We start from the raw sequence: 238,955 nt of genomic DNA on the forward strand, positions 1-238,955 counted from the left end.
CTGATGTCAGGGTCTTCTGGTGATGAAGGTGCTACCAACTATGTGTGTGTGGACGAAAACCCTGAAGCTGAAATACGTGGTAGTGGAAACGATAAAGACCACGCCATGTGTTTAGTTCAAGTGCAATGCGGGTCCCTGCCTGGTCCGCCATATGTCAATGGCGGACAACTAGCGTGTGTTGTTTGTTCAAAATAAAGAAAATACTCTTTGTCGATGCATTCATCTGTAAAACTTTGTATACATGAGAACCTTTTTCTTTATATCATAATATGTACGGTACTCTTAAAATTAGGGTTTGAAATCCAAACCTACTATTTCCATGGACGTAAATATTCCACGTTATGACGGCAAAGGAATATTGTTCTGTCAATTTGAATGATTACTGGAATCACTTGTCACCACACCAGTCACGTGGTTTCTATATGTCTACTCTTCTCTCAATGGCACGTTTCTCTTATAAACCACGTACTGGAGATATATAATGTAAATAATAATATGTAATGTAAGTTTAAATCAATGTGGCGAGAACGTGTGCTTACTTATTGACATGAGTTATTGTATTGTTTGCTTTTAGTAGATTAAAACGTTTGGTGATTAATACCATTTACCCTGTTACGTTTTCTGTACAAAACAAAAACTATGTACTTCCCTGACTCAAAATCACGTTGAGTTTACATGTATACAAACGGAATTACTTAACGACATACTAATGTTTTCGATTCATTTAAATTTTAAAGAAAGGCAAACGAATAGTCTACCTGTCTTGAGAAAGACAAACTCAGTACATACTATCCATCATTATAGGTAAGCTACTTAACGCTTTTTTCACCAAATGAATAGCATTTAACCGTTTTATATGACAGATAAACCCAGTTGTACCGATTTATATGAATGTTCAGTTTGGAGTTATTATCAAAACTCAAGTTTGGCCTGGTAGTTATATTGCATTAAAATTTGCTTTAAAGGTATATATGCATTATATTAACACTGACCCTTTTCGGAGGGTAGTATTTGTTTTAAGTTGCAAATTGTTTCTAAATTAGACTGATATTGAAGTAGCAGGTAGGTGATTCAAAGTCCATTGTTAATTATGAATACTTGGGCCTTCGTATAGAGTTGATATGCAGAAGAGCAAATTCATAAAGCAATACCATGTTCATTCATTTCTGTTAATGATGACATGATTACTAAAAATGTCATTTAAAAATACTATTTTTCAAGCATATATAGATAGAGCTGGTGCATAAAGGGAGGATTAGCTCAGCTGTTCATGTTGTACCTCTCACTATAGGCGACTAGACCTTTAAATAATCCCCTGGTTGCACAGTATTTTAACAGCTAGGCCTGGTCTTGTACTTATGATGCTACAAGTACCTGGTTTCAAAACCATGTCTTTAAGACAGTTTGCACTGAATGGAAATCACAGTGGGAAATCAGTTGAACAAAATATAGAGATTTCTATCACTTTGGAAGTTTGAACAATTCTCAGACAGAGGGTTTTTTCTCTGGTAATTCAGTTGTCACATGATCTGCATACTCTAAGCTGTTTCATGCTTTTCATGTGATTTGCTTTGAATGAGTTGTGTGATCTCAATGGGACGATGTCTCTTGTGTATATTGCGTCGTTTCCTTGTTTCCCACATCAGTACAATTTACATGCAGGGCATGTAGGATCTTGGTTATTTTAAGCGTGAAAATGTTGTTGTTGTTGTTGTTGTAGGGTTTAACGCCATTTTTCAGCACACGATAGGCTATACATGGCGGCCAGTATTAATGGTGGAGGAAGAACCCGGGAAAACCCCGGAAAGAACCACCCACCCTCGAGAAGCTACTGGCAAGCTTTCTCACATACCCACATTAGCCGAATCCGAGACTAGAACCCACGCAGACAGGTGAGATGGCAGTGATCCGTAACAGAGAGCGCTTTAGACCACTCGGCCACTCGGGGCCCCCGTGAAAACGTAAAATATGCAAACTTTCTACCAATAACTCTTTTGAAACAGAAGTGTGACTATTAGTTCAGGGCTCAAGACAGGGAAGAGGATTCTATTAATCATAACTTTAAATTTTGCCAGATTTCTCTGTACACAAACTTGAACATAGAGGTTTCAAAAGGCATTTACCTAATTATGGTGATAAGCTTGTTATGTCTCTGTAACAGTTTTGGCTTTCCTGAAGCATATAATGAGGTCTGAAAATAAAAATCAGTGGTCTTGTTTGGATAATCTAGAATTTTCAGCGACAAAACATTCATTTCTCACAAGGAAAGTTATGAAATAGATTTCAGTATACGGAATGATATGGATTTAAGAGATCTGGCGCTTAATGGGACAAATATGGTCCAATGAGAAAGTCGCAGTTGAAATTTCCCTGTCATGGGTCGAGAATTACAATTTCAAATAAACAAAAAAAAATTGTTCATGTTGAAAGATCCATTCTCTATCGTCGGTTTTTAGGTTGTTATCTGCTGCATTACACAGCTGTGAATGAAAGTTTTACTGTGTTCATGAGAACTAATGTCTTTGTATCTTGGAATGATATGCAGGTTTTGCAAGTTTCACATACTAATTCCAAACTTAAATTCTGGTGTTTTCATTTCTTCTATTTTATGCTAATAACTTCGGCTTAGTATATTCATCATGTATTTAATATTTTCTTTTCTTGGATCATGATTTGAATTGTACACGTTGAATTGGCATGTACGTACGGAAATTGTATGTAATATGTTTATACTTATACTATGCGTGTTGAATCAGATATGGGGATGGATATTTAACTTGCACGATAAGCATGTCCACTTCAAAATTTAAACTTTCTCTCTTTCTCTCTGTCTTCTGTGTGTGTGTGTGTATATATATATATATATATATATATATATATATATATATATATATATATATATATATATATATATACACACATATATATACCATTCACATGTCGAGAGGTACGATGAATTTGCCCTCAAGAGATCGCTCTGATGAACGAACCGAGTTATTTTTAAATAGTCTTATCGTGGGGATCATTTCCTTCGATGTTGACGAGTGGTAGTATGATTGCATCTCTCCTTGTAGTAATTATGTAGTAATTTTCCTCCTTTTTATTTAAAAAAATGACAGCCAGTGAGTTGCATCACGAAACGCTTAACTATACTCTATAGGAGGACGTACACATGTGACGACAATGTGCTGCTGATGACTTAAATGTACTAGAATACCTATACATAAACTAAGAACATGCACAGCAATATCAATAATTTTTTTTTAAAACGATTGCAATAAAAAGAAACCAAAGGTGGTTATTATGATTATTATTATTATTATTATTTAGTTACCCTGCAAAAATCTGAGGCCAGAGATCTCCCCATTCATGTTTGGTAACATCAGTGTAAGCGTGAGGTAGTGTCGAAAATGTGTTCAAAAACGTGCGTTTTCATCATAAAAATGAAAAATAATATCATGGAAATATACAAGGACATATTTACATAGTATTCTATGTTTTCCTCTGTTACAACATGAAATAGTGTCAAAGTCCATTAGTATTTTAATTTAAATGAACCATACGACTAAGTTGTACTTACTGCCAAAGTTAAAGATATAAGCTTTTTAAGTTCATTTGTGGTAATTTTGAATAGAGTAGAAATGCACACTAATTGACATTTGTATGCTTTTATCTGCAATTCAAACATATAACATCATTCGTATTAATGCAGCAAATATAATTATAAAATATTACCATTTAATTACTGATATAATAAATCTCAGTAGGAAACTAGTTTATTGCCTTTCGAAAAATATTTCAAATATAAATGAAGAAATACTAAAATACGTTTTATTTAAATGTTTTCAGAACAGGTAAATTTGGAAGACAAAATTTGCTTACTTGGAATGACAGAAAAAAAAAACATTCATAGGGCAGCATTCACTTAAGTTGTGGTTTATTCATCGAGTAATTTTTTTCTTGCTGAGAGTGTATAATGTGAATATAATTATAATATGTAAATGTAAGAGTATACTATGTAAATACAAGTATACTATGTAAATACAAGTATACTATGTAAATATAAGAGTATACTATGCAAATATAAGTATACTATATGAATATAAATATACTACGTCAATATAAGTATACTATGTAAATACAAGTATACTATGTAAATACAAGTATACTATGTAAATGTAAGAGTATACTATGCAAATACAAGTATACTATGTAATTATAAGTATACTATGTAAATATAAGAGTATACTATGTGAATATAAATATACTACGTCAATATAAGTATACTATGTAAATGTAAGAGTATACTATGTAAATACAAGTATACTATGTAAATACAAGTATACTATGTAAATATAAGAGTATACTATGTGAACATAAATATACTACGTCAATATAAGTATACTATGTAAATACAAGTATACTATGTAATTATAAGTATACTATGTAAATATAAGAGTATACTATGTGAATATAAATATACTACGTCAATATAAGTATACTATGTAAATACAAGTATACTATGTAATTATAAGAGTATACTATCCAATTATAAGAGTATAATATGCAATTATAAGAGTATACTATGCAATTATAAGACTATACTATGCAATTATAAGAGTATACTACGCAAATATAAGTATACTATGTAAATGTAAGAGTATACTATGCAAATATACGTGTACCATGTAAATATAAAAGTATACTGTATGTAAATATAAGAGTATACGATATTTAAATATAGGTATACTATGTACATATAAGAACAATTGATGGGTAAGATGCGGTTTTCATTCACGAAATTTTCCCGTCACATGTTCCGGAAAATAACAAGAACGACAGCAATCACAACAACAACGATACTACTGCTACTAAAATAAAAAATAAAACAATGGGTTATAATAGTGCCATAGGAATTGTACACCATGCCCCCACCCGGCGGTTTGATAATAGAGGTTTTAGATTTGGATAGTGATATAAGTCACGGCCTTCTATGTACCATGACTTGATTATTACTAATATCATCGTCACACGTGAGCGTATGCACCACAGGATAATACACAAAACTGAAAATGTAGTTGCCAGACAACAACAACAAAAACGGGGAATTATAATGGTTTACTTTGATGATTTTAAAAATCAGCGGATAGCTAGTGAATCACAAGTGTGCTTAAAGTTTACCGGCCATACTCCAACATTTTCCTATTTATATCAGATTTGCATTACATGATTAAAAATAGTTTATGGTGTACATACATAACCAATGCGTTTTGTTTATAACTATAATAATATCACACGTTTGTACAATATAGGTGGCCGGTGACCTTAAAATCAGTAACCGTCAAAACCTTTATTATTATACTACCATGTTTTCAGTCAGGCCTATTTATTGTAGCTATACTGCAAAAATGCTGCAGAAACATTGTTGTTCGCCGCTACACAGTTTGGCAGAATAATATTTTATGCTCGTAGAGAATACATGTTATACTGACAGGATATTTTATGCTAACTGCGATAGAAAATATTTAGTATTAGAGAGTTACCGTAGTTCATATAATTGGCGAAAAAAAAATCACAGATAAATGTGTATGATATTATTAAAGAATTTATGGAGATCTCTGGTCGTGCATTTATTCTGCCAAATGATTGGAGTGTAAGAAACGTTTCAGGTTGCAGAAAAGATTAAATCACTGTCTCGTTTGAATGCATCATCCAGTTTTGCCAAAGAGACTCATAACATGTTCTATGAGTTCTCGAATACAAGCCGGAACATATTGATAAATTAGTCATTATGTGAATTATCTTGGAACTGGAACATGTAAATTATGCCAATAGTTCCAGGATAAAACCGAAAAAAATCATTACTCAATATTGTATAAGATGAAATGGCGCGCTAACATCATGTACAGATTATAAAACGAATGGTGATGATGGCATTGATTGACGTATTAATCGAACATAGCAGTAGTTAAGATCATCAATGGTAAATCAATCAGAGAAGTGGGTTTTGCATTAATATATGGAATTACGAAAAACACTTGTGAATAATTATGAAAAGTGTTAGAAGATGAATTGAATGAGGAATTGACTAAGCGAATGACACATTTTCATGAGTTTTGTTAAAACAGATTTTCGCGCAAAGAAACAGAAATTATGGAGCCAATATACAATAAGTGTAAATCCTTTGATGACATCGGAGTTAACTGTATAAGCAACTAGTATTTACGTGTTGGAATAAGAGTTCTTTATTATAAAAAAAAGAATGAAAAAAAAAAAGAATGATCAGTATGCTGCTGTTTGGCCAAATACTGAATTAAAGAAAACTATATACAAGTTTCAAAATATATTTCACTTGGATCTTTCATCGATGGAGCCTGGCGAAAAAGTTGCCTTAGGCTGTGAATCCCTGTTGAGTAAAAGGAAATTTAATCGAGTTTTCAATTAGAGAATTATTTTTCTTTACTTATATAGAAACATGCCGACCGTAATTCAGCTAAAACCAATTGCGGAATAGCATGGAATCCAAATAACAAGCCGTATGCGCAAAGCCGACGTACTTGCATTATTATTGCCCGTAATTGCACAGTTAGGAAAATATTTTTTCCATATACAGAAAAATCCCAACCGTGCATCAGTTAAAGCAAACTGTGTAACGGCGTGGAATGCGAATACCAAACCGTATGCGAAAAGACGAAATGCTGGAATTATTGGGTTTTCAAAATGAACCACCGCAAATTGCGAATCAGTTTAACACTGATCAGTTACAACCACCTACAAATGCAACAGTGCAACAACTGAAGCAATTTGTAGCTGAGCTTACTATATGAATACCAAGAGGTAGAAGAAAAGCTGACGTACTTGAATTGATAGGCATTATAGTTGACGATGAACAAAACCGTCGCTGGGCTGCACATGTCAATGCTACTGAGGCTGCTGAGTATGTTCGCGAACAAGAACGTCGTCGTCATATCACACGTGCTATTGCTACTAAGGCCGTGAAAAGCGTAGCAATTACTAGCGCCTGAATTTAAGATTCATAATCGGGCTCATAATTTAAAAATCTTCGGCAATTATTCCACAAAAAATGTATGTCATGTAATGACGCTCGACAACTGTTATAAAATATGCATCGTAAAATGATATCGGTATTAAAAGGTTCTGGTTACACCAGAGTTAAAGCGGATATTGTTCTCAATGTGCATTTAACAATGCCACTTAATCGAAAGCCATCAGACAAGGAATTGCGACACCATGGATTCACATCGGTGATCGTACAATCCTAAACCCTAACGTCGCTGAGGCTGTCAATGATGAATCAGCATAGCAAATGAAAAGATTCTTGAGACATTGGGAAAATACACCAGTACAAGATCAGGACTCCTGATATATATTCGCGAGTTGAAGTGCATATTTTCCTATAACAGCTGTTTCGCGGATCGGGTTATATTCCAGTGCCAAAGTGTATTTTAATGAGGTCTGTCTTAAATGTAAAAACTGAAGTTAACAGATGTTTATAAAAGGAAATTTTGTCGGCGTTACATCCCAGCGAGCAATAATAAATATCAACTTAGAACATAACAGGAACACTTCAGTAACTCAGTTTTAATAAAACTGAATTTCCTGTGCAGTTTACTGATATTAGTAAATTTGGAAGAATCAATCCTGACATCGCTGCTAATCTATTTATTTTGGAATAAAGGCCTGCAACCGATTCGATTATCACCATTTACTTGCTGGCGGTTTAATATTGATTGGTTATTATTACAGAATTAGAATCGAGGCGGAATTATGTGTGGATCAAAAATTTAACATCAGTGGTAAACCACCACAGTAAGTACAAGAGCAAATAATTACTATGCAGTGTTGCATGTGTGTAGTTAACATCCAACAAGTACTGACGATTATTTACGGTTTAATTAGTAAAAACGACATTATACGATTATGTTTGAACCTGGTAAAAACATATTAAAATTTACAGCGATGCATCTGTACGAACGTTGAATGTTTTAACGTTAAAGTGAACGACCAGGACCTAACAAATACAACAAATTAAACAAATACAACACAAGCCACTATACAAGTTCTATACGGATTTTGTTAAACTGTTGTAGATGTGGTGGGCAAACTGAGGCATCAATATTATGGTCAAGACTCATTTCAGGTGTGTCTTAAATCGCTTCAGGTTACAGTGACATGGATTCGACAGCATTCATTTTCACTCAACACCATAAGTATGACCAGTGATGATATTAGTGTCATAAAGCCACTCACTGTTGGATATGTGATGGCACTTTTAATGATCAAAGTTCGTGACCGCTGTCACATCATGGTGCATATAGGTGAGTTGCACATAGAGCAGCAGGGAAGTTTAACAGACCTTTGCGTTTCGCCAAAATAATGCTTCCTACGCGAACTTTCTCCGTAGAAGCCTCAGAATTCAAAAATAACGCCTTCCACGGAAGCTAATTTTCATGCATTTCAGACCAAGTGCATTGGTTGGTCGCGCCGGTGTGTTAGTAAATATAGCATCCGAGACAGGAAAAATAAATGAAGGGAATTTTTTTGTTGCAACGCGGGGCTGCTTTGGCCAATTTTACGTCGCATTAAAATAATATACTTGAAAATAATATGAGTCAGAAAACTAACACAGTTGGAGAGCCTCATTCTGCTAGATTAGCGCGAGAGCAATTAGCGGCACTAAAGAAACTTATTCCAGTAAAAAAATTATTCAAGAAAAATGTTCGTGATTACGAAGACGCGAAGTATCATCTTACCGATTTATCGTCGAGATTGTTAAGTCCAGTCACCGAAACAGTTGAGCGAGTCGTATATGGTAAGAAAAAAGATAAGGATATCATGGAAAGTGGAATTTATCCCACGTTGAAAAATATTGAGGAACATACTCGAACAGTGCCAGGTCAGCTTGAACAAATTCACCAAGGACAAATACAAGCACAAACACAAGCACAAGCACAAGCGAGGCGAGAACGAACACAAGAATTAGTACAGCAAGCACGAGAACAAGCACAAAAACAAGAGCAACAAGAACAAGAGCAACAAGCACAAGCACAAGCACAGAAAAAAGAAGAAAAAGAAGAAGAAGAAGAAGGGGAAGAAACGCAGAAAATGTTAAAAGGCTCCTACGAAAATTTAGATAGATATTTTACCCCCGGAACTTGGAATTCGATGACTGCGGTAATAAGGGCAATTAAGGATGTTAAGGAACTTGGAGAATTTGCGGAAGATTCTTACAACAGAAGAGGAACGGAATATTTTTTAACGGACGAAGGATACACAAGATATTCCGCACGAAAAGAGTGGCGCAAGGCAATATATCGAATCAAATATCAATTGCCTCGTGTAAAGAGTGACGATCCGAAATTTATCCAATTTCTAGCACATGCAGATGACAAACAGTATGAATTGGGAAGAAAAGCTCCGGCGACGCTACAACCGCAGAAATTGGAGGAAATACCAAAACAAATAAAATCCGCCGATACATCTCAGGTATTTTCCCCAACATGGAAAAAAACCGATATCTCAGGAGTTTTTCCTCGCACACATTTTGAAGAAAGTGTCGCCGATTATTTTAGCAAAGATGAGGATAAATTAATCAACATTGCCAGATTTGGCTTCAGTGAAAGAGGCAAGTACTTGCGTTCTGGACGTGTTGATAAATTTACTGAAGAAAATTGGATTCCCGCGGTATATTTTGCTTCAAAGAAAAAATCCGTCGATTTTAATGACCCGGGTTACAAAAGTTTTCTGGAAAAAATAAAACAAAAAGAAGAAGAAGAAAAGCCAGAAGAAGAAGAGGAAGATGAAGACATATTAAAATCATGGTACAGTGAACTGCCTCCGGAACAAAAAACAGGAAGCGGATATACCGTTTGTCCTGACAGCGTCGTCAACGATGTATCTCGCCTTGAAATATTAATCGGAGGAAAACGAGCCGGAAATAACTCTCGTGAAATAATCAACGAGGCCTCAGATATTTGTCGGCGATTGTTTCGCGGCGGCGTCATCGATTCCTACATTTACAAGGAGCTCGTTGACGAACTCATCGATTAAAACAACGCAATTGAAATAACATGATTGTTCACAAACATCAGCGCAGACCTAGACAGGTCCGCATAGTTAACTCTCGATTGCCTGTATACAAATATATTCACGGCAATGGACTCGGCGACATCGTTGGAAGCTTTGTCACGCGAGTAGTCCCTAAAATCGGACCCGCAGCTAAGCAAATCGCATCAAAGGCAATAGGAAAGATTGGCGAGACTGTTGTTTCTGGTATTGGTAATTTGGCCACTAAAGGCTTCGATTTTGTCAAAGGTAAAACATCAAATTTAACGCGTAAAAAAAACAGCCCGTCAAATTACCTAGCACCAGCGAAATGCCCCCCGAGGTCAGTAAAGCTATAAACGACGCAGCAAATAAAAAAATAAATGAACTAGCACAGGAAGTTGCTAACACAAATCTAGCACAGGAAGTCGCGAACACAAGCTTCATATCAGGCAGCGGTCTTCGTTTTAGATGAAATTCTTATTAATAAATGTTCGCACAAGTGTCAAACGAAGTGTTCGACATGGACGAGCCTGTAGGTAGAGACACATCCGTGCGTGATTTCCAGTATTTCTCGTACGACGCAGTGACACCAAATGCGATTTCTCGCTTGGAAATTCAAGTTCACGATACAACGAGATATTTTCTTCCATCTGAGGCATATATCGAAGTTGTTGGGGAAATTGTGAAAAACGCTGACGGTGCCGCCTATGCAGCAGACGCTAAAATTGGATTCGTTAACAATGGTATCATGGCTTTATTCAAGAGCGCCACTTACATGATTGATGGAAGAGAAATCGAATCAATCACGGACAACGTTGATTTAGCAACGACGATTATAGGCTTAGCTAGATACTCGGATGATTTTACCAGATCAGCCGGTCCTAGTATGATGTTCGCCAAGGATAATTCTGATCACGCTGAACATATCCATTATGATGTCAGAAAGCCAAAGAAACAAACTAACGCCGCCGAAGACGTAGATACCGAAAGTGTGATGATAAAAGAAAATACCAATTACAACCTCGGATTTGACACGCGAAGACTTATGTTAAAAGGAGATAAACGAAATTTCTCCTGTGCAATTCCGCTATCTCACATTTTTGGATTTTGCAGACATTTCAGGAAAGTTATTTACGGAGCGAAACATACGATCTTATTCGTTCGAGGCGACGAAGGCAATAACAGAGCTATCTGGAGAGGCGCTGGTGTTGCTGATGCCGGTAAGGTGGAACTAACTAAATTTACCTTGTGGATGCCAGCGATAGTCCCATCGATGCTTGAGGAGGAAAAATTATTGTCATTCATGAATCAAAATGGTAAGTCTGTTATGTCCTGGCTAACAACCATGACCGACTCCTTCGACGTTAATATTAACGGAATATTTACCTGGCGAATTGCGTCACAGCAAGGCGTCTCGGCACCTAGACACATCTTTGTTGCTCTTCAAAACGCAAATAGATATGATCAAACTCACAGTCACATGATATTCGATAATTTCGGGGCAACAAACGTATCACTAAGGATAAACGGGCAACAAGAACCATCCGAGGAAATATCGATTGATTTTGCCAACTATTCGACGTCACGCGCGTATCATCGCTTGCTAAGTTTAATGGGTCGTGATCAAAATATCGATACAGGATTGCAAATATCACAGTTGGATTTTAATACTCGCTATCCTATCTATTACTTTTCCCTGGAACATCTCGATTTGGTAAAACAATCCGTCGTTGATATCCATTTCAAAGCCAGAATTAACACAGCCGGAGCAGCAAGGGCAATTGCGGTGATTCTCAGCGATAGGACAATGATCCTGGAAGGCATCAGTGGCAGAATGAGAGTCATCGACGCTCCTGTCGAGAAAATGTAACAAAACCTAGATTTCTAAATTTAGATTAAACGATTATTGATATGCCATACGAACACGTCAGCGTAACTCTGACCCAGGGTCAGATGAAAAAGCTCCAATCAGCGATATCAAAGCGATGCGGTATGAAATTAACCTTGAAAAATGACCAAATTCACGGTGGGCCTAACAAACTATCGCTAACTAGGGGTCAACGTGAACGATTTACCAAAGCAAAATCAGCGAATTCCGGCGTTCATGTGAATCTTAGTATAGGCGCCATCAGAGACATGGTCAAAGTAGGTGGATTTTTCCCTCTACTAGCCGCTATCCCTGGATTACTAGCCTCGCTTGCTCCGTCAATAGCAACCGGTCTAGCATCAGCCGCGGCCGGATTTGCAGGTAAAAATTATTAGAAAAAGTTACAGGAGGACGATACGGTAAAAAAAAGTATCCAAGACGACCCCGCGCGGATCTGGCCTAAGATTGGGACGAACTCCCATATACGGATCCGGCCTAAGATTATCATACCAGCCTCAAATCTAGATTTACTCAGTGAAGCAAAGAAAAAAAAAAATTTTTCAGAGGCGTATTTATGCGAAATCAACTACCAGAAAAACCGAACCCTACCGAGACAGGAATAATAAATCTCGATTCAAATACCGGCCCTGGCACACACTGGGTCGCCTACGCGATTAATCCTCGCGAAGTTGTTTATTTTGACTCGTATGGACTAGCGCCACCGAAAGAATTTATCAGTTACGTTTCAAAGTTAAATATTCCGATTTGGTACTCGACACTCCCGACGCAGACATTAACGGATCCACCGATATGCGGTCCAGAATCAATTAACGTTCTCGATGCGATTTCAAAATCATCCGGTCCGTACCACAAGATCGTATTTAAATACGCCGTAGATAAATATCATGGTTGATATTTATAGTAGATTCATCTACAGGAAGAAGGAGAAAGAAGTGACTGACATTGATACATCAAAATTTGCAACCAAGAGTGATATTAATAATCTTCTATCGCTGTCAGAGATAGATCCTGGCGAAGTTGCTATTTTTCAAAATAGCGAAGGAAGATTACAAACAAGCAACATCAAAATAACTGATATAATCAAGCGAGACGAATATAACGATCGTATCAATCAATTTACTCGCCTGTCAGATTCGGTAACAAAATCTATCGCTGACGTCGCCGATCTTATCGCGAAGTTGCCATCAAAGGCTGATATCACTGACGTGGAAAAAAAGGACAACGAATTATCAGCGATGTTGCTTCTAAAGGTCGATAAAACATTATACGATGATGCTCAAGACAAATTGACAAAAAGACTTAACAGGCTAAATAACGATCTTAAAAAACTCGACGATACCTTAGGTAAACTTAGTAAAAAAGTTGACGAGGATATAAAAAAATCCATCGATACTTCATTCGCCGCAGATAAACTAGTAAAGAAAAAAGTTGATCAAGAATTGCACGATGATCTTAGCGATAAGGTAGAAAAAATCGGCGAGGATGTTACTAAGATTTTTACCGATGTTAACGGAATAAAAACCGTAATGGGTCAGAAAAGCGATAAAACACTATACGACGATCTCAGCGAGAAAACAAACAAAATAAACGAGGATATTGCCAAAATTAACAAGGATATTGACGCGGTACGTGGATTGGCGCGTCAAAAGGTCGATATGTCATTGTACGACGACCTCGACGAGAAAACAAAAAAAAATAAACGAGGATATTGCCCAAATCAACGAGGATATTAACGCGGTACGTGAATTAGCGCATCAAAAAGTCGATAAAACATCACATAACGATCTGAGCGGAAAAACAAAAAAAATAAGCGAGGATATTGACCAAATCAACGAGGATATTAACGCGGTACGTGAATTGGTGCGTCAAAAGGTCGATAAAACATCACACGACGAGAAAACAAAAAAAAATAGTGATGATATTAACGCGGTACGTGAATTGGCGAGTGAAAAAGTCGATAAAACATCACACGACGAGAAAACAAAAAAAATCAGCGATGATATTAACGCGGTACGTGAATTGGCGAGTGAAAAAGTCGATAAAACATCACACGACGATCTTAGTGAAAAATTAGGAAGAACCACTAGGGATGTTACTGGCATTTTCACCGATATTACCGAGATAAAAAACGTGATGGGTCAGAAAAGCGATAAAACATCACACGATGATCTCAGCGAGAAAACAAAAAAAATCAGCGAGGATATTATCAAAATTAACAAGGAAACTTCCGAGATACGTCAAATCGCAAGTGAAAAAGTCGATAAAACATCACACGACCCCTTCGACGAGAAAATAAAAAAAAACAACGAGGATATTGCTAAAACTGACGAGGATATTAACGTAGTACGTGAATTGGCGCGTCAAAAGGTCGATACATCGGTGTACGACGGAGAAATTCGAGATTTTAACGCGAAACTTCTCGACGCATCCACAAAAATTAGCGATATTAACACAAAAATATCACCAGTGAATCTTCCAAAATTAGCGCGTATTTCGATACCAGCGGAGGTAGAAAGAGAAAATATTCCCTGCCATGTACCATTTGTGGTAAAAACATACAAAGGTACATGGACACCCTTAAATTCCGAATTTGTCTTTACCCCGCCGATTATTGGTGTATATCAAATATATTTTCTCTGCGATTTAAAATTCAACATAAAAACTAATATTCGTGAATCCTACGAATTTTATCCCGGAGTTTTAGTTATTTTTCTACGTAAAAAGTCCGAGGAAACATTCATGATAAGATCATCAGAAAGAACCTTCACAAGCTCGATTGAATATTTCGTAATTTTCGAATATTTATCCGGATTAAATCCAATTGGTTAGATAAACTAACTAATAAATGACCGCATCGGACTACCGATACAATCAGGCGCGTTCGTGGCAAGATTCACTAAAAAAACTCCTCGACGAGTATCAGATAAAAATAAAGAAATACCAGCGTAGATTAGTTACCATCGATGTTGCTGTGTACGCGGTAAGTGCAATAGTCGCCGGTGCAGGTATAATCTTATCCGCGGTAACAACAATCGCGCCAATCGTTGCAACGATAATAATATCATCGACAACGACAATCGCTGGTGTTCTTAATATCATCGCAAAAAAAATATCCTCGTGCACAAACGAGAAATTGTCCCTATACAAGAGTAAATTATCCCAGGTCAACGAGGCGTATTCGAAATTATCATCGCTGCTTTCTGAGAGTCTCAACGACGGCGTTATATCCGATATGGAATTTTCTTTGATGGTAAATATTTACTCCGAGATTGAACAAATAAATATAAATAATGTCCGAATTGACTCAAATCGTGACAAACACGACGCAACCGACAACGACGCTAATATCGGTAAGCTCAACCAGTCCAGAATTTAGTATCGATTTTCTAACGCCAATTAGCGTTAAAGAAATTGCGTTAACACAGTTACGTGTCTATAACAGCTGGCCCAATATTAGATCGAAATCGTTCGGTAGATTATTATCAAACAATTCGCTTATTTTTGCCAACAAAAACAAACCCGATGGAACTCCCGATTGGACCTCCGTTAGCATACCAACAGGCAGTTATGAAATTGAGCAAATCGACAAGGAATTTACATATAGGATATCAAATATAACCGGCGATGCTACACCAGGAATAAAAATATTAGCACACGAACCAACGTTGTCGTCGATGATCGAAATAAAATCGCCGTATATGGTCGATATTTATCATTCATCGATTAGGACCGTGCTAGGTTGGCCAGAAATTCCACCTCTTGAAGTATTAACGCCAGAACCAAAAAAATCTGATTTTATCAGCGACAAAAAAGATTATCACGGTACCGATTTAAATTACATTGGCTCATATGAAAACACGGAAAGAAATCTTGATTTTACCACAGGATCTCAATATATGCTGGATTTATTTGAAGATAGTATTAATTTGCTATTTGGTGAAATTATCAACGAATATGAGAAACAAAAAAAATTATTGGAACATTTTTTACAGGAGTGTATATTTAACGTACAAAGCTCATGTAACGAAATTATCATGACCGTAGAAAGAATAAATAAGTTAGCGGCCGATATGGAACTCATTAACAAACTAGCGACAAAAAAATATAGAAAAAAGTGCCATCTTTGGTATTGGTATTATTATTACAACCTTGATGCAAAGGCATAATGTAACCGAGAAAACGCTGCTAAATTATAAATTTCCTGGTTATAAAGTTGATGAAATGAGAAAAACCGTCACCGATACCATCGATAAATTATTTCCAAAATTACACGAAGCGTGGACTAAGAAAGAATTACAATCAGAATCGGTTCTCCAGCACAATAATGATTCAGCCGGGCAGGGACGGCAAATCTCACCGGGTATCGGTAATATAACGGAGGTCATCGCGATTTATCTTCACGCGGATGTTGTTGAAAATAGCTACAACGTTGATTCGTCTGTGTCAAAACAAGCACAACAGGGATTTATCTTGTATTCGTTTTCACCTAGCGCCTCTCCGGGTTTTTTGATAATAAAAGAGCCGGTAAATCCATTTTACCTGCGATGTCACAATCGATTATTGTCGAGGATAAATTTCAAACTGACGGATCAAAATGGACATTTGCTTGATATACGCGGAGAAACGCTGAGTATCAATTTGCTGGTAAGATCGTAATCTTTCCACTAAAGAAAAATGGCCAAAAAAATAAAATAAAACCCAAGTAAATTTTCAAAATTAGTAGATTTTTTTAGTTTTGATGGGGTAAATACCCGTCAAATTGTGCAATTTATATAATTTCGTAAATTTACTGGGGTAAATACCCCTCAAATTGTGCAATTTATATAATTTCGTAAATTTACTGGGGTAAATACCCCTCAAATTGTGCAATTTATATAATTTAGCAAATTTGATGGGGTAAATGGTAGTCAGGAACAAGAAAATTGCACAATTTCAGTAAAAAAAATAAAAAAAAATAATAAAATCAGAAATTTTTGTTTTTTTTGTGGTAAGAATCAAGAATCTTCAGAATCTTCAGAATCTTCGATTCCAATTCTGATTTTGATAATCTTTGAAATCTTCAGAATCTTCGATTCCAATTCTAGAATCAGGAATCTTCGATTCTTTGATTTTGCTTTCATCGACCAGCTTTTTCAGCTGCCTAACGCGCGAACTTGTAATTTTTCTCGACTCATACTCGTCGGACAAACTCGATCTAACTTTTTCTACCAGCGTCGATAATTTAACAAAATTCTCGATTTGATCATCGCTGACTTTCGCAAGTGATTGGTACATCGCAATCTGGATTTTCTTTATAAACTTGTATTCTGACGGTAGCGTGTACCTATATTCGAGTTTCCCCTGAACAATTGTTTCAAATTCGGACCGGATTTTACCTGCGTCCAAATCCAAGGGTAAATTTATGTTTTTTTTCAGATCCTCGATGGCTTCGATGATATTATTTACGTTTTCCTCGTTCATTATATAATTTTTGTAATATTTAATTAATTTTCTTCGGATATTATTGGAATATAATAAAACTCGATCCATTCACCAAATCGATATGAGAATGTTGCGTTGATTATTTTTTCTGTCACATATCGTACCGAGGCCGAATTAATACCGAAGTATCTTGCAGCGGCGTTCATCGATGTGAATACGATTTCTTCATTTGTTTCTCGATTTATCGACTTGACCGCCTTAGCTAGTCGCTGTCCGCGGCCGGTATTGCCGGATATGCAATTTTCACTCGGAGTTACCGCGCGAAGATTAGATATTTTATTGTTAAGTTTATTTCCGTCAATATGATCGATTACCAAATTATTCTTGATGGGTCCGTGAAAACACTCGAACACAAATCTGTGAAGGGTATAATTTGTGTTTCTTCCTTTTTTACCTCCGCTGAAGTTACATATCAAATAACCCGAATTACCAACATTACCAACACGTTTCTTCGTTCTAATATGCCTAACGATACCATCGGACGACGCTTCGTATCCCTCGATCGTAGGATGAGATTTGAACTCGTGTGTCATTATTGTTTCTGGAATTACTGATTTCAGATCCATATATAATATTCTACATGTCTAAATCGTTATTTGCCTTGAATCGATTAATATAATCTTCTTCGCAAGTTATGACCGAGGAAGATTTTTTTTCATAATATCGCCGTAATTCTCGATAATTTTTTCCTCCGCAGGCCAGACACAATCGAGTTTTCCCTCGCGTGCCAACTTGACAAACTAAGCAACGTTGTGGTCCTTTGCTACCACGTCGAATCGCATGTATATGAGCGCCGCAATAATCACCTCTGCAAGATTTGTCACAGAATTTTGTTGAGCCGATTAATATCCATTTGCAATGCATTCTAATTTAAACATATGTCTAAAATATAATCGATGGATGCATTTGATCTTGATGAGGCAGAATATATTATACCTGAAGTTGACCGAGCGAAGAGAGAATTTTTCGACGACGGAGCTGTTCACACTTGGTCGACCTGGAAAACGAACTCTGTTGATGCTACGATGAATCTGGAGCGAGCCAAGAAAATAATCGAGCACATAAAAACCGAGCACAAAGAAGAGCGATTTATCTTTGGAATAAAATTTATCGCACAAATGCCCGATGATACTTGGATTATTCGTGATAAACGAGATCCAGTGCGTGGCGGTAAGAAAAACGTTGTTCTCGATAAAAACTCTAAGCCCGGATTGTTACTTGGAATCGACGGTCCTTATTATGCTAGGGCATATCCATCTAGTGCAGTTGTTTATGGAATTTATCGGCTGAATAATAATCCGGATGTGAAAAATCTACCTGCGATGAAAGAATCACCGATGATAAATTGCGTGGCCGAGCGTGTTATCGAGCACATGAAAAACGCTCGACGTGGATCTGGTCTGACCCAGTTGAGGTTGAATAAAATTAACGCGTGGGCGAAGACCGTCGCTGATGGTGCATCTGTGGACGATGTAGCTGTGTTGAGCAAAAAACTTAAATTTCCTATTACGGTGAAAACGTTATCGGGAGAAATATTATACTCGTCTCCGTATAGATCTCGAGGAGCACCAATCGAGATTGTCGATCACAATTCACATGCGTGGTCGCAATCGGTAATGATATTTCCACGAGATCGTATTGTCAAATTTTATCCTATAGATGCGGAGAATAATAATTCCGATGCCATGTTCAGATTTATCAAAAAATTAAGCGTATCTGATCCAATATCGATATGGTTATTCTCGAGCGATGAAAGATACGATCAATTTATTTTGCCATGCGGTGATATTTACAGGGATGAAATATTACACGAGTCGATGAGAAAACTTGCGGTGAAATATTCGTCGAATCCCGATCAGTTACTAACGAATTGCTTTACAGTTCCGTCTGTTGCTGCTCATGCCGCCAGAGAGAAAAACTCATGGAAGCCTACAAGGAACGAATTCCTCGCTGATATTCAACTTAGCTGTATCGAGTATGGCCATGGCGGATTGTGGAATACCAGGTACGATTTCGAAGATATGATCTCTGTTGACATGAGCGCGTGTTATCCTGGAAGTTTTCTTGGATATGGCGATTGTGCAGATTATTTTGCTAAATTCGGCCATCCTACCAGCGAAATGACAAGAGTAGCGATTAACGGACCGTTACCTAATTTTGTCATGACCGGATTCGCTTATGTAACGTCGTTCGAGTTTGCTAAAAATTTACATAAAATTTGCTACATTTGGTTCGGAAGGCATTTCTCCCAGCACCGTTGGGTTCCTACGGTGTTGTTAAGATATATGCTGGATTCGTCGATGTTAGTATCGTTGACGGTGAGCGAGGCGATTATATCTTACAGAAAACAGACCGATGTGTGGTTACCGACAGATTGTGACAACGCGAAAGATATAGGAAGAAAAATAATTGGCAAATTTACTCAAGGTGGATCTGTTGATCATAAACATCGACACGCTAGGTTGTTTATCAACGACGCCGAGATGGATTTTATAATCGCCGATACGGTATCAAGAGGAATATTTTGCAACAGAGAGAATATTATGATTGATGGAGTAAAGTTAGGTACCGTGATTAGTTACCTTGACGGAGAATCAGCGCAATATACGCATTTACGATCGTCGATGCTCGCTTATGTTAGTATAAATTTGCTGTCGATGATAAATAAATTTTCTGATATCGCGGTAAGAGTCGCAACAGATTCGTTCTATATCGATAAAAAATACCAATGTAGGCTGGAAAATTTAATCACCGACGGTAGCTCATGGGGAACTTGGAGGATAAAAAACGAGGATATCCTTGATTATTGCGAAGACGCCGATGTTGAAGATCGTGATGAATTTCATCAAGGTAAATTTGGAGAATCTTCGGCGGCCGCATCTGCATTTGACCCAATTTCACGCAGTAAATTCGTTTACCTAAATGGGCCTGGTGGTAGCGGTAAAACAACGCGAGCAATAAACTTATTTGCAAATTCTGACATGATTGTGTTGACTCCGACTCACAGATTAGCGCGAGAAATAAAGCAGCGTGGCGTTGGTTCTTGCACGTATCACAGTTATTTCAAGTACAGCGGTGGATCATGGGACTCGGCTCGTATGGGAAACAAATATATCAACAAGATCATTATATTCGATGAAATTTGTACAGTAAATTTAGATATTTTAAAATCGATCTTGATTTGGTTGGAAGGGAAAAATACCGCTGTGATAATGTGCGGCGATCATGGCCAACCTAATCCTATCGATGGCGAATCGCCTCACGAATGGCTCAGAAACTTCGTTGATTATTATGAAGAAATCGACGCTGATTATAGATCTACAGATATTTTGTTGACCGAATTTAAGAAATTAATTCGATTACAGCCGAATAAGATTCAGTGTGACGTCATGAGAAAAATAATCGACGAGACTCCGATGAGCGATTTTCTAAATTTGTGGCGTCCCGATCATCTGATCGTTGCTAGTAGAAAAATTATTCGTGATATTATTCAGGAAATGTTATTCAAACTGCATTGTGAGAAATTTCCAACGTTGCAGGTACCGTTATGCTATAGGCCCGCTAATACTAGGAGACAAAATATTAATATTATTTTGCCATGCGGAAAGGAAAAAAACTTGGTCCTAAATGATATTATCTTTGTTGATATTAATCTCGTTAATGACGCGATAAATGCAGAAAAATCACCGTGGAAACTAGGCTATGCAACAACGATACACTCGTCGCAAGGATTGACCGTAGATGGCCAAGTTTGGATCGTCGATGATAGAATTTCCTGGTCAAATTTGGTATATTTAGCCGTGTCGAGAGTAAGAAAATTATCTCAACTAGGACGAATTCGAGTAAACTACATAAGTGACGCTGGCGGTAGTTGAGTATCTTCGGGTACTATTTGTAATTCTTCCTTGGTAAATCCGCGTTGAGGCGCTAACGAATCTAGGATATAAATAGCTGGTCTTCCTGACGATCTTGTTACGGCGGATATTTTGTGAGTTGTAACGCTCCAGGTTGGGTCGGTTGCTCTTTTTCTGCCTCCTTCTGCCTCGCCTTCTTTATATAAATATCTGACTGTGACGCTACCTAGTACAGGTTGAATTGTGGAATCTCGCTTTAGGGGTATATTCGATTTTGTAATTGCAATTGCGGGTTTCATTGCTATTGTTCGAGTTACTTCGTTATTTAGCGCGTTAATTACATGAGGCAATCTTGATACCCAATCATGAGATCGATTATCTTGAATAAACTCGCGCGCGTACTGATATCCAAATAATCGCTCCGCAAGAGTTTTATTAAATCTTTCGACGATAGCTTGATTACGATGAACACCTACAATACCGCGTCGGATTTTAACATTATTCTTTTTCATCAGTGAAGTAACCGCGCCAAGAAATTCTCGACCCGGATCAGCCTGGAGAAGATCCGGCCATGTTAACGGGGATCGTGAGTAAATTTCGTTAAATGCCTTGGCAATTTCTGTTGCTGTTTTATTCGATAACGGCTCCGCTTCTTTATACCTGCTAGCGATATCAACGATGGTCAGGACATATTTGTATGTGACTCCGTCAACGGTATCGTGAGGAAGAAACATTAGATCCGCCTGATGAACCTCATTAGGGACACTGACAGTGAAACTTGCGTACGGTATTTTTTTAGGCGGAGGAAGATATATTTGCCAGATTGCCTGTTTCGATAACCACGATTCAGCGACGGACTGTTTTACTTTGGCGGCCTTGGCGAGTTTGGCGATCGCTGATTTTCCTCGCCAGAATCCTCGCGGAGAATAATATATTTGCTCCATATTATTTACCAGCACCGAATACTAATTTACCTTTCATCGCGCCTTTTACCACCCATGTTGCTAATTTCTCTTTGAAACTTTTGTCAGGAATTGCGTCTAGTGCATGAATTAGCTTGATATCAGCGAGATGCCTCTGTTGTAAATCTCCACTGCGGTATGCGAGATCGTGGTAGTAACAAGCTCTATCGATTGCGTTTACCGGATCTTCATCTTGTTTTGGTTGGTTATTATCGTCGAGTCTGATATCGAGCCTCGTTCCAGGTCCACAATAATTGTACCCTGGTAGATGCTTCTCTCCGGGATATTTCGCCCAGGGAGTCCCAGGTAGATTTGTTAAGGAGGCGGCAATGTCTCCTCCAGTTCTAGTTTTTTTTTTACAAATCTGAACTTGCGTGTCTTACAAATTTCGCATTCTCCTGCAATTGCGTTCCTGTTATTTCGTGTAACGATTTCGGTTGGATTTATCGTAGCTGTGTGTGTGCGACACTTAACACAATATAGATCCATGTATTCTAGTAACATGAATGTAATTGATTTTTCAGCCACGAAGCGACGCGAGCAAATAAAACATCACGCGGCATTACCGAATTCGATTAGAATGATAATCATCGGTCCATCTGGATCTGGTAAGACACAATTGTTATTGAATTTGATCATGCGATGGCTGAAATGGGACAAATTGTACTTGGTTGCACCATCCGTTGACGATCAACGTTGTTATCAAGTGTTAAAAGAATTTAGCGACAATACCGACGAAGGCACAATCGAATTCATCACAGACATCAATGAAGCTCCATCCGTGGAGAATTTGGACGGTGATATTAATAATCTTGTTGTTTTCGATGACGTTATGCTGGACAAGCAGACCAACCCGGCTAGGATATTCTCGCGTGGCAGACACAAGAACACCGATGTTATTTACGTAACACAGAGATATACGCAAATTCCAAAGGTGATTAGAGATAATTGCAATATTTTATCGGTGTTCAATGGCGTAGACACGCACACGCTGAGAAATATTCATCAGACCTGGTGTAACGGCGACATGGATATAAATAAGTTTAAAAATTTGTTCAGCCGCGCTCAGGCAACGCCGCATGGTTTCATCACGATAAATCTTCATGATCCACGCAGTCGGTATCGAATTGGTCTCGATCAAATTTATTCATGAAAAAGCAGCCCCCAAAGACAACAAAAAAATTAACACAAAAAAAAATTTCCTTCATTTATTTTTCCTGTCTCGGACGCTATATTTACTAACACACCGGCGCGACCACCCTATGCACTCGGTCTGAAATGCATGAAAATTAGCTTCCGTGGAAGGCGTTATTTTTGAATTCTGAGGGTTCTACGGAGAAAGTTCGCGTAGGAAGCTTTATTTTGGCGAAACGCAAAGGTCTGTTAAACTTCCCTGCTGCTCACATAGTGCATCCTATTTGAATTAAATCATGTCAAACAAAAATTCGTGTAGTACTTCATAACTTGCGTGGGTTTGATAGTCACTTAAGAATGAAAGCAATCGCAAGAGTATAAAAGGCACCAATAAGTGTTATTCCAAACAGCATGGAAAAATATTTAACGTTAAAACTCAGACAATTAGAGTTCATCAATTCATTACAGTTTTGGGATTCGTCCATGGGTAATCTTTGCCTCGCTTTCCAAATTTTCAACGGCAGCTTCACTTTTCTACTAACCACAAGAACTGGTGTATATTTTAGATAAAATCCGCTCATAAACCATTTTATATCAATATATTTTACTTTCAATTAATGGACGTTGTCCAGCACCTAAAGCAAATTTTGGCCTTCATACCGCCTTTGATGATCCATCTTGCGAGTTCACATAATTTTGTTAATGCAGCAGGGACATCACCACCGAATATTCCATTTTTTAACCCGGAACTTTCAATTCCACCAATGAGCGTAAATAATTTTGCTCCACACTGAAGACAAGTCCCCTTAATTGCATCTGACAATTTCGTGTTTGAACTCGAGATGGATTTGCAATGCGGGTATTCATCGCGCACATTATGAAGACATGATTGTATTATACAGCAATTGTATTATTCAATGGCATCACGGAATGAAAATTCAACGTGATTGTTTTCTCAACACAAGCAGCACCTAAACCACCCAAGCACAGTTTCGCTCAGACGGAACCAGTTCAATATTTCCAAACACAATTCGCTCATTAATCATTGGTCCTGCTAGATGATCAAAAATTCAAATGTTGTTAAATATGATTTTAAAATGGTTAGCATGGGATCCCCTGCATGTGATTGCACCGTAGGCTAGTGATCAATCATGGTATGATGTTCTCAAAGATTTTCAGAAAGGAAATCGTCCACTATCGATTTCTTTACCGCAGTTGATGAAGCTGCTACCATTGATGATTTGGATTGAAGTAAAAATAATCGTGTCGTGTACTACTATGTGATGCTTGCAAATCAAATCAATCCCGCAAGAATAATTTCACGAGGTCGATACTCACGTGATCTATTTAACTCAACATTACGAGAATATGTAACATGGAATGATATTTCGTGGTACTGACGCGCATGGACTTACAAATATTCATTGGACACATGAATGTCGTGATATGCTTGCACGGATTGCTAAGGACCGTATATATTCCTCACTATTGACTTGACAGATAGAACAAACAAACATATCGTGCGAGTTTTGATAAACCGATTTAACAATCAAACTAGATATATAAATATTTTCACCAAAGACATAGCCCAGAAAAGAAATAGTGGCAAATAAACCCACTGAAACTGTGGAACAAACAAAGTCTCAGAAACCACTGCAGCGATGATGGGAACACAACAGCAACCTGGTTCAGCGCGACATTGTAATTAACACAAATACAGAAACAATTAGGAAAAATGCAAGGTGGTGTTGGAGAAACAATTGTATCACTTCCATAACGTGAACTACCTGAATACTTATCAAAATTGGAAACACGTGTTCAAAGATTTAATGAAGCGGCACGGCAAATGATAGTGAGTCTGCCACTAATGTACTTGACCAATATCAGTTAAAAGAATATATGTTGGAGCATGAAATACAAATGGATATTAAAGGACTGAAGCAATATGAGCGTGTATTACTAATCCTATGTGAACTGAATTTTCGACTATTGTCAAAGTTTATATAATATCAGGTCAAGAAATATTAAACAAAATTGGGGATCATTTAAACGTAAATCCCTAAAAACAGTAACCACTCCGGTGGCCTAGTGGTTAGAGCGTCCGCGTTGGATGCGGGAGGTGTTGGGTTCGATCTCCTGCCAAGTCATACCAAAGACTTAAAAATGGTACTAACAGCTGCCTCGCTAAGCGCTCAGCATTAAGAAGTTAGTATCAGGACTGGTCGGCCTGGTGTCAGGATAATGTGACCGGCGGGACACCATGCTACATGTCTGCGGAATGATGCTCCAGATCTAGACATCCCTTTAAACTGCCACAATGCAGACATCTTAGCGATATGACTGAAATTTTTTTAAAGCTACGTTAAATTCCAAAAACACACACTGCTAAAACAGTTGCGAGGAATCTATGTGGTATCATGGGCCCCACAACAAGATGATGTACCTCCTAAGGAAAAAAAAGAGAAACAATGTTTATGTGCAGCTCCCGCCAGCGTTTATGTATGGCATGATGTTATTCTTTCTGATAAGACTTTGTTGTAAGAGGACGCGGTTGGCTGCATGATGATCCTTTATGAGCCTGTGGAAAATTTATATTACTTTCTCAAATTGAATCTGTAACTTCTTTATGAAATATAGGTCGACTTTGGTGAAAATCAGATGGGAAAAATAAAAATGCAAGTAAATTTCAATAAACAATAAATGTGGAGTCACATTGAAACTTCCATAACAGAATAAACCAGAAAAGTCCCAGTATGGTTAACCCAAACTCAGCTTTAACGGCTTGATACGGCCAAACAAAATACCTCTGTGACATTAATATTAACTGAATCAGAGGTGATGCAAACGCACAAAACCGGTGAAATATTTCCATTTCTTGTAGTGATTCCAGCGTTGTTAGCAGCAATAACTGCAGCGGTTGCAAAAGCGGAGGATTTAGGGACTTCTGGAACTGCACCTAGAATAGCTCTAAAAAATAAATCGGTCGGGGAAAAAGATCTTTGATTACCAGAAACGAGTCGTCGAATACCATCAAGAAGTGACTTTTCATTACCCGGTACAAGCAGAAGGCCACGCGTTCATTAAGCAATCTTGATATACTCGCGATGGCAATGTCAGTCTAGCGTTTCTGAGCTGTTGTTATGCGAAATTGCAAAGCGCACGTGAAACCGGCCTTGGATTTTACAACAGGACCTGAAACTCATTGGGTTGCATACAGGGTCACATCTAATCATGTATTGTATTTTGACTCATATTGACTTGCATCAGCGCTTGAAGTTCTTAATTGTTTAACCAGACGTGGACACAGTCGTCTACCATTATTTCATTCAACTATACCAATGCAAAAACTTGATTGGATAACCCCATATGTGGTCATCTTGCTGTTAAGGCGTTGCGTACACTGGAGCGTTCGCCAACACCGCAAATACTTAATTGGTTTTACGTTAAAGTACTTTTAATATTATATAAATGCCTATTCATATTTACGGACGTTGCTCAGCTAGACTCTCTGCTGATGTGGATCTAAACAGGTTTGCCACCAAAGCGGATTTGACCGAGTTTACCGGTCGTGTTGTTGTTGTTGTCGACACTGGTGAGATTGTCAGTTTTCAAGATCGAACTAGTAAATTACGAACATCAAACATCTACATTCAGTATATTGTTATGTGGTGGTGTTACAAAGAACCTAGTTGAGGTCACTAAAAACGGAGGAATCAGAAACTTTGGAATATCGATTGCTTACATGAAAGAGTTTATTGATAATGCTGATACTTCGACAAAATGTTATGTGGATGAACAAATCGCAGATGTGCCCGAACCACCACGTGTAGTAGTCTCTTTGCACCATAACTAAAACTGCTGACCAATGAATGATAGGAAAAACAAAACTGATAATATAATAACATTTATCGACGAATTATCACTGGTCTACATCCAAAATGCTTCCGAAATAAATTTAGTCATTCTTTACTAATTCTGGGTCACTGAGAACGAAAATGGTGCATAAAATTGTTGATTGGCTCAAGTTTTAAATATATCATACTGGATCAGGATATACGACCATGACTTGGGAATGGCGGAGGATAAGTGAGTTATAAAGGGAAGGGATCTCAATTTAAACCATAAAAGACTAAAATACATCTTTGACTATATGAAAAATCTATGACTGGGTTTGGACAGTCCTTAGTTTTTAGACAAAACAATCAATGATGAAATTTGAAGCTGGTATTTATAGGTTACCGCATTTGTATGGGAAGATATGAACGAGTTTTGGGATGGAATACTGCACGACCTTGGGAGTGAAGTATATCCTTCCGACAAAACGAGTTCATATTTTCCCATACAAATGCAGTAACCTTTTTATTATATGCTCATTTTTTTTAATCCTACCTAAGGTTTAATTATATAAACAAAATACACTACAAGAAACAACGTAAATGAATGAATGCCGTATTCCAAACTAAATACACAAGCGCAGATTTGTCATTACACAATGACATCATTATTAATGCGCACATAACTCCGCCTAGATAAATGTGAACTTAGTCGCGCGCTCGACATAACTTTCGAAAGAAAATGGCGTGTCTAGTTAAAATTGAAATTTGCAGTCATACTGAAATGAATGTGCATTGCAACAACTTTTCCATTTGATCTGGAATGAATATATTTTGGTATTTTGTTTCGATTCGATGAAAAGTTTGTGATTTTGGACTGCATTCATCTGTGCAAATTATACATGAAATACATCGGATTGAATTGGCGCGGGAGAAGCGTGTTTACATCTGCAAATGTATTTCTGTTTCTGTCACTGAATGTTTGAAATCATAATGTGGGAAAAATATGAAGTCTTTCAATTGCAATTATCAAAAAGACGCTATGGAATTTAATGCTTATTTCATTTTGAGTGCAGTAAGGAGGATGCAATTGCACTTATCATCGAAATTACAGCAGAATTTCGAAATGTGTAATCCAGATTGAAAACCTATGACATGTCTCATGTAATTCGGATTTGCAGAATTAAGAAAATACATTTTGAGGAAATTCAGGATGTAAAACTGTAAGCATATTTTATTTTGCCGTTCTTATCACCAGCTAAAGAAGAGAGTATATGACTTGTCACTTGTATGTTATTTGTAAGGACCTTATCTTCCGTCTGTTATATAATGTAGCTGGCCTAAATCCGTAACATTGTATCAACGCGGAATGTGTCAAAACAGCTGGGGTTTTTTGCAGTCCACGAAACATGCTTTAGTTCATTCAGAAACAAATTTAAACAACCACAACGTAAAGAGCCTTTTACGCGAGTGTACATGATTTGTGTACAAATCAAAAGTGCTGGCGTCTGCGTCCATTGTTTGTTTACAATAGAAAGTAGTTCCTTTATGCACGTGAATGCTATATGTGTATTGTTGCGCGAGTTCAGTATCGGGTAATATTGAACATTCTGACAATGTAAAGTTAAAGGGGAAAAAATGAGCATATAATTGTTACCGCACTTGCCTTCTACTCATTGGTGAGAAAATACGAGTCCATGGTTTTGTTCAGTATTGGATTTATTATGCCTTATTGGGTTCATAGGTGGAGATTGAGACATTTCTCTTTTGCTTTGTAACATAAACCCTTATCATATGGGACAAAGGCCAATTTACATCCTTGCAAGCACAAGAAACTCTAATGGACTGACCACTAATATGCTGTTCATACTATGTTGTTTATCCAGACAAGTAGCAAACTAACCAATCAGAAAGTTGTTTACCACTTGTTATACAATAGAACAACCTTGCATGACCAGCAATCAGGGTAGTTACATTGCTCAGTGAACAAAACTCTTAACAGGTAATCCTGGTTCAAGGTTACCTAAATGGCTAAATATGTGTAAACTGAGAACAACACACTAATTGCAACTGATGATAGTATTTCACTCAATAATAAACATTAACTACATAAAATAATAAAATACCTATTTCTGCCTAATTAAAACATGACTATAAAATTATAAAACATATGCTCCTGCTACATAATAATGCGTCATACATGATATGAATTGCATCATGTTATTCCTAGATGTCATGGATGATGCAATCATAACTAAGCTTACATCACTCTGCTGAACAAAGTGCCCTATATCACCTCTAGAAATGATACAGTGTGGTGCACTCTTATTTGTCAGTGTTTGATTTTAGCAAGGGACACATTTCCGTTTAGTCAAAGTGAGCAGAGATGCCTCGTACTTGTGTGAACAATGCAGATAACTTCTGCTATGTTAGTGGTGAAGTGAATTTTGCACCACAATTGCGCAGTATAACCACAATGGTTAAGGAAGCCTATCACCTTTATTTTGGCTGCAAAATTGGAGATCAGGACAAGAGGTGGGCACCCACACATATGCTGCAACACTTGTGCAACAAATCTTCTCCAGTGGTTGAACAGGAAAAGAAATATATGCCTTTTTCAGTGCCAGTGATTTAGAGAGAGCCAACAGATCATATCAGCAATTGTTACTTCTGCATGGTACCTCCAGCTCGGAAAGATGTATCAAAGAATAAAAAGTGGACTGTGCATTATCCAAACATTCCATCAGCTATACGCCCAGTACCCCACGGAGAAGGACTGCAGGTTCTAGATGCACCAGAATCATTCTCACGATAGTCAGACGAGGAAGAGGAAGAGGATGAAACTTCTATTCCTTAGCCATCAATGTCACATGATCCATATTTTCTCCCATCCTCATCTTCTGAACCACACCTCATAACACAAGGTGAACTGAATGACCTTGTCAGGGATTTGGAACTACCCGAGAATAAGGCAGAGCTGTTTGGCTCCAGACTACAGCAGTGGAATCTCCATTGCAAGTGATGTTAGGGTTTCCATATGCAGTGACCGTCAAAAGAATCTTGTCCCATTCTTTTTCATTGAAGGTGATCTTGTAGCCTGCAACAACATCAATGGATTGATGGCAGCCCTCAACATCGTTCATGTTTCAGATGAGTGGAGACTGTTTATTGATTCATCGACGACGAGTCTTAAATCTGTTCTGCTGCAATGTTTTGCCACCACTTCCAGTTGGTCATGCAGTCCATATGAAAGAAACCTATGAAAACGTGAAACAACTTTTGAGGTACATAAACTATGACCAACATCAGTGGCAGCTTTGTTGCGATTTGAAGGTTCTTGCTCTCTTGCTTGGTCTGCAGACTGGATACGCAAATTACTGCTGTTTTCACTGCGAATCGGATAGTCCTGCGAGAGATTAGCACTACATCAAGAGAGATTGGCCACTCTGACAGTCACTGTAGCCTTGGAGGAAGTGTTCAGCATCCACTACTTGTTAAATCAAGGAAGATTTTGTTACCACCCTTGCACATCAAGCTGGGTCTGGTGAAGAGCTTTGTTAAGGCCATGGACAAAACACATGCAGCTTTCAACTACCTCCGTGGAAAATTTTCAAGGGTAAATGAAGCTAAGATAAAGGAAGTTGTCTTTGTAATCCTCAGAGTTATGAACTTCTTCCAGTTAGTGCCAACAAATTTTCTCGGAAACAACAAGGCATACCACTGAAGGGAGTTGGTGGAAAACCTCATCAACGCATACAAAAGCCTTGGTTACTACATGTCACTAGAGATATATTTTTTGTACTCTCATCAAGATGTCTTTCCACCGAACTGCGGAGCTGCGAGCGACGAGCACATCTAGCGATTTCACCAGGATATTGCAACAATGGAGAAACGCGAACAGGGCAAATGGAGCCCATCAATGTTTGCAGACTATTGCTGGACAGTGAAAAGAGATGATCCATTTAATGAATACAAGAGACAAGCCAAGAAGCGCCGAGTAAACACTGAATAAGGACTAAACTATGTACTTATGTATACGTAATAGATTGTTTCCTTTTGTTTCATAATACGTTTTATTTATATAACCCTTTTGCTGTTTTTTAAAGTGTTACATAAACAGGACATGTGTAGTATTATCATATAAAGCAAGCATAAACAAATGAAAAGATCTAGGTTTACAATTTATGATTAAAACTCTGCTATCTACACAATATACATAGATGCAAAATGTAAGAACTTAAATATCTTGGAAACAGTTGCCAATCGGTTATTTTAATTGTCATATTTGAATTCAGCGCATCAAAATCCATTACAAATAGCATATTTTATCTCTGAAGCAGACGACGTCTAAAATATATTGTACACCAGTGTAATTATCTGCGTAAGAGTGGTGTTAACAAACCATCGCATACACTGAAATCTAATCTTGTTGAAAATCGAAGAGAAATTAATAGCTGGAACCACCGTGAAGTACCACAACCAACTCGTTGCCAGCTTGGTATTAAAGTATTAGCACTCGAAAATACCGGATCTATCACTAAATACACCAACAGGTGCAAAAACACTCGGGGATTATTGTACAACGAGGAAATGGGGTTCACCGCTGTATCCACCACAGTTAACTTTTCCAACGAATATATTAAACCAACATGACTCAACGAAAAAGAGAAAGATATCGGTTGCTATTCAGCAAAATATGTACGTGTTCGGGTAACAGTTATTGGGTGAAAACGAGAACGATCGTTCAATACATTAGGCACTGTTACAGCCAGTTTATTTTTACATGACCTTAATGCTAGGTCCCAACATGACTGTTAAAAACTGGAATATTCTTCCGGTAGAGGTTTTTATGATTGTATGACAGTTATGCCAGTAATAAAGGGTAATTGTATAAAGTACGTGTGCTTGTTGCACCTGGACGTGAAGAGTCATGATAGGGTCTGCCACTCCGCGTTGACATTATTACTAGAACAACTACAATAAGCCCTCAGTGTTACCGACACGAAAAAAGAATCGAAGCGGAACAATAATCGCAAAATGAAACCACCAAGAGAACCACGTTCATCATGAAATACAAACGGGTGTGTCTGGTCGTAGATGCTATTTGCGACCTTTCCGAGCCAACAACTGTTAGCCTTAGTGTGTCTGGAATCATGGCAACAACAATGATCAAAGGTGCATCGAAATTATTGGCGGGTGAGGAGTGTTGGTGACATTAGTAATCATCAATGTTAGATGGCCGTGACATATATCGATACCCAAATTCCAAAACCTCTACTACAAACAGCTCTTCCTCCCCAAATCACACCCATTAGTAACTAAGTAGATCGAAAGCAAAATTTAGTGATATGGAAGATGTATAATCCGAGTCAAAAATTTCCATCAAAGTATGTGAAATCTTCCATTTAATGATGAATCGTCTCATTTTCTTGGTTTCTTTCTTTGGAGAAATCACGCCATCCGAATCGGAATCACCAATTTCTCATCTTCGTAGCTCGGCCAAAATGGTGGCTAGCAGGAAAACGGGTAATTTTACGTATTTTTTAAACTGATTTGTCCATTTATCAGACTGATGGTTAAGAATTTGATTGACGTAGAAAGTAATACGTATCACACATTTTAAACTTTTTCTAGAAATGACTTACATAAAAATAATACACTGCCAGTAGACCCCGTCATCGATGGCCGATCACGTGAGATGTATTTTCAGAGACAAAAGCAGCGTCAAAGGTCACCCACCGGGAGTCGGGCCCAGGTAAGTAGAAAAGATAACGGCCAAGTGAGTCATTATCTGCATTATCTTAATTCAGTATCAAAGAACACGAAAATAACTCTAGATGTCATTGTAGTAACAGGGGTTTAAATTAGCTAGCACGATACTTATTTAAATGATAATGTTTTATGTATATCGCGAAAGGGGACGTATTAAAGCGTATCTCCATGTAGTGCATAGCGTATCAGCGTTCTAAAGCGTCGCGGGTCCATTAAATTAAAATGTCCTGGGCAAAGCACTAAAAGACAAAAGTTGGTATGAAAGAAAATGACACAATCAATTTCATTGGCTAATCTTATACAACACATTTCAGTCCCTACTTCTTCAATGCTGCAGAACATACTAAAAACGAACGAAGGAAAATAAAATTTGTTAAAATCAAATTTGCCTAAGTAGAGGGTCACTCGTTGCAAATTGTTGATATAATCAGTCCTCAATGTGCCAGTTTTATATTGCCGGTAACCATAATGACCCTTCTATTTCTATGATTTCTTTTTAGTCAATAATTCTTTTGGGGGTTGAACATACCCCTTGTACAAGATATCGAAGAAGGGTCCATGTCAAAATTTGTTTTCGAGACGATTGTTGGATCCATATTTGGACGTAAAAGGCAATTACACTATGAGCTTTGCTATATCTGCTCTGTAATTAGCCCCTATTTGTTGAAAATGTGACTAAACAATTTCCCTCAACGTTTTCTACTGTTGGATCAGATCTCTGACTAGAACTCTCAAGGAAGAATTCAAATCGAAATTCTCTAAGTAGGGTTTTACATTGTACATATTGGTGCTATAATCAGTCTACAATAGACCTGCTTTATGTAGCTGGTACCTCTAAACACCCACCTATTTCTTTGATTCCGCTCTCCACATTTTGTCAATACTTTTCTGTGGGTCGAACATATCACTGGATATAAAATTTCAACGATGCGTCTATGCCAAACTATTTGAGGAGATGATATGGTCTATATGTGAACGTAATATTTAATCTCCTTCCGGTCATTGTTCTACTCTCTCTAAAATTGTCCCCTATTTTTGTAAACCGCCTCCATCAGTTTTCCTTAACGTTTGCTACTTTGGAACAGATCCCTAACTAGAAACGGCAAAACTGTCAAACACTGGGTTTACATCAAAATACTTTAAGATGGCGTTAATTTTGGAGAAAGTGGTCGTGAAATCGGTATGCTATGTAACTACTTTACATAATCTGTATCAATATAGACCCTCCTATTTCTCTGTTTCGCCTCGAAAATTTTAGGATACGAAATATGAAAAGAAGGATCCGTATCAAAATCAATTTAAGAGGAAATTTTATCCATATATGAACTGAAGAGGCCAGCATCGTGCGGCCTTTGTTATATCCCCATCACATGGGTTCGTTACAAAGAAAATTAGGAGTATCCGTCCTTGATTCAAGGGATGAGGGGTCTAACCTGTAACAATATAACACAAGGGAAGACACGAGTCCGCACCCCTAGGTTGTTTCAACCCTGCTAGTTTATCCTAATTGCGTCTGCTAATTTCCAACTAAAGCCAGTCGTAATCAAGAATAGTTCAATTTTCAAAACAGCTCGACACACTTCGTTCAATTTGTGACATACTGGAGAAAATGCAATAATTGTTCGCCGATTTTGACGTATGGACAAGTACTGTCCCCGGCAGTGCCGTTTGCATTCGGATAGTCTTGAATTTCACCATTGACCGAAAGGTAAGATCCGAAGAACCTCGAGTCTGTAGTTCAGCGCTAAATACAAGCAGACAATAGCAAGGAAATAAATATATATTTTATTGTGCCATCTTCGTAACTAACAACTGCTGTTCGTCCATTTTCTTTGAAGTTAATATACGGACAACAATAAAAACACAAAAATTATAACTGTTTAAGTGATTACAATATGTATTGACTTGTATTTTCAAACAATAAGTATGTTTCAGGAGTTAACAAAGCACTATGCAACAACGTAACCAGCAATCAACACCAAATTTACCAAAATCAATATTTGTTTTTGCCACCAAAATTAAAACGCACCACAATGTACATTAACGATATTTACTGCGGACTCGAGATTGTTGGGATCTTACCTTTTGGTACACGGCTTGGACTCTCCAATAGTTAACATTCCATGCATCTTGATCGTGGTTGAGAACATGTAAAACCATGGAACGAGTCGCTGGTATTTATTGTCTAAGATCAGTTCGAAACGGATTTAAATGTTTCACCAATCCATTGACGTGTTACAAAATTCAGACACAGCGCATGGTCTCTCTTCCAGTCAGATGAGAGCGCTATGTGAGGTCACATGTAGTATATCGGTGAATAGTTTGAGTATGGCTGAAACTAGGAAGACGATACACTGTGGTCCGCCTGCGGTGGAAACGAGGAGTGATAGTATGACGGCTACGAAAGTCACGGTTGTACTTACAGAAGAGAATGATTTTATTTTAGTAGATTTTCTTTCGTCTTCGCAAGAATTTTTACCTGCAGCAGAACCTTCACCGCCTTCTCCCTCGTTACCTTGTGTAGAAGATTTAGACAGAGAGAGAAGGTAGAATTGGAGAAACTTTTACAGCAGTAGAAAGAAACAGAGCAAGCCTTTGTGATTTCGACAAGAGCAAGAAGTGGAAAGAAGAAAACAAGTATAAAAAAGAGACGAGAAAGTGCGAAGGAGCAAGACAGAAGAATGACGATAAAAACCAAATGTTGTGTGCTACAGGACATTTTGACTGAGTTAAGTGACCTGAGACAAATGTATCGAACGTCTTTAATTCCAAGGGAAAGAGACATTCACTGGCCAAACAATACATCCCAGCCCTCAGTACATCTTCGCTGACTACCACTGAGATGCCATCAGCAACGGTGACCACTATCAAAACATCTACAGTAGTAGAAGGAATATGACTTGTTTGTGGTAAGGGCCTGAGACAGCTCAAGCTCATCATGTCCAGTCTACGAGTTTGTAAAGGAACAAACGCCCAACGGTCTTTTGCAGGGCCACCCATATATCTCGAAAAGGGTTACTACTCAAAGACTGACAAATAAAGTAAGACTTAAATAATTTTTCTCATCATATTTGGAAGGTGCGCGTGTGTGAGTGCCTGTGTGTTTAGCCATTGTATAAAATATCAAGACAAAGAGGCACTCATATTTTTTCTTTTGTGTATATTCCCTTTTTTAAATGACAATGAAAGTTTCACAACACATAATTAAAGTTCATTTTCTTTTTTCACTTTCTCTCTCTTATTTTGAATTTCTTCACCGCCAATGGTTCTTCCTCGTCTTCATTTTCTTCTCGTCGTCTGGATTTCTTGCTTTTCTTGAAGGGCATGGGTTCTTCTTCATTTTCTAAGACATCTCATCTTCTTCCTCTCGTTCTTTGATTGGTTCTCTTTTTTCTTAGGGCACTCTGAAGAGCATTAACCTTTCTCCTGACAGTGATATCAGGTATCTCGACTTTTATCTTTCTATTCTCCTGTCTTCCCATTGTTTTGGCCATGTGGGCATTTTGGAGCCCAATGTTCTTTCTCCTAACAGATTTAGCATCTATCTTGACATAAGCGCACCTAAGAATGTGTGAACAAATGTTCTTACAATATAATGCATTAAATAAATAAAACATAAATTTGCTTAACTAAATGTTTGTTTATTTACTTAGAATGATTATTACTCTATACACGGCGGGCGCCCTATACACACTTCCTGTGAAATGTTAACAAACCTGTTATTGACTTATTAAAATATTGAAAAAAAAGGAGAATATTGTGCAAAACTAGCCTGATTTATGTATAAATCATACGTAGAAATGTTAGATGTTAATGTTATGAGCTATTCCTCGCAAGTAATCTTCTAACGGTATTGTTCCATATGTTAGTTGATCCACACAGTTAAATTGTAAAGAAGACCGTACAATTTACTTGTGCATGTTGTCTTCTCAGATAACATTTTTGTATTTTCATCTCAGTTAACCTTTTTTAGTGTCTTCTCAACCTTATCTTTGTATACATGCGCGCTTTTGTCTTACGCGTATTTGTCGGGTTCTTTATCATTGCGCTTATGTCGGCGAGCTTTTGTTACTGCGCCATACTTTCGTATGACGTTCCTCAAAGCTCTGATCAGTAGGGTAAGATGTGTTGGCTCTTTCATCGTAACTGTTGGGGAGTTGATTGAATACTCTGTCTCTAAGACACTAACGCTATATACGGAAGACCGTTGCGTGTAAAACCAACTGAAATGAAATTTTGCAATGAAGATGAAACGGTTTCACGATTTCAGTTAGAAAGGAGAAGAAAGTAAGAAGCAACGATGTGGCATATCGCCTCACACACGAGAGGTAACTTTGCAAGCGATTTTGAAGACGACATGAGTGAGCCTGAATCAATACCATCCACGTCTGCCACAAGACCAAGAGCCTGCCTCCAACGAAAGTCAGTCAGTAGCTCCCAAAAAGCATTAACACATTCAAGAGATGAAAAAACGCACCTCCAGAAAATTTAGAACGGCATACACTTTCACGGTAAAATTTAATGAGTTCCATCTAAAGTGCCACCCCAGATAGTAGAAGGTTTCATCAACGATTTATGAGAGTCCTTGTTTGCGACACAAACAACAATGCCAAGACAAAGAAGACAATCATTTGATACTCATTTGAATCTCTCCATTTATCACGACATTTTGAAGTCACCCTTCTGTAGCACCCCGGCAAAACTAAAACCGTCCAAATTCATTGACGAAATTAAACACGTTCAGCAATCCAACGTTGAGTTTCACATCATCGATAGAAAAGCCATACTTTACATGTCCCATGTTTCCCCTCCAAAAGGTAGAGGACAAAAAAATGTTATTGGTGAACGACATTCTCAACATCAAACGCAGTATCGTTCAAATTAACAACTCCCAAGACCAGATTTGTGTAACCCGAGCCATCGTAGCGGGGCGAACGTATCCCGGCAAGAAAAACACCGCAGAATGGAAAAGTGTCTCAGAGAACATTCGAAATCGGACAGAACCAAACCACAAAAAGAAGCAGGACTTCTGTTACACCAGGCAGACATATAGAAGAGTGAAATTCTCGAAATGCTAAATCTTCAAGACGTCTTGGCTCCACTTTACAAGTTACGAGTGTACTCTCAAGAAGTTCGTGGACCCCTGGTGTTTCTAGGGCCCGATTTCAAAGACGGAAAATACTTTCACGTCTATCATCATGTAGAACATTTCGATACCATTACCAGTATCAAAGTATTCCTCGGATACGCTTATTACTGTGAAAAATATGACCAAGGGTTTAGCGGTTCGGAACAACGCATTCACTGCAGAGAGAAACGCTAGTGCTGTTTAGCGTCTAAACTCTGCATTCCTGAAGAAAAAGAATTAATTTATTGCTCTTCTTGCCAGCGAACTTTTGTCATTCCTGCATGATGCGAACGACAACGCATGACGCAAGGTCAGCAACAAAAAAGTGATTGTCAATTATTGCGATTGTCTATTGTTGTGATTGTGTTCTACCTGTGGACATTTCGTTTGCACTAACAACACCTGAGCACACGTTTGTCAATGGAAAAAACATGGCCGTTTTGTCTCCAAATCGTTGACTTTAGACATGAATGTTAATAGCCAAATATACAGTCCTGAACAGGAAGATGAAAAGAAGAAAACGATGCAAGTGGATTTTGACATTTTTTATTTCGAATGTATTCAAGAGACCGGCATTCACATCCCTAATTTCTGCATGGCTCATCGGGCTTGCGAGAATTGCATGCAAAAACCAATCTTTTTTCATTGTCCCCATTGTAGCAAAGTTCTAGGAGGACGTGAAAATTATTTTGAGGACCCAATAACCTTTCTGATTTTGCCAACTGGATCTTGAACACTATTGACGACACTTGGAGCGAAGGGGACATCAAATGTCACGGAGACTGCCATCGCTATGCCACGGTGATGGCTCACAATTTCTCAGGATACGAGGGATAATTTCTTCTGAAATCCTATTCAGAACAAGGTATCGAATGACCCAAAGTCATCGTGAACGGAACCAAAATCATCCACATGCAAGTGGGACAAGTATAGTTTAAAGATTCAATGAGTTATTTAGCCATGCCTTTGAGTCAATTGCCTAAACCTTTTGGAATGACAGAAACGGTTAAAGGGTCATCTTCGCTAGCCAAGGTTCCGATATGTTATTTCTATCAACACGTTGGCGGATCGAGCAGATATTTTAGTGCTTTGTCCTAGCGACATCTATTGGATTTCATGATATGCCTCCCTTAGTATGTAATGCCAACTAGCCAATAGCGTGTAAAAGAGGTACATTGTTTATCGGCAAATGACTTCAGAAGGATACTTTTTAAGTTTAAGATCGAAAATATGACTACTTGTCAGAGAGAAGCCATTCCAAGCGTATTTGCTTATTTATGAGTCCATTCAAGTTATGTGCTTCCCTTTTCTCGATCATTTAGTAACAGTGATCAAATTTGAACAACTTAATTTTGATTTGATGCGGTGGCTTTCCACCACATCCACTGAAATTCACAGACCCAAATTAAATAAATATCTGCTCGATCCGCGAAGGTGTAGATATGGTTAACATATCCTAACCTTGGCTAGCGAAGATGCAAAAGGACATTTTCCATACCTTGTTCAATACCGAAGCCAATCAACACGTAGTCCTGCCGCATTTTCCTGACGCTGACAATCCAACCCCGACAATATGCGCACCGAACAATGGGAAGCTTTAAATGCTTGGTACAACTCTCACGTTTCTAACGCCTTCGACGTTCAGGAAGAAATGTTAATGTATTGTCGATCCGATATGGAAATCGTACGCCGTTGCTATTAAAAATTTCGACAATTGTTTATGGAGCACAGATGGATCAATCCTTTGAGGGGAGCCTCTACCATCGCCAAAGTGCGTTCCTTAGTGTACCGCAACCAATTCATGCCCCAGAACAAAATGGTCATCGTATGCTCTCAGACTTCATCAGTCGTCTATACTCGACCAAAGCTTTGTGTTGATTACATTTCTTGTGCGTGAAGGAAGACAAATGACTCTAACATATCAGAAACAGAGAGACGAAAAGAAAATTGGAAATCATTCAGTGGGTGGTTAGGACATAGAAAACCCTAAGATCGTCTACGAAGTTCATGGATGATTATTTCACAGATGTCCTATATGTTACCCACAACGACACACCAAAAGTAAATTCTCAAACTTCACCTAGAAAGAATACCAACGATACCCGAAGTTCGAACAACAAGGATACCAAGTGGTATAAATGTATGAGCACAGCTACGATCGACGTTTCAAAACCGATTCCGAGTTTATCCGCATTGCCGAAAGTTACAGAGTGGTGATCGTGGAACCTCTGGATACCAGCTATAGTTTATTTGGACGACGAACGAATGCCACACGCTTGTTGTACCACGTGGATGAATCCCAAAGATAAGAAACAAGATACCTGGACGTGTGTTAGCTGTATCTTTAAGTATGCAACTATTGTCGCTTTCCAACAGGACACCCTCAAATGTTGAAAGATTACATCTACGTGGAACACATTCGAAGGCTTGATCAAATGCAAAGTCTTACCTCTCAACGACTAATAAATCCTGTTTTACCACACTATTGCCATGGAAAGCTGATGTTTCCTTTGTGTCATACCAGTAACGAAGCCTGTCACCAAACTCAACTTTACTACCACATGAGGACGGACGCGCTTTGACAGGGACGTGGGGCAGCCTGGAATTGTTTCGTTCTCTGTATCTAAGATACCGCTTGTTAAAAGTGTAAACTTTGCAAGTTTCTAAACACAGAACTTTACCACAAGGACAACGGCTACCAGAAAGGCATTCTCGTGAGTTACGTCAACGCCTTTTGAAACTCAATCAAGACACCAGCGACTATTCTATCAGACTCTCGAAGACCAAGAAAATTTCAAAGAACAGTAACGTTCCATCGAAGACATCACTTTAGACCATGTAGAAAAGAACTAAGGAAGACAATGCCAAAGTCATGCTGAATTGCTTCTGCGACTTCCTTATCCAAGATGGAGTACTTGGCAGAGTCTCTACCCCTACAATGAACTGGTGGACAACAAAGGAAAACGAATGAACACGTGGACGTCGTTCGCGAAGATTCGATCCTGGTCAATTACGGAGAAGAACCAAGGTTTGAACCTCCCGACGAGTTTGGAAATGTCATCAATGCAGCCTACGTGCCGACGAGTTTGGAAATGTCATCAATGCAGCCTACGTGACCGCCTATGGTCGCTTGAAATTATAAGAAGCCTTAGCCCTTTTGAGCGACCGTATCCTGTACTTTGACAATGACAGTTACATTTACATTCATCACCGTAATAAACCTCACCAGCAATCAAAGAAGAAGGACAAGCACCCCAAAGACAACATTTTGTGTTTTTCTAGTGGCGGTCCCAAAACTACGTTCACCAATAACGAGACCCACACGACAAAATGCATGTCAACAGCAAAGTCAAAGGATTGACTCCGAACTATGGAATGAGTGAAGTGGTAAACTTTGACGTGTACCACCCTACGATCTCATTCATGCTTGTGCAAACGGTAAGGAATATAACCGCAACCTCAGCGACACACACCCGTCAAAGAAGAATATACCTTGCCTGTGGCTTTGCATGGCTACTGTGATCCCAACTGAAAAGTGTACATTTACCCCAGATGCGACGATGGTTACAAGAACAAGCGACGTACATGTTACACAAACCCATCAATGGCAAGCGGATTTAACCAATGTCTCTCATTTGGCCAAGTACAATCGCGTTACAAATATTTGTATCATCGACGTTCTTTTCCAAATTCCAAAACGATCTCCGAGTTAGTGCGAGAGTTAAAACTGGTGTTGAAACAGGCGGTCGTAATCCTTTCCGATGGCAAACAGACAAAGGCACCGAATTTCTAAATAAAGCTTTCCAAAATGAACTGAAGAAAAGAGACATCAATATTTCATTTTTTTACCAGCGAGAATCCCGAAACCAAAGCCAGCTTCGTGGAACGTTTTCAATGCACTTTAAAATATCTTTCGCATCAACATGCTCAAGAACATCGATGTGTTACCGCGTCTGGTCAAAGTTTACAATTAATCATACCACTGGATCATCGGATGCGCCCCCGAAGGAGTCACCCCCGACGACGAAGTGGCCGTGTTTGATTGCTTGTTTCAAACGTCCCACACTGTCTCCAAGAAACGAAGACTGTTAACGACGGGAGATTGGGTTCATATTGGAAAAACCAAACGCACCTTCGACAAGGGTTATTTACCTAATTGAATCATCGTAATGTTTCGTGTCACTGGACGAGTGCGTGGCCCCCATCCTCCCGTCTATAAATTGGAAGATTTGAAAGACGAAGTGTTAGAAGGGACTATTTACTTGCCCGAGTTACAACGAGTGACCAAAAGTGAAGACGACATGTACGACATCGATCGAAGAACCCATAACGTAGGCAAATGCCAAGTCAAAGAAGTGAAATGATGTGATACTACAAGAAAAACCTCCATAGTTCATGGACAATATTGTGTATATTTTCTTGATCAACGCAGTCTTGTATGTCACTTAGAACATTTAATTACTTGTTTGGTGGTGAGTAATCGAGAAACGATGAAAAAATAGAAAGGTTGTTCTGTGATTATTATGGTTATATTTTGTCTTTAGCTCGGAAACGCATACGTGCATCGATGGCAAAATGACCTAGATAAGTGGAAGTCAAGTTTGACCCCATAATTTTGTCAAATTGGTAAATATGTTCCTTTTTAAAATTGTTGACTTGTTGGTTTTGTGTTTAAGATGCTTCTTCTTGTTAATAAGCGTGTTCAAGTTTGAAAACTGGTGTGTGTTTGTTTTTTATTCAAACTGTAAGAATATATGCTCTTTCTATTTCTCTCTATCCTGCTGGGTTATGTTTTTAATCGCGGAAATCGCAGGGATGTTTTCCATCGCATCCGTGCTTTATTCATATAGCTGTGCGCTCGTCTGTCTGGCCACCCATCCTTGACTCGTCAACAAATATAAAGCTTTCCAGGAAGAAGAAAAATGGACGGAAAGATAATGCAGCAGAAAAGGAGAGGGCAAAATGAACAGCAAAAGCAACAGAGACAGGAAGAGGACATTGAATGCAGATTGGACACTGAGGAAGTTCTCTTTCTGTTTCAGCAGAAGCAGACTGCATCCTGTGGTGAAGCCTGCGGTGAGACGAGGAAGAATCGTTAAAAGCAAAACAGCCCTTTTCATGGTTACCCAAATCTCTATTAAAAAGACTCACCAATTTGCCAAACACAATTTTTGTTTTGTGTGTGTGAGTGTGTGTGATTTTTTTTCCACAAAAATGTCATTCTTCTATGTGTGTTTGTATGTAAGCTGTATAGTATTGGGTCAATGAACACTTTCTAGCCTTGCTTGTGTTAGAGTGTGTGTTTTTTGTAAGTTTGGTACATATGTTTTAATTTTGTTTTCTTTTTAGAAACGTATTCCCGTACCAAATGTGATGTTGTATTGAGTATAGTGTGTTTGCTTGCTAAAGAAAATTTAATTTTGTGGGGTAATGCATTTGGTGTGTAAAGATGTTGTCCTTCACGTCCGTGCTTTAGGAATATAAAGTCAATCGGTCCCCATCCTTGACGAGAGAAGAAGAGTAATCCGCCAGAACATGAACAGGATACAGAAGCTTTTGGAGCGTCACGTGCAGCTGGAGAATGCTCGTCGTCTCCTGGACGAACTGGCAATGGAGACAATACAGGAAGAAGCAGATCTAGAGGCCCAACAGAGAAGAACAAGGCGGTACTGTCCCATCTGATGATATGACAGACTTGTGATCTCCAGCCCGTGGCGAGGACACCACAGCGCCAACCGCATACAGAGGACTGGCCTTGGAGGTGTTATTACCAGAGCGGCTACAATCACCATAGCAGTATCTAGAGGCACATCGTCGAGTGCTGAGGGAAATAAGAACCTTCAGAGTCCCTGAAGCGGAGGATTGGGGCTCTGAAGCCACACAACCCTCTGCACCCCCTATCTCTACCAATCCACGTGGTGGAGATAGATGGAGTCGACGGTGTCTGTGTGTGTGGTACTAGGCCTGGGAGGTGCGGGCGTTAACCAGGTGATCATAAGAAAGCAAAAAGCCCTTTTCACAACCAAACATATCTCTAGAATAGATATATTCATCAATTTGCAAAGAAAGTGGCTGTGCTCTTGTATGTCTTTAGCTAATAAGAACACCTCTCCTTATAGAAAAAAAACAACATGTGTGTGGGTGGGTGTTTGTATGTGAGAGGTTAGTGGTGTATCTGTAAGTTTTTACCACCCTTGCTTGTGTGATAGTGTATTCTGTAGATTTATTGTTTGATTGAGTTTGTAGGTGGTATAGTGTGTTTGTGTGTAAACAAAGTTGAGAGAAAGTTTCTTTAAGGTCAACGCCATACCATCTCCTTTGGATGTATTGTATGTAATGTATGTTTTGTGTGAGGGATGCTTGCATTCACGTCCGTGCTTCAGGCATATAAAGGGGAGCAGTAGGATCACCCTCGCTGACTTGTCAAACACTGTTAAAATACCCTCGGTTAATGATTTACAAGAATCTCGGAAATGGATGTTGGATGTTGAGTACCTTCTAGAAAAGATAACGGTCTAGTGTTGTTACCCAGACACCTTAAGCTGTTTCACAAGGCAAGTGACAGCTCTAAAAATGTTCGGGGTCTTGTCAAAGAAGTGATGCAGAAGGAAGAGATAAAAATGAAAGGGTTCTTCGAATTTGGACACTGTAGAGTGGGTAAACTGAAAGATGCAGTGGATTGGATGGCTGTGGTTAGGTATTGTTTTAAGAAAAGATGGAGGCGTGCATATATTGGTGTTACCCACACATAAGTAGTGTGAGAAATGAAACAGCTGCTTTAAACATAGCTGAAAGCCTTCTGAGGAAAGTGATGGAGAAGGAACTGGTGAAGATAAAGGCAACTTGGGCGAAGAAAAAAAAAAAGAAAAGGAAAATAAGAAGAAAAAGGAAGACTTTGACAGACTGAATAACAATTGGGAGAAGGTCCAGGAAAAGTTTTGAGCCATGGACTATCCAGATTAGATGCTTGAGGATGAAGAAATGAAAGTGAATTTTATAGACAAAGTAAAGATTTGGTCGAAAAAGTGGTTATCAGGGAGGAAGTAGAAAGAAGATCCCAACGAACTTTTGGATTGGGGTACTGGTTTAAGAAAGTCTCTACTAATAATAATAACAGATGTGCATGTATATGCCTTTATTCAAACATATATGATTCGTATGTGTTCAAATTTTGTTTAGCCCAAACTGACTCTTCCTCCAGTTTCTGGAAAGGTTGTAACATTCGCTACAATTTTGTGAAACTGTCAAAGATTTAAATATATTCCGACAAGAATACCTGCAAAAGTGTGACCGAGGAAGGTGACTTTGACCTTGAGGCTTGTGGTTAGTGAGCCGTGTGCCAGAAAGTTTCACTTGCGGGTTCGAATCATGCTCCTAACTGGCCGCTTGTAGTGTCCATTGCCATGCACTTTACTGCAATTGCCTTTATCACGAATAACCTCTTACGTGTTGATGTGGCGTCAAAAACCAACAAACCAGCTAATCTTGATGTTATCGCCGTCTTAGTAACGCGAGCCGAACGAACAAAACACCACAAGGTGGTCTTGTTACGAACAGCTCGTGTCAGTGGACGGCCGGGTGTAACTGACGTCATTTTTCCAATCTGGAAATCCCCCTACCCACCATCTTTAAAAAATACAAAACAAAACTAAACCAAAGATATGTTAAGTCAAAGCATAATCCATCCGACGGTAGCATTATCTATTTTTTCAAGTTGTATCAAAATCCATGTTTTAGCAATCGGTCAAAATTCACGTAGTGATTGCCTTTTATGTTGTTTACATGCATAACTGATCAAGATGTTTTACACTTTTCCTTAATTTTCGTTCGTTTGAGAAACAAAATTTAGTAGTCTATATTTTGCGTCACAATTTATACCTCTCTTTCAGCAAGTTAGGAACCCCGAGTGGCCGAGTGGTCTAAAGCGCTCACCGTTACCGATCACTTCCATTTCACCTCTGTCTGCGTTGGTTCAAGTCTCGGGTTCGGCAAATGTGGATATGTGAGAAAGCTTGACAGTAACTTCTCGTGGGTTGGTGGTTCTTTCCGGGATTTTACCTGGTTCTTCCTCCACCGTTAATACTGGCCGCCATGTATAGCCAATCTTGTGCTGAAAAATGGCGTTAAACCCTACAACAACAACAAAAACTCTCAGTAAGTTAATTAAAAGACGGAGAATAACGAGAAATAGTATTTATATTCACCGTTTAAACTTTATTTTCTTCTTTAATTAAACACATTGTACGAATTCGTAAAAATACCCCTTTCTCTCTCTCTCTCTCTCTCTCTCTCTCTCTCTCTCTCTCTCTCTCTTTGCGTAGAAAAAATGTTTCCCATGACACTCAGTTCGTCCAACTGTCAATTCTGACCTCAAAATGAAAGCCTTATTTTATGAGTTGTGCGTCCAAATCACTGTATAGGCCACTTCCGGGTTCAGGTTAGTGAACAGTGGCATAGGTACTTGTCTTTATGAGGTTTATATATCGCTATGTCAAGAATGGCATTCAAAATATGCTTAGTTCGGAGGGGGGCACATTTTCCAATTTATGAACAGATGACAAACGATTTAAAAAAATATCCAATGCATTTAAAATCTCCCAACTGCTTGAGTAATTATGTCCAAAATCTATGCACAAACTTTTCAGTTATTTTAAACCTTTGCCAAATTTAGTAGATTTTGAATAAAACTGTGAAACTAACGAGTCCGAGTTATAATAGAAAATAAAACAGACGGTCTTCTGTATATGTCACAAACAACGACGTTTTGGCCTTTCCTTTTTCTCTATAGTTTCTCGTTCTGTTGCTAATACCGCTCTAGTAACGCGAGCCGAACGAACAAAACATCAAAATTCAAAGCCTTGTCACGCGCAGCTCGGGTCAGTAAGCGGTTTGATACTTTTGACGCCATTTCCTGTTCCTGTTCAGCAAGCCATTTGGCTCTTTGTACGAAACCCTGTCTACCCTTGTTGCCTGAAATAAGCAAAGTTTTCGAGCATAATGTAATGTCTATGATACATGTTCTTTAATTCTGCTTATCTTGCATCATGGCAATGATGACACTTGTATTTGAGCAAATATTTATCTCCCTTAGATCTGTCAATATTTGAAGTGAATACTGGTCATTCATTCATTAACTTTAACTACATACCTAACGTTATGAGCCGTATTTTTAGCAGTTCCACGTCATCTCCATAAGCAAATTAAAACCAAATATAGTTTTCACTAACTCGGTATGTGCTATTTTAAGGTCAATGTAATGGAAAGAGAGGATGCATTTAAAAATCATTCATCTTACAGGTAATCTAAAATAGAATTCGAATTTGAAAATAGAGTAATATGAAATATATGTACAATGTACTTTTTCTAAGAAGAAGGAAATGACTGCACGAGTGAATTTAAACAAGAGGTCATAAACCTTTCTGAATGGTGAATAAAGAGAGGTAACTTGCGCAAAAAGAACAAACATGATAAACTTAAGGAAACATTTGCAGGCATATCTGCGTAAGCTCTTACGCCCAACTGCATGACTGTGCATAGATCTTCATTTGAATAAATAATAGTTACCATAGATACAAAATAAAAACTGAAACAGCGCAATTCAGCAGCAATATAAGAACATGACTTTTACCTTAAATTTGCACAATTATGGGTGTTTGCCATCATTGTTATAAGCGTCTTCTAGAACGAATGGTTGTTCTCAGGAGAAAAACAAAAAACTTCCAATAACAGGGATTACCCATTTCCAATAATAGCAACATTACAAATACGTGATTTTGTAAGTGCAAAAATAGCGTTGATGGTTAGGTGCAGCACTACACTCACGTGTGTCATGACGGGTTAAGTTGCGATGCGTTTGGACGCTGTGACAAGAAAAGTGGATCACTTTCAGTTTATTGTTCGATTGCGTGTTTGACCTTCTATATGATTCAAAGAAAAGGATTCCTTCTTAAGAATCTATCTAAACCAAAGTCGTCAGTGGTGATTTATACCAAATGGCACCTTATTTTAGGTAACAACGCACATTTGGAGCAGCAGCCAAAATACATATTGTTCTTATGCGGTAAAATCTACTTAGTAACACCTGTGTCATAATTCGTCCAAGGCGTTGATTGTGAACTTATCAAGTACTGGAAAATATTGTAAACCACGCCTTCAAATATTCTGGAAAGATTGCAAGAGTATGTCCAAAACAAATTCATTATTTTATTGATTCATTTTACAACCGCCTGGACATAAGAATTTAATTATCAAGTTAACTTTACAGCCAGTCATGGGGTTGCAAACCTACTTATAATCCAACAATTGTACAGTGAAACTGTTCCTTGCGGAGATTTGTTTATCGCACATGAGTCTTAAAGCTCAAGCGGAACATATCAGAAGCTTCTTGGCTTGTGTGTTCTTGTTGCTTATGTTGGTAATATTATTGCTCTAGTCAGCTGAGAATGTATGTTCTTGCTGCTTATGTTGGTAATATTATTGCTCTAGTCAGCTGAGAATGTGTGTTTCTGCTGCTTATGTTGGTAATATTATTGCTCTAGTCCAGTGTTTCTCAAACTTTTTTGTCTTGCGGCGCATCAAAAAGATCTAAAAAAATTTCACGGCACACCTGAAAAGATTTAACAATTTTTGTGGTGAAGAACTTATTTATATTTACAAATATATTTAATTTTAAATTTAATGTGAAGGATGTGCCTGCTTTCGAGAGCGAATCAGGAAAAGCGAGGCTCCAAAGTCGACAAACAAGCACGCATTTCATAATTAGAGCGATCGAGTTCTCCCGAGATCTCGCACAAGTCTCGCGTTACGAAAGGAACCAATGAATGACAGACTGACAGAGATTGCATTTTTATATATGTTACTTTTTTAACTTTTGCGACATTGATTTACCATTTAATTATTCGAAGTGTTCAAGGTTTCAAAACGCTAGCAATTTTAAATATTTTTCAAAACTCCCACTGCACACCTGCAAATCACTCGCGGCACACTAGTGTGCCGCGGCACACAGCTTGAGAATCACTGCTCTAGTCAGCTGAGACTGTGTTTCTTCTGCTTTTGTTGGTAATATTATTGCTCTATTCAGCTGAGAATGTGTGTTTCTGCTGTTTATGTTGGTAATATTATTGCTCTATTCAGCTGAGAATGTGTGTTTCTGCTGTTTATGTTGGTAATATTATTGCTCTAGTCAGCTGAGACTGTGTGTTTCTGCTGCTTATGTTGGTAATATTATTGCTCTATTCAGCTGAGACTGTGTGTTTCTGCTGCTTATGATGGTAATATTATTGCTCTATTCAGCTGAGAATGTGTGTTTCTGCTGCTTATGTTGGTAATATTATTGCTCTATTCAGCTGAGACTGTGTGTTTCTGCTGCTTATGTTGGTAATATTATTGCTCTATTCAGCTGAGAATGTGTGTTTCTGCTGCTTATGTTGGTAATATTATTGCTCTAGTCAGCTGAGAAATGAAGATTCCTTTGTAAGTGTAGTTGCTTTTTGTTCTTTGTTTAAATTTGTTCTATAGTAGTTTAAAATATTTTACAACGGCCAATATGGATTTATCAGAAAAAATAACGAATGAAAAAACGTATACGTGGGTAATGGGTCATTATTAGACCTATTCATTCAACCAGCTTAGTAGTACTAATAATAATGAATATGTGTATAGATTACTGATAATAATTACAACTAATAATAATAATGAATAATGAATACATATAAAAATTACTGCTAATAGTAAAAATGAATACGTGTATATATTACTGATAATAATTATAATAAATACCGGTATATAATACTAATAATAATAATTATAACGAATACCTGTATAGATTACCGCTACTAATTATAATGAATACCTGAATAAATTACTGCTATGAATTAACACCACCAATGTACATCACTAGATTTTAATAGGGACTATGGTAAGACAGGGACACTCATGCGGTTCTGACCTGAATTCACTCAAAGTGAACCATGGCACCATGGAAACTCACTAACACTTCACTCCGTGACGTTTGCTTCTAGTAACTGGCTAATTATTTCGGGGTAAAGAATATTTTCATTGCACCAAGTTCCAATAATCAAACAGGTAATCACACAAATCTAAGAATTCCTTAAAACGGGGAGCTATAACCAAATGCGCATGCTCCAAATTTATTACAGTATGCTTTACATTAGGTCGAATCACTTAATGTATAGCGACATAATTGGTACGAATGACGAGGTTATTATAATTTGTAACAAATTTAAGTAAACGTATTATTATTGTTCTTGTGGTGATCAGTTTCAAAATGTCCCGGTAAAGATTAAAGGAACACGTTGCATTACGTAGATCTAAATGTGACTCCAAATTTACCAATATTTCATAACTCTTGCGTTAAAACTTAAGGCACTGGATTCTTCAGCTTCAAGCGATAATCAAATTTTTATTTAATGATATTGGTTCAACTTGATCATTAACTGGAGTGCATCATCTCTTGCCTGGTGACGAATTTAACCCTTGTATCCATTTCATCTTACGTATGTTTACCATGTTACCCACAATGAATCTGAGTCATTTTTCATTCATTATTTTTATCATAAGCGATATGATCTTGAGTCATTCATCATTATTTGTTAATTTTTGTTATTGTTTTTATTATGGTTTTTATCATGTTACCCAGTTTGATATTTAGTTACCGTCATTATTTATATTTATCATGTTACATAATCTAAATTTGAGACATTTATGTTCAATATGTTTACCCATTTTGCTTATGAGTCAGTTATCATAGGCATGTTATATTTTCCAATCTTATTTTGAGTCAGTTATCCTGAAGTATATTTATCATCTTAGGTACTCTGATTTGGAGTCGTTTAGCAGAAGTATTTTTTATCGTTTTATCCAGTCTGGTTTTGAGTCAGTTATCAAGTTTGCTTGTTAACTTTTGAGTCAGTTATCATGTTTGTTAATCATCTTTTCCAATCTGGTTTTGATAATTATTTATCACTTTATCATGATATCCAATCTGATTTTGAATCAGTAACTTTTCATACCATTTTTAGCCAGACAAATTATGAGTAATTTGTCTTCAGTATATTTATCATATTCCTAATTTGCTTTTAAGTTGGTTATCATAAGCAGGTTCAGCATCTTGTCCAATCAACTTTTGAGTCAGTTATCATAGTACGTGCATTATACTACCCAATTTGCATTTCAGTTAGTTATCATCAATTTGCGTATCATGTCACCCAATTTCCTTTTAAGTCAGTTATCATGAGCATATGTATATCGGTTTACCCAATCTACTTTTGGGTCAGTTATCATAAGTGTGTGTGTGTGTGTGTGTGTGTGTGTGTGTGTGTCTTGCTACCCATTCTACTTTTGAATCACTTGTCCTGTTTTTATCACCATATCCAATTTGCTTTTGAGTCACTTATCGTAAGTATGTGTATCTTGTTACCCATTCTGCTTTTGAGTCAAATTTATCATAAGCATGTGGCATCTTATCCAATCTGCTTTTGAGTCAGTTATCACAAGTATCTGAATCATGTTACTTACCATAAATAGTTTTCATTCAGTTATTTGGCTTAATATTATTGTTGACTCAGTTAATGTAGTTGAATCGCATCGTTGACTCGTGGAGTGTCAAAGCTGTAAAACAACTAATTCTCAAGAGCCTCAAACACACAAATTAAAATATTGAACATATACGTATAAAAAAAAACATGGAGAAAAGAGCAAAAATTCTTAATATTCTTGATATAACAAATTGTCCTTTAAGAAAAGAAAAGAATAATTAAAGAATATGCAAGACCGGCCGATTTCACTAAAAACAAATTTACACTAGACCGACACAATACATGCATAGAGACTTAGAATTTCTTAATGCATCTGAAGCGGACAGAAAGACAAGACATGGCTGTTGCCCGCACATGAACAAAAAAAAATTGTTTATAATATTTCGCTTTGGGAAATAATTATATGTAAGTAGTTGACGAATATACGGTTGTGGCTATAATGATTAGTCAAAGGTGTAAACTTGAGAAAAAAGACATTATTGGTTGCAACCTTAAATAATTTGTGACATTTTTTTCACATACATCCACGGTCGTAGTGTCTTAAATGACTTAATAACGAGTACCATTTGCAATGAATATGATTACATCAGAGGCGTAGCTGGGGGGGTGGGCAGGGGGGTACATATGTCCCCGGGCGCCAAGGTACAGGGGCGCCAAAATGAGGCTTACAACGTTACATTATAATAAGTAAACAAGGGTAATATTCAAAAATGTGATTAAACGGGGAGGGGGCTGGGGCGCCAATTTTATAGTTCGTCCCCGGGCGCAAAATATCATAGCTACGCCTCTGGATTACATTTTACTTCAGGTACAAGCCATTTCGTTGTTTTCTGACGCTGTTGATACTGTGTAATTGACTCGCCCATTGTGACGTTGTTGTTGGTGTGTACTTGACCAACCAGTTATTTTGGTGTTTTCTAACGTTGCTAATACTGTCTAATCGACCTACCAGTTGTTTACTCACGCTGTTGACACTGTATAATAAAATCAACTTCACTGAGTTGTAGTGTATATACATTAAAAAATTAAAGTTTCGAAAAGAACTTTCTTCTTTCATCGAAAGCGTCTTTCCCAGTCAAAAGAGTGTGATTTTTGTTGTCAAATACACTCTCTTTAAAGATGCAACATCAAAATCCATTTCAACTGCATTAGTGTACTGTAAATATTACAGACGAGGTTGTATTCGTCATAAAGAACAATAGATGACAACACACGCGTACTTAATTCGGAATTACTCGACAGTGGTTTCACATATGATGTGGAAAAGGATAAAAGTAAATGTTAATAGATTGTTCCCTGAAAAATTAAGATTTGTTTTAAAAAATTATTTTTAAATCTGATATCATTTTGCTAAGTATGCCAAAATGTACATATACTTACTGTTAGGTACTGTAAACATGTCCTCAACAACTTTAAGAATTGCCTAGTAACTTGAACGCGGGTCAGGACACAGCACATGCCTAAAATGATACAGAATTATCTTAATTCTGGAGAAAAACTCGTTTAACACAGGTAATACCACCTGTAGCAAGAGCTGAGTGTTCACTTCCTATATCTCGTCTATGACACTTGACATCCTCTTGTCTTTCCCTGAGCAATCAATTTTTATTATAGTTTAAAAGCCGGTGTAAAATAAATATCTAAATGTTGATATCATATCACCATTTCTACCAAATATAGGGAATATCTGCAAAATGGCGGGAATAGCCTATCTGTTGCCGGTTACACCTGCAGGGAAGATTAAAATGGCGGCAGGGGGACCTATAGATGCTGATGAGGTGGGAACGGAGGACAATGTGCTCGTGTTGGCAACCGCTCTCGCTGCTGTGTATACACGTGGTCATGCGTGAGAGCGTGTTGGTGTGGGTGAGAGGATCTTAATTAATTTCAGTTTTGAATCTTAGTACAACGAACAATTATTACAAAACAGACAACAATAAAGGGTACCCACTTGAAAAAAGGTCCTATCTTTTATGATACGTTTGGAATATTCGAGGATCTGTAAACAAATGGGAAACGCACTGTTATGGAATGATCTCAACAGAAAGGTGTTGCAGTTTTGAGATACCTTATAATTCTAGTCCAACTTCATACAATGAAGACACTAATCTGCCGTCGCATAATGCGCAGGTGGATTATGGTCTATTTTATTTGTTCTACCAACTATACCTAAAAAAACACTGCATGGACCTATATCTGCCGGCGCACCATGCTACTAATAAGCGAGTATAAAACAGTAAACATAATACAGAGACAATGTACAGAGACACCCTTTTACTAATATATTCCCGAAGAAATTTATCGCATAACATCAGTTATAGGGCCATGTCCTTTTTCAGTGTCGCTAACACTGTACGCGAAGAAATCGTCTGTCTAACCCTTTTGAACACATCGTTAGCTGTTCGTAAAATGAAATGTAAATTCAACCAAATTTAAAGAGGATACTACTTTCACAAATATTCCGAGACAGCTCTATTTACATTTTTGGGCTTACTTTAATATATCTTTTGCAGATGAACAATTCACCCAGATAATATTTTGTAAATATGGCAATCTTCAGTCCCGTTTTCTCTTTCAATTTAGACAGTATTCACTGTTACTTGTGATATATGTAGAGTCGAATTTTTGCTGAAAGGTTAATTTCTCCCATTGATGTCAAAACACCTAAATTATTTAATATAATTAATTTACAATAAACAACACAGTCGTGCTAATTCTCTGAGCAGTTTAGCTTTATTGCTTTTTCAGACAGAATTCGAGTCATTGTTTACGTCATGAAATCATTTGGTTTCTATGAGATTAACAAACTAATATCAAGAAAAGGATGCCATTGCGCAAATAGTTTAGATACAGTCTACGTACAGTTCTATAAAATGTCTTCAATGCATAAATGGCGTCTGAGAATGAAAATGGACCATAAAGTAGTTTCAATATATTATTACTTACATTAAAGTTTGATATTATACAATTATGCAGTCTTTAAGAACTTTATACGATAATTGCAAAACGGGAATAATTCAATATTAGTTGGATGCACCGTTTGGATACTGTCAGACATATATAAAAGATTATAATTCTACTAGTATTTATAAGCTTTATTAATTGATAAAAAAGTTCATAATATTTAATCAATTATACATATTTTAAAGCAAATAAAACTGTATTTCTTTGTATATGTTCAGTTTAAGTAAACGTTTCTCAAATGACCACATCTGTCTATATTGATGATAATAATCGTAGAATTTATCACCAGGGTCATCGTTGATGAAAGTATATTTAAATGAAAATCGAAATGTCATACGTTTCAACATAACTTACATACCTTGGAATACACTTACACACCTTGGAATACAATTACATTTGGTAAAAATACAAATCAATGTTACATTTTATGTTGACAGGGTATGTACACAACCTCATTCCAAATGGTACGGCCTAAATAGTGTTTTTTTGTTGATGGAGTATGTACACAGTCTCGTTCCAAATGGTACGGCCGGAATAGTATTTATGTTGATAGAATATGTACATAACCTCATGCCAAATGGTACGGTCAGAATATTATTTTTGATAAGGATGCAGTTATTTATTGTGCGATGGATAAACAAAAACTTGCAACGTGTGAACAGCTAGTCTGCATGGAAAGGTTTTGTGGTTCATTCTTGTCGCCAGAAAAATGGGTAGGCAAACCATTCTCTAAGAGTAGTTCTGGTAAGTGAAGACGTGTTGCTTCTCTCTCTCTCTCTCTCTCTCTCTCTCTCTCAATCATGTACAAATGACATTTCACCTTTAGACCAACACAAAATTAATCCATTGTTGGGGGTCGGATGTACTATGTAGTTATCTGTTATTATTTTTGAAGAAAAATGTAATATATGATTTGGAAATGATAAGTATTTAAAATTAGCGATTTTGGTTGAATAAAGGTTACTTGTCATCATTCAAATTATATATATATATATATATATATATATATATATATATATATATATATATATATATATGAATCGGATGCTAGATATGTAAATCCCTAATTGGTGCTATCTGTGTTTTGTTGCCGATTTAGCCTATAATGACCACTCTGACAACAGGGAGTCCTACGAACATTATGCGGAGCCTTAGAACACTATCCCTGTTTTCTCTATATCAATCGGTTTACGGAATACATTCGTTGACCATGTCACAAATTTTAAGGACACAGATGGTGCTACACATGTTGATCCGTCAGTCCGTCCGTCCGTACTTTTGTGCGTTTAAGTCAATGTGGTGAGGTAATTGTGGTCCACATTGTTTCATTACTCTAGATATTTAATTTTAACAGAAATTAGAAGTATATTTGATTCCGATCCAGCACTCAAACAACAACCAACATATCCCATCACTGGTAGGCACACCACATTTCATTTTTTGTTACAGCAAATGATCTGATGATTTTACACAGGTGATAATACATACCTACGAGTCGGGCGATAGTTTACATATAAAAAATTGTTGCCATGTGGTCGATGCCCTCCTGATCTTTTATACGTTGAAATCATCCAAATTCAAAATAACTAGAGCGTCTTTCGTTAAAAAATCGAAAAGACTCCGAATTCTTACAAAGGCATAGTCCTAAAAAGAAAAAAGGGGATACAACGTTCATTAAGATTTATTGTGGGCACCATATTAAGAGATTTTTTCACTTTTAAATAAATTGCAGAAAAAATATCCGTGCAACAAAACTATCATTATAAAACGAATTTGCAAACTGATTTAATCGAATAATAATGCAAATACTACGACTACTACTACTAATAATAATAATACAAACTCACCTGTACAGAGAGAATGTGCATGTGGAAAGGTAAGTCCCAAATAACTGCCTGTTGATCACGATAACTGTGCTGATCTTGTCAGCGCGCCCGGTTTTTATCTGTGGGGGAAGTGGGAACCCCACATCTGGCCCTGTCTGAAACACCGGGTGTACAGGGGTCCTGATGGGAGTTTGTTCAGATAAGGGTGCTGATTCTGAGTGACTTAAGTTTTGGCAAGGGGGAAGGAAACCCGTCACCTGTGCGTGAAATTGACGGGTCGTTATCAGAGAGATAGAGAGAGAGAGAGAGAGAGAGAGAGAGAGAGAGAGATCAAAGTAATTTCGTATTCAGCATTCATACTGCCATATAATTCGACCAATTAATACGAGTCATATAAATAAAACATCCCACAAAAGTGTTTATACATATTTTTAATAAACATTGTTGTTGCAATTATCGTAAGTAGTTTTTACATAAATCTTCATTGAACTTTGTGCTAAAATCACAATGTTTCGACCCGCCCTGAATTAAAATATTACTTACAAATGGTTACTTTAACCTTGTAACCAAAGGCAATGAAGTTGCACTAGGATTTGCATTTACACCGTTGTACTTTGGTACACACACACACACACACACACACACTTCACTCATAGCTACACAAAAATGCAAAACGGTGCCGCGGAGACTAACTTTTCTTCTTGTGTGATTGAGATAAAATTCTTTAAATTATTAATGCACAAGTATCGTTTACAATTGTATACCACCGTTGACTGCAGAAAATTAATATGAGATAAAAAGTTAACAGTAAGTAACTAAGCGTTTTGAAAACAATTTCTTTCTGAGACCTTTTCTTTCCAGATGCATGAATCTTTGAATACGGTTATGTTGAAAAATACATTAAACTGGCATGTACACCATTGATACCCAAGTCACGTTTGACAGGCTTGTTGTACATCTTGTAAAGGGAAAGGTGGCCTTGTCCTAAATTTTACACTAAGTCAATTTTCTAACAATAATTTTAAGATTGGGGGAATAAATCACTGACACAGTTGTATATGCTATGTGGGTGATGGGAGGAGGTGGTCATTCTGAATAAGACATTTTGGAATATTCCTAAGTGATTGATATTTTATTCTTCTTCTTGTTTTGCTTGTTTTGTTCTTGCTTTTGTTGTTGTTGTTCTTCTTCTTCTTCTTCTCATTATTATTATTATTATTATAAAATTATTATTATTATTATTATTATTATTATTATTTTTACTGAGGTGGCAATCGTCAATACCACGAACGAATTATTATCAGCATTACAGTCTTTATCACTGAAAATCATTATTTCTTATCGTTGTTAGTGGTTTTGGAGGTCAGCAATGCATGTGAATTACCACATTCGTTAGTCAGAGTACACTACAACGTAAAATTGTCATACAGTATTAGACTGGTCTGTAGGCGTGACTGATTCCTACAGTTACTGACTGTCACTCATAACTTGCTGAGTACTGTACATCCTCGATTATAAGTCGAGTGCAACTGCAAACTGAATAGACCCAGATCTGTTGTCGCATAACGCAGCAGGAGACCTGAGCCTATGTAGTTTGTTAGGAGTAATCAGTAGAAGAACAATATCGTCCCTTATCTGCCTGCACATTATGAGATGGTAGGCCATTGGCTATGTTTTTGCAGTAAGAGCCGGCTTATAAGCGAGTAAATACGGGTCAGCGAATTTCAAAGTTGTCGGTAAATTGACAGTATGCACATATCAGGCGTGTTTCCTAAGATTTTAATCATCGACTGCGATTTTTTTGATCCAATCCAAACAGTACTGCTATACTTTGTACTCGCTTATTGACCAGATCTAACGTCGCATAATGGGCCTGCAGATCAGGGCCTAAGTTGTTTGTTCTAATAATTGTTCCCAAGAAACTTCATAGATCCAGCTCTGCCGGCGCATAAAGCGCTGGCAGATCTGGGTCTGTGCAGTTAGCAGTCGGACTCGACTTATCAGCGAATATAGACTATAAATTAATATGTTTGTGAAGCAAAGGAAGGATGTAAAATTCTTATGATGAGACTACAGCTGAAGAAAGAGGTGTCATGTATATTTAAGAAAGAAGTATCGAGAACACAAAATCTGTTTGTCTATCCATCCGAATGAAGATAAGAATCTTTAAATTGTAGTAGAAATTTTGTCAGCGAAATTATGTTCTCTATATAAATTTTGCCCTGTTCTGAAAAAAAACACCTCTTTTTACAGGCTACCTGTCGTACGAACTTTGATTCGCTGTTTGATTCTTGAGGTCTTAGAGAACCATGATCATTGTGTTAAAGGTCGTGTAAAATTAGAACTCAGCCGCTATTGACCCTAACATTTACAATGTTATCTAACTAAATATTCCTCGAAAGAACTTTGCTACTACAGTAGGGGCAGAACTTGCACGCAGTCGCACAACCTCTTCTGTAATGAAGGACGCCAGGTGATCTCTGATTACATATTCATTTAAGGAAAGTGTGTTATTACAAAATTAAAATCACATGCAATCGCAGCCCCTAAAGTCATAAAGAGGACTTTTTGTACAGTACGCTTTATTGCTTGCTATTCCGACCCCTATTCTAATAATTATTACAATTTGCAACTGTATTACAATGTATCGGGCTTCAACCCTTGTCTTCGAAGATCTTTCATTTCCCTCGGAGGTGGAAGGTGATGGGAAGTGCGAAGAGGGAGAGGTGTGGGGTAGATTCCACGGTAATTGGTATAACTCCGAAATAAATGCAGGGTATGATTTATTCCATCTCATATTACCTATTGTCTTTGACTTTAGTGTGCATGGAGATAATTTTTGAAACTATTCAAAACTTTCTGTGTGTGATGTGGTTACCTACTTATCAGGTCTACACACTTTAATCAACTGATTCATACAAGCTAAAATACAGTATTAAAAATAATTGCAGGTTCCTATATATTGCGCTGTGAGCTACGTAACCACTGTATTGGGTGCTTCCACTTGAAAGATAGCACATGCACATTTATGATATTCACTTTTTGCCTCAATATTGTATTTTTTGCAACATGAGAAATAAAGTTCCACGCACCTTGCTTCATACAATTCATCTGCCATGAACAACTGGTGCTTTTTAGGTCATGATGTCATCTTAGGTCATGGCGTCATCTTAGGGCGTGACGTCATCTTAGGTAATGCCGTCATCTTACAAAAACAAACCGTTCATCAAAGACTATGCTCGTTGATTTTGAAAACTAAGATGAAAATTTAAAGGCGAAAACGACGACCCTGCCGATAAGGAGAAATGATTACGAAAATCCTTAGTTATGGGAGGAATAACAGTAACGGCAAAACGTCAGGAGGCAGATTTTTGTTAAAATTGTTAAACATTATGCTTAAAACAAACCCTAACAAATCAAAGATTTCTGATTGCATATTTACTCGCAAAGTTTGGAATACTTTTTAACATTATGCATTTATCTGCATTATAACCGATTTCTTTTCTGTTCGAGCTGTGAATGGTTTGATTTGACTGATTGGATTTACGTCGCTTACGCCCAGAAGGGCATGTACGACGGGTTTATTCCCGCACAACGGGATGCTAAATGTTCCTGAGGGAAGGAATTAGTGCCATATCCCCCAGGCGTTTATGTGCTCAAGGAGCACTGCTAATTTAGCCATCAGGTCGTAGGACTATATGTCTCTAACGACCTGAATGAAGGGCTTTCATGAGTGGGAATGAGTTGATTTCAGTCCTTATTTTCTGTAGTAGGTGTCGACCCAAGCAGTATGTAACGCCCGTTGTGATTGGTCGCAACGATGACGTCACATCGGGACACCTAGCTTTAAGCGGGTGGAAATTGTTCCACATCTCTGCCGTTATACGATGTCCGAGAAAGGCAAGAGGGCAAGGAACTCGACAAGCCAGCCATGGATACCGTGCACTCCCAAGAACGCCAGCCCGTACTTAGTCAAATTTAGTCTTGTTTTACTAATGGACAATAAAAAATGCCAATAATGTGTTAGCCACCTGTACAATTCGGTCAAATCGAAACAAGTCGTAAAATTTTTCTACGTCCTAACAATCGTAAAAATTCTAGTACATAGTGTACGTTGTAGATGCCCTACAAATTTTTAATAACTAATATGTCTGAGCGACATATAAAAAGTTTGGTCTCTGTTAGATCATAAAAGGTTTGAATTTTGAACCGGTGGATTGATGGATCAAGTTAGTGTACATAATAGTTTTATCGAAACGGGCTACCAAGCCAAAATGGTTCCCTGGATTAGAGGCGGTATTGGTAGCCCTTAGAAGGGCTTTTTTTTTTTAAACACAAGTTCCCCTTTTTTCTTTTGCTTCTTTACATTTCTCCACAGTCCCTTTTCCTCTCAGGTAATTTCGGGGAAATGGTAGTTATGTAGCGTAGAAATGTAGTTAGCTGCTTCTACTAGCTGCTGGACTGGGTAGTTCTTGTAGGCCTCTTGATAGAATTGTGTAAGGATTCTGACACCATAGTGCCACTCGCTATGAATTTATTTTTGCTTTTATTTATGAGCTGTGAATGAACTTTTTTTATGAAAGAACCTACATTACCATTTCGTTTGAATTCCTGAGTCATTGCTTACCTTTTATTGATAGAAACTGTATTATCATTCTGTGTTTGAATTCCTGAGTAGTTGCTTAGATTTTATTCCCAGAATATATTAAATAAGTGAAAACGTTGCAGTCTGAAGGGTCCTTTACGCAAAAGGACCACACACGTGTATCTAATTTATTTTTACCGTTTATCTTATTTTTGTTCTGTGAATGCGATTATTTTCCATCACCGCTTGTAAATATGAGTTCACAATTGCCATTTCAGCTCACCTTAAAATGTTAATACCTAGCAGTTCTCAGAATCTCTGCTCTATATATAACTATCGATTCAGGATGGCCTATCGCTTAACACAACCACTTGACTGACTCGGCCTCTTAAGCATTCAGCTCGGAAAGTTTATTGTTGATATGTGTCCGTCTCTTCAGAAAACGTAAAGAAATTCAATTTGAACCTTTTAAAAATAAAATTCACGTATGTTAAAGTAGTAACTGAAGTGGATCTTGTTGGTGATTGCCTAAAATGCAAATGTCTAAGAAATATGAAGTTCTTTAAAATTCTTACTTTTTGTCCGTAACTATTTTTTATTATGAAATTCCTACCGCGTATAAACACATCATTACGCAGAAGTAGTTCGGTATCAAGTGGCCCGTGATTGAGGTCAAAAATAGAAAAAGTACAAGAGTTATTTTGTTCTTCACATCAAAGCGTTTGTATTAGACTATATTATGTCATACATGCTATATGTCAGCCGAAGAAATGTCACGGTAACAAACAAGTTAAATGAGTTCTCTCCACACTTCCATTTACATTTTGATTGTTTTCGTTTCCACTCTGTAATCTTTAAAAGGCGATAACTATCAACAGGTGATGTGTGGCTTCAAATATATTGTTGCTGTTGTTATAGTTTTCTTATGGTCATCGTCCAGACTTTACTGGTTTCTGATACTGGTATACATATACAATCAGTTACACATCCATATATGTATAAAATGTTCCATCCCCAGATCTTAAAAGAGTTCCCAACACGTTTGACTTATCCAGAACTCTTGCATGAAAGACAGTATTTCTTTAGCATTTTAATCATGGTAGTAGATAATGTTATTATAGACCTAGAGTCTCAAATACGTGGCCCGCCAAGCCGTATCATGTGGCCCGCCAAGCCGTATCCTGTGGCCCGCAAAATGATTGGCGTCACGAGGTGTCATGAGAGATAACAAAGGTGGTGCGGCCCTTGCGCCATCGAAAATGCCCTAATGCGGCCATCAGGGTGGTTTGAGTTTGAGACCCCTGTTTTAGACAATATTTCAAATGCGTCATAATAATTTGTTAACATTTGACTTAAAATTTGGCGAGGTTGCTTCCAGAAATATCTCAACTCTATTGCTGTCCAACAGTATTTGGCTTTCTTATAAGAAAATAATTACGGGCAAACAATTTATATTTAATTCTGCTAATGTGAGACAATTTCTAGTTCGTTGAATGTATTTTCTTTTCTTCATAAATTTCTCAAGCATGTTTTTCCAATTTTCAGTATTTTAAGGTTTTTATTTTCTCTTCTTACACTTCAGCATTCTGTGCTGTTATCAATTGTTTATACACTGATATTTACGTTCTATATGGCACAAATTATTTTGTTTTAAAACGTTTTACACCGAATGACTGAACTAAAACACAGTTATGTTGCTATTGGACGAGATTCCTTTTGATTAAACTAATTTATAAACAGTTATCGTATTGAAGTAGGCTTATTCTCGTTATCTCTTCCCTGTTAGACTATATATGACTCGTTACCTTACAAAAGAGCAAAGCTACCAGGATTTAAGCGGTCTAGAGTCAGGTAGTGTCAGATCAGGTCAGCTAAGTAATGGGATCCGCCAGATGGCCCACGTGCTATTTAGAGAGCCAATCTGAGCGCATGACAGCGTCTGTAGACCACACGTGCCGTTCTCATACTTTCCTTGCCACCGCAAGCCCAGGGCTGGGCGCTGTGTTGAACCAACGTTTTCATCCAATCGCAGCTTAAGGGCCATTGGTAATGCACAATTTAGTACAGGTGGGTGGGGAATGGTACTCTGATTGTGAAGAAATAGCTAACATTATGGTAATACTGATGTCCCATTTCTTTCAGTTAAGTACCATGCACCATTTAGTAGTGAATGTGTGAAAGAATAACATAACACAACAATTCCATGTCTTTTTGTCCACAGACTTCGATGCAGCGTATGGAGTCTGTATGTATCGAATATGGAGTCTGTATGTATCGAATATGGAGTCTGTATGTATCGAATATGAAATACCATTAACGCTTATGAATAATCAATTTAGTGGCAAAAAGAAGTGTATTTTGGAGAAAAGGAACATGGTTTGTTTTTTCTGCACATACTGTTTGCAAATAAAATGGATTCTTGTAAACCGTGAACAACCTTGACCGTGGTGCCTTAAAAAAAGTACGAAGGCTTTTGATGATGAAGAAAATAATACAGTTCTTCATATATTTTGGTAATAATAATAATAATAATACTAACAACAAAAACACAATTTAGGTCCCAAACACTATGATGTTCCCCAAAAATGAAGAATCTGGAATATTCATACTCTCTGCTCACACGTATTTTTGTACATGATGAACTATCTATTGAACCACAATTGGTAATTCAGTTTTCTAAACATTATTAATGAATCTTGAGTTTAAATTCTAACTACTTTCTTGGTATCCTAATAATGGGTTAATAGTAGAAATGTATGAAATATAAGACTTTGGTCTAATATTTTCCGTTTATGTACACCACCAGCCACATTAAACTGCTTCCTTGTATCCTGGTTTCTGTGTGTGTGTGTGTGTGATTTGGATTTTTAACGTAGCTTTAACAATTTTTCAGTCATATCGCTACGATGTCTGCAGTGTGACAGTTTATAGTGATGTCTAGTCCTGGGGCATCACGCCGCAGACATGTAGCATGATGTCCCACCCAGTCAAATTATCCTGACACCAGGCCGACCAGTCCTAACACTAACCTCTTAATGCTGAGCGCCAAGCGAGGCAGCTGTTAGTACCATTTTTGCAAGTCTTTGATATGACTCGGCCGGGGATCGAACCCATGACCTAACGCATCCGAAGTGTACGCTCTAACCACTAGGCCACCGGAGCGGTACTATCCTGGTTTCTAATGCACACGTCTTTGCAAATGACTACATTGTAAAACAATAAAAATTAAGAGATCCAGTGTTCAAATGTCATACACAAAACAACATAACTAGTTAACAAAAAATACAGAAAAATGTCACTAAAGCACCAATGATATGTACATGACAAATTGTACAAATAAGTGTCAACTCTTTTTTATACGTGGCCTATTCGACTCACTATTAATCCAGTGTAGAAATGCACATGGATAGATACATGAATACATGTCATATTTGCCGTCCTGAGCCGGAGCAGTTCGAGTGTTGGGGGCTGGGGGATGTCCAAAATTCAAAAGAACCCTGACATTCTTCGAAAGGGTATCAAACCAAAAGTCTATATCTGTTTTTTTTTTACTCAGCGTGTGCTTAATACTCAGTATACATGCGCAACAGTAAAAAGCTGGTCAAATTTCATGAGACAAGTGACTACGTTTATGTGTGTACATTTCATATTCAGCCGTGGAGGGGAGTCCTGAAACCCCCAGACCCTCCATCTGACCCTAGCCGTTATTAAGCATCTAACGCTATACATCGTTTAACATTCATGATTAGTGACAATCGTGACAGCCACAAAATTGAACCAGGTACCGTCCTGTGAAGTATGCAAATGCTCATATATCTTACCAGATCAGTTTGTAATTTTCTTAAAATTTCTCTTTTTCTTAATTTGAATCATACTCTTGTTTTGCCTTCTTACACCCCAGTGGAAATGCATACCACAACTACAATAGTTCTCATATTTACAAGAAAATTCTAAATATATCCCAGTTATGCATACATATGATAAATAGCCAATGACAAGTACTTTTCATTATCTTTAGACGGGTATTAAGAACGAAAGACTGATGATACCCGTAGATATAAAATCTGGCGGATTAATACTTGGAGAAGTACTGCGGTGAAAGATGGGATGAGACTAAGTAAAATGTAAACAAGCAAAAAGGTAATCGTATTGTATGAATTTATGGAATGTTTCGGAATTCTCTTTGCTAGTATCAGTACCGACCGCAACTGTACTTTCAATATGGAAAGTTTGATAGCCATCGGGTTACAGGTATGCGTGTAATACGAATGTCAGAAACGGGACTGGATTGACTGGAAGAAGACCAATATGGCAGCCTCCATTATCTGGTATCATTATATTTTTCAGGTGCATTATACGAAAGGCCCAACGTATACGAAAAATGTAACGCTCGTTGCATCTTGCTTGGTCTTCATGCAACAAGATAAGTACAATGCAATAGCTCAATACTGTCTCAATGCCGTAATCAATTGCGCTAAAAATACAATATTAAAGTGCTTATTTTAGCTCAAATAAATACGTTTTCCGGAAAACAGATTGTTCCTGAGCATTGAAATGACATTTTTTAAATCTAATAATAACTTTCATTACGTACTACACGCGATAATCGACTATACCACACCCACCCACCAGTTAAGCCAATTCGTATTGTTGATAGCCCTTTTCTAGAATATAAGGCTAAAATGGTCATTGTTTTCTTACAAAAATTCTTCTATTGAAATATTATTTTGCTCGCTGAGCGATGAAAATATGCATAAAGCAACATTTGAAATGCCATGTGTTTAACTGGAGTGTATATTGCTCTATCACAAATGCAGTCATTAATGTTACAAAGAGAAGCATTCTTCTGCTTAAATTCATTAAAATTACGATTTGCTTTGTAAAAATTATTTATACATTCCTAGTTTCCTTATTCGTGTTTCCGTTTCAAACTGCTGGTATAGAACTGATGTGACCGTAAACAAACAAACAAACAAAAAAAAACAAAAAAAAAACATACAAAACAAATAACAAAACAAGTAGTATTTCGTTTACATATAATCCTTTCGTATAAACTAAAGGTAGTACACGTATTGTTCTTGTTAGCGCATTAATCAACTATTTCATAATTGAAAAATAACTACACAAAAGCTTATATTTAACAATCAGACGTATGAATCGATCCACTCAAGAAAATTAACATGATGTTCATATAAATTTTTAACACAGCAAAATCTAAAAATATATTGTTTCGAGGTAAAATGAATTACGTCAATTAGTGCTTACTCAATATCATACATATAACATGTACACAAGATAACCATTTAACAAGATTGAACATTGAATATAGCTGGTTTGGCAGATGTCCGGTAAAAATAGAGAACATTAAAAACTTTTCAAATGAATTTGACGCATCCGTAAATGTTTATAAAACTTTAGAATGGAAAACATCAGAACTCAGAAGAAAGTGGGAGAAACTCTTCAAATAACTTAAATAAAGAAGTATACCTTGACATATTAAGTATAGTTCAATATGGCGAGCTCCATAGTCTTGACAAACAGTGAACATATCAATGTATATTTCTCTGCAGAGGTAGAAATTATCATATGTTTGAGATTTGAAAGAGGAAATATAACTGAAAAAGACAGTGGATGATTTTGTTTTTCAATAATGAGAAAAACATCAGAACAAACAAGACTATGTAACGATGTACACACTTCGATAGATAAAATGGACAGACAACGTTCTTTCGCAAATGTCCTAAATTATCAGAATCAATTAAAATTTCCGTGTATTATTTATTGTGATTTCGAAAGTATGATAGTATCATCGGATTTCCAAGGTGTGCGGAAGCACATGTGATGAAGGCACATCAAATTGCAACTTTTGTGCAGTCTGTCTGAATAGCAGAAGCACCGGCATTGTGTGTCCGCTGCAATCCTGGACGCTTAAAATATACAAACACATTCCAAAAGGCTTCTTTTCTGTATATCTTGCAGGGATATAAGCCAATAATTTACAATGGAACATTGTGTATTCATATATTCTTCGATGTGTATGGTAAAATCGAAAAAGTAGTCAACAAGAATTAAAATTGAAAATGCAAAACATTTTTTCTGACGGAAAAGGAAAAATAATACATTTAGCTTAACAAATAAATGATATGTGAAAAAGACATAAGAAAAAGAAAACGTGACAACGGCAACCTCTACGCTAGCATAACTATTGAAAAATGTCAGATATCATTAACGACGAGGCGGTAAATATAGAAATTCAGCATCTAATGAATGCAATTTGAATTTTAAATATCCAAAATTCAAACCATTGTTCGGTTATAAAAACCATCATTTCATAAAGGAACTGATAAAATAAATCATCCCGATGAACAGGTACAAATCGTTCGAAACAACGATGATAAATATATTTAATTGAGCAATGTACTTCTTAGTTGATAGTTTCACGAAAGTAAAAAAGAAAAAAATACTGGTCAAAAGCTTAGTTTGGAGAAACGTCTTAGATTCTTGAGAAAATCTATCGAACAGTTGGATACAATTTTAAGTGTTGAAAAATCTACAGACACTGAAAGAATTTAGTGACATGACATCAAAATATTTTCTTCAAAATTGTCATGTGTCTTCTGAATGTTAAAACAATGGCATTAGCAGATTTAACAGTAAAAGCATGCTACTTTTAATAATACCCATTCTCTTCTACTTTACTCAGCTCACTTTCTCTTCTATTTTGTTTTCTACAGTTTATTTATTTTTGTACTGTCACAGACTGATTATCAGCCCGTGGAGTTCCGCCGCCCTCCTTGGCTGAGTGGTCTAAGTTGCTCATCTTTACAGATTACTGACATTAGACCTCTGACCGCGTGGGTTCCAGTCACGTTTTCGGCTTGTGAGAAAGCTTGCCAGTAGCTTCCCGTCGGTCGTTGGTTCTTCCCGTGGTTTTCCCGGGCTCTTTGTCCACCAAATATGGTGGCCGCAATTTATAGCCTATCTTTTGCATAAACATGGCGTTAAACCCATAACAACAACAACAACCATTAACTGATTATTTAAGAATTAAACTTTATATTTTTTAATATTAATGAAGTTACAAAGTCTGAAAATCGATTATACACTGCATCAACGGCCGCAGCGAATCGAAGGGCGTTTTTGCATAGTGTGTAATCAATTTTCAAGCTTCAGACTTTATGAATCTTGTAAAATATGAAATTCAATTATAATATACACATTAATTATAAAATATAAATGACAGTACGGAGTAGATGCTTGACATGATAATGTATCTAACTTTGCACATACGTATCAACCATTCAGAAAATATTTGTGTATACATTTGGAACAATAAAACTCGTATCAATATAAAAGAATAAAGACGGAGGATTCTCGTATGGAATATCCTATCTAAAAATGAAAAATCTGAAAGTGATTTCTTAAATTTCAAAATGTATATTACTCCGCAAACAATAGCATTCCTTCATATCGTCTTTCTGGTGATCGCAAATACTTTATTATTCATATGAGGATCAAAAACGACTGAAGCGATCTAAAAAAATACGGTCACGAAAATCACTGTAGACAGTCCCTAATGCATGGGGTAGTAGCAGAAAGTGCACACCATTATCCGTTAATATACAATCAATACACAGTTCAAAGGCAAAATCAAAATATTTAGTCTTAACGAAATGCCCGTCCGGATCACTTCAAACACTCTTCTACTTGGCACACATGTTAAGGATACAAGGAGTTTTTAACTAATGTTTCTTCCTTAGTTCCTATATATAAATGGGGCTTGTTATTATTGATATTACTCTGACATAGACTGTATATTGACCAATTGAAAACGATGTAGGGGCATTACATACTAAATGAAATTCCTTCCGAAGATGGTTATCGTCGTTGTTTATTTGCCTTGATGTCTGTCTTCTTTTTCCCTTTTTATTGAATCTTTATCCTTTAATTATCAACACGCCTAATTTGTTATTGTCGTTGTTGTTTGCTCCGTATGTTTTAAGATTTCTTTTCATCTTCTGTCGCTTGTCATTTTTGGTTAATCTGTAACACTATATTTTCATGGAGATGGACCTATCTATGTTGTGAGAGCTTGTAGTCCAACCCCTTTTTGTATGATTTAACAGATAAAATTGGTTTAAACCATAAAGACGGTGGATGTTTCTTTTACGCTTTGGAGTCCGTGTTAACGTAACAAGTGTCTATGTACATGGAGTATCAAACTACGATTTAGGTATATCTAGTGATTGGTTGAATTGATGACCTGTGCAAAAGGAAGACAATATATAACTTTAAAATTAGTGTATTCATATTCATAAGTGTGTATTATCTGTTAGAAGGGAGAGAAAGCCAAGCTATGCCAAGCGTTTTACATGAAAAAACCCAAAGACATGTTAACAAATTTTAATGTGGTGGTCTTGATGACTACAAAGATGTAATGTAATATTATGTTGAAATGGAAAAAATATATGTACAATTCCTTGCATTGCTTTAAAAAATATCATAAAAGTACCAAAAGAAGATTTTGTAACAATGTAAACGATTAAAATATCTGAGTTTGAACTGGCTGTTTAGTCGAAAACACCTAAAAATAGAACTTTGTATCTTTTTGCTGACCTACTCCCTGGCCTTGAGTGAGATTCAGGTAAAAATCTTCTTTTTCTTAATTTATTTTTATTGTGGGATACATGGAGTGACATCGAGGCTGTACTGGAGTTCGTGATCTTAGACATGTAAATAGTTTATAAACTGCTCTGGAATGTAATCACGTGACCCTCATAAGGATATCTATTTTGCGCCTTATTTGACTGTATAACCTTTGTCTATAGAGAAATTAGTCAGTTGGGCTTTTACACTGAAAGTGTTTGGTTGTGGCCAGTTTGGAGTTACGTTTTAATTTTTATTCAGATTGTTTGGATTCTAAAAGCTTAATTCTTTTTCCTGGAAATATTTGAGTGCTCATACATAATTCTTGGACAAAGACATTTCTTTAAATTTTATTCGGAAATTCGAACACGGGAATATTGTTTGTGAAACAACAAAGAACCGTAGACGCAAGAGCACAATACTAGCTACAGTATACGTCATCGCCTTCCATTTTGGAATTTTGATCGGGACTCGAACTTGAATTCATTAGAACATTTCATTACTAGGACTTCTAAAATTTAATTCGTGGATTATTCTTGGATTATTTTTGGATTTGATTCTTAAAACCGTAAGTTCTTTTTTTAATTTTTACGTTGTTTTTCCAGGGAAAAAAAATTATTTGTTAAATTTGTCAAAGCTTTTTGTTTTCACTCTTTCTTTGTTATTGTTTATTAGAGCCTAAACACGTAACAGAAGATTATATACTTATGTAACGATGCGTTGAGTAAAATCGCAAAGCTAGTGTATGACGATTTAAAAACGAAACAAACTACGTATGGTGATAGATGACGAAGATGAAAAACATCTTAGTTCAATAAATATATGCAATTACTGTAAAAAAAAAAAGGAGATAACTGAAGATACATTTTGCGACTACGATGATTTATGAGGGCGTTGTCTTTATATCCTTGCTGCAGACGACAATCAGAAAAAGGTATTCTCTCTAAAACACCTTGACTACAGTTTTGTTCTTTTGCAAAATCAATCATTCAGTCATGTCAAAATGTCTACCACAAAAATAATTTGGATTGTTCAGTTGGTTTCACTTTTGTATCAAGAAGATTGCCATAACAATCAATTACAAGAAAGAATTGAATTGGTTCCTTGGTAGATAATAAATAGCAGCTAGAATCATGTATCCTCAGGATCTACTACACTATTCTTTTCATTCTCTAGTAATCACATTGTACTGTACGTTTCGTTAAACAAAGGTGTTGCACAGATAATAACGACTTAATAAAATGGTTTCTGAATTCACTAAGATCTATCACATGGTGTAGTTATCCATAATTAGTCACTCCACATGCTAGATGCTCCTTTCTGTACATCATTTGGAACGTTATTATTCAGGTCCATACTTAATTTATTCTATATAATTGTAATAAATATTTACCAAGGCATCATATACAAAATAAATATATATTTTGTGCACATTTACATTTTCTCTCGTGTCGAATTGCAGATATATAGGATGTTGAACGCTAGCTGATCTATTACCTTGGCAATACAATCCCTGATCATAAATGTACCTTAAATAAAAAAAATTTACGTTATGTCTGAAATCATAATGAAGACTACAAAAATACAATGAAGCTGACAATTATCTTAGAATCTAAGCAGTTAGTCTAAAATGTTCAGTGCATTATAATTCGACAGTCTTTGCCAGCGGTGTACGCAAGGTTTGACTCATGAGATATTGTCAATTCTGTTTATTTTAACCTAATGACGTAAACACAAATCTATGTCTGCCATGAAGATGTAGATATTGAACTTGAAAAGATATATAGGGCATGATTTATATCCTTGGGCATTGTTTTTAACATGTGCTGCACAACGTTTGATGCTATTCTTCTGCCAACATATCAAACAACACGGGTACATTTTCTGGTACAATAATATATTTTAACTTCGTCTGGAATACATACCTATAAAGTATCCTCGAGTTAAATTTTGATTGGGGTGTATGAGACATAAATATGTTTCTGACTGGAACTTTCAACTCTTTGTGGTATCTTGTCCTGCTTGTGTGGATTTAGATATACCTGTTGCACTTTTCACACGTGCCGAAGGCAGGTTAATACTATAATTATTATTAAAATAAATGAGCCTGTTATCATTCACGCAGAAAAACCACAGCTGGTACCTTTTTATGTTATAAATAGACATGTAAGCAGCATGTACAATAGTACCCATCAAAAGTGCACAGTTTGTATTCGTTTTTACCTGTTGATCAAATGAATAGGTAGAAATCATTGTAGTTAGGATGTTTTGTTTTGTTTTGTTTTGTTTTTTTCTTCTTCAAGTGTTACCTTATTTTCTGTTGAGTTTGATACATCGAACCATAGAGCAAAGGCGTCTTCCAGGTGGTCTAAATAGTTAGTCACCGAATATTTTGTTCTCTCAATCTTTCGTTCAAGTCTTTGATTAGTTTTCATTAACAGGTTTTTCGTTTAATTCTTATATGCAAATATGTGTCTAATTCATTCTTCATCAGCTCAATTAGATCAAATAACTTAAGAATATAGCTGCTTCGTGTAAATGCTAGACCGTTAGATATCGCTCCTCAAATCATTATTCCTGCAGCATCCAATTCGTATTTATGAATTTTTCTACTGCCTTATTTTTTTACTTCATGTGTGGGTTTTAGTTTTCGGGTCAAATTTTAAAGCATTCTTATCTTCTAAATAGTAAATACATAATTTGTTTTACATTATAAGGATCGCCACCAATGGTGATTTCTATTTTAATGGGTAACAAGTAAGCATAGCATCAGTTCCTCGCCACGAATTCAATGTAATAACCAAATTAAAGTCACGTAAAAATTTAATAAATAAACGGATAAAAATACCAAGTCGACAAAACGTATTCTCACAATATTTCATTTAATAAGTAATCCAGTGCCCTTAATCACTTTTTTCTTCAATGCTTCCATGACAAAAATCATGTTAAATTCGTTCCACAAAGGCTTCTTTGGGAACAAACAGATCGTTGCTTCCTTCAAATGATGGGCCACCATTGCCATTTACATACCATGCCATTGTGTTTTGTTTATTTTTGTTAGTTGTTACGGCACTATATCATGCTGAGGAAATGGAAGCTAAGTGCCTTTTACAATGACACCGAGGCAGCCAACCCATGCTGGCCTGGATAGGTATCGAACCTACGCCCTTGCCATTTTGTTGTATTTAAATGTAACCTATTTTGATATTGCTCTCATATTTTATTATACAGTCATTATTGAAATTATAATCGCAGCTATATATCGGAAATTAAACTTTACGCTCCTTTAAACCTATCATTTAAATATTGCTCTCTTCCAGAAAATATGAACTTTATTAATGTATGGTGTAATTATTTATTGTCAACATTTCTGTGTTTGCAAAACCTTAACTCTAAACCTATTTAAAATTCAGTGCTCTTTTATCTACCGTGCACAAACTGATAACAAATTATTAATAGACCAGTTTAAAAAAAAATACGTATGACTTATCATCTGTATCATTGTTGGAATAAGTGTTTTTCTATATATTAGGGCAGATCACATTTAAATCCATTAATATCAGCTAAAATTTGAAGGTGACATGTACCATCCAATAAGTTTAATTATCCGTGATTGAGACCATGGACAACACTGTTTAGGTTTTCAGTCTTTACATCCACTGCATTAATAGTTTATTAATTACCATTATATATATATATATATATATATATATATATATATATATATATATATATATATATATATATATATATATATATATATATAAACAATTGTTTATGAAACATTCTTCGTAATTGATTGTGTATACGTGTTCACTCTTTCCTAGTAGTACTGTTGTACTTTCGTTAATTTGAAATGTTCTTTGTATTGTTATTCAAACAGAGATGTATTTTCTTGGACCAGAATTGCTGTCATTATCTTATCACTACTTATGACAAAAGTCAGTACGACCTAGCTGAAAGAAACTGGAATCACCATTTTAAATGCTTCTTTGACATCCATGTCTCTTGGTGGACCGATTGTATACTTCAAAAGCTTTTAAAAGCTTGCTCAATGTAATTGTTGGAAGAAAGATTATTGTTCCATGATGAATTGTGTTAATTAAATTTGATTGGCGGGGATATATTTTTCCGAAGGTAAAAACTATGTCATTTGTTAACCAAAATAAAGCTAAAAAACTAAATAACGAAATTTTGATTTCACTTTGTTTGGTTACAGTATTAACCGGATAAAGACCATGCTCTATTCGGCAATAGATTGGACGAAAAGTGAAAATGGAACAAATTTACTTAATATCAATCTTTGTTAAATGGATATAATGGCATCTTAAATCGCTTTTTTTATTGCTTAGATTTCTAGTTTCACTGGACATTTGTCTGCAGTCAAATGTTATGTCCTTTATTACTGGAAAAAAATTAAAGTAGATCATGAATAAGGTTATAAGATAGAGATATGGTTGTACTTTCCTGCAGGCTTTGCCGCTGTGAATTGTTTATTGATCACTGTCAACGTAAATGTTATTTTACAACCAAACTGTCCGTTGATGATATATGTAAAACAGGTGAGAAAGTCAGATTATCTTCTTAGTTTCACAGAAAAGATTCTTTCTTAAAATAGGGGAGTAGTTTAAGGAGAACCAGCTGTAAATAAATTAGATAAGAGAATACTGAGGGAATATTTTACCAGGATTTATTTGTGTGTTTTAAAAGATCGTCAAATGGCACCAGAAAAACTAATTCCAGGTCAGGATGATTCAACTCTACTACAAAAGAAAATTAAAAGAATGTAAAAATGTAACAAAATCTTCAGTAGTCAAATTATTATGACGTTAACGCAAATAAAATCATGTTATTCACTTCATAACTTGAGGTTATATCTTCAGTTATAGGAATATAACTAAAATGATTTATAGAGCGCTTGCATTTGATCCAGAACTGTGGTTACACTGAACTTAATACATCTTCAATTGAAAAAGCACAGACGATTTTGAAAGAGGTTTTTCAACTTAAGGAATAACTGTGTCATTGGAAAACAGATGGACAATTTAAGAAACATATCCAATGTAAAATGATAAAAGAAAATAAATATTTTGAACATAAAAAGCACATTCGCAAGAAGAACAATAATGAAGATATGGTATTAATTAGTTTCATAAAGACATTGTTATTAGCCATGCCAATATGTGGGGACCTTATGTTGACAAATAAATTGCTGATGTGTGGATTTTAGTACTTCAAGGTACAGAACAGATTGTGACAAAATGAAGTTAATAATGGCCAATACTGATTGTAAGTGCTGAAACGGACGCCTACAATGATAAAAAACAACAATACATACATTTTTATGACACAAACAATCCAAAATTTATAAAATATATGTAGTGCCATGTTGGATGTTCAAATATGAGATGAATGGCATACCAATACAAAAACTTTGTGGCCTTAGAAGCAATTTATATGTTTTTATAACTAAGATAGTTGTACGATGAATGGCACCAGGTATGCTAGGTTATCAAGAAATAGGTTGTTAAATAGAATCTCAATTTAGAAAGATGAAATATTGTCTTCTTTAAATTATAAATCATTAAAGATTTCTTTAATTAGATCATACCAGCACAGGAAAAACAATATCATGATAAATAAAATTGATTTCTCCATGTGATGATAAATGTTGTTAGTAGATTACAAGACTATTTTCCCCTAAGCCTATAATAATAATTAGTTAACAGAGCCTCCTACCTTGTAATCAAACCGATAGTCCAGGGTCATTAAAGTTTTTTGCTCTTTGATTTATTTTAGCTTATCAATATTTCATCTATTATAACCACTGGTACAACATCATTTTCATGAAGAAATAAAAATGTTTTCCATACACGTGGTATCTTTTGTCTATAAAACTACTATAAATCTGACATTTTCACAAAGCTCTTTTATGACAGAATTAAACTTGTGTAATCTTACCTACAAACATATTCCACAATGCCTACAACTGAATGTTAGCTTTTTGATAAGTTGGTTGCTATGTCTTGTACATCATTTAAATTAACACGATTCAAACAAAGTATTAGTGTTGGTATACACTAATAAGAAAATATAGCCATCTATCTAATCTTTCACCAGAATATATGTGAATTACAATATATTATTATATTGTCTCAAAAAGCCATTTTCTGTTGTAAGTCATATTGTATATATGGGCTGGATAGATGCATACAATTAAATCAAACAAATGTTTTATATTGTTTCAATCAAATTTAGAGCAAACTTTGTCTTTACACAGTTTATAACACAACATCTATATAATCATAGCATGAGGTTCTTTTATACACCTTTACTGACTATAGTTATTTATATTTGATCCGAACATAATGACTGCAAAAAATAAGAGTTCCATTGGTTGTTCTGAATCTTAACCTGTGAATCTAAACCAAAATATACCTGTAGTATGCATCTACATTTTCTTTTCTATTTATTTGTAGGTGTATTCCTTTTTATATTTTCTCATTTATGTCCTGTTTTCTGCGTAAAGCATTATCATGCGTGCTTCTTAGGTTCTAAGATAAAACAATAATAATATTTATTCAAACTCATATTACCAATTTGTCTTCATTTTCCTCATCCAGAAATATTTAGTTGTTTCTGTAGACAACTGATCTAATTTATACCCCATTAATAAAACATGGTTGGTCATCCTACAAAAGTAATCATTGTTTTTTAATATTCCTGAATTGCAATACTTCTCTGGTTTTGTAACAGGACTATTTTTAAAGTTATTACTGGTGAATCAAGTATTATTTGCAAAAGTCATTTCTGTAGCCTCTCTCTCTCTCTCTCTCTCATGATATAATCACAAGAAAAGTATATTCCTTTTTCTGTACTTATTGCTAAAAGATTTAGTCATTACATCATATGTAATCAGTTCTTCTATTTCACAATTGCAGTTACTCAATTACTTTTGATGCTTTGTTCAGTGTAGTTATAAATTTCAACTCCTGAGGAAATATATATGGGTACAACAGAGAATGCTCTGTCAGTCTCTGAAAATTTTGTGGAATTGTACATTTCTTTGAGCTAATATCATCAAATGAATAGCTTGCATATACATGTTGTATACCTGATTAATACTGTAAGTTTGATATTAACTAGTTCTCTCAATGTTTTAAGCGCTCTAAGTTAAACTCTAAATGTAGTTGACTTGTCATTAAAATATATTACTTCTGAGTCTTTAGCTCTAATTTTGATATTTAATCGGTTTATAGAACATTGCTGTAACTGTTCATATGGACAACTACTATGGAAACCACTGTGATTATACTTTTGACTGGTAGGGACTCAGTCCAGCACATTTCAATGTTACCAAATATTCCGTGTTTCATACGTCAGTGTAAGCATATTAGCCAGAAATAAAGTCGTTATATTCAAATGGAATCTGGCAGAGAAATTTGAGAAATTATGTTTCGTTGTGCAAATGTTAGATGTTATTACTATTATTGATACAGTCAGCTGGCAAGTATATGTACTCTACACTATCAAGTTCCTGTGTTTTCTTATACATATGTATGCTTGTATCAATGTATGGTTCTCTGCCCAAAAAATTAATATTAAATATGGCATCAATTACGGTAAGTGGATACACATACAATATTTTCTTCAGTTAACTTACTTGTCTGCATCTTGCAAAATGTTACATAACATGATGCCACTTTGTGGATTCCAACCACTGTGTTATGGTACGGCTTCACTCTAGATGGCCATGTAGGTACATAAATTTGTCTAGGATTGAAAAGAATCTGGTAATAAAAGTCATGTCTGACAACTGCAAGTAGATTCCTAGTGGTGTCACACATCTGGAATATGTACTGTTTTCTGTGTTATAATTACTGTATATGTATTAGCAACATGGTATCACACACATGTGACTAAATGAAGTCAAGTACAAGTGTCCTGATCTGCCATCACATAAAGCACCAGCAGATCAAGTCTATCAAGTTTGTTCTTCTGATCATTCCTAACAAACTGCGTAGACCCAAATCTGCTGTAGCTTTATGCAACAACAGATCTAGGTTTGTAAAGTTTGCAGTTGGACTTGACTTATAAACAAGCACATACAGTAAGCATCTGATGATACATTCATTTTATCATAGTACCATCAAAAACTGACAATGGTTAAAGATTGTATCCAATTTCTTTCATCCAAATAAAGTTAGTTTTGTGCAATATTTTTGTCACACTGTAAAGTAATATAAATATTTACACTACTAATTACTGTGTGAACTATGATGTGACCAAAATTATTCCAACCATAATTTATGCAACATAGTTAGCAGAACATGATACAAGTGTCTGTAAAAAAACATCACCAGAACATTTTATCATTTTCTGTTTAAAGTAATGGGCAAGTATTATAATATAATAACAACTCTAGAATGGTTAATAGTTTTAATTTTATTTTCTTTTACAACATTGAAAACAATAACAACATAGATGAAGTAAGTGAAAGGACCTTTCTAATTATCTAAAATAATGACTATTCCCAACTGTAGCTGACACAATAGAGCACTGGCCCCATCAGTGAAAACGAAATTAAAGAAAATAATAATAACAGAAACAACAATTTATCACTCGTGCATATTCCATGGAATATACTATTTGTAACCTTAGAATTGTACAGTCATACTGTTTTAAGCTGTAAAAGGGGCCCCAAGTAGCCAAGTGGTCTAAAGCGCTCTTCGTTACGGATCACTGCCATCTCACCTCTGTCTGCGTGGGTTCGAGTCTTGGATTCAGCTAATGTGGGTATGTGAGAAAGCTTGCCAGTAGCTTCTTGTGGGTCGGTGGTTCTTTCCGGGGTTTTCCTGAGTTCTTCCTCCACCATTAATACTGGCCGCCATGTATAGCCTATCGTGTGCTGAAAAAAGGCGTTAAACTCTACTACAACAATAAGCTGTAAAAAAAGTGTTTTCACTACATAGAATTGCTTGCAGTGCTTTAAAAACGAGAAAAAGGAGAGTGATATGTAAAGATGTTGTCAGACCAATCCATAGATGTTATGAAATTTCTCATCCATTTGAAAGAATTATCTCAAGAAATTGTGATCTTTGTTTTTTCCTGTCACTGGTCACTTGCCTTTGCCTCACTGTGACACAAATATGAAAATGTTTACAGGCAGACAGACAGATGGACATATCAATAGCTATATCCTCCCCTATTTTACAACAGTCTGCTTGCTTGTGGCACTAGAAGACAGCTTGTGGCACCAGAGGACAGCTTGTGGCACTAGAAGACAGCTTGTGGCACTAGAAGACAGCCTGTGGCACTAGAGGACAGCTTGTGGCATTTGAGGACAGACAGAGCTGTTTAACAGTGCAAAGAGCTCACTTACCTATCCAAACTACCTCTCAATTAAATGATTTGTCATTTCAAAGCTGCTGACATTATGGCATAGTAGATATTGCCTTTATATCTTTTCCATTTGTCTCGCTCTTCTCAACTCAAAATCTCTGATACCAAAAATGGCAGTTCCTGGGCAACACATGTTTCTTGATGTTGTTGTCTTCCATTTGTCTCACTCTACTTAACTCAAAATCTCTGATTTAAAAAATGGCATTTCCTGGGCAATATGTGTTCCTTGGAAGTAATTTATTGATGCCTTCCATTTGTCTGACTCAACTCAAAATTATGTTGCTAAAAATGGCAGTTCCTGGGCGCATGTGTTTCTTACAAGTAATTCTTGAAGCTATTGCCTTTCACCTGAGCTTATATGGGCAGGCAACATGTTTACAACAATCCCTATTTTAAAAAAGAATGCTTAAATTCTACAAGCATTGCACATCTATCTCATAATTTTTTCTCTCTAATATGTTTCCTCTCTAACAACTTGTCCAATTTAACTCAATGATGTCAGCTTTTAGTGGCCTGCTGTTTTCTGTGAGTCTGTAAACACTTGGGCGAGCAAAACTTGTAATCAAAATACTCAAATGGAAGCTTCCCTGTTATGTCTTTTCCACATTGCCAGCAGCGACTGAAATAATTTTAATGCAAAATTAGATTTACTAAATAAAATTTTTAAACAAAATACTGATATCAAAATATTTAGTTTGACGTTCACTTTCAAATACAATATGAACAAGCTGATATGCATGTCAAACATTTGCCACATAACAACAGTTGTTTTTTTAACTGAGTCCCCAAGATATCTATTCGGAGGGATCTAGATAAGGAATTATTTTGTGGTTTGGTGATAAAATTGATTTGTTTTTATGCTGTTTACAAATGTTTTTTTTATTCATAAGGAAACAACAAAGCAATATATTATCAGAACAGGTGTGGAAACAAATTTACCAGAAAAATAATTCAAAAACGAAAGCTTCGGTTGCACGAGAGTCTGAATGAGAAAATTTATTTTGAAAACCTTTTTCTGGTTACTCATGTTTTTTTCTTTTCAACTTGTATCAAATAATTTCAACATACACTATCCAAAATTCACTGATATGCATATCTGTTGTGATGAGTAAAGAAAATAACACCAACCTAAGAACAGGCTTTGTTCCTCCATCTCTTTCCACTTGAGATACAAGTCTCTTCTCCGCTGCCAGGGCTCTCTTCAAAGAAATCAGTAAGACAGTATAAGCTCTTTTTAAAGAAGTCAGTAAGACAGTATAAGCTTTCTTTATGGGGCGCTCACCAGTTATTATGTACTTTTGAAAGAGTGACATATGTAAGGTGAAGTTGTTTGCATTTAAAACATGCACAGTGGAGAGAATGTTGGCATACCTCTATGTTACTTTAATGTAATGTGGCTTACATTTCTTTTGGAAACTGTACATGATCTAAGCACATGCTAACTAAAATGACTGCTCCCTTGTGCTCAACAAATCAGCCTGAATTAGTCTAAAGTACACTATCCATAGCAGCTATTAAAATAGGGAAAATAAATTTTGCCAGACTAGACAATACCAGTTTCTGAAAGTGCAATGAATGAATTACCAAATATATAAAATGTAAAATAACGTTATTGGCTCTTTTTTTTATACAATTTACCTCTGAAGTTCAGAAAGTGAAAATGACCAAGTGGCGATAGCACTTTTTTGAAAAGTACACATCTGAAGTAAGGTTAAACTGTATACTCTATAACCCATAGTACACCCATCAATCATACACCAAAATAAAGGGAATTGAAGGTTCTCTGAACAATACCTAGGATATACAAGGTCTTTGTTAAACAGCTAGTATAACCTGTGAGGAAACCCAGGGAAATTCTTTTTCTTTAAAATTCTAACCTTACAAAACTGGTAAGCACCACCTTAAAGAAGTCAATAAGACAGTATAAGCTCTCTTTAAAGAAGTCAACAAGACAGTAAAAGCTCTCTTTAAAGAAGTCTATAAGACATTAAAAGCATACAACTGCATCTTTCTTTCTTTAACAATGTCAAGACATTGATTAAAAATAAACATAAATTCAGGCGCTATTGGGTTATGGCCCTAGTTTCTAATTCTTTGACTTTATTGAGCTTCTCTTTGAGAAGAAGCTGGGTTCACTGCTGTTCATTTACTGTTTTTCTAATCCATTTTTAAAAAAATGTTCCATGCCCTTATTTGTCCTGTTTAAATTTGTTTTTTAAAGAGACAAGCTAAAAAAAAACTAAAAATAGCTTACGTACAATCTTTTAAATTACAGTATGTAAAAAAAACCCAAAACAATGATGCAATCAAGGCTTATTCAGTGAAAAATTGTTAATGATAATAAAAATTACACAAAGTGACAAGAACTCTCTGTGAGTGTAATAAAAAGGATAGAGATAGACTGACAAATAGACAGATGAATAGATAGATGCATAAAGGCAAAATGTAGGATTGAGAATAGTTAATTACAACTAATATTTTTGATTAAAGGTTCTTAACTGATATAATGTTTGCTTTATCACAGTGTCTGGTCAAAATGTTATTCCAACTGCTTCGAAGCAAATGCTGAGTGAAACCTGCACAGCAAGAATAATGGAAATTGAATAGTCATAGATGTACCATCTATAATTGCTTATAAGTCGAGACTAACTGCAAATAACACAGACCCTGACCTGACATTGCCAACTGTGATGGCAGATCAGGGTCTATATTGTTTGTTCTGATTACTCCTAACAAACTACACAGATCCAGATCTGCTGGTGTAGATTGTAGATCTGGGTCTGTGTAGAATGCAGTTGGACTTCACTTATAAGTGAATATATACAGTAATCAAAGGATATCTGTCTCTCTTTGGGTGATCATAACGATTCAAAATAAATATTCACTGGTGCATGATTTATATGAAAATATTAATAATTAATAATTGTGAAACTTCCCTAAAGCAGTCCTTCTGTCAGACTGGCCACATATTTTTGTTCCCATACAGCTGTTCTAATACATACAAAACATCTGTGTACCTGCCAGCTCTTGGCATCCGTCCGTCTACGAGAGACGATGGCATAGCTCCAAAATACGCTTTTGCTTATCCTTCTTTTTAGCTCTCTTTTCAGCTTGCTTTATTCTTCTCTTCTCCTCTGCGTTTTGAACTCCCTGCCTGACAGCTAAACGCCAGCTGGAACGGTTGTTTGCACAGCTCTCCCAGTCGTTGACATTGATGTTTGCTGTCTTCATATCCTTGTTGCAAACATCTTTGTAGCGCAGATGTGGTCGTCCAGTTGGTCGTGCACCTTCTGCTAACTCCCCATATAACAGGTCCTTGGGAATGCGACCTGGGTCCATTCTCTTGACATGGCCGAGCCAGCGAAGGCGCCTCTCGCTGAGTATGGAGAACATGCTGTTCATGTTGGCGCGTTCTAGAACCTCTGTGTTGGGTACTTTGTCCTGCCACTGGATGTGCAAAATGCGCCGCAGACATCTCAGGTGGAAGCTGTTGAGTTTCCTCTTGTGTCTTGCATAGGTGGTCCATGTTTCGCTGCTGTAGAGAAGTGAGCTGAGCACGCACGCTTGGTAGACACGCAGTTTGGTCTTCTCTGTGAGGTTGGGGTTGTTCCAGACCCTCTGGTTAAGTCTGGCCATCACTGCTGCTGCCTTGGCAATCCTACCGCCCACCTCAGAATCAATGGAGAGTGAGCTGGAGATGTTAGACCCGAGGTATGTGAAGTTCTCGACAACTTCCAAATTGTACCCATCGATGGAGACAGAGGGAGGGGAGTCTGTGTCCTGTGCCATGACATTTGTTTTCTTCAAACTGATGGTCAGTCCAAATTCCTTACATGCATGGGAGAGGCAGCATACCAGCTGCTGAAGTCCATCTTCCGTGTGTGATGTCAAGGCTGCATCGTCGGCAAAGAGCAATTCACGGATGAGTACCTCTGTGACTTTAGTCTTAGCACGGAGACGGGCGATGTTGAACAGCTTGCCGTCAGCCCTGGTATGGATGTACACTCCCTCGCTGCAGTCCTTGAATGCGTACTGGAGAAGCATGGAGAAGAAGACGGCAAAGAGCGTCGGTGCAAGGACACAGCCTTGTTTGACTCCGCTAACGACTGGGAATGCTTCAGATGTTGCGCCATTGAAGCACACTGTGCTGTGCATGTTCTCGTGGAACGACATAATGACAGCAAGCAGACGTGGGGGGCAGCCGATCTTCTGCAGAAGTCTGAAGAGTCCACTCCGACTAACCATGTCAAACGCCTTCGTCAGGTCTATGAAGGCAACGTAGAGGGGCATCCGCTGCTCGCGACACTTCTCCTGCAGCTGACGTAGTGAGAAGATCATGTCTACAGTTGACCTGCCAGCTCGAAATCCACACTGGGATTCTGGGTAGACGCGGGAGGCTAGGATCTGCAAGCATGCCAAGGCAACACGGGCGAAGGCCTTTCCGACGATGCTGAGGAGGGAGATGCCCCGATAGTTGTTGCAGTCGCTACGGTCTCCTGCAACAACTATTGGGGCATCTCCCTCCTCCTCCTGCCAGCTATATAAAACAGAAAAAAGGTTTTCTTCTCTCCATCATGTCTGGTTAAAGTAACTTTAATGAACTTGATAGTACATCAAGGATTAAATGTGTCTGAATAGGCCAGAGATGACATACTTGTACTGCACCTCTGCAGGCCCAGGTTAGATTCTCAGATCCCAATCTATGAAAAATTGAATTTCTCCAGAATATCTAGTTTGCTCTAAATAAAAGAACACTTCATGACACAACTACATCAAGTGTAATTTTGTACAAGCTTTTATATCTTGCACAGTTGCTTACAAATTACGAGTGACATTTTAATCACTGATTAATTCAATCTGAATTGCAATTCAAAAAGAAAAGACAATACCTTCTCTCTCTCAGATAGAGCCAGATATCTTTGTTTTTCCATTTCTTCTGCTCTGGCCTTGGCTTCCTCGGATTTCTTCACCTTCATCTGTTCCTGTCTGGCCTTTTTCTGGGCCTTCTTTCTCTCTGCATCTTTCTGCTTTCTCTTGCTCTCCATCTCCGATGTCAATGGGCCAGGAATCTGAAAACAAAATAGTATAAACAAGCTTTATTTTATATGAAAAAAAACATGGAATCAAAGCTATTAGCTTAAATGGGAATCTGTAGCATGTTTTGTTCCCATTCAGTTCTATAAAAATCTGCAACACAGACTTTGTCTGCATGGGGCTCAACAAATTGTGCTTGGAGCCCAATGACATCCAAAATGCTAAGTCTGGGCTACTATGTATTGAATTCAATCAGCCTGATGGACTACATGACATACTGACTTGTTCCAAACATAACAATACATAAAATATTTAACAAAGATAAATATTTATTAATGATTAATAACACTGAAAAATGAGTACATACATGTCTGCAATAATTTTTACTAATATATACTTTGACAGACCAACACTTGATGTACTTATTAGTTCTTACTGTTAGATACTTTGACAGACCAACACTTGATGTACATTAGCTTTTACTAATATAGACTTTGACAGACCAACACTTTATGTACTTATTAATTTTTACTGTTAGATACTCTGACAGATCAACACTTGATGTACATTAGTTTTTACTAATATAGACTTTGACAGACCAACACTTTATGTACTTATTAATTTTTACTGTTAGATACTCTGACAGATCAACACTTGATGTACATTAGTTTTTACTAATATAGACTTTGACAGACCAACACTTTATGTACTTATTAATTTTTACTGTTAGATACTCTGACAGATCAACACTTGATGTACATTAGTCTTTACTAATATAGACTTCGACAGACCAACACTTAATGCATATAAGACAGATCAACACTTGATGTACATTAGCTTGTACCATTAGATACTTAATTCATGATCGTTAGTGATTTCTTATCTTCAGAGCATAAATATCTTAAGAGTCTGAAATTTCAGCAATATCACACTGCCTTCATCAGCAACTAATGTAGATCACGTGACCTATAATATGAACCTGTGGATAAGGCTTTGAGTGTAATCAGAGAAAATTAGAGCCAGACAATACCTCCCTATTGAACATATCTGTGCCTTATTTAAGCTGTGATGGCACAGCACATACTTCATCTATAATGGGCAGTTTTACCAACAGAAACAGGGTGCAGCAATGAGATCCCCAGTCTCACCAATAGTTGCCAATCTATGCATGGAGAATTTTTTTAGAAAAAAGCCCTTGAATCGGCCAAGAACCCATCATTAATGTGGTTCAGATATCTGGATGATACCTTCCCTGAACAACAGGAGTACCATGTTCAGGAGTTCTCTGATCATTTCAACTCCAATCTGACCCACATATCCAGTTCACTTCAGAACAAGAAGAAAATGGTAATGTACCATTCTTGGTCACATATATACATGTATATGATGATAGATCAACCAAAGTCACTGTGTACAGAAAACCAACCCACACTGACTAGTACTTGAACTTTATTTTCCAATCCCCATACACAATAGATCAGTAGGAAAATCTTTAATGTACCGAGCTAACTCCCTAGTCGCTGATGAGACAGATCAAATGGCGCATGTAAAATCAGCACTATGGGTAAATGGCCATCCAGAGTGGATTTTCAAACTTCCAGAAAAGCAGAAGTAAAAAAACACCACATAAAACCAGGAGTAGCGTAAACAGAAACCAACACTGGCATGCCATATATCCATGGTACATCAGAAGTCATAGCCACAGTATTCAGACAGGATGGGATCAATGTATATCACAAACCCTTCAACTCTTTAAGACAACAACTTATACATGTGAAGGATAAAACTGAAAATTAGAAAAAAAAGGTGTGGTTTATAATATCAAATGTAATGATTTTGAGAAAGATTACATCATGGAAAAAGACAGAGTTGTTAGAAACAAGGATTAAGAAAACAGATCTGTAGAGAGTCATTGGTCATACATAAACATTATAACAATATGGGACATTCCATTGTTAACTATTCAGATCAAGGTCATCACATCACTGGACAATATATGGAAAAGGAAGGTCAAGAAGGTGATCAAAATATGCCAGCAGAGGTCAGCACTAGTCAGGGATAAGGAGCTTGAATTACCACACATTCCTTGTATGACATGACCATTATAGGTCACATGATCAACATGAGTCACTGATGAAGGGAGTGTGATGCTACCAAAAATTTCAAACTCTTAAGATAATTATGCACTGAGTATGGGAAATCACTAATGATCAACAGGCAAACAATTAAGATGGCGCTGACAGAATTATTATATGATGAAGTTTGAGTTGATACATATTCAACAGAAATAAGAAACTTGCACCCTAGCATGTGCAGACGTTACTGTAGCAGCTACTGGCTATTAGATATTGGCACCAATCTCTATATCCCAGAGGAGACTACTCTTGCCTGACTTCCTTTTAAATCAAACAGACATCAGGTTAGCACCAATGCTGCTGAACCAAGCCAATATGGTTGTAATGTTTTACTTAACATGGATGGACTAAATATGCAAGGTGGTGGACAATCTTGTATTACATCATAATCAGGTAACCCCCTCCAAGCACACATGAACACATGTGTACACACATAAATACACATGAATCTGAATGGTTTATTCTCTTGTTCCACCTAACAGCATCAAGTCCAGATAATACAATTTTACTTTATAATTCTGAATCCTTTAACTCACCTGTGCTTTAACATAATCATATTTTTCTGGATAGTACCCTTGAAACCTTCGGAACTCATTCCTCGTATCCTTGTTTGGACACACCATGTAGGGAGTCTGTCCCATTTTGTCCCTGATTAAAAGATAAAATTCTTAAGGATATTGTATTGTGAAGTTGACTCAGGAAATACAATTAATACGAATTATTAAGGGTCCAGTCAAAACTACAGAATGATGCCATAGAAGAAATGAGTTAGTATGCAGATAATCATGAAGAAGCAAGGTGAGGGTGAATGTAAGACTGGTGGGGGTGGTGGGAATAATGGCTAAGTGATTGAGGGAGAATAATAGCTAAGTGATCTGGATTTCACCACACACAAAAAACACACTTTGCAACAAATTTCCTGCTTTGCTTAAACATCAATGATTTCATTTTCATTATCAATTTCAATTTAAAGTGAATCCTGCATTAGGAGACACATCTATATGAGGGACACCTGCTCAAAAAGGAAAAGATTTATTAATATATTGTTTTTATGTCACCAATGAATTTAATCTGTATCTACAGGATCAGTGTCCATAATTCGGACAACTGCATGGTCACTTAAGGGTCTTTTATAGACAGGTTTAAGTGTAATTAGCATCAGTTTTTGAATGACTGTTATCATTACCATAATGATCACCACCATTGTCCCTATCAATTACATGAACAAGGCATAAAAATCTGTCAGTATGTCACATGTGAAATAAAACAATAAGTCAGTTATTATGTTTATTATCACCATCATCACCACCACCACCAGTATTACCACCACAATGATTATTATCATCCTCATTGTTGTTTTTATATCTCTCACCTAATAGAAGGGTCTGCACCAGCTGCCAATAGCATACAGATGACCCCCTTGTGTCCCTCTTTAGCTGCCACATGAAGCAGAGTTATCTCATTATCTCCAATTAGTTCATTCAATATTGATTCTGTCACCACTGGCGATGGCAGCTCCAGTACATTCTGGGTATGATTAATTGCAAACTGTTCTTTTCCTGTCAACATAACAGGTGAACCATCAGTAGTTCTTTCAGAGTAAATGATTTGAAGCTCATCAATTTCTTCTCGGTGACTTTTGCTGTTTTGAGTATCATCCTTATGAATTTTAATCTGATTACAATCCTGACGCTGACTAAATACTCCCACAGATGATTCTTTGTCATCATTTGAATTTGAATTTGAGTGGATTTCTAATGTGTCGTTCTCCTTATTTTCCTTCCCAGTCTCTATTAGTATAGGAATTTGTGGTTCTAAATTGTCTATCTCTTTGGTAAATTCATCTAATTTACTAACAATGACATCACTGCATACTTGTGATGATTCTGTGTTATCAGTATTGTCAATACTGTCAGATATTTTACTGGATGAACTGTGTATGACCATTTCTGTATCAGCACTTTCCATGCAACCTTCACATTTCTTGGACAAAGGATTCCTAACTGGTCTTGTTTTTACATCATCACTGACATCATCAGTATTTTTACTGTCTACAACATCATCACAATCATAATGAACATAGTTTTGTTCTGTTGACTGGAAATCTGAACTAGTGTTGTCATGTTCCACTGCCATGTTGTCATGGTAGTTCCTGTTGTTGTCTTTAGGTGAATTTGACCTTGGAATGGAGAAATCAGCAGACAGATTTGGATCCAAAGGTCTGTTGAAGATTGCCAGCAGGTTCTTTAGAGACTCTGCATCACCCATTTTACAGGCTGTGTATAAACTGTTTTTCAGGTGGTATCTTTCTTCATCTGCAAGAAAAAAATCATTTTAACATGAAAGAAGAACCAGTCAACATACCGCTGAAAGATACCAAATAAATATATAATATTGCAAACATGATATTTCAGCAGCATTAGTTTTACAATATTCAACATATTTCTAACAAATTATTTAACACTCAAGCTGGTCTTGAGAGACCATTGCTTCTGCCTGTGAAAAGTTGTCTCTGAAGACAAGGTGGTCTCTCAGAATGAATCAGGAAGGCAAGTTATCATTGTCAAACTTCAAAATTCAAATGAGTCTAAGAAGGAAAAATATCCAAAATTATTTACATACATTCTGTTCTTTATTCAGAGTTATTGTTAAAATATTACATGCAACATGTAGTCTAATAGTGTGTGAATTGCAGTTAACTAAGGTAACACCTAATTATCCTTTCCAATACCTGTAAAGTTAGCTTGGATAACACTTACTGAACAAAACACTCACCTGGCTGATATAAATTTGGGCCAATAGGATGCTTCTATTATAATGTTGCACTGCAGCTGACTGCATACTTTATGAGAACAATGGTATCACTGTTTCTATAGTTTCTGTATCTTTATGCACATTTTATGGCACATCAGAATCATTTGTCCAATACTTAAAGACCCCTATGCCAGGTCTCTTTGTGTCAAAGTTGGTAAATAATTCTGTTCAACAGGTGTTTGTGATAAAGTTGCATAAATGTTTTTCTACTTTCAGTAATGAAAGCAATATTTGAAGGCAGAAGAGCTTCATTTGTATAAATCTGAAAGTTGCTCAAGTTGGGACACTTTCAAATTTCATCAGTCTGTCAAGCAGTTTTTAGAAGAAATAACAACTCTTTCTATTTGTAGTAACAACGAGGATTTTTTTTATGGCAGATTGGCATCATTGATATAAAATTAAAAATCCTTCATTCCAGAATACTTTGAATAAAATTTGACTGAATTCAGCCTATTGGTTGTTTCTTGTCTAAAGAATTTTCCATTTATAGTGATGACATCCATATCTGACGGCAAATTCTCATCAATGGTATAATTTTGAAAGTGCTTATTACCAGAATGCTTCCTGTCAAATTTGGTTTAGTTCTGCTGAACAGTTTCATTGACAGCTTTTTATATTTCTAGCTGATACATGTTGGATGCCATATTTGATGGCAGATCAGCAAGATTTGTATAAATTTTAAAGGTCTTTATATGCTTTCTATTAAGTTAGATCAAACAGGTACTTCACAAATAACACTGAATTAACAGAACATGATAAACAGAGCTAATATTGTTTTTAAAGGATTTTCTCCATTACACATACCACAAACATTGGACTCTGGTTCTATCTGGCGTTTGGAAGGCCTTCTTTTCCTGTTCAACTTTTTCTTCCTCTTTGGCTTTTTAGTTCCTCCAAATTCCTTGAGATCTGCTGTGCTAAGCTTCGATTTGACAAAGACTAACTCTGATTCACTGCCTGTGGAGGTGCAAGATGATGTCTGGTTACTAGCCTCAATCACATGATCTGACACAAAAATAATGCAATATTAGTGCACCTAGTGGGGTAAGGGGAGGTAATCAGTAAGAGTTACTTCCACTTGTCTATACAACATACAGACAGACTTGATCAAGTCTGTGGGAGGGCTGGAGTCTGGAGGTAGCAGACATAATTTCTAATGTTAATGTTTTTAGGTAATATATTTGATGGAGAAATTAGGAATTATTGCAAAGTAGACTGCTACCGAATATCAACAAAATATAGAGTGCAACTGATTTATATACATCTAATTAACAAACTAAGTGGTTTCTTTTAAGTCAATCAAGGAATATTTAATTATTTTTTCTGTCTCAATTAATCTTATGGATAGGAGTGAACTTTTATTTTTACCTATTCACATTTGTACATGTGTCATTGCATTTTTCATTCCTATCCTACACTCAGCATAATAAGGTTTTCTTTTTGTCACATTTTTGAATGAAAACTTTGGATCAAAGTCAAAAGGGCTTGTTGTAATACTGGTGAATACAGCAAAACACCCAGTGAAAATAAATCTCCTTACCTTAAAGGTCACCGGCCATACCCCAACATTTTCCTATTCATATCAGATTTGCATTACATGATTAAAAATAGTTATACCAGCACAAAAAGAACAAAAAAAATTATCAAGTGTGAAGAAGAAATAATAATTTAATTACTCGAAATAGAAGTATACTACGCTGTTACTTCCCCTTAGTTACGATTTCCCACCTATAGAGGACGCCAACCGGAAATGACGTACATTTATCCCTACAAGATGAAGTACATGCTTCTTGTTGAAGAAAAATAAAACACTATAAACTATAGATAGGGAATATTTAGATGAAACTAATGAAAACTAATTTACTGTTCAGCCTTATATCAGTATGCGTGCATGACGCACTAGATTGTGTCGCTTTCAAAACTGTTCCATTGTTTCAATTTATTTTGAAAATTTCCATTAACACAGGTAAAAAGAATCAATGCTGGCTTCCTTGTGTCGGCAGACTTTATTTAAAAAAAGATGAAAGAAATCGGCACACTTGAAGAATCCAAAGGAACCAAACTTGACTTCCTTTTGTCGGCCGGCTTCATAAGAAAAAATCGGCACACTAAAAAGATACCAAAGTCAAGTTTCCGGGGTTGATCCCTGCCAGTTGTGTTTATCACCCGGGCTTCTATTTGTTTGCCATATGTAATCATAACTGATGTTTGCAGGGCAAATAGTATACACAATAATAACTTGCTTTAATAATACTTTTATAACCCATGCTAACAAAAAGATTATCATTTGCACTCACATTGAATGTATTTTAAAATAATTATTTTTTTATTATTTGCAAGATACCAACTTATAGTTAACCTGGATACAATACGATCTGGGTCAGTTTGCAATAAGTAACTTATCATGCGTAAATGGCAGGTGCCTTCAAGCAATCAGGTGATACTTTCATCTCATTTGTGATTTTGTTATTTGACGTAAGCGATACACACTACACTAAGGATGCATATGCAAGCCAGCATCTGCTACATATATAGAGTTCGTGGATATATATTTTTAAAAATAATTTTTGCATGATGAAAAAAGAAGGAACATATCATAACAATGCAAGGTTAATTTCTTTCATTTTGTTTTCAAACAAGTGTTATGTTTATCAATTTATTTTGTACCGTGAGTGTGTGGGTAGGTGTGGGGGGGGCCACAAATTAAACACAAAATTATTTCCTTTCTAATTTGTACGGAATAATGGAGCAAATATGATTGATGATATTGACCAGTAATGACAAGCTTTCAATTTATGTGCGCACACAGTAAGACAACTTGACAAATAAAAACAAACAATAAAATTAACTGGCAAGAGCTTGATATTGCAGCAACTAAATACTGACAAAATGCTCAACATTATTCTCTCTATCTCTCTCTCTCACGTGTAATCTAGTATGTATTGTATGCAGCTGTGTTACAACGTGAAGCCTAAAATTAAGTATATTTGTTATATCATCTCATGTACACTACCCTTATCAAAATTTATATGTATTATGTAGAATATTATCTGTTACGTATTTTTGTTTCATAAATGAGTATTGATAATTTGACCGGAAGACTTAAAATGAGAATGTCGTTTTGCAGATGCATATATTTTTTAGCATAAAAAATGTATATAAATATTTTAATTAGAACAAGCAAGATATGTCAGTTTGTGCTTTCTCTCATAAATATGTATGTTACGAAGTATGATTATTTTCTTTCAAAGAATATCAAAATAGTTTGTTTAAATTTAGTTTTTTTCCTAAAACCTATCTTACTTAGCATCTACTATTTTGTTCAAGAAAAAGAACGTACAAATTATTGTTAAGTTTAGCCGAATTGTATTTCGAGTTAGGCCAAATTGTCTTTGGGGCAAATTCACTATAATCCGGTAAAAATGATACAACTTTCCCATCCCTCCCCTATTTGATCCCACAGATTAAATCCACTTTTTTCTGGTAAACATGGTTTTTCGGAAAAAGAAAGAATGCTTTTTTCCATCGTCACTCTTTTGGTTACATCCGTATGCAACACAGTGCACCATATTTGCTGTACAAAAGCATGATCGTACGCTATATCACATAGACATTTACGTGGGGAAATTAAGCACTTGAATGGCTAGGTTGAATAGAAAGGATAAATGTACGTCATATCCGGTTTTGGCATGTGGAAACTACCGATTGTTTACGGAGATTGCAGAATAATTTTTTCTTTTTATAAAGCGAAGTTTTAAGTCTAATTAAACATTTTTATGGTGTGCATACATAACCAGTGCATTTTGTTTATAACTATAATAATATCACACGTTTGTACAATATAGGTGGCCAGTGACCTTTAAGACAGAGCAAAAAATAGGCTGACAATGAAAAATTCAGTTTAAAGTTTAAATTAAGTTTAAACACATTTTAACTTTCAAAATTCATTTTCAAACATGATTATGATTGAGCTGAGTTAGAATCACTACATTTACAATTTTATCACTACATTAACCAAGAGTTTTTCCCAAAAAATGTGTCCACACTCAATGCAGCTCACTGTGGTTCAACAAGTGCTACTTACAAGTTTTCATCTAATGCAACAAACGTAGCTTATAAGCTTAAATTGAAAATAACAATTGTTGCTTATGAGCTTTTATCTAATATCACAAGTGTTGCTTATAAGCTTTTGTCTAATACAACAAGTGTTGCTTTTCAGCTTTCATTTACAACAAGAAAGTGTTGCTTATAAGTTTTATTAATGGAATACAACAAGACTATGGCTACACCGGTGGTCCAGACCACCAGAAAGCCCTTCATATGTGTGTTGGGACAAGGAAATTCCATCCTCAGGATCAGAATTTGTGAGCAGGAACCTACCAAAGTCTTGTCCCTGTTCACAAATTGTAACCACCCGAGTGGAATTTCCCAAGTCCATGCTGCTGCAGAAGATGAGTTTTTGGTATCATAGAGTTAAATAACTATCATTTATTTTTCTATCAGAATTGCAAAAGAAGATGCAAAATGGATTCAATGAATAAACAATAAAAAAACTGACATGATTTTACATGATTCATATCATTACAAAAAATGTTAGCAAAATGACAGATCTAAGTTGTCAAATTCTGGTGAACACATTATATTTGCCCATATAAAATGTACATCAAAAAGATCAAGTCTCAGAATTTCCTGGTGTTATACATAAGCTGTGGCCTCAGGTCAGGCAGGGATTATCCATCCAAAAGCTGCAGCCTCAGATCTGCAGGTATTTACCCAAAAGCTGCATTCTCACATCTGAAGCAATCTTTCCAAGAGCTATCAATTCAGGTTTGTCATGCATTATCCAACAGCTGTGATCTCAGATATTACTAGAATTTTTCAACAGCTTCAGTATCATATCTGCATGGGTTTATCCAACAGCTGTAGCCGGAGATCTGCTGGGAGCTATCTAACAGCTTCAGCCTCAGATATGCCAGAAGTTATCCAACAGCTGTAACCTCATGACTGTTGGGGGTTATCCAAATGTTGCAGCCTTAGATTTGTCAGGGGTTATCCAACAGCAGTAACCTCAAGACTGTTGGGGGTTATCCAAATGTTGCAGCCTTAGATCTGCCAGGGGTTATCCAACAGCTGTAACCTTATGACTGTTGGGGGTTATCCAAATGTTGCAGCCTTAGATCTGCCAGGGGTTATCCAACACCTGTAACCTCATGACTGTTGGGGGTTCTCCAAATGTTGCAGCCTTAGATTTGTCAGGGGTTATCCAACAGCTGTAACCTTATGACTGTTGGGGGTTATCCAAATGCTGCAGCCTAGGATCTGCCAGGAGTTATCCCAAAGCTGTAACCTCAAGACTGTTGGGGGTTATCCAAATGTTGCAGCCTTAGATCTGCCTGGGGTTATCCATCATCCTCAAATCTACATGGGATTATCCAACTGCTGCAGCTTCAGATATACTTACTTCAACAGCTGCAGCCTTAGATTTGCCTGGGGTTATCCAACTGTAGCCTCAGATTTGTTGAGAGTCATCCAATCAAAGGGCAGGGTCTATGCTTTCTTTTGCTGTACTTAGGATTTCAAGTGAACATAATCCAGGTGCATTATACAAATGAAGATCATGGTCTCTGTTGTTTGAAGTTTGGTACACATTATACAGTGCATAAATACAACACATTGTTATCAGAAAAGGGAAGAGGAATGCTACAATGATGTGTGAATACCAGTGAAAAAACCACTCTAATGTTATAGAATGTTTGTTTTTCTTCACTTTGAATGTTACAAAGAAATGATAGAGAGACAAAATTTATCAGTATGGTGTATACTTTTGACAAAAGCTTCTTGAAATGGAAAAATAAGAAAATGGAACTGGATAAATGCAATTGGGCCTCTCCACCCTAAAAAAAAACATCTCAGTGACTTTGAAATCTTACTCAATAAAGATGAATGCAGTCTCTTGATTGGTCAGAATATTTTTAAGAAAGATTTGGAGTAAAGCAAAGGTTTATGATAGCAGGATCAGGCTTTGTGAATTTAATCAAAACGTTGAGGATAAGGGAATAAAACTTGCCATATCTGTAGTTTAAACATCTGTGGTAAATGTCACAGTGAAAAGATATTTTGCTGAAGCAAATGTTTTGGGATATTTTGCTTTATTGTAAATTAATTAGAAATTATTATTATAGTTAATACATGCATATCTGCAAACTCATAATAAATCAGCCAAATTTTAAACCTGGGTTTAAGTCTCTATATACACAATACATTCAGGGAAAACAAGAGCAGAGTCAATGAATATATCCCCAGGGGCCCAGGCCCATAAGGCGGCCTAGGCCAAACAACACTTTTTAATTTTATAAAAGTAACATTTTGTTTGAACAAGAACTGGGAGAGGCCTGGGTGTTTCTTACCCCAGGGTCTGTGAGTGCTCTCTACGGCACTGTATACACTTGTAACAGTATTTTAGAGGATATTCTGCACAAAATAGAAAAATGAAAAGTGTATAGTCTACTTATGAAATCAGGCTGTACCTGGAATGACTAATGCTGCAACAGTATCCTTGGTCTCACTTTCTGTCTTACTAGTCTGACTCCCTGTATTGTCTGACCCCTGTTGTCTACTATCTGCAGCCAGTGGGGATCGCCCAAGCTTTCTGTTCCAGACTTTGCGCTGTTTAGGGGTCATTGCATCCTCCAGCACCACCATGAGCTGGCCCATCTCTTTGCTGTAGGTCCGTGGAGGGGACAGAGGAATGAAATCCTGGAAATCTGCCTCATGACCTGTTGGCAAAAAAGTACACAAGTAAATTAAGTGAACTATTTTTCTGCAGCTAAATAAAACACCTCATAAAACAATAATTAAACAATGATCTTTTACAACGGAGTTAAGTTACAGATCAGACATGGTAAATAACCAAGTTTCATTGCCCTATTTAAAACCATGACTCTAATTAACGAGATGCCTTCAAACTGAGAGCAACACATGTACCACAGTTCATCCCTGTACGGTAAACATCATTTAAAGCTGAAACAAAAGAAAGCCTTAAAATATTGTCATGTGACCTTGACCTTGAGAATAACACCTTAAATATGCAATCAAACACATTGTTAAGTGCTAATATATAAGTATATCAAACTTATCCATTTATCCTTAGTTACAAAGAAGGTCAAATGTGCCTAAAACCTAAAATTAAAATATGACATTGACTTCAAATAAATCTCCACTGTGGCACACATCACCTTTCAGTAATGACATATAGTAGCTGTGTCAAATTTCATTCCTTCACCTTAAATGGTTCAATAAATACAGAGTGGAAATGACGTGCAGTGGAAATTTGACGCATAACACCATGGTATTAACATTAGTTAGACTCCCAAAGTGGTTCACAATACGTCTGCGAATAATGGCATAAATGTATAATAAGTTTGAAGCCATATTCTCAAACAGATCCTAAGTTATATAATGGTCACAACATGTCTCCTAAAGACAGACAGACACACACACACACACATATATATCATTCCTTAATCACAAACTGACTTAAGAGTTTTTGAGCTGAAATGAAAGTATGATGGAAAGACAAAAGAATGGATGTACATAATATGAATACCATATCCTCAACCATTTTTACGAAAAGGCTGGAGACAGTAAGAATGTGAACTCATTAACTGACAAATACTATTACCTGGCTCAAGATTTAAGGTTCAACTTAATGCCATAACCAGCTCAAAATTTCACTAAACATAACCTGAACCTGTCAGGTTAAATAATTACTCAAGATAAACATCAAGTCTAACTTTGTTTTTTTTTCTTCTTCCTGTTTTCTATTGCATGAATGCTTGTTGCAAAGGAAAACAGTGGATTTAATTAATTCTTGGATCTGTATCAACTCCATAATCTGACATTTGTTGTTTACATATTGTTTCTGTTTTTTTTTTTTAAATTTTCTGTTAAATGCTTCACATATTTTTTTTATAATTCTTCAAAGTTATGATTAATTTGCAGGCTACTTGAACTGAAATTTCTGAATTTTTGAGTTACAGTCTACTCTTGCTTACTCAAATGAGATGGCATTTTAATTTTTGCAATAACTGTCAGATAAACAAATATCACCTTAAGACAATATTTTGCACATTACTGCTCAAAAGTATTCAAATTCAATACAAAGACCCTTAATTAGACTTAATTAGCAATAAGATTATCATAAAACTCATTAATTATTGGGAAGGATAAATGTTATGCTATGATCGTGTAGAATGAGGCAGTAGTTAACTGCATCAGAATAATTAATGCATATATTTCATGCATTTTGTGACCAAATGAATGCATCATTTGGAACATAAAACTGTCAGTTAAACTTGTAACTTTAAGTAATGAAAGACTGTTTCATAACATTTTGCCATATCAATGCAATCCTCAGTATAATGTCAGATAAAGCCAATATCTGTTCATGTAACATTCCAGCATATTTGGGATATTTAGGTGTAGAAGGCAGTGATGTTCATATACACTGAGTTTTAAAAAGTACAAATATTTTTTTCCTGTGCATTGGGGTGTGCCTTTCCATAACGTTCTACAGAGGCAAGCATCTCATTGACTCTCTTGATCTCATTAAAGTTGGGTCTTACAATAACTTCTATTAAGGCAAGCATCTCATGAACTCTCATGATCTCATTTAAAGTTGGGTCTTATCATAACTTTCTATAGAGGCAAGCATCTCATGAACTCTCTTGATCTCATTAAAGTTGGGTCTTACAATAACTTCTATTAAGGCAACCATCTCATGAACTCTCATGATCTCATTTAAAGTTGGGTCTTATCATAACTTTCTATAGAGGCAAGCATCTCATGAACTCTCTTGATCTCATTAAAATTGGGTCTTACAATAACTTCTATTAAGGCAAGCATCTCATGAACTCTCATGATCTCATTTAAAGTTGGGTCTTATCATAACTTTCTACAGAGGCAAGCATCTCATGGACTCTCTTGATCTCATTAAAGTTGGGTCTTACAATAACTTCTATTAAGGCAAGCATCTCATGGACTCTCATGATCTCATTTAAAGTTGGGTCTTATCATAACTTTCTACAGAGGCAAGCATCTCATGGACTCTTGATCTCATTAAAGTTGGGTTTTACAATAACTTCTATTAAGGTAAGCATCTCATGGACTCTCTTGATCTCATTTAAAGGTGGGCCTTATCATAACTTTCTATAGAGGCAAGCATCTCATGAACTCTCTTGATCTCATTAAAGGTGGGTCTAACCATAACTTTCTATTTAGGCAAATATCTTATGGACTCTCCTGATCTCAATAAAGGTGGACCTTATCATAACTTTCTATTTCAGCAAGCATCTCATGGACTCTTGATCTCATTAAAGGTGGACCTTATCATTACTTTCTATTTTGGCAAGCATCTCATGGACTCTCTTGATCTCATTAAAGGTGAGCCTTACCATAACTTTCTATAGAGGCAAGCATCCCATGGACTCTCTTGATCTCATTAAAGGTGGGCCTCTTGGTTTGGAAAGGGATCATCCTAATGCGTGTGTCATCTTTTTGGAAGGGTGGGTTCTTTCCACTAAAGAATATCTGTCTGTTGAAGCCAGGGGCATAAAGGAAAATCAGGTCACACTGTTTGAGCTGCACAGACCAGCTGCTTAGAAGCTCTTGTATATCCTGCATATCAGAAATGGTAATGGTAATTTATCCAGTGTATGATGCCAAACTAAATGAATTAATTAATTTAGAAAAAACAAAAATATTGGAATAAATGAACAAAGTTGATAATAGGAAGTAGTTTCATGTTTCAGAAGGTTTAATGTATGTACTAGTAGAGTAAAATTAGATTTTAAAAAAATATTTTGCATCTTTTTTATTTAGGGATTAAAACATTTATATAATAAAGATTGAACATATGTCTTTCCAATAATTCAGAGCTCCTCACTGTCATGTCAACACTGATATAATGTGGGTATAGTCATGAATTTCATCCATCTGGCTAAATTTATAAATTAGATCCAACTTATAATTGAGTATATATGGTAATTGCAAAGTGAGTGAAGTTCCTGTGCATTGATTTTGAATGAAGACTCATAATTATTAGTAGAAAATAAATCAGGCTTTGTTTTAATAACTACATCACTATAATGGCAAATGAAACTTCTGACCAGAAATGCCTATACTTTCTTATCAGTCACATACGAAAGTAAAGCCACACAGACCCTCATCTGCTGTCACATAATGCATAGCTGCCAACCTTTCCGGCTCACAATCAGTGAAAATAGAGATAAGAAGTTGTGAATTTGGACATTAATTTGTGAAAAATACCATGACAGTAACTCCCTCCACTCTGACCACTCCATCCACTCTGACCGTCAATACTACACTATATCAAGTTCGCAATATAAAACTAAAACACTACATATATGCAGAAATAATTATTTATCATGACATGATACTGTGGCAGACTTTAACTTCCTCAACTGCTTGATCATAAATTTGTTTTCTAAACAGTTCAGACTTCTTGCCTGCTGGTTGATCTTAGTGACTAAAATTGCTGACAAATTTTCTGCAGCTAAGGAAGCCCTAAAGTCTGTCTTATTTTTCCTCACTAGAGAAAATACTCTTTCGCTGTCACTGTTGTTGTAAGGAATGCACAGGAGCTGCAGCACTTTTGGTTCTTCCACATGAAAATCTGAAAGCGATTTTCGAGTCCGGGAACATTTGTCAGAACAAATGTTTAGCATGGTCTCCAGCTGATAAAGGTAGATTGTGTTTGACAAGAAAACTCACAAATAATGCTTCAGCTTTGGTAGCCTGCAGGTCTTCCACCAATGGCTTAAAATATTCCAAAGATGAAATCTGCAAATTCTTAATTTTCCCAACTTTTACGTGTTTTTTGCAACCGACTTGCTTCCTCACATTGTCTCTGCGATGGCACACTGAGTGCAAAAAGCATGATGAATATCAATGTTTAAAGGCAGAATGCACAGCCAATTTTTGATATATTCCAAATTAAACTTCACTTTTTGAGTAATACATTTCTTTTTCCTTGGTGGTGAAGACATTTTCAAGATCTTCCATGCGATACTGAACGGTAACTCAAATCAGTGTTGGTGACGCATGCGCAGAGCAAATTTCCGGTTAGGCCCCAGTTTCTCTCAAAAAGATTTGTAAAACTACTCTTATACATATAGATTAAAATAGGCTAAAATGCATGCTACTGGGCCAACTGTACTAATTGGCTGTAGATATACTAATATCGCGACCAGCAGTACTGGACCATTTTGGCAACTGCGAATATCATGATTAGCGCTTAACGGGAAATCGGTTATTTTATTAAAGATTTAAAATAATTGAGGATTGGAGAATTCATGAATTTGTGGCTTGCAACGTGAATCCCTGAATCGCTGAAAAAGTCGTGAAATTCACACCATATCTGTGAGGGTTGGCAGCTATGCATAATGCACTGGCGAATCAAGGTCTATGTTGTTTGTTCTACTGATTAGTCCTAACAAACTGCATAGACCCACATCTGCCAGCACATTCTGAGATGGGTTTATGACATTTGTAGTTGGGTCCAATGTATACACAAGTATATATCATGCATATAATTTCTGTTTAGTTGTCTCTAAATGCCCCAAAAATTAAATAACAAAAATCATTAAAAAATATAAGTCAGATGATTTCCAAAACCTTTCTTATGACTTTAATATAAGAGGTTAATTAAAGCACTTACATCATGTGCATCTAAATTTATGTGTGTATATTCTACACAAGTAATTTATGTGTGTATATTCTACACAATGTAATTTATGTGTGTATATTCTACACAATGTAATTTATGTGTGTATATTCTACACAATGTAATTTATGTGTGTATATTCAACACAATGTAATTCAAAATAAGCCAAATCAGCTTTCGAAATCTTTGACCTAAATAGTATCTTTACTGTGGAACCCCATCTGTATCTCATCGTCTACATCATTTTTGTTAAAAATGAATGAGATGGATGGGTTAGGACATTTTTCCCCATTTTTTTTCTTAAACTTATCATTCTGTTTGCACGTGTTTAATGACACAGCAACACATGAAAGGCTAAATCATGCCGTAATTGGAGTAATGTACCTTGTCCTGGGACACATGAAAATGGCTTACCCAGCCTGGTCTGCACATGTTCTGAACCTGAACCATCTGGTTGAGAGTCAAGCATGCTAACCCATAAGTCACCATGGCTCACCTGTATCAGTGCAGCTTCATTATACCTCCTGAGGGATGCTCCAGCTGACCTGGGGGCATTTCCCTGGTTGTCACGGGTACTCTGGGCTGTGCCCCTCTTGGCCCTCACCACGTAGCGATGAAAAGTTTTGTGAACTACAACCTTGTCCCTGTGATACAGAAAAAGTCTTATTAATACTTTCTGTCCAAACTTTATTTATCTTATGTTGACTATACAAAAAGATCACTCTTGGTCTATCAGATACCAAGTTACGTAGTATTTCAGGACGGGAAAAGGAAAACCAGGACAAAACCACATCTAATTAGGGACCATGTTTTGTGCTGACTGCCACTCTTGATCACTCAGATGCTGGTGTTATGTAGTATTTCAGGATGGGGAACCAGAGAACTTAGCTGAACCACAGTACTGCAAACTGAGCGCATTACCACTGTTTTCCTATCATAAGCCTAGAGGAAGGGGATGAAAACTGCCAACAGTACTGCAAACTGAGTGCATGACCACTGTTTTCATAAGCCTAATTGATTCATGAAATACTTAATACCTTCTTTTCCACAGGAGAAAGCTTTCTCAGTTAAAAAGATTTTGTTTGAGATGATCAAACATGGGTTTATACTGAAAGAAATTAAGTTACCTGTCCTTTCTTTATGCAGCATTAATGATCAATATTTTTACCTTACATTCACATATTCTGGTTCAATGAGACTAGATCCATGGAAGGTTATTTTATTTTATTTCAACATCATCCAAAAATGTACCAGAACCAGTCATACTCATCATATTTCAGTTTTTGTTGTTGAGGAATTAAAAAAAATTGTCAAAGACTATTTAGTAATATAGAACATATTCTCTTTAATAAAGACAGTATGTGACAATTTCTAGTTATAATAAACAAAACGTAAAATGAATAAGCATATTATGTGAACACCCTGTATTTTATAGTCCTTTATTTAGATAACTGAATTTTTTTTCTTCAGAAATAAGTTTTTTTCTCTTTGAGTCACATTGACCTTGACCTTTGACCTAAAAACTTGTTTTTCTACCCCAAGTGCAAGCCATCCACAAAGTTTGGTCCGGGTCTGTGATAAAGAAACAATATTATCATGCAGAAACCATTTCTTTTCATTCATATGTAACTTGACCATTGACCCAAACATACATAGGCTTCTCCCTAGCTCCAAGTGCAAGCCATCCACAAAGTTTGCTATGTCTATGATATAGAACCAATGTTATTATGCCAAAACCATTTCTTTCAGTGACTTGGACTTTTGACCTTTTAGCTTCAAAATGAATAAAGCTCTACCATACCACAAGTGCATGACATTCACAAGGCTTGGTAGCTGTAGGTAATAGAGAACTCAAGTTATTGTGCAGAAACCATTTTTTCCTTTCAGTCAAAGTGACCTTGATATTTGACCTTTTGACCACAAAACTGACAGGGTTCTTCCTTATCTCTTGAACAAGCTGTCCACAAAGTTTGGTAACTGTAGATGGTGGGCAACTTGAGTAAATGTGCAAAAATTAAAATGGTAACAAACAGGAAAACTTCATAACATGATACTGTCTACCTTATGACAGGTATTTACAGGTGGTGATCTATGGTAACTGAGGGGCATGTCTGCTTTTGCAACAAAAATTCTGAGATGGAAGAGAATGACATTCTTAACTGCTGTAGTATTTAACCAAATTTAACTTTGATCTTCTTACAGAAGAATATAAACAAATATTTGTATCTGACATTAAAATGATTAAGAAAAGGAAAAGTTACTCTAACAGTGTTGACCTATTAATGCCAGTTAGATAAATGAATTAAAATAGGATTATAATAAAATCTCCCAATGAATGTCATTCACTGACTGGAATGAGCAAATGTGAGACAGATTGATAAGTTTGCTGTTTGACAGGGTAAAAGGCATAGCCAGATGTTTCATCCTGACTGGAAATTATTAGGTTGAAATGTTTAAATCAATTGCACAGATGTCTGGACAATATTTTAAAAAAATTCTTTTCCAGCTAGAAGCTTACTTCTCAAAGACTGCTCCAGCAAAGTGACCACCAGATGCCATGAAAACAGACCAGGTCATGTGATCTGGAAGAGATGTGACCAATGGAATCAGCTCAGCGTTAGTCCTTGGATAGATCTGAAAATAGCAAGAGTGGGATACAAAATATCAAATTTCAATGATCTCCTGTAATAATTAGATTCTGTTATTACAGCAATAAACCTTATTTAACATCTCCTTATAAAGTAGGACCAACAGCTGTTATCTTGCATGTTACATGACATGCATAAGTTTGTGGGATAAATGACTGGCAATATCATGCTAAATATTCAAAATACATGTGTATTCAGTATCTTTAAGTTAGCTCATTTTTAGTTTTCAAGCAATAAAATGTATCATATTTCTCTGAGTAAGAGCGTATGCTGAATTTAATGCAAATCAATGAACCATCAATTGTCCAAAAACGATACAGTTTCAAATCTGTAACACACTGGCATTGCTCACTTATCAAAAGCGGCCTCACGGAAAGAGCTGTCCTATAAACTTGTAATGATGGAAATATACAAAAGCATGGCTCCTGGCCCTGCAGGTTCAATGGAAGGAATTGTCACAAAAACCTAATAATGATGTAAAATACAAAACTTTGGCCCATGGCCCTGCATGTCCTAATGAAAGAGCTGTCCCATAAACTTATACTAACAAAGAGATACAAAAGCCTGGCCCCTAGTCCTGGATGTCCTAAGGCAGGAGCCAATCCATAAACTTATAAAAAGATACAAAACATGAGCTGCTAGCCCTGGATGTCCTAAGGAATAAGGTGTCTCATAAGCTAATGACAGAACAAATACAAAATCATGGCCCCTGGATCTGCATATCCCATAAACTTAAAATGATGGCAAGAAACAAAACACAAACTCTGCATAATGCTATGTCTGACCTGCTCAACTTGAGCAAGATCAAACTGTTGGAAAGATGAGCATCCACAAAAATAAATATACCACTCCAGGCTCCTCTGCATCCCACCCCTAACCCAAGTTGGAGATGAGTTTATAGTCAAACAAACAGCATAACTCTCCCTAAAAGATTGAAGCAAAAAATGATTGGTTGTTACTATATATGGAACATACTCATTATCGAACCCATCAAAGATTTTGATAATTTAAGTCCATATCACAGGTTTTCATGAAAACGGGGTAAAAAATATGGCTTCCTGAATGGCAACAAGCTCAGCCAATCCTATACAAGATCACCGCATTAATATGTATGCATCTTGCCCATTTTCAAACTTGTCCAAGATCTTGATGATATATACCTATATTTCAAGTTTGATCAAACTCAGATCAGAAACACAGCCTCCAGAGTGGTAATAAACTCAGCCAGTCTGATACAAAATCACATCATCAGTATGCAAAGATCACACTCATCATGAAACTATCCTGAAATTTAGTGTGTGTGTGTGTGTGATTTGGATTTTTATCGCAGCTTTAACAATTATTCAGTCATATTGCTATGATGTCTTCAATGTGGCAGTTTATGGTGATGTCAAGCACTGGGACATTATGCCACAAACATGTAGCATCATGTTCCACCAGTCACATTACCCTGACACCAGGCTGACCAGTCCTAATACTAGCCTGGATAAACTATGCCCAACCCATTTCCCATCCATTTTCTTAGCCTGTTAAGAAGATTCTTCTAGTAACTTTACAAATAAGTTGTCTGTTGTGTACATCTGATATCATTTTATTTACAATGACAATTTCTTAGTCATGTGAGATTTTAAAAAGATGTATCATGGGATAGCTTCATAAAAAGCTGCATACTACATTGGTTTGTCAACACTATTAGTACTTACCCCCAGAAATCTATCTGTCATAAATTTAAGTTCATAAATGTATGATTATTAATTATCAATTTTCAAAAGTGGAATTAGGTGACTGCAATTATTAATTAAAGGATAGGTAAGAAAAATGTATAATTTTTATACTAAAGTCTTTTGAAAAATATTGCAAGATATCAAACTGAGTATATTTACGAGTACAAAACTGGGTCACTAAATGAAGTCAGTAACTGTTAAGTTAGGTATCTTGCTTTTGTAACTTGGCATTTTGTATGGGTGGATCGCTGTCTGCCTTGAGTAAAATGACAAAATTGGTACTGGAAACATCTCCCTTTTGATAATTGATTCAAGATTTAACTTTTGATTTAAATTATACCAAAAGATGCCACTTGATCTCTCAAAGGTTGTGAAAGTACTTCCCTTTTTTATGGAAATCACTGACATACACGCCTTTCATATAAACATCTGTCAGGTATAGCCTTCTACAGGAAGGATGACAACTGCTAATTTTATATAAGCACATTCACTGACACTGAAGACTTTTTTAAAACCAAAATGTTTTGAATTATATTAGTAGTATATGTAACAATCCCAGATTACCTCTCCTTCTCATGTTGAATACAATATGCATTGTAATTTATGCACTGCAATTAATTAGCTTAGGATATATGCACACATGAACAAAGGAATCAAAATACTTCTTTTCACATATATACAGATGGGGAAAATTTTATTCTTTTGCAGACAGTCTTATCAATTTAGACAGCTGACTACCAAATTAAAATCAATTCCTCTGTATCTTCAGAACATTAACTATGCTTTTACATTACAGAAAAATGCCATGGACTATTAAAAATTCTTGTGAACATAACATGTTATTTTAGGTCACAGGCAACTAATTATTGCTATGGATGTTGTTGTTTGGGGTTTAACGCCACTTTTCAGTGCATGATAGGTTACACATGGCAGCCAGTTTAAGTGATGGAGGAAGAACCCAGGAAAACCTCAGGATGCGATCGAAATCAGAGTCATGGGGGTGGGTGGTCTGAAAGGTCATCAAAATACATTGTTTCTTTACCTTTTCTAAATAGTTTCATTTACCTGAGGGCCAGGATGTCCTGCTGATGGTCAATTTTGGGTTGCAGCAAAATAAGGATGGGAACCACTGGTCTATGGGAATTGAATTAGTTCTCTGTGCTCAGCTCTCTGAGGATTTAAGACTTGTTACCAAAGAGAAAAACTTTATGAGAAAACTAACATTTTCAAATCACAATGATGTTGTTCAAAGGAGTACAAGGAAGGTGGGGTATAAGCAGATTAAATGGAGAATTCTCCTGCATTGGAAAGTAATCCCCCTGCAATGGAAATTGTATTGGAGAAATCCTTTTGTACTGTAGATTGGAAAGCAATTATCTCGCAATGGAGAGAAATCTTCCTACACTGGAGAGCCTGCCAGTAGCTTCTCATGGGTCGGTGGTTCTTCCCGGGGTTTTCTAGGGTTCTTCCTCCACCAATTATACTGGCTGCCATGTATAGCCTATCTTGTGCTGAAAAATAGCATTAAACCCTACAACAACAACATTGGAGAGCAATCTTGCCACACTGGAGTACACTCCTACTGCAGTGGACAGCAATCCTGCTACATTGGAATGTAATCCTACTGTACTGGAGAGCAATCATACTACACTGGAGTGCAATCCTGCTGCACTGGACAACAATCCTCGTACACACTGGAAACCCAAATCTCCTGCATATACCCTATGTCTTATAACATGTATGATTGAGATATCTAATTTTCACATAGTAGTTACCTTTCTGTGTGACAAAAGACATCTGTAGAGAGAGATAAGTTCTCCAGCATTGTTTCTGAAGTAAACTTTTGGCATTTTCCTTGCAGCTTCCTCAACTCTACTGGTGCTACTTTCCGAGTCACTATCTGTACTACTGTAACCAGAGATCTGCAGATGGGGTGGAATCCTAAACTGCTTTTTCCTGGACTTTGGTTCCTGTGCTCCATCTGTATCAGTGTCTGATAAACTTTCCAAGTCTGAGTCAGATCCTGAGAGACTTGATATGTTACCTACACAAGGAAATAATGGGTTAAAGATAAACGTTTTCTCCAGGTGAGAGCCTGTGGTCTTGCCAATAAAAAAATGTTGCAAATGTACAAAAAGTTACCAGTTATCCATATTATTTATAAATCAGTTATCCATATCATTGATAAATCAATTATCCATGTTATTGACAAATCGAATATCCATATTATTGATAAATTAATTATCCACATTATTGATAAAACAATAATCCATATTATTGATAAAGCAATCATACATATTATTATCAGTTATCCATATTATTTATAAATCAGTTCTCCATATAATTGATAAATCAATTAACCATGTTAGTGATAAATCTATTATCCATATTATTGATAAATCAACTGTCCATATTACTGATAAATCAATTATCCATATTACTGATAAATCAATTATCCATATTAGTGATAAATCAATTCTCATATTATCGATAAATTAATTATCCATATCACTGATAAATCAATTCCCATATTATCAATAAATTAATTATCCATATTATTTATAAATTATCCAAATTGCTGATAAATCAATTAATTATCCATATTATTGATAAATTAATTATCCATATTATTGATAAAACAATAATCCATATTATTGATAAATCAATTATCCATATTATTGATAAATCAATTCCCATATTATTGATAAATTAATTATCCACATTATAGATAAATTAATTATCCATATTACTGATAAATCAATTCCCATATTATCAATAAATTAATTATCCATATTATTTATAATATTAATTATCCAAATTGCTGATGAATCAATTATCCATATTACTGATAAATTAATTATCCATATTATTGATAAAACAATAATCCATATTATTGATAAAGTTCATACATATTATTGATCAATTAATTATACATATTATTAATAAATCAATTCCCATATTATCAATAAATTAATTATCCATATAATAGATAAATTAATTATCCATATTATTGAAAAATCTTGCAAATCAAAGATTTCACACAAGGCAGCACATCATATAATATTGGGAATGATGATTCCCATGTCAACTTAACCCAATATTTTATGCAGTAAAACAAAAATCCCAGTTTTGAGATCATTTTTCCTGAATCATTCTTGCTAAGCTAGAAGGTCACAACTGGAATCAGCAACCCTGTAGGCATCAATATGTCAGAAGGTGAAAAATGTGTCACACCATGACATATTGCCTAGCATTGATGACAAAGTCTTTGAAGCTTCGTTATAAGATTGAATGTCAAACTCATGCATATCACTTAGCACTGACAACATCTTCCAAGCTATGTGATACACAGAATGTCAAACTTATGCTTACCTCACACAATGACATATCACCTAGCACTGACAAAGTCTTCCAAGCTATGTGATACACAGAATGTGAACTCGTGCTATCTCACACAAAGCATATCACCTAGCAATAACAAAATCTTTGAAGCTGTTTGACAGAAATAATCTCAAACTCATCTTTATCTTACTTTATGACATATCACCTCCATTTTGCTCATATGGCCTTTCATCCTTATTTAATAAATCATTTTTTCCATTCCAGCTAAGCAGAAGGGTCAAAGGTCAGTCTTGCAGTGGATTTTATTTCTAAAGTCAAAATTGTCAATTTCTAATTTCTGTGGAGAAATTAGCATTTAATATATATATATATATATATATATATATATATATATATATATATATATATATATATATATATATATTCATTCTCAAATCTATTGTTACTCAAAGGACTTTCATCAAATCAAGCAAATCTTGAATTGAAGAAAACTGATATTAGGAACAAAATTGGCAAATTCAACAGTAGCCATTTTCAATAAAATATATTGATCTCTAGATGTAGGAAAGAATATTAAGTTATTATTAATATTTAAATCTAAGAGAATTATGATGTATTTCCAATTAAAAAACTTTTTTGTCAACTTCAAAATGGTGCTAGGTACAGCTCTGATTCCTTGTTGAATTTAAAGAGTGGACTGCAATTTGGAAGGGACTGGAAAAGCTAGATTTCTCTATAAAAAAGGTGACATGGAAAAAATATTAACAGCAAGAGAAAAATACACACAATGTAGTTTGTACTGACAAATAATACCTGCTATCAATTCAAACTCATCTACTGTGACAGAGTTATCCCCCTTGATCCTCTGTTTAAGGTTATACCTGTGCCAGTCAGACCGATAGTGATCTTTCTGAAAAATAAAATATAACCAGATTCGAAATGAGAGGAAATAATAACAATTCAAAATAATCCATCATTTTCATTTTCAACATAATTAAGCTTTGAAAACTGGTCAGTTACTGTGAGCAATAAAGCTCCAAGCCATGGGGCTTGGACAGTGCAGCTCAAACATGCATGTTTTGCACCTCTGCCATCCTGGTTTAGGTGAAATTCATATGAATCACTGAAGTATTGCTAAGAAAAGAAAGTGATATAGTACACTTTCTGCACTGAGTAATCAAAGAAATACAAAAGTGCATGATGTACTTCATTATGGTTCATTGATAAGTGTAAAACTTTCATAATTTGTCACATGAATAATGATGACCCTTAACTCACTGGAACCAAGAGATGCCATCAACCTGTGGCATGCTGCTGTACCATAAAACAGAAGGCAACAGACTAGGCACTATAGATCTAGATCTGATGATGATGAATCAGAGACAAGACTTATTATCTAAAAGAGATGATAAATCAGAAGGCCAGAGACTAGGCCTTATTGACCTAGATCTTCAGATGATGAATCAGAAGGCCAGAGACCTTATGATCTAGATTTGATGATGAATCAGAAGGCCAGAGACAAGGCCTTATGGATCCAGATCTTCAGATGATGAATCATTAGGCCAGAGACTAGGCCTTATGGATCCTGATCTGATGATGAATAAGAAAGCCTTAGACTAGGCTTTATGGATCTAGATCTTCAGATAATGAATCAGAAAGCCTGAGACTAGGCCTTATGGATCTAGATCTTTGGATGAATCAGAAAGCCAGAGACTAGGCCTTATGAATCTAGATCTTCAGATGAATCAGAAAGCCTGAGACTAGGCCTTATGGATCTAGATCTTCAGATGATGAATCAGAAGGCCAGAGACTATGCATTATGGATCTAGATCTTCAGATGAATCAGAAGCCAGAGACTAGGCCTTATGGATCTAGATCTTCAGATGAATCAGAAATCCTGAGACTAGGCCTTATGGATCTAGATCTTCAGATGATAAATCAGAAGGCCAGAGATTAGGCATTATGGATCTAGATCTGATGATGAATCAGAAAACAGATGCATACAATGAATGTGAACTTTCAACTTTCAGTGAGTCATGTTTTGAGAAATATAGTTGTTATTGATTGAGGTGATGTAAATGAATAATAAATGTTGAATTAGAAACTGAATTGACTTCTGTTTGATTTTCTTTAGTGACCATGTGTGTTAGTGAAAAAAACACTAACTTCAAGCCTTGGTTAAAGGCAATGTAAAAGAAAGTATGGTGAAGTCCTCTACCTGTTCCTTTTTTGAAGTGAATTCTGTACTGCAGAAATTGCAAGACATCCTGTCTGAAACTGTCAGATCACCAATGTCTGGAATGGATGTGTCTGTGAAAAATATAAAAGAAGCATATGAACAATCTACATTCTCAACTGAAAAATTAATACAACTTAAAACATGGAGACTTTTTACTTGTACTGTTCATATTCAAAGACTAACAATGAGTTAGGTATCTCATTCCAAGAATAAAATAATATAATACTTGAGTCATACATCTCTAATACTGTCTATTTTTTAGCTGAGAGGTTTCAACAAACAAAGCTATTTAGAAACAATATCAATTTTTAATAACAAAATGCCAGCATATTTATTTTCACTAAGATGTTGAAAAATAAGATTATACAGTGTTTTCTTGAACAGTTAAAAAAAATTATTACAATAATCAAAAACTAACTACAACAGACTACATTACTGTCTACAATAGTCTGTAAAAAATTAGTACAACAGACAGCACAAATGGCTACACAAGACAGCAAAAATGACTATATTACACAGCAAAAATGACTACATTACACAGTAAAAATTACTACAATACACCTATAGACATCACCTAATTTTAAAGAAACAAGCAGCAGAAAATAATAACTGGCAATAAATTTTGTTAGAATATTAAGTTTATTACATTATTTAACCCCTCCTGCACATCATACATAAGACAGTTCCTGTTTTGTAAATAATGTATCGTCCTTAATAGAAGACAGAGTTATTGATTTAAATTTGATTCCCTGTGTGTGAGTAGAGTTGCTGATTTAAATAGGATTTGATATGTGAGTTCTTGTTTTAAACATTATTCAATGTGTGTGAGTAGTTATTGATTTATACACGGCTCCATCTGTGTGAGTAGGGTTATTGATTTAAACAAGTTTCCATGTATGTGCGTACAGCTATTGATTTAAACATGATTCCATTTGAGTTGGGTTATTGATTTAAACAAGTTTCCATGCATGTGAGTAGAGCTATTGATTTAAACATGATTCCATATGTGTGAGTAGATACTGATTTAAACAAGTTTCCATGTGTGTGAGTAGAGCTATCGATTTAAACATGGCTCCATGTGTGAGTAGAGTTATTGATTTAAACATGATTCCATTTTTGTGAGTGCAGTTATTGATTTAAATATGGTTCCATGTTTGTGAGTAGAGCTATTGATTTAGACATGATTCCACATGTGTGAGTAGTTATTGATTTAAACATGGTTCCAGGTGTGTGAGTGTGTGAGTTATTCATTTAAACATGATTCCATTTGTGTGAGTACAGTTACTGATTTAGACATGATTCCATAAGTATCAGTAGTTATTGGCTGAAACATAACTCCATGTGTGTGATTAGTTATTGATTTAAACATAGTTCCATTCATGTGAGTAGAGTTATTGATTTAAATATGATCTGAGTAGAGTTATTGATTTAAACATGATTCCATGTGTGTGATTAGTTATTGATTTAAACATGATTCCATGTGTGTGAGTAGAGTTACATGTATTGATTTAAATATGATTCCATGTCTGTGAGTAGAGTTATTGATATAAATATTATTCCATGTGTGTGAGAAAAAATTTGTAGCTGCTGTTCAAATCTGTCCAATATATAACAACAGTTTAACTGTTTTACCTGGTCCAATAGAATTTTCTTCGGAAGATGCAGCAGACACTTGTTCATCCAGGTTAAGGTTAAAAGTGGCTATGGTTAGACCACTCAACTTTTCTTTAGCTGCCTCTGTGTTGTAGAGTAAACAAAAGGAGTATTTCTTTGCCTGTCCCTTTGGTACCCTTTTAGGGCAAGTCACAGAACTTGTTGATGTTGCCATCATCCAGAGGAACAGTCTGGAATCTACTAAAAACAAAGTTGTTCATTTAAACATTGTTTGGATTCATAATGTACAAGTCTTGAACAATCGTTAACACTAAAACCAGTCTTTCTGAATGGTCTGATTTGTTTATGTACTCGACTCTGCATTGACTGATCAACAGTATCACTCACTTTGCATTGGCTGTACATGCATACATACCGTCTAAACTTGCTTGTAAGGTCCAAGTGCGAACAACATAGAGCCTGATCTGCCATCACATAATGTGCCAGCAGATCAAGGTCTCTGTTATTTGTTCAAATGATCACTCTAACAAACGGCACAGACCCAGATCTACCTGCATATTATTCAACAACAGATCTAGGTTTGTGAAGTTTGCAGTAGGACTAGACTTATAAGTGAGTACATACAGTCCATGCAATACATATCATGGTCTGTATGACTGTCTGAAAAGTCAGCATGCACAAAAATGTAGCAATATCTTAAATGTTTCTTTACTTGGAAATTCACATAAAATAAACTTTGAAACTTTAACTTGCTGAGGAATTGTGTCAAAAAATGAGACTAAAATACATAAGTCATCAGAAACAACTTATGGTTTCATATTCTGTTTTTATATATTATCAAAAAATATAAAACATATATCTCTATTAGCACCACTGATTATAATTAATCCTTTACTTGAAATTAAATTTAAAAAATGGTTCTCATGCAAACACAATTGTCCAATATCACCTTATTTACATTTGTTTGATGATACTCATGATAACTGGAGCATGACCTTTTTGATTACTAATTAATAAACATGAATGCAATGAAAGAAAAGAGAACTGGATCATATAGATATTGGGTCAAAGATATTTGCATCATCTGCAGTTCTTTCTTTATCCCTGCCCTTTAATTTCAAAAGTAAAGAGCCTATTACTGCATAGTACCGGTAAATGGTATTATTTATATAAAAAATGCCAAAATAAACTCTGTGTGTATGTGATTTGGACTTTTAACATAGCTTTAACAATTATTCAGTCATATCGCTACAACATCTGCAGTGTGATAGTTTATAATGATATCTAGCACTGGGACATCATGCTGCAGACATGTAGCATGATGTCCCACACAGTCACATTATCCTGACAACAGGCTGACCGGTCCTAACACTAACCTCTTAATGCTGAGCATCTAGTGAGGCAGCTGTTGGTACCATTTTTACAAGTCTTTGGTATGACTTGGCCGGGATTTGATCCAGCGACCTCCCGCATCCGAGGCAGATGCTTTAACCGCTAGGCCACCAGAGCGGTTTGCCAAAATAAACCGACATTTTCACTTGACGAAAGTGAAAGCATTTATAATTAAATAAATAAATAAATAAATAATGACAGTATGATGACCTAAAAAATTGATATTTTTTTAATACAAGAATAATTTAATGAAGGACTCCAGTTCGAGTTTTAAAATATAAGATTTTCCTGCATTTGGTTAAATATTGGCACATTATACATGTATTAGAAACAAGCACAAATCTAGCAATCTTGAATCCCTGAATAGAGTCTGCTCAAAAGTGAAAGAAAGTTTAACATACTATATGGTTCATAAACTTCATATTGTGACCAAATTTTGGTGTCTGAAATTTAAAGCTGTATTCTTTAAATATTACCTTCTGAACACCTAAAGGTTTAACTACTTATTTCAAATTTACATTACACACATCACGAGGTTGTATTTTGAACCCTATCATGTTTTCCCTTTTTATTAATGATTTGATTATACAGCATAAGCTTGAATGCAACAGAGGAACATTTATCTCAGAAGACATTGATGATGTTTTTGCAATTCTTTACACTGTTGGTGTTGCTAATGGTGCTGATACAGTAAAGCTCCTTCAGAACCTAAAAAATGTTTTTCAAAATGCTTTTGTGATAAAACTTGCAAGATGGTCGACCTTGATAAAACTAAAATCATTGTTTTCAGAAATGGGGGACATGTCAAGCAAAAGGAAGTATGTTTTTTCAAAGAAAGACATACTGAATATATGCCTTACTACAAGTATATGGGTATATTTTCACCCCTGAGTTGGTTTGGACAAAAGCTAAGCAGACACTAGTTTCTTCAAGGTTTCTGAATTATCAGAAATTACTTTGCTCTTTTAGTGCTCAGGATGCTTTTAAAAAATGTGACTCTTTGATAAAACCAATTGCTTGATAAGGGTCAGAAATTTGGGGATATAAATTCAGTAGAGATATTAAAATTGTGCAAGACAACTTTTGCAAACAGTATTTAGGTGTTACTAAAACTAACAATAATGTAATAGTCTTTGGGGAGTGCGGAATAACCCACATTGTAATTCATATTGATGTGCCTATAGTCTTTTGTTGAATTACATAAATATAATTCCAGGTTCGAATATGCTATAAATTCCAATGAATGTCTCTATCCAAGAATTTTATCAGAGCAATTTTTTTATTTCCAGAGAAAATAATCACTTGAATTTAATAATTTGAAGAAATAAAATTCAGCCCAACTGAACACAACATAATATACAATTTCAAGGTGTTAGGTCTTAATGCAACTGATAAAATCCCATCAGTTACATTATTTATATATATATATATATATATATATATATATATATATATATATATATATATATATATACACACACACTTGACTTCAGGTCACAATTAGCATTTTCTATATAAAAAAATTACCTAATGAAAAATAACCTTCTAGAATGATCATGTTTACAAAACAATAACCTGGATTATGTATAATTCACTTAGGAAATTCCAAAACCTAGACCCAAATAAACACATTTACTTCTCTTATTAATAATAATGATTTTAAACTCATACATATAGAGAATAATTTAGCTATGTATTAACTGCTCACAATAAATAAAACTCAAAAAAGTCAATTTGAGTCAAGCAGAAATTGACTCAATTTTGGACAAGGTCAAGTCCAACATACAATGTTACATTACAGTAGCATGTCATGAAATAAAATAAAACTAACTAACACATAAATCAAATTAAATATACATAACAGACTAAATAAATCAACCTTAATCAATAAAATATTATTATTATTTATTAGTTTTCTTGTGCAGTAAAATTATTTGTATAATATCGCCAAACACTATTCTGGATAAACAAAACAAATTTAAGAAGGTGAATATAGTTCATATTTTTTAAAAATTCACAATTCATTAAAAAAATTGACCTACAAAAGAGTATTTAAAAATAGTTATTCATTCATTACCAAATGCAATTATTTCATTTGTTATGTATATTTAATTTGTATTTGGGGCTGGCTTTTCTACATGATTATATGTTATTTATATCTTAATTGTGTGACTGATCTTAGTAACTGAGTTTTGGGCCTACCTGACTAATGTTTTTTTAGTTTGTAAACAACAGATTCTATAGCTAATATTTATCTTTCATTTTATCTTAAGAGCATTAGTTACTGGAGGCAAACAGAGTTTTTTAATATAGAAATTATGAATGTTCTAGATGCAAGTTGTTTACAAATGTGATGGGAAAATAACCCTCATCCTGGTTCTGTTATTGTGTCTTAGCTTTTTATATAAATTGTGTTTCCTTCAAAATTACTCATTTCTATCTCAGCAAAGTGGAATCAGTCTTATTGTTCTGTTCAGATATAATTTGAGATGATTTATTTAAATTATTCACTGTAATTACAAAGTGCTCAGTATTTTCAGACTGAATCACTAATTTGGGATTATTGTGTATTCATTCAAGGTCATTTTGGCTTATATCATTGTGATACATCAAGACTGTTGGCACATTAGCACACTTGATAATAATGGCACATAAGAATATTCAAACATGGAATTCATTCAGAACACCAATCTGAAATCTATACATTTGGAATTGTGATAAAACTTTTAGGACATCTAGGATCTGAATATATTCAAAAAATAATTTGTTTAAAGTAGGAAAATCTTATTATCTATCGGTGAACAAATCATATAGAAAGGCTGAACCTCACAGTAGTGGAGTGACCAAAACTTTCAACGTGGATACTCCAGCATGTTCTGATAAAAATTTGTATTACCCATTATTCTTGCTAGCACATAGACAATCATTTCTGTCACTAAATAACAAACTTGGGAAACAACTTATAACATTCGCATATGTTATCAATGCTTTTCTCTCTTTTTACTAACTGATCTACTGATAGAAACGAATGCCCTAAGCTTTGATCCTGTACCATATTTGATGCAAATATTTAGGATTTTAAGAAACATAAAGTTTTAGAAAGATGCGGCTTACCCGAAAGCGTGCGAATAGTTTCACGTTTTCACTAAAGTGACGGCTGAAATGAAAGAGTAGTGTATTCATAACAAATACATGTCGCATAGTTGTGCAATTACTGCACCACGGGCGCTGCCATCTTGACTTTGCCGTGTGTCCATATTATCCTATCAAGGAGCAAATTATCTATGTTTCTGAAATCACAGCAATTTTAACCCGCCTTCTGAAATCGATAGCATTTTATTTCATGTACCATATTAATCCTCAATATTTCGAATATATCTGTAGATTTAAATGATATTAAGTGATTGCGACTACCGTAAATTACGTTATTCATTTCCATGAGGAACATTAACATACGATTTCATAATGAGAGAGATATTTAAGAAATGATGGATACGTTACTTCTTACCAGACTTGGTGAATTCATACATACTGTACCACTAACAAAAAGCCATTGTCGTCAAATTCAAAGAATTATCAGAAGGTGATGTTCTCAAGGCCTATTCAATGCGAAATCTCAATTTCTAACTTGTAAAAAACAATTATCAAATGTTCCTTAAAATACGGATCTTCGGATCTTTCTTGTGTACATTACTACACGTCTCTCTTTTCTCACAGTTGCCCAGCTGTCTTCAAATATAATATATAATTTTTACCTACAGATCTGAGCAAGAATATATTTTCAGGCTATTTGAGGGTCAGACACATTTTCTCAAAAAATTCTTGGCCACCCACCAAATTAAGTTGTTGGTCTCTTAATAGCAAAAGGGGATGATTTTTCAGAGTTTGATAATAAATATGAATTTAATGTTTTCTGCAGAATGCAAAATTGAACTCTTCGTTATATCTTTTCAAATAATCTCACAAAACACATCAAAATACATGCCTTCCTCCATCTGTGATATTGATCAAAGGTCTTTTTTTTGCAAAGTTTTTACCTCTTGGTTATTTCAAGCTGAAATTTGCATATTTCTTTCAGATGGTTACATATAAAAGATACTGTATAAGAATAAATAAACTTGTTCAATGTTCCAGGTACTGCTGAAGCCTTTTTATCAAATGCCCCACTAACACATTTGCATGAAATAATATATTCCCGAGTCATACACAAATTGAAGTCCTATTTTGCGCTTACAGTTTAATATTTTGTGCATAATTTGTGTTTGCAGAATTCAAATATGTACCCATCTTTATTATATCTTTTCAACATAAATTCACAGAAAGCATTCAAATATGTGCACCATCCAACATTTCTAATATCGGTCATTGGTCAACTTTTGCAAATTCTTTACCTTATTTTATTTCGTTATGAAATTTGCATATTTCTTACACATGGTTATATTGAATTGTTTTGTGAACATTCAGTTTCAACAATAGAATCTTTTTTGTTTCAGGTACTTCTGAAGCCCTTTTTCCAAGCCCATCCCCTATTATTTTTCCATGAAATACCATAATGATGAGTCATACACAAGTTACAATTATATATTACTCTTAAAAAAATAGTGTATATTGATTACAGTGTTCTTGTACACACACACATATATATATAAATGTGTATATATATATACATACATACACACACATATATATATATATATATATATATATATATATATATATATATATATATATATATATATATATACACACACATTGATATGAAATCATAATTTAGTAAACCACAATTGCCATTTTAGAATATAGTTTTGATATGATATTCCTCATTCAGCTTTTCATATTGCACAGGTTTCAATTTATTTATCATAACAGTGAATCTGCATTTCTGTGGTATAAGTTGCGGATATTGCAACTTACATTTTTTTATCCCAAATTTGAGATCTTTTCTTAATAATTCTGACTAATTTTGAGCAATATTATACCATTCCTGGAGTAATGTTAAATTGTCAAATGGGATGGGGAACTTGCACTATTGATATAATTGGATTCCATGGTATAAATGTCCGCTTTTTCATAAGTGAAGTTTTGTTGTGTTTTTTAACTCAACTTTATACTGTATTCTTGCTGTTGTTTACATTCTTATGAACCAATGTGCTGGGAAGAGTTACTGTTCTTGCTGGCATGGGTTACCTTTGTAAAAGATGTAATTTGGGGTTTTACACAAATATTCTCATGCATTGTAGCATTATCTTTATAAAATTATCTCCAAAGTATTTAAAAAGTAGTCATAGGACAGCATATTTATTTGTTTAATTAGTTTACTGCATTTTTAAATGTTATTTATTTCCACCAGATATGTTGTACAAAAGACCCAATGTCACCTACACTAAATATAGACAGTTGACCTTTCACCCATGAATACCTTCAACTGTATGTCAGCTCTTTATGTATGAAAGTGTGCATAATGTACCTCACTCAGCTTGCAGTTAATTTTATCGAATGATCAAATTGGGTCCCTTCTGTATTCATTTGTCGAATTGAAACTTTCTTTAAAAGTTAAGAGAACTGAATAGACTCTGCTCGGTGTTACAAATATTCACTGTCTGTAAAGTTCTTCCTCACTTGAATACTGTCTGTGGAAGCCATAACAGTGGACTGCCTTAAAGGCAAGTATTTTTATTGAGATATTGTATGCATGATTATTTTTAAATAATGAAATGAGGGGATCCTTATAAAAATGCTTGCCCTATATTGAGATATTTTATAGGGAGGGTGTACTGTATGTCTATCACTTGGATGTATGGGGCTGAGTAGTCTAAAGCGCTTTCCTTTACCAATCACTGCTATCTCACCTCTGTTTATGTGGGTTCAAGTCTTGGCTTGGCCATTGTGGGTATGTGAAAAAGCTACCAGTAATTTCCTGTTGTTCCATGGTTTTTACCTGGTTCTTCCTCCATCAGTTACACTGGCTGTTTGTACATAGCCTATCTTGTGCTGAGAAATGGCATTAAACAACAACCAGCATGTATAGTATGAATCAAGACAACATTCACAATTGCTTGCTGGAGTTTGTTCAGCATTTTGAAATAGTGTGGTATTTAACAGGTTAGTGTTAGGACTGGTCATCTTGGTGTCAGAATAATGTGACTGGGTGGGACATCATGCTACATGTCTGTGGCATGACGCCCCAGTGCTAGACATCGCTATGAACTGCCACACTGCAGACATCGTAGCGATATGACTGAATTTGTTTTAAAGCTATATTAAAAATCCAGATCAAACACATACACTATTGTTTATCTTAAGATGCCCTCTTTAGTTTTATTATATGTATCTTTCCTAATTTCAGTGTCACTTTACACAGTATGAGGATCATATCTGGTATTTTAGCTTTTTACAATTGCAAGTTTAGGAAATTGCCGTAAAGCTGCATGTCAGCATGGATCACCAGCCATTATGGAAATTGTGGGTTCTAGCTAGTTTTAGTTAAGTTTGACTAGATACAGAATCAGTTAGGACTAGAGGACAGTTCTGGATGAAACCAGGAAAATGAGAAATTACTTATTTCAAAGATACAGATTTAGAAGGCTTGCACTTAGATATCAAAGAGATATGTTGATTTGGGGGTCAGTGTGAGAGTTAAAAGTAATTATGATGCAAAAAAAAATCTTTTTGTTGAATAACGTTTGTTCTGGAATAAGCACATTGACCATTCTTTGTAATGCCTTGTACTTTGTGTAAGAAAGAATAAACCTGTTGAATTAGTAGGTCATGATTGTGGTAAGTGTCGAAAGAAACCAATGGCTTTTGTGCAGTAAGTTTTGTTCCAGACCACATGGTTGTACCTTGATTAAGGTCTGGGTCATTGACACCCATTGGTCAATATTCTCCAGATTCAGCTATGCCCATGTATGCATACATAATAGTGAAAAAATTCACCTGAAACTGACATATCAATGTATCAATCATGTTTCAGTTATAATACACAGTTCAATGCTAAAGGTGGAGAATCTATTTAAAAATGATGTATATGATATAAAAAATACATTTAATCTTCAAAGGCCAAGAATAAATGTCATTTGCCTATTTATTTTTTATGTGTATTGATGTGTATCATATTATTGCATATCAGAACATTGCATGATCTCATTGTTTGTGACTTACAGCATAGAGGACTTTAAAAAAGCATGGGGTAGGGATGTAATGTGCCATTCATGGTACTCAAGTTGTTAAATTCAAAATTAAAAATGTTCCAAATTTACAAAAATGGAACTAAGAGTTAATTTTTAAATACTTCTCATTTCTTCTGATTCACTGAAATAACAATGGCTTTGTGTAATGTGTAGGGCCTGGAATCTACCTGATCTTTTAGCTGAGCTGGTTTCCAGGTCCACCCAGCAGATGGTTTGATCAGATTGTTCAGCTATGTAGCCACATTTTTCTTTCTGGATTCAAAGTATTTGTTGTGAATTATCGTACTTAGATTTTCTTCTTTGCAAATTCCTGTATTGTGCACAATCGTGTAATTCGCCTGCTGCTTAAAAGAACTGCATCATTTTCTGTTGTGAGGTTTGCAGTGACATCATGGCCATCATCATTCATATTGGGCCCTAAACATAATGACGGCAGTCATTCCATGTCTTTTTTATTGACCAGTTCTTTGAAATTAGAATTTTATAATAATGGTTACTTACCATATATGCTCCAACTGCAAACAGCACAGACTACAGATCTGGGTCTGTGTAGCTTGTTAGGAGTAATCAGTAGAATCAGTAACATAGACCCAGATCGGCAGGTGCATAATGCTACAGAAGATCACGATCTTTGTTGTTTGCAGTTTTACTGGACTTACAAGCGAGTGTATCACTTTTTAACCATAACACCACTTCCGCTTCTTTTGTGTTTCAGGAACATGCCAAATGCTAATCACTTTATTCAGAATTGTTAAGAGTTGTCAATAAAAACAAAGCACCTGTAAGACTGGGATAAGGAGCACTCTTAATGTCATACACTTTTGGTAAAAGAAAAATTAGATGCCACACCACAGTAAAAATTTATTTAGGTGGCAGAGTTTAAGTTATGTCTGTCAGTAAATGACAAACAACATTTTTTATTTAAGCTGAAGGAAACTTGTCATAAGGCATTTACCTCAGGGTCAGTAAATGTGATGAAAGCATGCTAATTATTAGGACTTGAGCAGCTGTAAACAATAGAGAGGGACTGAAGAGGGGAAGAGGAATTGGCAGAGGGGCGGCATGGCAAAGGAGAAAAGGGCCCATAAAGGGTATGGCACCTAAAAGAGGTGATACCCTGTGTAAGAGATAGGGAAAGGTGCTCTGCCATTCTGAAAGTGGCTAGGAGAAACACTAGTGTTTTTGTCTTTTAATGGCTAGCAATCCCCATCCAAGGTTGTGGGCCATTTGTATATGCATACATGTGATTCTACTGGCAGTAGGACAAAAATACTGTTTTAAAAGAATCTACTGCACATGCTGTTTTATAGCTGAAATTTACCACTTTTAAAAATGAAAAGATTTTTAAAAATTTGAAGAAAAAAAATGTTTTTGTACAGCAAGCTATATGTTGCAGAAACCAGCCAGAACAGGTGCACTGATGCATGGTGGGTAATCGGATGAAGAGTTAATGTTATTAAACTAGAGCTAACATGTGTACACAACATGTACATTGATTATCCAGGGGATATAATTTGTAGAAATGAAAACAAAACTTGCAATTTTTTAGGTGTTATAAGTAATAAAGGGATCAAAAATAATCCATGAGGGCTTTTGAGTCTTTGTTTTAAAATTAGTCAAACTTTGGTTGGGATGGTGGAGAGATAAACAGGAGAGATAAAGCAAGAAATAATTTAAGCAGAAACACTTGTATTTTGATTTATTTAAAAGGTGTTTTTAAGGACAGCTTTTTTGTGGTCAGTTCATGTCAAAATTCTGAAAAGTGCTTTCTCCTAATGCTAAAAAACAGTGGATAAGAAATATTACAAGTTCAGCAATAGTAACAGATATGGGAAGGTGAGTTGCAAAGGTCCAGAGCTTACATTGTGTGTTTCCTGCAATTTTAGGATAGTATATGGATGAAGAAATTATATCACCATGCATGATTCATCTATAACACACACCCACTTTGAAGGCCTTGTTTAAGACTGGATCAAAGGTGGATAAAATGGCACTTGCAGAGACCTTGTTTGCAAATTTTGTGGAAGAGCACATTTTACCATTCCTCATTGCAGATAATTTTTACTAAACTAGCTCAAGTTATGTTTCCAGACTCTGCGACTGCACATAAATTTTCATGCCATCATACAAAGACAGCACACCTTTTCAGTCAAATCCTAGCCCCCACTGGGACTGAAAATATGACTTCTTGTCTGAAAGTTTGTTGTCATTGAGAATACATATTATGGCAGAATTGCACTTGTTTTGTTTTCAGTTCCCATGAAACACATGAAATTAATGTCGATACAAAGTCTGCTTTTTAGAAGCCCAGTCTACTGATACTGATACAGATTTTGAAATCTACTGATATGATACCCTGGTTCTGTCACATGTATGCATATGACACATCTTGGCATGGTTTTATTAATGTCACTGTTTTATGCAAATCTTGCATCTCTTGGTTGTATTTGTGCTCAGTTGATGTCACCAGTCAGTTATAGATCCCAGATTGTCTGACTGTACAGTCTAATGTAGGATAACTGTTCTAATGAAGTCTGACTGTACAGTCTGCTCTAACGTAGGAGTACTGTTGTAATAAAGTCTGACTGTACAGTCTACTCTAATATAGGATGACTATTATAATAAAGTCTGACTGTACAGTCTAATATAAGAACTATTCTATTAAAGTCTGCACAGTCTGCTCTAATATAGGATGACTATTGTTATAAAGTCTGCTCTAATATAGGATGACTATTGTTATAAAGTCTGACTGTACAGTCTACTCTAATATAGGATGACTATTGTAATAAAGTCTGACTGTACAGTCTAATGTAAGAACTATTCTATTAAAATCTAGTCTGCTCTGATATAGGATGACTATTGTAATAAAGTCTGACTGTACAGTCTAATATAAGAACTATATTACATTCTGTAGTCTGCTCTAATATAGGATGGCTATTGCTATAAAGTCTGTACAGTCTAATATAAGATAACTATTCTATTAAAGTCTGTACTTTCTGCTCTAATGTAGGAGTACTATTGAAATAAAGTATGATTGTACTGTGTACTCTAATGTAGGATGTCTGTTGTAATAAAGACTGATTCAGAGTTCATCACTCTCATCAGCTGCATCTTGGGAATAATGAAACATGCAAGAAAGGAACCTTTGAAGGCATTTTTAAATTTTAAAATTTCCCATACCAGTAGTGTCTTATTCAGTATGCATTTTAAGACAAAAAAATGCATGTGCTGCAAGAAAGTTAACAGTTAATGGGAAAACAAAACAATTACAACTTGTATAAATGTCTTAAGATAATACTGGTACCAAATTCAATCTGATTCAAATCAGATCTCCACTGTCCTAGGTGAAGATCTGACATTGTCTGCTTAGGGATCATGTTCTGGTGACCTTTGAAATAGCCAGAGGAAAAGCAGCTCTCAAAATTCTGAAAGGGATTCAAATCATTTGGCACACATTTATGCTTTTCAGCCACACTGCTCAGTCTCCCAAATGTGAAGGTATAAGATTTCATTTGATTGGCTGATAAAATTAGCAATTATGGTAATAACATTGGTCATCATCTTAATATGACCCCTGATAGGTCACTGTCAGATTTTCACTTAGGACAGTAGAGATCAGATTGTAATCAGATTGGTACCAAATCATATTTTGAACAATACATGTATATGCAAGTAAGGTAAACCAAATGTCAGTCACAAGGATCCTATGTTAACAATTTCTTCCTTTCTGTCTTATTTACAGGGTGTTTTCTGTGCATGCATCCAGGCCAGAAGTCACCACTGATGATGTTTTGTCTGGTGTTGACAAAACACAAGCCCAGCAAATGCAGGAAGAATGTATCCTAGTGGACATAAATGACATACCAGTGGGAACAGCATCCAAGAAAAATTGCCATCTAATTCAAAACATCAACAAAGGTCTAGCTTGGTTTTTGAATTACGTTTTTTATTGTAGTATCCCCATATCTTAGCAGGGGTTCATTGTGATGTATTCTGTTTCACCATCCATATGTCAGTTGCTCTTTCTCTTAATTACTGGGTGAAAATTCACCACATTTAGCATGTAAATTGCGTGTATGGTAACAATTTACAAAAACAGTATTTATTTTTGACCTCACCCCAGATGTCACTGGGAGTTGATTAGAGGTCAGATATACCAAAATTGATATTACAGTGGTAATTTAAAAAAAATTGTATCAGCCTTAACACATGCATTCAAGTAACTTTCTAAGCTGGTCGGAATAATGATTGCAGCCTCCTGTTACATCCATATTCCTCATGGGCAAGTAACTTTATAAGCTGGTTGGGACAATGCATGCTGTAGGTAAGTAATTCTAAGCTGGTTGAGACAATGCATGCTGTAGGTAAGTAATTCTAAGCTGGTTGGGACAATGCATGCTGTATGTAAGTAATTCTAAGCTGGTTGGGACAATGCATGCTGTACGTAAGTAATTCTAAGCTGGTTGAGACAATGCATGCTGTAGGTAAGGAATTCTAAGCTGGTTGGGACAATGCATGCTGTAGGTAAGTAACTATCTAAGCCTGTTGAGATAATGCATGAAGGCTATTCATTTTTTAAGCTGGTTGGGACAATGCATGCTGTACATAAATAATTCTAAGCTGGTTGGGATAATGCATGCTATGCTCAAGTAACTATCTAAGCCTGTTGAGATAATGCATGTAGGCTATTGATGTTTTAAGCTGATTGGGATAATGCATGCTGTGGGTAAACAACTCTTTAGCTGGTTGGGACAATGCATGCTATGGGCAAGTAACTATCTAAGCCTGCTGAGATAATGCATGAAAGCTATTAATTTTTTAAGCTGGTTGGGATAATGCATGCTATGGGCAAGTAACTCTTTAAGCTGGTTGGAATAATGCATGCTGTGGGCATGTAACTCTCTTAGCTTGTTGAGATAATGCATACTATGGGCAAATAACTCTCCGAGTAGGTTGGGATCATGAATGCTTTAGGCAAGTAACTTTGAGCTGATTAGGATAATGCATGCTGTGGGTAAGTAACTCTGAGCTGTTTGGAATAATACATACTGCCTCCAGATCTGCTGAATGTATCTCACTGGAGAACAAATTCTATTTTATCCCATGTTGGTACTGGAATCACCAAATCCATCGATGGCTTGCCTTAAAATCAGAATCATTATCCATGGCTTTCGATATTTTATCTGCCTGAACCCTGATGATTATTCCAGAGGATGGAACACCTTGTGAGCAGCAGGGAAGTCGTACAGACCAGGTGGCTCAGATAAATTTAACCCTCCTACCAAACATTTATCCGTAGAAGCCTCAGAATTCAAAAATAAAGCCTCCTACGAAAAATAATCCGCAAAATTTCAACCCAAAGTGCATTTTTAGGCATAAAAAAAACAGCAATTTTTTGGGGGGGTATTGTAAAATTTATTTGTGATTGCAAATTCCGACTGCGGATACTAATTTTATTTCACAATAAAACAATATTGTTGAAAATAAGATGAGTCGAAAAGTTAGCACAGTTGGAGAACCTTATTCGGCCAGATTAGCGCGAGAGCAATTAGCGGCATTAAAGAAGTTCATTCCGACAAAACAATTATTTAAGAAAAATATTCGTGGTTACGAAGATATGCAACATGGAATTTCAGAAACTTCGGCAAAATGGTTGAAGCCAGTGACCGGAACAATTGAACAGGTTGTATATGGCGACGAAAAAGATCCAGATACCAGGAAACGCGGAATTTTTCCTATGTTGAAAGGTATTGAGGAGCAATCACGAACATTACCCGAGCGATTAGCAATAGCAGCAGCGGCGCAACAACTTGCAATTGATGATGGAGGACAACCTGGAGGTGGAAAACCGGGAGGAAGAAAAATCTCAATGATAAAAGGGAAGTTTAATATCGATAATTTAAGAGAAAATTTCACCGATGAGGGATGGGAAATAATATCGCAGCCCCTCTCGACATTGTATAATATAGATGAGATTGGCCAATTTGCGGAGGAATATTTTAGTGGTCGAACTGAATTTTTGACTGCAGTGGGGAAAAAAAGATATGCAACTCGCGATAGTTGGTATGATATGGTATATAAAATTTACACACAAACAACATCAATAAGTAAGACAGCGGATCCGCGTTACAGAAGGTTTTTAGAAACGGCAAGAGATATACAAAGATATAATAAGCAAACGGCGGAAGAAAGAAAACAACTGGAGAAAGAAAGAAAACAACAGGAAAAAGAAGAAAGAAAACAACTGGAAAAAGAAAGAAAACAACAGGAGAAGAAGGAAAAAACTAAAAAACGAGGGAGAAAAGAAACATCACAGGAAGATATTCAACCACAGGAGCCAATATTTCAACCAGAGGAATTAGGAGCTAGACCAAAAGAAAGAACTCCACCTCAGAAAAAGGAAAGAAAACCAAAAAAGAAAAAAGATCAGAGTGATGAACCGATAATTGTACCCGAACATGTATCATCACCGGCTATTAGTGTGTTTAAAATTGATCCTAGTGTAACAGCGGATATTTATTTGAATCCAAAAAGATTTTATTTACTTGGCGACTATGATTCAGTAGTTCAAATAGCTGCGGATGATTCTACGAAAAATAAAAGATTCTTTTTGCGAAAAGAATTTGATGCTGATAAAGTTAACATACTTGATTGGTATGCGATAATGTATTTTGGTAGTTTAGGAAAACCAGTAAGATATTCCGATGAAGATTTTGCGAAATTTTCATCGGATGTTGGTAATTACAGAATAAAGTTATCAGAGGGAAAAGCAAGATTATCAACTTTAATAACACCTAAACAAGATAGTCCTGAAAAGTTTAGTCCTAGAAAAATTTATAATCCCACAGAGGAACTTATTTCTAAATTAACATACCCCCCGCGTGTAAAATCACTTGAAGAAGTTTCTATTTTACAACCATATGCTCCTCTTGAAAAGGCTGCTATAAGCCCATATCTTACTATAAAGGATAAATATCCTAAACAAGATAGTCCTATAGGGGATTTGCCACCGAAGTCATCGTCGTCAGGGTTATCGTCGTCAGGGACATCGCCGGGATCACCATCAGAGGAGAAGAAATCTTCATCGCCGTCAGACGATTTATTCTACGTAACGCCATTGGAATCTCCAGAAACAAAAAAAACAGGAAGTGGATATTCAGTTTGTCCCGATAGTGTTGTCAACGATGTATCTCGTCTTGAAGTATTAATCGGAGGAAAGCGAGCAGGAAATAATTCTCGTGAGATAGTCAACGAAGCATCAGATATTTGTCAGCGATTATTCCGTGGTGGTATCATCGATTCTCACATTTACAAGGAGTTTGTCGATGAACTCATCGATTAAATCAACACAATTGAAATAATATGATTATTCATAAACATCAACGCAGACCTAATCAGGTTCGCATAGTAAACTCTCGATTGCCAGTATACAAATATATTCACGGTAATGGATTCGGCGATATCATTGGAAGTCTTGTCACGCGAGTAATACCTAAAATTGGACCAATGGTAAAACAACTAGGATTGAAAGCGATAGGAAAGATAGGTGAGACTGCTGTTTCTGGTATCGGTAATTTGGCCAGTAAAGGCTTCAACGCTATCAAAAATAAAATATTAAGTTTAGTACGTAAAAAGCAGCCTGTCAAATTACCCATTACCAGCGAAATGCCACCCGAAGTTAGTAAGGTCATAAATGATGCGGCAAATAAAAAAATAAATGATCTAGCACAGGAAGCTGCTATAACAAATCTAGCGCAGGAAGTTGCTAATACAAATCTAGCGCAGGAAGTTGCTAGGACAAATCTAGCAAATACAAGTTTTGTTTCAGGTGATGGTCTTCGTTTTAGACGATATTATTAATAATAAATGTTCGCACAAGTGTCAAATGAAGTATTTGACATGGATGAACCAGTAGGTAGGGATACATCAGTGCGAGATTTCCAGTATTTCTCGTACGATACAGTTGAGCCCGATTCAAGAAATCGAAAGGAAATACAAGTCCACGATACAACAAGATATTTTCTTCCATCTGAGGCGTATATCGAATTTGTTGGGAGAATTGTAAAAACCGACGATACCAACTTTGCGGCGGCTTATAATATAGGATTTGTTAACAATGGTATCATGGCATTATTCAAGAACGCCACTTACATGATCGATGGAAAAGAGATTGAGTCAATCACGAATAATGTTGATATAGCAACGACGATCATAGGACTAGCAAGATACTCTGATGATTTTACCAGGTCAGCCGGTCCTAGTATGATGTTCGCCAAGGATAACTCTGAACATCCTGAAAGCAATCCGTTTATTATCAGACAACCGAATAATCGTGCTGTTCCTCCTGTTATTGCTCAAGCCGATGGTCCTACTCCTTTCGAAGATATGATAATTAATTCCACTGAAGGTTACAACCTTGGATTTGCCACGCGAAAGAAAATGCTAGTTGGGCTTGATCGAAGATTTTCCTGTGCAATTCCATTATCTCATATTTTTGGATTTTGCAGACATTTTAGAAAAGTTATTTACGGAGCGAAGCATACGATATCTTTTGTTCGAGACGCCGATGATAATAGAGCCATCTGGCGAGAAGCTGGTCCAGATGCTGGCAAAGTTGTCCTTGAAAAAATTACCTTGTGGATGCCAGCAATAACACCGTCGATGATTATAGAAGAAAAATTATTGTCATTTATGAATCAAGGTGGAAAATCCGTTATGTCCTGGCTAACAACTATGACTGACTCCTACGATATTAATATGAACGGAATATTTACCTGGCGAATTGCTTCACAACAAGGTTCTTCCGCACCAAGACATATCTTTGTTGCTCTCCAAAACATAAATAAATACGATCAATTACACAGTCACATGATATTTGATAAATTCGAGGCAACAAATGTTTCGTTGAGAATAAACGGCCAACAAGAACCTTCCGAGGAAATATCTATTAATTTTGATCAGTATTCTACGGCCCGCGCGTATCATCGATTGTTAAGTTTCATGGGCCGCGATCAAAATATTGATACCGGATTGCAAATATCACAACTAGATTTTAATACACTCTATCCTATCTATTACTTTTCCCTGGAACATCTCGATTTAGTAAAGCAGTCGGTTGTCGATATTCATTTCAAAGCCAGAATTAACACAGGAGGAAACGCAAGAGCAATCGCGGTTATTCTCAGCGATAGAACAATGATCCTAGAAGGTATTAGTGGAAGAATGAGAGTCATCGATGCACCCGTAGAGAACATGTAATAAATTCTAAATTTAGATTAAGTGATTATTAATATGCCATACGATCACGTCAGCGTAACTCTGACCCCCGGTCAGGTGAAAAAACTTCATGCAGCAACAACAGCACGACGAGGTTTAAGTTTAACCTTAAAAAGTAATCAACTTCACGGTGGACCTAATAAACTATCGTTAACTAAAAATCAACACGGACATTTCACCAGAGCCAGATCAGCAAATACTGGTATTCGTCTGAATCTCTCAATAGGAGCAATCAGAGATATGATCAAAGTAGGTGGTATTTTTCCTTTATTCGCCGCTATTCCAGGATTAATAGCTGCGGCGGCCCCCATGATTGCAAAAACAATAGGATTAGGTGCACTCGGTGGGATAAGTACCGCATTAGGAAAAAAGATCGTCGGAGGAAGATATCGCAAAAAAAAGGGAGGATTTATCTCCCCCTTCTCTCTTCTAGCAAAATTGATGCAGCCGCAACAAGGATCCGGCCTTTATCTAAGACGACCCCCGTACGGATCCGGTCTAAGTCGATCCTACCAGCCTCAAATTTAGATTTAATCAGTGAAGCAAAAAAAAAGAAAATAAAATTTTTCAGAGGCGTATTTATGCGAGATCAACTACCAGATAAACCAAATCCTACCGAGACAGGAATAATAAATCTTGATAAAAATTCCGGCCCTGGCACTCACTGGGTTGCTTACGCGATTAATCCTCGCGAAATCATTTACTTCGACTCATATGGATTAGCACCGCCGAATGAATTTATCAAATACGTGTCAAAACTAAAACTTCCGGTTTGGTATTCAACACTTCCAACACAAACATTAGCGGATCCACCAATATGCGGTCCAGAGTCAATTAATGTCCTTGATGCAATTTCAAAATCATCTCGTCCTTTTCGCAAAATTTTATTTGAATATACCGTAGATAAATATCATGGTTGACATTTACGGTAGGTCTCTCTTTAGGAAAGAAAAAAAAGATGCAGTCGACATCGATACATCAAAGTTTGCAACCAAGAGCGATATTAACAATCTTTTATCGTTATCAGAAGTTGATCCTGGTGAAGTTGCTGTTTTTCAAAATACAGAAGGGCGATTACAAACTAGCAACGTCAAAATAACTGATATAATTAAGCGAGACGAATACCGCGATCATATTAGTCAATTTACTCGCCAATCGGAGATGGTATTAAAATCTGTTGCTGATATCGCCGATATTATAACAAAGTTACCCCTGAAGGCTGATAAAACATTACACGACGAACTTCAAGATAGAATGACAAAAAGACTTAACAAACTAAATAACGATCTTAAAAAACTTGACGATATTTTAGCTAAATTTAGCAAAAAATTTGACGAGAATATAAAAACATCCATTGATACTTCCTCCGCCGCAAACGAACTAGCAAATAAGAAAGCCGATGACGATCTCAGCGAGAAAATAAAAAAAATCAACGAGGAAATTACTAGTATTCTTGCCGAAATTAACGAAGTAAATATCTCGATGAGTCAGAAAATCGATAAAACATCAATCGACGATCTCAACAAAAAAATAAAAAAAATCAACGAGGAAATTACTAATATTCTTGCCAAAATTAACGAAGTAAATATCTCGATGGGTCAGAAACCATCGATCGACGATCTCAACAAAAAAATCAACGAGGAAATTATTAAACTTGGTAATGTTGTTGTTCCTGAATTTACCAGGGGGATTAACGCGATGCAAGTACAAATAAAATCCATCAACGATGAAATTAACGTGGTACGTGAATTAGCGCGTCAAAAAGTCGATACATCAACGTACGACGAAAAAATTCAAGATTTAAACACGAAACTTCTTGCTGCAACAACAAAAATTGATCAATCCGCCGATAAAACTGGTCACGCCACTGACGTAAAGCAATTAGGTAGGGAAATTATCGAAACAACCACAAAAATTAACGAAATCAACACAAAAATATCGTCAATGAACCTTGGAAGATTATCGCGAATTTCGATACCAGAGGAAGTAGAAACAAAAAATCTTACCTGCAGTGTGCCATTTGTGGTAGAGGTACGAAAAGAGGAATGGTGGACATACAAGGATAATTCATTTACATTTAACCCGCCAATTACGGGTATGTATCGAATATTCATTCAATCTTCGATAAATTTTCAGGTAATATCTAGCCGTAGCATCCACGAAAAAAATTTTAATTATATTATGCACAAAGGTCATGATAATATATTTATATTAGAACCACCAGATAGAACCATCATGGGAATTGTGAATTATTCTGTAATTTTCGAATATTTAGCCGAAATATAGGCAGTAATCCCGTAATTGTTATCGTAGATTAATAAATGACCGCATCGGATTACCGTTACAATCAGGCGCGATCATGGCAGGATTCGTTGCGAAAACAACTTGACGATTATCAAACAAAAATAAATAAATACCAGCGCAAATTAGTTATCATTGACGTTGCAGTGTACGCGGTATCTGCTGTGGTCGCTGGTGCAGGAATAATTCTATCCGCAGTAACAATGATAACGCCAATCGTTGCAACAATAATAATCTCGTCAACAACAGCAATCGCTGGTGTTCTTAATATCATCGCAAAAAAGATATCCTCGTGCACAAGTGAAAAGTTATCTTCGTATAAAAATAAACTAACTAAAATCAATGACGCATACTCGAAATTATCATTGTTACTTTCTGAAAGTCTCAACGATGGTATTATATCCGATCTAGAATTTTCTTCAATGATTAGTATTTACTCGGAGATTGAACAAATGAATATTAATAATGTCCGAGTTAGCCCAGATCGTGACAAACACGACACCGCCAACAACAACGTTAATATCGCTAAGTTCAACGAAACCCGAGTTTAGTATTAATTTCTCAACACCAATTAACGTTAACGAAATTGCATTAACACAGTTGCGTGTCTACAACAGCTGGCCTAATGTTAGATCGAAATCATTCGGTAATTTGATGCCAAATAATTCACTTGTTTTTGCAAATAAGAATAAACCCGATGGAACACCCGATTGGATCGTCGTTGGTATACCAACGGGCAGTTATGAAATTGATCAGCTGAATAATGAGTTTACCACTAGAATATCAAATTTAACCGGCGATGCTACTCCGGGAATAAAGATATCTTCACATGATCCAACACTATCGTCAATGATAGAAGTGAAATCACCGTACGTGGTAGATATTTACCAATCATCGATCAGGAATATATTAGGTTGGCCCGAGGTCGCACCTCTGATAAAACCAAAGAAATCGGATGTTATTATTCCAGGTTGGTATGATGAAACCCTTCCAGAACTACCGGAACCAAAAAAGGAAGATTTTACAACCGACGAAGGATGGTATGGAGATATCAAACACAAACCTTTGATCCACAGCGCCATCAATCTCATGAATAACCACAAAATTAACCTAGTAATATTCGCTTTCACTTTTATTAACGAAAGAATTCTCTCATGGCTGCCTCTTCCTAAAATCCCCCCAGATGTAAAAATCTTCGACGCTACCCACATTAACAGGATAATAGCCCCCATAGACGGTATCTTGGTAAGAAGAACACTAGACGAGTTTATTCAAGAACACGAATTACAATTAAATTTATTGCGAGGATCATTTCATGAATGCATCCTAAATAAATCTGGTTCATGTAACGAAATTATAAAACACGTGAAAATTTTAAATCAACTTGCGAATGATATTGAATATTATCATGATATGTTTATTCGGGCGATAGTCGACGATATATCAATTGCCGACTATGTTCTTCCTATTAGCAAATTCGAGTTGATCAAGAACTCGGGTGAGAAACAAAAATTCATGAGAGTATTTGAATTAACCGAGGAAACACTGCCAAATTTCAAATTTCCTAATTCTGATTTTGATGCGATGAGAAAATCCGTCACTGATACCATCGATGATTTATTTCCGAAATTACATTCCGCATGGACCAAAAAAATACATTCGGAATTGATTCTTAAACACAATAACGATCCTGACAAAGGTGGACGACATATATCGCCGGGTATCGTTAATATAACGGAAGTTATCGCGATTTATCTTCACGCGGATGTTGTCGAGGGTAGCTACAACGTGGATTCGTCAGAATCAAATCAAGCCCATCAGGGTTTTATTTTATATTCATTTTCACCTAGCGCATCTCCTGGTTATTTGATAATAAAAGAACCAATGAATCCGTTTTACCTGCGATGTCATAATCGATTTTTGTCAAGAATAAATTTCAAATTAACGGATCAAAAAGGAAATTTACTTGATATACGCGGAGAAACTGTAAGTATCAATCTTTTGGTGAAATCGTGAGAATCTCTGATTTTTAAATCGCAAGTGAGATTTTCCAAATCTGTATCCCAGAAATATTTCTGGGGAAAAAAATAAATAAAAACCAGGGGAAATTTTCAAAATTAATCTTTTTTTTTTGTTTTGCGGAGATATTCAATTATTCTTCGTCACTCTCCGAATCAAATATTATTGGGATATAAGAAAATTCGATCCAATTGCCGAGATTATATGAAAATGTAGCGTGGATTATTTTTTCTGCCGCTCGCCGCACTGATGCTGAACTAATATTATAATATTTCGCAGCTGATTTCATCGATTCGAAAGCGATCTCTTCACCTGTTTCTCGATTTATCGATTTAACCGCCTTAGCTGGTCGCCGTCCGCCACTGGTATTACCAAATCTTGCATTTTCACTCGGAGTTACCGCGCGAAGATTAGAAAGTTTGTTGTTAAGTTTATTTCCGTCAATGTGGTCGATAACCAAATTATCCTTGATGATTCCATGAAAACACTCGAATATAAATCTGTGAGAAAGATAATTTATTTTTTTATTCTCGTTGAAGTTACACGCCAAATACCCCGAATTACAAACATTACCGAGATGATACTTTGTTTTGATATTTCTGATATTACCATCGGCAGATGCTTCGTAATTCTTAATGGTAGGATGAGATCTATACTCGTGTGAGATTTTCATTGCAGGGATCGTTGATTTGTGATTCATATACAATATTCTCTTTGTTTAAATCGTAATTTGCTTTGAAACGATTAATATAATCTTCTTCACATTTTATCACTGAGGAAGATCTTTTTTCATAATATCTCCGTAACTCACGATATTTCTTTCCTCCACAAGAGAAACATAATCTTGTTTTTCCTCGAATACCAACTTGGCAAACTAAACATCGTTGTGGTCCTTTGTTGCCTCGTCGAATTTCGTATATATGAGCGCCACAATATTCACCTCTGCAGGATTTGTTACATGATTTTGTTGATCCAACTGTTATCCACGCGCATTGCTTCATTATATTTAGATATTTGTCTAAAATATAATAATGGATATATTTGATCTTGATGAGGCAGAATATATCATTCCTGAAGTTGATAGTGCGAAGAAGGAATTTTTCGATGATGGAGCGATTCATGTTTGGTCAACTTGGAAAACTAATTTTGTTAATGCTACGATGAATCTAGAGCGAGCGAAAAAGATAATCGAACATATAAAAAACTCACACAAAGAAGAGAGATTTATTTTCGGAATAAAATTTATTGCACAAATGCCCGATGACATTTGGATTATTCGTGATAAACGAGATCCGGTACGCGGTGGTAAGAAAAATGTTGTTCTTGATAAAAATTCGAAACCAGGATTGCTGCTGGGGATTGATGGTCCTTATTATGCTAGGGCGTATCCTTCTAGTGCTGTTGTTTATGGAATTTATCGGCTGAATAATAATCCTGATGTGAAAAATCTACCTGCGATGAGGGAATCTCCGATAATAAATTGTGTAGCTGAGCGAGTTATCGAGCACATGAAAAATGCTCGTCGCGGATCTGGTCTAACTCAATTGAGATTGGATAAAATTAATTCATGGGCAAAGACAGTTGTTGATGGCGCATCAATCGATGATGTTGCTGCGTTAAGTAAGAAACTTAAATTTCCTATTACGGTTAAAACACTATCGGGTGAAATATTATATTCATCGCCGTATAATTCTCGAGGAACACCAATCGAAATTGTTGATCATAATTCACATGCGTGGAGTCAGTCGGTAATGATATTCCCGCGAGATCGTGTTGTTAAGTTTTATCCCGTGGAATCCAAAGATAGTTCCGATGCAATGTTTAGATATATCAAACTATTAGCCAAGTCCGATCCAATATCGATTTGGTTATTTTCTAGCGAAGAAAGATACGATCAATTTATCTTACCACGCGGAGATATTTACCGAGATGAAATATTACATGAATCGATGAAAAATATCGCGGAGAAGTATTCGTCAAATCCAGATCGATTACTGACAAATTGCTTTACCATTTCGTCTGTTGCTGCTCATGCTGCTAGAGAAAGAAATTCGTGGAAACCTACAAGAAATGAATTTCTCAATGATATTCAACTTAGTTGTATCGAATACGGCCATGGAGGATTATGGAATACCAAATATTATTTCGAGGATATGATTTCCGTTGATATGAGCGCATGCTATCCTGGAAGTTTCCTTGGATATGGTGATTGTGCAGATTACTTTGCTAAATTCGGTCATCCCACCAACGAGATGACTAGAGTTGCAATTAACGGACCGTTACCCGATTTTGTCATGACCGGATTCGCTCATGTTACTTCATTCGAATTTGCTGAAAATTTGCATAAAATTTGTTATATTTGGTTTGGTCGGCATTTATCTCAGCGAAGATGGGTCCCTACGGTATTGTTGAGATATATGCTGGATTCGTCGATGTTAATATCATTGACGGTAAGTGAAGCAATTATATCGTATAGAAAGCAGACCGAGGTGTGGTTACCCACGGATTGTGAGAACGCGAAAGATATTGGAAGAAAAATAATTGGTAAATTTACTCAAGGAGGATCAGTTGATCATAAACATCGCCACGCTAGGTTATTTATCAATGATGCTGAGATGGATTTTATTATTGCTGATACAGTGTCTCGTGGAATATTTTGCAACAGAGAAAATATTATTATTGATGGAACGAAGTTAGGTACAGTGATAACTTATCTTGATGGAGAATCAGCACAGTATACTCATTTAAGATCATCAATGCTCGCTTATGTGAGTATTAATTTGCTGTCGATGATAAATAAATTTTCTGATATCGCGGTAAGAGTTGCAACGGATTCATTTTATATCGATAAGAAATTCCAGTGTAGGTTGGAGAATTTAATTACCGATGGTTCCTGGGGAACTTGGAGAATAAAAAACGAGGATATTCTAGATTATTGTGAGGACGCGGATGTAGAAGATTGCGATAAGTTTCATAAAGATAAATGTGATGAAATATCAACAGCAGTATCAGTGTTTGATCCAATTTCACGAAACAAATTCGTTTACCTAAATGGTCCTGGCGGTAGTGGTAAAACAACACGAGCAATAAACTTATTTTCAAATTCTGATATGATCGTGTTAACTCCAACTCACAGACTAGCGAGAGAAATAAAACAACGTGGCGTTAATTCTTGTACTTATCACAGTTATTTCAAATATAGTGGTGGATTGTGGGATCCGGCTCGAATGGGAAACAAGTACGTTAATAAGATTATAATATTTGATGAAATTTGCACGGTAAATTTAGTTGTGTTAAAATTATTCCTGAGTTGGTTGGAAGAGAAAAACACCGCAGTAATAATGTGCGGCGATCACGGCCAACCTGATCCTATTGATGGCGAATCTCCTCACAGGTGGCTTAGAAATTTTGTAGATTATTATGAAGAGATTGATGCTGATTATAGATCTAATGATATTTTACTGACCGAGTTTAAAAAAATGATTCGATTGCAACCTAATAAATTTCAATGTGATGTGATGAGAAAAATAATCGACGAAACTTCGATGGATAATTTTCTAACTTTGTGGCGTCCTGATCATTTGATTGTTGCTAGCAGAAAAATTATTCGCGATACTATTCAGGAAATGTTATTCAAACTTCATTATGAGAAATTTCCAACATTGCAGGTTCCGTTGTGCTACAGGCCAGCTGATACTAGAAAACAAAATATCAATGTTACTTTACCATGCGGAGAAGAAAAAATAATGGTTTTAAACGATATTATTTTCGTTGATATTAATCTTGTCAATGATGCGATAAACGCAGAAAGATCACCGTGGAAACTCGGATACGCAGCAACGATTCACTCGTCACAGGGATTAACAGTAGATGGTCAAGTTTGGATTGTCGATGATAGAATTTCCTGGTCGAATTTAGTTTATCTGGCAGTTTCTCGAGTAAGAAAATTATCTCAGTTGGGTAGGATTAGATTTCACATTAACGAAGATGGTGGTAATTGAGTATCATTTGGAATTACTTGTAGTTCTTCTTTGGTAAATCCTCGTTGCGGTGCTAATGAATCTAGAAAATAAATTGCTGGCCTTCCTGATGATCTTGTTACTGCCGATATTTTATGCGTTGTAACACTCCAGTTTGGATCGGTTGCTCTTTTTCTGCCACCTTCAGCTTCCCCCTCCCTATATAAATATCTAACCGTGACACTACCTAGTACCGGTGAAATAGTAGAATCTCGCTTTAGTGGTATTTTTGTTTTTGTAATTGCAATTGCGGGTTTCATTGATATCGTTCGTGTTACTTCGTTATTTAGCGCGTTAATCACGTGAGGTAATCTTGTTACCCAATCGTGAGATCGTTTATCTTGGATAAATTCGCGCGCGTACTGATATCCGAATAATCGTTCTGCAAGAGTTTTATTGAATCTCTCAACGATAGCTTGATTGTGATGAACACCTACAATACCGCGACGGATTTTAACATTATTCTTTTTCATCAGTGAAGTAACCGCGCCAAGAAATTCTCGACCTGGATCAACCTGGAGAAGCTTCGGCCATGTTAATGGAGATCGTGAATAAATTTCGCTAAACGCCTTAGCAATATCTGTTGCTGTTTTATTCGATAACGGTTCCGCTTCTTTGTACCTACTTGCAATATCAACAACCGTCAGAACATATTTGTATATAACTCCGTCAACGGTATCGTAAGGAAGAAACATTAAGTCGGCCTGATGAACTTCATTAGGGACGCTGACAGAGAAACTCGCATATGGTATTTTCTTAGGCGGAGGAAGATAAATTTGCCAGACTGCTTGCCTCGATAGCCACGATTCAGCGACAGATTGCTTTACTTTTGCTGCCTTAGCAAGTTTGGCTATTGCTGATTTTCCTCGCCAAAATCCTCGCGGAGAATAATATATTTGCTCCATTATAAATTACCAGCACCTAGTACTAATTTACCTTTCATTGCTCCTTTTATTAACCAAGTTGCCAATTTCTCTTTGAAATTTTTATCAGGAATAGCATCTATTGCGTGAATTAATTTAATATCAGCGAGATGTCTTTGTTGTAAATCTCCGCTGCGATATGCAAGATCGTGATAGTAGCATGCGTTATCGATAGCGTTTACTGGATCCTCGCCAGGATTTGGTTGATTATTATCGTTAAGTCTTATATCTAGCCTCGTGCCGGGTCCGCAGTAATTATATCCTGGTAAATGTTTCTCTCCGGGATATTTCGCCCAGGGAGCTCCAGGCAGATTTGTTAAGGAGGTTGCGATGTCTCCTCCGGTTCTACTTTTTTTTTTACAAATCTAAACTTAATTGTCTTGCAAACTTCACATTCTCCCTTGATTGCATTTCTGTTGTTGCGTGTAACGACTTCGATTGGATTTATCGTAGCAGTTCGAGTGCGACACTTAACACAATATGAATCCATAATATTCTAATAACATGAATGTAATTGATTTTTCAGCCACAAAGAAACGCGAGCAAGTAAAGCACACCGAAGCATTACCGAATTCGATTAGAATGATAATCATCGGACCATCCGGTTCTGGAAAAACACAGTTGTTGCTAAATTTGATAATGAGATGGTTAAAATGGGACAAATTGTATTTGGTTGCGCCGTCCGTTGATGATCAGCGATGTTATAAAGTACTAAAGGAATTTAGCGATAAAACTGAGGATGGCACAATAGAATTTATAACGGACATCAATGAAACTCCATCAGTGGAAAGTTTAGATGGTGATGCTAATAATCTTGTTGTTTTCGATGATGTGATGCTGGATAAGCAAACTAACCCAGCTAGGATATTCTCGCGTGGCCGACACAAGAACACCGATGTGATTTACGTGACACAGCGATATACGCAAATTCCGAAGGTAATTAGAGATAATTGTAATATTTTATCAGTTTTCAATGGAGTTGATACTCACACGCTAAGGAATATCCATCAAACTTGGTGCAACGGCGACATGGATATAAATAAATTTAAAAATTTCTTTAGTCACGCTCAAGCGACACCGCACGGATTTGTCACGATTAATCTTCATGATCCACGTAGTAGATATCGAGTCGGTCTTGATCAAATTTACTCATAAAATTGCAACCCAAATTCAATTACAGCAAATAAATTTTACAATACCCCCCCAAAAAATTGCTGTTTTTTTTATGCCTAAAAATGCACTTTGGGTTGAAATTTTGCGGATTATTTTTCGTAGGAGGCTTTATTTTTGAATTCTGAGGCTTCTACGGATAAATGTTTGGTAGGAGGGTTAAATTTATCTGAGCCACCTGGTCTGTACGACTTCCCTGCTGCTCCTTGTGTATGTGCTGTGTGAACCAGGTGTGAACACCATCATCTAATTGATGGCATTAGCAGCTTGTGCATATTTCAATTTAAGTCCATTGTCAAAATCAACTTCATGCAGGTAATCCCAAAATCTATGCTCATGCTTGAGTCAGGTTCTGATTGCAGAATTGGAAATTTTAAATTCACTTCAACTCTGTTATGAACCCCATCTATGATAACTGATATTTTAATGTACAAAGATCACCTTCCACCTGGTTGATTTACATCCATGATCACATTTGGAAATGATTAGGATAAACTACTGATTAATGTTTTCTGCTTTAATGGCATTATTTTAATATTAGTATTTAGACCTGTATTGGTCAGTTGAAATGAGTTGAATGGACACAAAAAGTGACCTCTAGCTTTTATGCAGGTTAGGAATTGCATGAATTTTAACTTTTGTTCTACTTTCATTCTCTGATTTGATTACATAAACAGAATTCATATAAAACATGATTCATGTTATAAAACAAAGTAGGCCATATTGCAGATATTCAAAGGTGTACACAGAGAAATATGTACAGTATCCAACCCATATGTTATAGTAGGATTTACACGAGTTCTGAAAAAGTTTAGAAAACAGTTACCATTTTGTACTGGGAAATAGAATCATAAAAACCAACTGATAAAACAATTAATTTAATGAATAAGGAAGTAAATGAAATAAATTCAAGTTCAAATAAATGTAAAGCTTATACAGATTTATTTGCATGTAGATTTACATAACTTTATGTTACGTATGTTTCAGGTATGCTTCACAGAGCATTCAGCGTGTTCCTTTTTAACAGCAAATCAGAGCTTCTGCTACAGCAGAGATCAGATTACAAGATTACTTTTCCTGGTGAGAAAAATTTTACCTTGGTTATTATTATTTCAAGTCATGGCCATTGAATGCAGTGCAGATAGTTATGGAAGGAGTTATCATGCAATTACATCTAGAGGCTATATGTACCTAGAATATTTATATTTTGTTTATTGTGATACTTATATAGAAAGAGAAAGTAGAGCGAGGCCATTCTATAGCTCTGATGTTCCAGAAAAGTTTATTCTTAGGTTAAAAATTAATAAAAAATAATGTTATGATTGTTACAGTACAACGATATTATTCCACGTCTAATAGCTAATAGGAAAATAAATATTACTAGCAGTTTCTGTGCCAAAAATTATATGAACTCTCAATCCCATTATGTTTGGCCTCGCTGACTATTCAATATTGTCATTGTTATGGATGTGATCAAGAGTTTTAAAAATCATGGAATGTAGGCAGATTTTTTTTTACCAGTGTTGTCTTGGCAACGAATGTTTTGATAGTCAAACTCAAAGTCACAGTTTATTCTCCATAACTAAAGGACCACAGAACATGCTTATTGTTTTGTTTCTAAGTATATTTGTTAACATGCATGTGACATTTATCTTTCTTTATTTTTATCATTTAAAGGTATTTACTCTTTAAAATATCAGGTCATTCAGTCTGTCCCAGAATATTTTCCTAAGTAAAATTTTGCACTTACCAACAAGTTTAATCTGGCTCTTTTGTACAAATGGAGTTTAGATATGTTATTGGTTCACCATCTCACCTACAAAGCATTGGGAAGATATGGAAATCAAATTTCCAGCAGCAGTGGCCTCAACATAACCTTTTTAGCCTCTGTTACAAATCTGGTATAACTGACTGATTTTCACAGATCAACACCACATATTTTGTTCTACCACCATGTAGCTGTGATAGCTTGGTAGAGTCGTGGACTAAAAGAGGTTCCAGGTTCAATACCCATAAAGGCCAGCTGGGTGGCTGCTTTGGCATGTCCAAGGAAAAGGCACTTAGCTTCCATTTTCACAGCATGATATAGCAAATGCTTTAAAAGTGCCATTAAAAGCAGAAGAAATTTGTATGAGAAATACGTTGTCCCACCATGGAAATTAGGGAGGATGTGCATATACCCACCATAAGGCAGAGCATAGTTTATGATAATGTTGTTCCCCCATCCATCAATGTGTTACAGATGTTCACTGTCCACAGTTACCAAACTTGAATGGTTTCCACTTGTCATAAGTAAAAAAGTAACAATTTGTTCTACATCACATATCAGGTCTAAATTTAGTGTATGACTTACTCTAGTGGTAGACCGCTTCAGTGGCCTAGTGGTTAGAGTATCCACCTCGGATGCGGGAGGTCGTGGGTTCGAACCCCAGTTGAGTCATATCAAAGACTTGTAAAAATGGTACTAACAGCTGCCTCGCTAGGCACTCAGCATTAAAAAGTTAGTGTTAGGACTGGTCAGCCTGGTGTCAGGATAATGTGACTGGGTGGGACATCAATGCTTTATGTCGGTGGCATGATGCCCCAGTGCTAGACATCACTATAAACTGCCACACTGCAGACATCATAGCGATATGACTGGAAAAAAGCTACATTAGAAATCCAAAACACACATACAGCGCTTTTGGGGTAAGGAAGAAGGATATTGATTTTGGAATCAAAATGTCTGAGTCAAGGTCACTCTGACCAAAAGTTCCGGAATGCTTACCAGCCACCTGTTCGTGCTCAATTACCAAATGTTTCCATCTACTTCATGGTTTGTTGTACAGTATACAAATGTTCATAACTCTTTTCTTTAAATGCCTCTCATATCAGTAACATCACACAACTAGTGCTACACCATAGAAAATATAAACTTTTAAATTTGGGATACGATGTTGGTGGCTGTACTGTAGTCTTAGATATGTTATATTATTCTAAGACAAAAAAGGGTTTGATGTGGTGGGACAGAGAAAGGGGATGATTTACTAAGAAAAGCTTAATGATGATGATTTGGGGTATTTGGTGATGGATTATGTTGAATTTATTCTTCCAGGTCATTTTACTAATACATGTTGCAGTCATCCATTGAACACAACTCCTGAAACAGAGGAAAAAGATGCACTTGGGATCAAGCGGGCAGCACAACGAAAACTAAAGCACGAGTTAGGCATACATGTATGTTTTGAGCACCCCCTCTTCTGAATTTTAATGAAAACATAGGGGTAAATGGTCCCTTTGGTTTGTTTGAGCATGCTTGTTTGCGTTTTACTGAATAACCTCAAATACAAACCCATCACTGTTTTTGATGAAGTTGTACAATCATGGTGTATAACTCGAGAAGGTATGTATATTTCTGAAATTATTTGGGAATTGTGATCTATCACCCAAGAATTGACCAAGGGATGAAAAACAATCTATAATTGAGAAAATGTTTGACAGTAACATTATTTTGCTTTTTATCACTTGCTTATAAAGATGTAAATGATACTGTAAGATCAAGGAAACATTGTTCTTGTGTTCAGATAATGGTGTCTTTCACGTGTTTAGTTTCATTTTAGCTTGTGTCTCTATTTATTTGGGATATCCATGTATCAGATTATTATAATTATGAGAGCTTTTTGAAGAAAATAAAACATTAAACAATTAAGAAAAGGTTTTAGTCATGGTCCAGAGTGTACAGAATGATTCTCAAGATTCATTTTAAAGATGGCTTGGGCTATAAATTAAAGAATCTAACATATTTATTGGATGTGATTCATTCAACTTATTTCAACTTCATATCACTATTACAGATGGAAATAGAGGACTTCAAGTTCTTAACAAGAATTCACTACAAGGCAGATAACATATCAGCTGATCGCCGCTGGGGGGAACATGAAATTGACTACGTATTAGTAGCACAGAAAGATGTCACTGTGACCAAGAATGCAAATGAAGTCAAAAGCCACAAATTCGTCAATCAGGAAAATCTTTGGGATCTGATGAGTATGTCTTGTTAACATATGTTTAAAAAAAATTCTAAGTACTGATCCTGAAATAAGTAATTTTACCAGACAAATGAAAGTGGAATGCATATCAAATGAAGAATTGACGGATGGAGAACAAAGAATTAATGCATATTGTGTGAAGAATGGATGTGGTTGAAGTGATGACTATTTTAAAGAAAATGGAGGTACCATTAATAATCATTTATATGTCAAAATGCATGGATGCAGATTGCTGCCACATAATGCACCAGCAGATCTGTACCTGTACAGTTTGTTAAGAGTAATTAGTAGAACAAACAACATAGACCCTGATCTGATGGCACAGTATATGTAATGGTAGATCAGGCTCAACATTGTTTGCAGTTGGATGTGGCTTATGATTATGTGTGTAATGGTACAAATGGAAAATGCAGCAAATGGATGATTAATGAAACAAGAAGTGTAATTGCATTTTATGAAGCAATTGAAAACTCAGTGACTTTCAAGCTGTTGCTAAATTTTCATGTTTGAAAGCCCTATCACATGCTAATCCAAAATCAGATTCTTTACACTGGCACACAGTCTTTCACTGCTTACAAGCTGTGACATTGTTCATGTTGACCGCTTCAGTGGCCTAGTGGTTAGTGCATCCACCTCGGCTGCAGGAGGTCGCGGGTTCGAACCGAGTCATAGCAGAGACTTATAAAACTGGGACTAACAGCTGCCTCACTAGGCACTCAGCATTAAGAGGTTAGTCTTAGGACTGGTTGGCCTGGTGTCAGGATAATGTAACTGGGTGGGACTTGATGCTACATGTCTCTTGCATGATGCCCCAGTGCTAAACATCACTATAAACTGCCACACTGCAGACATCATAGCAATATGACTGAAAAATTGTTAAAAGCTATGTTAAAAATCCAAATCATGCACACACACACATTGTTCGTGTCAAGACTGACATCCCTACCAGTGGTTGTCTCTATGCAGTTTTTATTTAAACTAAATCAGAAATAAACTTGACTTTGCTGGAATAAATAGTTTACAACTATGCATCTTCATTTTTGTAGTTGTGGTTATATTTTTATTGATGTTTAATTCAGTGTTGTCTTGTGCATTTTGTAAGTTTTATTTAAGTATCCCTTTAATTAATAAGATGAGATAGTGATACCAACTGTTCTCTCTTGAATTTCTAGGAAATGAGACTTCACAATATGTTCTATTTTGCTGGGCAAAATCAGACTGCATTTCTGAAAAACTAAATAAATGATGAGATGATAGGTGAAATGAAGTGCATATTTAGTAAATTTACATGCTAATGGTCTGCATTGGGGGGGGTAGATGGGCGGATAATATATATTTACACTGTGATTATGTTTAATTTCTTATGACTTCAAACACAATGAAATTACAAGTGAGCAACAGCAAACAAGTGTAGTTCTGAACGTAATCACTTGCTAATATATTTAGTTAGGGTCCTGCTTGATAAATGTAGCTCCATGGTATTTTATGGTAGGACAAGAATTACTGGAATTTCTGAGAAAAATGATCTTGATATTTCACTGGAGTGAAATACAATAATTATTCTTTCACTGCTCATCAATAGACATTGATAACATTACAACCAAGAAATTTTGGAATTGTTCAAAGATGCTCTCATGGTCTAGTTTGGTAAATATGGCTGCCTCACGTACAGTTGACCATGGTTCAGATACAAAAAAATGTGCTAATACATTTTTTAAATATTTTTTTAACCTATTAATTGGGAAGGAGAATTAAGTTAATACTTACATTTTTGTGTGAATGTACTCAAAACATAGCAGAACATAAACAGTAAACCAGTGACATTATCATGTGGGATACAGTAAGAAAGCATAAAAGAAGAAGAAAGGTGGCTCACTCTGAGTGAATAATAAGCATATTCCGACCGCTGTGGTGGCCTGTTGGTTAGAGTGTCCACCACGGATGTGGAAGGTCATGGGTGCATACAATTTACTTTTACTTTGAAAAGATGATATGCTTAAAAAGCACTGCTACTAGTAGTATCTGACAAAATGTGCTTAGCTATGATGTCCCTTTTTTGAAGGACATTTCACTTATAATTTGTTTTCCTCATTTATCTGTGTAAATTTTAAAACCTGATTTTTCTGTAAACTTTCTTGCAACAAAAAAATAAGCTTGAAAGCACTATAACAGTATTATCACTGTAGTTCAACTTTCTTCATCGAGTTGTTTGCCCTTGCTCACCTGACCATAAGGCCAGGTGAGTTTACGGTATGATAGTATGATATTGTGTCAATATCTGTCATGTATCCATGCATCATCTATCAACATTTGCTATTTTTAACTTCTTTTAAACCACTAGACCAATTTCAACCAAGTTCAGCAGTGAGCATTCTGGCATGACGGCTGTATGCACTTGTAAAAATGATGATCGCCGTTGATAAAAATGTAAAATCTTTAAAATAACTCTTATATATAAGAAAATGTTCACAAGAATTTGATTGATCATATTTTAGAGTGTGTGTGTGTGTGATTTGGATTTTTAACGTAGCTTTAACAATTTTTCAGTCATATCGCTATAATATCTGCAGTGTGGCAGTTTGTAGTGAAGTCTAGCACAGGGGCATCATGCCGCAGACATGTAGCATGATGTCCCACCTAGTCACATTATCCTAACATGAGGCCGACCAGTCCTAACACTAACCTTTTAATGCTGAGCACCAAGCAAGGCAGCAGTTAGTACCATATTTTAAAGACTTTGGTATGACTTGGCCAGGGATCGAACCCACAACCTCCCACATCCAAAGCAGACGCTCTAACCACTAGGCCACCGGAGCGGTCATAATATTTCAGAGAATGCATCCTAGTGCAAAGTGCATTTAAGTTTTGTACAAAATTATATATACTTCTGTCCAAAATGGCTGCAGTTTCTAAAACTAGAAAAATCCTAGAACAACATATTATTTCTGTTTGACATAATCTGACCAACTTTAACAATCATAATGGATGAAGATCTTAAAGATTATGCCAATGAAATCCATCTGCTGTGCACTGTTGCTGCCATTATTATATTCTAGAAAAATCATACAAGTTATTCGAAAATACCACTCCTTTTAATTTGACAAAAGCGCCATGGCATTAGAGCCTTTATATTTGTACAATTTATGTCCATCAACCACTGAACATGGCCACCATTACCAAATTACAAATTTTTAAAAATGCTTTCTTCTAAAAAAATAAATAAATAAATAATTTCAACAAATTTGACAAAGCATTCTGGTATATGAGTTTTTATGCATATGATGCTTCTTTACCATTCAAATATGGATGAAGATACAAACGAGAGAAAAACCTTCAGTTTTTTTCCATAAATTATGAGCAGAATTTGAAGAAATGTTAAAGCTTTCTACTGACCCAGATTTCTTGGCCAACTGTTCTTGCATTTGGCTATAAGGCAGATGTCAAACAGGTGAGTGATCTGATGTCTGCTTGGGCATCTTGTTTTTATTAAAATTGTGGGTCACTACACAGTTTCACAAGCGATCTTCATAGTTTCTATTTACATAAATAGGTTTGCATATGAATTATGTATGAGAAAGATAGAGAGGTTAATGTCATCTGACAGATCAATAAAATGAAAGAAACAAAAATGTATTTTTTGAACATAGAGGCAGCATTGAGACAAAAGTATAAAGTTGTGTCTTTGAACCTACTGTCAAATGATGCTCTTTCCAAGTTTTTCATTTACTGTGTTGTTATTTTTTTTTCAGGTAGAGCTGAGTCTGAAGGGATTTTGATCACACCCTGGTTTAGAATGATAGTAGAGAGATTTCTCTTTAATTGGTGGGACAATTTAGAAAAATTAGAACCATTCAGTGATCACAAGACCATACACAGATTTTGTTGACCAATAAGAAACTAGTTTTCTGCAAATATTTTGGCACCTCAGAGATTTGCTGGCTTTTATTGTGCTAAAAGGTTTAATTTAAAGAGTTGTGAAAATGTTACACTAAAATAATGTGATTGAGAATGCTCGTCATTAATGTCATAACTCTGAAAGAGAACAGTATTCTCACTCCTGCCAGATAATAAATGGCTTTCAACTGATTAATGTATTTAAAGATAGTATGGTTATGGACAGTGTTGCAGGACAGTATGTGGATGTCATATCATTTATGCATTTTTCTTGTATTAATAGAAAAAAATTTTAAAAAATTTCAAATGGATTGTTTTGTGGGGTCATATTTGCCTTTTTATCACATAGTAGGTACACTTTACATATAGTGCATGCAATTTAATATTTTTGATATGACATGCTTACATATCACAGTATGTGATTCTGATTGGTCTAAATAAGCCCATGCATTGTTTATGCATTATTCTCTTTACTGATTGGCTAAGACTTGGGGAATTTTCCTTACCATGCCTTCTACTGCAGTTTGTTTTAATATTACTGTCAACATGTTTTACTGACATTTTTCAAACTGATTGCCAAAGTGGCATTGGGAGAAAAGGTTATGTCTGTGGGAATGTGACCAACTTACCTCACAGGCTCATTATAAATAAAATTAACCGTATCAATAAATAAATAGAGGGCTCAGACAGGGGGTGGGCCTGTTTACAGAGAGTCCACCCTATGACAATGACAAGTGTGATTCAAATGTTACCTTATAGGTCATTATTGTCAATAATTTGGTAGGCATTTTTTGAATCAATTGTCCAATGGGCATTGGGGAAAAAAGGACCTGTCTGCTGGAATATGACCAATCTAACAAGGGAATTGTTACAAATGAAACAAAGGACATCATTTAGTGGACAGAGGGCAAGGGAGATTGTAACATTGACTCCAGCCTCTGACAATCATGATTTAATTGTCAGCTTCAAGTGACAGGTGCCATGTCCGAGTCGGAATGAATGAAATTATTCCTTCTTGCTGTCAATACTATTTCCATTAAAATAAAAACTTTGATAAACAGAACATCAAATGGGTACTGATTTAATATTAAATTTATGAAACTCACTGAATAATGTCCAGTTTTTGTGAGCCTGGGCAAGGAAAACTGGACATTATTCAATTAGTTTCATAAATTCAGCATTAAATCATTACTATACTGAGAGCTCTGTTTATTCACATAGAGGAATTTAGTATAGGATGTTCATTACATAGATGTGATCTTAGACACTTGCAAAATGTCAGACTAATTGGTATACTCTTCGTCTGTTTGTCTGCTGGCCACAGCTTATGAAAAAAGTAGGGAAAGCCAAATATTTGTACAGGTCATGTAAACTCGGAAGATTTTTGTTTTTTATAAAAATCATAAAAACAATATGAAAGTCTGTTTACATTCAACATGGTTATTATTCATGCAATTTTCATTCCAGTATATAATAAAAAATAATAATAATGATAATAATAATAATATGAATTTGATACTTTTCTTAAGAGGCAAATGTTTCTTTGACATGATGATATTCTTGTAAACAAATATGCAAGAGGTATGACAGAAGATTGTATGGGTGTTCAGAAAATGTTCCGATTTATTTTTTCAGAGCTATTACAAAATTCTCTAATATTCAGTATTTATGCTTGTCATTTTTAAAAAAACTGTGTTATTATTACTGCTTCTCATTTATATAAGTATACATGAAAAAAATCCATATAACTTCATTCCTATTATTGCTTATTATAAATAATAGTTTTGCAGAGGTTTTGAAAAACCTTTGCAGCCTATGGCATGGAAATCAGTGCAGAGAAGTCCAAAATGATGACCAACAACACCATGGACATAAGCACTGACATCAGGGTCCAAGGTATGGAGCTAGAAACAGTCCACAGATTCGAGTACTTTGGGGCAACTGTAACAGATGAAGGACCGAAGCTTGAAGTACTCTCCAGGATTGCACAGACAACAGCAGCGCTGCCAAAACTGAAGCCCATCTGGAACGACAAAAACGTCGCACTCAGTTCAAAGGTCAGACTGATGCATTTACTGGTGATCTCCATATTTCTCTACCCCTGCAAATCATGGACCATAACAGCTGACTTAGAGAAAAGGATACAGGCCAGAGATAAGATATTTTCGAAAGATCCTTGGTATCACATAGAAAGACCATGTCACCAATGAAGAAATATGGCAGATGATAAGACAAGCCATTGGGCCTCACGATGAACTCCTGATCACAGTGAAAAAATGTAAACTGCAGTGGTATGGGCATGTCTCGTGATCATTAGTACTTGCCAAGACAATACTACAAAGCACTGTACAAGGAGGAAGAAAGATAGGCAGGCAAAGAAAGTGGGAAGATAACATTCGAGAGTGGACAGGCTTGACATTGTGCAACTCACTGAGAAAGACGGAAAATTGAGAGGAATGGAGGAAGCTGGTTTTCTGGTCTTGTGCAGTGCCCCAACGGTATACCAGACTACGGGACTGATGATGATGATGATGATGATGATGAGGATGATGAAATAATAGTCCACTTTTACAAATCATGAAGAATACTATAAAATACTATAGAATAACATGCAGTACTAATTCTCCTGCAATTAAACCATCCTCCATCAAGTCTGGGACAGTTGGAGAAAGAATGGGGGGGGGATTAGTTAGAATCGGACCAAGATTGATCTGCAGCCATTCTTCTCACTCAATACCATTTGGTAGAAATATACTAAATGTGGCATTGTGCCTTAATAATAATAATAATCTTTCATAGGATTTTTTCCTCATAGGATGCCAAACATAACATGTCAGTAAACTTGTTAATGAATGTCTGTAGATGTTTCAGTCTTTATATATGCATGTATGAAAAACAAATCCATGCAGCTTACTGCTTATATATTATTTACAAATCATGAAGAATGCTATCAAATATTGAAGAATAACAGGCAAAACTAATTCTCATGAAATTAAGCCATCCTCAGTTAGGTCTAGAACAGTTGCTGGAAGAATGGGGGTGGGTGTAATTTGTCAAAATCTGATCAAGATTTATCTCCATTCAACAGCAGCCATTCTTCTCACTGAACACCATTTGGTAGAATTGTACTAAATGTGGCATTGTGCTTTAATAATCTTGCATGGGATTTTTTCATCATAAGATGCCAAACATAGCCTTGTCAGCAAACTAGTTAATGGACCGCTTCAGAGGCCTAGTGTTTACAGTGTCCGCCTCAGATGCAGGAGGTCGCTAGTTCAAAACCTGCCCGGGTCATACCAATGACTTTTAAAAAATGGTACTAACAGCTGCCTCATTTGGTGCTGAGCATTAAGAGGTTAGTGTTAGGACTGGTTGGCCTAGTGTCAGGATAATGTGACCAGATGGGACATAATGCTACATGTCTACAGCATGATGCCCCAGTGCTAGACATAACTATAAACTGTCACACTGCAGACATTGTAGTGATATGACTGAATTTTTTAAAGGTTATGTAAAAAATCGGGGCCCCGAGTGGTCCAAAGCGCTCACCGTTCCGGATCACTGCTATCTCACCTCTGTCTGCCTGGGTTCGAGTCCAAGACTCGGCTAGTGTGGATACGTGGGAAAGCCTGTCAGTAGCTTCTCATGGGTCAGTGGTTCTTCCCTGGGTTTTCCAGGGTTCTTCCTCTACCAGTTATACTGGCCACCATGTATAGCCTATCTTGTGCTGAAAAATAGTGTTAAACCCTAGAACAACAACAACATTGTAGAAAATCCTAATCACACACACGCATGCACAAACTTGTTAATGAATGTATGTAGATGTTTCAGTCTCTTAACACTGTAGGCATCAGGCAGAACACTTTTTAGGTACTCTGGTATGAGTTTAGGTAATTTTATGCTCTATAGTAAGAGTCCAAGTTCATGTACCTCTGCTTTAACAGTTTTAAATTTTTCAGGTATAGTCTGACTATACTTCCCATTTGTTTGTACCCCCTACCGATTTCAGTAATGAAAACCTTTAATGTGATAACAAAGTGCAAGGAGCTTAGTCAATTCATTCACTGATTTATAATTTCTAACCTGACTGTGAGTAGAGTGGCTGTCATCAACTGTGCGTTTCATACTTAGTGGAAGTTTTCTATATAATAGACAGACATGCTCAAGATCCCGTTCCTAGACAAGTCTATTTTCAGCAAAGGGGTATGTGCACTACTACAGATGGACATACATGTGTCGTCTGCTTCTGATAACTGCGACGTCGAAACAAGCAAAGGAAAAGAATGACAACAACAAATTTGCCTTTCACATGGATTTAACATGCGGTTTAATTTCTATGTTCATGTCCGCAAAGGGATACAATTCCAAACTCACAAGGTTATGGTAATTTACAGAATTATCTGGCAGTTACTGAATAGGATGAACTACATCATTATGTTGTCTGATGGAAATAAACTAGCCCATAGTGTATGCAGTATGGCACAGTGTTGGTATGGAAAGTCCGTTAAGCATGAAAGGTGCTGGATGATGCCAGTATTAGTGCCATTCTGGTCACAGTCAGTTTAGAAATTATAAATCATTGATTCAGTTGACTTAGTTCTGTGCACTTTTTATCGCATTAAACATTTTTGTTATTGAAATCAGTAGGGAGTACAAACGGGGATTTATATTCAGACTATAGTCACCAATTTCAGCCCCATCAAAACACCGATTATTTGGTTTACCTTAAAAGGACCGTTCAGTGCATTTTTTCTTTCCTCTTTCTCATAATTGTTTCTTTTCAAACCAATAATTTATTTATTTATTACTAGAGTATTATTTTAGCAGGCATCTTCCTTCAGAAATTAAGACCCATGTATCAGTAATTCATTATCAAAATGTGTTGAACTTGTGGTCATCAGTAACTTTGCACTTGTCGTCAGCAGTTATTGTGCACTTGGGATTACCTGTTACTTTGCACTTTGCGCAGACAACAAAGAAAAAAAAAGACCTGAATATTAATTACCTACCACATCTTTTAATTCAAATGAATAGCCATTTATATATTTTGATTACCTATGGTGATTTTAGTGCTAGATGCTAGCATCAGCATAGCTTCTGGCTTTTCTAATTAGGAGAATGGGTTCTTTTAGAAAGAACTCACAAATACAAATGTAGTACTTTTGACAATGTATTTGAATAGAAGTCAGTAGCCTTAAAAAAAAAAACAGTCTGGAGATTAAACTGAAAAATATCACTGATGTTTCACTACTTACCAGATTCCATTATTATTATTAGCATGAATTATTTTAACAAACCACATACATCTCTCCCTCAATAAGCCGCGCACAACGGAGTCCAGATTCATAGACCGTTCTATAAGCGAGGACGCGAGTTATGAGGGACCTCCAGAAAATAAGTTGTGCAATCTCCGCTGACAAAACTGCGGGGTGGGTGGGTGAGAAACTGGGATGTGTAATGGCTCAATACTTTTTTTGTTTTATAATCGCTTTGAGAATATTTGTCAATCAAGCGCTTTTTTGAACAAAGTTGCTCATTATTATGTGTAAATTACATTTATTTTCAAGTTGACGAACATCTGAAAGAGAGTTAATATTATTCCAAATGGTTTCAAGAACCTTCATGTGTACATGAAAACATTTGTGTATTACGTCACTGAAATTTGTCGCTGTTGATTAGTCGGGTTCCTTGCTTTTTATGGTAGGGCGAGAGTTCGAAGCAGGGAGTCTCCAAAGCAGGAAAGCAGATTAAACGTTGAGGACACACGGTACTAATTATACGGAAGAACTGTGAACCAGTCTAGAAATGGGTGAAGAAATGATAGAGTATTTACAGGTTTGGTGGTCCATAATTGGTTAATAATGAAAATTAAAATTTTAGGAAAAATATCTTTTGAGAGCTTGTCCTATATGTAATGTAAAAAAAATATTGACAAATTTCTACTGATGCAACTTTAGCATTTTTACAGGCTTGACTCAGGAGTACTCAATACTGAAAGTAGCACCTGATTCATTTGGTGCAGAATCAATAACACGTGTTTCATGCACATGTATGTAAACAAATTGCCGCGGGTCATATGGTGTTCTCCACACATAAGCTTGCACCAAGGTTAGATGTGCACGAAAAATTATAGGTGTCATTATCAGCACCCATAAATTTTAAGTTATTGAATTTTGAATATGATAGTGTTTCCATATGTTTACCATTGGAGTGGAATTAGTACCGTGAGTCCTTGATACACCACGAAACAAGATTCTTTTATTATAAAAAAAGCAAGCAACTTTTATTTCGTGTAACAGTCAACTGCGTCACACTAAATCTTTGTATCTTTCAGTTAATAAAATACTGATGCCGTGATTTCTTTGCAAGTAGTAGTGAAACTTCTCATCCTTGAGGATATCTCTTAATACCAATTCAGGATATTTCTGAAACTTGCTTCTTCACAATGATCCGTATCTTTCAAACAGAGCTTTTTATTTCACAAAGTATTCATTTTGCTTGGTTGCCTTGCTATATTTGAGCACATTTATGATTGAGTAGCTTAAGTTATGGTAGTCTAATTATATTAAGTACACAGTAATATTTACTTCTGGGTCGGTGGTTCTTTCCGGTATTTTCCCGGGTTCTTACTCCATCATTAATTCTGGCCGCCATGTATAGCCTATCGTGTGCTGAAAAATGGCGTTAAACCCTACAGCAACAACAACAGTACTATCTATAACAGTGTTCAGTTAATCATTTCAACCGGCATATGACCCAGGGCCGCTAGATCTTACGCATATAGGACCTCGATACCTTTGAACATTTCTTTTGTTCCATATCCTATATTTGATACAAAAGAGGCAATTAATCTGATAATAGAAATAGAAAGAAGACCAGCTTTTAATTCAATGCAACAATACAACAAACACTTATGCAAGTCAGCTGTCTGTTTGCACTTACTCGGGTTAAGAGAGAAACGCTCGTGGACATGGCTGTAGATTGACACATTTTACGTTTGAATACAAGAAGGTACGTTGCATTTATGATCGTTACACTTAAACGTAACTAAACGTTTGAACCAAAATAACTGCAGACATCGTAGCGATATGACTGAAAATTTGTTAAAGCTACGTTAAAAATCCAGATCACACACGCACTGAATCAAAATACAAATTTCACTTGATTTTTGTTTTAAACTTAATTAAATTGGTTTTTATTTCTTAAAGTACTGCTTCTTCCACTAGAAGTAAGTGACATTTTTTTCATAGCTCGAATATCGTTATTTAAGGTATTATTTACGGTATACTAAGAATGTCGTTTGGAAAGAAAAGAAAAATTATGACTTCTTATTAAATGTTGACAATTTCATAATGTTGATTCAGATTTCCAGCTCCTATTTACCGTTTTCAACGATAAAACCAGCGATATTTCAAACTTGCAGTTACCTATTGTGATCGCGATTTTCCTCAAGTTCAACAAATTCTTTTCTTTATATTTCTAATTTAAAAAAATGGAACCAACGCCAAACCCCGCGTTGTAAGCGGGTTATGATGGCGCCAGTTATCGAGGGAGTGGTATATATATATATATGAAGAGAGAGAGAAAGATGACTGTATTACATTTTCAAGCCTCGACAATTTTTTCAATCTATATAACACATTTTTTAACATTATTTTTCTAACAAAACCTAGTTAGTACAATAAGATAAAAACCACTTGAGAGAGTCAATTTAAATTTAGTATGCTTATTTATATTCATATTTAGATAATTTTATTAGATTTTGGGGTCATTATAGCAAGGTCTGTATGCCCACCAGTTATGATGGTTTGTCTTTCAGTATGTCCATGTGCTTGTCTATCCATCCATCCATCCATCCATTTCTCTGTTAGAGATTTGTGCTTTTGTACAATAACCTGAGTTCTCAACCATCAAAGTTACTAGACTTTGTGAATTGGCTTTCACTTGGGTAAGGAAGGAGATCAATTTTTAGGGTCCAGTGGTCAATCGTCAAGGTCACAGAATGAACGAAGAGTAGTTGCGTTTGCACGATAACATTAGTTAAGCATATACCTAACTTTACGGATAGCTGGTACTAGGGTAAGGAAAAGGCCTACTGCTTATGGTACAAAACGGTGAAAGGTCAAGGTTACCATAACTTAAAGAAGAAATTTGGATTTGACACAATCATATTAGTTCAACAACACAAACCTAGAATTTGTTAATGCTTGCTCTTGAGTTAAGGAAAACCAAGACCAGTGTAGCTCAAATAAATGTGTTTGCAGAATAATGTTTGTTCTTGAGCCTGTTCTGTGACCTAATTTTGTGATGGGATTGTGCTTAAGGTAATAAAGAAACCTACACAGTATGGGGTCTAGAAGACAAAGGTCACAGTAATGGTAAGTCTAATAAGACAATAATGATTTCTGCACATTAGGTTGAGTGCAAGAAATGTTACCTTGACCTTTGTCGTAGAGACCCAATGGTCAATGTTCTCCTGAGTCAACCACACCCAATAAGTACCACACAGATACCATTAAACACCAGACCACACATATGACCATTAAACAGCGGACAACATAGATAATTATTAAACATCGGACCACACAGATAACCGTTAAACGTTGGACCACACAGATAGCCATTAAACATTGGACCATACAGATAACCATTAAATATGGGAACACAAATATAACCATTTAACATCGGACCACAGTTAACCGTTTAACATCGGACCACACAGATAACCATTGAACATGGTACCACACAGATGACCATTAAGCATCGGACACACAGATAACCATTAAACATCGGACCACACCATATAATCATTTACATAAATAACGATTAAACACGGGACTGCACATAACCATTAAAGTTGGGATCACACAAATGACCATTAAACTTGGGACCACACAGATAATCATTTAACATGGAACCACACATATAACCATTAAACATCGGACCACACAATATAATCATTAACATAGAAAACCATTAAACGTGGGACCACACATAACCATTGAACATGAGGTTGTCATATAATTTGGTATTCACTGTGCTCTTGTTAAACATTTTTAATTTATTTAGTTTTTTGCAAAACCCTTTTTTGCCCAATTAAGCAAGAACTACATCAGGCTGAAAAATGAAATTTGATATACATGTTTAAGTAGCTGACCTGCTTCGATTTTCGTATCATATTGTTCCCAGTTTCGTTTCTACACAACAACTGTTGTTGTCCACTATCTATCATTACCAAACTTTGTAAATAGCTTGCGTTTTGAATAAGAACGAGTCTTATCAGTTTCGTGGTCAAAAGGGTCAAAGGTCAAGATAAATGTACATAAAGGAAGAAAAATGTTTCCGCACAATTGGAACACCACTGATAGTGAGGAAGGCACTGGGCACGGTTGTTTGTCATGTAATTGTTAAAATGTAGAGAAGGTTAACATACATGTTTTCACCTACTTGTATTGATATTCTTTTTTATCACTGTTAAGAAATCCATGTACTGTCTGTAATAGACAGCTGATGAATGACAGCTTATGTGTGCTGGGAAAATGTAAAAATAAAAGAAAACACAAGAATTTCACTAAATTTGATTAAAAGGATACTGATTTGAATGGCTTTCGATTTTATACAAGCAGTGCTGATTGGCCATCAAATGTAACCACCATTACTAAATTAGAAAATTTTACAAACACAATTCTACCAAAATTTGACAGAAAGCATTCTGGTATGAACGTCTCTCGGCTTTTTACAGTTGGTATTGATCCACCATCTAATATAGCTTTGTTCCTAAAAATAGAAAATTCTCTAAATAACTTTTCATAATCCGTTTAACAGAATTTGACCACATTTTACAAGAACATCATGGCATGCAAGGCTTTTAAAGCTATACAAATAATACTAAAAACAGAAAAGTCTTGAAGTGACTTGTTCTTAAAAACCACTCAGTAGCATCTAACCAAGTTTGATAGAAATTATCCTGCGTAAATGCTTTTCAATTTTATACTAACAATTGAGTGGCCGAGTGGTCTAAAGCGATCACCGTCACAGATAATTGCCATCTCACCTGTCTGCGTGGGTTCGAGTCTCATGTTCGGCCAACGTGGGTATGTGAGAAAGCTTGCCAGTAGCTTCTCGTGGGTCGGTGGTTCTTTCCAAGGTTTTCCCTGGTTCTTCCTCCACCATTGTTACTGGCCTATCTTGTGCTGAAAAAAGGCGTTAAACCCTACAGCAACAACAACTATGCACTGATCTGCCGTCATTGTTACTAAAATGCATAAAAAATATTGACTTTCACTCAGCAGTAGCTGATCAGAATTTGACCCAAAATAAATTCTGACAAGGTCTGTCACTGTAACTATAAATAGAAAGTCCTCGGAATGAGTTCTCAAAAACCACTTAAAAAACTTTTGATCAAACTTGACATCAATGGATTTAAATTTGAATAAATAATGCCAATATGCTGTCAAATACTACTACTACTACTAAAACTAGAAGGAAAAAAACTTTCAATAACTTCATCTTCTCAAGAGCCACTAAATAGAATCTTCCATCTTGAAGGGCTATCATAAATAGAATCTTCCATCTTGAAGGGCTATCATATTTATGGCAATGATGCTGACTGACAATGAAATATAGTGGCCAGAATTAAACTATAAAATATTTACATAACTGTTTTTATAAAACAGCTTAACAGGATGTTATCAACTCTAACAGTCCTGGCATAGAGGCTTTTAAATTTTTGACAAATGATGTTGACGCGCCTTCAAATATGGATGAAAATTTAAATTCTGAAGTAAACTTGTAATTATTGTTTCTCCAAGCGTACATAATGAACAACATTAGAAGAATTTCTGCATAAAGCATCCTGCGAATCCAATTTTTTTGGCCAACTGCTATAGCATTTGCTATTAGTCCAGGGCCGGATTATGACCTTCCAAGGTCCTAAGCACTGAAAATAGTATGGTGTCCAGACCCCTTCCTACAAAATGTGAAACTAAAATATAACAATATTAAAAGCTAAAAAGGGGGAAAGTACCAATGTTGCCATCATTCCAAATCAAAATACTCGTACATGCAGATTGAAATGGTCATATATAATTCATTAAATTTTATCATGGAAAAATTAATTTGAAATTTTTCTGATGCCCTAAGCACGTGCTAAGTGTGCTTAATGGGTAATCCGGTCTTGTATTAGGCTGATGTCAGCCATATAAGCGATCTCCTTCACTTGAGCCATGATTGATGCAACCTTAACAAAATACTTAAATTTGAGGGCTTGCCTTGAAAGCTCTTTAAATTACATAAATGTGGTTTTATCTTTGAGAAATTGTCAAATTTGAGGAATTTGTTCACAAACTGCTTGAAAATATCAGATGGAATGCAAAACAAAATAAAATATCACTTTCAAGTTCAAGATTTCAAAAATAATTTTAAAAAATTGGTAAAATGAGAAAACAAATGAGTGGATCAAAAGAAAACTCAACATGGGTCATTAAAAGAGTAGAATTCTCTAATTAGCTATGTTTTTCTGTGACCTTGATAAACAAAATAATATATAGTGAAAGCTAACTTTCCATAAAAATTAATCTTTAAAAACTTTTTGAAGTCCTTAATCTTATTTAAAAGTCTTTGAAAATGAACTCTCGGGGGCTTTACGAACCATCTTGGGCCTCTTGCTGATAATTACTTCAGAAGCTATAAGAAGTGAAAATAGCCACGCCGAGCTATTTCCTATGTTAATGAGCTTCTGAAGCAAGGTTTAGCTGTGTACTCATAAGCCCAGATTAATCCCCATCTTAATTCTTAGGAATTAAATCAACCTAAATATAAAACTAAATTAAATAAAATATATCTAAAGCAAATGGGTTCCAAGGGTTGTTATCGCCAGGGTCGGATGTGGGAGATAAGCACCCACTTCCCCTGGAAAACTCCCAATGGATTGCGTCTGATAGAGCCTCTGACAACCAAATCCAGCTCCAGGCCTTTACGAGTGGCTTAACTAAGCCCGGCGGAACCTGTTTAAACTGACTGGAGAAGGGATGACAGGCGAGTTTCTGGCTTCTCAAAACCAGACGCTTCGGGCAGATGGTCTCCTTAACCTTGGGTGGTAGCCCGTCTAGGAGAAGATAAACTCTGACTTCAAACCTTCGCTGGCTTGGGACTATACCCTCTCGTGGGAAAGTCTAAGGGAGTAAATCCTAACAGAAAATCCGGAGACGGAGTCCCTAAGGCGATTTGGCATTATTTTCAGTGTCATCTCGGAACTCCTGCGACGTCGCTGGTGCCATGACGTATCGGTTTGTCCTGTCCCTTGGATCCATCAGCTGCGTGGAGAGGGGGATTCAGCTGCATGGGCAACAGCTGATTCTCCATATCATCCTGTCCAGGCTTGCGCCCTAGAAATCACACTCCAGCTTCGCTTCACAGCGTCGATACAACACGGGAAGCAGCAGTTTATCGGTTATAAGTGATCGCTCGATTGGCGTAAAATATCAGACGTCTGGGGTTGCTTTGGACAACGACAAAACTTGCAAGACTCCAGGTCGACATCGCCACACTATAGGAGACACGGCTACCAGATTCCGGGTCCCTCACAGACAAAAACTACACGTTCTTCTGGCAAGGAAAGAGCGCTGACGAAGCCAGAGAGGTTGGTGTTGGATTCGCCGTCAGGAAATCCCTGCTGGGATGATGGAACCCTGCCAACAAGGAAACGGAAGACTGCTATCCCTCTGCCTTCACACCACAAGCGGGCCTGTCAACTTGATCAGCGTTTACGCTCCCACACTAAGTGCCACCGCAGATACCAAGGATGAGTTCTACGACGAGTTAAACTCGCTCATCGACACAGTTCCCAAGGAGGAGAACTTTATATTACTGGGCGACTTCAATGCTAGGGTGGGTGCCGACCATGCCGCTTGGCCTTCCTGTCTTGGCAAAATTGGCAGTGGTAAGATCAATGAGAACGGGCAGCGACTCCTAGAAATGTGCTCGTACCACGACCTAAGCATCACTAATTCATTCTTTCAGACAAAGCCACAGCATAAAGTCTTTTGGAGGCATCCGCGCTCCAAACACTGGCATCAGCTGGACTTGATTATTACGAGACGGTCTGCAATGAAAGGTGTGCTTCTTAGCTGTACCTTCCACAGCGCTGACTGAGACATTGTCAACTCGCCGGTGTGCTGCAAAATGAAGATTCAGCCAGAGAAGATACACCGCTCTAGGAAAGAGGGTAAACCACGCATTGACATGAGGAGGACGTCATATCCAGACAAGGCTGAGGAATTCACTTATGCCCTATCCAAGACCTTCGATTCAGAACCTCCCAACGGCAGTGCCAAAGAGAGATGGGGTCATATCAGAGATGTGTACAGCACAGCCACACGGATCTTTGGTAAGAAGCAATCATAGAACAACGACTGGTTTGAGGCTAACTCCGCCACACTCATGCCAGCCATAGAAGAGTGTCGCAGTGATCACCTGGAATACAAGCGATCTTTCTGCCAGAGGACTCTACAGGCATACAGGTCTACCAGAAGCAGAGTGCAGAGGTTAGCACGGCAGTACGCCAATGAATACTGTCTTCATCTCTATCAGAGCATCCAGTCATCAGCAGATATCGGAAACATCAGAGGCATGTACGATGGCATAAAGAAAGCAATGGGTCCCACGAAGAAAATGAAAGCACCACTGAACTCTTTCGCAGGCGATACCATCCACGACAAGGGCATGCAGATGGAGCGATGGGTGGAGTACTACTCTGAACTGTACTCCAGAGAGAACCACGTGACCAACTATGCCCTCAAGGCCAATGAAAACCTTCCGCTCATGGACGAACTGGACGAGAAACCTACTGTGACAGAAATAAATAAAGCCTTAGAGAAACTGTCCTTAGGTAAAGCCCCATAGAAGGATGACATTCCAACAGAAGTCATCAAGTGCGGCTGCAGTGTGCTGATCACACACCTGCACGACCTCCTCTGCCAGTGCTGGGGTGAGGGTGCAGTGCCTCAGAACATGAGAGATGCCAACATCGTAACCCTGTACAAGAACAAAGGCGACAGAAGTGGCTGCAACAACTACAGGGGCACATCCTTTCTCAGCATCGTGTGTAAAGTCTTCGCATGCGTCACCCTGAACGAACTGCAGACGCTTGCTGACAGAGTGTGTCCTGAGTCGCATTGCGGGTTCCGGGCAGAGAGGTCAACAATCGACATGATCTTCTCTGTCAGGCAACTGCAGGGGAAATGCAGAGAACAACACAGATCCCTCTTCCTGGCCGTTATAGACATCAAGGCGTTCGATCTGGTCAGCAGAGACGGACTCTTCACAATCCTGCCGAAGATTGGATGCCCTCTAAAGCTGCTAAGCATGATCCAGTCGTTCCACGATGACATGAAAGGCAGAGTGCAGTACGATGGCTCGACGTCCGACCCCGTCAACATTCGCAGCGAAGTGAAACAGGGTTGCGTCCTAGCCCCCACTCTCTTCGGCATTTTCTTTTCTGTTCTGCTCAAGCACGCCTTTGGAACCTCCACAAAAGGGATCTACCTGCACACGCAATCAGACTGCAGACTGTTCAACCTGGCACGACTAAAAGCAAAGGGCAAAGTGTGTGAAGCAACCATCAGGTACATGCTCTTCGCAGACGATGCTGCCCTAGCCACTCACACAGAAGCTGAGCTACAACACCTGATGGACCGCTTTGCTAATGCATGCGATGAATTTGGGTTGACCATCAGCCTAAAAGAAAACAAACGTGATGGCTCAGAACACGGACACCCCAAGCATCATCATCAACAACTACGAACTTGAGGTAGTCAATCAGTTCACGTGCTTCGGCTCTACCATCACCAACAACCTATCGCTCGATGATGAGCTCAACAAGCGGATTGGAAAGGCATCAACAACTCTCTCCAGGTTGTTGCAGAGAGCGTGAAACAACAGCATGCTGATCCTGAACACTAAGATCTCTGTGTATCGTGCCTGGGTGTTAAGCACTCTCCTGTATGCCAGTGAAACCTGGACTCGGTATGCCTCGCAAGAGAAAAGACTGAGCGCCTTTCACTTGCGATATCTCCGACGCATACTTTGGATCACCTGGAGCGATCGAGAAACAAACAACGAGGTGCTTGAACGTGCCAAGATTCTTAGTATGGCCACACTCCTTCGCCAACGTCACAACAGATGGCTGGGCCATGTACGTCAAATGGGTGACGGACGAATCCCCAAAGACCTTCTTTATTCGGAACTTGCCTCTGGCAAAAGGTAGGTCGGACGGCCGCATCTCCGCTTCAAGGATGTCTGCAAGCACGACACGAAAGACCTCGACATCGATGTCAGCACCTGGGAAGAGCTCGCTCTAGACATGCTCAGCTGGCGACACGCTCTGATCATAGGTTTGAAAGCCGGCGAGGACAAACTACGCTTGCTAGCTGATAAAACGCGATCTCAGAGGAAGAAGAAGCAGCTCCAACACACACCAGACCCAAACTTCAAGTGCAGCAAGGACTGCCACTCCCATGTTGGGCTACATAGCCATAGCAGACGCTGCACAACCACCAACCGGGACATCTCTCATGGGAGCACTTCCATCGTCTCTCGAGACTAACGGATATCAACATCTAAAGCAAAATTGTTATTGTAATTCAGTTTGAATAAAGTTGAGTGTCAGGAGGTGGTGAAATGACATGTGATCCTCACTCCTTATGGTGCTTCATTGATCGTGATATAGGAGATAATCGACCACGGTGTTATTGCCAGGATCGAGTAAACAATAAAATAAAATATGAAATTAATGGATGAACAGCAGAGATCTGAGCAGATATAAAGAACATAACAACACGAGCCCCTGTATGTTTGTTGTTGTTGTTGTAGGGTTTAATGCAATTTTTCAGGACAAGATAGGCTACACATGGCGGCCAGTATAAATGGTGTGGGAAGAAGCCGGGAAAATCCTGGAAAGAACCACCGACCCACGAGAAGCTACTGGCAATCTTTCTCACGTACCAACATTGGCCAAGCCCGAGACTCGAACCCACGCAGACAGGGGTGAGATGGCAGTGATCTATAACGGTGAGCGCTTTAGACCACACGGCCACTTGCCCCCCGCCCATGTTTAATCAATTAACTAAAAAATTTAAATTGAGCATGACATTTGAAGGATTCACTTCCTCTTACGAACAGAGTTACAAAATTTATACGAGATTAAATTAGCCTTTCTGTTATGCCGATAGAACAAATTTCATCATATAATCGAGTGACCAATCGAAGTCAAATTATTGGCATGTCAGCATTACCTGATTGCTTCCGGGCTTTTGCCAAGTTGCTGTTGGTGATATGTATTTATTCTCTCTCCACCCCCCACCCCCCATTTGGTTCATCAACCATCTGGGTGTTAGAGTGCACTCTTCCCCAATGTGCAGTACAGTCATGGAGCTATTTTTTCCTTCCAATGAAAATATAATACCCAACCTAAATAGGTGTCATGTTTTTCTTCTCCTTTTTGAATAAATAGAGATAAATAGTTTTATTACTTTTTATTTTTCATTTCCTGGGATAAACAATATTCCCACTATTTTACGTCAGATATTATCTTATAGCAATTCACCAGAACTAAGCTGATATGGACAGTTCGAAACCTAATACTGATACAAAAATCGTACAATCATTAATTAATGTCTTTTAAAAAGGCTACTCGCATTCCTCTTCAACATGACATAATTAGACATCTTTGATAACTATTACTGTGAGGTGTAAATCATTAGCTGACGATGTCGGTCGACACGAGTTCCTAATGCTAACACCATCGGTTCTTGGTTGAATAATTCACAGCTTAATTACACAAACGAATTTATGGACTTAATTCCTTGTCATAACTACGTTACTTTGCTGATTACGATTCACAGACATACATTTCCAGACATAGAAAAATCAATTCTCAGCATACATTATACAAATCATTCAAGACATATAATTTACATCTTAACATTCGTATCAGAAGAAATTCATGAAATTCCTACGATTCATGATTTATATTACGTACAAACCACTAAATGCGAACTCACTGATACATATCATTGTATGAAAATTCTTATAATACATGAATCATATAATATTCCAGACCTCGAATGCACGATTATTTTCTGAACTCAAGGAAAAGTGAAATATGAGTCTAAAACGAATAAATTCAACAAATAATTATATCCTTACATTAATGAACTCATTGTTTGCAATTGAGACTAACATTGTGCTTTACTGAAACTCGCCCTTACTGTGCAGCTGAAGCTCTCTTTATCGTGTCCTCAACTTTCCGACACACATCCCTTGGATAATTTAATGAGAAAAGTACTTCTTGCTAATCTCTGAGCTAAAATCTGGTTTGCCTCAGAAAATTAGACTTTCTAACTTCAAGAGGGAGATTTGCTTAAAACCTTGAATTCCGTCTGGGAACACAATCCCTGGTTTAGCTTAGCCAGTCAGGATTACTTTCTCAAACTGCCAAAAATTTGACCACTCACATCAAAGTCAGAATAATCCTCTATAGTCTGCCTTTGATAATAACGATTCGAGAAAATATAATTTTATGACACCTGTTTCAAATGGCCCAAGATTTTCACAAATGATTGGCTCTGTTTTGTCTGAACCCCGTTATTCCCTACACTTAACCATACATTGACATATATGTCGGATCGTTGTCAAATATACTCTAATTGAAATTCAATTCATCCCAAAACAGAGTAGATCCCATCCCTCACACCCAGAAATTTATTGCAAGACTAGCCCATACGTCGGACTTAATGGTTACGTGTCACTCTGGCCACGACAAAATGTACTGCGAAATTATCTCTGTAAAATTTTGCGCCATTATATTAAGAAAGAACAGATGACAGAGCTTCACAGGCTTCCATATAATGGTTTCAGACACATTACTAAATTTGTTAACCCTTTGATCCTTTCAACCCACTGAACCTGGTCTGTTCCACCACTGCTCAAACTGTAGAATATATCAGTGATATCACAGGAATAACTATTTCAAGTTTATGTTTCTGTTCTTTAGCATAACACTGATTGCTATGTTGCAATGTACATTGTTTGGTACTGGGGGCGAGGGATGGCGGTTTATGTTAGACTTAGGTTCAAATGCATCATGCTCCGTGGAAGAAGTGCATTATAATTATTCAGAAGGTATATCGGAATGCTTGTGATTTAAACATTTTCAACTATATCACCCAAATTAAATCATGCAGTAAAAACATATTTGATCTCAAAGGTTCCTCTCTGAGCTTTTGGAGCACTGCTGAAAAAGTCAAAGTCACAGGGCGAAGTTGTTTCTCACAATTACAAAGTTAACATACACTTGCATGCTTTTCTCATACTTGGTTTGACATTTATTTGTTATGACTATAAAGAAAAATATGTGCCGTATGAATCAGAGAGCTGATGAAAATGACTGTTCAGTGTACTGGGAAAAGTACTTGAATTACCACAAAGAATACTAACCTCGCCTGTATTTGAATTACAGAAACAGTCTTTCGCTGATTATAGGTATCACTATTTTCGGTAAATACACTTACAAAAATTTACAGTATCATAAATCTCCCAAAACATATTGGTTCATTATTAAATTTAATTTAACTATTAAGTTAAAAAAAAAGAAGAGATAATCGCTAATGCAGATCGAGCAGAGAGGAAAGACCAGGCTGTGTACTCTAAAATCTAAATCTACCTCCATCATTCACATAAAGAAGACTGAAGGTTGATTAAACATCCTCTAGGATATGTATTTAAAAACACAATAACAAGGATTATCCATAGAGAAAAGCAGGGGAATACATGTTCTTTGAATTGTGAACCCTGTGCAGAAATACAAAGCTCTTTAGCAGACCTGGACCAAACCTTGCGCGTGAATTGCATACATGGTAAGGAAGCATTTTGGCTTGGGGTAAAGAGCTAAAAAGTTAAGATAATTACGGGTTCAATAAAAAATAAAAAATGGTTTCAGCATAATAGCTGTTCTTCATTACAGGCTTGGATCACACGTTGTGGATGGCTAGCACTTGAAGCAAGAAGAAGCCTATTGATTTTGGGGTGTCGATAGCTCGCACTTGGAGAGAGAGAGAGAGAGAGAGAGAGAGAGAGAGAGAGAGATTTTGATTTGATTTTTAAAATAGCTTTAATTTTGCAGCCATATCGCTACGATATCTGCATAGCAGCCATGCACAACCGGGGGAAAAAAGTGACAGTAACTGTGTGTGTGTGTGTGTGTGTGTGTGCCGGTTCAGAAAGTTTCCTGTGTGGCCCGTAGTGAGATAGTTACGCCACTGTGGGCACATAATGTACCAATCATAGCCATCTTGGTCCATTTTTGTTATAATACCTCTGGACTTTAAAAAACAACAACAAAAAAACAACATCTCTTTGGACTTTTTTGACTGCAGTTGGGGAATTTGTATCTTTAAAAATGCCGATCTATTTATCGTTTTACTTTCTTTTCTTTATTTTTTATTTCTGTTGTTCTTTAATACATCTTCCATTCTTTGTATCAATCATTTTTCGTTTCTTTTTCTTTTTATTAATAGTTTCAATTCCCAACGGTTTCTTTCTAATGTGAACGATATATACTGCATTGAACATTGCACTTCGGTGGTGCAAAAGTATTTAGCATCCACATAACTGTGTGTGCAGACTAGATACAGATCTGCTGTTGATTCATCTTTCTTGTACATGATGCTCTCCACGTTTATTTTTCATAGCCGTTGACTATAATGCTGACTCAGTAGTCGCTGTACTGGCCCTGATAAAATGCCCCCTTATTTTCCATCTCAGTGGTGGTTTACTTGGATATGTAAGACCTTATCATGTTTTAGATGATCATGACCCAGAGGCATTATTTTCATCCTCCTTAACAAAAGCAGCCAACAGCCCTTGATTTGCAGAAGGCGTGTGTCTATCAGAGAAATCAACTGATTTAACAAACTATGTAGCCTAGCTCTCAGTGCTGTAGCAAAGAGCCGAGTAGTGCAGTGAGAGGTACGAAGTTGTGTACATGACGGCAGTTCACAGCAGTTTATTTGATGGTTGGCATATGTTAGAACTTGTGTACATGTATATGGTAAGTTATTGTTTTATAGTTTTTGCACTTAAAACCTGTTAGGATATATCTGAATGTAAGCATGATCATTTTGGGCCCTGCAGAAGATCTCATTTAGGAGTAATATTGCATCGGATTTATTTAGACGAAGAAGGACAGTGTTGTACGGAATCATATCAGTTGATAGACTGACCGTCTTAGGGCTGTGTACTTTTGTACTTGTAGCTTGCCGATTCTGTTCCAATAAATGATGGAAAAACAATCTTCTGTCAGTCCATCTAAGTCTTCTGGTGTAAAAATGACATCATTCTGTTAATTGCTGAGCTCATATTTTCTTTGATTCTTTCTTATTTTTTTTAAATTGTAATAGTAATATATTTATTGCACATGTGACTTTTTATCTGTATGCACCTGTTAGTGTGCATGTATATTAGAGAATTCAAGATACCATCGAATGTCGGTAGATTTTTGCTTGTTTGGCATGCAGATATTCCGCACCCCAAACCCATATTTAACAACAAATTCTGCACACACACACACATACACTACATATATATATATATATATATATATATATATATATATATATATATATATATATATATATATATGTGTGTGTGTGTGTGTGTGTGAAAATATTTTCTTGAGTAAATATTTATCATGGATTTGTACATTCTCATTGATATATGAAAAAATTATATAGTTTGACAGTTATATAATAATAATATAATAGTAATAATAATAATAATGAGGACTTTGTATAGCGCCTAATCTTTAGAAGCTCTAAGCGCTTTACAACATTAGATAACACCTATAAGATAAAAAACATATAATGATATGATTACAAAAACAAACACGATGAAATTAGAAAACATTTAAAAAAAACAAAAACATGCTGAGAATATTTAAGGTAGGAAACATTATTAGGTCTTTAAGTTTGTTCTTGCAGTCAAAATAAGTGAGTTTTGAGAGCCCTCTTGAATGTGATAACTGTGTCTTTGTGTCTAAGTTCAGTGGGCAATTTATTCCACGTTGCTGGGCCCTGGTATGCAAAAGAATGCTGTCCATATGACTTTGTTTTCATAGTTGGAATAACGAGTATACGATTGTCAGAAGAGGAGCATAAGTATCTTGCTGGTGTGTACACATGGTTGAGGTCGGATAAGTATGTTGGACTAGAGTCCGACAGTGAAACGTAGCACAGAGAACAAATATAAGGTTGCCACAGAATTAGAGGGTTCATGTTTGCTATGAAAATTATAGGGATTTTTTGAGGGATTAAATGGTAAAAATTCATGGACATAATACTTACAACAATGGTCTTAATGCATTTTTCAGCTCCAAATAAAATGTGGAAATATTTTCCAAGTCGATTTATATAATCAATTTTGTCTTTATGTATATATATATATATATATATATATATATATATATATATATATATACTATACATACATTATAGAGATTGTTAGAGATCTATGGCAATTTAAATTTCATGGATATAATTTTGAACTTGATATATGTAAATAATTAGATTATAATGACCATGTTACTCCCACATAGGCAAATTGAATCCCGGAATCAGGTAGTGAACCAGTCCAGCTGATGTTCTAAGTGAAGAACAACTCCTGAGATCAAAGGTCAAGGGGCATTCTGGTAGATGTCAGTAATGTAAATAGTGGATTCATCAGTAGTGCTCAGTATTTGACCCACCATCCAATCTTTGAAACCACCATCAAATTTCTCAAGGCGTCTTTTTATCTGCTATCAGGCAGTCAGGACAACTCAGGGACAGGTTAAGGTAAGTATATATATATATACCATATTACTCACTTAAAAGTCGAGTCAAACAGCAAACAACAAAGATCTTGACTTGACTTAGCATAATGCAGATCAGGGTCTATATTGTTTGTTCTACTGATTATTCCAAACAAACTACACAGACCCATATTTGCAGGTGCATTAAGCAGCTGCAGATCTGGGTCTGTGCAGTTTGCAGTTGGACTCGACTTATAAGAGAGTACATATTAGAAAATGTTTTGTCTTGTTAGACATAGCATGTTACAATACTAATTTAACATTTTGTTTTTAACTTGAAATTACAAATAATAATTATTACCTTCATTAACAAGCAACAGGTAAAGGTAATCCCAAATATCAGAGGATAATGGTTTCTTTTTACGTGGTAATTCATCTTGTGGCATCTTTTAAACATTAATATATGCTAGTTTTGATAAAGTGATTAACAGTTTTCCAAAGAATGTGTCCACTGGATGATTCAATTCTGTCAAACATTTGTTAATTTTTTAAGTTTCTGTATTACAATGCAGACACTGTCATATTCATCAACACTTTGGGGGCCCTGAGTGGCCGAATGGTCTAAAGCACTCACCATTATGGATCACTGCTATCTCACCTCTGTCTATATGGGTTCAAGTCTCGGGTACAGCCAATGTGGGCATGTGAGAAAGCTTGCCAGTAGCTTCTTGTTGGTCGGGCGTTCTTTCCGGGATTTTCGTTGGTTCTTCCTTCACCATTTATGCTGCATATATAGCCTATCTTGTGCTGACAAATAGTGTTAAACTCTACAACAACAACAATAACCATCAACACTTTAAGTGACTGGCTTGACTAATTTTAATCCTATGAAATCATGGTCAGATGATTTGACATTTGTTTCAATTAATTGATCCCTCACAGGTTTATATTCTTGGATGGCTGAGTCAGTTTGTATGAAGGGGTTTCAGACTGTTATACCAGCCTTGGACATGTCCCAAAGTGACCATTTAGCACCTTTTCTCAAAAATAGACCCATCCAGCAGGCATTTGGATGAATCTAGTAGTGATCACCAAGAGGTAGAGTATATTGGGTTCCAGAATCATGACACATGATTGACACATGATTGACCTTAGGAAAACCATTCGCTTGGAGTGGAAACGGACATGGCTCTACTGTGCTTGCATTGAAATATGTATGTTTGGTTTAAAAATGGTAAATATTTAAAAGAATTGAATAATTTTTATGCCAATTTTAGCAATATTATGTTTTTGTTTAGTCAGATGTAAATAGTGGTATAGTTAGCTGCAGAAGGTAACAGAAAACTATAAGGAACATCAACAACGAGTCATTGACAATGAAATATCTTCGTGATCAAAATGCTCGAACAATATTTGTGTACTGCATGCCACATGATGTCCACAATTTTAAAGTTCTACAAATATTGTCCATTGATGCATAAAAAGACATTGAATCATTCAAAATAATCTTATACTATTTTCATATGTTTGAAAACGTGTCGATTTGTTCATGATGAAGAAAAGTAGAAAACTGCTTCATTGCTTTATTGCTTTATAAGATAAAAGCATGGACTGATTTAATGATTCTTTTTTGTTCAAAAATGGATGAAATTTATGGCCTGATAATAGAAAAGAAACAAACAATATCAAAAACCTTTTTTCAATTTATGATGACCACAGATAAATATGTGCACTTTAAAATTTGAAATGTAAATATGTATGTCTATTATGTGTATGTGTATGTCTATTATGTGTATGTGTATGTCTATTATTCAAATGAGTTAATGTTGTATAAGATTATTTGTTACAAGTATAAGTGATTATGGACTATATCACAATATAAAATGAACTATTTATACACCTATACTTACTTTTATCAACCAAACTGTCTGCAGTATCTAACACTGATTACCATATTTGCTTGCTTATAAGTCAAGTCCAACTGCAAGTAACCTAGACCCAAATGTGCCTTTGAATAATGTGCAAGCAGGTCAGGTCTATGTTGTTTGTTTTAATAATAATCCTATCTGTATAGACCCAGATCTGGCAGTACATTATGCAAAAACAAATCCAGGTCTGTGCAGTTTGCCATTGGACTAACTTATATTTGAGCATAGATGGCAGTAATCAATGAAAAGCAAGATAGCAACATGGAAAAGACAGTAACAAAACAAGAACTATATATATATATATATATATATATATATATATATATATATATATATATATATATATATATATATAACTATATATAACTATATATATATATATATAACTATATATATATATATATATAACTATATATATATATATATAACTATATATATATATATATATATATATATATATATATATATATATATATATATATATACATACATAGTCATACTTATAACTTAATTGACCGCTCAGGTGGCCTAGTTGTTAGAGTGTCCACCTCAGATGTGGGAGGTCGCAGGTTCAAACCCTGGTCAAGTCATACCAAAGGCTTTTAAAAATGTTACTAACAGCTGCCTCGCTTGGCGGTCAGATTTAAGAGGTTAGTGTTAGGACTGGTCGTCCTGGTTTCAGGATAATGTGACTGGGTGGGACATCATTCTTCATGCCTGTGGCATGATACCCCAGTGCTAGACATCGCTATAAACTGTCACACTGCAGACATAGTAGTGATATGACTGAAAATGTTTTAAAGCTACGTTAAAAATATAAATCACACACAGACACATTTATCACTTTAATTAATAATAGAATAATCCTTATTTTGTGTGCAGGATTTTGTCCATGATTATCTGCATTGTATATTTAACTTTTAATTGTGTGCAGGCTTTCATTCATGATTATATGCATGCTGTGTATATTTAATTTGTATCGTGTGCAGGCTTTTGTCCGTGATTATCTGCTATGTATATTTAATTTGTAATGTGTAGTTGATATTTGTTCATAATTGAGGGTATGAGTTGGGTCTACCTAATTAATGTCTTGTTAGTTTGTAAACAACAAATTACGTAGCTGATATTTGACTGTGAGTGTAGATTATATTTTAAGATCATTACTTGGAGGTAAACATTACAGACATTGAGTTCAAGGTCCATGTTTTTAAATTTAGAATGTTCTAGAAGAAAATTGTTTATGAATTCGATGGAAAAATGACCCTTATCTTATTTCCATGTATTGAGTCTTAGTTTTATATATATAAATATCATTCACTCCACTTAATAATACAACAGAAATACTGGATGACACATTTTCTAAATGGCTATTTTCACACACACTTAATATTTCTACAGAAATACTGGAGCTGGAAGACACATCATTATTTTCACATAAACACGTAATATGCAGATTTGACAGAATCTCATTTTCAAGGTATCAAACAAGAGATGTTAATGCTGACCACCATGTACTATACTGCTCTGAGCATTTAGCTCTGATACAATTATAACTGTACACATATACATGTAGAGAAATCTATATTCATATCAAGCTGTTGCAGGTATGATTAAGATTGGGCAACATAATAACATATCAATGTTTGCTTTCATAGGGTCAGTGCCTGTTTGAAAATAGGCACTCATAGGCACTGATCCTGTTTTGAATATTGACCTTTATATGACTTTTAAGCACTCTAAAGATTGTAAAATTATTTTATGTTGCATGAAAATCAAATATTTGATACAGAAAAAACCCAGAAGTTGACTGCTTGAGCCAATGTTCATGCTATCTGATGTTCCTTTCTTTTTTGACATCAATCAAAATATCACTGAAGCTAGGAGTAGCGTGTACTTGTCTTCACTATCAATAATAAATTGTCACTGTTACTTTAAGATATGTTTCACATTATGTAATAAAAGGTCAATAATGCATGCCATTATTTGATCTTGTACATTGGTTTCCAGTGAAACAATTTCTTAATGCAATTAAGTACATATTTGTCACAAGAATCTGGCAGATGGGATATTGTTTCATGCATTATTATGTGTTAAAGTACCATATTTAGTTGCTTCTAAGTTGAGTTCAAATGCAAACAACATTGACACTGATCAGCATAATGCACTGGCAAACCAGGGTCTATGTTGTTTTGGTGTACTGATTATAAAACTTGTTATGTATATTTGATTTAATTTATATTTGATTTAATTTAATTGTTTGTAAGTTTTAATTTAAAAAAAAATTTCATTACATGTCAAAGTAATGTAATCTTGTTTACTTGATTTGGCATTTTTTTTCAGAAAATTCAGTTTGACCTGACTCTTTTCATAAACACCTAATAATAGAAAACACTGTTTCTATTTTTGACTTAGTTCCTAACCTTGATTCAGAAATCACTGAGACAAGTAAACAACTTTCTATTTTTATTTTATTCTCAGAGTAAAAATGATTGTTTTTTATCAAGGTCATACTGGGAGTATGTGATTTTTTATATGTAAGCAGCCTCTATTTTGCAATTCTGGGTTTTCTGAAATTGCGCAGTAGTTCAATTTAATAGTGATGTTTAGAGAGATATATTTCTCAGTTTGGGCTTTTACCTTTACACTGGAAAGTGTTTGTTTGTGACCAGTTTGGAGTTACATTTTAATTTTTGTTCAGATTATTTGGATTCAAAAAGATTAATTCTTTTTCCTGGAAATATTTGAGTTCTTATACAGAATTCTTGGACAAAGACATTTATTTAAATTTTATTTGGAAATTAAAACACTGGAATATTGTTTGTTGATCAACAATGAACTGTAGACACATCTGAACTATAAAGGTAACAGTAAACATCATAGCCTTCCATTTTGGAACATTTCGTCAGGACTCGAACTTGAATTCATTAGAACATTTCATTACTAGGATTTCTAAAATTTAATTCTTGGATTATTCTTGGATTGTTTTTGGCTTTGATTCTTAAAATCGTAAGTTTTTATTTTTTCATTTTTACATAGTTTTTTTTTTCTTCAGGGAAATAAGTTATTTGTTAAATTTTTCAAAGCTTGTTGTTTTCACTCTTTCTTTTGTTACTGTTTATTAGAGCCTAAACATGTAACATAAGAAACTACATAGATCTTCCAGTGCATTATGCAATGGCAGATCTGGGTCTGTGCTATTTGGACTGGACTTTTAAATGAGCATATACAGTAGGATGAATCCATTCATACATTAATATTATTATTAAAAGCCTGAATTGATGCAGTGCCTATAGGACCACTTTTCAAAACTATCTTCCTGATATATAAGGGTAATATTTGTTTCTTCAATATTTCTTTATTTGTGAACCATATGAGGAAATTTGAAGAAAAGTTTTATTATTTTATTTGAATTCACTTAACAGAAAATTTACATGATCTAACTGATCATAAATAGTGAATAGTGGGCATTTAAATGCACTTCAAACCTTTTATTCTAGTCATGAACATGAATTTGATGATGGAATGAAGCTGGATAAAAGTTATACTTTAAAAAATATGCAAAGTACAACATAGAACTGTGTTCAGATAATTGTGTTGTGTTGCAGGCTCCACAACTTTTATGTTCAAATAATTGTGTTGTGTTGTGGCTATGTGACTAATGTGTTCAAATAATTGTGTTTTGTTGCAAGCTTCATGACAACTGTGTTCAGATAATTGTATTATGATGCAGGCTACATAACTTCTGTGTTAATATAATTGTGTTGTGTTGAAGACTCCATGACTACTGTGTTAATATAATTGTGTTGTGGTGAAGACTCCATGACTACTGTGTTAATATAATTGTGTTGTGTTGAAGACTCCATGACTACTGTGTTAATATAATTGTGTTGTGTTGAAGACTCCATGACTACTGTGTTCAAATGATCATTTGCTTTGTTATATTATGTGGGCACCATCACCCCTGTTCTGACAACAGATAATTTATTAATCTTAGGAACACTGATATTTTAATTTATGCAAATTCTTCCAAAAATAGTTTCAAAATGTGACAGAAAATGACCATCTGCAATGTTTATCCTAGTCTAGCATGTATGATTGTGATTGCAGCATTTTCCCACCAAATTAGAACACTAACAAGGGATTTCTGGTGGCCTAGTGGTTAGAGCATTCGCCTTGGTTGCAGGAGGTCGTGGAATCGATTCCCGGCCGAGTCATACCAAAGACTTACAAAAAGGGTACTAACAGCTGCCTCGCTTGGTGCTCAGCATTAAAAGGTTAATATTAGGACTGGTTGGCCTGGTGTCAGGATAATGTGACTGGGTGGGACATCATGCTACTTGTCTGCATCATGATGCCCCAGTGCTAGACATAACTATAAACTGTCATGCTGCTGACATCATAGCGATATGACTGAAAAATTGTTAAAGCTACGTTAAAAATCCAAATCACACACACACACACTAACAAGGGATTTATATCCATTTAACAAATTTCAGGTTGATTTTGAAATCCTGTAAGTTTGTAGTTAAGCCATTTTATAGGATGATGTACTTGAAGTGATTTTACATACCAGTAGCTTCAGTAAACACAGCTTATTTTGTGATATTTCTACATAGTCTCTTTCATCATTATACACATAGTTAATTTAACGTTTTCACTTTTCCAGTGCTTATCAAAATATTCATAGGTCATGACAGTTCTACAGTGTGCTGTTCAGGAATTAGTGTTATAAAGTTTGTACCTTCATTTTTTTGTGTATTCTTTTAGTTTATTGACTAAAAAATTTACATTGCAGAAATTACAGGAAAAACACATTTAATACAACTTGAGATTCTTTTCGTTCCTTTGGGAGAATGCCGTTTCCCAAGACGTATGTGGAAGGTTTCCACGACAGTGAGGCAGTTGCTAAGATGAAATACAACATCCTGGGTAGAACTGGCCTTGAAACATCCTTTCTCAGTTTTGGTGGGTACAAAAAATAGTCTTAGTTGACCTAACGAGTTCATATAATTTTAAAGTAATATCAACTTTATGTCAATTTGTGGACTGTGACAGTTATTTATGCATACTGACGTTACTTTCATTTAATCAACATGATAATTAGAGTAATCAAGGCAGCTTCCAGACCTTAAGACTGGCTCTTTGATTATCAGTTTTTACTGCTGATAAAATATTCCTAAGTTTACATTCCAACTTGATTTTTTTTTTGTGACTTTAAAAACTAAAGCCTTATTGGTGTTCAGATGATTTTTGTACTGTTCAAAATTATTACAAATTCTGAGAATATGGTCTTTGGAAAATTGGAGGGATTGACTGTTAGGTTAATCATGGCACATTTGCCTGATAAAAGACTTCAGTTTTAATGCCGTTTTTCAATTTTAAAATGCATAGAACTTGTGAAATGTTTCTAAACGATACTCTAAAGATCAAAACATTTTGTCTCTCAAGAACAGGTGACCTGTGTATAGGATTAAAACATAAGTAAACTTCAAAGGGTTCATAGACTTTTCACTTTTTGAACAAATGTACTTTACTTGGAGGGTATGTCTGAGTCAGGTTTTCTTTTATGTATTTTTAAAACAAACTTGAAAAATATTATCTTTTGGTATAGTTTTTATATATAAAAAAAATTGTCCTTTTATTGTAGGTGCCTCAGCATTGGGGAGTGTTTTTCGCCCAACTAACGAAGAAGATTCTATTGAGGTAGTGAAGTATGCAGTAAAGAGTGGTATTAATTACATTGATACAGCGCCGTGGTATGGACATGGCAAAGCAGAGACAATACTAGGAAAGGTAGATAAATACAGCTGATTTCATCTTAATAATACATGTGTTATCTCCCCTGCCTAACAACCCAGCAATTTTTTGGGCAAGCTGATTTCTAATCAGTACTTTCATACTGTAGATATAGATAGTTTTGTTGTGGACAGAACCTTGGTGTTTCCTCCAGTTTATGACCCAGATGAAACGTTTATCATATAAATTTGAAGGGAACGAGGCTTTTAACATTGTATCTATCAGAAATCAAAAACAAAGTATCCTATGATTTTACATTATATCGATGCAGAAGCTGCAGTTTACAGTTTTTATGTAACCAGTGAAGAATAGGTCAGACATAGGAATATTGTTTCTGATGTTGTGATCATAGTCAGTGTACACATCACTCTTAAGGTTTCAGCTCACCTGGCTATTGTGCTTATGATGCATCTGGCATCAATCCATTTAGAATTTCTTGTTACAACTCCAGAGATCTTATTTCTTTTCCAGTTTTTATCAGACATGGAATACAAATTAATTTAATCAGCATCTTACAGAAGTTCAGATATGAGTGACATCCATACATAAATATGTGGTCATCTTGTTTCTGATTGGCTGTGCTTTTTACTGCACTTAACTCATTCGGCCCCAGAAGTTTTTGTCGTTTTTGCCTGAAATGTGCGTAGTAAAGACATGGGGGGGGGGGGCTATTTCTGAATACATCGTAATACATCAGATTTCAACAGATTTTCCATGAGACTAATGCCTAGTTGTATTAGAAACATCATTTTCCATTGGTTATTTTGCTTGTGCATGAGCAGAAGGGTAAAAGTTGGAGTTCTTTTTTTTTTTTTTTGCTTAGTGGACCCGTCATTTTCGTATGGAGACCGCAATTTATTCCAAATGCCCACCTTATCCTTTGCAGAGAATCACCTGTCTGTGTGTAGTTAAGACCAGTATGCCTTAGATCTGAGGCCAAAAGGTCTAAATTCTTGACACAAAATCGCATTCCGACCTCGAGCGAATTTTGGGTGAAAAAAAAACGGGTCCAAAAAATGAGGTTCTTCCCTCAGTATTTTGTAGTGCAACTAGAACTTCCAGATTATTTGGTATCATTTTAGAGCTATATCTGTCTGCTTTTTTTAAATACCACCCATGTTGATGTAACTTAAATGACCTAGATGCTGCAGAGCTCGGAAGTAGGGTACAGCCTCATCACACCTACAGACGGGATCGGGGCCAAATTGGTTAAGGACATATTTCTTATCCAGTTTTGATCAGACTTAGAATATAAGTTTATGTAATAAATATCTTAGATGAGTTTGAATGTGGGCTACATCCACTGACATTAATGATGTGATCTTGCATTTGATTGGCAGAGTTTGTTAGCAGTCAAGTAGTGATATTCTGACCCAGTTTTAATCAAGCCGGGAACAAACATTACTATAATCATTATCTCAGATTAGTTTGGTTATAAGCAGCATCCATGCACAATAATGAGTTGATCTTGCATCAGAGAATTTCTGACCTTGTTCATGAGATTTTTAGTAGATTTTGCAAGTAGGCTTGTGTCATCAAGATCTCAGACAAGTTTGATTAAGAATGACACATGTGCATCATACCTGAAGTAACAGGATGTGTCATGCAAAAAACATGATTTTTTTACCCTCAAACCCCTGACATGGTTGTGTTTCAAAAAACATGATTTTTAGCAATCTTCAGGGGGAAACAAATTCGATAAATAAACACCACTTCAGTATATGCCCATAACATGTAGCATGTGTAAACGGTAAACAGTTCTGCTAAGAGCAATGGTTCCCAAACTTTTTCAGGCCACTGCTGCCCCCTTGGTTATCCTCAGCACCCCCTACCTTAGCCCACAAAAAGTATTATTCAGCATTAGCCCCCACCCCACCCCGTAATCCCACAGCCCTCCAGGGGACGGTACCACCCACTTTTGGGAACCACTGGCTTAGAGCTTATGAAAAACTCTCCTTGGGCCAGCTTATACATCAATTAAAAGGCAAAGTATTTATGTAAAAACAACCACGATTTCAAATAATATAATCTACCCGGACGACAATGGTTAGGGCAATGCATTAAGTCCTTTGAAGGCTGCTGTTTTAGAAGCCCTTTATGCTAATTTGCATAGGTAAGGTTCACAATATGGAACAACCCAATTCATTTGAAGTTATAGGTAAATCAAAGAAGTACTAGATGCATGTAGAAGAACAAAAGTTATTTATCATTGCCTTTAAATATTATTGGCAAGTTTGTGAACAGCAGCAACATTTCTTTGAAGTTGGACTCCACATATAAAAATAAGTCATCCTGCTTATATGACATCTGTCGAAATAGAGCACCACCTGTATGTAATGTATTTGATATGCTGAATTGAAATTTCAGATTAGTTTTCTGTATTATTATTTATTATCTTAACCTTGTTAAAATACTAACTATTAATTGACACATGCTTTTCATTATGATTTTAGCCATGAAATACAGTAGAACCTGTCTTGAAAGACCACCCCTTCCATAATAACAAGAATTTTAATAAGTTTCATTATCATATTTTGGAGTGTATAATGTACACCCCAATTTTTCAGCCCAACATGAGGTTAAAAATCAGTTCTGATGTATGATGTGCATGAGATATTCTAGATTTCAAAATATGAATGACTTTTTTCCATTTTTGTCATCAAACAGGATTCAGCCATTTTGGACCGTGCACTGACTCTTGTTACGTGACATTTGATTGGTTTTCAATAAAATAGAGCTTGACTGCTTCTCTGTTCTTTTCTGTCAGTGTTTAATACTTGTATGTGGCTATAATGGTTAACTTGCCTCTCCCAGTGTGAGAGTTTCTTACGTGGCCCATGTTGATATTTTGTCTGTCTTGATTTATTTAGATTCGAACTCGAACAATCCATGTGAAAGTTAAGGTCCGTTATTATACTGATTTGGACTGGCATAATACCTGTTAAGTATACAGTGTGACCTCACTATAGAACCCAAATGTATTATAGACCAAACCAATCAAGTCAGTTAGCTAAAGCATGTGATGCATGTACCTAAAAATGGTTGGGTGGAGGGGTAATAAAAGCGGATGCAAAAATACATACTTCTGATTAAATGAAGACAGACTTAATCTGAAATACACTTGTATATTGACAACTTATATTTGTGTAGTACAATCCATAACCCATTAAGTGCTGTACATGTATATAAAAAGAATCCATGAATTTGAGGATGGATCACATGTTATAAAAATTCATGTATCAGTCACATCTTGTTAGAAAACAAATATCACTTATATAAAAGGATTGGTTGTCCTTGTTTGATATATATTCGATTGTTACTAAACAGTTCAATACAATATTGTTGCTAGTAACACATGGCTATAGTTGTTTACATGCTATATGTACATGTACTTAAATTGGTCTAGATTTTGGTCAGCTGGAGACAGCTATCATCTTGCTGAGGCTACCCAGAGGATGAGGATATTCATAGGGAAATGAAAACATATGAACAAATTAAAAAGTTTAACAAACATCTTTGGGAGATACCTCATCTGCAGTTAACTTAACTTCCTTATATATATGGTTTCAGAAGATTGGAAATTTAATTTGCATTTCTGCTATTATGTCAGTTTGGTGTCAGGATAATGTGACTGGGTGGGACATGAAGATACATGTCTATGGCATGATGGTGCAAGGCTAGACATCACTATAAAAATTGTCACACTGTAGACATTGTAGTGATATGACTCAAATTGTTAATGCTGCTTTAAAATTCATAAAACACAACCATGTACACACCTTCCTGAAAATAAGCTATTTTGAAAGGTTGCGCTCACTTTCAAGAGGATTCAGGTATCTGACAGTCCTTACTCCTCTAATGATGTGTTGGTCCAGAAATGAGATAACAGCCTGTGTTTCTGCATTGACTACAGGACCTTCAATGCAAGGACCTGGAAGGATGCCTACATACTTCCGCAGTTTGATGAACCGTTGATATATTGTGAGGGGCCAAATTCTTCTCCAAGCTGGACCTAGGATCAGGATATTGACAAGTCGAGATGGAGGAAGAACACAGCCTTCCCAGTAGGTCCATTCGGCTTTTTATGAGGCAAACCAAATGAGTTTTGGTTTGTGCAATGCTGGAGCTACATTTCAACACTTATGGAGAAATGCATGGATGAAATGCATCTCAAGGAGTGCCTCATTTTCGTAGATGATATCCTTATTTTCTTGAAGATGTTCGATGAGCACATGAACCGTTTAAAGACACCAGCATTGTCTTAAGCTGATACCCTCTAAATGTGAGTTGCTCATGTCTTCAGTTGTTTATCAGGATCACACTGTATCTGAGGAGGGTATCAGGATTGACCCAAAGAAAACATCTGCTATTAAGACTTGGTGAAAGCCTAAAAGCATTAAGGAGCTGCGTCAATTGTTGGGGTTCGCAGGTTATTATCACCACCTTGTCGAGAACTTTTCACAGATAGCACAACCATTAAACACATTCTAGAAGGTCATGGAATGACCAAAGCATCTCAAAAGAATAAGTCCAAAAAAGAAACAAGTAGCTCCTTGGACTTGGGGCGCTGCCCAAGAAACTGCCTTCACAACCCTTGTAGACAAGCTGACCTCTACCCCGATCTTAGCATTTGCTGACTATGCTAAACCATTTATTGTGTATACTGATGCTAGCAGCTCTGGTTTAGACTCAATCCTATATCAAGAACAAGATGGCGTAAAAAGGGTCCTTGCTTATGCAAGTCGTGGATTGAGACCCAGTGAACGGCATTATCTAGCCCACATGCTCGAGTTTTTGGTGTTAAAATGGACCATGACAGATAAATTCCATGACTATCTCATAGGTACCTCCTTCGAGGTGGTCACGGACAGCAACCCATTGACATACATCCTTTTGACCGCAAAGCTTGAAGCTACAAGGCATAGATGGGTTGCAGCACACTACGATTTCTCCATCAGATATAGAGCTGGCAATAATAATGTTGATGCCAACACCCTCTTGCATTTACCACAAATGTTTCCTGATGTGGTGGAATCCATTTGCCATGCTAAGAACAAGGTCCACTACGATAAAAAGGTCTGAGAGTCCAAACTTGAAGTAGGGGACTGAGTCCTAGTGTGCAATGTTGGATTAAAGGGGAAACAAAAATTAGCCAACAAGTGGACCAAGGACGTATATCAGGTGGTATCGATCTCCCATTTAGATATGTCAGCATACAAGGTGGGTATGGTGGCAGGTACGAAATCTGTACACACATTGCATTGTAATATGCTTTTGTCTTTCAACTATCTTCCTTGCGATCCAGCTTCCATAAAATTGGCTCAGAAGAACCCGAGTGTACAAAAAGTAACCCCTTCAGAGTCAAGGTCTGAATCTCTGAGTTCTGATTTAGACAGTGACTGGTATGTTATACCACACAGATGACCCCGGTTGGGTCAGGATGGAGATTGTTCAACCCAGTAACACTCCACATGGACTGCCACTGATAGTAGATCTCGATCTATTATCAACCCCCATATTAGCCAGTCTCTTGAAAGTGCAACCTTTCAAAATAGTGAGTCTAGGCAATGTGAAAGTAGTTTAAATAAGCCAACAACTTATTTATCTACCACCTTCACATGCCTCGCATTAGAGCACTTAGCTTGGGTACCCAAAGGTATCTACCAAACGGTCAGTTCAAAACCTGATCATATTAGAGGGAGACCCAGAGCTTCATTCCATGACATTAGTCAGAGCCCACCAGCACCACAGGTGTCATGGGAAGACTCAAGCCAGCAACTGGTAAGGCGCTCTACCAGAGATTGAGAACCAACTGACCAGCTAGACCAGTGGGTGGATTTGCAGACAATTTACTACGTGTGAGTTACTGAGATCTATCCATATCTTTCAAGCATTCTCTGTGTTTTTTATTTAGTAGGTAGGAGTGAATCTGGATATCCCATTTATTGTTAATCTAACAAAAAATTATATAAGGAAACATATTGACATCATTATGTAAGTAATTGTGGTTTAATTGTTTATCTGCCATCTTCTGTCCTGTCATGACTGCACAGTGGGCACCATTGTGCACTGATTGATCACTCACTCACTCATGACAAACACGCACCTGGGTCATATATATATATATATATATATATATATATATATATATATATATATATATATATATATATATATATATATATATATATTATATATATATATATTTACGATGTGCATTATTCAGAAATACAGTATGACATATCTACAGATTAATGAAAGGTTTTGCAGCTGAGTGTTTGACTACACTTAAAGCGTTAAGTGAAATGCATTTAGGCATTGGTATCTTATGTCAGTAAATTAGGTGATTGATATGGGCTCATGTTTCACTTAGTTCTGACACTTTTGTATGTACAGTCATAAAACTTTGCAGAAATAGGTCGAAGTTTCTTACATTTTATACTCTAGCGATTATATCCAGTGTTTGCAATTAATTCAGTTTGTCAGGATCTTTTGCATTTTTACAGTTTTAGTACTAATTAAGACAGACAACAATTGGTCATAGTGACCTACATTTCATTCTATAAGGATTGTTACATTTTTTCATTAAGTTCAGTTTCTGTGATACTCTTGTCTTTATAGTCATGATATCTTGGTGGGTGTAGTCATCTTGAAGGGTACTGCTCATCATGGTCTAAAGTAAGATGGTCACATTGACCTACTTTCTGGCTTTTAGAAACTTTGTGAAATATTTGGTTTATGCTAAGGCTTCACAGGTGTTGTGTATTGTTATATATATTTAATTTACATTGTTGGCTTTTTCCCCATGATTATATATGTATAATTGTATTTTGTAACTGACCTTAGTCCAAAATCAAGTTCATGGTATGCTTGACTAGGGACATTGATCTTGTAAACAACTATATGTAGCTGAGTTGATATTTATCTTCAAGTATAGAATAAATATTAGGATCATTGTCAATGGAAGTAAACATGTTTATCTTAATCTGAGTCTAGAACATAGGTATTCCCCACCCCCCCATGGAACAACCTGGTGCACCTGATGTTTGCCATGTTGTTTATTATAATTTTACAAATAGATCTTATCTTGTTGACAACTTAGAATGTTCTAGAAATGAACTTTTGACCATCATCCTGATTCTGTTATCCTGTCTTTGTTTTTTATATAATGTTGGTTACTTGAAAAATTACTCATTCTTGCCCTGACATCTTGAAGCAGAATTGGTCTTATTGTTATGTTCAGATTTTCACTTGGGTGGAATTATTTATTCAAATTATTATTCACTGGAAATACAAATTGCTCATCAATATTCTTGGACTGGAATGTTAATTGGGAATTATAGTGAATTCAGACAAGAACATTTTTGGATTATATTTTTGTGATACATCAACATATTATTAGCACATCATCACAATCCAGGCTACTGGCACATTATATTCAGGACACAACACATCCAATATTGGAACTTTTTTTGGAATACCACTGGAATTCAATTGGAACTTCATACATTTGGACTTGTGATAGAACTTTTTTAAGACTTTGGGTTTTTTCTTCACAATAATATAAGTTGTTTATAAATTTTTACTTTATATTCTTGAGTAATAAATTATTTGTTAAATTTTACAAAACTTGTCAGTTCTTACTCTTTTCTGTTACTTAGTTTAAGAGCAGGCAAGATATAGCAATTTTGCAAGGTATTTGGATCATACAAAGGCTTCATAGGCAAAATATAGCATTTTAGGAATTCTTGTGATGAGTTTAGTGGCAGATTATCAGTTGGGTATTTTGCAATGAGATTTATGTTATTATATTGAAATCATTTTTCTTTGTCGTCATAGTAATTGCCTTTGTCGTTATATATCATCATCATTATTAACACTACCATTACCACCTCAACGATCAACATCAGCTGATTACTATCATTATCATTATCATCAACATCAGCTGATTATTATCATTATCTTTATCATCATCTTCATCATCATCATCAACAACACTACCATTACCATCTCAACCATTGACATCAGCTGATTATTATCATTATCTTTTGCCTTTTCATTCAGCTTGTCCCATCTTCCCTTTTGAATAATAATAATAATGACAATAATGATAATAATAATAATAATTATTATTATTATTATTATTATTATTATTATTATTAATTCAGGTATTGCCAGAGCTACCTAGAGAGACATACTACCTGGCCACCAAGGTGGGACGCTACCTGCCTCAGGCAGAGCAGATGTTTGACTTCCGGGCAGAGAGAGTCATCAGCAGTGTGGATGAGAGTCTGCAAAGGATGGGTCAGGAATATGTAGATGTAATACAGGTGTGAATTTTGTAACAAAATATTCATTAATTAATTGATTAGTTAATTTTTTCTCATTGGCATCAGCTTGATGAGACATAGGTACTACTTTTCTTGCATCATTGTTGTCTTTATGATTCTGTTGCAAGATTTTTGGAAGTCAGATGCAGGGAAGTATTATTGTGTAGAACATAGTTTATATATTACATTCAGTGGATCACAGGTGATGTGTTACATTCTGTGGATCACAAGTGATGTATTACATTTTGGGGATCACAGGTGAGACATTACATTATGTGGATCACAGGTGATATATTACATTCTGGGGATCAACATTTGATATATTGCATTATGTGGCTCACAGGCAATATATTACAGTTCTTTGGATCACTGGTGAGACATTACATTCTGTGGATATCAGGTGAAAAATTACATTCAGTGGGTCACAAGTGAGATATTACATTCCATGGATCACAAGTGGGATATTACATTCAGTGAATCAAAGTGAGATATTACTTTCTATGGATCACAGGTTAGATATTACATTCTGTGGATATCAGATGAGATGTTACATTTGATGGGTCACATGTGGGATATTACATTCCATGGATCACAAGAGAGATATTACATTCCATGGATCACAAGTGAGATATTACATTTCATGGATCACAAGAGAGATATGGCATCTCATGAATCACATGAGAGATATTAAATTCATTAAATAAGAAGTGAGACATCACATTCCAAATATCATAGGTGAAATATATTCTTTGGGACTCTTGTTTACTAATTCAGTTGCTCCCTTCATTCAGTTGTCAGAACTAGTTTTTCTGTCTCCTTTTAGAAGGACAATCACCATACATTATGGCAAGAAGGTCATACCACTTGCCTTAAGTTAGGTACCCATTAACTTATTGCAAGACATTTATTCTATCAACCTTGAAGCTACAATAATACTGAAGTCATGGACTGTGTTCAAGATTTTAAAAAAGATTTATTGTATTTTAGTGAAGTGTTATTGTAGCATTTCCTGATTCCATATTATATTTTTAGTATTACATATATTTTGATACAAATTCATAACAAGGCATATCATATATACTTTCTTATAAGTCAAGTCCAAATGCACCCACCTTGCCAAAAGAAACCCACATAGTTCCCCTGATTTACCAATGCATAATGTGCAGCAGATCAGGGTCTATGTTGTTTGTTTAACTGATTCTTCTAACAAGCTTCGTAGTCCCAGATCTACCAGTGCTTTAGGCAGTGTCAGATCTGTGTCTGTACAGTTGGATTTATAAGTGAGCATACGCAGTAGGAGTAATGTATCCAATACTTTTTGAACCAAATACAATTGATAATACTCACTAAACGAGGAGTTTACACAAAATATTATATGAAATTATCATAGGTGTAAGACTTTGTGATATCATCACTATATTATTATTCTGGATTCTTGTAAACATTATCATAAAAGTGTTCAGATTTTATCATTTAAAATTATATGGCAAGAAGAAATCAAAATTATAACAATTCTAGGCATAGTGGTTGTTCTAAAAGTGAAATGTTCATCACAGGTTCATGATATGGAGTTTGCTCCCTCCCTGGATGTCATCATTAATGAGACACTACCAGCCCTGCAGAAAGTCAAGGACAGTGGAAAGGCCAGGTTTATTGGCATCACAGGGTACCCTCTGGAAAATTTCAGGTTACATTTTCTACTATTTTTTAAAAACTTATATTGTTAGATTTAGGACGAGCGAGTTATAACTGAAAACAAAATTTGAAGTTACCATAATATGCATTTGAAGTCTGCATTTTTAAATCCAGTCATGAATCTAGGGCCTGTCAGTCTATATCTCTTTCTGTCTGTCTGTCAGTCAGTCTATCTGTCTGTCTGTCTGCATATCTATCTATCTATCTACCTACCTACCTACCTACCTATCAATCTATCTCAACCAACAGATCGCAACCAACAGTGGTTTCCCATTGATGTGAGTCTGTTGTAATCTGCCTCATGCCATTATAGGTTTGGGTTGTTCTTTTGTTGCAAAAAAGATGGTATGACAAGAGAGGGACCACTCTAATTTGGTATTTTAGACTTAATATCTAAATAATTGCAGTTGCATCAGTTGATAGATATAGGGAAGATTTCCATTGGTCAGGACATAACCATGTGATCAGACCCAGTTGTGTTTATTTCTGTATAAACTGTATGGAGAACTATACTTTACACTTCTATAAATAGTGTCATGTGCAAAGTAGCTAATGTAAACACTGAATTGGAAGGCATACACACTGCATGCCTTTGAAAAGAACTACAAAGGGTGGGTTTATTTTTTATTTAGAAAATTAAATAAATTTATTTGACAGAAATAATAAATCTTTATAACCTTTCTGAAGATAAATAATTCTTTTTTTGATTAGGTCTGAAAAAAGGCAGGAAAACTCAAAATCTGCTAAGAAGAACATAGGGGCTGTGTTGTACAACACTTTCACAGCGGCTAGTTTTAAATGAATTTAAAACTTTAGGTAAATGGATATTAGGATTGGGAGGAGGAGTGTTCAAAGACTAACATTATAACAATTGGATTCATAGTCCTACAATGTAAGACGCCGACCCTAAAAGTTACGATGGGGGGGGGGGTTAAAGATCCAGCTGCTTCCCCATCGTATCTGTCATGGTTGATGTCTTGCACTGTTTGACTATTGGACCATCATCGCAATAAACATTTATCGATAGTCTTAACTTTATTTGTAAGGAGCCCCTGTAGGTAGCCTAAACATTTAATGAAGAAGAAAATAGATTTAAAGAAACGAAAATTGGTTACTAATGTTTCTGGACAATAACAATTCGGCCAAGTCACAGTGAACTCATGAGAGCATCAAATCCAAGAGATATTTGCATGTCAAAGAAAACACCACATCCTTTGCTTCGAATATTGAACTTATACTCAGAAAACGTATGCCAATTTAGATGAAAGATTAAGACTATGCTGCAGAATGTTCAAAGCCTAATATTGCCTACCATTGGAATAATTATTTTTTTAATGTAGCTACTGCATTGCAGATGGAGAATCCTGTTCTATAAATAGCTACACAGCGGATGCCCTCAGCAAGAATTAAATAAAGCTTTACAACTTTTAGGAGATATCATAAAAAAAAAAAATAACACTCTGATAATAAATAAAATTATAAAGAATTGCAGTTTAATTTTGTTTTTTCTGAGTTTATCATGGTATAAACTAACATTTGCCGACTCACACAGCTTACATAATGTCCTTCGGCATTATTTGCTGTGTGATTTGACATCTCACAGTTTATACCACAATAATCAACATTTAACTATTAATTATGTTATCACTTGAAAATATTTTCATGAATTCGATTTATTTATTCAAAGCATTCAAAATTGGACATATTGGTTTTATAATTAGTTTTATTAGATGTTTCTAATGAGTTTGTATCAAAAATTTAAAAGAGAGCATGCTTTGCAAATCCTCTCATGGAGCATAATTGCATAAATGTTGTAAAGACTGCAGTTTGTGGTCCAGAAAATATTGCAAATGTTGAACATCTATTCAATCTATTTACTCTAGAACTGTTATTGATCGGAGTCAAGTCCAAATAGATGTAGTGCTGACTTACTGCAGAGGAGCTCTCAATGATAGTTCTTTGCTTGACTACATTCCGTACTTCCAGGCAAGTATCTTTACAAAAATATGAACAAAATTTTCTGTCAGCATTTTATTGATCAAGGTTATGGAATAAATTGATTGTTGTTTATATTTTCATTTTGAGCAATAACCAAGATTTTTATGTCTCAACAACTGACAAGGAAGATTTGTATCTTCTTTGTGATTATTAGCAAACAGTTGTATATAATTATAATTATAATTAATTAATAATTATTTGCTCAGGATAGCAAAAAGGTTTGGGGCCCCGAGTGGCCGAGTGGTCTAAAGCACTCTCCGTTACGAATCACTGCCATCTCACCTCTGTCTGTGCCGGTTCGAGTCTCAGATTCAGTCAATGTGGGTATGTGAGAAAGCTTGCCAGTAGCTTTTCGTGGGTCGGTGGTTCTTTCCAAGGGATTTCCCCTGGTTCTTCCTCTACCATTAATACTGGCCGCCATGTATAGCCTATCGTGTGCTGAAAAATGGCATTAAACCCCACAACAACAACATCAAAAAGGTTTATAAAATGACAAACCCATCAGTAGCAATCGCCCGTGGAAAAAGGAAAAACTGGACTTTATACACAGTTGGCCTTTGTGCGCTGGTTTGCCTTTCAAAATGAGTTTTTCTAACAAATACCATGCATCCAGTATTGTTACATTATCAAGATGGCTTTATGTACAGTATTCAACAAAATCATAAAATATGCATATATGTTGTTCTCTTCCAAATTTATGTTCCACACAAGATTAAAGTATCCTGTTCACTTTAATCCATCATTTAAATTAAATCACTATGACATAAAATATTCACTGATCTTATTTTTTTTCGTGCCATGACAATACACTGACTTCACTATTGATTGGCAGCTTACTTATGGTTTAAAAAATAGAGGACTGACTTTTTTGGTGGGCCAACTTGGTTAAATCAGATTTGGAAAGAGTTGTTCACACTTCAAATTGATAACTGGATTATCTGGATGATCAGCTTGCTAAGATAAAACAGCAGTTGGCTTATGTGAGAGCTGTATAAAGAGTAGAGAATGAACTTTATCTGTGTAATGTGACAATATTCTGTAAATTGGTGATAAGGTTTATGATGCCAATCTTGTATGTTGTTGTTGTAATAGGGTTTAACACCATTTTTCAACACAAGATAGGCTATACATGGCGACCAGCATAAATGGTGAAGGAATAACCCGGAAAAATCCCAGAAAGAACCACTGACCCATGAGAAGCTACTGGCAAGCTTTCTCACATACCCACATTAGCCGAACCCAAGACTCAAACCCAGTCTTGGTTGTAATAACATTTTCAGTATATGTAATCGAAGTGAAATGGATTTAAATATTGAGTGTTCATGCTGACAAATTGCCATGAAAATATATATATTTTTTTAGCAGAAAAGCCTAATCTATAACAGTACAGACCTCCAAGAATTAATAGGAATCACTACTACTTATTCAAAGATATAATATTCAAATCACAGAAACAATTTTATTTCATAAATATTCTGATATCTTTTCTTTCACAATTTCTATGTCAAAGGTACTGACATTGTTGTGAAAATGAATTTAAAAATTCCAAATGACTCTGTATAATGACTCTGTATAAAATTTATATTAATAGACAATTTCTGATCATGAATTTTTCACTTTCTGTACTTTTTTTATAATGCCAGGAGAAAGGAGTGGGAATTATCAATGCATCACCTCATGGAATGGGACTTTTATCACCCCGTGGTTCAGCAGCCTGGCACCCTGCTCATTCCGATATCAAACAGGCCTGTAGAGAGGCAGCACAATACTGTGAGGTAGAAAAGCAGTCATCCTACTTGATTTGCCATAGATTTTTGGACTCCGTCCATTTTTAATCATTTCATAAATCTAAAGCGTCTGCTCAAAAGCAAAACTCTAAACAAACAAATAAATAAATAATACTAATAATTAGGTGAAAAGAATATTGATTATTTTTTATATTGCATTTGTAATGGACAAATAATGTCACATATACAACTTAATCAAACTTGTCTGTTAAACATGTTAGACAGATGATAGAGACAAATGGTTCAGTCATTATAAATTAAGCTGAATAAGACAAATTTGGTAGGAAAATGGCACATATGACGGTTACACTATGCATTAGGTCTTTAGAGTCCTCTATTGTAGAGAGCATCAGATTCATCCAAAATATAAGTAGCTATGAATAGAAAAAAATATATCTACCATAACCAGCATGGTGCATTTGATTACAGAAGAAAACTTCAAGCTTTCTATATGATTTATGGAAGAAAGAAAATTTCTATCTCTTTTTGTGCAGGAGAAAGGTGTAGATATTTCCCGTATTTCCATGGACTTTGCCCTGAACCTACCAGGGGTTCATACAACACTATTCAGTACTGCCAGGTAGGTCCTCACTGTGTTTTTCTCGTTATCTGTCATTGTTTATTTATAGAACTGACATCATTGTTTCTCTAGCATTAGCAGCCAGAAAGACAGAACAGACAGTTATACATGTTTCTGGTGGCAATGTCAACTTGTCATCAATTTGACAAGAATATTTATGCCAAAGATTTGGAAATCATATGCAGGAAATATAATACAGTTCACTATGAAGATGTTGTGACCCACATAATCCAAGTGGTTTCATGGAATGCAGCGATAATAATAAATCTTAGTAATAATCAACATTAAATAATTTTTTTCATGGGTTTAATATGCCTACAAATGGAGAATAAATTATGTTAAGATTGCCATCTGTGTGTCTGTAAGTAAATTGGTTACAACACAACATCAGTTGACTGCCATCCACTGTTACCGAACATTGCAGATGGATGGCACAAGGAGTGAGTAAGAACCATACTGAGTTTTTAATCTGAGTTCAGATATCAATTTCACTTTTGACAATAAAGGAAAAATGGTTTCTACACAATATTAACCACATCTGCTATCACCATAGCATAGCTAACACTTGGAGTAAAGAAGAACTCTATCAAGTTTTGGATCAAAAGGTCAAAGATCAAGGTCAACAGCTGGAGAGAGATAGATGGCTTCTGCACAACAACTCAAATTCTCCACCATCTTCAGTTATCAAACTTGGTGTATAGCTTTTGCACATGGGGTAATGAAGAACCCTATTAATTTTGGGGTCAGTGATCAGTGGTCTAGATCACAATGACTAATTAAGAAATGTTTTCACAGTGTCCATTATCTTTGCTTCCCAGACTTTGTGGATGACTTGCATGTGTGGAAGGGAAAATGCCTGTTGATTTTGGAGTCAAAAGATTAAAGGTCAAAGTCAGTTCCTGAAATAAAAAATAAGTTTCTGCATCACATTCCTGAACCAAACCTTGTGGACTGCTTGCTTTTTGAGTTAAGAAGCCTTTTAATTTGGCTTCAAAACTTCAAAGGTCAAGGCTACTGTGACTCAGTTATCAGTAACATTAGTTCCATGTGACCTGGATGAAACTCATTGGATGGCTTGCACGTAAGGTAATGAAGAACCTTATCAGTTTTAGGATCAAAACATCAGACATCACTGTAACTAAAAGAAGAAAAGTAGTTACCTTTATTGAGGTCTGTTAAAGTTGACAGATATATAATGTACTTACTGCACATGGTACTCATTTTCTTATTGTTGTACAGTTTTTAATTTAGGAAATAATTATGTAATAATGTTTTAATCATACAGGACGATACTTGTATCAGTGTTTCCCTTTACGCACCTTTGTTCATCAGGGATGCATGCTGGATAAAATTGATGCATGTTTTGTTACCGTGCATTTTTCTGATGCATAGGGTTTGCATAAATTGATTAGGGTTTATTTAATATCCAGTGGTTTGGATGAGGGATGGCAATGTGTATACTTTGAGCATAACCATTGTCTGGTTCCCTGCTTCGTGTGCTCCCTGCGTTGCACTCTGCTATTCGTATAGCAGAGTGCAATGCAGGGAGCATTCAAAACAGGGAACCAGACTATCATAGGAAATGTTATGACGGAATAGCTTCCCCTAATCTCACAAGCTCTCACGTGATTTCCATTGAGCTCAGCAAGATGTCGTCCAGGTTTTTAACGTCAATGCTTGTTGCACTAGAAAGTGATCTCCAGATTAAAACAGCTTGGACTAAGAATCATTAGTGAAGAAAGTGAAAGAAGCAGAACACAAAAGAGTAACTGTGGATCTAACTTTCATGAAAAATGGAGAATATGATTCCCTTGACTGGAATACAGCACATCCATTAGGATTACCGATGTTACTTCTGATCGCATGATTACGAATACTACAAAAGTGAACAATCCTTTCATGACAGTGTTTAAGAATTTCAAAAAATCTGCCCTTGTTAGCCACAAGATATCTGGAGAACACATTATCACCCAAGACATTCTTTCACAACAAACAATTCAGTAAACTTTATGAGACAGATGCATTATTTGGATTACAAAGGGGGGGGGTCATTTGCAGATTTTGTTTTGTTTTTTAACTTGATGCAATAAAAGAAAGATCTTAAAGTTCAAGTGCAACTTATTAGAAAGAAGAATAATCATTAGCCTTTTTGAGTTTTGGATAAATGTGTTCTAGGATGAAGTACATTGAAACTGATGATAGTACACATATTATGATAGGCATTAAATTGACTGCCATTTGGTTAAAAAGATTTAATTGGCTTATATGTCATGTGTTGGTCTGTAATATTGCTACCAAAAGATTATAAGGAGACTGTTAAAAGTATGACTTTAAACTAAAAGAAAAATGAACTAACAAAATTATTGTTTGAATGAACAATGCATTTGTTTGTTAATTGTGCACGTTGGTTTATTTGTATTTTTAGAGAGAGAGAGAGAGAGAGAGTATGTTGTGCGAGTTGCAATATCCTATTTCAGGCTGAAAAAGTATGGGTCAGATGGAAATTTGTCAGTACATTTTTGACCACCACATTTTTTATTTGACCCCCAGTTCTGACACCAAGGTTTTTTTTAACCCTCAGTTTTACACCCCTGGGGAATACACTATTGTATGTTATATTGTAGTGTTTTAATCATACAGGAAGATACATGGATGTTATATTGTAGTGTTTTAATCTTACAGGAAGATACATGGATGTTATATTGTAATGTTTCGATGATACAGGATGATACATGGATGTTATATTGTAGTGTTTTAATCATACAGGAAGATACATGGATGTTATATTGTAATGTTTCAATGATACAGGATGATACACGGATGTTATATTGTAGTGTTTTAATCATACAGGAAGATACATGGATGTTATATTGTAATGTTTCAGTGATACAGGATGATACACGGATGTTATATTGTAGTGTTTTAATCATACCGGATGATCTATCAATATTATTTCATAGCCTGGAGAATCAGTTGATATTTTATCCTGATATTTGCATCCTATATTTCATAGCCTGGAGAATTTGAAGAAGAATCTGAGTTTACTTTCCAATCCATTGTCAGAAGTGGAGAGGACAACATTACAGGAAGTCATAGAAAAGTGAGTTGACATTTAACATGCAAGAATGTGTAGTAAGTGGTACTTGACTATACTGACCACCAATCATAATTCTGTACAGTTAAATGGCCATATTGGTGTTGACTATAGAAGGAAAGTAAAATTGTTGTAATATTATGATGTGTCTCACTTATTATTCATATGAATATTCTTGTATTCGGTGTAGAAATGCAGTTGATTGAAGACATTTACATAGGTTATAAATGGGTATATCCATACGTTGTTAAATTTTTGCTTCTTATGATTTTTGAAAATACACCACTCAGTATTTTGCCCCAGGATAACTTGAAAACCCATATATAAAGTGGGGTCAGAAGTGGATTCCCCTATTTTTTGTACTTGAAAACACTTAAAAATTGGTACCTGTTTGTTGAACATCATGAAAATTGTGATCAAAGTTGGTAAATGAAATTTTGATATGTCACTTTTTTTATTGTCAAAAATAGGGATTAGTACCTGGAAATTTGAATCAACATCATGAAATTCTCAACTTTTAATAATAAATATATTTTTGCTAAATTTTCTTTCCGAACAACATTCTCAGTACACACTATGTAACAATATTTGATGACATTTTGATATATGAAAATGTCATTAATGTTTACTGATGGTATTACACTGATAAATAAATACTAACTAAATAAGTTTTATAAAGTGAAATTTGTGTGATCAGCATAAATGCAATGTGCCCTCTTGTATTCAAATGTGAAAAATTTCAGTCAACTAACACAGCCATCTTCTGTGAGAACCTAATTAGTGCTGTCTGTTTTTCTCTCCAGCTTGCAGAAGTATTTGTTGCATTATTGCAATTAATTAAAAGTAGACCTGTTTTGTATTATCACATTCATTACATCTTTTGTATCAAAACAATAAAGAGGGTGGAATAAAAGAAAAGTTAAAGGTCATACAAATGCTACCAGCATATGAGCTAGCAGTCATGGTCATGTGTCAAGTCTCATGGTCATGTGTCAAGGTTATGTGTCATGGTCATGTGTCAAGTCTCATGGTCATGTGTCATGTCAATTTTTTTAATTGATCATTTAAATATTGTTATAAATATTATGATGTAAGCTCGCTAAGAATGGCTTTGTATTTGACAGATTGACATGGATTCATATTGCTACAATTTCATCTGATTCTAGATCATTTCTCCTTTCACCTGATAAACCATCTCATATATCAACAACACCTCTGCCTCCAAGACCTCTGTCTTGTCTAATCGGTGTGCCATGGCCATTTGAAGACAATATGATTTCCATGAGTGTCATTTAACTTTGTTATACCAAGAAATGTACATGATTAACCTTCAGGGATAACATTGAAATCAGTTGGCCTAACTTATGAATATCCCACAGCATATACTTTTTCCTTTAATTCATTGATCTTTGTGTATGTGTGTGATTTAGATTTTAACATAGCTTTAATGATTTTCCAGTCATATCGCTATGACTTCTGCATTGTGGCAGTTTAAAGTGATGTCTAGCACTGGGGCATCGTGCCGCAGGCATGCAGCATCATGTCCCACCCAGTCACATTGCCATTCATAATACTGACCTCTTAATGCTGAGCATCAAGCGAGGCAGCTGCTAGTAACATTTTTATAAGTCATTGGTATGATTCGGCAGGGGTTAAAACCTGCGACCTCCTGCATCTGAGGCAGATGCTCTAACCACTTAGGCCACCGCAGTGGTCAATCCATAGATCTAATATGTCATTTAAGTAAACATTATTAAGGTCAGTTACTTTTATACATATTAACAATTTCTTGAAGCATGTATGAATGGAGTCACTGTTAAACCATACACAACACTTAATAAACTTCCACATTATAAACATCAATCATAGATGTGAGTTTGTTTCATATTACGTTTAACTGAGATCACAAAGAAAACAACATGGGCATCATCATATAGTAGAAAATTCCCAAGGATTTTCTTGAAATATCAGAGAAATTATATCACATAAACATAGCCATTGACCTTGCACCTGTCTTCAAGGTGAAACATTTCACAGTGATTTGCCCTTTGTCCCAATTTCATATAGTCATGGCATTTGTATTTCTGGATGAGTATAGGCTATGCCCAAGTTCACTTGTAATTATAACACCTCACTTGCTCGTCAAATTTGTTGATTATGACACATTGGTCCGTGTTCAAGGGTAACCATTTTGTGGTCCCATTCCTTGCCTACTGGCTCTATTAGAGCATTCTGGTAAACTGCAAATGTACAACTTACAAGCAGGATTGTCCATGTAAATGTTGTTCAGAATTTGGCAAAGATTGTCTTTAATTTGTTTAATATCAACGTTGTAAAAAGTTTTCCCTCTAATACTGACGATGATGAGAAAGGCCAGTTTCTCTAACTGTATCTTGCATATGGCCATTTCCCACACCAGATGATCCCTTGACTTTGACCCATGGTTTAAGACCTCTTTCACTGACGTGTATAAAGATAGAATCACCAATTAGCATTGTTTGTTTTGTGGAAATTTCTAGAATTATTTTTGGGTGACTCAGTTGTCTTTTTTGAGAAGAATCTCAGGAATTGGGATAGCCTAGAGTTTTATTGCTAATATTGAAATAATGATGGTCCGTATTTACAGCTTGTTTTGTGATTGAATCACATTCTCTAATAGACTTGATTATCATTTGATACAAATCGTGAACAGGTTGGATAAATTTAGTTAGGAGTGAGTTTTATGAATATTAATGATGTCATTATTTTATCTGACTATAGTGAAATTTACATGTTAACAATTTTGGGGAATATTTTACGTAGACTTGTAACTCTCGTTAGTAAAAAGTAAACATTTAAGTTATATAAGTCATGTGGGTGATGTCAGGACTACCAGCACTTGGGACTCTTGTTATGTTGACTATTAGATTAATGGAAATAAAAATAGTCCAGTATATAGTATTGAACTAAGTTTCATTGAATTCTTTCCTTTTTTCAATCCACAGGTTTATGAAGCCATTGAATAACAAGCACTGGGAGGGTGTGGAGGTGTCTCGGTACTGGGATAAGATCAAAGGCAAGACTGGAGAAGTAGTCCTGGGGTGAAAATATCTGTGAAGTATATTGCTCATTGTGGAGTTACCCAAAAGTAACCGTCAAAAGTCAGACTCAGTCATTGTCCCATTAGTCATTTCTAAAGCCTCAATGTTTGCCAAGGAGACTTTGCAGGGATATAAGTTTTTAAGTGAGATTAAAAAAACCTCACTTTTTAATGTTTAAAAGCTGTGTTTTCACAATAAGTTTATATCTTTTATCTTGGCCTGAACATTGATAAAATTTTAAAAGTTTGAAATTAATTTTTGTTGATTTGTATAGTATTTTCTTGCAAACAATAATTTATGGGGTTTACACATGTGAATCGTTATTGAGAAAATAGGAATGTATGAAAATTCTGAAATAAGGCCTGAAGAGAGAGAGATTTCAAACTTTGCTGTTATATTACATGATTTTTTATGCAGCATGGAAAACCAGTCATTTGGTCTTCAAGAAAACAAAACTGAAAAACAGATATATGGTGTGTGGTACTTCCCATAAAGTTCACATGTCCATTGCTTAATGTGTTTTTATATTTTGTTGTAAAATCTTTTTTAGAGTGAGAAAAATCAACACAGAGTAGCCCATATTGTAGGATGCAGAAGAAAATGCTCCCTCCCTGCATTTTTACCTCTTATGCCATTTCATTCCCAACCCAATGAAGTTGTAAGACTGACCCTGATGGACTGGCTTTCAAATCTTGATTTTCCGAACTGACGCTGATGGACTGGCTTTCAAATCTTGATTTTCCAAATGACACTGATGGATTGGCTTTCAAAGCTTGATTTTCCAAACTGACACTGAGCATTAATAGCATCCTTTGCTTTAATACCTTTTAGTTCTTCAAAGGAATATGTAATTAAGTTAATATTTCAGTTAACATTTGTGAGCACTCAGATTGTTACATTAAAATTTCTGAAAACAATGTTTTTTATTTTGCATATCTGATTGTCTTGATTATACCTATTATTGGTAAACGTTATGATTACAGTGGTACTCTCTTTTATGCCAATACACAAAACGTTTTTTCTTTGGATTTTTAAATCTGTCAATTCCAGTCAAATAATTGATTAGTTTGAGGTTTCACAATTAATAAATGATTGTACATTTCAAAATATTGCAGCTCAATCAAATGAATATGTTGAAATACAATTTCATTGTGTGGTACAAAATTATATGAACTGTATTTATAATGATAAATTTATTATATGGTAATTTATTATTTAATTGTGATTCATAATCAAGGATAATGTTTTTGTGCAATGTCCAAGTATAATATATATATAAATGACACTAGCTTTTTGTGTGTCTTTACGAAACTGAAGAAAAATGGAATACATTTCACATAATACATAGGCACTATGCATAAGCTTAATGATTTCTCTTCTTTCCCTGTCACAAATGATATAAAAACTAATACACCTTGAATGTGCAGAGATGGTCAAAATTTTTGTGACATGTATGTTCCTTTTTTTAATCAGTTAATCACGCCTTCCTAAATGTGATTATATATCAGGTAATCATATATCCATCTGTTTGTTTATCTGTCTCGTTAATGTTTGTGGTTTATGTTTTATTTACCTGCAAATATGACTGTGCAATAAATTCAATAAACCATTCTAAAGATAAGATGACATTGTTATAGTTAAGTACACATTATCATGCATGTACACACCAATACCAATACTCTCTTGACTAAGAATGCATATCAGAGAGGATGGAACCAAAGAGTGGATATATGTGGTCATGTGTAACTTGTATTTTTTTTTTTTCTTCGTCTTTTGAGTTCGAAAATGAGTGTCAATAACTGGACTGGTTTTTGTGAATACGTGAATATCTGATCAAGCCAATTTGTGCCCTTATCTGCTTGTTGCACATATTTGACAGGAGATGCCACTTGGGTTTGTTTAAAAAATAGAGGACAGTTCTGAAATTTCTGCTGCTCATGCTTCTACCCTGCCTCTGCAATTAGTTTCTGTTCAGAGTCTGTATCTCCAGTATGGAGGAGACTGTGCATAGTTGAGCAATCCTGTGTGGGATCTTTCCAAGACTCAGGGTCAGTGTTGAAGTGTTTCAGATATAACTTGAGGAGTTCTTTGAAGCATTTCTTTTGACCACCCTGAGATTGCTTTCTTTCCTTCAGCTCACCATAGAGGATCGTTAGAAGTGGCTTTTCTGACATCCTGGTGACCTGGTCTGCCCAACTCAGCTGTGAATTTCATCAGCAGGATGGTTGGAATGTGTACCCAGGTGGTAACCTCACTGTCTGGGACCCTGAACTTCCATCTTATCCAAATCAGTTTCATCAGGCAGCCCATGTGAAAATGATTCAGCTTTATGGCGAGGTGTCTGTACACAGCCCAGGTTTCTCAAGCATACGGCAGGGTCGACAACACATTGGCTCTGTAGATCTTGAGTTTTCTTGGTAGACTGATCCCTCTGCCCTCCATCATATTTACATTTAGTCTGCTGAAAGCCTCTCATCTTCGCAGTTCTGGCACTGGTTTCATCATCGATGTGGACAGCACGTGACAGTGTGCTGCCGAGGTGAACTTGTCTGCTAACACAAGGGTTTGGCTGCGTTACTGTAATGATAGGCGCTCTGTAAGGCTTTTCTGATGCAGGTTGGTGCATCACATCTGTCTTCTTGGTACTTATTGTGAGACAGAAAAATTGTCACAAACTGAAGAGGAGTGGTCCATAATGTGTTGCGTATAAGGCTCAGATTTGGCATGCAGGGAACAGTCATCACCAGAATGGAGATCACAAACAGTCACTTTCTGTAAATTTGTCTTTGCCTGTAGTCTCCTCTTATTGAACAGCTTGCTTTCAGTCTGGTATATAATGTCTATCCCAGTGTCGTAGTCACGGAAGGCATCAGTAAGCTTGGCAGAGAACATCATACTGAAGAGGGTTGTGGCCAACACAAAGTCCTGCTTGACTCCATTAGTGAATGGGAATGATTCAGGTAATTCATTGTCGTGAACAACACGAGCGAAAATACCATCAAGTAATTGCCGAACGATCACGACGAATTTTTCTTGGCAAGCAAATTTATCATGATCTTCCAAAGGCATCCCTCCACATGTGACTGTGTCAGTTGCTTTCATCATGTCGATTAATGTCGGGTATTAGTTTGAGTTCTATTCCTTGCATTTCTCCTGGAGTTGACAAGCTGCAAACACAACGTCTGTGGTCCCTCATTCTTTTCTGAATCCACACTGACTCTCTGGCAGGAGACCTTGATCGATATGATGCACAAGACAATTCAGCAGAATTCTGGCAAGTAAGTTGTTGGCTACTGATGGCAAAGAGTTACCTCGATGGTTGTAGCAGGATTGTATGTTGCCTTTTTGCTTGTACAAGTCGATGATCGATGCATCCGCGTACTCCTGTGATATAGTCCACATTGACTGGAAGGGCATAGCTAGTTTCCATGCGATGTGCGAGCCACCCGCTTTTTAGACTTCTGCTGATATAACATCTGCTCCAGGTGCTTTGCCATTTGACAGCGGGCCAGTTGCCATTTGACAGCAGGCCAGTTGCCATTTGACAGCAGGCCAGTTGTCATTTGACAGCAGGCCAGTAGCTTTCATCGTTTAAGTCAGCTTTGGAGGATCAGTAAGTATTACACTGATTTCCACTTATGGTTGGCGATCAATTGCCTCTTCGTTGATAGATTACTGTTGATTGAGGATGAGGTTCTGTCCATCTTTGTGGTATCTTTTCTTTGTCAGTGAGCAGCATGGCACTGTCAGAACTCAGTATTGGAGATGTTCATGAGGACTGTGGCCTGTAGATTGTCTTGAAACCTTCATTAAATTTATTCATGTCTATCTTGTCTGCATAGGACTGCGTCACATCGAGTCTTGCAGTTCTCTAAGTTTGCATTGGCCAGTCCTCATGATGTTGTTGAAGGCTGCCTTCTTAATTGATGAAGTGCTGTCTTCTGAGCGGGACTTCAGTAGCCCATGTTTCTCATTCAGAAGTCTCTGTATGGCAGCATTGTTCTCATCAAACCAATCGTGATGTTTTTATATGGAGGGACCAAGACAAGAACTTTGGGTACAGTTGAGTACATTTTCGGAGTCTTTAAGGAGATTATCCAGTTGGTTGCACATTTCTTCGACAAATACCTGTTTCACATTGACCTGTTATAGTTTAGCAACTTTAGGCTTTCGGGGCATTTTTGCCCTGTGGTCAATCCAGCATTCAGCACTTCTCTTGACCTTCGTCACTCGGACATCCTGTTTGACTCTTCTTCTGACTGTGTCATAGTTAGTTAGATGCCAATGCTTGGAGTATGGATAAATCCAACACACCATGGTGCGGTTTGGCAGGCGGAAGACTGTTGATGATTAGGAAACATGTTCATTGCATTTCTTCTGTAAGAGGAGTCCGTTGTTTTTGCATTTTCCAACGTCATTTACACTTGACCATGTCTGGTGATCTGTGCCAATTCTAGCATTGATATCACCAAGGATGATGCACTTCTCTGCCTTTGGAACTTCTGCAATAAAGGGACTCCAGGTCTTCATACTAGTTGCACGTCATTTTCCAAAGAGAGGGAGTCTCATTTGCATTAGTCTATTATTCTTGCCATTTTGGGAAGATGGTGAGCTTGCTAACCATCTGTAATTTGATTGCAAACCCAACATCAGCTTCACGTCACTCTCTTTTTTTACTTCGGCCACTCCAGAAGAAGGTAAAGCTGGCTTTTACTTCGGTGAATTTCTGTCCTCAGGTGGGAGAGTTTCACTCAGAGCTGTATTTGTATGTTGACTTTGGTCAGTTCTTTCCCATCTAGAGCTGTTCTCTCTGATTTATCTACTGATGTACTGTCCATTCGTGTGCGCACGTTCAAGGTACTGATGGTGAGTCCGTCACCTTGTCTTCTTGCCACGTTTTCGACCGTGATGATGAGATTCCCATCAGCCGCGGTATGCTAACCAGGGGTAAGGTTAAGTAGGTAATGTTTAGGGCACCTTTTTGAGCTCTTTCCTCGTGGTACGGAGGTGAGCAGTGTGATCCTAACAAGGGCTTCTCAGTCACCGAGAAGGTTGCCAAGTTCCATTGCTGTTTCGGTCCAGTGAAAAGTGACCCAATGCCTGATCCGTCTGTATGCAGATCTTAAGCTACAGCTCCCAGTGCATCCACGCCTACGGCTTTGCTTCTCGCCCCAGTGCGACCCAGTAGTTACCTCTCATCTAAATACATCGTCACTCCGAATTCCCCTGATAGAAATCAAGGTATATGGAAGTTAATATGTAAATTTACATTTACAAACCTGAGTGGAAAGTGCTATCCCTGGAACCTATAGAAAGATGCGTGATAATATCAATTGACATTATCTTTTGAGCGAGATATCGTTCAGTTGAGAAGTTTGGAGAATTTTTGTTTAATTCGTCCTCTGTTGTGTTTTCACCTCGGGTCCGTAGGTAATGACACTTGTTGCCATGACTGCACTCACTAATGCCCATTCTAATCTGTTTTATAGAATTCTTACATTCATTCTTTCACTTCATATTATAATGCATCCTCCAGTAGGATCCAAGCTGGGTGTTTGTGCTTGCTTCAGTCTGGTCTTCCTGGCCTCACACCACATAAAGGTGGAGAAAATCCGAATGTCTTGGCATTTAGATTTTAATGAAATCATACAAAGTCCAAACTATTAATTCTTTATGTATATAAAGTTCGGAAGAGATAAAATGGTAATGGAAGGGTCCACTAAGACTGTTATTTTGTCCTGGATTGCCCATCTGTTTTCTGGGTTCCATTACACCAACGTGAATTCGTAGGGTCGGTGGTTTTCAAGTCGACCAATGATTTCTCAGTGTACTCCATTTTTATCTAATAGATTGCTCAAACTTTTGTCCTTGATAGTACATCTTTGCTAGCCAAGGTTCCGATATGTTAACCTATCTACACCTTGGTGGATCGATCCGATAGTTCATTGTTTGTGGTCAGTGAATTTCAATGGATGCAGTGGCACTGCAGCAAATCAAAATCAAGTTGTTAAAAGTTGAACGCTGTTCCTGCTACATGATCGAGACAAGGGAAGCACACAACTGGAATCGGCTCAAAAATAAATAATTTTCGGCTGCCGGTCCATGTTGCACAAGTACATCCTTTCCCTTAAATACTTCTGTAATGGCTTCTGTCAGATGCGTAGTCAGACTTTCGATGTTAAACTTGTAAAGCGTCCTCTTGAAGTCTGTTTCCTCCACCATTTTCGGCTGATGTACAATGCACCGCAGTTAGACGCTGTTGGTTAGACATACTAAGGGAGTCAGCTCGTGAAATACAATATATGTCGCTAGTACAAAATACTGAAATATCGGATCGATCCGCCAAGGTGTAGCTTTATTAACATATCGGAACCTTTGCTAGCGAAGAACTTGAGAGTATGAAATGTCAGTTCTTAGTTTTTGTGGTACACTCAGAATAAACTATTTTGAAGTAAAATAAACAATTACATTCTCGTTGTGGAAAAATCGATCTTAGTGTCACGAGTCACCACGATGATTATCGTCGGCACCACAAGCACCCCCTTAATTATGATTGTCATTTGTATTGGGAATTTTAATCTGTTAAAATAGCTATCCATGCTTTATAAGTAAAATGCATCGCATGAACAGACCGCCATAATAACCCTAGCGATCAATATTGATACTGGTATTATTTAAAATAATAACACTTTATTTTGTGCAAGAGCAATAACCGACGTTTATTTAATACACATATCCTTTTCATTTACCCAGACGTTTTATGGACGTAAGCTCGTATAACAGACACAAACAAAGAATAAAAGGTCAACACAAAGTTTGACAACACTACATAGTGCATCAGTTTGATAAATATTTATTTTCAAACACTGTATGGCTAAAAGGGTTTCAAAAATAAAATTGAATACATGCCATGTTGAGCAAATACAAGGTTTGGCTGAACACTGTCTCCCCTGTGACCGTCACTTTGATAACACAGTCAACTGCTAACTGACAAGTGACGATGATAGAAATACATTAGACATTATGTAAAAATCATTAGGCATACTGTAATAGTGTAGTTTAGGTTGATTATAACAAAATTATATACATGTATAAGTTTTTGTGACGATCTATTCAAACTGTAACACAATCTTCATTGACGTTGCCTTTGTCACCAGAAACACGATACCCAAGTCTTCCTTCTACTAAAAGAAGGCTTAAAAAATATCACAGATAATGTAAACTGTATGTTTTTAGCTCAAATAAATAAATATATTCCAAACTGAGCCTTTGGGTCGTTGTCCGCAATCCTTCAATCGACGTGACCCAGCAGGTTGATCTACCACTGGGTTATTTATAATGGCTGTGGCAACTGAACTTGTACTATTCGACCACGGTTTGATGGCAGAGCAAAATGTTACACGGAAGAGCCTATCACATATATTTAGAACATGTATATAGTTTTCCAACTTTAACTGACGCATACAAATGTACGCTACAAAACTGCACAACTTGATTAGCTTGTTTGTTTCTTTATGTTGCTGTCCAGTGAGATGCAAATAGGTAACACAATATAACTCCAAGCATACAACCTACGCATATCTAAAATAATTATGACAAAAAACAGACACTCCTACGTGACTTTGAGCTCAAATTATGGTCGAATAGTTTTGTGAAGTGGTATGCGTGCCATTAACAACATACTTCTTTTTCAAAATCATTAGACATTAGGGACTCTAAAACCCAGTCTTTAAAATGTACTATTACCTAAATAACAGCATCATGTCACACCCAGTCACATTATTCTGACACCAGGCCAACCAGTCCTAACAACTAATCTCATAATGCTGAGCGCCTAGCGAGGCAGCTGTTAGTACCATTTTTATAAGTTTTTGGTATGACGCGGAGGGGTGGGGGCTCGAACCCGCGACCTCTCGCATCCAAGGCGGACGCTCTAACCACTAGGCCATCGAAACGGTGTATACGACTTGTAAGCTCGATAACAATTAATAAAATACGTATTCATGCCTATCATGGATGCTTTGGAGTGGAATAGGAAGGAGACTGGGATGGGGGGGGGGGGGGGTCATAGAAAAAAATGTCCGGCCTCCAAATATCCTGAAAAATGTTGCTCTTATTTTCAGGAAATAAATACCATCCGATAAAGGGTGAAAATATATTACGGATCCACCTCCACCCCCCTTAAAATCAAATGGTTGGTCTGTTATCAATTGGTGTTGGGAAAGAAAAAAAACTAGTAGATTATAGTAAACATTATAGTTAAAAGCCACGCCACATTCAATAATTCAAATTAATAAAAAGCTAATGCCACAATCGTTAATACTGTTAGTGGTAGCATGAGTATTATGCTTATTATTTCATAATTGAAGATCTTTTATAAAATAATCATAATATTAATACTTGTGATTATGAAGAGTTGCAGTATTAATCATTAAGCAGAATTACACAGCAGCTAATGTGAAGAAAAAAACAGCCGCTTCTACTTCCACTCCGCGTAGTAGTCGCTAAATAAGCGTCTCGGCTTTCTGGCAATTTACTGTCCAATTTTGGATATTATCCCTACGCCGACGAATTCTGAGGTCACATCTCTATGTTAAGAGCAACAAGTTAGTTCCAAATACGTGGTTCCATTGCTTTGCTAATTTTCATGACTTACTGAAGTCATTATATTACATCTCTTGGAAGTAATTTTAAATTAAGCAAAATTCTTTCAAAAAAGTGTGTTAATATGTGTTTTTGCAAGGAGTAAAAATGCTGCTGTTTATTGGAGCACTTCCGTTTTCAGATCTTCATTTCCGGAGATGCGTAGTTCTGCACGTTACAAAGCTCTTCAATTTCGGAAGTAAGCAAATCTTGCTTGTAGTTCTCAATCCCATAATTCCTAAGTAGAAGTGGTCGTTTATATAAGAAAGATAAAATGGAACTTGTGATGTTTGCCGGTAGCATTCACGCGGTTCTAGACTGGATATCGTTTGCTGCTCCAAGAATCCAGCGCAGAGATTGCATCAGTGAAGTCATTTTGTGACTAGTCTAAACTTTGCGTTAAACATTAAACAAGCAAGCACCTAGCGTGAACTTAAGGCAAATGCTTCATATAATATCCTGACTGGGTGAAAACTAAACCTTATTTACCTATTACGATTTGTTCTAAACTCTTCTTAAACAAAAGTTGGTCTTGTTTGAAAGAGATCGGTGTAGTCAGTCGTTCAGCTCAAATATTTCCATTCTTTCTCACGAAGAAACTTTAATTTCCACGTTATTAACTTTTGGAACCACTTTAATCCTGTTGAACCAAACAATAAGAATCCTTTGTTTCATGCATAATAACTGAAAGTTTAGAAATATATTCATCGCGTAACGATACAGACTCCTCGCTGATCAGTGACATTTCTTTATATACGAATGACTTTATTTGTGTCTTCATGTGGGATACATAGCATTTTCAGCAGGAGGACGGTATACAGATGCCACGTTTGATGTCATTTTATCAGCGTTTTGTGGATATATATTGACAATTATGCCGACTGAAGACGTGAGATAAACCAAAATAATCAAAGCATCTTAAAATCACTTGTCGTTGAGAGAACATGTACAAAACACCCATAAAGAATTTCTCCAAATAGCCCTACATTTCAGTGCACAAGGTTTCTTCATAACAGTATGGTATTTAATTAAAATGGCTGCATGTAAGTAACACGGTGCGTCAGAAGTTGGCCGATGCTACAGTTTTGTTGAATTGTTCCTGGGATTGTTCCTTCTCCCATTTAGACAGAATTACTCTTGTTGCCCTTTCCATGAATGCGCTATGGGCTGGACGATGCCTTATCCGGTGCCTCTGTTGAAAAAATAATTTGGAAATTAAGACACTGATACTCAGTATGTAAATTAACAAATAATGTTATAAATACATAAATACTTAACTTCTAGCCATGAGAAGAGTCAACTTATCACAACACGGAATGGGAATTACAACTGACCACACATGAAAAGAGTCAAGACATCACAACACGAAATGGGAATTGCCATTGAACTCACATGAGAAGAGTTAATATATCACAACACGGAATGGGAATTACCACTGAACTCACATGAGAAGAGTTAATATATCACAACACGGAATGGGAATTACCACTGAACATACATGAGAAGAGTTAATATATCACAACATGGAATGATAATTACCACTGAACATACATGAAAAGAGTCAAGACATCACAACACAGAATGGGAATTACCATTGAACTCACATGAGAAGAGTTAATATATCACAACACGGAATGAGAATTACCACTGAACATACATGAGAAGAGTCAAAACATCACAACAGGGAATGGGAATTGCCTCTGACCATGCATGAAAAGAGTCAAGACATCACAACACAGAATGGGAATTACCATTGAACTCACATGAGAAGAGTTAAAATAGCACAACACGGAATGGGAATTACCATTGAACATGCATGAGAAGAGTCAAGACATCACAACAAGGAATGGGAATTGCCATTTAACTCAAATGAGAAGAGTTAATATATCACAACACGGAATGGGAATTACCACTGAACATACATGGGAATAGTCAATACATCACATCACGGAATGGTAATTGCCATTGAACTCACATGAGAAGAGTTAATATATCACAACACGGAATGGGAATTACCACTGAACATATATGAGAAGAGTGAAGACATCACACCACGGAATGGGAATTACAATTGAACTCACGTGAGAACAGTTAATATAACACAACAAAGAATGGGAATTACCACTGAACATACATGAGAAGAGTTAATATATCACAACACGGAATGGGAATTACCACTGAACTCACATGAGATGAGTTAATATATCACAACACGGAATGGGAATTACCACTGAACATACATGAGAAGAGTTAATATATCACAACACGGACTGGGAATTACCACTGAACATACATGAAAAGAGTCAAGACATCACAACACAGAATGGGAATTACCACTGAACTCACATGAGAAGAGTTAAAATATCACAACACGGAATGGGAATTACCACTGAACTCACATGAGAAGAGTTAATATATCACAACACGGAATGGGAATTACCACTGAACATACATGAGAAGAGTTAATATATCACAACACGGACTGGGAATTACCACTGAACATACATGAAAAGAGTCAAGACATCACAACACAGAATGGGAATTACCACTGAACTCACATGAGAAGAGTTAATATATCACAACACGGAATGGGAATTACCACTGAACATACATGAGAAGAGTCAAGACATCACAACACGGAATGGGAATTGCCATTGAACTCACATGAGAAGAGTTAATATATCACAACACAGAATGGGAATTACAACTGAACATACATGAGAAGAGTCAATACATCACAACACGGAATGGGAATTACAATTGAACTCACATGAGAAGAGTTAATATATCACAACACGGAATGGGAATAACCACTAAACATACATGAAAAGAGCTAAGATATCACAACACGAAATGCGAATTACTAATGATGTTAAGAAGGTATAGAAACCGGGTAAATCATAGATCAGGGACAATGGATTTCGAAGAAAAGCCAACAACATGAAATTATGTTAGAATAATTACAAACCCGCTTGATTATTGATTTAAGATACAAAAATACACTCAGTACCAATTCTACAGTCGGAAGCTGATTGTTTTTCTGCAGAAGCCAACAGAGTCAGAAAGGGAAAATTATAAACATTTAAAGTAAAAACCAGCAGTGAAGAATAATGGATTGCAGAGATGAACTCAAAACCTAAGTATCACTCATGAAAAAATGAAACCAGTTAAGAAACTCAGCAAATATTCTAAATGATAAAATTAAAAAATCATTTTGATAGAAAGCTGAGGCGGAAGTGAACAGAAGAAAACGGAATAACTGTATTCAGTTGTGCACGATTCGCTAACACTGCCTTTTGATTTTTATGTGTTTTAGTGGACAATATTTATGGATTTATTTTGTTTTGTCTTTTGGTATGGATCCTCGGTTGTTGCAGAGAGACTTATAAATGATACAGACTCAAATTAGTTTTCCTCATTTCACACCCATGTTTAGCATAAAAATCTGAAGAGTATATGTAAATATGATTATTTGTATGCAATGGTTGTAAGCATTATCATCAACCATCTCATCATGCCGCTATTTTATCGTAAGAGTTCTATAAAATGCCCTTACAGCTGAACTTGCTTTACAATTTAAAATAAAGTTTAAATATTAACCAGATAAGCACTCAGCTAGCCAATGTGTCCCTACCGTAAACGCCCCATTCTTGATTGGCCATGGTTCCTTCTGCAATGTCAGTTGACTGTCGAACTTCGGTTCTGGGGACTTCGGCGGCGCCATCTGGCGGCCCTTGATTTCTCTATCTGTGGCTTTATCTATTTTTGTACCATGAACTAGAATGCAAAATTTATGTTTTAGTATTTGACAGTATATAACTAAAGCGTACATTTATGTGTAAAGATATGCCAGTATATAAATAAAGTGTGTAAATGTATGTGTTTCAATTTGTTGGTATATAAAGAAAGTGTACATTATTGTGTTACGATTTGTTGGTATGTAAATATAGTGTAAATATATGTGTTAAGATTTGTCGGTATATAAATAAAGTGTAAATGTATGCGTTAATATTTGTCGGTATATAAATAAAGTGTAAATTTATTAAATTAAAACTGCGCATCTGAAATACACTTTTGTGAGTGCGGCTTGATAGCCTATGTTTGTTTCTGTTTCCAAGAATCTTGAGACAATAGTCGTTTTCAACTGAAAGGTTTAGAGACAGCATTTGTTACCAACTGAAAGGTTCTTAAACGCGGAAATACTACAGTAATATTTATCTATTCACACAATGACCACACATGACGAACTTTAATTTCACACTTGCATGGATTTTATTGTTTCACATTTGTATGATTCTTTAGTAGGTCTTTCCAAGCCGAATATTAGTACTTCACGTCGTGCAACACAAACAGGATTCAATCACCCAATACAAAGAATTATTCCAATTTCAAACTACTAAACTCGCACGACTACAAATATCCACATAATACTCTAAGAAATTCGGGAGGGGATCCATTTTACGAAGCTAATCCATACTGTCATCAAGTCGCGTGAATACTGTACGTACTGCAACTAGAAATTGGCTAATTACTCGAGTTCAGAAATATCTTCCAATTATGGACTATCCATAATCAAGCTAAAAATAACTCAAATCTAACAGAGCTGTAAACAATAATGTAAATACAAATAGCACATACCCTAATGGGCGCTTAGGAAAAGATGTTATGACGTCCTCGCGTTACATCCGTGTATCCACAGAGGTACAAGTCAACGACCAATATAGCGGAAAGCAAACATGAACGACTTAGCGAAAGTATTGAAGAACGATTCGACAGAGTAATCAGCACAACATAATTACAATTTGATTTTGCTGTCATCATCATTATTATCATCGTCATTATTATCATCATTATAATGATGTTGCTGAAGCAAAATGTCAGTAATGTCAGGGACCTACAATTTAGTTTTCCTAGGGCTTCATGTTTTTATGGGGGGGGGGGGGGGAAACGTGACCCTCAAATAGCCTGAGAAAAATTACCTTTGGTCTGATTTGTCAAAAGTAAAATCAGTCGTAATATGTTGGAATTTATTTACCTTGAGATAAAGGAAAAACAGAATCTTCGTCTGGTCATTAAATAGTCGGTCCGTAACTCTCGGCACTTAGTCAAAATTGAGTGTACACATATTCTTTTATGGAGGTTAATAATTTATGGAAATTAAATAGAAACAATACAACTCTAGTGTTGTTCTTTTCAACTTACAAGCTTGGCTGGTGATTTAGAAAGGGTTGTATTAAAATGTGTCAGTTTCGTTCGGAAGCTATTTGGCGATTTGAAATCTGTTTGCTTCACGAGTTAAGGCAGGAGTTCGAGGAGATTAATTTTCATTCCTTAAAGAAAACTGTAATCGGACAATATATCTCCGAATTGAATTGGCATGTGGCCACATGATTTCATTGTCACTTTCCGGATAATCGTCGGCAAATTTGTTTAAACCCCATTTCAGAATGTCTCCTGAAGATGACAACATAGTGTAGATCATTCATTGACATCACGTCTGAGCTTAGTTAAGATCTTTTTTCAAAGAATTTTTTAAAACTCTTCGTCAGAGTTATACTAAATATTTAAAAAAAATGAACACCGTCTGATCATCTGTATTTGTATTATGGACATGCTATTATTGCACAAGACTGGGCCACAGTTGTGTTTATTGTAACGGATAAATGCATCTTTAGCGAGACTGGCCATATATATATATATATATATATATATATATATATATGACAACATACATACATAACACAAATGCAACAGTTCTGATATGCTTTATCTTTCCCTTTATTCTTTAAAAAAGTATCCTGCTAAACAAATATTATGTCACCTCTGACTCAAATGACACCAGTTCTGCAAGCCTCTTGGGTATATATATATATATATATATATATATATATATATATATATATATATATATATATATATATATATATATATATATATATATATATAATTCAACACGAGAAGCTGTAGATACTGATTCAAGTTCCAAGAACTACCCAATCAAATTCCGGTTATACATCAAAATAGATGACACAAAATAATTATAATTATTAGAAGTAATATTCACACACACATTATATATATATATATATATATATATATATATATATATATATATATATAAGACCGCTCCGGTGGCCTAGTGGTTAGAGCGTCCGCCTCGGATGCGGGAGGTCGTGGGTTCGATCCCCGGCCGAGTCATACCAAAGACTTACAAAAATGGTACTAACAGCTGCCTCGGTTGGCGCTCAGCATTAAGAGGTTAGTGTTAGGACTGGTCGGCCCGGTGTCAGGATAATGTGACTGGGTGGGACATCATGCTACATGTCTGCAGCATGATGCCCCAGTACTAGACATCACTATAAACTGCCACATTGCAGACATCGTAGCAATATGACTGAAAAATTGTTAAAGCTACGTTAAAAATCAAAATCACATCACATCACACACACACACACACACACACACACACACACACATATATATATATATATATATATATATATATATATATATATATATATATATATATATATATATATATATATATATATATATATATATAATTGTTACATATACTTACCAATATTTAGTCTTTCTGTGTTAAATTTAATGTCGTATGGATCTTTTTCGTAGAAGATGTCGAATTCATCTAACCCCAACGATTTCAATGGGGGATACTGAAATGTTATAACAAATTACATCAAATACTTGAGAAAATAGTAATAGAAGTTGATTATCATTTTACTTCAATTGGTTCCTTTTTCGTGGAAATGCAAAAATGTAGAGCCTTTTGTTTTCATGGTAATTATTTGCATGGCCTTTAACTTTCGTGGTGTGTATTTGCGTGGTTTTTAATTTTCATGGTGTGTATGGTCTTTAATTTTCATTATGTTTATGTGCGTGGCCTTTAACTCAAATGGTATGTATGTGCGTGACCTTTAACTTTCATGGTGTGTATGGTCTTTAATTTTCATTATGTTTATGGGCATAGCCTTTAACTTTCATGGTGTATATGTGCGTGTTCGTTAACTTGCGTGGTGTGTATGTGCGTGACCTTTAGCTTTCATGCAGTGTATATGCGTGGCTTTTAGTTCTAATTGTGTGTCCGTGCGTGGCTTTTAATTTTCATAAAGAAATAATGATGACTCACTCCTCTAAAGTCATGGGGTTTTGGCATCTGGTACTCTCCTGCCGCATACATTCCTTCCGTCACAAACTTTTTCTTGGCCGTAAATGGCCTCATTATATGAAACCTTGTTATCATTGTCTTTTCTTCAATTTTTGGTGGTTGGAGAACGCGAGGAATAACTTTAGTTCTTGGTCTCTTTATGCTTTCTCTTTTCCCTGGGATGGTTCCATATCGCCAAGGCTGGTTGGCTTCTACAGAGTTCCTTTTAGGAGGATTAGGGGCAAACTTTTGTGGCCTAAAATCTGGTGGTGGTCTTTTCCAAATGTTCTCAAAAACAACCACTTCCTTTTTGGTGAAATTGTCACTCCTGAACTGAATTAAAGTCTCGTTAGCGTCATAGTTTGTCCTGGAGTGGAAACCAAAGGGAACAATACCAAGTGAACTTGCGCTTTGAGTACGGCTGGGAGAAGACCGGTACATATCCAACTGACTTGTTTCGTCCACCCGTCCGTTACCGGTGTCCCGATACGTGCAAAGCGTGTCTGTAGCCATGTGCAAGCCTTTTGAAAGAGCTTTAAAAAAGAGAAACATACAAGTTATCCAGTGATGTGTACATATGCTTAAAAAAAACATGAAAATTCCATTCTAATATATGCGCAAAATGTAACACATTTTTATTCGATGAACGTAAGAATTTCCGACAAAATGGCATACAGCAGAAAACTGTTACGCGGTTGTGAGGTCAGTACTCTTTCTCCCTGTATGAAATGGTGTCATACTTTTCAGGCTCTGCTGACACAAGCTGTGAGCGCACTAATTAGTTCTTCAGATCTTCAAAACAAGAATTTTGTTCCCTAACAACTTTATGCACGCGATGCATCGAAATAATTTCCTTGAAAGCCTTATTATTGTCTGTTTCTGGATGGTGCACGACAAGTCGTCGAATAGTTATCTAGCCGATGTTACATCTCACCGAACGACAAAGTCGCTAGATTGTCAATTTGCAAATTGTACACCGATTGCCTAAAAGCAATGGCGGGTGGGTGGGTATGGGGTTTTACACAAGATCCATATAGCTCTTTGTACAATGTTTTTGTACCCGATATCTTCACAACACGTTCCGCACACACACACACACACACACACACACACACACACACACACAAAATATTTTAAACCTCCCTAATGGGAACAAAGGGCAAGGACAATGGCGTGCGATGAAAAGGTGACACGTAAGCCCCTTTGTTTAACGTTTCATATGCAAACGAAATTATGATTTCAACACACCTTAGAAAGAAATGATACACATCTTGTGATTGAATACAGTGCGTGTATAAGGTTTTAAATACTTAAACAAAATGATTTTGGTTATTCTTTTTTTTTTAGAACTTACTTTAAAATTGGTTTGTTCTTGCTTCGAGTAAGGTATTATACCCTACACCGCTTCGAGTTATACAGTACTTTAAATTTTATGTGCCAGAACACCTTTTGGAATTACTAGAGCTCTCTCGTGTTTAATTTTGTTTTACGCAAGGCGTATCTTGGGCCTGCTTTACTTCTTTAAGGAAAATAGTACTTCTTTGTTGGACTGTCTGTTGCAATATCATAATTGCAGAATGGTGCACCGTACAGTACGCCAGACATGAGCAGATATATGCGTGTGACGTAAAATAAATCACTGACGGTAACGTAAAACTGTCGGAGAACAGTTCTAATACTGAGCAAACGAGCATGCCTCTGTGAGGGGGCTAGTTGATGAAAATACTGTAAACATAATGGAAATATATTTCTATTGTCACATGCATTAATTCATTAGTTGTTTTTGATATACTGAATAATCATTTGAAGCTCATAAATTTTTGTGCAAGATGGGTCCCACATTTGTTGGCCGCTGATCAAGAACAGACTCGGGATGAAATCGCCTAACAGCAACTCGCCCAATATAAAACTAGTGACCAGATACGTTTTTGACAGGTGACAGGCGATGAAAAATATAATCACTTTTCTCAACATGGTTCAAGAAAATAGTGGTCTGGATCGGAGAGAGTTAGTAGAGGTAGTCGGATTGTCAAGAAAAGTGTATATGCATCATTTTTCGAAACTAATGGCCTGGCAATACAGGTACAAGTGCCTGACGTGGCTGGCGTTACCGGACATTTTTGTGCGTCCAGTGTGTTACCAGTAGTTGTGGAACACTACCAAACCACATCTGTTCGCACCGGTACTAGAGGTATCCATCCACTTCACGACAACGCACCTGCGCATAAATCGACCGTCGTGACAGACGTTCTGAAGAAGCACAGAATCCAACTTTACCACATCTTTTATGCGACCTTGATTTACCTCCAAGTAATATTTGGCTGAAACCAGTTATCGAAGATTCTCTGACGGGGAAGCTGATTTGAAAGTCGCCATGCGGCTGGAAGAGCAGTTTTCCAGTGTATGAACAACATTCCAAATATTGAATAAAAAGATATTTAATGATTGGATAATCAGACTAAGAAAGTGTATTGAAGTGCATTGGGAGGAGTATTTTGACGGGATGAACTGATACACATTTCACTAATAAAGAACTTTGTTGCACAGCACTAATATTCAGAACTTTTTAAATACCCTTCGTTCATCAGACACTTTATGGTATCGGCTCAAAACGTATTTGTGATATTTTTCATTATTAATATTATCAGGGTTTTTTAATTTATAAAAACATCATAATAGGGGAAACACATAAAAAGCAATTTACTTTGCAATGATATTTGGATTGAATATAAATGTCAAGAAAACGTGAAATTAAGATTGCATTTAATGTAAAAAGAAAATGCTGAATTCACGTTTAAAGAATGTAAAGCTTAGACATGTCAGTATGTTGATATAAACGTGACCCATCAACGTGTGTACTCTGGGGCGCAATCAGTACATTAATATTTGGTTCTAGTAGAAACGTATTTAAAATCCACTATTTAAGAACAATAGATAAAACCTGTCCTTTGCTATGCGATTATTGTTCTCTCTCTCTCTCTCTCTCTCTCTCTCTCTCTCTCTCTCTCTCTCTCTTGTAGTTGAATATTTCCAGCGACCATGAGTGCTTTGGCTAATTATTCCAGACACTCTTCATCGCCTAAAGCTCAATTTCTTAGACACTGCTGCATTTATGGGCATGTGTGCATTCACATTTATCACTTATGTTGACACCCTTAAAAGGAAACTGGTTGCAATGACCTACGTTTTTACCAAACTGACTATGTTAAGTTTTGGTTTATGCACAGTACAGCCGAAGCGGGCGAGACTTATCATTCAACAGATTCATTTTTTGGGACAGACCTTCAAATGTTTATCCAGTTCTACGCGTGAAAGAATGGATTTTGTTTTTCATTTGGATTTATATCGTGAATGGATTTATATTATGAATGGGAAATGAACTAAATAACTGTTTCATGCAATATTTTACTCGAGTACTCTTTACTACAAGTATCAGTTGTATCCTCGTTTCAGTGTTACTCGATCGTATTTAGGCAACACTCCAGCAGCAGAACAGTCATACAAGCAGGTTACCAACAAAGTAACTTGGTCTGGGTACTTGTATCTTTTTATACATTAAGAAACAACTGTTCAGGGTCTAAAATAAACTTATTATAAATACATTATCTTGATCTGGATGTCCTGTGATCACGTCCCGTTAGATAGCGTAATAGCATCGAATCACGCTCGACGCTCACACAGATTAAGTTTCTATACTGAAGACTAGTTGATTATTCGTCCTAATAGGTTTCATGATAAAAAGATAACTTTTTAAGTTGTTATTCTTCGTCTTCTTTAAACATTCATTCCCTCCATCAACTGGCAGTGTATATTGAGTCTAATTAGATGTAATAGAGTAACTGAATTGGTACCTTCACACGGACGTTAGCAGGTGACGTACTCCTTCAGAGCGAGGAATCTCGATACGCATCCGATACAGGATTTCAGACCATCCTCAGGGGGAAACGTAGCCTTTATTATTAGCTGTATAATTACGAATGTATAATGAACATTAATATTTTCAGATTGGTCTGTGCAAACAGTAAGAGTTTTACGAAGGGTTGTCCTGCCTATGATGTGATAAATAAATCAATACATTCAACACAAAATATAACCATTTGTTCAGGTAGCTAACGTCATCGTCTCTGGGAAGTCATACCAATGTCGCCATATCTGCTGCTGCAAGCAATGTGTAACCATTGCCGAGACTTCAACGAAAAATAGTTACAGCTTTATTAATGGTAGGTGTGACTGTACATTTCCAACAACGATTTTTAAAAAAAGAAAATGTTTGTACAAAGTGCAGACACATTCCCCCGAGTGTCAGATTACAATGTAGACCGTGTTAGGTATGCAGTCTCTAAATAACAACTCGTATCTAGGTACATGGTTAGCGCCTTTGCAATTTGAGATCCCCAACTGTGAATATATTACTTCTCTCTAACGAGAGGTGTTTGACTTTTCCCAAATTGTTTATGAATCGTTCTGACTGTTATATAAATTAAACAGTAAGTCTAACATAGCAACTAATCATGTGCTGTATGTGATCATTACAAACCAAAACGAAAATAGGATTTACAGGATATGTTTTAACTATACACAGATCACATAAATTTTAAGTTCGTTAAACGGGAAATTAATTGGAAGGAGTCAAAGTTAACTGCTTTGAATTACATTGTTGATGAGCTAAAATTACTAACAATTTGGATTTTTCGTTCCTAAAAGACACAAAGTGTGTTTTAGATCCTTAAAGACACCAACTATATTATTGGGATTGAACAGTCTCTCTCTCTCTCTCTCTCTCTCTCTCATATGTTTTGATCCCTCTTCATGATAAAGTACCTAATCCTCCCTCCTTCCTTTCCGTCTGCAAGTATGTATCACTCACAATAATATCGGGTACAATAGATTTATGTCCACAGTAAGTAAAAAAAAATCTGGCTTTAAGGATTATCATCATCATCATCAGCAGCAGCAGCACCATCATTATTATAGTAATCATCGCGCCGTCACCACCACCACCACCATCATCAACAGTATTTCATCTGATCCTAATACAATCATTCGTTCCATGATGCCCCGGCTTCAAAAATAAAACTGAGCAACAAAAACTCTGTTGAGTTTATTAATCAACGCCATGAAATATCAAATTCTGGTACAAAACCAACTCAAAAGATCTTTATATCTAAAGACGGTTGTCACCTTAATCAATGAATTGAACCATATTCAAAAGTTTGTTTGAACAAGTTTCGTTCGTATTTGCAATTCAATCATGTTCGTATGTCGTCTTGTATTTTCGATTTTTCCGGTAATGGGCGTGCAAATAAATGAGATAGTCTACATGTTTACACATGATAAAGTTTTCTCGGTGTTTTGTCGTGTTTGAGTCTTATGGCTTTTACTTTTTGTAAATATACCTATAAAGAATGTCAGAGCAATCAGGAAATTTTCCACTAAAGGTGAACGTAAATGGTATACATAATAAACACTATTATAAGTTTCATGTCAATCACAGTATTAGGTCCAGTTTATCGTGATATATTCATTATATTCATGAATATCATACCGTCTATACTCGTTTATAAGACGTGTCCAACTGCAAACCGTACAGATCCAGATCTATCGTCACATACTGTACCGGCAGAGCTGGGTCTGTACAAGTGACCGACGTCATAGTTCATGGCTAATGGTTTCAATTTCGTAAAGACGTTAATATTAATCACGGTTATTGTTATTATTGTTATAAATGTTTTTTCTTCTTCTACTTTTTATTCTTCTTCTTCTTCTTGGTAATAATAAAAGTAGTTCATAACATCGTAAAATTGGGACGTCAACGATCCTTTCTATTCTTCTATTGGCTACTTCTTCGCTATATCCATGCAATACATCAAGACAACAAACTGCGCACATGTTGGTAGTTTTCGCGATATGCCAGAAATCAGATTTAGCGTAATATAAGCTGGTTACCTTTAAGATTAAGTTTTTGCCTGACTTTCGCCCCTCCCCACCCCACTCCACCCCACCCCGAGATCAATTGAAAAAACCCAACGCATAAATGTTCTGAAAATAGTGTAAGTAAAATGATTGGTCACAATGTCTGTCTTTTGACGATGACCATAATATGTACAAAGTTTCACAGGAATTCACTAAGCAGTGCAAGAGTAAATGCATCCACACAATTCTGTCATGTATGGCATCCTGCTCCAAGTAGGAAAAAGGGCAATAACTCTAACAAACATCACGGGAGCACAAATGTGTTTCAAAATATGCATCCTTAGATGGTGACTAAACAAACAATAAAATTTCAAAGCTATCCATCACAAGAAGAAGAAAAAGCAGGACATGTTGCTCCAACGATTCTGTTTTGCACATTGCGTAGCTGCGGGACAGAAAGAAGAAACACTCTAATATAGAATGTGGAAGGACAGCAGTTTGTCGATATGCAGCATCCTGAAAACATGGCCATAACATGAACAAAATTTAATGGTGATTCACTTGAAACTGCGAGACAAGTTAAGTTAACAAAGTATAGTCATACACTACATCAGGCTCCAAGTCAAAAAGGGCAATAACTCCAACAGACTTTGTAGGAACACAGTAATTTGTTAGTATGCGCATCTTTCGAACATGATCATAATATTTCCAAAATCTCATGGCGAGATATTTTCTGTCATCCACTTTGTTCAGCGTTACAATATAGAACGTGCAATATCATTCTTATAAATATAAAATTTCGGGGCCAGTTTAATTTCTAGATATATGCATCTTTAATTGATGCTCATAATGTATGCACATTCTCATGGCAATTCACGAAAATGTACGGGTCTAGTTGCGCTAACAAAACTGTGTACCTGGCAGAAGAACGAACGGACAGAAAGACACGAGGATTGCATATACCCCCAACAGTCCCACTGTTAGAGGCAGGGGAAACAATGAAATAAAAAATGTGAAATTTGGGAAGATTGTGCAATTCTATATTATTGAACTTCGGTGTGTAAATCCACCCACCCACTCCGTGAATCAAGTAGCCGTTATAAACTTAATACAAAGCCTTATTATATGTATACTATACACGCTATTCAATATTAATTAAACTTACGAGAAAGGAATACTGCAAATCCACTTTATCCTGCAGTTCTCTTGTCGGACCATAGCATTGTTATATTAATATTCTCCCCACGGCTAACGTGCTTTTTTTAAACGTTCGGGTATAATCAACATTGCCATATGGCGGTTCAAAATCAATACGTAACTATTAAATGCTATTCGAGTGATCCCACAGGCACCTACTGATTGTAAATGTATATAGATTATACACCCGTGTGTGTTACTCACCCAACTTCAGACAACTTATCTGTCATTAAAAATAAGCATAAAAGAACTACCAACAGACCAGGATATACGGTAGTTTGCTTGAAATTATTTGTGGAGCGAACAACGTTGAACTGAATCGGCCATCACATGGCCAGTAAGTCTGGGTCGACACTGTTCTTTGCTGGTCACGCGTTATATATGAGCACTTACTGTAATAGTTGCGACTTAACTCACGTCGAACAAAAGGCCGTTATGAAACAAAAACAAAATAAAACAACAAAATGGCTAGTCAATTTCAAAGTATTCCATCTCAAGTTTATTCATTATTTTCAATGTTTCTGGGCATTAGTAAAGTTCGTTCGTGATGGTGGCTCACATATCAACTACACTTGTAATCACGGTATTAAATACGGTACTCAGACAAGACGAAGTTATTAACAGTTGAACCTAGGATTAAATGTGGCAATCAAAACACAGCCGTAAAAGTAGTGTTTGAGTAAGAAGTCATTGATTTGTATTTCTACCTCGCACTGATTTGTGTATTTGCTATACGGATAGATTTGCTGAAGACTACCTCGAAACAATTTACCTGTGTCCCCCTTAATCTTTTAGGTGTGCAGAGATCATTTTTCAATTATTCATATATAGCTGCCTTAAAATACTACTTACAAATATATGTCATATGGACATCCTGCAAGTAAGAGTAATGATGAAGTGTAAGAAATCAGCATGTCGATACATAAAGGTTTTATGATTTGAGACACTATTTTGCACAGACATTCATTATGATTTAACATGATTATTCATCCTTGACTGTCTCTAATTGCAAATCTCGATTAGTAGTGTGGTTATTGCTGTCATAAACCAGGCCGATAAATCAATCCCACACATGTAATGATACTTACTGAAGGTTAAACCAGCCCCAAAACTCTCTCTGTGTGTGTATGTGTGTGTGATTTAGATTTTTAACGTAGCTTTAACAACTTTCCAGTCATATCGCTACGATGTCTGCAGTATGGCAGACACGTAGCATGATGTCCCACCCAGTTACATTATCCTGACACCAGGCCGACCAGTCCTAACACTAACCTCTTAATACTGAGCGCCTAGCGAGGCAGCTGTTAGTAACATTTTTAGAAGTCTTTGGTATGACTCGGCCGGGGTTCGAACCCACGACCTCCCGCATCTGGGGCGGACTATCTAACCAGTAGGCCACCGAAGCGGTCCCCCAAAACTGTAATAATACTGATTGAAGGTCAAATCAGCCCCAAATCTGTCGTAATACTGACTAAAAGTTAAATGAGTCCCAAAACTGTAATAATACTGCCCAAAGGTTAAACCAGCCCCACACCTTAATGACACTGACTCAGGGTTAAATCAGCCCCAGACATGTAATGATACAGCTTTGGGTTCTAAGAGCCCATAAACCATCAGTCAGTATCATTACATGTTTGGCGGCTGATTTATCGGGCTATTCATAAACTTGCACTGGCGAAATTAAGTTTTAGTTCATTTCTGACTTTTTTCTTGACCGGTAGCAAAGATGTTAGTTCATTTATTCCGGTAGTTACTGGAAGATTCGTCGTGTGAGACATTTCTGGAAAGCTGTCCAATATCAAATCAACAGAATAATAATAATAATAATAATAATAAGCAACATATCATATTTGAATATGTACTTGTTTCGAATACTAAATTTGTCTTTACACTGGCCGTGTTTCAGCACATTTTAAAGCAACTAAGACGAGCCTATATAAGTCAACGTTCACCATGTTCTTTACGTCATCTGTCTTCTTTTCGAGTCCAGCTAATTTTTCTCCAGACAATACGCTACTTAAACCTTTCTCTGAGGTTATTGAAAAGAAGAGGCAGTGGAATTACTAAGAAAACTGGGAAAAATATAACCACGCGTATATATTAAGATGGACTTAAGATGGACTGATACTCCATAGCAAACCTGAGACTGTTTAAAAACAAACCATCAGAGGTGATAACCCAGTTGACCCTTTTTACATTCCTGTAATGTTAAGTATTTTGCCGTTGCAAGTCTTTGTACGTTCAGATATGGTCTACAACATCAAAAGCAAACAGCTGGGTTTAATTGAAGTACGTGGATGTAGTGAGAGGATAGCTACTTGCTTCAGCAATGATACTGACAAAACACGATAGAAAAAGTCAAATTACTGTTAATATTATCTGGAATGTGTTTAATTTAGTGTATTACATTAAGCTTTAACTGAGAAAAATTTCGACACAAAAATTACATTCTTTGTGTTTAGGATCTAATTTAGGTGTAATATTAAAAAATGTTCATTTATAAAACAAAAAAGCGATAGTGGAAGAACTTTTACCAAATTCTCATCTTTTATTTAATTGAAGTGTCTAACTTTTTATTTAACCTTTACAAAGATAATCAAGAATTTTAATTTTTTCCGATATTTTGAATTTTTTTACACCAGGTATTTTTTTAATCGTTGTTCCTCATGTGAATTGTTCTGATTTAATTTTTAATTTTTAATTGTTTGGCTTAATTTCTTTAATTTTATATTTATTATTTTATGACTTGCTAGAAAAGTATTGGCATCAATTTTATGTTTCAATGCCTTGAGTAGGATTACAGGTCTACAGACAACGTAAGCGTGCTTCAGAGTTACATCAGTTTAACAATGTTGTTTCAGGCATTATACAGTCGTTAATTTTAATTACTGTATTGGGTTTTCTCACGATTCAGATGTTTATATTACTACAGTGCTTTTTTTTACGAGTTCAATGTCTATATTACTACACTGGGTTTTCACACGATTCAGATGTCTATACTACTACAGTGGGTTTTCCCACGATTCCCATGTCTATATTACTACAGGGAGTTTTCTTACGAGTATATTACTTACAGTGGGTTTTCATACGATTCAGATGTCTATATTACTACGGTGGGTTTTCCCATGATTCCCATGTCTATATTACTACAGTGGGTTTTCTTACGATCCCGATGTCTATATTACTGCAGTGGGTTTTCTCGCGATACAGATGTCTCTATTACCACAGTGGGTTTTCTCACGATACCGATGTGTATATTATAATACAGTGGGTTTTCTGACGATAATAATGTATATATTACTACAAGAATATGAGACAAATGATCAGTTTAGTCAGGTTTCAAATTGCTTCCAAAATCTGTCAGGTTAAATCGGTAAATAAACAAAGAAGTCATATCAAGTAGGTAAGATTTCTATCCATTCAATGATAGCCGTTAACAAACTGGATTGTTTAAGTTAAATATACAGACTAAGTTCTCAAGCTTGAAAGAAAGCTAACGATGCGCATATAAACTCGGTGAATCAGTTTATCTCATGCATTACTGAAATATTGTTTCTGGTCAGCCATTCACGAAAGATCAAACAAGAGTTAAATAATATTGCCATTTGATCTTATACCCTTCAAGACTTGGCCTGAGAGAGATTTAAAATATACATCATGCATGCTGTGAAAAAATCCCTTAGCAGGTTGAATGTTTGAAATTTTGAAATTATTTAAATGTCGTACAGGGCAGCACACGAATAGTTCAAAACGACAACACAGTTCTTCCGTTTATTCTCTCCATCCCAAAAAAGAAAGAAAAAAGTTGGACTATGCCTTTTTTCTTATCATTGTTTGCAAAATAAATTCCGTCAGAAGTACTTAACTGAGATAAATTAAATATATAACAAAGAGAATGCTGTTCCCATCAATTGTAAGTCTATTTAACAATTTTCTTTTGTAATTTGAATTCAGTGCTGCTCGAATTTGTTTAGTAAATGTAAACTTTGAATGCAGCGATACATGAACCGTGTGATTTTCTTTTTCTTATTCATTTTGAGATATATCTCTGCACGAGAGGTCTTCATTAATTATGGGAGATAATGAATATCAAACTCTACGTCATTTCTTTAAAATAAGAACTTCCGGCCCTACCGCTAGGTATGCGAGCAAATAATAAATGTTTCCCCAAAAAATGAAAACCAGCCATCTGCAAAGAAGTGTATCAGGAACCAGCCATTTAACTGGGGTGGGGGAGGATTTTCATTCAAACCAGAATATTTTCTAAGGCTTCAAGATAATATTTTTAACTCAACAAAAACTGTATATTGAATATAATAAGTTCATTATTCTTGTACAAATTATAGCCAGACTGTTTTTGTCAAGTCAGATGAGGACCAGATTCCTTTTCCAAAACTAAATACGAAACTACATTCATCAAAGCATATACTTTGAAATTGCACATTTTGCTATTTTCATAGATGTTATATTTTAGATAAATTGTTTGTGAATGTTCAATTAATTGTCTAACTGCTTTATTCATTTGATGACAAGTCAATGTGTGAGGTCCGAGTACAAGCATTTATATGAAACCGACTAATGGCACCCGTAGTAATTAAGACACCACTCGCCGGTATTTTATATTATGTATAACAAAATTTGCCTACCTGATATGTACTCCCGATGATGTCAGCTCGTATTCATGTTACATTACTTTGAAACTCAGCGAAAATTGCCCATCATTCACATTTGTATCTTTCCTCCTTCCGCCAATAATCAACGTACGGGTTACGATCACTAATGTACATAGTTGCTAGGACTATCAGCGCACATGCGTAACTCTTACCATAGCTACGTCACATAACCAGGTAAGAGTTTCTTTTTAGCAACATTTGGGCAAAAATTCGGATCAGAAGACATCAGAGCCACGTTGTTTACAAAAAGTATACCTAATGGTAAGATACATCGTTGACAAAAGTCGATTGAATTATTACTGAAACAAAACATTATGTGCTATTGCCCGCAATTGGAAGTGTAACATACATTACGGTGTGTACGGTTTTGCTTTGGCATGTTGTGTTTACTTCACGGATAACGGAACCTTTTCAAAATATATTGAAAGGATAATCCAAAAGCTTTTCAAGTAATGACATTGGTTGTCAGTAAATGAATTTATAACACCTTTCTATTTTGCACTGGTGGAGACACGTATTCATTAAAAAAACAAAACAGCCGCGTACAATGGTCTAAATAACAATTGGAAAGAACGGAATTAACATTGCCAATTCTATTAATAGCGATGTACGTTAGCTCGCACTAATACTATTGAAACATAGAAGAAAGAACATTATTATTATTATTATTATTATTATTATTATTCAGTATCGGATTCAGGCCTTCAAGGGCCCTAAGCATTAAAAATATTACGGCCCCCTCCCCCTACAAAATGTGCAACTAATATTTTATCGTCAACAATTAATTTTAATTTTTCTGGTGCCCCTGTCAGGTTGTTAAGCACGTTCTTAGTGTGCTTAATGGGTAATCCGGCACTGTTATTATTATTATTATTATTATTATTAGTAGTAGTAGTAGTAGTAGTAGTAGAAGTAGTAGTATAGTTTCAGTGAAATATGCCCGTTTCCAAAGGTTTAGAAGTGAGAAGGAAAAAAAAAACCCAACAAACAAACAAGTAAATTATTAAAACTAAACCAAACGCCATATCAATAAGGTCTCCCAGGTAAAGAACACGTATACATACATACATACATACATACATACATACATACATTGTTGTTGTTGTAGGGTTTAACGCCATTTTTCAGCACACGATAGGCTATACATGGCGGCCAGTATTAATGGTGGAGGAAGAACCCGGGAAATCCCCGGAAAGAACCACCGACCCTCGAGAAGCTACTGGCAAGCTTTCTCACATACCCCCATTGGCCGAATCTGAGACTCGAACCTACGCAGACCGAGGTGAGATGGCAGTGATCCGTAACGGAGAGTGCTTTAGACCACTCGGCCACCCACATACATACATACATACATACATACATACATACATACATACATACATACATACATACATTTTTATGAAGAGGGATTTGTTATTTGATTTAACAATAGTTTGAGAATTATCTCTGTTTATGAGATATAGTGTTGTTGGGTTGTCAGCAAGATTCATATAACATCGGTGACACCACTTTACTGTTCATCAGCGCTAGCTTCTTCCGCTCGGCAGGTTCATGGACCAACACCCTGCTGAGACATCATTTCCTGTCAATGTATATAGAACTATTCTACACGGCAGTGTCTGTGATCTTTGTAACGGCCCACGATGACTTCATATACCTGAGATGGTCTGATTCCAATAGTATGCTGGAAATAGTAGTCGACGACTCGACGTGTGTTCACGTCTTCTAAATACAGGATTAGTCCAAATTAAGTTTCATCTGAGATTCAGGCATTTCGATCACGAGAGAGAGAGAGAGAGAGAGAGAGAGAGAGGCATACACAAATCAGCGTTTTTACAATTGACAAGTGCAGAACAGTGCAAGTCCAGTATAAGACAGGGCTCAAAGCAAATACCGTCTGTTCCAGTGCACCTGCACTGGTTACTTCATATTTATAGAATGACATACGACTACAGCTGATATACCTAGTATTATTACAATTTTAGCTAGAAGTATTTTCCACACTTTTTCCTTTGCCTGAAGCCCAATACTACGACCCAGACGGTACGTCTACAGAAAAGCGAGAAACTTTTGTTACGGCTCTGTGGTCTTAAACTAGGAAACAAAAAAGAGCGATAGCCAACATGTTTTTTGAAAAATTCAATAAATAATTTGTTTACCTTAATACAACGTAAAAATTTAAAAAGAACTTACAGTATTGTGAAATAAATTCCAAATAGTCATAAAAGTTCTATCACAAGGTCCAATTGAATTCCAGTGGTATTCCAAATAAATTCTGAATATGAATGTGTTGATGTGCATGTAGTATCGAACGTGCTAATGTGCCAGTGACCTGGAATGTGGTGATGTGTTAAGAGTCTATTGATGTATCACAATGATATAATCCAAAATTTCTTTGTATGAATTGTCTATGATTCAAGTTAATGTTTAAGTCCAACAATAATATTGAGCACTTTGTAATTACAGTGAATAATAATTTGAATAAATAAACAAATCCAACCAAATTAAGAACTGAATACAACAATAAGACTGATTCCGCTTCGAATGTTAAGCCAAGAATGAATAATTCTTAGGCAAACAAGAATATATACCATTCTTCGTGATCTAGGTCTGAAATACTGTGTCAACGTAATGGGAAATCAAGGCTGTATCTTTAAATGAAATTGAAGTAAAGATGTTTACAATTAATGATGATCTGAATATTTAATCCACAATCATAGAGAAATATTACCTATGTATTACGTTGTTTACAAAATAAATGTCACTGTTCAGGTACACCAATAACTTGATTTTGGACAAAGATCAGGTACAAAATACATAAAAACATAACATATAATCATGAAGACAAAGCCCAAGTTATATATAGAAAACTATATAATCATTAAAAACAACAAAACTAAATTAAATATACAAAACACGTCCCCTCATAAAGAAAATAATAAATATTTATACATTAAAGCTTTATTTAAAACTAATAATCAAAGATACATATAATTAAAAATTAAATGAGACGAATTCTTATGAATGACACACAATATAGATGAAGCAAATTAATAATCATACTCACGTTAAGGTACATCTGCAATTAATCCATCATTTCCCTTGATGTGCCTGATGTCAATATTGTATTGCTGCAACATCAATCATAATAATTTTTTGTTCATCTTACTAATGAAAGTAAGAGGCTGTAACCACTGAATACAATAATCGGAGAAGGAGCTCAACTAATATGCACTTCAAGGTCTGGCAAAGCCAATATCAAATCCAAACATTCCTTATCGATTGTGGAATAATTTCTCTGGTGTTTATTTAATATTTTAGAAACTTAACACACTGGATGTTCCACACCATGTATGTCTTCTTGAGTCAATACTCGACCAACCCCAACATCACTTGTATCACCAGACGTTTGAAATCATTGACTGAAATTTGGAGCTGAAATAATTAGTGTTCTCTTAAGTATGGGGTTTAACTTAACAAAAGTCTCCTAACAGTTTTCAGGACAATGAAACTTGTTTTTCTTACTCAACAAATTTGTCAGGCTTCAACAAATATGGAAAAACTGGAGCAAAATGTCCGATCATATCCGGCCAGATCCAAAAATTCCAACAGCTGCTTTCTTTCAAATAGGCAAAGGGAATTCAGAGATAGCCTTAACCTTAGCTTCTGTAGGCTTAACCCTGACAATGTCCCACAATGTGTCCTAACAGTGTAACACAAGCATGGCAAAGTTCACTTTTACTTTAGTTAATTATCACATTTGAATCAATGAGTCTATCAAAAAATGTGTGAATAGTTTCCAAGTGATCTTTGCAGGTGTCACTGTCCATGATTATGTCATGTTTTGAGCGTCACAATTATCCAGACTAGATGTAATCATGTTAATTAAACGTTGGAAAGTACAAAGCGAAGGTTTCATCCAAGCCAGCATTACTTTATATTAATAAAATCCAAAAGTCCATCTGGAGTTAAGAATGCCGAAATTTATGTTGCCCTTTCTGTCAGTGGAATTTTCCAGGATCCATAAAATGTCACATTTTGTGACATATTTTACATTTCCAATTTTGTCAATGCAGTCATCGATTCTTGGCAATGGAAATAAATCTGTTTTGGTCACACTGTTCACTTTTATATAGTCCGTTCACATGTGGAAAGTATTATCTGGTTTCGGCAGAAGAATACACAGTGAACTCGAGTCACTTTTACTCGGTTCTATGAAATCATTCTACAGCAAATACTTAATTTCTTTTTCGAACATTCCTGTTTGAGAGAATTCATTCTGTAAGGATGCGGTTCCACATGTGTCAGATTTACAATGTCAGCGACATGGTATATGTTATTTATTCATGCTGGAACATCTAGAAACAAGTGCACATATTCAAGCAATAACTGTCTTTAGTCCACTCTTTCTCCCAAATGCAGATGGGAAGGTTTCAGGTCCAGATTTTACAATATTTCTGAGTCAGTGTTATATGAATTAATTACTAGGTCGTCATGCTGGTGTGTCTGCTACACACGAGTGCATATAAGACCGACTCAGCTGCATCAGTTGTTTGGTGTTGTGTGCTTAGTCGTGATGGAATATGGGCTGGTGTGTGCAGGCAAGGCGATGGGTTCCGTTTATCCGCGGACCTGGGTTCGAGTCTCCGTAGAGTACGAATTAAAAAGCATCTAACCTGTATGATAGTATATATAGTATATATATTATTTTCGCCTCCCAGGATTTTTAATGATATAATTTAAGTTTCGTTTCGACTGTATAAGGATAGGGTACTTCGCATGAATAGGATTTCGAGGTATGGGCAAGAGAGCCAGAACTCTATCAAAGGACAGAAAACTTCTTTCCTTTGTAAATTTGTCATACCTTAATTTCATTTTCACTGAGTTGAATGAATGAAGATTATTTGTAGCTCATTCACAAGACTTTGACAACTTATAGTTGAAATGAGAAACATAGTCAAGAAGATTAACTTCTGTAGCATCATTTTTAGAACGAAGTTTATCTTTTAGTAATTTCAATGGTCCACTGACAGTATGTCAAAGCTAGTTCTAAAGGGCTAAAACCTAATGAGCCCTGAACTGATTCCCTAACAACAAAACAACAGTAAATGAACACATTCGTCCCAATCATTTCCAGTATCAAATCAAGATGACCGGATACAATTTTTCAAAATTTTATGACATTTTTCCAAAGTTGTTTGTTTTTCATGGTGATAGGCAGAATATTTAAGTTGTTGGATGCCTAATTCATACATAACATTCTGGAAAATCCCAGACATAACTTTGGAACCATGATAAGATAAGACTGATTTGGAACGCCAAAACTGTGTAACTGGTCCAAACAAGTTTTGTCAGTTTCAAGAGGATTAACCACAACATTATCTACAGCTAGGTCATTGCCTCGTAATAAAATAATTCCCTCGATGAGTAAAGACGTCAACATTAACAAAACCGTACTCTACTCCCTGAATAAGAACGCTTTTATTAAAAGAATACTTCTCAGAAAAAGACAAAGTGCCTGATAATAAAAAATCTCTGAGAGGTTCCCGTGTACCTTACAACTTTAAAAGGGGTAGGCTTAGCAGAATCACCAATACGTGGTACAGAACCTTTTGACATGAATGGTTCATAACTCTCCATAACAAACTCAGATGTTTTTAAACCGACAAATGTATTGCATTCAATACATGACCGTGATCTTGACCATTTAGAAATAAGAGCATTTAGAATAGCTGTCTCGATTCTGTTGCTTATTTTGTCAATCTGTAGCAATTAGAAATATCGTGTTTTTTCTTCTTGCAATATGTGCTGGTATAAAGAGCTAAGGATTTCTGATCAGTCTTATCAGCAACTTGAATTCTAAAAGTTTTTGCAGATTGAGATTTGGAAGAACTCGTATAAGAATGAGATGTTTTTTATTACACCAGAAAAAACGCTGAGTGAAAGCCTAACTGACAAATGAAACTTTGTGAGTCAAGGAATAATCGTCAGCTGTTCAAGCAGCATTTTCAAGGTAGATTTTAACATCACTATGGACGCACTTCTTGAACTCTTAAACTAATTTAAGGTGTTTGAGGTTACTGCAGTCTTGACCAACCATCTTGACTGAGCACATCCTAGCAAATAATTGTTATTTTCTCTTGCAAATTCGACTTGGATCTAACCAGGATTTTTTTCTTTATATTTCTTTAACAGTTCATAAACCTTCATCAGCACTTAGTTGATCTGACAGTGAGGTGCAGAATTCACGAGCAGAATTGACCATTTGAAATTTTCATCAATGTTTTCAAAATGAAGAAGATATTTACTTACTTTTTTATTTAAAAATGGGTACTAACCTAATATTTCTGGTAACATCAAAAAACGAATTCGTGTGTGGGTGGGTGGGGGTTGCACTTGACAGCTCTAATTATTTTAATCTAATTTGAAATTCCTTTTCTTCCTTTTCTCTTTCTCTCCGGATCTGTATTTCCATCATTTCTTTGTTTCATTTGCATTTGTCTATATCTTTATCTTTATGCGACTGGACCTTTAGTATTTAGAATAATGTTCTCCAATTTAGATGACAATGTGGAAGCTTGTTGGTTTCACTATAGATTCTCAATTGTTTGAAATAATACCGGGGACTTAAAAAATTCTGAAACAAAGTGAACATAACTTTCAAAGACAAGTTTAAATTTTCTGAAATAGAAATTCCTATCACGTACGAGCCCCAGTTTTCTGCTACGCCCTTTGGTCTTAAACTAAGTGACAACAAAGAGTGATAACCAACAAGTTTTGTAAATTTAAATAAACAATTTATTTCCCTAGAATACAAAATGAAAATTTTAAAAGAATTTACAGTAAAAGTTTCTATTAAATTCCAGTGGTATTCCAAATAAATTCCGATATTTAATGTGTTGATGCATGTAGTCTCGAACCTGCTAATGTGTCAATGGCCTGGAATGTGGCGATGTGTTAACAGCCTTTTGACGTATTAAAATAATATAACCCCAAATGTCCTTGTCTGAATTTAACATAATTTAAAATTAATATTTTAGTCCAAGAATATTAATGACTGCTTTGTAATTACGGTGAATAATTATTTTAATAAATAAATGCACTCGAATTAAAACCTGATCATTAGAAAAAGACTGATTCTGCATCGGATGTTGAGGCACGAATGAATAGTTCTTAGGTAAACATTATTATATACCCTTCTACGAGACGTAGGGCTGAAATGCTTTGTCAACTTAATGGGAAATTTCCATTCTGTAAGATTTTAAGGTCAGAATCAAGACTGTATTTTCAAATCAAATTGAAGTAAAAATGTTTACATTAATAATGATCTGAATATTTAATCCACAATCATAGAGAAATTTTAGCTACGTATTGTGTGGTTTACAAAATAATGTCTCTGGTCAGGTATACCATTAACTTGATTGTAAACAAAGGTCAGGTTGTGTATGTATGTATGTATGTATGTATGTATGTGTGTGTATGTGTGTGTGTGTGTATGTATGTATGTATGTGTGTATGTATGTATGTATGTATGTATGTATGTATGTATGTATGTATGTATGTATGTATGTATGTATGTATGTGTGTGTGCTCAATAAAAGCATCAACAAACAATACAAATTAAATATACATGACACATTCTACACGTGGTACCAAGAATATGCTTCAGATTCCTTTTGGTTTTCAAGATGAAAAGCTAAATTACTAACTGTCTGATGTGGAGAATTTACGACATTGTTCAGTACAATTTCAACAGTTAATTCTTGAGAACGGAGGTATGGATATCTTGAAGCAAGCTTTCCCCATTGCCAAACCTTGTAAAGCTCAACGCACCATCAGTTTCAATGTGAATTGTGTGGTATTGTTTTACCGTCCAAGAGAAAAATGTCAAGTTCTAGTCTCCGTTAAACAATTAGGAACACCGACCTGAAATATGCTTATAACATTGCCACTCAATTGCCACGTGCACATTTACTGATAGGGTTTAAACCTATCTCTCTATATTATCTGAGACTTAGTACGAATTTGTTTCACGATTTGGGTCAAAGGGACGTCTAATTATTTAAAGGTCAACATTGTTTTCGTCTTACGACTAAAGAAGACTATACAAGCACCATGCACTTCTTTCCTTTCTGACAAATGTCAAATATGATTGCCTTTCAATCTCCTCCCCTGCCAAATTGATTAGTGCATTCTATCCTATCAGTCGCAAAATACCCTGCACGAGTGCTGTTGCATTTCAATGAAGACAGTTTCAAAGAAGTTACTTTAATATCATGTCAATTACATCAAGGAGACACAATTTTGTTTTGTTTTCAAAAGCATAAATCAACTTTGACACACAACTGGCAAATGCAAGTATGGCCACTAAAGAAAAAAAACAAAAGCACAAAAAAAACAAAACAAACAACAAACCACATACATACACAAGTTATCTTGAAACCTTGTGGATGTGGATTTTTAGGAGATGTAAGACATTCATTTGTTTTACCACTAAGCATCCTGAAAGCATTTTGAGAAAGGATACTTACTAAAGCGGATGACATAATTATTTCCTGTCATTTGACAGATGTGTGGTCTACAAGTTGTGTCAAACGAGCAATTGTTTTAACTTGAGTTTTTGTAACAAGGAGATAACCAACTGGGGATAATTTTAGATATCTTCTTCCCAATCCCTTATTGAAATATACCAATAGTAGTAACAACAGCAACATATGTCACGCCAACGTCAGACACAACTCCTCCAGTTACATCAATCCATTTGGAACCCTTGGAAAGTAACCATCGATCTATGAGTAATCAGTTTTATTAGACTCTGTTTAGTTGAAGTCGTATGGATTTGTTTCCCAATAACACTTTTGTTGCTTCATGGCAAAGTTAACCAAGCCATTCAATTGAATCACGAAGCTCAGTGGGAACAGGTTTGGTAGAAATCAGCAATTCCACTTGTCTTAAATATTGCTGCTAATCAAACCACTTTCAACAAACGAAATATGGTTTGGAAGATATGTTGAAATCGGTTTTTCGTACCGTGAGATGCTCCTTGGAGCCTAATCTGAGATAAGGAATTCACGTTTTAAAAGATGCTGCCCTGGCGCAAGGAAAATAATTCTCTTAAACGTGTACATTGACAAAGTCCCAATATGCGTTACTGACTGAAGGAAAAAAAACGTGTTGATCAAGACAGGATACAAGCGTTTGAGACCGCGAGTCACACCCATAAATTGACTTCATATATCTGTAGAAACCATTGATTCATCATCCACGCCACAGCTAAAACTATGCAGAAAGAGGCGTCTAAAATCATTCAGACGTCACAGACACGGCACGAACAAGAATAAGAGAAGAACCGTCAGATATTTTGACGTTTTGGGTTACTAAATATGATGAAAAGAGATTCTTGTAATGTTCTTAGACAGGAATTGATATTTGCCATGCCCGTGGCGTTTACTACAACGCAAAATTACCAGTCGGTAGAGTTCCATCCTGTATCATCTCTGGTATGTCAGCTTCTCCGCCCCTGCCTCCATCACTGAATTTGAAGTCAAAGAGCAAACCGAAGATTACATTTATCTGAATAACAGTTACTTGTACTTGAAATCCAAAGTCATCCAACAGACCAAATTTAAAAAAAAAAAAAAAAAACCAGGTGTCAATGCTAGAGTGATTCCTATCAATAATACCAGTCATTTGTTGTTCAGCGATGTGCATGATGTGTACTTGAACAATAAAATGTTCAGCAGTAGCATGGACATTTACCGGTACCTACCTTACTTGGAGAATCTCCTGACGTAAAGAAATCACACCTAGATGGGTTCCTTTTGGAAAAATGACAAGTTGGTTAAGTTATACAACAGAGCTTTGACTGGTAATGATGATACAGACCACAATGTAGGATTTAACGACAAAAGAAAATCAAACAAAAACGTTGTTTAGAAATTACGAATCTTTAGCAGTTGGATATATGGTTGCAAGACAAGTATTTGCTGAAAAGTTTGAACATTCTTCTGTGACTAAATCATATTGGTTCATTCTAAGCGGGTCAGTAGGAGTGTTGGTGAGAAAGTGTGTATTGGTCAGGTAGGGGTGTTGGACGGTATGTGTGTGTGTTGGTCAGTTACACGGTATTTTAGTACATAGATGTATGTTAAACCTATGGACATTTTTAACGTTGTCTTTCAATGTTAGGATCTAACTGAGGACATCACGGTCCATCAGAGGAATTTATAGACCCATAACGTTCAAATCTAACTTTTGTTTAGTCCATAACGGCCCCTTTGAGTAAATTATAGCCTTATAATGTTAAATTTCCCTTGAAGCCATAAAGGCCCAGGCCTACAGTAGCCCACTATACTACTCAAACCTGTAATTCGCTTGATTCACAAGGAAGTTAAATTGCGATACAATGACTGATTTTCATTTCGAGCCCACACCAATTGTTCATTACATTGTACTTGCAAGTTTGGAAGCATGCATCAACTTTAACTTATTGGGCTAGATATGAAAAATCAGTATAAAGTATGTTAGACAAGACATATCTTGCAAGATTATGATTTTACTGGCTTTACCCACCTATGGGTTTATATACCTTTTCTGTTTTACAAAACCAATATTTATCAGGGATAACTGACACCTGATGTGTATGATTGTATGCATAATTCATGGTTGAAAAATACCTCACAATTTTGTTTTTTAAATTTGTTAATTTGAAGACTGAGTTCATGGGTTGGACTTTTATTCTGGGAAATAGATGGGCATTACAGCCTGTGGAAATTATTCGACGCCAAAATGGCTGATTCAAAAAAGAGATATTTCTTTCCTTACAAAAAAGCCAGAAGGGGAAAATAAATAGATACAAACAAGACTTTTAAAGACAATTTTAGTAAAAGAATTCTAGTGCAATGCATGTACAAGAGTCTCATGCTATTTTGCCTGCCTCTGTTGCAGTTTAAACCGTCAGTTGCCGAATCAAACGTTATTTGATGAGTGATTTCGCAAGGGGTCCATCAAAACACCTCAAATCACTCGAACCCCCTCGAAACACCCCAAACCATCTAGTAATTCTTACATAACATTATAAGGAAATAAAATAAAAGTAAGTTTTATTTATATAATTTACTGGAATTCTGGTATAACACTTATCTGTCCAAAAAAAAAAAAAGCTCAAAGCGCTTTACAACAAATTTATGTAGAATTACATACAGAGATACAAACATAGAAAGAAACTTCAAAACAAGAGAGCAAATTGATCACTAAACTATAATAACAAATGAGAGAATGTTTTCGTTTTAGTGTATTTACAATACTTAAGGATATCCTGGTCACTAAAATCATTCCTGTAGACATTCTAAAAAATACCGTTACCATTTTTCGAAGCATTTAATCAGATTAGTACAAAAAGAAACTCATTCTGCATTGTACTTTTGTTTATTTGATTCACCAACTCTGCAAAACTATTTGAGCTTTTCAAATGAAAGGACATGCATATAATGATGTTATTGTAGTAAGGACTTAATTGCAATGTCATGAAATCACACCATTCAATTATGTACACCCTACACTGAAAAAGAAAGGGGTCATTATTTATTGCAAGAGACACTGACGGAGGGAAGGAAGTGGGTAGACCAGCATGTGAACATCTAGCAGACGGTTAGATGGAAAGAGTGGTAGACAGATGCAAATGACGATAATATCTTTCTAAAATTTTACTCAAAAACTGAAAACAGGGGTAAATATTCCCGAATGAGGTTGGGGGTATGTAGGAAAGTAAGTATGTGACCAGACTAGCATGCACATACATACATACATACATACATACATAAGCAGATGTAAACCTACTAAAACTTCATTACAGGAGAGAAATATAGGGGTACATTATCTTAGAGAATGAGGGACAGGAGGACGGAGCCATGTGGGTAGGAATGTATTTGGATTAAATAGATATATAAATAGACAGACAGGTAGGAAGACAGATAGACAAATATAAATGATCAACTGAGGGCATGAGATCAGAAAACAAACAGCTAAAGAGAAGGCAGGAAAGAAGAAGAGAAACAACAATACCACTCCATAAATACCTAAATGGGCAAATAATGCGTAGATTGATTCATAGGTGCAAATGAAATCGATCTATCTAAAATTATCCCATACAACATATAGTAAAAATATATATGCATAAATTCATACTCTCACTGATTTCAATCCCCATAATCATCAACATGTCATCATCACTGTCATCGTCTTCATCAACATCACCATCACAACATGATACAATGCAACAAAAGAGGTGACAATATCAGCAAAACCCACTCTTACATTATCTATCCAGTATGTCCCCTTGGTCTTTTCTGCATGTTGTAGACAAATGTAATGTTTTATGTCCCTTTTAAAATGTAAATCGATTAATGTTCTTCAATCCTATCTACTGTTTATATTTCTTTCAGTTTCACCCACTTATTGTTTATTGCAGTCTAAACAATTACATATATAACATTTTGTGATTTGCTAGAGAAACACCAGAAGATACCCTATTTTCGTAACTTTTTGTATTAAGTTATATTCTGCTAGATTTGGATATATCAGGATCAATTTTTCCATATTAATTTATTTTGTAAATATATTGCAC

At 36.0% G+C, this 238,955-nt stretch overlaps 4 protein-coding genes and 1 long non-coding RNA gene across 14 annotated transcripts; 2 read left to right on the plus strand and 3 right to left on the minus strand.

Annotated features, from left to right (window-relative positions):
- Positions 1–46,979: 46,979 nt before the first annotated feature.
- LOC149779506 (uncharacterized) lies at positions 46,980–56,530 on the minus strand. Its single transcript, XR_016415713.1, has 3 exons — positions 56,488–56,530; positions 53,057–53,136; positions 46,980–47,090 (listed from the first exon to the last, which is right to left on the minus strand). It is a non-coding gene; the product is annotated as an uncharacterized LOC149779506 (long non-coding RNA).
- Positions 56,531–78,127: 21,597 nt separating this feature from the next.
- Positions 78,128–117,050, minus strand: LOC149779507 (tRNA endonuclease ANKZF1-like). Of its 2 annotated transcripts, none has more exons than XM_089940207.1 (15): positions 116,899–117,050; positions 112,411–112,629; positions 110,758–110,849; positions 109,353–109,449; positions 106,973–107,241; positions 103,344–103,459; positions 101,322–101,469; positions 98,535–98,757; positions 95,610–95,858; positions 89,887–90,087; positions 87,641–88,583; positions 86,805–86,916; positions 83,989–84,168; positions 80,228–80,298; positions 78,128–79,718 (listed from the first exon to the last, which is right to left on the minus strand). In XM_089940207.1, the coding sequence occupies exons 2-15, from the start codon at positions 112,607–112,609 to the stop codon at positions 79,598–79,600; spliced, it is 3,021 nt and encodes a 1,006-aa protein (XP_089796333.1). In that variant the 5' UTR covers positions 112,610–112,629; positions 116,899–117,050; the 3' UTR covers positions 78,128–79,597. The 2 variants fall into 2 exon arrangements, with proteins under 2 accessions (XP_089796333.1, XP_089796334.1); XM_089940208.1 differs by having other exon boundaries at positions 112,411–112,632; positions 116,899–117,042.
- Positions 117,051–117,203: 153 nt separating this feature from the next.
- Positions 117,204–150,262, plus strand: LOC149779508 (isopentenyl-diphosphate Delta-isomerase 1-like). The gene is made up of 6 exons (XM_089940219.1): positions 117,204–117,367; positions 124,717–124,892; positions 141,670–141,762; positions 143,777–143,898; positions 144,516–144,708; positions 148,460–150,262. Exons 1-6 carry the CDS (start codon positions 117,270–117,272, stop codon positions 148,594–148,596), a joined length of 819 nt encoding a protein of 272 aa, XP_089796345.1. The 5' UTR covers positions 117,204–117,269; the 3' UTR covers positions 148,597–150,262.
- Positions 150,263–155,481: 5,219 nt separating this feature from the next.
- Positions 155,482–200,357, plus strand: LOC149779509 (uncharacterized). Of its 7 annotated transcripts, none has more exons than XM_089940215.1 (12): positions 168,430–168,711; positions 170,254–170,491; positions 177,172–177,341; positions 178,024–178,169; positions 186,341–186,502; positions 188,059–188,189; positions 190,081–190,183; positions 191,839–191,970; positions 192,477–192,562; positions 195,576–195,662; positions 198,641–198,711; positions 199,287–200,357. In XM_089940215.1, exons 3-12 carry the CDS (start codon positions 177,230–177,232, stop codon positions 199,289–199,291), a joined length of 1,035 nt encoding a protein of 344 aa, XP_089796341.1. In that variant the 5' UTR covers positions 168,430–168,711; positions 170,254–170,491; positions 177,172–177,229; the 3' UTR covers positions 199,292–200,357. The 7 variants fall into 7 exon arrangements, with proteins under 7 accessions (XP_089796336.1, XP_089796341.1, XP_089796339.1 ...); XM_089940212.1 differs by adding an exon at positions 176,484–176,650 and having other exon boundaries at positions 168,432–168,711; positions 198,641–200,357; XM_089940210.1 differs by lacking the exon at positions 168,430–168,711 and adding an exon at positions 155,482–155,615 and having other exon boundaries at positions 198,641–200,357.
- A 5,194-nt stretch (positions 200,358–205,551) lies between these two features.
- On the minus strand, positions 205,552–226,460 carry LOC149779510 (putative uncharacterized protein C7orf78). 3 transcript variants are annotated; one of them, XM_089940218.1, is made up of 6 exons: positions 226,304–226,434; positions 218,399–218,510; positions 214,530–215,080; positions 213,960–214,056; positions 211,014–211,156; positions 205,552–208,571 (listed from the first exon to the last, which is right to left on the minus strand). In XM_089940218.1, the coding sequence occupies exons 3-6, from the start codon at positions 215,058–215,060 to the stop codon at positions 208,440–208,442; spliced, it is 903 nt and encodes a 300-aa protein (XP_089796344.1). In that variant the 5' UTR covers positions 215,061–215,080; positions 218,399–218,510; positions 226,304–226,434; the 3' UTR covers positions 205,552–208,439. The 3 variants fall into 3 exon arrangements, with proteins under 3 accessions (XP_089796344.1, XP_089796342.1, XP_089796343.1); XM_089940216.1 differs by lacking the exon at positions 218,399–218,510 and having other exon boundaries at positions 226,304–226,460; XM_089940217.1 differs by lacking the exons at positions 218,399–218,510; positions 226,304–226,434 and adding an exon at positions 221,626–221,752.
- Between the last annotated feature and the right edge of the window lie 12,495 nt (positions 226,461–238,955).

Source organism: Sinohyriopsis cumingii, chromosome 17 (genome assembly GCF_028554795.1).
Source record: "Sinohyriopsis cumingii isolate HCF-2022 chromosome 17, ASM2855479v2, whole genome shotgun sequence".
NCBI classification, from domain to species: Eukaryota; Metazoa; Mollusca; class Bivalvia; order Unionida; family Unionidae; genus Sinohyriopsis; species Sinohyriopsis cumingii.

Coding starts and splice junctions, on each gene's coding strand:
- LOC149779507 (XM_089940207.1), bottom strand. CDS start 112,609: ATGATGGCAACATCAACAAGTTCTGTGACTTGCCCTAAAAGGGTACCA. Junction 101,470..103,343: donor GCTGGAGCAGTCTTTGAGAA/GTAAGCTTCTAG, acceptor TCTGTATCACAG/GGACAAGGTTGTAGTTCACA. Junction 79,719..80,227: donor GGAACAAAGCCTGTTCTTAG/GTTGGTGTTATT, acceptor AAATTATTTCAG/TCGCTGCTGGCAATGTGGAA.
- LOC149779508 (XM_089940219.1), top strand. CDS start 117,270: ATGATGGATACGTTACTTCTTACCAGACTTGGTGAATTCATACATACT. Junction 141,763..143,776: donor TTACAAGATTACTTTTCCTG/GTGAGAAAAATT, acceptor TTATTCTTCCAG/GTCATTTTACTAATACATGT. Junction 144,709..148,459: donor AAATCTTTGGGATCTGATGA/GTATGTCTTGTT, acceptor TTTTTTTTTCAG/GTAGAGCTGAGTCTGAAGGG.
- LOC149779509 (XM_089940210.1), top strand. CDS start 177,230: ATGCCGTTTCCCAAGACGTATGTGGAAGGTTTCCACGACAGTGAGGCA. Junction 178,170..186,340: donor CAGAGACAATACTAGGAAAG/GTAGATAAATAC, acceptor TTATTAATTCAG/GTATTGCCAGAGCTACCTAG. Junction 192,563..195,575: donor ACACTATTCAGTACTGCCAG/GTAGGTCCTCAC, acceptor TATATTTCATAG/CCTGGAGAATTTGAAGAAGA.
- LOC149779510 (XM_089940216.1), bottom strand. CDS start 215,060: ATGGCTACAGACACGCTTTGCACGTATCGGGACACCGGTAACGGACGG. Junction 214,057..214,529: donor AACCCCATGACTTTAGAGGA/GTGAGTCATCAT, acceptor ATAACATTTCAG/TATCCCCCATTGAAATCGTT. Junction 208,572..211,013: donor TCAAGAATGGGGCGTTTACG/GTAGGGACACAT, acceptor TTTTTTCAACAG/AGGCACCGGATAAGGCATCG.